At 37.1% G+C, this 288,358-nt stretch overlaps 3 protein-coding genes across 16 annotated transcripts in view; all 3 read left to right on the top strand.

Annotated features, from left to right (window-relative positions):
- SLC38A11 (solute carrier family 38 member 11) overlaps window positions 1-3,304 on the top strand; it is a 19,219-nt gene extending 15,915 nt beyond the window's left edge. Inside the window, exon 11 of the mRNA XM_038143518.1 lies at window positions 1,612-3,304. Within this exon, the coding sequence (XP_037999446.1) occupies window positions 1,612-1,857 (246 nt within the window). The 3' untranslated portion in view covers window positions 1,858-3,304. The remainder of the gene's footprint in view (window positions 1-1,611) is intronic.
- Window positions 3,305-25,564: 22,260 nt separating this feature from the next.
- On the top strand, window positions 25,565-102,813 carry COBLL1 (cordon-bleu WH2 repeat protein like 1). The gene is made up of 14 exons (XM_038142162.1): window positions 25,565-25,817; window positions 68,395-68,574; window positions 73,034-73,235; window positions 74,141-74,369; window positions 76,035-76,073; window positions 76,932-77,026; window positions 77,151-77,390; window positions 85,442-85,586; window positions 86,553-86,621; window positions 91,917-92,175; window positions 93,659-93,748; window positions 95,096-96,707; window positions 97,345-97,527; window positions 100,275-102,813. Exons 1-14 carry the CDS (start codon window positions 25,744-25,746, stop codon window positions 100,359-100,361), a joined length of 3,504 nt encoding a protein of 1,167 aa, XP_037998090.1. The 5' UTR covers window positions 25,565-25,743; the 3' UTR covers window positions 100,362-102,813.
- Window positions 102,814-117,595: 14,782 nt separating this feature from the next.
- GRB14 (growth factor receptor bound protein 14) lies at window positions 117,596-256,490 on the top strand. 14 transcript variants are annotated; one of them, XM_038142281.1, is made up of 15 exons: window positions 117,596-117,978; window positions 119,598-119,730; window positions 151,418-151,574; window positions 155,915-156,036; window positions 158,193-158,267; window positions 163,230-163,367; window positions 164,404-164,514; window positions 164,704-164,799; window positions 165,366-165,446; window positions 167,699-167,815; window positions 167,935-167,992; window positions 168,088-168,175; window positions 171,608-171,701; window positions 216,333-216,475; window positions 254,671-256,490. In XM_038142281.1, exons 1-14 carry the CDS (start codon window positions 117,848-117,850, stop codon window positions 216,438-216,440), a joined length of 1,509 nt encoding a protein of 502 aa, XP_037998209.1. In that variant the 5' UTR covers window positions 117,596-117,847; the 3' UTR covers window positions 216,441-216,475; window positions 254,671-256,490. The 14 variants fall into 14 exon arrangements, 10 of the variants coding, with proteins under 10 accessions (XP_037998209.1, XP_037998208.1, XP_037998210.1 ...); XM_038142280.1 differs by lacking the exon at window positions 254,671-256,490 and adding an exon at window positions 233,354-233,477; XR_005257541.1 differs by lacking the exons at window positions 216,333-216,475; window positions 254,671-256,490 and adding exons at window positions 173,850-173,980; window positions 174,457-175,800 and having other exon boundaries at window positions 117,634-117,978.
- Window positions 256,491-288,358: the final 31,868 nt, after the last annotated feature.

The following is a 288,358-nucleotide window of genomic DNA, read 5'->3' as shown; positions in this document are numbered from 1 at the left end:
CTGATTAAGCTGGCAAATTACTTAATACTGGGGCAGATTCTAGTGACTGCCTTGTGCTACAGGGGCAAAAAACAGAGGGAGAAAGAAATAACCAGTAGTAGCCAGACCACAGAGATGGTCACTAGAAATATACAATCAAAAGCATGCAAAAAAAGCAAGCATTCCATCAATGCAGTGTTTTTTTTTTTTTTTTTTCCTAAGCAGTTAGTCAGTAATCAAGCTGATAGCTTTATTCAGTCACAAATAGAAGATGATAGCCAGGCATTTGCATGGGTAGCTCCTATCTTGTGGGATTTTTTTGCTTTTCCTTTTTAAGAGAGAATTTGACAATACAGCTGTAGGTATTTATTGGATGTAATAATTGTGCTCAGAAAGATTGTTCAGTCTTGATATCTAACAGTAGGGAAAACTGAATAGACAGAGTATTTACATGTGAAAAAAAAAGGTGATCTGCCTTTTCAGCTGGCTTTGTGTCCAGCAGAAGAGCTGTCTTTTGGCTCTTCACCACAGATGGCGTTTGATAATATTTCTCTGACCCTGCTTACTCTTTCCCTGCCTTCTGGTTTTAGAACAAAACACAAGCTATTGTGTTTGCCCGGTGGTAATTCCCCAGGGAAAATATTGGGTCATATGGGTGTCAAAGGGCCACAGAATTTTCTTTATTATTCTTTTACTGGGATGCTGGGTTGTGTTACTTCACTGACCTAAAGCTTAATTTTCATGGAGGAGATATTTTGTGCTTGTACCTATTTCTGATGTCTGTACTGATCACTGTTAACGGGTTCTACCATACAAATATTGGAACTTCTGTACAAAAGATGATGTAAAGTTATTCCTTAGGCTGGATTACTATCTGGCCACAATTAAATTGAAACATAGTGTTTGTTAAGTATGTAACTAAATAAACATTTGAAATTTCTACATACAATTACTCCCTTTTGGCATGTAACTCATATGCTAATTTTCAGTGGCTTTACCATAAAAAGAATTTTTGAATGCGCTTTTTGTTTGTCCCTTTCTAAGAGAGCATTTAAAGAGGAGCTGAATTTTTAGTGAGGGGAAAGGTTCTACTTTGTCAAAAGGAGCTTTGCTTTCATAAGGAAGTCAACCTAAATCAGGTTATAAGTGTCAAAACTGATAAGAATTCTTTGAACTGCTACATGATGCTTCCACTTTTCAAAAAATTTTGTTCCTTTTAAAGGCAGCATTATATCTAAACTCCTCCATGGAATTATCTTAAATATTTTAATTCAGGTCAAGTATTAAAGAACTATGTTTGGACTTTTACTCTATCTCTTAAGCCGAGAAACTTTGGGTAATAAGATTAAATGCTTCTTGCAATGCTAAAATATTATTCTGTATCAGCAAAGCAAAAGCATTTAAATAAATATTAATTATTAGAAATAGTTTAACAGATATTTTTGCATATTTTGGAACCTTTTTTTTGAAAAAAAGGTTTTCCATATAGCAACACAGGAAAAGGCCTTTATCCTCTGTTTTTACTGTTGCGTCAGTCTAATCACAACTGTTAAAAAATTCAGGTTTTTGTTCTTCACATCTAAATAAACATGCTTATGAGGTTTTTTTTCTATTGCTCTTTCCCACACACAGGGAGTTTTGAGTGCTACCCCACTTGTTTTTATCATCCCATCAGCGTGTTATCTAAGGCTGTCCAAGGAGCGGTGGAACCATTCAGATAACCTCATATCCTGCCTGATTCTTGTTCTTGGTGTGCTAGTGATGGCAGTTGGGTTTGTCATGACTGTCTTGCATCCCCAGGAATGTAGCCATGGAAAAGAAATGTTCTACTGCTCCCCTAGTAATGTTTCCTTGCACAACAGCACACTTCCACCATAGGTACTTATTTATATACTTGATTTTATGCTGCCGTCCTTTTTCAGGTGAGACTTCAGTTTTAGCTGTTGAAACACAGAATCTCGGAGGTGCCTTTCAGAACATTACTTGAATAACTTGCAAGCCTACCAAAAAGGTTGCATTTTTTAACCTTAGTCTGCAGTGCTGTTTAAAAGCGATAAATTAAAAGTTATGGAATATAAACCTTTCCCATGTTTCATTGATTTAACTTAGCTTTTATTAATTTTATAATCTTTCATGTGTATTTATTAGCAAACTATTGTATGGGAGTTTTTTGAAGTCCTGAGAAAAGGTATTTCTGGATCTCTGTGTACTACAATTCTGCTATTAAATTGAAAGACCCTTATTAATTCTGTCTTTGATTTTGCAGTGACTGTCCTTTACAGCTGAAATCTTCCCTTTTACAGGATCTTGAGTCAAAGGAAATTTTGTATTTTGACTGAACTGTAACAGATACAATTTAATTTTAATTGTTACAATATGTGGTCTTGTAATTGAAAGATATTGCACAAATAAATCCACTAGAGTGGATTGCAAAAGATTGAACTAGGCAGTCTTTGTAAAAATTTCAAGATTGACGAAGAAGGAAATCACATTGCAGCTTAATTCTTACATTTGTAATATTATTCATTATTTCTGAAACTGAATTGAAGCTAACATTCTAAACCTGATTATCGTTCTAGTCCTCTGTTTCTTTTCAGTATATGACTAATGATTTTGTCATGGTTTTTCAAATTTTGGTGATTTGTTAACATTTTCCAATATTCATCTAACATCAAGGATTCATCTATATATATGTATGTGCATAAATATACATATATATATATATATATATATATATATACACATAAGTATATATAAAAATAGACTCACATGCCTATAGAATAGGACTAATTTGAGGTTGAGTAATATGAGTGTCCTCAGTCATATCAATGCTGTCATTTTGAAAATGTTTTGTTACCAAATGAAAATGTGTACTTGAGTTAATTTTTGCATTATTGTGATCCTTGTGGTTCCTCATGCCTGCTAGATGTGTAATGCTACTTCATTTTTATGCTGCTTAATGAGGATGGGTTTTGTCTTCATCTTGAATGACAAAGCTATGTCATTTAAGACTTCCAGCTAAACTAATGTGTAAGCAAGGGTCACTAGATGGTGGTAATATTTGTAAGAATAACACACTTTTTAAAAGTAGTGCTTCCAAAATAAAAGCTTTAAATATACTGGGTTTTTTTGTCGTTTCTTTGGGGTTTTTTTTTTTGAAGTTGTAAGCAATTAGAGAGAAGGGTGAGTATTACTCTGCTTTCATTTCTCTACAAAGTGTCAACTTTGAGGGTGATAATTTATTTGTTCTCCGGGTACCTGATACTGTTCACAGAGAATATTTCTCACCAGTTTAGATTCAGCCATAGCTGATTTTGTCTTAGCTCTGGGTGAATTGTTAGTGAATAGATTCATTTTCTTCTATGCCAAATGGAGTCAAACCCAAATAATATTTCCTTGTGCCAGCTAAGGAGATCTTTTTGATCAATCATAATTCTTTCATGACCTTTGTTGTTCTTTTTTTTTCCTCATTTTTTTTCTACTTTTAAAGTAGGTTGCCTTGTTTCAGGAATTAATTATAAACTGTCTTTGCTATAGAGTATCAATGGAATAATTTCCATCTCGTTCTACTGAGACTGTGTTGTTACTAAATCATGTTTGCATATCCTTTATGAAGGATGAGTCTTTATATGCTTTTCTACTTTATAAATTAAAATGTAAAGATTTTTTTTTCACTGTTCCTTTTAATTTTTAAAGTGTGAAGCCTGAAGTGGTCAATTAAATGTTTTCATTGCTGCTAAAGCTTCTCTTGCTCTTAGAAGTTTCGTTTGCCAAACTAATTGAATTCATGTAATTGTATGCTCAACAGTTTTCATTTTTGAATTTCCCAGGTGATGATGGGGTTCTCCCAGCAGTAAGTATATTGAAAATGGGAGGTTGGGTGTCACAGATGCCGGAATTGAAAGTTAACTGCTATTTGCCTAAATATAAAACCTGTGATCCCTTCCTTTCCAATATTACATAGTGAAACTTACCTTTATTGAAATGACAAATAATAGCAATCTGGTAAATTCTTTTTTAGAACCTAGGAGGTCCAAATACAGAAAGATAATACATCATAACAAAAATTGTGATAACCATTGGTTTTTGCAACACTTAAGACTCCCCAAAATAAAATCGTAAAATCTGTTGGGAACCTCTCACTGGCCTCAGCATGTGCAGGATCTTACCACAGTCTTAGTACTTCAAGCAGAGGTATGCTGGGAGTAGCAATATCCCTAACTCCAAATGCTCTGTGGTGACAGAACTTCATGGAGTGCATGGAGGAAGAAGAATGTTCCATAAGCACTTGCTGGCAGGATTTGCACATCAAAAGCTGACTCACTATTTCTCAAAATTCCTATCTCCAGCTGAGAAGACATTTCAGGACACCAGATGTTCAGTTACCATTCTCACAGGAGCTAAGCAGACAGTTTATAACTTTGTAGAGCAAAGTGCTTCTTACCAATCACAGAATTCTGAGCATTCACAAAATACTTCCTCCTAAAAGTTTGTCAGATGACCAAACCTGATATACTACCTGAGACTTCCTAGAGAATTTCCTTCCTCCTCAAGTTTCTCTCTGGAGGGGGAAGCAAAATGGCTCAGGTTTGCTAAATGGACATATTTCTTTATATTTTTCACACACAAAATCTTTATATCTCATATAACATACATACATTACATATATTTTCTGCATCCCATAGGGGAAGGATATGTATTTACTATATACACTATTTAGTATTTGTGACTCACTGGAGAACAAAACTTAAAAAGTAGTGTGAGGATTTATTTGGAGTCTGGTGGGAACATGGGGTAAAAGGGAGAAAATAATAAAAGCAGCAGAGTAAACAAATGTATTGGGAGTGCAAAACATGAGATTGAACAATTCAAATTCACAGAATAATTCACAGAAGAGTTCAACTTTTAGTAGTTCTGTTATATGAAGATCTAATTTTAAGAGCAATTCTTGAGTTTTGGATTTATTTTTTTTAAGAATTGATCTAAATTCTAAAACATTCAAGATTTGAATTCAGGACAAGGAAGTAGGTAGGAAGGCCTGAATACGCCAAGGAAGGAAATAAGTACCAGCTTTCCAGTTTCTGTCATTCAGTGCTGTTGGAGAAGTTGAAATTCAGGTACATGCTTAAAACATGACTCAAAACTCTCCATGGAGAGAAAGTAAACTATATGGTTATTCCTCTTTTCTGCTTATCTTTCTGTTCTCTTCTAACAGAATGTTGATTCTAGGTGCTTCATAAGGCAATACCATATGGAAAAGCTATAGTTCCCGTATGGAATTCCAAAATAGCATTCAAGCAAAGTTCAGGAAGGTCTGAATTTTTATGTGTGATTTTCTAAAAGAGACGGTATCCACTAAACACTGGGAATTCCCAGCAAGATTAATGGACTTACTGTATTAATAAAAATACAGAAATAATGAACCGAAGACAAAGTTAGAAACTAGTGAAAATTACTATAAAACACTGTAGGAATAAATGACAGGTGTCATTCTATAAAACCTTCATTGAGATGGGGTCATGTAAATCATCTGTCAGGGAGCAGCTTATGTCTGCCACAAGCAACACACTTGGCAGACTCTTCAGAGTGTCCTTTGTCTTGATGGAGGCAGGACAGCTGACAGTGGTGATTTGCTGTCTCACCAAGAGTGCCTGCCTGAGATTGCATGGCGGGATGTTGTAACCTCCTCTTGGGACTTCTGTTTCTAGAGGCAGGGGCTGTCTCGTGTTTTTCTTTGTATTCATACTCTGCTTAGCACAGTGGCTTCTGATTGATGACAGGGCCTCCTAGGTGCCAGTAAAGCAAGCAGTAGTTATTATACTACGGCCATATTTTGCTGTTTCTCTATCATTATATCCTGTTGCAGTCACCAGTGGATAACATAAATATGTCACTGGGTGAGAGAGGGTCCCTTTGCTGCTATTTTTGGTTGTATTTGGGGGAAAAAAAGATTCAGAAGATACCTTCTCAATGTTTGGTTCATTGCATTTTGTGGCTCTTCAGGAAAGGAGATGGGTGTCACATGCCTTATTAGTAGTCAAAGTAGTTAGTAGTTATTCTAGTTTTTGCAGTGCTGCATGAAAACTCTTGTGAAAAAGCAGTACCTTGTCTATTATACAGAATATGTTCAAACACAGGGCAATTCTGGCCTTTGTGGAACAGTGATTAACTCCTCAAAGGAGGCATAGTGACATTTGATGGAGTGACAGCTGCCTAATTTTGGCTATCTTTCATATCAACCCATTAGGAAAGGTAACTTTGAGGACAAAAGACAAATATTTTAAAGCTTAAACTGACTGCTTGGAAAAACAATGGAACATACCCTACAGAGCAACAAAATTACTTGATTACAGGGATGTACATTTAAAACTCTTTCCCGTATACTGAGCACTAACTTTTTCCTCTCACCATGCCTTTTTCTGTCACAAAGGAGTATTTCTGATGAACTGCAGCACTAAGTTTCAGGCTCTTTTTTATCATATTGCAGGAGATACATTACTGAGTGACATACAAATATCTTCCCATGCTGTTTTACTGAAGAAGTCACTTGACTAGGCACTCACAATAAAAAAAAAAAAAAAAAAAAAAAAAAAAAAAAAAAAAAAAAAGAATGGAAAAGAAATGATAAAACATGATCACGTGCACACAATGTTCCGGCTGCTTAAATTCACTTCTGCTTATTTGCTCCTTCTCTTTCTAGTTTTTCTGTGGTCTGTTTTTCCCCCAGAAAGGATTGTCTGTCTTTTGAATCAGGTCCTTTTTTATCACAGCTCAGTGCTCTGATGTGTGAAGTGCAAAGTATTTTCTATTTTTTTACATTAATATTCTTATCATCAGCCTACTCTAGAATAATAGATATCTTAAAATAACAGGAGTTTTCACATAAGGGTTATTATCTTTCCTGAATATGTAGTTAGCTGTCTTCCGGAGAAGAGAGAAATCCCTAAAGAGATAGATCCCTAAAATTAAATTCTGAAGGAGGTAGCATAAAAGACAATACCATAACACAGTGTTTTCCAGCATTTTAAATTAGAAGCATGCTGTATGTTGGCACCAAACTTCTGTAACAATGCTTGTTGGCCTGCAGTGTGAGACAAATGGTGTTCTCAGACTCCCATTCATTTATTTAACAGTGTATATTAAATCTGTTCCCATTTACTGACTGGGCAATGGAATGGAATATTACCCTGTCTCAAAGGACAGTAATTCTTAAACTATGCAAAAAGATTATTATATAGCTTGTTTTGTGCAAAAATCTTACTATCCAAAAACAATCTGTAGTGTGCTGGTCCTTCCAGGGACTTCATAACCACCATGAAGCCTTCCTGGAAAGGTAGGACAAGTGTACAGTTACCCAGTTATCACAGGATAACTGAAATTTTCCGTCTTTCAGAAATTAGATGTAATTTAATCCAGATTTCATAAAAAAAGAGTGGCCCTCAATGGTGAAATGCAAATACAAAATTGATGGCATATCAAATTGTTGCTGATGGGTTTTGTGGTACTTGTCCCAGCTGTGGGAAAAGCATATGGATGCAGCAGTCTTAAACCAGCCCATGGGGAGAAAGGAATGGGAATCTAGACCATAGAGCTATGTAGCACTGTCAATTTTCTTTGCTTCAGCTACAAAAGCAGTGGAAATTCCTGGCAAAATGTATGTTTCTTCCTCATGGTCTCTCCCTTCAGCCCTGTGTTTCTAATCTATTGCATGAAGTGATTGAGAGGGCGCTGCAATAGGAAAAGACCATGAGAGTGAGTAAGCTGGATCAGTATTGTGATTTTGTTGGTAGAGAAGAGAGTGTGAGAAGCTTGAACAGAGGCAGTGGTGTAGCTGTGGATCCTGTGGATCTGCAGGTGCTGTGAAGGTCCATGCCATTGTACTTACGGAGAAGTTACTCATTGTGAAACTGAACGAGGGAACGCATTTAACTTCAGGGATGTAAAAAAATACAGATAGCATGGCAGAGAAAGCTTGTTATTTTAAATAAAGGATGAATATTTTTATCTACTTTCTGTGAATATCCAATCTTGTATTGCCTAAGAATAACATCAGAAAGATAATAATAATTCTGCTGGCTGTAAACAAATTCAAGCATCTGGGATTGATTTAGTCACCTCTGTCTACTCTGAAGTCTACTGCACCCATTGCCTAAAAGGGCAGGGAAATGCAGAAAGATGCAAGGAAATTTGAAACAAATCTTTTACTTTGACATCTTCTGCTGCTATTAAACACCAGCTGGACCAGGATATCAATATAAGCATTCAAAATGCAATAGAAAATAGACAGAAATTATAGATAGCAATACTATTTCCTCTAATACACACATAAACTGTAAAAGTAAAGAAGTCTCGACTTCTTAGAGCAGAATTTATTCTGTAAGATTTTCTGGGTTCTTCTGCATGCTGCTTTATATTATTAATTACTGGTAGTCTGTTCCCATGTTCTTTTATGAAAGTGCAGTTCTTCCTTAGATGTATATTCCATTGTAATTTTTTCCCTTGGAAGACTGTGAAACTTGTAAGGTGCTTCCAGAAGGGCTTATATCTTGGAACTAAAGCAGGATGCAACAAGAAAAACATCCTGAAATTAGTAGGACATCAAAAGAGGAGACTCCTGGAACTGAGTAAGAAACTTCATTGAAAACTTGGAAGTACTTTCAACTGGTGGTTAAGGCTTTCAAAACTAGAGCAAAAAACCCCAAACATTGTTCCTGTTGTTCTTTAGTTGGATGTAAACTGGGAATTCAGAATGTATTTGTAACTTCAAGCATTTTAAACTTCTCAACACATTCTCTCTATAGCCATTCATTATTACATGAATTCTGCTCTTTCCTCTGGTATGATGCCAATGCATGACTTGTGGGAGCTTTTAATAAATATGTAACAGATAAGTCAATACAGACCTGATGATTATCCAGGTGTTACCAGATATTGGAAAATTTCGTTGTTGTTTTAGAAGCAGACCAGCAGATGGTGCTCGAAAATTAGTTGCATCAGAATTGAGTGGTGAATTTTCAGTTCATTATTGTTTATTTGTTTTGGTTTGCTTTTGTTGTTTATCGAATGGCTATTACACACATTTCTTCATTAAATGAAACTATAAGGATGGAAGAACAGAATACTCAGCAATTTGTGTAATTCTGTCTCTGAATTCTTACTGGGTTTTTTCTAGCAATAATTTTTTTGGTTTAATTTTTTATCTTACTGTATATACTTAATTTCAGTTCAAATGTAAAACAACTTTATCTGCAAACTCTGGCTTTTTTTCATAATCAGACTGAGATGCTTTGTCTTGTAGATTTAAGCATAAATGTAATAATATTTGGAGGGGTGATAGTAGATGCAGATGATGGTTTTTAACTTCTTTTGAAAAATAGGAAAATTCTCTGAACTGAAGTTTAGCTGCAATAATACACAGTAATCTTAAGAGCCTTGGGAATTTTACACACAGTCCATTAAGCATAAAAATTTCTGCAAATCAGAAAATCCAGTGTCAATGTTGTATTCAAAAAATAAGCATTGGCCTGTATTGAAATGCAGTAAATTCACCATACTCTGCCATGCTGCTAACTCTCGTCTATGGCTGTGACAACCTGTTGACATGCCATATTGCAGATTCTGTGGATGGTATGCCCAGGTGCTTTGAAACTTGGCAGCTTTAAAGGCCCTGCTTTCTTGGATATTTCATGTGCAGACACAGATAAATTCCCAGTTCAGTTTATGTTACAGAATGTGAAAATGAACGTAACTTGAGAGCTGTGTAAGCCCCACCCAAAGCATATAGTCTGTTTTTAATTAAATACATTGGCAAGTTAATGAAGATGTTTTGCTTGAATATTAAAAGCTTAATATTGGCAGTAACTGCCTTGAGGTAGTTATAGTGGAGTGGAGAGAGAAATTTGATGAAAAATAAAACAAGTGACAAGTGGTGAAGTAGCGGTGGCATTTTGTGCAAGAGGGACGAATTAGATTGGTCTTCGGCAGGACAGGCATGTTGTGTGCAGTGCTAACTTGCATATCAGGGGAGACAGCTACAGAATTCACAATTAATGTGAGAAGTCTGTGACAAGTAACAAAGTTTGGGCTTCATCGTGTCCAGGAAAATCCAAATAGTGTTCACTACACTGGATTTTGGGAAGTAGAAATTTTATATGGGCATACACACAAAATCAAAACCACCTGTGCAGTCTTTGGAAAGCAGAACATGCAGCTTAGAAACAAGAAAAACTTGCAAAACGACATGCAAATTAAACAAGGTACTGGTCTTGTCTCTTGCTGCTAAGCCTATTGTCATACACTTACTCTTAAAAATAATCTTTCCATTAGTGTTTCCACAAATGTGTCAGGGAAGAAAAAGGATTTATCTGTTCTCTGTTAGGTTGCACATAAAAGGAGGAACCTTAATACACTATTACATTAAGGGTACCCTAATGCTAATGAAACAATGAAGGACCTTCAGAAAAGCATTTTCAAGTAATCACAGCTCTCATAATTGATCTGCACTCGCCTTGGTTAGTTATTGGCACACCTGCAGCATCTCTGAGAAGCATGTCTCTGTTAGGTTTTCTGATATCAGCTATGGAGACAGACTGCTGTATTTCCAGAAAGAAAAAAAAAGAAAAAGAAAAAAAAAAGAGCTAAAATATACATCAGTATTCAATTCAGAACTGTGTACACATACATACAATGTGATTTTCATGAAACTTAAATGTGTGACTCAAGACCTTTGATAAACTGAGAATGAATTGGACTACCCAGAAAGTCAAAGCAATGTTAATGGACCTGACTGGTAACCTGTAGGTATAGACAGAAAAAGAAAAGTATTTTCGTAACTGCCACGTCACAATAATCCAGTTCAGAAGTTACATATGCTATGGCATGTCTTTGAACTCAAAGCTGATCAAATGGTTTTCTGTTCATTAGCTCTTACTCTACTGGCAGCTGAGCCTCCTGTATGTAGAATACCACTCTGCTTTCTCAAATGCAGGAATTAAGTAATTTATTCATGGTTTTAGTAAACAAACAGGAATTGAAGTTGTGTGTACTGATTTTGTGGACTGTATGAATTACCTGAACTTCTGTGGCAGAGTTAGGGACAAGTAGAAGCGAGTAATTTGTCTGTACATCTGGAGTCTTCGAATACACCTAATACTCTGTACTGCACATGAAGTTAGAGCTGCAGCTCATGTGCAGCTGGAAGTCAAGGCCATCCATTAGAGTCAGTCTTAACCAAGGCAAGCTGTTTTGGGCATGTTCTTATGAAAGAGGTCAGAAGCTCCTGTGAAAATAACAAAAATGATGGTGACTGAGTTAAGCATAGCCATAGATCTTTCTCTTGTCACACTCTCATCTTTTTCTGGTTTTGATTGTTAGTGCTTTTGTTGCTTTGTTACTCTTGTTGCATATGACATTTACTGTGCTCCTTCATCAGTCTTCTTGTTCCAGTAAAGACTGTGTTTAAAACCTTGTTTCCTGCTCTGATTTCATAATTGTCTTCAAACAGTTTTATTCACATTCATCTTTGGCTGAGGGATGAGATCATCCTTCTCTTAAACTGAGTGCATATATTTACATTTCTGTTTATCTCATCCACAGTAGACTTGGCCAGTCAGAAAACCAGCATGAATATGCTGAGATGGAGATCATGGGGCTGAGGGTCATGGAGTTCAGGCATGCAATTGTTGCTGACTGCTGTTTTCCTGTAAAGAATAGGAGATTGCTGTGACACAGGCTCTGAAACCTCTGGCAACATGTAGTGGACAAAGACAGCAGGAGGCTCAGAGCAGGCCTATACAAGCCTGGTGGTTTAGCATCTGTTTTGATAACAGCTTCAACAGGAAGCTCTTTTCACCTGTTGCTTGTGTGTTACCTAACATACGCTGTCCCCCACACTAAATTGGCCTTTCAGGAAAATGCAGTATTGATTGTTTCAAAACCTGGCTCTTGCAGTAGGTTATTGAGGCTTTAGAGAGGGGGGGGGTGTTCTCTAGATCAGAGGCCAAATGGTACAGAATGGGTTATATCCACAGTATGCGTCAGTTGGCCCTTAATGTCCCCTGGACAAAACAGAGCACTGCTCTGGCATAATTTATGTATGCAAATATTTAGAATTAAGGGAGGATGCACAACACCTCCTGTGACTAGCAAAGGCTTATAGGTAGCATTGTACAGAAGGTATGGGAAAGAATAGTAGCTGGTATAGTCAAACCACATCAGGGCTTGATCTGGCTCTATGTTCCTGTCTAATTCAGTAGTACAGACACAGGCTGCCTTGGTGACTGCTGAAAAGTTTGTGATTAAAAACTGCCTGTCAACAGTATCTGGAGATGCTACTGTACCACCTAAAATTGTCAGACAATGTCAGAGCAGACTGACAAGGACTTAGCATAGGCCTATTTATGTAGCTCCCACCTAAATAGGCAGACTCAAATTAAGTCCAGAATTACAGTGGTTTTGTGTTCTACCTGTAGAGGGCATTCATACTGTTCAGTATGTCATTACTCTCCAGTTGATAGTGAAAAAGTGAAAGGATTGTTTATGGTTATCTCAGTTACGGATGCATGAATCAAGAGCTTTATGACAATTGCTTTATTGAGCATACCTGTCTTCTGTGAAGATTCTGAGAACCTCTGGATGAGTACGTATGAAACAGATTAAAACTGTGGTGGTGAGAAGAGTGGTGAAAGCTGGGCAGAGATTTTCCTAAGCAAAAATACATTTTGCTAGCTGAAGTACTTTTTCATTTTAGTTATAAAAAGTGTTTTAAATTATTATTGTTAATTTCTAGCCCTTTGCATTTTAATAATTTTTAGACATAGTTTGTGCACAGTGCAAAATGCTTAAACTCCTTTTCAATAAAGCTTCTTCACAAAGCTTGTACCGAACTTGCAGAGAGTGGCAGAGGTTACAAATATGAAAATTTTGGAAAAGACATAATGAAATCAAGCTAGAATGGAGAAAGGTGATGTTTTATTTTCTTGGAACCAAGAAGTGTAAGAAGAAAAAGATAATTATATCAGGGCTATTAATCAAATATTTTTCAAAGCATTTGTTTCAGTTTTAAATTTAGTGTGAAAGTGATTCTTGTTTCTGAAGAGGGGAGCATGCCCCTTTAGCAGGCTCAGGAAGTATCTTCATAAAGTATCTCCGGATCCTAGAAGTGGCAAGGACAAGGAATGTAGACTAGCTGGAAGAACAAGTCTGATAAATGGTAACCCAGGCCCATTGTATCAGACAATGGCAACTGCTGAATAAACACTGGCAGAGCAGTATTAGTCTGCACAAGAGACAAGCTGAAGCACAGAACACTTGAGAACCTATTCATAATATAGCTGTTGATCTTTGGATGCCTCTGGAAGTGAAGATGACTGTTAGAAAGTTAGCAGTCTAACAGCTGAGAATAGACTTTCAAGAAACAGAGAGAAAGGAACGAGAGTGGTCTCTGCCTCTTCTTGAGACCAGGCATTCTATTTTTGAGGATTTGTTCTTAGGACAAAGTATCAGACAATATTCTAGGAAGTCTGTATTCATTATGTCAAAGTGAACATGAAGTATGTAATTGAGAATCCGGAGCGTTGAGATGAAAATAAGGTGCTTGTCAGGAGGTCATCCTTGGCAGAAAACGCACCTGGATTGCAGTGCACAGAATTGCTGGAACTGCAGTTTCCTTTCATGTAATAAGCTAGTGTGTATTCATGGAACTGAGAGTGACTGAATGCTATATTTCAACTTCCACTGCCTGAAAGCTCTCACCTTGGATGCATATATTTCTGTAGTCTCTTCATACTGTCACAAGCTGCTTGACACAGCTTTCTCCTCTGAACTCTCCTCAGATCTCTGACAAACCACATTGACTATTCCTTAGTGGAACTTACATAATAAATATTTGAGCGTGATCACTGCAGATGGTGTGCTAAGACTTGCTGCTCTTAATCGTATTTTTAATACTGAAACCTTTCTGCTTATTCACACTTCCAATAAAAAAGTTTATGAGCCTTATTTTAGAAGTGACTAGGGTTACAGTGAATGCCAGGTAGAAGAAATTCAGGAAAGCTTTTATTGCTGACTGACGCAGATAATTTTCTGTAGAACCTACCCATCCTTACAATGGGCTATATAATACTGGGTTTATGGTGCCTAATGCATGTATTTAGGTATGGGAATACAAAAAATACTCGTAGGACTGCTGGATCAAGTGTTGCTAAAGAGATTAAATTGCGATTGTTACCTGACTTTTGTATGCCTTTGGGTAGTGAAAGGGAGGACTGGAGGAGCTGTTGGAACTTGCTGCTTGTTCGAAGTTTGGCAAAGGATTCTACCCACCTTTTCTGCTTTCTGTATTGCAGATTAAACATGGGTACTAGGGTTCAGGAAGGATCTGCTGGTGAAGTAGATCTTGAAGCATTTGAGGAATGAGATTTCTAGCAAAAAAGGGGAAAAGCATTACCACCCATGTCTTTACTATGAGTTCCCATGCCTTTACTGCCAGTTCCATGGTGGCAACCATAAAAGTTAAATAGATTAGATTATAATTCCACTGTTCCAAATAGGTCCTATTTTTCATCATGCCTACTATGTAAATTTGAGACTTGACTTCAGAGGCTTTGAGCTGACTTACAATTCAGTTAAATATCTATGTTTTTTCACTGAACAAGTTAATAATCTCTGGACAGTATATTTGGTCTTGATGAGACTTCTCATATAAAAATTATAAACTTTGCAAAAGCTAAAACATGTAGTATAATCAAGTCCTGTGGTTCCCCTATAATTTCCAGCATGCTTTTTTCTTACCTTTCTTTTACCTGCTACTAATTTTCTCCTTCAATAATATAAATCCTTTCTGTTAATCTGTAACTGAAGGAGACTTTGCAAATGAAATGGTGCAGTTCTAATCAGATGGAAGTCTGCTATGGCATTTTGCTATCGCTGCTATCTGGTGCAACCTGGAGAGATCTCTGGAAAGGCCAGATAAACACAAGATAGTAAGCTGGATAAGTGTTCTAGCTGGATAAACATGAGAGGTAAGCTGTGTTGCATAGAAGGATTTAAGAAATACTATTTCACTTTCTTCTTTCCAGCATCAGGGTAAAGTTCTTATGGCTAAAGCACATTACAGATTCCTAGTGTTCTTTGTCACATAATAGTCAACTTGGATACCTTTTCTGTGCTGTTCTCTTGGTTTTTACTTGGATCATGTTTGATTTCACAGTCATCAGTCATCAGGGTGAGCTTCCAGGTTTTAGTCTTTCAGCTGCACATAATTGCTGCAGCTCTTAAGAGAAGAGTCTCTTCACAGTGACTGTGATAATGAATTCTAAATGCTACCCTCACTATCTCCCGCATATTCTATTTTGCTGAAGATCGTAAAGGGCTTCTTTTCTTATCATAAACCCCAGATATCTAGGGCTCTAGTTACTGAAGTAACTTTCAGTATATATCTCATTATTTAATTCAGAGTTAATAGAGACACAGTTAAAATTAGAAAAATGGTCATCTGTAACAGTACAACTTCAATACATTCCAAACTTTTGCTCTGAAATGTACCTCCTGGCTTCTTTCTCCTTTGGCATTGTGATTCAAGTTTTTCTCTGAACTTAAGAGTAAACTGTGGCATGTGTTCAAAAATTACATTGAAAAAGCCATCAGTAAGGAGGGATCTTTGCACTGATCAGTAATTTTTATCAGTGGCCTTCCAGGCACAGATATATTGCACATGTGGACATCCTGGCGCAAATTCACTCAGAAGATAGGACAGCAGTTTCCAACTGTGTGCCTTGTGCAGGTGAACAAGCACAATTTTGTGGTTATAGTCTCAGTCACAAACTATGCATGAAAAAAACCTGCTGTATGCGGCATTAGGATGTAAATTCTTAATAAAATAAAAAGTATGAAAGATAGTATTATGTTGTATGTAAAGCAAGGTACATGTTGTCCACAATAATAAAACTTATTAGGAAGAAGAAAGAAAAAATTAAAAGCTTCCTTATGAATTTAAAATAATTTTAAGGTATTTCCCCCTTCCTCATTATTCCCCAGGTGATCCTTAAGTCCAGTCTTTTACCTGCTTTTGTGTGATTTAAAGGGAATAGGAGATTTCAATCTCTGTGGCCTTTGAAAAATGAGGCTTTCAGCAACCTTGAAAAATCTTCTGCATGCACCTTGAAACATCAGGTAAATTTGCACCCTTAGGAATCACAGAGGATCTTGATCTTGCCCTTGAAGCCAGTAGGCTGGAGTTCACCTTGGTGTGTCTTTGTTCTCAATTGGTGAGTCGGTAGAATAGTGCAGAGGAGGTTTTGTTGTTTTGTTTTTTTTTTTCCAGAGTAATTTCTATTATGTTTAACTGGAGAAGCATTACATGTTTTTGTGATGTGACTTAGAACAGATTCGCTTTTGTTTGCTTTGCTTTCAATAGAATACAAATTTAGTTTGATTTGCAATTCAGAAGCATCATAATAACTGCATAAAATTGTATCCAGGTTAACTATCACTGGTTTAAGTCTTCATTAATTAGAGTGTACTTTTTGTCTTCCTTTTTTGTAACAGATACAATTTTTGTCATAAGGAGGAGTAAAAATATGTTACTTTATTGAAAGATATGGGAAAAATAATTTATATTCAGTAATTCCAACTAGAAATTAGTTGTCTAGATATTAGAAATTTAGTAGTTTCTGCCATTCCAGTTTGAAATACATAATTCAGATTCACATTCAATACCTTTCCAGTTTACGTAGGAATGATAGCTACTTGATCCAGCTGCATCACCTTGCATCTGTTTTTTCTATATATTGAGACAGTAACAAATCTGATTTGCTGAAGACTGTTGATCAAAGTCGTTGGAGCACAGATCTTGATGACTACTAGCATTAAGATCTTTCTGTTTTGAAGAAGGATGAAGTTGTGGCAAAATTCAGTAGCAATTTTCTTTATGCACTCAGCACTCACTTTTTTTATCAGTGGCACATGAAGTAGAAAAAAAAGGTGATTTGGAAAAGTTTAGAAAAGGAAGAGGTTATTATTGTTGTTGTTATTGCTGCTGTTTTTGTTTATTATATAAATATTATGATACTTATACAATCTATCCCAAGAGTCACTCTGATCTAAATGGGACAGAGTGACTTGGGGATTAAAGCCTCATCATGTGTCCAGCACAAGGACATTCCTCTCACCTGTGCCATGAATTTGTTCCTATACCTTTGTGTTCCTTAACCATGTAATCTATCCTTTCCAGACATTTTAACCTGTTGATTCTCTCTCTCATCTCAGTTTTCAGATTTTATGCTGAAAAATGTCATGTTTCCTTTTAACCTTGATAGGCACAGTCTATGTTTTAAAACAATTTCCTTCTACCCGCACAGAAATGTAGCTTCTGAGCCACTGTGCAGCTTTATCTTCCCATTCTTTTTCATTCTCTTTAAATGTTTCCAAAATTTTCTCCCCTTGGGCCAAGGATTTTCTAAGGTGCATCTTGAATCACTTAAAACGGGTTATACAGCAGGGTTCTGTCTGAAAAAACAGGAGATGAGTTCACTTAAAATGTGGTTGTGTGACTCAGCAGAAATTGATATAATTTTGATCAGAGTCTACGAATGCTTAATTCTTAAATGCAGTTTTGTAAGTGGTAAAATAAAAAAAAAAATTACAAACTGTTTAGGCTGAGTCTTTATTTACCCTTCCTTTCCCCTTCTCCTGATTCTACATCTGGGCAGTAATTCTGTTTCAGTCTTTTCTCTTTAACTGTTTGGCTTAAATACACTCTGATGCGTTAATTAGCATATACATGTTTATCTTTGTGAATCTTAGTCTGGAATGAAGCCCATGAACTTGTATTTGCTTATAATGGCCTGACTTTTAAGGTTCAACCCAGTCAATAAGCATTTCATACACTGCTAGAGAGAGATAAAATGTCTCCTTGTCCTGGTGCCATCTCTCAGGCACACGGGCCTCAGAGTTGTTAATGAGGCCATTCAGCATCGCCACATTACACAGCATCTAAAGTCAATACCCAAGTAAGTCATTCAGCAGAGCTGTAATTTACCTTCTAACACCACGGAACTGCCTTCACCAGCTCTTTGCTTGAGTGCTTGAAAGGTGTGGTGCATTACAATGTAAAAAATAAGACCGAAGGCAAAATCTTGAAATAATAATTACAGTAGGTTCAAAGAAATAGCATACATCTATAGCACTCCATTAACTTTATTAGAAAATGAGGTCCTGCTGTTTTAAAGTCAGACTTCCAAATATATCTAAAGAGCCATAAACGTGAGAATGGCCTCTCAGTGTCAGACTGAATGTCTTATCTAACCTGGTATCCTTTCTCAGGCAATGTGCAAAAACAGATGTTGAGGGAACATTAGGAAAGGAAGGGAAAACATATATATTCCCACAAATATTCCTATCATCAAGCACTCTGTGGTTCAGGAGCTTCCTAAGCCAGATATGGTGCTTTGTGTTTAAGAACTCTTGATGAATTTCTTTACTGGTAACTTTCCCAGTCTTCTCCAGGAAGACAGGGGCTATAAAATGAGTGCTCTTTTCATTTTCTAACCTTCAATTCTGAGAAAAACATAGGCCCCATTCCACAAAGTCAGAAATAGCTATAGCTGTTATAGCAGCTCAGTGGCCTATAGCTCAAGTTAGAATGATAATGGCAATTTCACATTTCGTGGCACAGATGCATGACACTGGAGCTACACATTGGTCATGGAGTGGGACTGACAGATGCATTCAAAATCTTTTTGCTGTATTTAGTTATATTTTTCATTCAAAGGAAAAGCTTAAAAATACCTTTAATGAGCTACTTAAAAGTTGAATCTTCAGATGTTTTAATTGTGCAGTCATACTGCTATGAATACAACATTGCACAGTGTTCTAAATCTTGCCTAATGCCTGAGTCAGATTGGGTGAGCTAAGGGCATTTCTTTTGCAGGTTCCATGTAAAGCCTATCATAGCTTTATATTTTATATTTTAATATATTTATATTTTATATTTATATTATATTTATATATTCTTATTTTATTTTTAATGAAAATATTTGGACAATTTCATGCAACTTTATTTCTGATTAGTACACAATACTTAACTTGAGTGAATTGACAGATGTTAATGTACAGTAAAAAGCAATGTAAATTGCTGCCTGTATATATAGTAATTAGCATATGAGAATTCTAAGCATCATTATATTCATTTTTATGCCATAGTAAACAGAACAAATCCAAACTAGATTGGTAAGGCTTTTTTTTCCATCCTGATTGTGGCAAGATAGAAATTAAACTTTCCAAACTATGCCTTACTTAGTGGATAGTAAGCAGTGATTGTAGCACAGCAATTTGGAAGGAAGGAAAATTGAAAGAACGGCATCTCTGGTGTCAGGAAGAGTGCACCCTATGGCACAATCCCTCCATTAAAAACAAATGGGCAAACTAGTGCTAGACAATGCTTCAAACAGTTCTTAAATAAAATTAAACTTAGCTAAAACTTAACTGCATAAATTAGAAGCATTTAATGATGCTGAATAAATACACTGCAGTTTGGTACATCAATAGCAAATAGGTATGGATACAAGTTACGTTTTTATACAACATCTCACAAAGGCAAGACAGCTTTCTCAGTCTGTGTCGCCAGGGGCATATTGCTATATGTGAGACTGCTTTGCTGCTTAATTTCCATTTTTTGTTTACAGGGCAGATATAGTGATAAATATACTGGTGGATTCTTACCAGAGAATATACCTTGTGCTATTCTATCCTGTGTACTGCTGTTAAGCATAGCCAAGGAGAGAAATTATTTCACTTCTACATTCTCCAGAAACGTGGCTCTGAAACCAAGCTGTTAGCTGGAGCATATGCTAATTGAAAATTGTCTTTGACATGCCTGCACAAGCTGTGTTGACTATGAATAGGTGCTCACTAAAGAGGTAATTCTACAAGGAGACAATGGCAAACTGCAGAAAAGAAGCAGTCAAAGCTGGGCTTTGAAATTACTCGAAATTATTTATGCAAGCTCTCAAACTCAGAGCAGTAATAATTCTCAGAATAAAACCTCAAAGAATTTCTGTAACTAATGTTTCATCTCCCCATGATGAATCTTATACTAGACTTAAAGCCACATTCAGTTGTAATGCACAGCCTTGGGCTTCTTTCCAGTGTGTTTGAAAAGGTTGGTGAACTCTGTCAAGTACTCTGAAACCTTTGTGTAAGTATATATTCATGACTTCTTGTCAAATGTTTATTGGGAAAAAAAAATCCAACTTTCTCAAAGCTTAGACCACTAATAATTTGTGGATCTATGAAGCAGAATATGTGCCTACAACGTGACTTAAATATAATTTGGTGCAGTGTTGTATTCTTGAAACTAACAGCATATGAAGGTGGGATGAGCTTTTCCCCAACAAATACATTCTTCCAGGTCCTTAGAATTTACTGTGCATGCATATGTGATGAAAATGATCTTTGATTTGTCTGTGCTGAACGTCTCAGTACTATCTTGTGTTTAAAATGGATGTGATGTGTCCCTTTGGAGCTTGGCTGTGGGGCCTGTTCCAGCTGTAGGTCCCTAAAGCACACCTGAATAAGCACACTGCACACAGAGCAACTTCACTTTCTTGTTAGCATTCCAGAGGAGTGTCTCTTCCCTCTCTCCTCCCCATTTATTCAGTTGTCTAATCAAAGCATACAGTTCATATCATCCAATTGGAGCATTTAACTCCCTCTCCATGCTTCCAAAGCATCTTAACATACGGCATTCAATTCCACTCTATGTATGTAGCTCCTCCGGGGTTGTGCAGAAAGCATGAGAGCTTTAGTTACCCAGGCTAGTTCTGAGCAAGCTGGCTAAGTACCAAGAGATACAAATTTGTGCAGCATAATGCTTCTCCTTGGCTAATATATCTTGTTTTTATGACACAGTACAGCCATAGCAATATAGATTTCAGTACCTAAGATAACTCATCTGCTTATAGCTTTGCTATTGCTACATTTTCTCTATCTCTGTAGAAGAAATCCCCAGTTCCCTTTGTATCTAAGTATTTTGTATTTTTCTAATACAAAAAGGAGATTATGTTTCTTGTAGTGTTATGATACAAGCCATAAGCTAATGAATTACTTATCAATTGAACAGATATTTCCTTCCAGAGGTGATTTTCTTCAGCAACATTTTTTACTGTTTAGGCTTTGCAGACTTCAGTGTTAAGGGTTTTGCACACTATGTGCATTCAAAATGTGGAAATGTAGTGCATGAGAGTAATTTAATGAAGTTGGACTTTCTTCTAAACCCCAGCTAAGATTGACATTTAAATTAATTCTCATCTATCTTTCATTGCAACTCTTGTGGCTACAGGACTTGAAAGAATTAGACAAAACTGTTTTAAAAGATAATTAACTTTGCAAGGATAGTTCACAGCATATGTGATTCTACACCTTATATTACTCATTACTCAGCATTGTCTGAAGCTTTCTAATATTACTTAATTCCAATGTTGATCCAAATGAATACCTCGCTAATTGTTATCTAATGCATCCCCCAAAAATACTGCTCAGCAACAAAATAACTTAGAAATCATGACTTGTAAGCAGTAAGACATTTGCTTTCATGATCCAAGAGCAAAAAAGAAATACTATCAGAGTGAAAACACAGTGGTAGTAATGAGAGTACATCATAGCATCATTATGCAGGTCTTAAATATGACATAAAAGGACAACGTATCTCTAAGAAAGTAAATGCCTGTAATACACATATTAAGAACAAAAACTATTTGGGGCAGTATTATGTGCAGTATTGACTACTGGGAAAACCTTATACAAAAGGCAGAAATTACTTAGTCCTGTATCTGAAAGTATGGGGTAGGTTTTTGTAGCTTTATTTCTACTTTGTCTATCAGGCCGAAGCTGGATATGCCCCAGCACCTCAGTATGTTTCTTGGAGTTCAGAACAGAACACAGGACGTGAGGTGTGTCCTCAGCAGTGCTGTGTACGGGGGACAGAGCTCCTCAGTTAAGTGCACAGTTTAAATGGCTTCCCAAACCTGTCCCTGTGCCTAAGCAGTGCTTTCAGTAGCTATGTACATGTGCGTGCATGCTCCCAAAACCTAACCCGCATTCTGGAATGCAAACACAGAAACAGCAACTGTTCAACAGGATGCAGTGTAGGCTGATTGACTGCTCCGTGGAAAAGGAATTACATATGGGTTTAGTTTTCATTTAAACAAAATAAAGAATCATATAATATTTCCTTGCTTTATTTTTAGGTTAGATTTTAAGGGCAAAATCCTGATTTTTATCATGTCTCCTATACATGATAAATCATATAGAATAAATATCTCAGTTTTTAAATGTATTTAATTATGCATCAGAAAAGTAATTTAACAAGGAAAACACCTTTCAATTCCATAATATTTGACACCTACTTTGCACAATAATATTCAAAACAACTATAGTGTGACACAGTGATTTTCAATGTACAAAACCAGATTAGGAGTGCATTCAGGTTACATCCTTAAATCACAAAATGTCACTATAACTTGTTACATAATAAGAAATTTAAAAAGACCTTGTAAGCAGACCTTCACAATACTGAAAAATATTGTAAGGCTGCTGTGGTCTATTTAACACTTCAAAAAGCTTTCACCTTATGCAATAATGGGCATACCTCTTTGAAAATCATACTGCCCACTTTATTTCCACAGCATCTTTCATTCAAAAATATTTGTATTCACATTTCTGCCAACCTCTTGAACAAAGGAGAGCAACCAGAAGTACTGAAGCAATCTAGGACAACTTCTGACTGTTATGAAAAATGCCATGGGATATGGCTGCTTTTCTAGAAGAGGCAAGGCTTTGTTTTTAGTAATTTAACTTGTATAAAAATCCCATAGTTAGCAATATACCTGGAACTTCATGTCTCTACCTAAGACAGAAGCTCTCCTTCAAAAATCTGTTGCAATTAGCCATTCTCACTACCTGCAAAATTTGAAGGTTATGCTAACAGCAATCAGAACTGGGTATTAGTCTGCAAACATTTATACTAAATATACAATAGCACCAAGTACATTCACCAAGTGTGGTGGGTGGCAGCTTGCCACATGGATTAATGCCTCCAGATAAGTGATTGTTTTACCTCAAACCATGGACGAAAGATGACATTATTGCAACAGTGTAATTAATAACCTACCACTTCATTAATTGTTACAATGATATCTTCACGGATAAGCTTGAAAATCTAGGGAACTTTAAAGGTTTTGTTGTGGTTTGGTTTTTTTCCTTTGGCTATTCAGTAGAAGAGACAATGGATAGTGTGTTAACTTGGTATTCTCTGATGCAGCCTTCTGTTTATTGTGTATGAGAATTATGATTGATTTGTATAAACAATGTCTTGAGCTGAGGACAAAGTTGGAAACTTTATAAAAATTGAAAAATTTTAAAAAGCATTTGATTCTGTCAACATCTTCTGAAACTCGAACACAAAACTGATTTTCTATTGATAAATAAACAAAGTGCCATAGGACAGAATCTGTCTCTAAAAAACTGGGACCCCGAAGAGAAATGGTATCTCCACTACCTCAAAACCCAACTATTTTAAGTCTAGTTATTGTAAAACTGCCACTGCAGAACATGGCCTGCAGGCACTCAAGTTTAGAGCCTACAATGTTTCTAGTGATCAGAATTTCAGATGTGTTTAGTTAACAACTGAGATAAGAGTAAGACATGTGGTAGTGTAAGACAATAAGCATGACCTCTTCCCTCTTAAAGTAAGATTGGCATTATTCAGTGAACTGCCTTTTTAGATAATCCCCCATGCTATATTGAAAATTGTCACCACAATGTTTTTTTCCCTAATGTCACTTTTCTGCCTGGCATTGCTGAGTTTCTATTATGAGCCCATATGAACTATTCAATAGATTACAATCTTTGTGGCATTAATACTTGCCAAAAGAATTAGACTATAGCATATATTGGTTTCCAAATGAGATTATAAAGGGAGTGGTACAACACCTCCTTATTTATTGGTGGTGACATGACACCAACACATGTAATTATTCTAAGTAATACACAATCAGCTACAGGGTCTTCAGCTGAAACGTTATTATACTGTTAAATCATCTCACACCTTTGCAGTGTGGGAGTTTCATTAGTTTAGAAGGTGCTGTCACATAATGGTTTTGCCCTAGAAGTAGCTGGTTGGAAGCAGAGAATTCTTTTCAACTTAAACTAATGCTACAAACTGAATGCAGAAAGTTACCGTGCCCTGATTGCAGGAACAGTCAACATATAAAAGAATTTATCAACCTTCCTCCTAACCTAGGAAGTAGCCAAACAATTTGAGGAGTGTGGGAATAGAAAGTAGACTGTCAAAAGAGAAAAGGGTCCAAAACTTACATAAGGTCCTCAGTGAAATTGTTCCTGAGAGACTTAATGGATCAATTAATTGAACACTGCCTCTCTGAAAACTGGACCGTGGAAAATGCATCTGACTCACCAGTGATTAAGTGATTAATTTTTTGGTTTAAGAAACATACACAGATTAATGGGGTGTGCCTGATAATGGCATGTGGTTATTCAGGGTGTGAATAACCTCTAGGGTCTGTCAAAACAGGTGGCTTCAGGGTTACTCTACAGTGAAAAAGCAGAAAAACAGAAGAAAATCTTTATTGAAGAAGCACATTGCAGATGAGAAGGGTATATGAGGGAGAAGCAGAATTAAAGTACAGCATCTCTACAATGCTGTATACAGAATTACACTAGCTATGAAGAATATTAACATCAAATGGTCAGTTATATTAATTTTCCAGATATATAATCTTAGAAGTAGTCAGAAAAAGGACTTTTATACTTGAATGCAACCTTCTATTTTTTTCCTATGTAGAAAAAAAAAGGTATAATTGCTTTGACGCTGGCTATTTTTCAACTTTTGTTAAACTGGGCAAAATATTACCTGTATAAAGACCTGCATGTACTGGCCAATGCCATCTGGTCCTACAGCAACGCAGGAACGGCGCTCTGTGCTGACACAGGTATGCAGCGCGTTAGTGCCCGATCTGCTCAGTTGTTCCTGCATAGAAAAGCTGAGGTGTCGTCATGCTTAGCGAGCAAACTTCGGATCAGCCTGAAGCCGCTCCTGACCGCGGGAGCTCGACACCCGTGGCACGGTGGGGCTCAGCCGAGTCCCGGCCGCGCTCGGCAGCGGACACAGGGCGGCCCGGCCCCGATGGCCGGGCAGAACAGTTTGATGCCCCACCGCAGGGTCCGCCCGCATCCCGGCCTCGGGCTCCCCGCCTGGCTCTCCCCACCTGTGGGGATTTCGCCTCGCGCCCTGGTGGCTGGAATGGGAAAGGGCTGAGCCCGAGGCGGCCGCCGGGACGTTTCGCTCGGGGAGAGGAAAATTCCAGCAGAGAGGAGCGGCCCTGCCCCCGCTGGCCGCTGACAGCCCGCGGCCGAGGCCGAGCGGAGTCCCCACTCCGGCCGCAGCTGGAGGGACAGGCGGGTGTGTGGGGGCGGGCGGGAAGGAGGGAGGCGCTGGGACGGGAACAGGGAATCTCTGTCTCCGTGCGTGCCGGAGCGGGGAAGGTTCTGCATTTCAAGTTTCTCGCCGCGAAGTTCGGGTTTGCTTTTGGGGTTTTTTGTGGTTTTTTTTTTTTTTTTTTTCCTTCTATGTTTTTTTTCTCCTACGCCCAAGGTGTGGTTCCGCGATCTGCAGGAGCCTGGCGCAGGCCGTGACCGCGGCCGCCGCCCCGGGCAGACTCCCAGTGTCCGCGCCGTAAACAGCGGGAAATGCCCGGGCTCGGGGGCGAGGCGGTGTCAGAGGCTGCGGAACGGGGCCGCCTTCCTCAGCCCGCCCCGAGCAGGTGAGGCGGGGAGCCGCGGCTCTGCGGGCGGGTCCCCGGCTTGCGCCCGCCCTGCGCTCCCTTGGCCGCCGGTATGGACGGCCGTGCTCGGCCGGCGGCCGCCCCGCCACCCTCCGGGTAAGCACAGCTCACGGCGCGGGCGGGAGCGCGGCCGCCCCCGGCTCCGAAGGGACAGCCGGCGGAGTCGGGGCCGTGCCGGGCCGTGCGCGGGGCTGGGTGAGTTGAGGTGAGGTGAGAGCGAGGGGGCAGCTCGGGTCGGGGAGGCCGGGGCTGTGCGCGGCCGGCTGTGAGGTGCGTTGCTTGGGACGCGGCCAGCGGCGAGAGGCGGCTCCCCAGCGGCGGGGCCGGGCGTGCTCCCCGTGCCCCTTCCCGGGGCTCCTGCGGCGGGGGGAGGCGGAAGCCCCGGGCGGGACCGCGGGCAGATGGAGCGGCGCGACCGTTAAACGGCTGCCCCGACGGCAGCGCGGCCGGAGCTGCTGGCAGGGGCCGCCGCCCGCCTTGGCCGTGCCCGACCGAGCAGCGGCTGCAGCGCCAGCCCCGCGCCGCGGGCAGCTCCCGCCGGGACGAGCCGCAACTCGCCTGCCGGCGTTGCCGTCCCGGTGCCTCTGCACCTCTGGTGCCGGACTGCAGCGCTGCCGGCGCGGGACTTGCCGGGTGCTCGGCACTGCCGGGATCGGCGCCTCTGGCAAATCACTGCAGGTCAGCACTTGCCGGTCGGAGCATCCTTAGGTATGCGGAGTCAACTTCCAGCTCACTGGGTGAGAGTGGCGGCGGTTTGGGAGGGCTGCGCCCTCCTCGGTGCTCTGGGAACTGCCGACGCTGGGGAAAAGAAAATAAACAAGCAGCATCTGTTTGGAGTAGTAAAAGGGCTGGCTTGTTTCTTTTTACGTGTTAAGCCCCTCTGTTTTTATTTTGCTTGTAGTAGAAAATCTAACTTTAAAGAAAATACTTTTTAAATCCTAAGTAAAACTACCCCAGTTATAGATCAGGAGGAGGAGGATTCTTCCTTAACTAGTCAGGTACATTTGAAGAAAATTAGTTTACTCAGTGACTTCACTAGGAGCTGGAGTGAATCAAAACACTGGTAAGACTGCTGAAGTTATCTGTAAATAGAAGGGACAAAATACATGGTGGGTGTATTTCTTAACATGGACGTTTTTGTGAAATTTCCATACTATTTGCAAAAACGGATTACTTGGATTGCTGACCAAGTGGCTACAGGATAAACAGGTGCAGATGACGGATATTTACTGTAGTATTTGCAGCAGTAATCGAATCAGTTTGAAGTCATGGCTGTAGTGAATTTGGAAGACTCATAAAGGGGTATTTATTCACTTAAGGCCTTGTCACCATTCCACATTTGTATGTAGCTGTTGAGAAATTGACTTTATATTGTTAATCAGTGTAAAAGGTATAATTACAGTATAGATAATTACTGTGTTTTAAAGACTCCAAGTACTTAAGCAGAGTTGGAAGGACTAAGTATAGGATAATAGGTTTCTTTTCCAGGTTAGGGAGTGGCAAAAACAGTATGTCTTGAAAGTCTTCAGTTTTACTTGTGAGCAGGAACCTAAAATCAAGCAGAAAGACACAATTATTAAAACTTTGGCTGTTCTGACAGTTCCTCTAGGCCTGTTGCCTGCCATAAAGCTGTTTGGTATAGTGAATTTTGGCTGCTGCTTCACATCTAAGTTCCCTTTATGTGACTTCAAGCATCTGCCAGTATCCACTTCTGGGTTTTGAGATACATGTAGCAAACAGTACTGCTTCTTGCATTAGCCCTGCCAAGAGATTTTCAGGCCTTTTATCAGCTGTTCACATATAATTTAGTACTTAGAAAATCAAATTGCCTTTCTTGCTACAAAAGTTCTTTATTGACAATCTTAACTATTTCTGTAACATGGTCTCATTTGCTCATGAAATGCTAGATTTGAGGGAAAAAATGTGGATATACCAGAAAGAAGACAACTCCCAGTTTTACTGAAAGTAGTCCACAGATACATTTTTGAATAGTACACAGTTGCTGTTCCTTCTCTGTGATGATAGGAAAATTTGTGCAATCTGGGAAGAATTTCAGTTGAAATAGCATTTTTCTTTAAATGTGTTACCAAATGATGTAATATACTGCATTACATCGCTTCTTTACTTGTTTAGCCAGGTTGAAAATGTTGTTAATCTGTAGCTGAAAACTCTTTACCAGCCAGTGTATTCTTAAATCACTGTTTAAAGTTCTGTGGAGTAATTGCTGGTAACTCTAAACAGCTGAGGAAGTTTGTTGATGCTAACTGCTAAGAAGGTTGTGTTTTGTAAATTTTCAAGCACTGATGTTAGTTAAAGCTTGGAACTCCTATATAACTTGATCACTGACGGCTCTTTAATACAGAATTTTGTTATCAGATCTATGGGGACAAGCTTTGGAAAAGGATCCTGTAGTATCCTTTTTTTTTTGCATTCAAGATTATGCTTTCCTATTGAAAAATTGTTTATTAAAACTGGTTGTGGATAAAAATATTTGTCTGAATTTGTTGAGAAACATGCTCATGTTATTATCTCTGTACATTCAGGGTAAATAAGAAAAGATTGTTTAAAATGGCCTCTGCGGGATTTCTTTTTTTTTTTTTTTTTTGGTTTATAATATAGTGAATAGAGACTGTGCCCAGCAACTGGCTGGAGTATTTTGGAATATGATGAATAGGAGGTGTGTCCAGTAACTGGCTGGCCATGACAGTTTCTTCTCCAGGAGAAACTTGGCTGGACAGTTAGGGAGTTTTATAGCTCATCTATCTTACCCTGAGTCTGAGCAGCACTCACGGCACAGAGCTCCCACCAGGCCAGTTGACAGTCTGCTCCTGTTCGTCACAGAGCTGAATTTGCTTTATAAAATTATAGGAAAATATGTGATTTAATAGTTATAAATAAAAAAGGAGTGGCTGTAGTTGGTGTCCTACCTTCTGAACACAATTTTCCTACTGTTGCTGGACAGCAATCCCGTAACCTGGAGTAAATACTTTTTTTTTTCATTACAAGTAGATGTCACTAGTTGACACGGGATTTTACCATGAAGAACTGTATTATGGCTTAATATGCCATTAGAATATTGGAGCCAATGTGAATTTTGGTAAATGTAATATTGATATCCTTTGAAATACAACCTTCTTGTTGAGATCCACCTTTAATTCAATTGTAATGTTTCTAAGAATTTCGTGTTATTTCATTTATTCCCATAAATCATATTTAAAGCTGCATGCTTACATACAAAATAACAGCTTCTGACCTGCTTTACCCAAGCAAACAAACCCACTTTGTTTTTATCATTGTCTCTGTGTGTCTAACAAAAACATGCTTAGGAGATGGAGCTGCTCTCCAGGGCTGAAGATAGAGCTGGTTGTGCAGGGGTGGGGCTAAACAGCTTTGATTAGCTTATTGCCAGAAGCACTTCTGTGTGTCTTCAGGTTCCCATTCACTGCTGCTTGGTGTAGTGGATGTAGTTGAAAAATTTAAGGAGATCAGGAGAAATGTCTTTTTCACATGGTTTCCAGGGCTGTCTCAGGTAGTAAGAGATGCTTTCAGAAAACCCAAGAAATTTACCTTTTCTCTTGTGTGTAACTGAGTTTTTATCAAATAATTTCAATCACGTTACAGAGACATCAGCTGTGGCGCAGTTTTGGCAAATGTCTGGTGTCAAGCTTGGAATACTAATTTGAGCTCTCTTCCTTCTCTTTCAAGTGTTCATTTGTGTCAGCTCACAGCATAGCCACAGGTTTGTTCCAGTGTAAATGAAAGTCCTTCCTGTTGTGGAGTGTGCGAAGGGACAGCAAGTGCAGCAATAGTTTCAAACCAAGCGTTCTATGCCCGAGCCACAGCCCCGGAGTGGGCGTGGGGGACTTGGGTATGTGTCTGAATTTGCTCAGTTTAGTGAAATTTACCTAAGGGTGAAACGATGTTTTTCTCTTGCAGTGAATTATCTGTTTTCATTGCTCTGTATATTGTGTACACGTGTTTATCATTAAGTACAAGACCTTTTGTACTCATGCTACTAAGTGTGGGTCTGTCTTAGATGTGGGTCTATCTAATGGGTCTATTTAAGATGTGCTTCATTTCTTAGACCTGGGACTTCAAGGTAATCCTTAGCATGTTCTTCTCACCCCCATGACCCTGATGAAGAACAAGTAAATGAGCAATAACAAAATGGAAAGAATTTTGAGAATTTGGGACTGCAGAGCTTGCTGGATGTTTGAAGCAGGGAGTTAGCTCCTTTGTGGGTGGATGCCCATCAGGAGCCACTTGAATGCTAATCATTCCAGGGGCCAATTTGCCAGCTGAGTTCCAAATGTACACATAACACTTCTTGAGGTGATTATGTTGTTCTTAACATATCTGCCTTAAGCAAGGCAACCTCAAATAGTGGAATGACACTGATGCTGATGCCATAAAGTGAATGTTGTATTTAAAAGCTGTTTACTCAAACTTTGTGAAGTCTGAAGTCATAGCTGGGTGCATATGGAATAGTTACTGGTAATGTTCCCTGTTGGAGTGTGTTGCTGTGGGAATGAGATCAAGAAAACATTAGGGGGTGGAATGCGGATACTAGGGAGAAAAAATGTGTAGGAGGGTAATACACAAATAGAGATTAGCAGAGTTATTTCCAAGCTTTGTCCAAATGTGTTGGTATCCTGTGAAAAAGAAAAATGAGAGCTAGATAGTGAGGTATCAAAAGCATTTGAGGGGAAAAAGTGCTTGAGACTGGAAGGTGGGTTTTGGTGTTACCTTATGGTAGGTTCTTTTCTTTCTGCAGTTACTGCAGGTTGTTTTTTAATGTACTTTAAATGGGACCACAGTTTTTTCCTAAACCTGAAAATCACAATTTCTTTTGAGAAGGCCCACCTGTGTTGGGTGGAAGAAGAAAAGAGTTCATTTTAGGGGACCAAAACCTTAGATTCCAGAGGAAACTGAAAGTCTTTACAGGACTTCTGTCATCTGACAGACAAAATAATTGAGTAGTAATATTATAAAGTCACAAACAAGTTGTTTCTCCTGTAATCTGGCGACACCTAAATAGGTCACCCTTCATAAAGTGCAGTACCATTTCTGACTATCTCAACTGTAGCTTGGAAAAAAAAAAATTCTGAGCATGCTGGATTTTCTAGCCTGACTGCTGTTCTGGGCTGCCACTGTTGTAGTTTTATGCCTGCTGGGGAACAGCAGATGCCAGATTATCCAGCCAGCCCTTTGAGCTGTAACAAGGTTAGCATGCTCAACTAAATATTTATTCTTTTTTTCTAGAAATTTACAAGTCAGTGTAACGAGTTGCTGTGTTAATGTAGTGGGTACAAGGAATGCCAGGTGTTCTCTTTTATAGCTGCTTGCAAGTTAAACCAGATCTGATTGTTCACTTTCTTTTCTTCTCACCTGGCTCTCACTTGCCCAGAAGCTGCCCTGCTACTCTAACTTAAGTTCACATAGCTGTCTGCAGTTTGAGGAAGTTGCTCTTCACTGTGTACAGCTCTAAAAGAGCTGACGTCAGGGCATTAGAGGATGACAAGAAGCTGAGGTGTTGGCTCCTGGATTCCTGTAGAGTTCTGTGGCTGTGCCCAGCATTAGCACAATGAGGAGGAAACTGACTGTGCAGCTTGCAACAATGGAGGGCTCAAGGGGGAAAACCACCCCTGCTGTTCTGAGCTGTAGTAACCAATTAAAAACCTGATGCTTCACCTGAATTCTCTCTTGAGGTAAGATTCCACAATTAAAAATGCAGCTCTTTATGAAGTGTATTTGAACACTTAGTAACTGGAGTTCCAGTAGATGTATTCTGACTTAAAATCTTCATGTGATAGACTGATGGATATAACTGCATTTTTTCATGGCTTAATAATTTTTTTTTTTTTAATGCAGAAGTGGAATACCATGAGAATTCTTACAGAATTCAGACTTCCTGGATTTGTTTTTATTTGCTAGAAGGTTATCCAGTTCAGAAGGGGCATGTGCATTTGTTTGGTTGTTGTAAATGATCAGAGTGCCATAGGTGGTTAAAGGATGAGTCCCTAATCTATCTATGAAATATCTCCCTTGGGAACTTGTATTAATGTCAACTCTGCTGCATGTCTATGGTTGTGAGCATTACTATTTTCAGTTAAAGAAAATAGAGCATGTGAATATTTTAGCTGGGCTTAAGCTTTCTTCTGTGAGAAAGCATTTGTTTTGCTGCAAGCTTTAGCTCTACAGAGGTTCTCATTGAAGAAATAGTACAGCTTGGAAGCTTTCTTAGCTGTGTTTCAAAAATACTTTCTGCCTGTTTATTTGATTTTCATTTATTTTCTGGAAATAGAGCTTGGTTTGGAATCTTATTTATTATATTATTTATCTTATATTATTATTTAATAATAGATAAACAAACCTCTCCTTCCCAAACAATGCAAACTGTTGCTCTGTGTTAAACAAGAAATGTTGTGAGCTTGAATTTTCCTCCCAAAGAAAGATACAAAAAACCTCCAACAAGGAAAACACCATCCTGTCTCAAAAGCAGAACATTAAAAATCTCTAAAATCAAATAAATTTTCAATCTAATATTCCTGAGTTATCGATGTATTGATTTAACAATGTTCTTTTTTGTTTTATGGGCCTTGGTTTTCTGTTGATTAGTTTTCCCTTTTGGTATTTTACCTTACTTTAATGTCAGGCCTTTAGATAGATTTTCTTCCAAAGCCTTTCTATACCTGGGGTTTGATGGGTAACTTTTGAATGTTGTGCAGTGGGAAGAGCATAAGCATTTACAGCTCTGCCCTTAACACAGACTTACAATTGATAAAGTTGTTGGGTGGAATTGCTTCTTGTATTTCTTTTTCACAAAACGAATTGCGTTTTTTTATTTCATCCAGTTTGACTGTTCGCTTGTTTTATTTGGGTTTTTTTTTTCAATCTGTGTCATCCGCCCCTCCCCCCACTGTTCAATGTGCTGGGATGTTTGCTGAATTGAGTGAGTTAAATAAGAATGTTGAAGGAAATGGGACCATCAGCAGAGTAGTGTTACTTTTGCTCAGAATCAAATATGGTGTGCTAAGTTTGGTTTGTGTTTTTTTGTCATTCACTAGTCTGCCATTTGTTTAAGTATCATTGTATTGCTCTTGACTTTTGTAAAGCCTAGCTCAGTCCTTCTGTACTGTCAAACTAGACTGACAAAATACCTGGGCATAACATTGCAGGTACAGGATGGCTGGCTCCTGGGCTGGCTATTGTTTGACTGTTGTTGAGACAGCAATGTTGAAAGCTCTTTTTATGTGAGAGGAATAAGGCTTTGTCTCTGATCTAAAAAAAAGAGGAGCCAAAATATTTATTAGTAACAAAGTTGAAAAAACATTTAAAACTTGTCTGCTGGGTGTAACTCTTTGAGGCAAAGATGAAGTACTTCTTTCTTTACTAGTAGGAGGACTTCGACATTCTGTCCTTCTCATTAAAAATAATACTGTGCAGAATTCAAAATGTAACCATTCTGGCTTTGAGAGCATGGAAATCATTTGCATGGATGGATGGGTTTTTTACTTTAGTTAGTAGGACAAACAAGGTATGTGTTAGTTGATGACAATAGTGTAGTAGGTGGAATTTCTGATAATTTTAAGGCATTTGTGTAACATCAAAAATTCAACCATGACAGCAATTCAGGCTTTGATTTTTAAAATTTTAAATTAAAAAAAGATTTGGGACATTTAATTCCTCATAAATTAGGTATCATTATATGTTGAAAGTTGTTCCAAGGTTTCAAATTTTTATTTCTGAAGAGTTACTGCTTTTTCCATTTACCCTCTGAAGTCTCCACACCTAAGCTTTTCTGTATCCTCTGCTGGTCTCTGATTCATGGTCTCTTACTTTCCCTTGCCTGCAATTTTGGTTCTCTCCTTCCACCCACATTACAAATAAGCCTCACTAATTCCATCCTTGGCACCCTCCTTGAGCTATATTTACCTCATTCACTTTTTAAAGTACTCACTGCTTGGAGGAAGTTCCTTTTTGCTTAATCTTAAATAAGTTTTTAAGTCTACAGCTACTACTAAAGAAAGATGTACTCCTTTTTTTCCTGAAGGGATAAGAACCCAGCAGGTTGAGTGGATCTTCTAGCATTTTGGCTTTGTACATTCTTGGAAATCTTCACATTTAGAAAAAGCCTTGCCTTGCAGCTTGGTCTTTCCTATGGTTTTTTTCTTTTCTTTTTTTTACCCCCTCTATACCATTCTGCCTGTATCTAATTCCTCTTTCCCATCTTCACTCTGAAACTCTAAATTCTTCTTTTTTATAAATATGCTTTCATGTTTAAAAATTGTGTATTCTGTTATACCTAGCTCAATGCATTCTTATTCCCTTGTACTCATATGGGCATTGAGGATATTTTTTCACTACGCTGTTGAAGGGGAGAAGGGTTTCCCAGGCGCTTTTATGTGGCATTTTAAAGTGGGATCATTGACTGTCTTTGCAGTTGCTGGTCTCATCTGCTCACTTATCTCTGGCTGAGTAATGCCTTGGACATTGCAGGACTTGAAGCTGAGGTCTCAAGGCTGGCAGTGATAGCCACAGACATGAAATAGGATTTTTTTTTTTTTTTAATTCAAGCAAGTCAGAGTTTACCTATGACTTTATTGGGCCAGTAGCAGTAATTTTGTTCATGTATTACATGCTGTCCCTTTTCAGAATTAGATACATATAAAATTTGATATCTCCATGATAGATTATCAGGAATTTGTTGTAGAAATGAACTGATAGAACCTGTGGGTCAGGTGTGTCCTTACTCCTTCAGCTTCTTCATGCTTCTCTCTTGTTTCCTGATGGTTGATTTGGGTTTTTTTTTTGAGCAGGGAGATGGCTCTGGTTTTCTGGCAAGTGATATGTGGAGAGATCAGAGGATTTTGGAATCTAGATAATTTTTGTGATTTGTTTTGATGGTTCTTTTGCAGGGCAGGGCCCAAAATGCCCCCTGTCCTGTCCTAGGTATTGTTGAGATATTCTTAATATACCTGGCAATGCTTGTTCACTTTTGTAGAAAAGCAAGGTGAAAATGTAGAAGATAGGGAAAACCAAAGCATTTTATAAGCACTTCTTCAGGGCTGGTTGTCGATAATGTAAGAGAGAATCTGAAGAGGCTTTTTTTGGAAAAGTAATAAGGATCTGACATCACTGTCTGAACTGTTGGAATCTGTCTGATTTCTAAGCATCTTTCTTAGACTGGTCTTATATTTCCACTGCCCAAACATTCTTACAAACTTTCCAGTCTTCCTCCCAAAATACACTGCTGTAATGTATCTTAAGTTAATAAAGGAGAGAAATGCAATGAATTGTAAATGTTGGATGAAGCCTTAAAAGTATACAATGATTTATTAAAAAAAAAAATAGGGATGTGGTACTATGATAGTTTTAGAAACAGTCAAAAAAATCAATGTTCTTTAAGATACTGCTTTCGGGCTCCTGTTGTTAGGTTTTCTCCCTGCTTTTACTTACCACAAAATTTTCCTGGATTTTGTAGTTATATGTAAAGCTTGCCAGCTAACAGGTTTACAGGATTTTTTTTGAATTGAGACTGTTTGGAAATAATGACACATAACATATATGCTGAGATTTCATCCTATACCATCCTACTCCTATAGATGGAGTATTTGAAATGACTTGGTAGCCTGACAGAGCTCTTGTGGAAGGATCTCTGTAGTGCTGGTCAGCACTCTGCCCCTCTGCATAAGAGGCAGCTGTCCTGCATTCTGTCTCCACTAGAGAAGAGCAGCTTCACATTTCCTGAATGAAATCTGTGTATTCTCTGACAGGCTGATGCTGCCTCTTCCTGCTCATGGTGGACATGGACAGTAGGAAATGACGTGTCCAGTGAGTTGTTTATTTTGTAAAAATGTTTGTCAGGGCCACTTGGAAGAGCTTTAACAACTTAATGTAGAAACACTCTTGCAAAATTCTACCCTAGTTCATTGAGAAGAGTGCAATTAATTTGCTGGCAACATACTCTCAGTAGGGAAAAATTGTTAAGTATTCGAAGAGTCCTTCTGGACTCTTGGAAAACAAAAGCTCCAAGTTAAGTACTTTATAATGTTTTAACTTTCATTTTAAAATAATTTTAAAAGCTTAATGAAATCTGGAAAACTCTATCTACACTTATTGCCCTTTCCCACATCCTGTCACTTCATATTTCACATTTCAGTCATACACTGACTGTTTCCTTGAGTCAGTTTGTGGTATCATGTGAATAAATGCTCAACATAGTTGAAAGATCTCCCATCTGTCTGTAAAAGACCGTGTGATCCTTTATCAAAGACAAAAGGGCATGGCTAAACATGGCATAGCATTGGTTGGAATTGTAAACAGTCATTTAATTCAAAAAACTTTTGGCTTCTGATGATAAAATGGGATCCATTAGAAAATGTGAGTCACATTCTCAAACTGACCAGCTGTACCACTATTGTGTACCATTGTGCTTACCAGTGACTTTGATTAACAAATATTTTCACTTGAATATTTAAGTGACAGCAAGAAAGGAGCGGCTTGGTCACTTGGTCGACAAGAAAGGCTGATTAATTCAAAGATCTGACACTGGATGTGGAGATTTCTTCTTCTTCCCCCATTTTTTCTTTCTTTGTTTGTATTTTGAATAATTGACAGAAGTTGGATACCTCTCTCCCTCCCTTATGGACTCTCCAGGTAGAAGGAAGTTTGTGTGTCTTGTTCTCAATTGAGTAGGTTTGCTGCTGCTGTTGAGCTGGTAGGTTCAGTTGGTTGCAACTTCATGTTCTTGTCTTCAGTCAGAAGAAGCCTGTGATAAGTTGCTGGTAATCAAAAAATGGAAGTCTGGGGTAGTTCCTTTTTCTGTTTTTAATGTTAGACAAGGCTTTAGTTTCTTTGTCTGTGTTCACCTTAGGATATTGTAGTTTGTGATGTTTTTGAAGTGTCAGCTTTGAATTTCTGCATCCAAAGAGCCTTTCTGCTTTAAGCTAACAGCATTATGCTAGTGACTTTATATCCATGTAATAAAAAATTCTAAAATTCTGGTTGTTGTCATTTTACGTGTGTCAAAACAACAGTGGGATGGCCATTAGCCACAATTTCAGTCTCTTCTCTGATATGAAGCCAGAGTACTTTTCATGAATTTCCTCTTTTGGGAGGCATTCAAAACTGAACCCATACTTACTGGGAGAGAGAAAATGTACTTAGGGGAGGTTGATGTGCTTTAGGTTACTGACACTTAGTTTTACTCAGCAGGGTGAGGGTGAACTTTGGAAAAGCTCACAGATTTGCAGCTGAGTTTTAGTGCTCCCTTATTTATGTCTTGTTCTGCTTCTATGATCTGCATAGATAGCTGCTCATGAACTTTTTATCCAAATTGACTGCTCTGGTTTTCCACTTGTTAATTTCAGTTTTATGACAACAAGTGAAGCACTTATATGCCGCAGTTAATTGTGGGGAAATAATGACAAATTTTGGAAATTTTAGCAAATGAACTATCTGCAGCTCATTCCTGACCTATCTCCTACCACTAAGGACAGGAGTAGACACTCTGGTCAAGGTGATATCTGATCTGCATTCTCCTCACTTTGGCTTCTTCTGCTGCACAGTGTTGGCAGGAATTTTGCCTGTTCTTTGCCCCTACCACAGACTGTTTTCTGGCCAGACAAATCCAAGGTTCTCTATTGCTCTTGAATCAGGGCCATTAACTTCTAAATAAAAAGTTTGCCCTATGTTGGTACTAGTAATTGCCTCTTTGTTTTCACTGAGATTGTGCTGATATGCAGCATACCACTTGTTTAAGGATAAATGGGTAAAGAATGTGGATGTCTTATAGATATACCTAGCAGAAGTTTCCTCATTTTATAAGTTTTTAGTGATTTAATGTATTCAATAAGCAACAATTTCTTCTAAAACTTTTGAACAAATAAAGTAGTAGAGTTAAGCACTCTTGGTCTTTCTATTTCTAGAGTGTGACAGCATATGAATGGCATGTTCATCAGTTACTGCATGGTTACAGAGTATGAGCATGTAAATCATTCAAAATGCTATTTGTCTGGTTACTTTCATGGGTAAGAATGTGGAAAATACTGCATTTCTGCAGTATTCCAACTGTTGTGATAACACAGGATACAGAATTATTAAATAATCCATGCTATGTCTGATGAAATGTTTTAGACATATATTCTTTTAGGCATTTTACAGAGATTTGCTGTTATATTCAGGGAAAATGTCTAAATCCAGGATGAACTTACAAAGTTGGTTTCGGATATCAGGAATTTGTGTATTTTACAGGCTTTAGGAGATCTGGCAGCTTAGATATTTTTGTCCTTTGTTTTGAAATCCATGATGTAAGAAAACCCTTTTTGTCTGAAATTTCTGGGGTGGATTTTTTACGTGACTTTTTGGGTGGGAGAAGTGTGTATTTAGTTAACATTTATAAACTTAAGTCACATTGTGTCAAAGTTTGCAGTAAAGCTCTATTTGCTCTATAGGTCAGGTGGGTACCATGTAAGAATTTTCATAAGGAAAGAACCAGGAAGATAAAATGCTGCTCGGTTGAAGGGTGCTGTTTCTTATAATGACAAAGCACTCAGTTGTGGGGACTCTGATAAATAAAGCCCGTAGACAAAGTGTCCAGCTGTACTTTAAGATGAAAACAGGATGTTGGTTGTATTGCTGCAGGACTGCTGTATAAATCAAAGGATATGCTGTTATTGCTGTTTAAGGAAGCTGTACTCCCTTAGAGTGGTTCTGTATATAAAAGAATGGTAATTGCTGTGCTTATCAAGGACTGGCAGTTCTCCTTTTCCAATTGTGACCTGGTGAATCCACCTCAAGCTCATGACTTAAAGCCTTGCCAGTTATTTTAATCCCCTATTCAACAGGACAAACAGAATGGGGTTATTTTTACCTCTTTATGATTGCTTAGAACAAGTGGAAAACCCCTTTGCTATATTTAAGTCAAAGGTGATTTTACTGAGGAGGATGTGAAATATTTTCCTGGTGCCTGTTAAACCCTGTTGGTTCAAGCTGTGTCCAGTTAGTCGTGGCATCTGGAAATGGCCAGGTGGCTTTTTCCCTGTGCCAGTGTCCTTGCTGGTTTTTTTTCTGTTTGGGTTTTTTTTTTTTTTTTTTGGTTGTTTTTTTTTTTTTTTTTTTTTTTTTTTTTTTTTTTTTTTGCGTTCACTTGTAGCCTCTTTAAATTTTTGTTCAATAGCCTAAGCCATTTTTGGTTTGTTCTCATATTCTCTTTTAAAGCACTTCTTTGCTCTGTTTGTGCTGTTCCACTGTTTCTTAATGCCAGCTAGAATGATGTTGCCTTTGTTTTTAAAATGTTTTTATGCTTCTAAGCACTACATACACATATATTTTCCCTCCTCAAGAAGAGGGTATGCCAAAATACTTTTCTGCTTTTGATTTCTACCAGTTTACTTTCGTCTTCAGGGAAATCATAGAATTATTTGGCTTGGAAGCAACCTTTGGTGATCATCTATTGGAACCTGTGGTAGATCTGTAGTGCACTGTGGAATGGCCCAGATTGTTATTTAGGAAATATAAGTAGGTTTTTCTTAGGCAGAAACAGTTTAGAGTAATTAGTAGAGTGTTGTCATCCTCTTAGCATTTGTTCTCAGGTGCAGAGTTAGCCTCCTTGCAGCGAGAATCCTGAGCATGAATCAGATGGGAAACCCTGCTGCTGATGGAAGTGGAGGAACAGAGAAAGAAAGGGAAAAGGCAGCAATGGTGAGTCAGGTGTGCAGTACTCTAAGGGAAAGTAGATATAATTCACTCCTGAAAGAATATTGACACAGCATAAACTTAATATTCTTTTAATATCAATTGTGCTTTGTACTGAAACATAAATTCATCTTTCAAATGCATAGTTTCCATGAATTTTGATGCTCATAATGACTATTCCATTATGTATCATCACTTATCTACACTTCATTGAAGTTCTGTGAGGGAAGGATGTTGCAGGAACTCTATAGGCAGCTGTGTTTAGGCTCTCAATACCCATTGCTATCTCTTTTCCATAATTCCTGATTCCTTATGATACCCACTTTTCAGTATCTTTTAAATTAAAAATGTTGATAAAATAACCTTATATCTAAAACTAGGATTTGACTGTATTCTTATTACAAGTAATGATGTGTTTTTGAAGAAGTAAGGCCTCTCTAATCTGCTTCTTTCTGCTTTTTCACATGGGCGGCAGAAGTCTCAAGATCTTAAATATGTCTCATTTCTTTACTAAGCAGTTACTAAAGTGTGAAGTCTTTTTTTTGAAACATAAGGAGTTTATGTAGTACTGATCAAGTTATATTGGGTGTACTTGGGAGGATATGGTATTACATGCAGAGATAAAAACTCCTGTGAAGGGGAACCTTTTCTGGGGCCAGAAACTAAGTTTTGAAAACATATTTGTCAGTTATCAGGTGTCCTAGTGTCTGTAGCAGCAGTTTATTAATTAAGGATAATGTTTTAGGGTTGAACTGTGATTTTGGAAAGTGCACATGATATCTAAAGAGTCATGCTCTCTGGTTATTAAAGATAAACTTTAAATTCTACCTGTTCATATAAATATGCGGTTCTTTAACAGGCCAGAAGCATGGTTATCAGGAGACATGCTGTGGAATTACCCTGGTGTGACCTTGTAACTGATGGATTTGAAAAGCATTAAGCATTATTTGAACTGGTTCAGTACTCTGAAGGCCTCTTAATTGTACTGCCAGTATTCTTTTTCTTAAAACTTGTAATGAAGGGGGATGTATTCTGGACTGCTTGTCTCAGTCACACACTTACACAGGCAGTTCTCACACTGCACTTGTATTGTACCTTAAAAAAATTGTGTTTTGTTTGCTTGTTTGGTTTGTTTTAATTTTGAGCAAGTGCTATATGACTTTTCATCCACAAATAGCTTTGATAAGTAACTTAGTTGCTTTTGATTAGTAACTTAAACCTTGGCAAGTATGTAAATTCCTCAGCAGGGCACTGGTTTTGAAGAGCTGCTTATGTTCCAGGGGAAAACTTTTGAACAGATTGTTTCAGAACATGTGATTTTTATTTTTTAATTTTTTTTCCTTACTTCTGTACTACATTATCTGCACTGATTTACTCCTTTCCTCCAGGAAGCACATTTGCATTAAAGATCCGGTCTTCTGTTTATTTAGTTCCTGCTGCTTATTGCTTCCATGGGGTCCTCTTTGACCTTACAATTAACAGAAAAATAACTGATATCCTGGGAATTAAATCAAGACGATATTAAGTACAAGGAGCTGATAAATTCTGGTGGATTCTTTCACTGATCAAACTTCTCTTTTGACACGCTAAGATACTCAGTAGTAAAAATAAAGAAAGAGATTTGAAAAAACAGTGAGGAGAATGTTTTTCAGAGAACCTCTGATGCTTCACTTAAAGCTTTAAACTACAGGAGTCAGGGGTATCACTGGTTGCTATTGTTAAATGTTGGCTTTGTCATCAGAAAATGTCAGTATTTTCTGGAAGATACTCTAACCTGGCCTGAATCAATTCTTGTTGATCTGAGCTGTTTTGACTACCTGACTTGTAAGTAGAATAGTTGCATTGCACCATAACATTGTGCAATGTCCCAGCTGATACACCCTGAGTGCTCTTTTAATTTGGTCAGCAGATGTAAGGACTCCTGCTGCAATTAGTGCAATACTGAAATAGTAGTAAGTATAAGAGATCATTCAGTTTTCTTTTAAGCCTAATGATATACAGCAAATTCAGTGAGATAACAGTGAGGGTTCTCCTTTGTTGGTTTATTTAAATTGTATTATGTTATTATAATATTGTTGGAAATAAGCAAGACTGATGAGAGATAAAGCAGTCATATCAAAGAACTGAAAGGCTTGACCCCGATGTTGTCTGCTTAATGTCACTTTAAATGTCTAGGCTTCCTAATTTAGTCTGATTTGAACATAACAGTGTCATGTTCAGAGACACAGGATGCCAAGAAAGGAAGCAGATGATTTACATCCCTTGAGCTTCCCTAAGTGGGAGTTTCAGATTTGAATTTGGCAATAAAATAATGAGATTTTAAATGATAAAAGAAGGTGGGGTACCAAGGCCCGCAACTGAATGCCTTGGCAGCTAAGCTGGTATGTACTTTTGCCAAAATGGAAGGGATGATTGCATTTAGTTTTTTTATTATTAAAAAAAAATTAAAATAATATGAACAGGAGTGGACAACCTGAAAAGGCAGTTCATCCGTCCAGTGGAGAAGATAAGAACCTGGAAGTTTTAAGTTTATGACTGGACTTCATGATTTTAAGGGTCTTCTCCAACCTAAATTATTCTATTCTTCTGTTGTTTCCTTCACCCAGTCACTTAGCTTCATCACTTAACATCAGTGGTGATAAAGTTATGCAGTCATGTAATTGTAGAAAGATAGAGAGAAATGACAGCTTGGCCTAGCTATAGAATTTTTCTTGCAATTTTCTCAGAAGTTTTTGTCAATGTTACTATTCTTTGCTTTTGCAAAGTAAAACTTGATATCCTAATTAGCCACCTCTGACACCAGTAACTTGATATCCTAATTAGCCACCTCTGACACCAGAAAGCTAACAACATAGAATATTTTTTAAAGGCTGTTGGGTCATATTTGCAGTCTGAAAAAATGTTTCACACAGTCTGCAATATTACCATAGCAGAGGTATCCCCCATTCAACCCTGTTTCACATCGGCAAATATGCAGAAAATGGAATTGTGGGAATATAAATGATGGTGAGCTTGAGAAACCATGCGACCTTAGGCACAGAAATAATGCACTGATGTGAAGTGTTTGAAGAACATCCATTTTTTAGCCAGGTTAGGGTTTTTTTTTTTTTGTTAAGCAAAGAGATTCAGCCAGGCTGCTGGGTAGTATTTAGAAGGTATGGTCTGGTGATTTGCATCATGATTAGCAGTGGGACCCAGTGAGGTTGTGTAGCCAATGGCTGGTTCTTAGATTTGAGAACATGGTGAGAGGCTGGTGGACCAGCCTGAGAATCACTCAGTTTCCTCTGTCTTTACCTACTCTAACTCCTAATCTGACAGGTGAATTCTGGTATCTCTTAGCAGCAGGTCATGCCTTTTTTGAGGCTCTTTACATAAATTAAGTGAAAAAACTGTATGGTAATTTTCTGCTCCCTATCAATATGTCTGATTCAATACTAGACCAGCTTTGTCCAAAAAATTTGTGGCTGTAATTTGTGGCTGTCCCAGAACTTTGGACACCAAACCACTTATGTATTATGGTGGAGGCAGTAACATGATTGCATCAATTTTCCATCCACCATCACTCCTCAGTCCTACTGAGATTGTTAAAGAAGTGGTCATGACTTTAGGGTGGAAACTGGGACAGGGACAGGATTGTCAAAATGTGATGGGGCTTTTGCATCATAGGTTTTGGACTCCTCCTGGGAGGATTATGATGATAAGAGTCAGCTGTCTTAAGTTCTTAATTTGGCAGAATCATAAAATGGTTTCACTAAATGTTACAAAACTGGCTTTGCATGTGTGGTTAGCTTATGCTGTAAAGCATGCCATACAGATATTTTTGTCTCTCCTGGATACTTTTTTTTATCATGTAGTACTTGGTTGTTCAGTTAAAGGAAAATATTTGTGTTCTGAAAACAAATGACACACACACAGCTGTGTAGCCAAGTGACCCAGAGAAAATGAGTTCCCATGATCCATGTGAATGTGCAAGTGATGGGGACCAGAACTTGTTCTTTGTCCAGTAGTTCAGTTGTGCCTGGCCTCAAGGGAACATGGAGCCATGCTCCTCATCCTGTTAACTTTCCATGGGAATGTAAGAATGTGCCTCGCAGTGTTGGCTAGGAATGGTTTTGTGCAGGGTTTTGTTTGGCTTTTTAAAATTTATTCTATCTTAAATTCTTGTGGGTTGTGCAGAAAGTTGGACTAAATATTGATTTAGGAAGAGTGTTAAATTGTGTGATACTGCAGTTTTTAAGAGCTGGACATAAATGTTTTGCATTGCAGTGACAAGAGCTATACAGCCATTTATTTTCTGTCTTTTATGTTCTTGAACAAATACTTCTGTTCAAGGATAGTTGGGAATGAAGGGAAGTATTTAGTCATCTGCATAAATAAATAACTTTGAAGTCCTGAGATACCCAAGATGTGAAAACATAGATTATATTTGTTTGGTTTTTTGTTCTACATTGGGTGAGACAGGACTAGAGTTGGTAGAATCTTTTCTTTCATATTTGATTTTATGAGTCAAAATTTGGCTATTTGTTTTTTTGTTTTTTTCCCCTTGGTGGGATTGTATTTGTGTGTGACCTGTTATCTAGATCTGAAAATTCTGTAATGGCACATCAGAGACCAAGTGCTGTTCCAGTTACTAACGTCCAACTAGGAAAGCTTAATGCATTGGCTAGTTTCTGCTGTCCAGAAACATTATTCCAAAGCTGTGAAAAATATGTACAAATTAACTATGAGCACTAATTTGCCTTAAATAAGGAAATTAAAAAGCAGAAAAAAACATAATTCAAACAAAAGGCATGTTGGTTACTTCTGTATGTCTTCTAAGACACAACTTCCTCAAAGTTCATACTTTTAAGGATATGGCCTTGATGAACAATGTACCTACTTCCCAAATTTGTCCACTTTCATTTAGCTGTCTATTAATAATGGCATATGTGTCAATAGAGGGGCACAGAGCAGTCTATTGGAAGCATATTAGATTGCATCCAGTGTGTCTATTTTTTGCTTAAATAGTTACTTTATTTAGAATGGATGAAGTTTGCTTCCATTAGTTGCATTCAGCACATGACCTTGCAGTGTTATATGTAAACAGTATCATGGTTGATGTTGAACTGATGAACTGGGAAGTTATGATATGAAGTGTTGGAAGTACAGTTACTCAGTGTCTACACACTAACAATTCAATAGAAGCCCTTGCTCTCCCATTCCAAGCAGAGGAAATAATAACAGACAAATCTTGATGGTAGTAAGAATTTTCCTTTGAGTTTTGTGGTTGGCTGATGGTTTGTTTTGGTTTTTTGGTGGGTTTTGTTTTGTTTTTGTTTTTGGGTTTTTTTTGAGAGGGAGGTGCCTTAATTACTTTTGTATTAAATACATTATTTTTAAGCAATATTGACACCAGGCACTGATGTTTTGGTACCAAAATTAATTTATTTTTTCCAGGTCACTAACTTTTTAATTTAGCCTTTGTCAGGCGGAAACCCTTTATTAGCATGCAGAGTGCTTTAGTATGAGTCCACAAAGTAGGCAAATATGTGCTCAAATCAAATTTATATAGCTTTGCCAATCTGTACTATTACATAATCATCTGCCTTATCTAATGTTAAAGTCACAGCTATATTGGTGTGTTTCTTTGCCCATATATTAATGTTGTGCTCTCTAATAGCAGAATAATCTCCATATACAAATAGTTTTAAAAATACGGGGAGCAATCTCCTGGCAGAAAGAATGTCTTGGCAGTTGAAATAATTGCCAGTCCACTCTTGAATTTCTGTCTGAGGTGAAAAAATTAAAACTTTCTGGTTTTTTAGAATTCTTGTCCTCTGGAATAAGAAAAATCATAGCAGATGAATTGGTGTTCTAATTTCTATCATGGTGCAACTGAACAAAAATACAATTTTGTTTATTTTTGTTACTGATTGTACTTTCCAGCTGAAATCTTAAATTGATCTAGGGCTTCAGCAACTAAAATGGTTGTGCATAGTCATGTAGTGTCTGTTAGTTCAGAGTCTACTGAAATATCAAATTTATACCTTGAAGGGACTTTTTGTTTTAGAAAGTAGAAAGCAACTTGTGATCCTGGATGACCTCCAACTCTCCTTCGAAATTTGGTTAGCTCACTAAATGAACAGGAATATCACTTTTTACAAATTTTCTGCTTTAACTCAAATGGCAGGGATTTGAAATTCGTGAGAGAAGAAGCCAACAAAGCAGATTTAATAGACTTCCAAGGTTAGCTTTGAAATACTACTGTAGTAAGTCATCTAGTTTATATGAAATGAAGTATGATTCTTTTATATATGAGAAGGAAAGTGTTTTAAAAGCATATGATAGTATTGAATGCTATATTAAGATTTTCATATACTTTTTTTAAAGTTAATACTGTCCTTCCTTTCAGAGAGAGATCTGTTTGAGATTTTGCCATCTCAACCTTCACAAAAAGTCATGGTATGAAAAAAATTCTTTAGCTTTTGTATGAAAATGCACATGCTTTGGAAAGATTTTTTTTTTATTTAATTGTTTCAGAATGAACTGACAAATCCAAAATAGGTATCAATTCCTAGCCTGTCTTTACAATAGCATTCTTGTGTTAATACTCTTAAATACTATTTTATTAATTTATAAAATACCCTGACATTTCTGAAGTAGGTGCCTCTTTTATGATGTAATTTATATTCTAGGGATATTTGTTGCTGGAAAATACAACGTTTGAAGAAAAACTACAGAAGCACTCCTGTTTTATACAAATGGGATTAGATATGCTCTGATTTGTCTGGAAAAGAATTAACAGCCAAGTAGTTTCAAAATACAGCCTACTTGCAGTGCCACCCTGTGGCTTTCTTTTTCATGGCTTCTATTAAAGCAACTGTTTTCTGTTGCCTCATCCCCAGCAGGAAAGTCACTTGTGAACTTATAAAATGTCTGTGCTCCTAGCTGCAGACCTGGTCTAACCAGGATAGTACAGCACCTTTTTGCCAATCTTTAGTGTTATTCGTCCATGCTGAAACCTGCTTAGATTAAGAATGAGACAGAGAATTTCTGAGCAATACCAGCTCATTCATCTGCTGAATCAAATCACTAGGCAATGCCTGGTTTGTTGGTCATTGAAAAGGAAAGATCACACTGTAGCTGGAAAGAAAATGTGTTACTTCTCAGCAGTAACTTGAAGGACTATGATAATTGGTCTCATTCAGTTCCAGCAATGTTACATATGCAAATATTTTATTTCCAGGTAGTCAGTTTTCTAGGCAGATGGTTTAACTTTAAAATTAGGTTGTCTAGGTAGACACAACACTGCTTATGGAAGTAGTTGATTTTATTTTGTATTCAAGACATCTGCATTTTTGTTGACTTAAACTGAAGGATGTCAGAGAGACTTTGTTTTTAAAAGCAGCATTATGCTTTGAAGTAGTAGTGCTTTGCCTTGCACCATTTTACAGAGTTGCTCAAATCTTGGTGGGATAAGTACTTGAATGTTTAAGACTTGTTTTCATATATAGGAAGAAATATAATGTGGAAGATATTTCACAGCAAGCAAGAACATAGGAAGTAACTTTTAGCGCTGCACCTGCTTGGCATATCTTGGAGAGGAAAAGCCTTCTTTCTTCACATCCAGTTTCGGTTTAGTAGCGTCTCTGAATGAAAGGCCAGGTTTTACCTGTCTGTATTTTCTTACTGTTATTCTGGCGGGGAACAGCAGAATAGCCCTTCTGCCCAGGTGGGAGCAGTAACATCCCTGCTCAGCGAGGCCTCAGCAGCATTCCCTGGGCTTATGGCCACTGCCCACCACCTCTCCCCCACACCCCAAAGGCTGGCCTGCCACTCCCTAGCGTTTGGACACGTATTTGAGTCAGTGCTCTTAGTGTTGTTGGTTAGTTAGTTTTTATTATAGTACTTTGACCATGCTGTCAGTATTTTCTTGCTGCAGAAGCGTTTGTTTTAACAAAAGACGCTTCCCACGCGTGCTGTGCGGTTGGGCCGATGGCGCTGCCCGGGTTTCCCTGCCTGCCCCAGAGCCGCTCACGCCATGCGGAGGCAGGGCGAGTGACTAAGGGACAAAGCAAGTCTGGGCTAGCAAAGCCTTAGCAGGCATTACTGAGACATCTCTGGGCTTCAGCGTCCTCACTGAGGGCTTTGTGTTTTGCAGTAATAGAAACGAAGAATGTGAGAGCATGGTAAGTATCAAGCTGTATACTTGATGTGTCTAGGCTTTTCTGATAAGCAGGTGCTTACATTTACATTTGTCTCCAAATTACAAAAGTTATACTTAGTCTTTTTAGGGTAGTAGATGCTTCTTTTTCCAAATTAACATATTTTGTGTGTAAATTGTAATTAGAGCTGTATGAATGTGGCATCTGAGTTTTTGCAGAATCTTAAAACCAGCAGTGGAAATATGTGATGCTACAGTCCATACTTGTAGTTATACTGTTTGTTGGAAAGTTGTGTAGTAAAAGCTGGAAAATCTTACATAGTGGGAGATAAAAATGCAGTTTTCTTCTTTCAGTGTTGACAGGATGATTCCATTCTTTGTCAAGCAGGCTTGTGCTTTTTTTATTTATTGCTTTTATTATAAATGCAGTGTGTACCTAAGCAAGATGACAAACAAAAAGCTTAGAAAGAAACAGTAAAAAACTTTTACTGTACTTTATTTTTGTCAAACAGTTTTGAGTGCTATAATACTTCCAGTTAAATACACATTTTGCTAAGTCTGGATTTCCACATAGGAACAACCAAAGGTACAAGTGGATGTGAGTAACAGGGACAGAGAAGTTTCTGATTGTCTTTATTTAGGAAGCTTGTTTGGTCTTTCTACTGCACATCAGGCTTCTGAGGTAGTGGTAATGTGTAAACTTAAGTGTCTGTGATTGAAATTAGTTATTGCAGAGATCCTTCAGGCTGCTCTAAATTGCAATGGAAGGAACAAGTTAGTTGTACTTTAGATTTTGGGTTTTGTTTTTAAAATGACTCAGATATAAGTCATGGACAATTCTGATTACTCCTTAAAACAGAAGACAGACTGTGGGAATGTACACATAAATGTACTTTCTTTTGTATCACAGGTACTCACTTGAGTCCTTCCTGTATTAGAATTTTCCCTGGCACAATGTTTCCTTCAATAGCATAGATCACAAGAGAACTGTAATTGTATCTTAAGAAATGTATTTCAAAACCTGTATACTTGTATCAAATTCTCATTAGTCTTCAGAATGTTAAATAAAAAAAGCCTGTTAGTGTTTCTAGTGGCTTTTCACTAGGAAAGAAAATTGCTGCTTGCTGTTGAGAAAGTGAAATTCATGACTTTGCTGTAAGCCCTGCCATATCCTTTTGATAGGTACTTTTGTTTATGTCTTTCTTTAAAATAAAATTTAGAAAATAGTCACAAGAGTTCACCTCTGAAACTTTCTGTCTCTAGGAACCTTTATGAAAAGATACATTTTTGGATTGTACACACAGCCAACAAGGGGAAAGAAAACAGCAAAAAAACCAAGTGAAAAAAAACCCCAAAACATTCTGTTCCTTGAATTCTGGGATTTGCTGTTTCCAGCTTGGACTGTTTGATGTTTTATAGCAAAAATATTGCCAGAAATAGTCACTTACTGTAACTGTTTGCCTTTCTGTTGGAGGCTTGCAATGTTCACAGGGCTACAGTAAAACACTGAGTCATAAAAACTTGGAGATTGTATTCCTAAGTTTAAAACTAGATAATGCAGATAAAGCAGACCAAGTGTTCTGTCACTGTAACCATAATAATAATGTAATGCTTTTCTAGCAGCACATCAAGACAAGACTCCTAGAAACATTGGTGAACTTGCTATGGTATAAGAGGCCTGTTACTGCTACTGAGTAAATATATTCCTTTCTCTCTCTCTTTCTCTCTCTCTCTTTTTTTCTTTTTTTTTTTAGAATATATTTGTATCACCTCCTCTTTTAATCTTTTCTGGGTAGGTAGAAAATCAAGGGCATGGTCCAATTATGTGAAGAGCTTTTTAAGAACTTGGAATTTATTAGTATACAAAATTTTGTTAAGCATTTCTATGCCATTACACAGAGCATGCTGCGCTGGCAGTATGGCACTGTGTGATGAGCTGAAAGCCCATGCAATGAGGGAAGGTTATGGAGCAGATTATCTGGAGTGGTATCGTGTGGCCTGTACAGGACAGCCAGGGGATCTGTCCCAGCCAGCATGGTTTTGGTAAAGATAGGTTCTGCTTGACCAGCTTATTGTACTCCTGTGACAAGGTCTAGTGGTTATTGTTTGCCTGGGCCTTAGTAAACCTTCTGATAACATTTCCCATAGCATTCTCCTGGAGAGTCTGAGGCTGCTCATGGCTTGGATGGGTGTACTCTGTGCTGGGTCAAAACCACATGTGATAGAGACGGAATGCACTTGCACTTCTAAATATTAATCTGGAGTTAGAAACTGAAGCAGAGAAAACCCAGTGAGCCTTTTAAATTTTTTTTGGTACAAAGAACATTTTAATCATACCGACCTGTTACATTTGACCTTCTTTTGAGATATTTTAAACTGTTTTGTAATGGTACCATATAATCTCTGCTTTATCTAGAATACAGTCTGTATTTTGGAAGGCAAATTTCCTTATTTTTTTTTTTTTTTTTTGGCTTTGTTGATTTGAACTTTTTTCTACAGAGTGATAGAAAGAGTCCCCAAACGTGATTAGCTGCCCCTTCCAGAAGCTGGTGTGATACACTCCCAGTCTGTAATACTGCTTCCAAAGATAGATGCTTATCTGAATTCAGAAGGTTATGTATGTGTGTGTGTGTGTTAAGTAAGAAGGAACACTGTATTGTTCTTCCTCATTCCTGTCTTGTGGGTGGCAGGGAACCTGAGGCATGTTCCTTCCCACGTGCCATCTTTATAGCCATGGACTTTTGCTCCCCTCACAACTTCTTACCCCTCTGGAATGAAGACCCTCTTTTAAGTGAGTTTCAGTGTCTGTAAAAAAAACCCCTTATCTGAGTTGTTTGATGTCATTATTAAAAAGGGGAGGACTTTCTAAACAGATTTTAGTGTTTATCCTTGTAGTACTGTATAATTAACTGTATAATTTTTCCATTGTCTTGTGTTTTCTTCACTTTGAAGAAGTACCTAAAACTTGCAAGATAAAGTTTATAACTGTAATATAATAATAATAATTTTTTTCTTTTTTTCTTTTTGTCATCTGATAAGCACAGAAACTCAAAATATTAAGAGAACTGTTGCACTAGATGCAATGTTCTGAAGAATGAAGTGAGAGAGTGCTGGGTGAAGCAAACACAAGGTGTCCTTGCTTCACAAACTGCTGTTGAGGATTGAAACATTGTAATTATTTTTAATATTTTCTTTTGGAAGGAGATGAGCGAGTGTTACTGAACTTGACCAGAGTTGCAGGTTTATAAAAACCACATTATACTGTGTATAAATATTCAGAACGAGAAACTTGTTTAACTTCTTACTAAAGCTACATCTAATTTTCTTACTGCCACAGAAAGATCTGTCACAGTACAGACTGTTCTGTCAGGGAATGGATATGATTATGGAAACTTTTATGTGAAACTGGATCTGAAAGTTTCTGAATTAAAATATGCGATTTTCCCAGAACAAAATCATTGCAGGAGCTTTATTTTGTCTGTTATGTATTTTATTTGCTTTCTAGGCCTCTAGGAGTGATTTAAGTAAGCACTGTAACTCTGGAGCTGTAGTTCTCAGATCTCTAAAAACACTGTGGGTTTTTTCGGTTGATTTCTGAGTGTACTCGACTGTTGAAGCCAGTAGTGACATTTAGTGTTCCAGAAGGTCTTTGCTGTACATGGCTCCTACTTCTGCTGGTTAAGGAAGATAATAGTGCTTCAGTTCTCCTTAGTGTCAAAATAAGTTTTGAAGAAATGGGAGGGCTGCAAAATATTACATAATAATAATGATAATAATAATAATAATGTTGTGTTTCTTAGAGAATCCAAATTCTCTTTCCCTGCCATTCTTTATCATAAGTGAGTTAGCTGGGTTTAAAAGATATTTTTAGCATTACAACTTTTAAATATTTGGATACTGTCTCCTTTTAACTATGTAACTACAGTTACAAGTCAGGTTTTCCACATTATGTTGCTTTCATGATGGTTTGGCAGTGGCTATCCTCTAGCCCTTCAAAGAGCTGTTTCCATTTGAGTTTGGTAACAAGGGTGTGACATTGTCTCAATTTTTTTTTTTTTTTTTTTTTTTTTTTTTTTTTTTTTTTTTTTTTTTTTTTTTTTTTTGGTGATGGCAATTAAAAAGGAAAAAAAAAAATCAGCAACAGCACTCAATAATATTTTGGGACTTAGTTGTGCCAAGCCACCACGTTCCTTGTTCTGTAGCGCCGTGTGTGGGTGTGGGTTGCCTGGAGGTGTGGCTGCACCGCCCGGCCGAGGCACGGCTGGGCCAGGGCACAGCTTCGGCTGCAGCCTTTGCCTCGCAGGCTAGGAGCTCAGTAATGAGGGCACAGTGGTACCAGTTAGTAACTCGTGTGTGGTTACTGAAATCCACCAGGGTTTCAGTGCTCAATTCCACATCTTTCAGTACTATTCTAACCATACTATTGAATAACATGACTTATAGCTGGCAGCAGCTTAACTTGTGGAAGTAACCTGAATGCAAGATTTGTGGTGGTTCTATTTTATTTTTCCTCTTTCTAGATCAGAGATTTAGGGATATCACAGTATACTGTTAATCATATGTCATATTTCAAGCTTTGGTAGATGATTATAAACTGGGATTTAAAAAAAGTAATTATTTAAGCATTAATCAATGATCTTTTGATAACATTGTAGCAATAGATCCATGGTTGTTGAATCTAGCTTTTCTGTAGAGGGTGTTTGGTGTAATGTGTATTGGCAGAATTCTCTAAGTTGGTATCTTCAAAATAAAAACAAGTTGAAACTTCCCAGAGGCAGCTGAATTAGGTTTGTTCATGGCTTTCCTGCCCATGTGCTCTGCTAAATAAAATAATACAGTTGTTTCACAAAACAAGGTAGCTTTACTGTGGTATTAAATCTGTCTTGAGAGCTTTCCCAGAAATATGAATATAGTAATTATATGATTAAAAAATAAGGAAACTTTTTGGGTTGTGCACTTCCTCAGGCTATTAACCTAACCACTAATTAACTAACAGGAAATTCCAGACCTGAAAGTTTCATTATTGCTATACTGAACTGTGAAAATATAAGTGTGTTAATGAGGATTTCATTATAGCCATCTGTAACTTGTTTTTAAATTGTGTTAAGGCAGGAAAAACATAATATACCATCTGTTACCTAGCTATATCAAGTTGGCATGAAAAATATTGGAAAAAAAATCCCCCAGTTTACAACCCTGGTTGTCTCTTATTTCTTATCTTTTATTCAGCCATTAATCCCATGTCAGTACTACCTAGCAACATCTAGTAATGTGTCATTTACTCCTTAAATGATGCATTTGGTTCACTTAGACATTTCTGTAATGTGCGTACCTGGGGGGAGGAGATGCTGACTTCCCAAAATGATAATTTCTGTGTAATTAATGACCTCTTAATTTTAGTGTCATGTTCTCTCAAGTATGTCTGAATCACCAAAACTCAGAAGTTGAGGATGTCTTGCAATTTGCAGTTCTTTTTGGTTTTAAGTGAACAAAACTTCTGGATAACATCTACTAGTATGCTCTTGTTCTCTGACCTAGTGAGCATGAATTGAACCGTTTCATGCTTATCAGATGCTGGGGGTTTTGCAAGTTTTACCTCAACCCTTGTAGAGCTTAATTGTCACAAGCTATCCCAACTCCCTTGATTTCTGATTCTCCTTGACCTTAACAATGAGGGAAGTTGTCATGTATTACCTTGCACTCACCAAGAAATATTATGGATTTTTGATTGTCAGATGTCTTTAGGTGTAATGCAAGTGGAGCTGTTGGTTAGAAGAAGGTGGTGGTCCCATGGAAAAAGTTACAGAACTTACTCTTGGAAGGGTGGGATGGAGAGTTGGCACAGGAGAGAATACTGGAACAATTTCAGAATAGTGAGGCAGATCCTTTGAAGCTGTGATGGAATAATGACTCAGTAAGGTAAAAAAATGGGCTAGTGTTTGCATATTACCTTTTGTGTTAGTTGGATCTATAACATTAAAATGAGGATAAAAGATTGTAATAGAGGTAGAGAAGTGAAAAGGTCAGGCACCAATTTATCGAAGTCTTACTGTCAACAGGCAGCCCAAAACTAAATTTGGTGGCTGAATTTAACAATAAAAATATTTTCCTCTGCTGACTCATGCAACAAGCACAGTTAGAATAAAATGAGGAACTCTTTGATGTAGCAGTGTATCTACAATGTAAATGTCTCAAGGCTGTGGAAAGAGAAAACAATCTAAGGGCTGTGCTGACCAAATGTATGAGGAAAAGCCCGCTGGTACAGTTGTGCTTGTCCTTCATAAGGTTTCTTCTGGTCTCTACCCCAAAGCTTTTTAGGAAACAAAACAAACATGGCATAAGACAGTAAACCTTGCATGGTTATATAATTTGCCCCAATAAGAACAGTGAGATGGGAAATGTTCTACTGTGAAGGTGAGGCCATGCCACCTTGGAATTCCATAGTGATTTGTGCTGGAACTCTTAGTTCAATGTGTTAATGATCTAGGAAAGCAGCTGAATAGTAAGGTGACACTTTGACAGTAGAAAGTTATTATTCATTGTAATAACAGGAGATATGGCTCTGAAGACTTGCAGAAAAGTTTTTAAAAGGTAAATAGATAATAAAATGAGATTAAATTCACTTTAGATAGACTTACTAAAAATCAGTTTCCCATGTGCATTAGCAAAGGAACAAAGAAGAAAAGGGAAACCAGGATTTTGCCAGCATATAAATCTCTGATGACAATACAGTGCATGGTTCTGGTTTCTGCCATATCCACAGGGATGTAGTAAACAGAATGTTCAGAGAGAATCAAGAGAGATGGTCAGAGGTGAGATATGGCTTAATGGATGTGAGTGCTGAGACCATGTCTTTTGAGTTCTTACATTTACCTTTTGTCCATGTGCCAATTTGTCACGTTCTAAATGTTCCAAGTAAGTAAAAGGAGAACATGCAGCAGACTTGTCTAATGATGATGCATGAAATCCTTAAACCAAATGTTAACTAATGGTAAAATAATTAAGTCCCACTTATTGTTGAGTGATAATACAATCTAAAATCAGCTTTCTTCACTGATGTATGACTTGCATAAGAAAAAGAAGTTCTTGGTCTGTTTCCAAGCCATTTGGAAGCCTCTTGTCTATGCTCTCTTCTCCAATTCTTTTTGATTCAACAAAACTATTTGCCTTTCCCTGGAGACTTGACTGTGTTGGTCCATCACAGATGAGATGTCAGCTCAGTAGGTACAAAGCAACTGAAGAAACAGAGTATTTAATAAAGCAAGAATTTAATCTGGAAGAATGCCATTCTTACCCTGGTAATCTGTCTTTCCTGCTATTCTTGCTGCTTTCAGACTTCAGTTTCTCATGGATATTATTTTAAAAAAATCATTACTATTTCAGGGTTAGATGAAATATCAGATTGTTTTTAAAAACAGTCTTTTGTTTATAACAATAGAGACAATAGGTTCAAAGAGTTTCCAGCTTCAGAGATATGTCCCTGTTGGGGATTTTTAAAACCAGATAATTCTGGGAAGCTTTTGCATACACACATTATTTATACACATCCATTGAGTTCTAACAGTGCATTGGGCTTCTGGAGTTGTGGTTTGGGGTTTTTTCCTCCCTATTGCAAAGTTACTAAATGCTCTGTGTAATCACAGACAGATGAATCTGAAAGTATTAAAGATCTAAGGATGAATACTGGGGAAGTTTTGGTTTCTTTTCCTCACTAGTACATACAGGTCTTAACTTTTTGGTCTTGGAAACAATTCTATGGATTAAAAAGCATGAAAGATCTGTACTCAAATGTGGCCTCTTTGGGAAGTCCCCTCAAAGGAACCTCTTTGGGAAGTGTTTTGTATTTAGCCCTATAGTGTCATTCTATTTAGCAAAATAGAATTCTTTTCCTTCTTTTAAAAATACACACAAGAAATTATAAAATAAATTGCAGTTCATGGTGCATTCACATACCTTGCCTTTCATTGCTGATACTATTCAGTTGATGGGTTTTTACACAGCAATGCCAGGATTTGTAATTTAAGTAGGTGCTTTATGAAAAAATGAGAAGCACTTTAAAATTCTAAACCAAATTGTAACAAAAATTTTTAATTCCATTCATTATATGGTGGTTTTCTTTTTTTCCCTAATACCCTGTGTAAGCTCTCCTCCTTCTTCATCTTCTAATATTCTTGCAATTTTATCTTCCACAAGTATTCTGGGAACTTAAAACCCCAAAAAGCAAGTAATCTATGTTGAGTGATACTGGGGAAAAAGTAAAAGTAACCTCTGTCAGATGAAGGGAAAATGGCCAGGTACATACTTGTAGAAATGGGAAACCTTTCTGTCCTTTCAGGTTATCTGAGATGATGGGCACTTGCTTATGGTGAGTAGTATTAGATTCTGTTGGTCATTCCCTGAATGAAAGCCCTATGATTTTTCAGTAGTGATAAATTCACTGTTTAATCTACAAAAGCCATATGGAGGATATTGCTAAGTAGATAAACTACATGTAAAATAACCACAAGATAACAGCAGGACTAAAAAAGTCAGAGGATTTATTACTGTGAATATTAATTGTATATTTCTAGCTGTAGGCCTTAGACCCAGATAATAATTAAAGCTTCCAAGTGAGTATCTCAATTGCTGTGTCCTGTGTGGGACATAGCAGCCACAGGAAATATGTTGGTGATTTAGCCAACACTGATACCCTGTATGCACCAAACCTTTCCTACAGGCAGTCTTGTCCTGCAAGCCTGGCTGCATCTGCCTTATTGCCCTCTCCAGCTTATCAATCAAGTGAAAGGATTTTTATTCTTTTATTGTTAACTATTGAAGTTTGGTTGCAGAGTGCATTTGACTTGGAACACAATTGGTTCATCTAATTGTTTCATTCAACCTTACACACGTTTAGGCAAAGCTGATTTACATTTCTGTTTTGTCTGGCATTAATGTGCGATGGATGCTGGTGATAGGACTTCTCAGGTAGGAAAGGTTAGGTAAGGAGCTGTCAGTAATGTTGTTTACTCAGCACACAGGCACTCAGATGTTTTCCTCTCACTGAAGCACTACTCAAGCCACTTTGAAACACACTGTGGCCTGATAGAGATCTGGAAGCAGCATTTACCAATGATAGAAACCTGCAGGATGTTGCCAGTGATGACAGCACTTGCCCTAAGACTTTGTTGACTGCATTCCTTCCCAGTCCCTGGGCAGACTCTGCTGCAAGCAGCCCTCCCATGGCTGAATGCATTAGGGCTGACTTTGGGAAGAGGCAACTGAATCAAGAATTGCTTTTAAGCTGCTTTTAAGCAGCTTCTGGTTTTAATTGACAATGAGGTCAAGCTTCTGTAAATTATCCTACTTTAAACACTTCTGAGTTGTTTTTGGTTTTGTGATAGCATAAATATTGTACTTGGCTTGTGAAATTGATTTGTGAAAATCTTAAATTTCAATAATTTTGTAGGTATTACTGATGATGAAATTAACTGGATGTAAACGGGTATTTGTCTCTGTTGCCTAAATATTCCATTAATCCCTAGAATATGCTTACCTGAGGTGTTTAGTTGGATATCTCATAGGCAGAGGAATGGGGAAGGCTAAAAAAGAATGGATGGAAGGACTAGTCCTAATTCTAAAAATTCCCATTGAACTTGTTTTGTGCAAATAAAAGGGGTGCGGAAAACAGGATTGGATTCTTTTTATGGTATAAAGCCACAGAAGACATAACAAAGCTACTTAATACTCTCTTTTGAATTGGCTGAAGTAGATATGTTGGGATTACAGGCTGTACAAATCTCTAGATGTACTTTGAAGGCTGTTTGGTCAGGTGGTGGGATTATAAATAGGTAGGCTTACTGATGTCAGCAGTAGCAGACGGGAGCAACAGTGAGCTTGCCATGCACACACACACACCCTCCCTTCTGCCTCCATATGCTATTGAAGGAAACTCACCTGATATTAATGGGGAAGAACCACCTGTGCTATCTTGGAGGTAAGCAGAAAAATAGTGTAATCAATTTTAGCTATTATTTTTCCTTCTCCTTGTTTAGAGGCTGAACAGAATGGTTTCAAAGTAATATTTGTGTTGTGTTGTCTTAACACCTACTGTGAGGAAAAAATATTTACCAGTAGTTATAGATCTTCGGTAGCATATAAGTCCTTGCTCTTGGAGGGAATGCAGAATTCAGGTGTAGAGCAGTACATAAATTGCCAGAACTTAAATATAGGCCTGTACGAAGGAAGAAGAATTAATGTCTGTTGTAAGTTTGTCTGTTTGTTTCAGACAAAGTACGTAATAATTCTACAAAAGGTTTTAAAAATCCCATCTCTGGCTAAGAGACGAGAGTGTGTAAAGATGCTTATCCATGGGCAGACTGCTTAAATTTCAGTGGTACACTTCTTGGTATAGAAGGTGTTGCCTATTTTATTTTAAATTGATATTTGGTGCTTAGAAACTCAAATGAGGTTTTTGAGATTATTTTAAGTGAGGAATGCTGTTATTTCATGCACACTGTAAGGCTTTTCTGATTTCTTTAAATTGCATCAGATTTTGATCTAAAATTTTGTTGGGGAAAAAAGCCCTACTAGTTGCTTGTAATACCTTGTAAAAGTTGATTCTTTTAGTGTTTAATGTGGTACAGTTGTTGCTGTGTATTCTGTGTTCCTTGTATGTTGTATACTGACTTCATTTGTCATGGAAAGCATTAAAATATTTTTAGTACCTAAATAGACTAAATTCCTAAATAACACAATGCCAAGATGGACTTGGTTTACAGCAACAAAGAAAGAATTTAAGAAGCAGTGTTTAGTTGAACTTCTTGTAGGAGTCAGTATGCTGCTGGCACTATGTCATCTGTTAGCATGTTAAAAACTCAGCAGTGAAGTATATTGGCTGTAAACTGGCTGTGGTAGAGAAAGTTGGAAAGGATGCAGGGGTGAATATAAAAGTGAATTATAGTAGTAAAGCAAAGCATTCATTAGGAAAGTTTCTTTACATTTCCCAGAACACACTGATGATGATTGTAATTATTATATAAATAAGAATTTTTCCCTACTTTATATTTAATGCTGAAGGCCTGTACATTTTTACAGAAACTGCAGAGGCTTTCTAATGAAAGTGGTTATCCAAAATAGCTTTGGTGTTACCATCATGCAGGGTGCCAGGTTTCTTCAAAGAAATATCTTCTTTCTTCAAAGAAATATTCTCTTTCTTCCCTGCCTCTTGCCCGTCGCAAGAATCTGGTGAAGAGTGGCTGCAGGGGATTCTGAGTGTGCAGCTATAAGCAGAGAAAGGGGATAATGACAGCTCTTGTGTGTAGATGGGGATGAGTTTGGAGACAAAATAGGAGCATTCGTCTGGGGCCCTGAGCTGCCAACCAATGAGGGAGGTAAAGTTAAAGTAGGGCAAAGGGGAGGGAGCTCCTGCTGTCAGTGGCTGCAAAGGTGGCTGTGAAAACTGCTGGTTGGGTTTATGCTGTGCAGAGAGCTGGGATGGGACTTGTGGCTTTGCTTTGTACTGCCCTGTGCACTTCATAGAGTGCCTGAGATGAGGCTGGGGCTCCAGCAGCAGCACTGGCATTTGAGGAGATAGTAAATGTGACCCTGTTCCTGAAGGTAAAAGGTTTTTTTACTTTGCTTTCTGAGGAAAATGCAGGCAGGAGAGTGAACGTTGAGAAGGCAGCTATAAAGGATGAGCAGGAGAATCTGGTGGCAGGTGGGAGCTCAAAGCATTTCTTAGTTTTGCAAGCAGTGCTAGCCCAAGTTGCTTGGTGTTTCTGTTTGGGGAACTGTAGCTATAGTCTTCATATATTGGGAGAAACCTCTTCATTTCATCAAATTTTTCTGGATACTAATTGCCAAGATGCTTTTCTTGAAATCTAGTCAAGAAAATGCTTGGTTTAGTACAATTTCTCAGCCTAAACTTAACTCTTTTTTTTTTTCTTTTTCTTTCTTTCTTTCCTATACTGAGCAAGGGTGCCTTATTTGCTGACAGACCTGGTTGTCTGTGTAGGAACTCTCTATAAATTCACCATGTGTCTCAAAGCATCTCTGTGTAAGTGCATACACACAGAGATATTTCTATTTAATCTTGCTCAGGATAGGAAACTTTTCCTGTGTCCCATTACCTTCCAATACTTAACATCATCTCTGTTCTGTTCTTCAGTTTAATAAATTCTCCTATTTTTGGGTTATGTGAATCTACAAAACATTTTAAGTGTTACCAAACTCCAGGTGGATAAAGGTTATAACTGCTAAGAGAAAGTTTTCGGTGAATGAAGAACTTTCTAAAAGGGAGAAAGCTTGTTCTATTCAAAGCATTTGCAGGAAAAATGAAAATAAATTGCAGTGCTTTCTAAAGTTGCATTGCTGTGTTTTCTCAATTATTCTTCCCATAGCTGAGTTTTCAGCTTCAGCTGTGCAGTGCTACTGTTGTAGTTGAACCCAGCCTTCTACAGCAGGTAAATGGGGAGGGGTTGGATTGTCTTCCCTGCTAGTGTAGAGCTTCTTAGCTGCTGTCCTTCAGCACTTCATCTATTACCCACCTACATCTACACCCATGTACTGTATTTGAGGCATGTGTGTCTGTGAGGGGAAAAGGGAAGGGTCTGTATTAGCCTCTTTCCTGTGAAACTGAGCAGCTCTGCTTTTCTCTTCCTTACCTTTTCCAGCCTCTAAATCTATCCAGTCAGTTCCTGCCTCCAGTGTTACTTCAAAAACATTATTTTGAACAAGAGAAAAAAGCAACAGCAGCAAAGCTCAGATAATTGACAAGTCTTGCTTCTATTGATGTTCAGAATAGCAGCTGGAAAAGCCATGAGCAGAGCTAGGTGAGGCTTTGAAAAGACACTGGCATTTTACCTGCTTTCATTACTGGGAGTAACAACCGGAAGGACAGATTCAGGTTTTGTTTTATTTGAAAGCCCTTAATTGAACTTCCTTACTAGTCATGAAAGAAAAACAGCTGTATGAGTAACCTTTTTAACAGTTCTTGATAAAGATTTGAGGGTTTATTTTTAGTAGAAGTAGCATACATTCGCTTGAGTTTTAAGTATTTGTTAGATTTATTAGTGTATCAAAGGTTAAGCTCTCCCTTTCAGATCAAGCTGCTCTTTGTTTTCTTTTCCTGTTTATTCAGCCAGTTATATATTACTCAATTACTGTTACAGATTTACTGCTTTCTCTTCCCTGCTCTCCTTCTTTTCTGTCAGGCTGTTTCCATAACTGTAAATATAACAAAGGCTAACTCAGCTGTACAAGGTTTTAGTAGTTTTGAATGCCATTCAGATTTTTTGTTCTTTCTTTTGGTAGCAAATCTAGGTTACTTTTTGCATTTTTTACTTTGAGAAAAGGTTGCAAAAATAGATATAAGTATCTGCTTTCTGCAGAGGTGTGTCACACATGGACATGCCAGGTTTGGACTTATATTTTGTGTTAGCCCTATTTACTTCAGGAGTCTAAGTTGTCAACCTCTTTAAAAGTAATGTCATTGCAATTCATTTTTAATTTCATTTTATTTGTTAGTTTTGGTTTTTTGATGGTTTTTTTTTTCCAGGTGTAAAATAAGTACTTTTCTTGGCACAACAGAATGTGTTGTAATGAAACTTTTGTATCAGAACACATTTCTAAAATCCCTCAATAATAATAATAATAATAAAATTTATGCTAATTTAGAGAAAGTATTTTTTTCTTTTTCTTTTATCCTCTCTTGCCTGCTAGGATTCTGAGCTTTTGGCTCTCTTCCTAAGAGCAAAGTGATTCTTATGCCTAGAGGGGAGCTAACTGTGTTTTGTTGGATGATACAAGACAACACTGTCAGCAGCTTTCTGTTCTCAGGAGTTGGGTCTTTCCTAAGTTTTAAGTGAGCTTGAATAGATTATTGTAATATTAGTTGTGATTCAACTTTGAAGGGCAATGAATTAATATTTTTTCTAGGAAAGTTTTAAATTTGTTGTTTAATTAATTAAATTCTATGTTTATACCAGAGTTAGTGCCCCTTTAATGCTAAGAGGGGCACAATTAACAACATGCCCGTAATCAGATTTGTGTTTATGTTGTCTCATTTCAGAATTGCCTCTTTTTCCTTGTAATGATAGAAAACATTTAATGAATTATGGCTCAAATACAGTTGCTTCTGTTTTCAAGACTGTCACTGCCATGGGGACAGATAATCAGAGGGAGCAAGTGTCTGTTCCAAATGGTCTGGAGGGAACTGAAGGATTCATTTGCTGCTTTCTTGCTTTTAGTGTGAACCAGACATCCAGAGATTCCATTAAGCTTTCACCTTACTGTCATGGTTACGGTCCCAGTGCTGTGATTTCTTTCTCTCTAGGATAAGACTGAAAAAAAATCTTCAGAGCAATGAGGCTAGCTAGGGGGTAAATCCACACATCCCACTGACTGGGGAAACTTTTTCTTTCACAACATCTTCGAAAACATATCCTGATTCCAGGGAGGCCTCCTTTTCTTGGTTCACTTTATTTGTTGAAAGAGAGTGAAAATGCATTTCACTTTTTTGCTTTCTTTATATCAGAATAAAGGCATGAGTAAGAGAACATATGCAGATGTTTTGTTGTTTGCTGGAACCTCACTGAGTGAATCTGTAGAGGTAATCTTCAAAGATCACTTAATTGGTAATATTATCATCACCCACAGCATTACTACTGCCATGTCAGTTGATGTATTAGTTGCACTATGAATTATTGTGTTGGCAGAGCTATATACCCAGTGCCTTATTTTATGCCATATTCTTTTTCTCTGTTATTTTTAAAATAGCAGTATTACTTACAATATTTGCATCCTTTCAGTCTTGGGAATTAGTATAGAGGAGTGCCCTATAAAATAATGTGTTGCCACAAAAGATTTACAAACTGTTAATGTTTGTTCCTCTGCTTGGAAATTGAAATTGAAGTGTGTTCCTGAACTTGGGGTTTTCTTTGGTACCTATCGAGCCACCTGCCAGACTCAGTATTTGTACAATACTACCTCATGTTCTTCCTGAAATAACTAAATGGATGAGTTGAGAATCTGAAAGATCATATTTCTCTCTGGAGCAGATACAGCAAATATTTTTCCTTTATATCATCCTACATGTATCATAAGACTGGCTTGAAGGGATAACCTAAGAATGGACATCGTTTGACTCTCATTGATCCATACCTTGATCTTAACATCTAAGTGGTGCTTTTATAGTAGAATAAAGAGAGAGATTGTATCTCAAACAGTGATATTGATGTTGAGATGAAAGCCCAGTAGCAAGGCTGATAGTCATGTTATATAGATGCTCTGGGGCTAGCACAGCAAATATTTGGGCTGCTTAAAGTTAAGGAAAAATATTAGAATACTACCATACGCCTAACTTAAAAGTAACCTTTTTTGAAGCACTTAGTGGCACCCCAAATTTTGTGTGGAAACCTGTATGCCTGGTAATAATTTAGTGAAGATGAATAGAATTTACTTTTAAGTGTTTTTAATCTATACTTATATCTGAAATATATAGGAGTGATTTTTTGAGACACCTGTCTTGACAACTTCAGTCATGTGCTGGACTATGAGGAGCAGATCAAATAGTAATGCTGCAGTTGTCTCCAAGCTTTTTCCTAGCAGGTAGTGTTTGATCTTGAAGACTTACAGTGGTGATTCTTTGAGACCATTGTCCACAAAGAGGGAACCGAATAAACTCAGTCTAGAAGACAAATCTGCTCTGTGGCCGTTAAAGATGAGTATTGGGCTGGGAATGCTTATAGGTGAAACTAGAAGCCTAAATATTCTGTATGCCTGTTGGCCAAAATGGATGTATCATTGTTAAAAAACCCCAAATCAATGTTTTTAATATAGGTATGAAGTCTTGTTCAACTGTTCCTTGTTTGAGAAGATTATGCGTGAGGTTTGTCTGCTTCTATGACACAGCAGTGAAACAGCATTGTTGTAATAGTCAGGAGATAATTATGATAATTACTTAGGATGAGAAGTTGAAGACAAGAAAAGCTCTAGAAGAAGCTTTGTTATAGTGGGCTTTTTTATCTCATGATACAATCTTAGTAGAGTTAAATCCTTTTCTGACTATGAGGGAAAATAAAACAAAGTGCTGCTTGTAATTTTGGCAAATCTAATTTTGTAAAGTTTGATTTAAAAAAAAAACAAACAACAAAGTAGTTGCTTTTTGAATAAACCAGTGTTCTTCATAGTACCCTAAGTCAAATTAACCAACTGAAGTGTTTCTTTTATGCTTAGAAGGTTTTTAATGCACTAGGTTTAATGAACTGTTTCAGTACCTGAGAGATAACTGAATTGCAGGTGAGATCCTTATGACCATTCCTGTCCTAGGTGAATGCTATAGAAAATTTGAGAAAAGGTTCTGATGTTGGAGGTTAGATTCAAAATAATTTCAGTGAGAGTGCTATCAAACTCTCTTTGTATACTGTGATGTAACTGTGTTCCAAATAGGAAGTTAAGTGTTGTAAACAGTAATATTCCTTGATGCTGTAGCCTTTGATTGCACTCTAATCTAGCAGATAGATTTCCTCTCTTTTTTTTTTTTTCCTTTTTTTGGGAAAGAGGTTCTTATTGAAAGGAAATGCTGGTGAAAACTGGAATACTCAAGTCACTGAAAGTTCAAGTATTTCTCATTATTTTATGTGCCTTTTTCTAGTTACTGATAGTTGAAAATATACTGCTTGTATCTTCCTAACAGGTTTTTTTTTTGAAAATCAAAAAAAAAAGTGTTATTTATTTCCTGTATCAGACCTTTATTTTAAAAAGGCTTCTATGCATCCAGATCACTGACACTTTTTTCTTTCTTTGCAAGCAGGAAAGTTGTTGAGATACAGCAGTGACATTTTATTCTGTTGAAAGGGGATCTGAAGCACATAAAATATTGGCCTTATGGTCTTGGATTTGATTTAAAGATGCATTGTTTTCTTAAAAAATTATAGTCTTCTGTTTGCATTTGGCTGAAAGAATTCTTTAATATGGGAATTGTATTGTCACACAGACTGGCAGGAACTGCAGTGGGACTTGAGAAATTTAAATTTCTAAGATATGTGAATCAGTTCTCTGGGGAACAATATAATCTCTACTACATAAGAAAAAGCTGAATGCCTTGGCATAAGCAGTGGGCTCCAGGTGCTCTGGTAACAAGGCAAATGGAAACTCTGTCTAGACTGCACCACCTTGTGTTTGTGGGTCCCTGTGAGAGCATTGCAGGTCTCCCTCTCACAGCCTTGTCCAGGGCTAGGAAGAATCAGAGGAGAAACACCTTTTTTTTGTTGTTTTGTTGGGGTTTTTTGGTTGGTTTTTTTGGGGTTTTGTTGTTTTGTTTTTGTTTTTTTGCTTTAGCTCAAGCAGCAGTTTAAACAGAAAATGTATGTAGAAGATAATATGTTAATGGAATTGTTTATCTGGTGAGTACATCTCTTCCAGAGAGTTGGGCTTGGGCAGTTTCAGTGTCTGGTGTGTAGGGAAGGTTAGCCAGTTGATGGGACTGGGACCCATGGGGACTAGGAATGAGTGAGGACCCACATCGTGTAGGATACTGCAGCACAATTTCCAGAGGGGTTCTTATTGTTATTGAGTTGTGACCTCATTTGGTTAAAATTTCTCTTTTAATTCCCTCTGTAGTAACTAATTCATAGCTAAGTAAGCTGCAGTTTGATTCATCCTGCAGCTTTCCTGTAATTCTACAGTAGCCATGAAAAGGAAAAGCATGTTTTTGGTTGTTCTAACTCCTTCTAATGTTTATTTTGAAAATTAGAACAGCTTGGCTGGAAGCTGTCTGAACATGAAAGGTGCTGTAAGACCACTTACTGAGCACCTTTTTTCCTGGCCTCTGAAATGTTGTTTTTATATGATGGGGAATTACTGTCTTTGTTATGATTGTATTTTATCTTACTAAAAATAACAGGTCTTGTTTTCCAGAGAAGAAGCTAGATTGACATCTTTCTCTGTCTTTTTAGCAAAATCATTATAAATCAACAGCTCTCCTAGTTTGCTGAGTACTTGGTGTAGGTTAAGAGGTTAGAGAGAACTAGGCTTTTGTTGGTTCTTTGTGATGAAGTATTTGAATTGGTGATATAGACTTGGAGCTAGGTTTGGTGTTGGGGTAAAAGGATGTGTGGAGGATGCCTTGGTGAGAAAATCACTTTCATTGGCTTCTTGAATTGCAGAGCAGGGAGAGGAGGGTTTGTATGTAAAACCTACCTCTACAAGTGTATTTCCACCATCACCTGAATTGTTCCTGCTGTCCAGCACCAGTTCTGGGGCTGGGAGTGCAGCCCAGCCTGACTGTCAGGCAGCTGCTGCCCTGATAAGGTAGAAACACAAGCTGAAATAATGAAAAAGCAATGCGACCAATTGCAAATACTTTGGGCTGAGAAGGAGAGATGAGAGAAATAGTGAGAACTGAAGAAACAAAAACATGGCATCTGGGAACAGAAAATGAAAGCATTGGGATTCCTGTTGTTTAATAAGAGGTTGCCAAAAACTTGGCATGACTTCTGAGAAAGTACACTTGGGATTTTTCCTCCTTTGTGTGGGGAGGGACAGGTAAGCATGACTAACCATAAAGAACATTCAGATTTCCTAGAAATGGGTGGGGTACCTGGCTCTGCAGTGGGGGACATGAGGCTTCAGCGATGTTGTTAGACCGCCTGACCCTGTGTGTGCGTGTTCTATATAAACACATGGAACTTCAACTGTTGCATATGAATTTTGAGGAGAGTATTTGGTCAGTTTTAGTTGGACACTGTATGAATAAACCACATTAACTGCTGTGTGTCATTAAGTACTCTGGTGATTAATAGAGTTCCAGTAAAAAAATTGAATTTGACTACTTAATAGAAAATAGAGTCCCCTAGCATTTGAAAAGAAATCTTTCTGTGACACTTCTTCAAAGAGTAAACTCTGTGATAAATAGCTTTCAACAGTCATTTGAAGTTAAAGATGTAAGAAAGAGTATAGAAGGGAGGACAAGCGGTACTCGTTCATGTTGGGCTTTTTGGTATTAATGTCATGGGGGAAGTTTTTATGTTTTTGGGATTTTATTTATGTCTAATAGTTGTATTGATGCTCTGTACTTGCTAAAAATTTATATTTGGCAGTTACGTCAAAGCTAAAAATCTTGCAAGAAAACCCCCAAAGAAGCTGGGGAGGAATATGTAGAAGTTTGATTTATACATTTTGCAATGTTTATGTAACCCTGAAACAACCCAGACAAGCTGCTGTAGAGACCACAGTCAAATTTTCAGCTCATGTTGCACATCATGAATTGCATAGAGAGCACACCAAACTAATTTAAATCATTGAGGGAGGAGGTATAAATTGTGAATGTGGATCCCCATTCCATGATTTTGGAGGCCTGTGAGTACTCCTGATTAGCTCTGAGGGGCTGTGAATAGTTAATTATTCAGCACAGAGTTCTGAAGTTCAAAACTCTAAGCACTTTCAGCAACAGATCAGTCATGTGAAACCTCGTTACAGTTGTTTTTTGCAATGCTGCTCTGGACCTTGTTTTCTCTTCATTGTGAGTGACTTTAAACTTTGTTTTTTTTCTCAAGAAAGGTGTGTCTTTCTAGTTGTATGCTAGGTTCTTTATGTTTTAATTCTGTAGGACAATTGTAGGGGTTAATTTATTTCCTTAGGTTTCAAGTAAGCAAACTTTGGTACAGCTCCATCTAAATGACAAGCATATTTTTGGAGGCTTTGTGTAATATGTTGAAATGTATTTTAACTTCCTGGTAGTGTGGCTTCATTCAAGAACATGTATAAGAAATTCAAAACCTGTCATGACGTAATTTGTCTTGACTGTATCTTGATCTTGTTTCTAATGGTAAAATTCTTAATTAATAGTATATTTTCCTTCTGAATATATTGGTTAATTGGGGAGAGTTATTTAAATAAAGGGAGATATTGGACTAGATGTTTTAGGACATGAGAGTCCTGCATTCAGAATTTGCTGTAACATACATATATTAAGCGATATAGAGAATTTTCTGCTGTTTTAGACTTTTTAAAAGTGAAATAAGCGCAGCTTATTTAGTGATCAGTCCTTGTATTCCAAAGTAAACTATCTTGTCACTGACATGGGAAAAGGTATAGAGAAAATTAAAACAGATCAGCCTTGGTGATGGGAATATGTGAAAGCACATTGTCAGTGAAATGTCAGGAAATATTACGACACAGTAGAATCGGTTATACTTTTATTACTGTATAGAAGTTAAATAATGTAGAACTGGTAGGATTTCTTTGAATAATTTTAATAACCAAAATTAAAATTTGGGGAGGAAAAGTGTCTCTGCTCCAGTATCTATCCTGTATTAAGCACACTGGTAGTACAATTTGCTTCATACTGCATAGTACAATATTTCTGTTTTTACTAATCCAGTAAATCTCTTTGGAGAATGTACAAATAGGGTCTTTGCATAACCCAAGGGAGTTTAATAACAACCAACTAATTTATTCTTTCATGGTACCTTAAAGAATTCTTTTTGGCTTGATGTTTTGTTGGGCACTTGCTTTTGTGGTTTGGTTTTTTTTTTTTTGTGATGGACACCTTAGCCTGTTTTGTCTTCTGTCACCACTGGTAGTATATTTAAGATATTCTCTTATCCCTTCATTACACATATTACTTTAGAAAATAATAAAGTGTTGTTTGTTTCTGTTTTGAGACTTGTTAGTTTGTCAGTTTGGAATCATATGTATAAATGCATACTTGATTTTTAACTTTTATCTGTTTTTCAGAAGAAAATCTAAGGCACCACCTCCTCCATCTGAAACAAAATCCATTGCTGTTTCTCCACTTGATAACACGGAGCCAACCAACCTCATAATGGAACAGAAAGAGAATGTAATTGATAAAGATATTGAATTATCAGTGGTCCTGCCAGGAGATGTGATTAAGTACACTACAGTGAATGGGAGGTATGTTACACAGAATGATATTTTTGTTTAATATTATTTTTTCTTCAAGTTTACTCCAATCTTCATCCAGGTCATAATCATTTGGTAAAATGCATGATTGTTCATCCTATTTGGGTACAGTCATGTGTTTAGGACTTGCTTTGCTCTCTTACCTTGTAGACTACTAGGAGTCATCAAAAAACATGTAATCACTTCAGACAAAATCTGTAATGCTTCAAAAAGAATTTATAGCTACAGCTTTGGATTTCTTTTAACAATTATGTTTTCCTTAAGCTAGTTTTAGTTTAAAATGCATATTTCAGACTGTTAATTGGTAGGATAGATTGTGCATGTAACTTTCAAGTCACCTTTTGTTTAGAAAGACCTGCACATTTACTGGTGAGCTGAAATCACAAATCCTGGGACCTAAAATGTTGCTCTGCTAAGAAGAGTCCTGGGCAAGGCTGTGTATTGATCACACCAATTTGGATGCGATTTTATTGCTATCCTAAGATGAAATAAGACAACTTATTTTTATATTGTCCTTGTGTTAGCATATAGCCCATGTCTCTCCTACAGAAACCAAGCAGGCTGACTTATTTATTCATTCAAACCAGATGCTGTAAATGTGTGCTTATACCTACTTCTTAATGAGAGATGAAATCTGGCTTGTGTCTGTTTGCATACTGTCATTTGCTGGAGTTCATAAGGTTGTTGCTTAGATATTAAATATCATCTTGTTCACCAGAGCTGTAGTGGGTCTTTTTACACCTCCCCCTGACTCTGTGATTTTCAGGGTAACTTCAATGTGAGATTTTATTTCTCAGAAGAAATTTTCTGAAATAATGTGAATACTTGATGCTTTATGCTGTTTTTTTCAGTTCATTTATAGCAAGAAATATTGCTGTCTGTAAATATGATGCCTTCCTCTGTTTTTAAACCTTCTTATACATGGGGCTCCATGTGTACACTGTCAGGAGCTTCTTGTTCTTTTTGCTTCCTTTGTCCACAGAGATGAGTACCATGGGCCCTCTCTCATGCTTTGCTCAGAACAAAGTGCCAGAAAGGAATGTTGCATTTATTTTCACTTGGTCAGATTACATTGTGTACAATTACTCTGTATTCAAGACGGGCCTTACAGGCTTATCAGGAATTGTGCTCATTTCCCAATCAGTTTTATTATCCCACAGTTGCAGGATTTTTCAATCAAGATACTGTATTGATTGATTTCCTAAAAGACTATCTTGCAAATAAGATATCCAGTATTAGCACTGCTAGGCTCATCTCAGAATGAGGGAGATGTGCAGGACCATGAAGTCACATCCACCATGAAGTATATTTCAAGCTATCTCTTTTTCTAGCTTTGCTTTGGCTTTATAGTTATTTATCATGATCAAATAGGCATGATCTCTCTAGAAATGACATAAACAGAAAAATTGTTACTTTGCTTCTTTTGGCATTTATAATTGGAGGTGAGCAGCTCTGAAGGTCCTGAGGAAAGAGCACCTTTTAAATCTCATAGTAGAAAAAGCAAAATGGTAAGTTTTAACAGCTGTGTGCTCAAATTCCATAGTCCACTAGAAGAAACTTTTCTTTTTTAGATTAGGTTGAGTTGGTTTGCTCCCTGCTTTGGCATAGTGGGTAGCAAGAGCTATGTAGCATAAAGCAAGGTGTTAGTGAAATAAAAATCCTGATTATGTATAAATTGGATTTATGCTCTGAGATTTACAGAAAACCTAGATGAAGTTAGTCGCAAATAAATATTTTATTGAAGTTAGATAAAGGAGGACAAGCAGATGATGTACTCTGAGGTAGCTGATGGCCTCTTTATGGTGCTTGCTAAACATTAATTATGGAAGCTGTTAAATGTACTGTGAGGTATGTATTCTTCCACCTATAATCCTTGAAGGCTTTAGGGAAAAGGAGTTTTACAAGTTTTGGAGGACGTGGTTACAAGAAAAGCTTGTTGGTTTTTTTGTTTTTTTTTTTTTTTTTTTTTTTTTTGTTTTGGTTTTTTTTTTTTTTTGTTTTTTTTTTTTTTTGTTTGTTTTTTTTTTTTTTTATTGCTGAAGGAGTACCTTTCTAAAGCTGTTGAAGATATCTTACCTCCAGTGAAGTGGGGGGACTTAGAAGTCCATCATCCTCCAGTCAAGCAGGTTGTTTCTGGAAGTACTATTGGAAAGCAAATTTGCACTGAATCACTGTTCTCGTGTACTAATTTGGATGTACCTGTTGTTTGTTAGCAGCTGTTTCTCGCTTAATCGGTCACTTACTGTGGCTCTGGTTAATGTGAGGATATGCCCCTGTCACTGTGGTGCGTTTCTATAGGATGGTTTTCTGGGGTCCTTGCTTGTCAGTTCTTGCTCTGGTCATCTTTGACATTCTTACTCTTCTCCAGTAACTGAAGTGCAGCTTTTAAAGCCAGTCAGTTTATAAAAATTCACCAGAAAAAAGGTAACAAGTAACTTATTGGATACGCTGGTAAGCAGAAAGGTCACTGTAGAAGCAGTGTCTGCAGCCTCCTCTGGCTCCCTCCTCCCTGGCCCTCCCCCAGCAAGATGGGGGAATGATGAGATTTCCATTTGCAGCCCTTTTCTTCTTACTGTGAGATGCATGTACTTGATTTATTAGGGATTAGAAGTACAAGAAATAAAGTATTCCCTCCTTCTGTCTTGTAACTGACACAGGTTGTGCTATGTACAGGAGATGCATTGAAATAAACTTTCTGGTTTAGCAATGTGAAAAGGGAGGAGCAGTCATTATTCTGCATTTCACATAGTATTCCTAAATATGATCTAGATGAAAGCATGGGAGTATATGGCTTTGTCCTATACCTTCAGACTATCTGATAACTGTTTTTTCACACATTGGAGTATGTTTTTTTTAATTTTATTGTTTCTCCTGCCTTTGTCTCCTGAGGCAAGTGTTCTCCTGCCACTTAAGCAGGCAGAAACTTTCCTCTAGAAAGGAAATATCTGTCAGCTTTCAAGCAATTGTCTTCTGGAAGTGCAGCATATGCACCAGAGAGTCCACCCCGGCTGCTAGAAGTCAGAAGACAGTTTGCTTATGGGACATTTGTCCTTTAAGATTAAGGGAAACAGGAATGATATTCTAGGGTAAATCAAAGGGGAAAAATTCACTGTTCACAATAACTTCTAACACTGAGTCATTCTTAATTATTTTTACAGAACTGTATCATGAAAAGTCTGCTTTAACTTACTGCTTAATAAATATATTCATGATCTTTGTTATCTAGAATTCTGCTTCATCTGATGGTTCTTTGTAGAAACTATTTCCACATTTGGCTGTGCTACCAGAATACTTGCCTCTGTTATGAGATTACATCTAGAATTTAAGATTTCTGATAAAGCCATACCAGCCTAGCCCTCTATTAATTTTCTCAGAGACACTTCAGCATTTTTTCAACATACCATTTGATTGCTTCAGACTTTTATTTTCATAATATCCTTGTGAGACATAGCAGGTGATGGATTTCCTTGTTCATAGTTGTAACTGAAATATGCAGAGGGTGTCGCAATGAAATTGTCCTTACCCAACTAAAAAAAAAAAATTGAGGAATGGTCTGATAGTGCTATAACCTAACTCAGTTCCATAACATGCAAAGTTAGGACGTTCTCCTAACATTCTCCAAACGTTCTCCTATTTAAACATCTCTAACATTTCTGTTTGTAGTACAACTTTATTAAATGTATTTCAGTAGCAGCTGGAAATACTCAGCCTGTCTTAATACCCTGTTCTGCATGTTCTTCATTAAGCACTGAGGGAACATGGACTTACAGGTACAGACTACATCTGACAAATTCTGTTGACCATTCTTCATTGTGGGAAGGACATCTTACATCACACAGAGCTTCTCAAGAACTGGCATTTGTCTACTATATTGTCATTTGGCTTATTTCTCACTGTTGGTATTAAGCACCTAGATAATTCTGGAATCCCTAATGCACAATCTGCTTAAAATGTGACTTTCTCAAACTTCATTTCTCCTGCATCTTCCACGTGGCTAATGCACAGAGTTTCTGAAAATAAAGTCCCTTGTAACTCAAAATGGATATAAAAATGCCAAGCTTTGCAAAAGAATTGTTCTTAATGAATAACAGAGTATTTATCACCACGGTTAGAAGTTCCCACTAAATGTCAAACGAGGTAACTAATCCACATGTCCCAGCTGACCTCAGGAAAAGCTTCACTCAACAAGAAGTTCCCACTCTGTTCAAGTACTTGGCATACTTTTGTGCAAACTGGTTTTCATTTTCTTTTTAGTGGCTTTTCTGAGGGTTGGCTTTTTTTTTAATTGCATTTTTTAAAGCTCTAAGATATTTAAAGTTGGTGTCTAGCAGTAATTATTTTGTCTTGGAAGGGAAAGGACCACTTGAATTAAATGTTTGTTTAGGCAGCATATCTTGTTATAGCCTGCTTAATTGTCATCTGTTGTGACAGCTCCATTTGTCTTTTACAGGAAGCCCATGATGGACTTGCTGATCTTTCTCTGTGCACAGTATCATTTAAATCCATCAAGTTATACCATAGAGTTGATATCAGCAGAAAATAGCCAGATTAAATTCAAACCCAACACACCAGTGGGAATGCTTGAAGTAGAAAAGGTGATTGTAAAGGCAAAACAAATGGATAAAAAGAAACCTGCTCCAGTTATACCAGAGGTGAGAACTAAAATTAAGCATATTGAGAAATTAGAATTACTGCTGTATTCAACAAATCGAGCTGGTAGCTCATCCTCTTGTGTCAGTGTTTCCTGTTTTCTTTCATCCTCTCACCTTGAAGCTCTGTGAAATGCTTTAGTCTGTTTTTGATAAGCTTCTCTTATATAAAATACATCTCAATTTGTTGCAGCAAACATCTTTGCTGCTGAAAGAAGGAAATCTTGCGATATTATTTGAAATCCCATGCTTCATTGGCCTTTTGAAAAATTCTGCAGATGAAGTGTGGCTGAGGACAGCCTTGAACAAACTGAAAATCAACATCTTGTACCATCTGTCATGCTGTGATATATGTACCCTTCTGATTGTATGTTCATTTTCCTTCAATACATACTGTTCTCTCTTGGCTTTTTTTTATATACTCTGAAGAGGGCAGGAGCTTTAAGAAGTACTGAACTAATTTCTGGGTGTTGCCTAAATATTTTCCTTCCACCTTTGTTGTTGCGCTATGTAGAAGAATACTGACTTTTAATTTATCTAAAGCACTTAGAGAGGGCCAGGAGAGCTCTTCTGCTGCCCTTCTGCTTTCCTCCTACACCCGTGTTCACGAGCACTTGCTGGTGGTGCATCACCTGATTCTGCAGCTGCCCAGTGTAACCCTCCAGACACGTACCCTGCTGCACAGGCAATGGCACTGCTGAGGGAGGAAGCTGATGCTTCACGTGTCCTTTTCTTGAATGGAAGGGAATAGAAAAATAGATCTTAGTTTCTTATGTAATGTTTCTGAACCCGCAGCACTGGTCAAGTTGACCATAAGTGGAATTCTGGTGATTATTGTGAGGCTGTTATAAAAATGCCATTTCTTTCAGAATTTGTGCCGGTATTTATTGGAATTTTCTTCTCTTTAGCAAACAGTAAGGGTAGTGATAAACTACAAGAAGACACAGAAAACAGTAGTAAGAGTTAGTCCACATTCACCCCTTCAAGAGCTCATATCAATTATCTGCAGCAAGTGTGAGTTTGATCCTTCACATACTCTACTACTGAAGAGTTACCAGTCTCAAGAACCCCTTGATATGACAAAATCTCTTAATGACCTTGGACTAAGAGAACTATATGCCATGGATGTCAGTCAAGGTAAGATAACTTTTGTAAATTGCTGTTATATGAAAGATAATTACTTAGAATTGTACACATGTTGTTGGGTTTTTTACTTATGAAAGCATTTTCTAGAAATTTAATATATATTTAATTGGTCTTCCACAACATTGAAACTGACTCATTTATACCTGGACTTTTGTTTTCAGAAGTGCTGTATAGAAGTTTTACTTTTCTAACCAAGTGTTCACTATGAGCAGAGTTAGCTGACTACAAATCCTCACTTAAAAGTAAAGCCTTCTTTTCCTTCCCTCACACCTTCCCCAAAAACTCCAACAACACCCTAGTTCCCTTAGCTCCTACATGACATTGTGATGACCTGAAAAGAACAAATGTTAGAGAAAATTAGTTTTCTTTAAAATAATTAAAAATCTTAAAAGCAATAAAGTATTCAGATGGTCTTTATGTCTATTTCTGAGTGCTGCTTGCTAATTTTATAGATTGTGAAGGAATAATAATTGTCTATTTAATTCTGGTCCAGCAGGGACACCATGTACTAGCTTTCTAATATTTTGTAAGGATATTCCTAGGCCAGATTTTAACTTTATCTGACCAGGTGACAGGTTTACTAAACTGTAATTAAAGATTTTGTACAGTGTGGTTTGTTCCATTTCAGACATTTCTCACAGGAAATTTTACCTCAGTGTGGAAAGCAATAATATTGATTGACTCACTCCTGGTATTGACCACTGTTTCATTTGCTTGATTTTATTTCTACCTAAAACTTGTGAGGCTTGTTGGGGTTTTGTTTGTCTTTGCCCCTCTTTCTACCTAAATATGGTAACTTTACTGTTTGGTGGTTACAGTTTCAAGAGGTTTTCTCAATTTACTTGCTAAAGGTCAGAATGACAAATTTGGACAGTATTTCATTTCTCTATAGAGAAAAGAAAAATGAAATATCTTTCTCTTCCACACTGAAAACCAACATATTTTTAATTTGCCTAAACGTGTTATTTTGACTGCGTGTGCTCCCAAGTGCATTATTTGTTTTTTGTCTGGTTATTTACTGCTTTCATCTGCAGACTGGAAAGGCTGCTTTTTGCATGATATCATGTGTGTTTTACTTGAAGCAGGAGCCAAAAATCCTTAGGTAGGCATACCAGGGCATATACCCTTTCCACACAGCAATGCCCTGCTAGGAAGTTTAGATATTCTCGAGTTCTCTTTAATATGAAGTAGTTCAGCATTTCAATTTTGCAGGCAGGTTCAAAGCTCTGAATTTTTCATTCTCTTTATGAAAGTAAATGGTGAGGTGTACATAATAGAATTTAAGTTCAAATTTTATTTTACTAATATTATATTTTAATTTTACATTCCTCTTTGTTTTCCAAGTTTGGACTGCCTAACCATTCAAACCAGAGCAAGCTATTCTACATATTGATTTTTCTCTTTGCTTCAGAAATATAAGTGAAGCCTCCCTGCTTACATACACAGTTGCAGTCTTTGTTGCATGTCTTCAGGCTCAAGTTCTGGAATGATTTAAGTATTAGGTGGTAAAGATGCACATCCTTTTACTTCTGCAAAGTACCCAGTTAATTTTTCACTCATGTTGAAGATCCAGCTTTGGCTTTCTGTGTTTGTATGTTATGACTACAGCCTTGATTCAGATTCACATTTTCTGTCTTTCTTTTTGTCTTTCTGTAGCCACATCACCAGTTGATTTAAATTTACCATCTTTTCAAGGTATGATTTATTGAAATAGGCAGTGAAACTTAGCACTTACGGGACATTAGCACCTGCTCCTATTACAACATCTGCTTAACCGTGACATGAGTAATATCTCTGTCCTGTCTTAAATGCATATTGCAAATGATAGTGCAGAATTGGATATACACAGCTATATAGAAAATATTTTTGTATAGTTTTTACCCTAGATCAGTTTATTCAATTTAGGGTCATGTTTATATTGATACCTCTACCAGATTTGCTGATTTTTGTTGCTTGTTACATGTGCATTCAATGAGATTTCTTTCAGAAAGTTCATTCTAGTAAAATTTTAAAAAGTCAGTAATGAGATTTACAAATCCTCTATATGAATAAAGCAATTTAAGGAGGATAAATTTTGCAAGATAATGAGAATTGATTTGAGTGTTGTTACTATAACTGCCACGCAGTTACAATGACACTGTTTGAGTGTTGGGTGATCTTTCTCCATAGTTATCCATGTGCAGGCTGGGGCCTGGCTTGTCCCACTTCACACTTTGACATAAATTTGAGCCAGTAGGAGTGGAGAGCTGAAAAGTCTAATGCTCTTTTCCCCTTTTACTACCTTTGTGGTATGAACCATAGCATATGACTAGTGGGTGGGCTGGATTATGTGCTGGCATTAAGAGCAGCTGAAACTCATCTGCCCCGAGTTCTGAGATGGAGAGGAAGAACATGGATGCTAGGCAAACTGTTCATTTGGCCACACCTAGAAAAATTATTGATATAGTGGTTTATGGTGTGTTTTGTGTATTATTGCAGGAGGTTTAGAGTAAGAATGCAGGAGAAATAATCTCTGCATGAAATAACATCTAGAACTATTGTTTTCTATTTTAGGCTCCTACCAGTCTGAAAATATAGATGTTCTGAAGGAGAAAGAAAACAAAGGATTTTTCAGCTTTTTTCAACGAAACAAGAAGAAAAGAGAACAAGTAAAGTGTAACTTTGCATAAGGAAATCTTCTAGAAACATATTCAGATTGAGAAATCAATGCTGTTGATTATTTTCCAGAAAATATATGCAACTTGGGTTTCTTTTTATTTCCCACACCTCAAGGCTGCCAGTGCCCCAGCAACTCCATTGATGAGCAAGCCAAGGCCAACGTTCATCACGAGATCTAACACTGTCAGCAAGCAGTACGACTCAAGCACTCTGCCAGCGGAAATGCCGAAGAAACGGAGAGCTCCTCTGCCACCCATGCCCAGCTCTCAGAGTGCTCCCCAGGAACTCGCTCGAGCCCAAGGCACACCTGTATCTGATATTGTGAAATCCAACAGCTTTGATAGGAGTGAACAGGTCAGTTACATTTGTTTCACTTCTCTTTAAAAGTACAGACATAGTAACACGTTGTTAATACATGATGAGGCTTGAATTAAATGAAAAATAAAAATGAAGTAATTGCTTTAAAAAAATTTAGCTAGAAACTAACTATAGAGAATTGAAGGATGCATTCCTTTTAAACTTTATAACCAAAAGTAGCTGCTGTATTTTGAAAAGGTGACACCAACTTCTTATATAAATTGGTCTTGTAAACAACTTTTTGTTCTTTTAGATGAATACTTTATATATTTAAATATGAGAAGGTGGTCTCACTTTTTTATAGCTAGTAATTTGGGTTAATTATTCCTGTTAATTTTGAATGTTTTAGTTACATGAGATAATGAGTAGTTTGTTCTTTACACTATATTGTAGAAAAAAGTGGACATGGGCAGAAGTCTAAACATTGTTCCCAGCAAGTTAATGTAAGATTTTTAGTTTAAAAATTGGTTGTATTTTATTTAAGCAATGAGATCTGGGCTACATATTTGAGTAACCTATATATATATATATATATATATATATATATATATCGTGACATGCAGAAATTCTGCCTATTTGTGAGAGAGAATTCTGCCTATTTGTGAGTATTGAAGCATTGACTACTATCCTGGCATGGCACGTATTGTCAATTGTGAATTCCAATAAAAGATCCAGGTTAAAATTTTTTGTTATCTATATTTTTAAATTTATTTCCTGCTTTGCTTTGAATACAGTATCTAAAGGTGGTCTTTGGATATGAGGTTATTGACATGCTAGGAAAATTAAATGCAGAACTAAATGAAATCCAAGTTTGAGGGATTAATTTTGGGTTAGACTTGGTGACAAGAAATTTCAGACTGTGACTGCCTTTATACAATGATTTAGTCTTTCACTGATGCACAGAACCACAAGAGAGCACTGTGTAACAGAAGTTCTGCTTTTGTGTATTGTGTCCTGCTGAAAAGCTTTATCATTTGAAGAAGATAAAGGTTTTTTTCTGAATTTTAGTAAAAGGAGCCTTTGGGGAGAGTAAGAAAATAATGATTTTTTTTTCTTTTTTTTTTTTTTTTTTTACTTTACCATGTTTCTCTTTTAATTGAGTTCAATTTCTTAAAAAGTAGCTTATTAATGTTAACATGCTTTAAATTATTAATATCCTATAATGTCTAAAATAATGTATGACTGCTTGACTGTCACTCAATTGCTTAGATTTATTATTTTGTGCTGACATTTCTTAGTGATCTAAAGTGATCTGACTTGTGTTGAATAGCTTACAAAGAGAGGACATCGAGATCAAGTTATATTTTTGTGTATATTTTCTATTTTGTACTACTTTGTGAAACTCTCTTGAAACTTAGAGCCCTTTGGCACACTTTTTTTAAGGTGACTTCTCATTTGGATTTGATTGCACAGTGATTTATCAGAAAATATAGTGCCTGGGACTTCAATGTGGACAAGTATTTGCTCCTTCCTTTGAATTTTATTAAATAAAGTCAAATATTTTGTGTTGTGGGATCTACTTTCCTATCATCTAATGAATGAATTTGGCTTAGTACATATTGCTCAACTTGATCAGGGAACTCCTGATAAGGATTCTGTGGGAGACTTCCTTGGAGAATAAAGTTGCTGCTTGGAAGAGTACCGAGTCATTTTCAGAGACAGCCTTCCTGCAGTACAAGAGTAGTCCATTCTCCTAAGTGGGAATAGGAATAGGCATAAAAACAAACACTTAAATGTTTTTAAACAGTCTTATTTAAATTTGCTACTGAAAGAACTCAAGTTCAAAAATAAAAGGGGGCAGAACAATTCCCAGAAAGAAGTACATAGATACTTCTTGGACATGCAGTTGTTCTCTTAGGAATGCAAAAGCAAGCCTGGTGTTACAAGTGGCAGACGATGTCATGAGCAAGAAATTTGTTAATTAGTGGCAAGCAGAAATCCAAGGATAAAGGATGAAGTAATCTACCTTTTATTTTAGCAAGGTGTTCATCGCAGTCCACCTCAAATTTTTTCTTGAAAAAGTATCCTACAAACCGGACAGATGAAACACAAGATAGGACAAAAAGTGGTTGCAGTTCAAACAGTAGGGATAATGGCACCAAGTCAGACTGGTTGTCATGTCAAGTTCCCAAAAGGTTGGTAGTATGGCCAATACTGTTAAATATCTTTATAAACAATCTACATAATGGAACTGAAGCTACCTTCAACAAACTTGAAGTTGGCACCAAAATGGGCAGAGAGGCAGGTACTCTGGCCACCACTCAGGGAGGCAGTGACAGGCTGAATGAGATTTAAAAAAGATGCATATGAAATTCTCTATCTGGAGTGAAGTACAGCTTCAGTAGCACCAGTAAGCACCAGTACAGGCAACAATACAGACTGGGGTCTGGTCATGTCATCCACCTTGAATCCAGTGTACTCAGTAATTTTATGCTACAGGTGCACTACTGTGTCAAGATTTGTTTCCTGTAGTTCAAGACAGAGACTGAAAACAGGCCACCATGATGTTTAAAGGTTTGGAGAAAATAAATTTTTTAATGGAAAGAAGGCTCAGATATCAGAAGAATGTGATTAGATGCTATCTGGGTAGTGCTACAGGGAAGTCTGAAGTATATTCTTCACAAGGGTGCATGTGGCAGGATGAGAACCAGTGGGCATTAGCTTCTCCAGAGGAAATTGTATTCAGACTGAAGAACAAAACTCATCACTGTGAGAACTGACTGTTGGAATAGGTCACTCATAAGAAATGTCAGAAGCTTCTTTGCTGGAAATGTTTGAGATGTTCCTTGACAGGCTGTAGCAGTAACCAATAAAACAGAAGGTTGGACCAAATTATCTCACAAGGTTTTGCTTAATCCAGCTCAGCTCTCAGTAAATGAGGCCAGTACAATGGTCACACTAGACCACAAGTATTTCATTGTAAACAATATAAGAATTTGATCTGTTGTATTCTCTGCTGTTGAAAATGTGTGTCCTGCTGACTTAGCCTTTCTCAGGTTGCTTACCAGGCTGACTGGTGTGTTCCCTGGGATATTAAGCATATCTAGGAATTTCACTGCAACTTCAGTGTCCAATGAAGTTAATTTACAAAAGTGAAGATACACCTTTTTTTTTTTTTTTTTAATATAAGGATATAAGGGTTGCTTTTTATCTCTTTTTGCCTTACAAGAGGCATTTCATTGCAAATCATACGCTTTTAACAAAGCCTAAATTCCGTAGCCTGCCCTTCAGTTTACTTGGCAGATTGGATACATACTTAATTTCTTCTATGGTCCAGGATGACCATCTGCATGGGCCCTATTAGGGACAAATCTCTTTTGTAACATCCGCAAGGAAGACAGAGTGAAATGTCAGTCAGACAGGATTAACTGTCTGCCTATGTTTGAGAGAAATGTGTCAAAGTAGTAACATCAGACAACAGCGAAATGAGTCAACTTTAAGGGAACAGAGTTCTCACTGTTGTCTTTCTTCAAATTCTCAACATATTGTAGTCCAGTTTCTTGTGGTATGATAAAGAGTTTTAATGTTTACCTCCTACAGCTCCTCCACTAATTTTCCATTAAAGAAACTGCTTTCTCTTTGGGTGAGTAGTTAATATTCTGATATGTGGTTTGGAATTTTTTCTGCCTCCATTTCAAGGTGATTAGAATTAGTTTTTAGGGACATGGTCCTATTTTTAGGGGAGAAAATAGTACAGTGGATGACAGGGTACCTTTTATGAGTTATTTCATAGTACATGATTTGCTTTTTTTTCTACATGAGATTTGGAAGGTGCCTAGTAAGCTTAAATGGTTAATGTTTGTCCAGGAAATTTCTATTTCAATCAAGTGGGAAATGAGCATGTTAGTCTCTAATACTGAAATCTCTCACTTATATGTCAGTTCTAGTTCTGGGCAAGATGACTTTGTCAGAAGTGTGTTTAGAACTAGCAAGTTTAAATACACTTGCAAGTAGAGAGGACTCTCAAGGGTTTTTGCAAAATGTTGTTGTATAATTTAGTGTGTGTATCTTCACAGTTTTCATAAAAGTGGTTATAATTTTCTAATAATAACACTTCTTTAAAAGAAAAGTATTTGATTATGCCCAAAATGCCACAGCTGATTTTCTTCCTACTGCTTGATTTATAAAAGCTAGACTGATATGTCTGCATTTTATCCCATTAATGTTTCTCTCCTTACCCTATTTACAGTTATTGTTAGGAGCATGTGTAACCTATGCTTGGGTATGAACAAGTGAAGATCTTTAGTTAAAACATTTACAGTTTAAAATAATGCATAGAACTTCTCAACTCTAGAAGTACAAATTGCTGTTACTTACACAGCCCTTGCTCCTAAAAAAATCTAAATCTTCAGGCTACCTCTTAAAAAAGAAAAGGAAGAAGAAGATGGGAGAATGCGAGAAGGGTGGGAAGCAACTAAAACCATAAAGTGCTTCTGAAAAGATTTTTTAGTCATTGTCACAGGACACTTAGTTAGGATTTCTGTGAGGGGTGAGTTCCATGCTGAAGAAATTACACCAGAGGCTTGATTGCCTGCAAGTTGATGGTCAGCTCTTCAAAGGAGAAGTTGGGCAATGATGCATTAAGCACTATGGACAGCAGGGAAGTTTTGGATAGAGAGTGCTCAGGACTACCTGAAGTTTGCATTAAGATAATAATTCTGAAATGTTTCAGAATTGATGATGAATGCATCCACTTTTGCAGTATGTCAAATGTATAACTTCTTTATTGTATTTGCTTCTCTACCAGCAAGATAAATCCTAGGAGAAAATAGTCATACTGGTTGTTTGGACAGAATATCACCAGCTGAGTTTCTTCAAATATATTCTGTATGCCTTTTCTTTCCAATGGATCGGAGGTATATTACTTTGTTTGTAGTACTTAGGATAAGTTTAAGTATTTTGGGAAGCTTAAGCTACGTAATAGAAATTGAGTGCATGAGTTATTGTAGGAGCAAATACACATTTTTTTGCTGTTACTCCTTGGACATATGCCTGCCTATACAAAGGGAAGAAAGCAATATTAGAAATATGAGTAGCAATGTGCTTTGCTATCCCTACATGATACAGTCACCTATATTTCTCTGTTAAACATAGATGTGTATGGAGCAAAGAGGTAGGATGTGGTGATATGAAGTCTAGTGACCCTTGGTGTGAGGTAGGCTTTCCAACACACTGAAATGCCCCACTAGCACTGTATTCATTCCCAAATGCTTTTTGGTTTTTTGCTTCCATTGAGCTTCAAAAGTACTGTGCCTTGATTACCTTTATTTGCTTTTTTTGAAATGAAAAGAAGGGCAAGGCACTATGTCTGCCACTGCTTACAGAGGCTGGAACTTGGGAAGCACTGGCATCCACTGGTGTTTGCTTTGGGTGGGATTTGGTGCCAAATTTGAGACTGAAAAAGTTTTCATATCCACCCTTGCTTGTTGCAGGATGAAGAGGGTGTATGGTCTTAGAAGAAGAACTCCTGCATATGTTATAGAAGTTATGACAGAGTTCACTGGTGTTTCTGCATAAACACAGTTAATTACTTTAGTGATCCTAACAAGAATTTTAATTTAAATGTAACTGATAAAGCACTGGTTATCATAGGCAGTTGGTATGACACATGAACACCCAGATGTATATTCCAAAGCTTTGTCAGATATGTCTTAATAACATAATTTTAATTTTTTTCCATCTGTTTAAAGTACTATTTTCACATTACAGCCTTTGTTAGGATTTGAAAGCTCTTAATATTCATATGTTGAATAATTCCTGAGAAAATCTGTTCAACACTTGAACCTTAACTGGAACATTTAGTACTTTCTTGAAATCTCTCTTTGCAAATTGTTTGTTTCTTTGGATGCAAAGGGCAGTAGAAAGGCTTATAAAAATCTTGTAGTAGCATTTGTGCTCTTATGCTGAGAACACTTCCCCCCCCCTACACACACACTTGTTGTGTGCAGAAGGTAACTCTGGTGACATCTGCTCAGCCGAGCGAGCGTGCGCAGAGCTCTGTGCCAGCCGAGTCGCTGAGGGAGCCCGTGTGGAGCACAAGAGGTGCAGACCTTGGAACGGGGAAATGTGGCTTTGTGCAGAGCAGAGGGGCTGCAGCCTAAGCACAGCTGCCAGAAAGCAGACAAACACAACTGCCCAACTGCAAGGAGGAAATGCTTCAGCAGCAAAAAAATACCTCATTTGGGGAAATAATATTGTATTTGATATCCCTTCCTGAATAAATTCAAAGGCTGAATACTATTAATTATTTTTACTTTTTAGGAACTATTTTGGAACTGTGAATAAGAAATTATAAAAGTGTAAAGTGTTTTTTGTTGTGTGACATTATAATCTAGAAACTGACTTGTTTAAAAACTACTCAAGCATGCAAGTATCTTTAATTAGGAGTGCTGTGTTCCTATCCTCTGGTCTTCTAAAAAGAACATTTCACCTTGTGCTTTGTGTTTTCTCCCTTAAGCCCTGACTCTTGCTTCGCTGTGAAAGGTTTGAGTTGCTTGCTTTGTTAGAGTGGTGGTTAGTGGTGGTGTACATTTTTGGGGAGTAGTGCTCCTTATAGTGCAGTGTCTGTGGCTCTGATATCAGGGTGGGACAAAGCAGATGACTGAGGGTGCCCAGGGTGACTCAGAGGATAGTTCTTCACTCAAAGCCCAGTTCATCCATTCAGGCATTGTACTGCAATCTCAAGGGAGCTGCCAAACACTGCCTGACAGGCGACACCTTGTGACAGTATCTTTTCTGTTGTCATTTTCTTTATAGATTTGATTGTATACAACCAAATGCTGTAGCTTTTGGTCTTTAATATCCCACTTACTGTGGAATCTTTGGATATTTGTTCAGTGGTAGCTTTCTAAATGATAAGCATCTTTTCCCGTGAAAATTGACACAGTCAACAATTCTATTGTCTGATGTTTTTGAAAGGATTGCCAGTGAAACAAGAATATGTGGGTGTCTTTATGCCTTCTCTGTTCCTTGATATTGTGCTTTGTGAAGCGAGCTGGTTAATTGAAGCGCAGAGAAGTTCTCTGGAGATGACCCCACACCCAACTGCTGTGTGGATCCTAGACAGAAATGAATGTCACTGCAGGATTTTATTTTATTGTTGAGTAGACAAGTGATAGGAATCAGAATTACTACAGAAACAGGCAGCTGTGTCCAGTTCCAAAATGCATTCCTTTATTGCTGGGATCCTGAGCATTGTCTATCTAATAGATATGGATATAATTTTCTTCAGCATAAGGCAAACTGTAGTTAAGAATGGCAGGCAAATTTACAACCACTGTCTTTCTGAGACAGAGAATGTGTTTCTAAAAACAGCTTAAAATGCAATTGGAGTGCTATATCATAAACATATGAGGTCTTCAGCAGGTATCCTTTGTCCATTTTTAAATTGTTTTGATTATTTATGAATTAAGATTTTTTACTTTTGCTACAATAATAGGATGTTACTATGCTGTAACATCAGTAGGTACTGTAACTTTTTTTGCAACTTACTAAATTTAACTTTGTTAAATATTCTAAGACAGTTGTACTTGATAAGTTCTGAAATCAGGCATTCTAAAAATTTTTATGAAATTTCAGGTATTTCAAGGAGGGAAAGAAATTCATACTAATTATCTATACAGGCCAATTAGGATGGCTGTTGAAAGAATGGAGAAGGAAACATGGTGTTATGTCATTGTGGTAGGATGTAGTTGAAGCTTCTTTCCAGAATGATTTTAGCTACTTTTAGAAAAGATTTATTTTGGGTTTGTAGAATAGCCTTTGGGCATAAAAAAATTTCAAATTCTCTTTTAGGCTCTGTGTAACAACTGATTTTCTTTTATTGCTCTATGTTGCACATCTGTGAATATATTCAATTACTCGAGAAAATCTTTTTTTTTTATAAACAACTCCTTGGAGGAATTAAGATGAAAAACACAATACATTTGGTAATACGTTCTCTCTTTCCCAAATGAATATTATAAATACTTTTGGAAAATAATTACTGGAGCTATTTCACTGTTTTTCACTGATTGCTAATAATCTTCCTGCCCTGTCTCCCTTGGCAGGCCCCTGTGGGATTAGTGCGGAAAGGCTCCCTGCCGCTGAGTGACACTGCTTCCGTGAACTCCTCGCTACGCAGGATGAAGCGCAAGGCGCCCTCACCACCCTCCAGAGCACCAGAAGATCAAAGTGAAAGCAGTAATGAGCCTGGTAATCTTTTTATGCTGTTTAATTGGAAGGCAACAGAAAATATAGCCGACTAAACATTAAGGTAACATCACCTTATGAGATCAGAACCTCAAGTGAGCAACCACAAAACTGCAAATGCAAAGATTGCATTTATTCATTTTATCTCACCAACCGGGGAAGCCTCAAAGCAGCACCCAGGCAGAGGTGCCAGGTGGGAACCCTAGTGGGAACACCGGCACCGCAGAGCTCTCTGTCCGTGCCAGACGATTGCCAAACCTGCTCCCTTCCTCTGTGTCAGGGATTCACACAGGTGTATTTACCATGGTGCTTTGATCCTTACCACAGCAGGGCAGGAATCTCCAGCATGTCCCATAAGATGCCTTGTAAGTCTAATCACAAGCCTATGTTATCTGGACACAGGTGTTCCACTTGTCAAACACACAAGATTAAAAAGCAATTAATATCATACATGTGGGGTTTTGCACCCCTACTGCAAATCACTTGAGTGTGTTTACAATCTTCCTCATCAATCTTCTGTTATTTTCCCACAAGTGTGAGAAAGAGAAGTATTTAGAGCATGCAGATCAGAAAAAAACCCCCAGACAATACCAAATTAATTATAGTTAGGTTAAGTATAGAATTGTGTTTATGTTGCTCAGATGGACTGCTCGGGGTGGGGAGAAAAGATTAGCTACTCTGGATCAGAGAGAGTATAATAGCAAATGGACTGACTATAAGAATCTTAGAGAAAGTCCTCTTGTGTTTTTACAATTCTTCCATTTGATCAGAAATTCAGTTTTCTGGTTCAAAAATACTTAAGAGTTGAGATTAAAATATCTGGAAAATGTGACAATGAGCACTAGTTGTTTCAGAGGAGTTTCTTGAAGAAATCACTCATCTGTGTGACCACAATCTAACATTTTATCTAGAACTTTTGTTGGTGCTGAAAGTGAGAGGTGATAAAGGTTGTTGCTTCACTTTTTGCAGTAACAGAGTCAACAGAATCAGCCTCCACTAAAGTGGAAGGAAGAGCCACTGAAGTGCAGCCTGAAACAGGTTGGTTGTTTCTACAAAAGTACTGATAAAATTTACTTCTTAGCAAGTTATGCTAATTCATAGCAATAAATTACCATACTACAGATGTGTCATAAGTATAGAACTAATTTTAGTGCTTCAGATCAATTAAGTTTTCCTTTGAAGTAAAAATGTGGCTTTCTAAAATAAGAATATTTTACCATTGTTGTCTACAGAAACAAATACAATATATTTTGTATTGCTATCTGTGCTTTACATTTAATAAACTAAACATTATCTCTGATTTCTCTCCTTCCTTACAAGTTACAGAGAAGAACTATCCAGAATTTCTGTGATTTTTTTCTTTTTGTACCTCATAACAAGCTTTTCAAAAGCTAAAGCCCAGTGTTGTTTTTAGAACCCTGCTTTGTGCTGCCCTTGACCTGCATAACATAGGGGCAGGAGCAAATCTGTGCTGGGCTTTTGGTTGGCATCTGAACAGCCTTTGAAAACATAAGTTGTAAATCTAAACTGAATGAATAAATAGCTGTTTATACATTAAATTATTTGTTGGGTGTTATGGGAAAAATGTGATTTATGAAAGTATAGCTGTTTAAAATACAATTATTTAGCTGCTAAACATAATGCTTTTTTAAATTTATGCAGTCTGTACTGCGAAATACTGTTGTTTGTAAGCACAAGACTGTGGGGTTCAGTTACAGAATACAACATCTAGAAGTCTTCTAAAATTTGCAAAAGCTTTTAGAATAATCAGTGCCAGTGCAGTCCGAAAAAATAACTCTTCAATGAATTTAATAAGAATGAAGTATTTAAATGCTGAGCCTGTGGAGTGCCACTGTCATTATATGAGGCTAAGCACTCAGTTACTGTGCTAGTTGGCAGGAATTTTTAAGTAGTTTTCCAGCTGTTTTATTCTGGATGCCAGTCAAATTGTTTGGACTGGTAAAACAAAAAATGCACCACAAGAGCTAAAAGTCATCTGCTAGGATGCTAGGTCTCTGGCAAAGGGGGAAAAATAAAAATTTTGTTATCAGTAACTTGGGCTTGGTTTGCATTTAGAGCAATTTGTGTGAATTATTGGAAAAGACACTAAGTAGAAACAATGTGTAATGTAATAAATAAGAGTATGAACCTATACTGTGGAGTCTGGGGTTGAAGATCTCACAAAGTTGTAACCTTTCCTTGTCTTAGCTGTTGCAGCAGATGAAAGAGAATAATCAATTCTGAGTGAGTGGTTTGTTTATTAGTACTGAATTTTGTGTGTTGAAAACTGTCCATCCAAATGCAATGGGTCTAAAATGAGCGAGCTTATCAAACTGTGATTTTAAATCAAAGGTTTTTTTGTTTTCTTGTACTTGTTTCTATCTTAAGATTGTTGATCTGTGCTAAGAATTTTTGCCTTTCCCATCACTATAATGTCCAAGTGCTGTGTAGATAAACAACCCTGAACTTCAAAGAAATGGCTTGTTTATTTTTCCATAGATTTAGAAACTTCTGCTTGAAGCATTTGAGTTCTGTAATTAAATATTTTAATTTAAGCTGTAATGGAAAGAAATAGAAAAAGGTAATCATCTTTACTGGACTTAGGGTAGTCTGTGTTGAGCCCTTGGATTTACCTTTGCAGTTAGTGACAATCTTCAGTCTCTAGTTTTCCTTGTGTCTTCATGCAGTGTCCTTTGCTGAAGATTTAATGTAGTGCAGGTTTTTTTGTAATGTACATATAAGTCACATAGCACAGCTTCATTGTCTCTTTTTTTTTTTTTTCTCATGGGATACTGCTGCTCTCTGGTGGCATCTCTGAAACTGTCATGAGGCCTGTGTATAAAGGGTCCTTTTAGCAAAGCCACTCATGCTGGGAGAACCAGTATTAACCGGCAGCAAAATCAGATGCAGTACACCTGTCCTATTCCTAGTCTGAAAATTATCCATGTTTGGGTGTTGTTTCAAATGGATACAATAGTTCAGTATCACCTAAATTCCAAAGTTGGACATAATTTTAACTTTAGCAAAACCCAGGAGTGCCTTCCATTTGGATTAATACTGCTTTGATTGTCAGGCTCCTGGGAAGCATTGTGAGTTTTTCTTCGGCTGTGACTGGCATTCCAGAGTGGTTCTGTTATGCAGTGTTACTTCAGCAAATAAGCAAAAAAACCCTATACAGTGCAAATACAGTGTTACCTTTCCTAAAATGAACCACTGCAAATGTTCAATTTGGTGTCTGTTAGCTATGCACTGCTTAGACACATATATGTTATGTGGAGCTATACAGTATGGAATAGGCAACATTTCTCTTGTGAAATGACAGTTTTCCCATGGTGTAAAAACAGTGTGTACCTTGACAAAAGTAGTTTGAAGACACACATCTACTAGAACAAGCATTGACAATGAAGTAATGTGAACATTTGGTATTATAAGCAACAATTCTCTATCAATTATGATTTTTGTTCAGCTTCCCAAAGTTTAATTCATGCTTAGTTTTTATTTTTCTAGGGAAGACAGTAAAACTGTATTCAAAATGAATTTTGAAATCAGAGATTTTTTGAGAACTTTCCATCAAACAAATCCCTTGATATAATCGTGTTGGTTACAGTATTTCTTAAGCACCTTGTTAGGGGCTGTAGAGTCAAGAGCAGATTTGCATGATGTAGTCAGGCTTTCAGGCTCTGGTGCTTATGAGCAGGAGAACTCACAGAGTAGCACCAGCCTGTTCTCTGCTGGGCATGGAGTATTCTTACTGCTCAAAGGAGACATGCAGTCGGCATCTCAGTCATCAGGGGGGCGTGTGTGTGTATGTATGTATGTATATGTGTGTGTGTAGTTATCTGTAGATCTGCCTTCACAGTGACACACTGTAACTCTAGCTATATGGTTTAGGGCTACTTAAAACTAATGTTCCAAGAGAATAAACTATATGCAATTTACATTACATATGGAACTAGGGATAAGGTGTATAAGCAGTAATGCAACAGTAAATAACCGGTATTGCTGTAAGTTCTTCCTAGCAATGTGCTGGTTGTGAAAGGAATAGACTGAGGGTTTGAAAACAAATCAGAATCTGAAGTGCCTCCCCTCGGGAGTTGCCTGCATGACATAAGTGAAGGATGGTTGTTAAATGTTGTTTGTGTTGAAATGTATTCAGGTTTTATTCTGCTGCAGCAGTGACGGCACAGGTCTGGAACAAGACCCAGTAACAGATGAAAATCCACTAGCAAGCAGGGCTGATCTTATGCTGACAGATGAGGTAGAGCATTTTTTAAGAAGTGTGAGGGCTGTTTTTATTTGGTATTATCCATTTGTAGGGCAGGTTAGTCAACCCCAATGCTTGGAAGTGTTTCTAGCACAGCAAAGAACAGACTTTCACATAGCAGGAATGTCAGGAATGTCTCCTACCAATCCAAGCTAAGTTTCTATCCCAGGAGTATAGATATAGATACAACTCAGCCTTTGTTACACTCCTCTCCACAGGAAAAGCATCAGAGAAATGCCAGCAGTGCCTGGGCACAAAGCCATAGCAGCTCCAGAATGCTTCCTTTTCTCTTGTCAGAAGTCCTGGCTCTTCTTTGTTGTCTAATTCAGGTTTCCATAGAGTATTTAGACTGAAAATACCAGTCTTTATTCCTGTTGTTGGTGATGGCTCAGGCCCGTGGCATAATAGGTCTCACCAGTGAAGGAGGCAATGTTCTAGAGAGCCAGTTATGGGCTGTGGGATAATCTTAGCCAGATCAATGTTTGCTCACATTCTGTTATGCTTTGTTTTTCATTTTGTCAGATAAATATTTAACTTGTCACACATGAAATGATACTGCCATCACTAAAGTGATCCCCGAAAGTATGAGGCTGCTGGGTATGAGTGTTCCCTAGATGGAAAAGGGGTTGATGGACAATGAAAGGAAGAGAAGGCCCTTATGACTAGTAAACCTGTAGGAGTCCCTGTAATACCAATGTGACATATTTGTATGTACCTGTGCTGAAACCACATGGAAGGAGCTCACCTGCACCACTTTGCAGTCTTGCCTTTCTTTCCTTGGGGCTTTAAATTGCCTCTACATTCAGCACTATGGCATGTGTTGATCACTTTGCTTAATGTGTAACTACGAAACACTATTACAAGACTGCAATCTAAAACAAAGAATTAAACAGTAAAATATTTGGCTTTTGTAGTTTCTTTGTAATTCTGGATGAGTATCTTTGGTATTACTGAACTCTTAACTGATGACCCTATTGCAAACACCAAAGCTTCTGTTCTGTACTGAGCCTTTGTCCAATACATACATTCTCTGATTGCTTTTCTATAACACTGTTCTTCTCTAGAGGTACTGGAAGCATTGTAGAATACCAGCTGCTAAAAAAGTCAGTCTAACATTTTTGTCAGTCTAATTTTTTATTTTTTTTTTTTTACTCTGGGATCTGTGACTTTCCAGTATTCTTTTTTGTTTCCTCTGTTGACTTTGGTTTGCACTTGGAAATTTACTGATACTGCTTAGACTGAAACCTAATTGTCCAAGTGCAAGGCTTGTCCCTAACAGGTGTCAGCACACACAGAGCTGATGGGAGTGCCCTGGTCAGGTGTATTTATTAGTTCAAGTACACTGATTTCTCTGTCTCCTAATCCAGCAACTCAACCTTTTAGTTTAACTGTTCTCTGGCTGCAAATGTCAGTATTTAAATGGATTAGCACTTTTCTGTGAACTTTATTTTGTACTGTAACATGAAGCACTGCACAAGACACTTTAATACACTTAGGATGATTATGGGAAATTTTTCATAGTGGTGGTGAAACTTGTTCAAACCATGGGCAGAATTGGTATTTGGGTTACTCTTTAGTTCTTGAACATTCCTACTCTGATGTAGAGGAACTGCGTGTTTTAAAACTCACAAGAGAGCTAATGGAAGTACAAGAAGTCTGGGTAAAAGCAACCGTCCACCTCCATGAAGTTTGGGGTTATGAGATAAATGAAAATATATGTAACAATCTTAATTCAATACTTGGGTTAAATATGGAAAATGTTTCACAGTAGGTACAGATACCGAACCAGATGGACAGTCACATGGTGATCAGCATATTGTTGTGTCAAGAAAGAGAATTCAAAAGAACCAGAGAATTCTGTGAAGACCGAATGGATCTCTTAAATTTAAAATTCTTTTTTAAAATTTACCTGAATTATGAAAAAAAATCTGTTTTCTTTCTTCAAACTATTTAGGCTGCCTTGAACAGTCCCTTTTAATCTACAACCTGCATTGAGAGCTGTGGGTTGGTTTGGGTTTTGTTGGTTTGGAGGTATTTTTACTTTCTTTTCCTTTCTTTTGTGACCATAGATGTAAGGAGCTCAGAATACAATCTGGAAGAGATTGATGAAAGGGAGGAGATAGGTGTGCAACAGGGAGAGGACAGTGGAAGTACCAATACCTCTCCTGGGATAGGAGAGGTTACTGCAGTCTTCAGCTCTGCTGAGGTATCACTGGGAAATGACAAAAAGGATCTTGCTTCATCAGCTCCTGCTCCTGGCAGTGTTCCCACAGACAACTCGCAAAGCTTCAAGGAAGAAAAACAAGAAAATATGAGCACAGATGGCAAGTAAGTACGTTTTGTGACAAAGAAAGGAGCATTGGGGGGACAATGGGGGAGGCAAATAAAATGCAGAGTGCTGTTTCATTGTGAAGCACAGAACAGAGAATTGTGAGAGAGGAATGAGCTTTAATATGCTTAGCTTTCATTGTAGCACTCTTCTGTGCACAGTAATTCATGCAGCTTTTCAACAAAAATGACAATGAAGTGTTCTACAGTTCTGTTTAATCTTCCTTCTCCTTACTACTCAAACAGCTGGACCCCAGAAAAGCTGAACCCAGCTCTAAAATGCCCAGTGTATTTGCTAGAACAGAATGCTGCAAAAAAATTGGATTGATTAGTTAAATAAAAATATACAAATTCATTCTTGCAGTTGGGGAAAATGGATACATCAGCCATTTCTGTTCTTTTGGGCATGATTCTTATTGCTTGCATATTTGTTTTGGCTTTAATTTTTACTTTTTCTTTTCCTTATATGTGGTCTTGACCTGTCTCAATCCATTTGCTTTCAGGAAAACAAGTTAATTCAGCTTTTTTAAAGAATAAACACATTAGTTTCCTTAACTGCTCTTTTTCCCTTCTGGTGATGCTGTACCTTTGCCCTTCAGCATGTTTGTTAAACTACCTGACTCAGCAGGTTTCCAACATGAGTTAGTGCCTGCTTGAAATAAATGTTGATTGTCCAGAGAAGTCCCATTGTGTTAATGTAATTCACTATTTCTCTGTTCCCTGGGGCAACTAAGCTGGCTACTGTTCCCAAATTAAATTGAAAGAACTATTTCGATTATTGTACTGAAGCCAAAATGTGTGAGTGCCCTAGTAGCCAAGAACCTTCAAGGTAGTAAAGAGAGGTTTAACTTGTATTTGAAGGGACATTTTTGTCAGTCCAAGGCCAAATGTGGCTTTGCAAAACTCTTTGATACTCTGTCCTGGTGAATATTGTCCCAGTTACTTGGATTTTCTCCTCTTTATGGGTCTAATAAATTGTCCTGAATTTTCAGTTTGTCAGGCCTGTGTTATTGGGCCAGTTTGTCTAATTGTCCAGGGGATTATTCTTTCCCTTCCACAGTATGAATTGGTAGCAAAGTCAGGGACACATTTTAGATTGAGGGTGTCAAACACTTTATATGAGTGAAGAACCATTGTGGCTTCACTGGAATGGAGTTGCTATTGGAAAGTGGGTTCTTCAAACTGTGCATGTAAACAAAAGAAGGGGGAGAAGAGAAGGGAAGACTGATCATCTGCTTACATAGAAGCAAGTGGAGCTGCATGTCATTTTGGTAAAATATCATGGCAGCATTTCCTCATGGTGTGGTTTGGTTTTTTGTTTTTTTTTTTTCCAATCGATTCTGTTGAGTATTCCAGTGTTTGGCAGAGCGGTTCTGTTTTGTCCATCTGTGTTTGGAGAATATTGCCAATTCTCTTGCATCATTCCTTGTGTTTACTGAAATGAATGATACCAGCATATTTAACATACTGTTGTGCTTTGCAGAGGACTACAGACTAAGATAAGCAGCGAGGATGCTGGATTTCAAGCAGACAGGAAGCTTAAAATTTTAGATCAAAATAAAATTGTTGGTGAGTAGTTCCTGCTTGTTCTCAATACTCGAAGCTTGAACTTTCCTATTCCTTTGAAGAAATGGCTATATAGTCATCTCATGGATTGTTATCATCAGAGTATTTTCTTTACACTTGCTGTAGCTCTAGTGTATTTTATTTGAGATGAGGTGGCAACAATTGGCTGCAATTTTGGGTTTTGTTGGGCTTGTTTTTAATATATTTTTGTTTTAGCAGTAGTCAAAGCTGCATCGTGCTGTTATAGGATGGTGTGGGTGGGACAGTGCTGAGGAGGGGGAAGGCTGGACACAAAGGCAATCCTGCCACATGGGGTGACATGGCTGCCACATCCCACTGGGGAAGAAGAAGGCATCAGTTGTTCTTTGCTTATGAAATTAGGGTGAGTTTTCTGCATAAAAATGCAAGTGTTTTTAAGCACAAATAAAAGAAAGTGACACACTGATCTGAAACAAAATGACGACATCCTGTGCATCTAATGGGTCATAAATTTCTCTGTGGATTTAGTGGCCTGACTGATTTATTTTGCTCTTCTGTGACACTGATTTTCAGATTTATATATTAGGCCTTCTATAGTCTTTTATACTCAGTGCACCTCTGTTAATAAATCATAACAAAACAAGTCCTGTTTATATGTGATATAAATTTTAACTACCATTTTATAGCATACATGAAATGAGGCTTTTTTTCCCCCCTACAAAATACCACTCCATATGACTATTCCTAAAAAATGTAATTTTTACCAGTATTGTGTTTAAAAGAATTTGACCAAAATAGTCATGTGTTTGGGAGATAATCACATGTTTAGTCCAGAGGGAGAAAATTGAATTATCAGACCAACTAAAGGGTAGGAAAATGGGTTTGGCAAATTGCTCTTGTCCATGTGTTTTTCAGTTGTTTCCTTGTACAAATATATAAGGTGTAGTTGACAAGATTTGTAACATTAAAACTTAAGAACAGAAGCTACAAGTGTGTAGAACTAAATAAAAACTGCATCTAACTCGATATTGAATAGTCCTTGAGCTCTTGGATAACTGATGCCTATAAAATGATCTGGAATTCATTAGCACTTTTTAAATTGTTCTAGAATAGGTTTTTTTATTAAGATTATGCATGGCACCTGTAACCTGTTTATTAAGGAAAAATACTTGAGTTAGAATACAATAATTTGACAATATTAATCAAATATAAATATATCTTTAAAAGGGTTAGGGAAAATATTAGCATCAGTGAGAAGCTAGTAATTGTTACTAATACACTGGATGCAGAGCTTAATGATGTAATAAAGAAGCTTGAATCTTTTTGGCATTTGTGTTAATTCTGGAATCTTTCTTTAAGTTGAAGATCACTGTGAAGATCACAGTGGTACAGAACTCCTTCCAACAACAGAAGAAGGGAAAGAACTTCAGACAGCTGAAATTAAAACAGTAGATTTTCAAGAGAATAACAAGCTTGAAGTTGACAGACTATCAAACTGCCAGGCATGTAAAAATGACATCTCTGTAAGTCATAGAAATGATCCTCAACTGATTTCAGAAAAGCAAGATGGGAAAACAAATGCAACTGGCTTGGACACAGTAAAAACTCAGGATGTTGGAATCCAGACTTTGGATAGCAATTTGGGAAGGACTTCGCAGAAGGAAATTACTGTTCCTCAGGGTGTTGAATCATCCACATTTAGAGAACCAGTTCCTCAACACGACAGAGATAAGAGCAACTCCCTTGCTCAAGTGATGCATGGAACGCATCAAGAGAGTAAAGATACTTCAATTGAACAAAATCTTGAGGCACAAGAAGTTACTCATAAAAAAGTAATTCAAATAAAAGACCAGAGTCACATCTATATAAATGGCAGTGATTTTGTTTCACCAGAAACAACTGCTGACACTCCAGATGACTCTCCTGTGAAAGGTCAGCCTTTTTATAGACAGGACACCAAACCTAAACCCAAACCTGCTAATGAAATTACAAGGGATTACATACCAAAAATTGGGATGACAACTTATAAGATAGTGCCTCCAAAATTCTTAGAAATGATGAAGAGCTGGGAATCAGAAGTTCTTTCAGATCATAAGGATCAAGAGGTATCTACTTTGGAAGACCCCAAAGAATTCACAGGGCAAACTGAAATTCCTCATCTGTCAAAAAGTGGAGGTCCTTTACAGGTTGGTTCACAAAATGAAGCTGCAGCAGCAAATGGTCTGCTGCAGAGAGTGAACAGCATTTCTGAGCATCCTGTGACCTCTGGAGCTGAGATTACTACTGAGAGCAACCAGATGGAAAGAGAGTCTTTCAGGCAGCCTGTCCCACTGATGCTAAATTTGGATAATACAAATGCTTCTTCTGAGACTCAGGACAAGTCAAATGCATTAAGTCCATTAAGTCCTACAATGAAGCCTAGTTCTTTTTATCTGCAGATGCAACGAAGAGCGTCAGGTCACTATGTGACATCTGCAGTTGCCAGAAGCACAGTTTGTACTCCTAATTCAATTCAAAATGAAGTTAAGAATACAGAGATGGGTAAAAAAATCTCATCACCTGATTTCACTTCTTTGCCTTTGCAAAAAACAAGTATTCCTTCTCCTCCTGCAGATCAAGAAAAAGTTGATGATGGAAAAATCATTGAATCTTCCACTTCTGTTAAAAGCAATAAGCCTCTAAATGTTCCCTCCTGTCCTCCAGCACCATTGAATCTAAGAACTCTCAGAACTTTTGGAGTTCCAAAGCCATACTCCAGCTCAAGACCATCCCCTTTTGCTCTTGCTGTCTCATCTGCAGTGAAAAGGTCGCAATCATTCAATAAGACGCGTACGATCACTAGCCAGGCACCGAGAGAGGAATTTCCAATGGAACTCTCCTCTGTCCCTTTGGCAGCTGGATTCTCCTCAGCTACCTCCATGCCTGAAGTGAAAAGTCCTTCCTTACAGACCATAACAGCAGGGTCACAAAATAGTCTAATGGATAAGGTAAACTTTATTTCTAATACTAATTGACTGTGGTTCCAGTGCCATCAGTCCAACTGATGTAAAGGCTTGTTTCTGAACCACTTCCTGGCCAGAAAGTGCTGTGTTTGTGCAAGGAAAACACTCTGTCCACCTGGTGTCCACCAGCAGCACAGCATTATAATAAAGTGCAGGAATACAGGGAATGTTAAAGACGAAAGCAACATCATTCAGATGATTGGAAAGAATTATTTCCTGACCTAATTAACATCCCCTACTTTAAAGAGCTGTAAATTAAATAGTCATATATCCTGTGTAATACTTATTTTTATGTTTGGAGTGCTTACAATTTGTTCTTTGTAGTTCTGTGTGTTCGTTTCTTAATTTTAATTCTGAGTGGTACGATCCATTTGGCTTCAAGTGGTCATGCCACAAGCACACTTGAATGGAGCTATAAAGTTTTGCTAGCATAATTACTTGAGAGAGAAACTATGTGCTATGCTGGAAATGTGGCTGATGTCAGAAATCTTGAACCAAGCAAACACTAGAATGGCAGCAGTTTGCTATGCAACCTTGTGCCAGGTTGTTTCAGATTTCCATTTATAACTAATTCAGATGAAAACTTTTTGGCTTCTTTTCCTTCCACTTCCTCCCTTTATAGAAAGACAGCCATGTGCGTAGTGAGCAGAAGAGTCAGGCGCAGTCAGGTGCTTCCCCTGACCACCCACGCCCTGTCACTAAGAGACAAACCGCGATGACGCTGCCGCGTGCTGACCCCGAACAGATCCACCAGAGCCTGCTGGCTGCAATCCGCTCTGGAGAAGCTGCTGCCAAATTGAAAAGGGTGAGTTTTCATCATTGCATCCAAAACAAAGAACTCATGGTACTTCCTTCAAAATTACCATACTAATGCCTGATTCTAAAAGCAGTTAGTTTTGGCACAAACTGCTGCCAGGAGGTCTCTTAACAATGGGAAGGGAGGTGGGGAAGAAGGTCAGTTTTGCAGAATAAACTGGTGAATGCACCCACAGAGATTCAAATATCTGTATTTTCATACAGTACAAATGTAATCCAAATCTTCCTGAAATGAAATAGAAATCTCTAGGTTATTATTAAGAATCTTGTGCATAAAATCTGACTTGTTTGTGTTTACATGGTTTGAAATGGTATGGCTTTAGAAACCTGCTGAGCAGCTTTGTTCTAGACCTGAAGTGGCTACAACCTTTTGCAGGCAGATAACACACAGTTCTGAAGACAATTTTTCAATTTATTACACTTTGTCAGGTCCTTAATCTGTTAGGCATCATAACTAAGATATTTCTCAATGTTTTGTCAACAGTCCTGGAAGGACCATCTTCCCCTACCCCCTCTGGTTAAAAACTTTCTCTCCTAAAATTAACCTACATATCTCTCATTGGGTAAAACAGTCTAAATGTCTAAAATCTGTACTGTTTTAAGTTTGCAACCAGAAAATCATAATCTCACAAAGTTTTCTTGACCTCACATTAGTATTGTTCATTCTGTTTTGAGGAATAATTTTTCATTGCAGAAGATCAAAGAAATTTAGAAGGTTTTTTTTTTTTTTCTTCCATTTCCACTTGAAAGAACCTAATCCTGTGTGGTAGGTGGATACAAGGGACATTTTTGTTTGTTTGTTTTATGGAAGTCTTTGATTCCCTCGGGTCAAAATCTCACAGAGAATGGTCAGATGGTGGAACATTCCATTTCATAGGTTTTGGTTTCAGTGTAGCAGTGCAACAGCCTCTCTGAGTCTTGTAAATCTCCCATCCTTTCTACAGGGAATAGGAAGATTGAGTTTCCTGAAAAAGTTGCAAGCATGCTCAAGTAGGGTTTGATCTCTATTCAGTAAAACCAGTATATAATACACTGTAGAATTGCTTCTAACTACATGTCAGTAATCATATTCAAACAGGATAAGATTAATAAAATGCTGTATTGTTCAGAATCCATTATAGGCAAAATCTGTTCTACCAGAAATACGGTTTGGATTTTATTTGCATATATTTTTAGTTTGGGTTTGGTTTTTTTTTTATTCTTCTAGTGCATAATTACATTCTGAATAATATGACACTTCATTTATTTGTTCATTCTTTTTAATAGAAATGTTCTTAGTGTAGAGTTGACCCATATAGTCTTTATCAGTCTAGGTACAAGAATGGCATGGGGAAAGGGAGAGAGATAATGACTGAAATTGGTTTTCCCCTCCCTTTCTCTTCTGTGGGTGGGAGATGTGCTTTGTCAGTAAATTACATGTTGAGACTGGGGTGATGAAAGGACTGTACTTTTTAAGAAGAAATTATAATAACGAAGAAGCTGTAACCATAAAGAAGAGCAGTCTGCAGCACAGAAATCTGAACCAGGCTTAAAAAAACCCCTGGAACACAAACAAAATGCAGTGAAGAACTCACTGAAGTTTTGCCAAGCATAAAATTGTACATGCTGTTCTTTTCACTCTCAGAGTGCATATGCTGTGGTACAGGTATGTCTGACAGCAGAAAGAGATTTTTTTGGCCCAGAGCAAATTTAATAAAAACATGGTCTCATTTTATGTTTAACATGGAGAACTGGCAGTAGTGGGACAGAGAAATAAAGCATTTTTTATCAATAAGTTATTTGCACCCAAAAGCGCTTTTGAGAATTGAGAGGATTTCTAGAATGCATACGCCTCATAGCTTCCAGTATCGTGCTGCAGTCAGGAAAAGGACTAATAATCTGATCAATTTCAACAGTGAGAGATGTCTGTCAGATACTTCCTTCTCTTTTTACCTCTCACCATAATCTCTCTTCTTGCAGCTCTGAGAGTAATTTAAAAAATAAAATCCTTGCACAACTTACCAAGTTCTTTAACTTTTTTCTCTGTTTTACTTAATATGTTGTGAGTATGCAGTGCTTAGATCTGTAGCCTTTTGTGTTGCTGGTCTTTCCTGTTCAATAGGGCCCTCAGTAATTACTAACCTAAAATGGGTCAAGTGAGGTTTCTTTTTAACGATTTTTCTCTTGAGAATGTTTTTGTTGTGTTTAGTAAACTGTGTGCTGTGGTATGTGGTTCTCATGGCTGTGGAGCATCTACAGCGCCCATTAACTCCAGTTGGAGCTGTTGGGTTATGCAGTTCCTCTGAAAATCAGGCTTTGGCTATCTCTGCTGAAAGTTATGGTTTGCTTCAGATAAAAGAAACATTACCATGGTACAAAGTGTTAGAAGATGAAGTAAGAAATCGGGTCTGTTGAATATTTAATAAAAATGTTTGGTTTAGTGATGTTTTCAAAGTACTTCTTTGCGACCAGGTGTGCAGAAGGGGCAAGTACCTCACAGACGTCTTTTGAATAATTATACATGAAATTTTCAGTCAGGATAAAATATGTTCCTAAGCAATGTCTTCTGTTTTCTCTTCTGTGGAATATATGCTTCCTTAAGAAATCATATAGGAGGCCTTCCATTGCAATGAGAAAAACACTAAATGAAGTAACATTGTGTAACATGTGTTAGAGAGATAAAAATCTGGAAATTTAGGTTAACATTTCTCTAATATTTTTTTCTTTCTTTTTTTTTTCCCCCCACCCTGCCTCCAGGTTGGTCCTCCATCAAACACCATAGCTGTCAATGGAAGAGCCAGGCTTAATCCTTTGTATTCCACAGAAGCTAAGGCTAATCCCTAGATATTATACCAAATATTTTGCACTTTACTACTGCTTCATAGGCCAACTTAATACTAACTGCAAATTTTTCAAAGTGTAAATGCAAGTATATGTTAATATATTTTTGTCAATGGTAATAACAACTTCAAGCTGGGTCTTTTGATGCCTTGAAAAGATTATTAGAATATGTAAATTATAGTAATATTTTGCCTTTTTATCTTTATAAAGCTGACTATGCTGCTAAGAAGTTTTAAGACATAGTGTAGGTGAGCTTTGCTTATGATAGAATGAGAATTGAAGATTCTTGATTTTAGCCTTGAAGACTGAACAATATGTAGCACTATGCTGAAATTACAGATTGGAAGTGACCTAAAAGGTTTAGATCAAATAATTAATTTTCGACTGTGTATTACTTTAACAGACTGTATGAACTTAAATATACCACATGCTGCCTCCATATTACTTTATTAAATTAAAATTGTAATTAGTAGAAATCTTAGTTCAATGCAATACTTTGTTTCTGTCTAAAAAAAAAAAGATGTTTTTGTTCCTTTAGCAGACAGTAATTGGGATATGTATTTGGATTATTTTTTTTACTTTCCTGTAATTGTTTTTCCTGGTAGCACACACAAAAAAAAATCAGGACATAAATTATTGGACACTTTGTACTACTCAAAACCTTTTCTTAAGAGTAGCGTGACATGATGTTTCTGAACTACTCTTTAAATATCTGTATATAGTATTTACCTAGCACTCAGATAAGCAATAATTTTTGTGAATTAATTACATCTTTAAGTAACCATCAACATATAGTCACTTACTTATAAAAAACAAATTCCAGTTTTGATACTTAAGGAAATAGAATATTTTTTCACTAAAAGTATAACTAAAAAATGAACTGCTTTGGACTTATTAATATAAAATATTTCATTCTTGAAACAGCACAAAAACACATAAATCATGCTTATGTCAGATATTGTATTTATAAATTAAGCATTAAATAGAAAAATAGGAATATCTATTAAAAGAAAATGTTTGACGTTATATTTTATCTATTTTGAGTTTCTTGTCAAGATTATACATTTTGGGGGAGGGGTGGAAATATGATCACACTCATGATGAAACAGCTACATTATGGATGCATGCAGCAAGTCCTGGGGTATTTGCCATATTAAAATATTTTTGTGCTGGACTTGATTTAAAATTAAGCAATTGTACTTAGTTTCTATTCTCTAACTAACTATATATATATAGTTCTTTAGAAACATTATGTAACTCAGTTTCAGAAACTGATCTACATGTTCATTTTCAAATTGTTTGCTGCCAGGTTTTTGTGCAATAATCTCAAAGAGGTCTAATTACTTTCCTAGTACACAGTAAATTACCAATTACAAGTTATGGTGTTAACTTAATGCTGAAACCCTTTAAGGAATGTTTTAGTAAATAGAAATTCATAAAGAAATCTGAAGAACATTTTCTCATTGCTGTTCTCTTCTGTTTTCTCTCCTGTATCTTAGTCCTTTGTCAATGTGTGTTACCACTTCCATGTCTTCTTTGTTCTTGCCTCCAATCAGGAGTTTATTCTAAGGGTGGGGGAAGCTCACATGGTAGTTCAAAAGATCTGTTTCAGGGTCTAACTGCAAAATAAAGTTTCAACCTTCACTTGAAAATAGTGAGATAAAAGATAGAGGGGCTTTTCTAGTTTCTAACTGGGGCTTACATTCGAGATTTCACGGTGTCTTGAGGGAGACGTGAAAATTTTAACTTGCTCCCTGGATTCTAGTCTGTGTTCGTTGAGATATTTGAAGTCTGTGTTTTAGGCATTCCTATACACCATGCTGATCTGAAACTGCCAGAGAAGGGGTTGTATTGTGAAAAGAGTCTTTTCCTTGTACTTTGGGTATGTGGGAGTTACAGGGGTTTTTTCAAATGTTGGTATTATCTGCCAAGGTGACCAAAGTTATTTAATAAAATAATTTTAATCTCCATCTGTGCTAATACAAATATGTATGATGTTTCACTTTTTCAAACAAATCAACGTAGTCCAGTTTCTTATTTTGGAGAAAGTTCAAATAACCATACTTTGTTCTTTTCTTTAGTTTTCACAACAAAACTGTACTACTGTATGTTTCTTAGTCCCATATATTAAAAATAAACTGCCTTTTCATGTGAACTCCTAAAGACAAATATCATCTTATGTAACAGAGATTAAAACCACCTGGCTTGAATTTTAGGGTTTCTTCTTTGTGTAAGTGAACTTGCTTGATAACTAACTGAAATGTCTACACATGCTATAGTACTGTGAAACTCTTGAATGAGACTTGTTACTAGCTGGCGATTTTGTTTAGCTAAACTTTCTCTTTCCCTCTTCTTCCAACATGTATATGTAAGACATTTTTAAATCTTGCTATTGTATTTCTACAGATGCTTTTTTTTCTTACACTCTTTTATTAAAGTCTACTAGAGAAACTCCTGTTGATGAACTTGATGTGTTTATTCATTATTCAACCATAAAAACATTTCTGCTCAAGTAACAAGTAAGTGTTTCTAGTAACTGCAAGCCCAAGCTGGACAGCATTTAATTATTGTTGTGGATACCTTACATGCCAGGTAAATAGACTATTTTTTGAGCCCAAGAATATTACAGTTTGGACAACATATATTACAGATGTTTTCCAACAGGAGGCAACTAGTTACACCATACCTCTTATAATCCCCTTGCTTTTCATGTCAGTCAAAATGTTTGGGAATAAAGTCAGGAGTAAGTAAATGAAATGTCAGTGTAATTGTCCAGACAAAACAGCAGGCCCCCGTGAAGGTGCATTATAACCTACTGGTACCAGTTCTTTGAAGAAGCAGCAGGTATCCACATAGCACAGTGCACAGTTCAGACTCCAGGACTTTCAAGTTAAGGAGGGCTAGCAAAGCAAAGAGTTAGGTAGTAAAAATGATCTTGTTAGCTATTATAGAAGATGCATTTTTAAATTTATTCTACAGAAGAATAAGATTAAGACTCCAGATGGAGAAGGGAGCAGTTTTGCTGGGACAGCATCACCAGACAACTTTTGGAAATATTCTTGTGACTAAAGGTTGTAAGGCCAAGGTAAGAGCTCTCATACTTTGCAGCTGCAAGATGTTGGACCACTCAGTCTCCATTTTTAGGATGTACATTGAGTAAGATTGAGTAAGCAGTGCCTGAGTTTTTCCAGCTACTTGTAATTCTTGTAATTGTAACATACGTTATGACGATCTCTTACCTTTAGTTATTTCAGTACTCTCAGAACAACTGGTACGCTTTTTACTGAGAGTTGGGTCACTGTTAATACAAATAACAAACATGATATGTAAGCTGTCCTTGTTAAGACAATACTAGAATGCATTCTTCAGAAATTCCTAGTCTTCCTGACTGATGGAATAAATTTTCTTTAGCCTCTTCATCTATTTTACCAATTGTTCAAAGCAGATTTTGCTTTGCCTGTTACATTTGATGTCATCTCAGCCAGAGCAACAGGAACACGCTAAAATACCAGACATCCGAGGAAATCTTCACAAGTGACAGAATAGTTTAAAGAATGCAAATATTAAAGACTAGGTTTGTGTATGTGGTGGTGAACATCCAAAGGAGTAAAGGAATTGAAGCATACAATCAGGCCAGGGCAGAGGGAGAGTTAAATCCGCAGAACCTCTAACAGCTGTTAAAAAAAATCTGGCCAACAGTGGCTGTTTGCAAGTGCTAGTGTACTCAGTGTGCTAGTGCTGGTGTACATTAACCACTGGAGTACTTACGAATGGTTAAAATATTTCTAGTTAAAAAATATTTAATAAACTATAGCTGGACTCAGAATTTCATAATTTTCCCTCAGCTCTATGTGTCTGTCTGCCTGTTTAATGTCTTTTTCCTTTTTTCCCCTATGTGATCCTGAGCAAGAAGGACTGCAATCTAACAGGCTATAGTCACACTTAATCTGAAGTGGCAAAGCAAGAAAAAATGAATTTATTCCACATTTGCTTAAGGCTTTATATAGGTCTGATTTATCAATAATATAATAAAAAGAATATTTTAAGTAGTTAAGCTGATTGCTTAACTACTTAAATGTGAGTTTTCTAAATTAAATACTTGAACTAAATGGGGAGATGAAATGCAGGAGCTGAAATTGGTCACCTTTGGTTAAACAGCATGATTGGTGTGATCAGCAGACACTATTCCATTGCTTCAATAGCTAAAAGCTAATTAAACACTTGCATTCTGCTAACTGAAGTGTATTTGGCCACCTGCAGTTTCAAAGTGCATGTACCAAAAAGGAAATCGCTATGCTATGAACGCCAAGCTGCTGCAGTTCTAAACTTCAGCACCTAAGTGAAACAAGGACGTGAAGCAAAGGTTGAAAAAGTGGATTGCAGAAAACTTCCTTTTTAAATGGCAGAGGACTGGGAGCAAGCTGGGCACCCAGGCAGCTGCACAGGTAGGTGTCTCATAGTCAAGGATTAGCATGCTGTCAACCCTTCTGAAGAGAAGCATTAGTGCCAGGGTGGTTCTTGAACGGTCAGAAGGCAGTTGAGCTGCTGGTGGCCCCAGATCTTTAAGCATGTTTTGACCATCTCTTACACATTTGTGTAACCTCTACCTGAGCTCTACTGTGAGTTAAGAGCTTTAACAGAAGTTACCATGAGAGGCACAAGCTCTATGTATCAAGTTCACCTAGGGCTTGGCTCCTCAGGAAAAGGAACCACAAGAGAGGGAGGTCTGGGTGACATGGACTGCAAGACTCTACCTGTAAATAGTGACTTTTTTCCCCCACTTTATTCAAACTCTGTCTGCTGTTGTGTTCTTTAAAAGACAATTTCAGAAGTAAAAAAAAAATATTTTAGACTGTCAGGTGTGCTTGGAAGTTCAATAGATATAATAGATGTAGCCTTTCCTGCCAACTAAAGTTAAAAGGCTGAAAAGGTGTAAGGAAGAGTCTGCTAGACCATATTGTCAGGAAAAGGAAGTAGGTGTGTCTTGTGTAACTATTACACTACTTTAAAACCATAATTTGGAGGTGATGTGAAATGCGAGTTGCCTGATCATCAGTGGGAAAAACAACATAAGCAGGAATCAAACAAATCTCCAAGTAAAAAATAAGGATGTTAAAAGCAGCAGAATTTCAGATTGGATTCTGACTCTTTAAATTGCTTATCTAATTGCTTATCTAGTGGAAGGCAATTTGGGCGACAGAACAGAACAAGACCTTTGGAAACCATAAGAAGAGAGATTAAAGGAATGGGGTTGCTTTAGTTAAAAAAAAAGGGGAAAACTAATTAGGGTGACATAACTGTGTTTCAACACAAAAGTTGCTACATGAATGCAAGTGATTAATCATTGTACCTTCAAGCTGCTCTAGCTTTAGAGCATAAAGGAAGAATAGTTATGCTGGGTCAAACTGAAGGTTTATTTAGCTGGCTATCTGGTTTTTGACAATGATCAAAAGTATATTCTTAGGGAGAAACATAAGATTATAAAATACACAAAGTAATAATTATCCCCAAGTATGCTAAATCTTCAACAATTTTTAGCTCTGAGAATGCCAAAGTGAAGATAATTTCTATGTATTTAATAGTCTTAAATAGCCTTGTGCAAGAGCTTGGCAATTTATTTTTTCAATGCCCATAAATTTTGAACAGTGACACATTCCTGTGTGATATGGAGTTCTTCAACTTAATGATACACTGTCTGAAAATTTTTTTTTGTTGTGAACTTCTGCTTGCTAGCCTAATTTAATCCTCTCCAATGCTTTTCCTGAACGAGATATTAACTCATCAATCCCCATTCATGCTCTCTGTGCCACTCATATCCTTACATAACATCAGGAGTTGTGCCATAGGCATTTGAGGCTTGGATGCTTTTGCCGTTTTATTAATTATATATCAGCAAGGTTTGCCAAAACAAATGTGTAGGTCTGAGCATGCCTATGCTTTATTTCTCTCAGTATCTCGGGAAGAGGATTTTTTTTCTTAGACACATTTATTTTTTAAATCTGTCTCCTCTTACTATAGCAAGTCACCTACAGGATATACCTATTCTGTACAAGATCCAAGTTTGAGAAAATTTGTGTGTTATGCTTCTAAAACACTAAACATTGAGCTGAATAGAATCTTGTGAATCCTATTTATTCACAGATGTGATTACCCCATTCACAGGTGATTTTTCAGTTCTCTGGCCAGTGAACAAAAGAACTTAAAACTTTAAGGATATGATATATAATTTAGTCATTAATTTCAACTTAAAGACTGTGTACTTGCATGTTAAGTACTTTTGTCTGCAAATACAAGCAGCTGTCCAGAAATCTGGAACAGGGCAAATGTATTGCCTTTAGTTCAAACACTCTAGCCTGGATTGCAAGCTATTAAACGCTATTTTTTCCTGAACTCTTTCTGCTGATTCATTGTTACCCTACTTTGAATTGCAATGTTTAAGTGAAACATGCTGCTTTAACTGTCTTTAAATGAACTACCTTTGTGGCAGTATTTTTTGATGGGTCTTTTGATGCCTTTTTAATGGCACATTAAAACTTAATGAATGCTGAGTAACACTAGAATCCCCATGGAAGCACATATGGTATCTACATTAATACTGAATGAATGCATAATGATCAGTAGAATTTCAGTGATTTCCACATGAATCAACAGTGATGAGCCACTTAGTGTTACACTCAATTACATCATGTTTAATTTATGTAGCATTGTTTGGACATTATGTTTAAAACATCTTTAGTAAATCATTGAAACTGTAATTGAGCCTCCATTTCAGGGACAAATTGCAGTGTAAACATAAAATTCATTTTTTTAACACAACAATTAATTTATGTTGAAGCCCACTTGCAAAGGGTCAACAGTTTGATATATTCTCCCTATTACTCCCTGAAAAATGGAATCCTAGTATGAAAACGAATTGCAGTAGCTGTTAAATTGTTTCTGTTCCCTTATGCAGCCACCGGACACTGGAAATGCATTAATTCCCTGAACTCTGGAAACAAAGGCAATACTTCATCTGCCCCATTTGACTGCTGCCAAGCAGTGCAGAAGACTTGTCAAGTCAGTTTCTTGCCCAAATCTATGCAGCAGACTCAGAAGAGTTCTCCACAATGCCTGACAAAAACCACACCATCTCTTATGTTTGGGAGGCCCTTCTGGCACATCCATGACTCCCTTGCAGCAAGGTGTACCAAGAGCATTTGACCACGCCATCATTTGCCAGAGGTAGACAAAGAGATGGTGAGGGAACCTAACCAAAAGCAGACAATGTCTTTCAGCTGTTCTCCCACCTTGTGCAGGACCAGGAAGCAAACGTGGTGTTGATTGCCTGTGCAGAGGAATATAGTTTTGCTTCACCTCCAAAGCATCACACAGGTATGAGGAGCTACTGCCTCACTCGTGTTCCACCTGGTAGCACACTGAACACGGGCTGTTGGTTGGCTCTGGGGTGAAGGCTGGAAAAAGCTGCCAGTGGCGGCCCTCCACTGAAGTCTTCCACAGCAACCACTACAGCACTACAACAACTACAGTATTTAAACAGGGTCCAGACTTAGCAAAGGGTGCTGTGCTGGACTCTGCTTTTCCAGACTGACTCCTCATGGAAATTACAGATACACATATATCTGATCATAGCAAAAAATAATACAAATAAAGGTGCTTTGTAAAAGAAAATGGAAATAAAATATGCATACTTCAAACCTCCCTAGGAGCAGTAAACTTCTTGGCTTTCACTTTTCCTGATACTTTTTAGTAGATAACACGCTGACACGCTGTTTCTGGGGCTGTCTGCGTGAGCTGGTTTTGGACAGGTTCCATAGCAGGTCTGTAAAGATTCATTCATAGAATAAAGCTGAGTTTGTCTCTTTTACTCAATCAGCTCAGTTAGTCAAAGAGCCATCTAAATTGGTCTGACTTGTGGCAGAGAAGATGCTGCCTTCCACTACTCTAGAAGAGATCTTGCACAGTGTTCTCAATCCTTCTCACTTGTAGTTCAAGCCAGCAAGGTCTTATCAAGGGTTAATTTTGACTTAAAGATTCATCCTCAAATCCCTGTTCCAAATACAGTAAGCTGGAGAGGTCTAGGCTTAGGGGAGTTTTAGTTCTGTGAGTTTGTCCAACAGCTGTCTTAACAAAGAGGAGTAGAGGGAAAGAGGACTGTGTAAGGAGACAAGATTCCACCAGCTATTTACATACAAATCCATTCATTTATTTTTAGCTATGGTAGTTTTTTCTGTGTTGGCTTCCAGCACTAGGCACCACATCCAGTTACTTGAGTTTATAAAGGATGGAACAGCTATGAGTTCACAAAGCTATAATTTTAATTTGCTGTTCTTTTTAATCTGTTATAAGATTATCTGATCACTGGCAAGGCATCTGACAAACAGCTGACCAGCAACTTTGTTAGAATATCCATAAAGAACTTTATAATGATAATGATGATAACAATACCTGCTCTCATTTCTCTGGATTGCAGAAAAATGCAAATTCAGACCTTTAATGATTGCAGCTCAGGCTTTCATTTCTGACAACAAAGTGAGAGAAAAAAAATCTTTCCATCCTAAGAAACTGTAAAAGATGCTATCAGAGGTGGATTTTTTTTTTGTTGTTGTGTTTTTAATTTTTTTTAAATTATAATTCACTGCATTATTGTTAAAAGAATTTAATAAATGAAGCATAAGACAGAAAATATTCTTATGGAGAACCTTTTTATTTTGCTTTAAAAAGTTTTTTTTGGTTTATGTTGGAGTTCTATGCCATGTTAATTTAATTCAGTTTTAATCTGAATTGAATAAAATATATGCTAGCTTGCTGGCTGGGATGATAAAATCCATGTACTGCTTAAAGAGAAAGTGTTTGAAATATACCAAATAATCTGAAATGCACTCCTCTTCAATATATGCCTAATAGATTTTAATGGTGTAATTATTTTTAATTCTTTATGTTGCTGTATATTTTTAGAACCTGCCAAGTAAGAATATTTTTTAGAATGAGATGCAATGAGGTTATAATATTACTATAGCCTTTGGAATAACACCAATATAAGGAACAGTAGAAAAAAGCAATTGAATGTATGCCTTGAGCTACATGATGACTGTTCAAACAGACTTCACAGAAAATTAGATTTCCTTGACTAGTGTTGTGGTTACAGTGATATAATTCATGTTTCATAACTCTGAAGAAATAATGAAGACATTATAACCAGAAATGTGTCAATTTGAATAAATTTATTATGAATTGCTTTGGTTTAAAAGCTCCCAATATGTTATAATAGAAGCCTACGTTCTTGCTTGAGAGCCAGCCAAACTGGGGTTTTAATATTTTAACAAATCACTTAATGGTAGATTTTTCTCTCCAAATAAACAAAAGGAGAAATGTTCTGAAGGTACTGTGATAATAAAAGATATTAAAATATACCTTTCTTACTCCCCATGGAAATTCAAACAGCTTTTGCCTGAATCCAAGTTGCAATTAGGCAAAATTCAGCCCATGCAAGAATTAACTCCCTTCACCCATTGCTGAACTGCAATTACATTTGGATCAAATGCAATAGTCAATGGGCTACCTCCAGCTACACTGCAAAGGACCTTCTCCAAATAAAACCATGCAGGCTGGGAATGTTAATTGGAATCAGTTAAGGGACTTGCACAAAGTCCAGTATATCAGTCAGGAGGTTTCATGTATCACCCTCAGTGATACCTCTCGGCTTTAATATGATTAATAGGTGATATTGGCTCTGTGGCCAGGGCTTGACAAAATGCTAAAATGGGCTTTAGCCCTTGAAGAGCTACCACAGGAAGAAGAACCCTCAAACTCATTTTGTCAGTTCCAATTGTTTAAGAGACTTTCAATGGTTTGAACTTTTACCAGTAGGCTTTCTGCCAGATTAGTTACTGTCTGTCCTCCCACAGCCCATAATGAGAAGAGAAAAACCATAAAGCTACTACAGATTCTTTGTCGTGTGCTGTGGCAAATTTGACAGAACTGTGCCTGTGTGCTGAGTCCATCTGTGGGATGGATATGTCATCTTGAGTGATCCAGTAGCACAGAAATCCAGTCATAAGAAAGTGAACCAAGTTCAGCGTGGATATATAAAGACCCAGGCATTATAGAGAGGGGATGCATTAGTCCAGCGGTTCTTCCTGATGGATAGGATGAAAGCTCAAGTGGACTTAAGTCTGAAAACTTCACTGTCACTGTCTTATAAAGCAAATTCAAGAAGTGTAAAAAAAGAAGAAAAAACATTCTGTTTTCGTATGTTATAATTCTGAGACGACTATAATGGGTTGGGATAAATTTATGGATGTGGAGGAGAACACTGAAGGTTGAATTTGAAAGGGCTGAATGGCTACAATAATTTTCCTGATTTTAGATATGATCTCAATTTGTACTCCTTCTTTCCAAATACTTCAGATATACCAAATGCTAAATTTCTTTGAAGTCAGGTGCAAATTATTTATGAACTTGTTCAGTAGCCAGAATTTTTCTCGTTCTCTTACCTCCCCACCCCAAGGGAAATTCTGTAAGACTTTTTGACTGTTAAACAGAATTTATAAGGTCACTGTGTGTAGCATAATTGTCTGGAATTATCTTCTATGTTGCTTTTCATATATTGTGAGAGTATCTCCTTCATAAATACATGAAAGCAAAATAGATAGCTGCTTACATTTAGGGTTATGAAATTGTTCTACTTGTCATGGTAAAATTATGACTATTAGGAAAAAAAAAAAATTCTAGTAGGTACTTAACAACTCCAGAGCACAGCTTCAATAAGCATGAAATCAAAGGAAAAGATACTTTTTTTCTCCAGCTCAAAGGAAAAATGCCTTTTGGACCAGATTTAAAGCTGATTTATTTTTTGAAGGGGCAAAGTATTAAGGCATTTTACCTATTTTTATTTTTAGAAACAAGAATCCTTCATTATACCAAGAAGCACAGCCTTATTGTTGGAGTACTAATTTTGGACTCAGAGTTTGCATTTCTTACTGAGCCACAAATTCCATTAGATTTTGAGAAAATCACTTAGCAAATTAATTGCACTGTCTAATTTTCAACAGCAAACAGAAATGTTTAAGTAAGAAGACAATTCTCCTAAGGTTTTCTATGTATCCAGAGGAAACAAAAGTTTTTCTGGGATGGTTGTCAGTGCCAAACCCCCTTTGTTTTTTAGTTGACACCTACAGTCTTCTGTTTCTCTCCTTTGTGATGGCCAATCTAGTTGTCTAAAGTCAGGTTCTAGTTGTCTAAAGTCAGGTACTCTGAATACCCTCTTAGGGTTAATTTTAAAACCTGTTCAGGCACATAAACATGCAAACACTTACTCATCCGTATGAAGGGAATAAATACATTAAAATGTTAGGTGCACTGATGTTGTGATAATTAGGTCCATAATAAGTGCTGAGATTGGCACTGTTAGATAGGGTTCCTGAATTACAGAGATTTGCATTAATAACCTTTTAATATAATAACTTCAAGTAGTCAGCACAATGCTTTTAAAATATGAATGGTAGGCTGGTTTTTCAAAGGTTTGTTGAATATCTCATTTCCTGAATATAGATTTCTTGGAATAACTCTTGAGACAGAGAAAATGACCTTCTCTGTGTGATTAATTCATTTCAAAGAGTGCTAAATGTTCTACCAGGTGATGTATTAAAATGGTGGCAGGTATGTTATCATACAGTGGCACTACCTCCAGAATTCCAGCTGGACTGATGAGCATTTATTTGGTTTCCGTCATTTGGCAGAAACATAATGACTCCATCATCAGGGTTCAGAAGATCTTTCCATTTCAGAGCCCATTTTCAAGGCATTCTAAATTGCACTTGCACAGGTAAATTGATTTGGAAATTGCTTTGCTCAACCAGGGCTGGTGCAAATTTGGGGGTGCAAATCTGGGCTAGATATTTCCAGTGATTTTGGAAGAGAAAAATTCCTCCTTCCCTCACATGTATGCCGATATGCATATGAACACATTTCAAATTTCTTACTGTTCCCAGAATTAGAGAAAATCTCCTTAGATCTGATGAAAGCTTACAAAATCCAGTTTCACACTGCAGTATGCCTGATGTTCCTAGACTTTGTTTCTTAAAGCCACGGCTAGGTTTTTGCAAGTTGCATATTACAGAAGCAGAAAAGAAATGATATGAGTGAAGTTTAGGCACCTAAATACAAGTGACTGGTGACATATTTAATACCCAATGATACCTGAAACATCCCCACAGGACAGACCTGTGTGACATAGGCTGAACAGGAAATCTGTGCCATCTTAGGGCATAGTAGAATAGGGATCTAAACTGGTATGAAATGTCTGCATTTAGGCAAACAAATCTCTTTACATCAATTCTTCCAAAACCAGAATTCATTTTGTCTTTCAATTGCACACATCAGCCTTGTACTCTAATAGCAAAAGTGGAGTGCTGCACACCTTGAGTCTGACCAGGTATGTTGCTTCTTTAAGACCAAAAGAAGTTTACATTTGCCTTCCTTTTTGCATATATCTGGAGACTCTTACTGTGCTTTGTCTGGTTCTACTGTTTCAGTGTCCTTGGCAGCAGCTCAGAAATGGCTGAGACTTAGGAGTGGTGTGGCTGTTTATGAAAAGTCATTTTAGCTCTACATTTCTTGTTTTTATCTTTTTTTGTGGTTGGTTTGGGTTTGTTTGGGGGGTTGGGGTTTTTTGTTATTTTAATTATAGTTAGGTTTTTTTTGGTTTTTTGGGTTTTTTTAATGCTTGTATACAACTCACATTACAGAAACTGAACTTCTATGTGCTGGATAAACACAAGCAATACTAGACAGCACAGTTGCCTGCAACCTTTCCTTCCGTAATAATTGCATGTTTTTGTGCAGTACTCTGAAGGCATGTGAGGTCAGAAATTACTTTTTTTGGGTAAGGTGGAGTTCCAGAAATAGGGCTGTAAAAAGTATCAGCAGTACTCTGCTGTTGTGAAACATTGCCTGTTTAATTTATCTAAATGGTTAATAATTTATGTGATGTTTAAGTCGTCCACTTGTCAATTCCCTTCCAGAAGATTACATCGAGTGCAGTAGCTGTTGTGGTACTGGGGGTAGTTATGGACAAATGAACCATATAATATACTGCTGCAGTTATTTCTGGAAGTGAGCGCACCGCCTCCAACTACCATTAGAAGCAGATGTAGCCACTGTAACCCCCACGTATGCAACACTCACCCTGTGCTATTACAGTTCTCTCTAGGAAGGAACTTTAGGCCTCAGTTCAAGGTTGGCCAGTGGAGATTGCATCACCTAATGCATTGTTTATTACAGACGTTCTGTGTGACTGATTTCATGCAGCCCTAGTGCGAGGGAGCAGAAGCCAGCATGTCACATGTCTGACCTGCAGCTCACAAGCCCTACATGCCACTCAGTCAACCCTGCGCTGAGCCTCATTATCTGCTCTTGGCTACAACAACATTTCAGAAACCACAAGCTCTTGATTTGATTTAATTTGATAGATTTGAAGGGTATCATTCTTATTCTAAAAAAAAACCTGCGCAGGATTTCATTCCAATCTTGTGTTACAGTTCAAGGCAAAATTCCATCAGGGGGATGTTCTGACAGAGCTATCACAGGGAATCACAGAACCTGCTGTTGAAATAGCAAACACTGTTGTCAAAGCTGGCGATAAAATCCATCTCTCCACTCAAGTTTGTTACAAAAGTATGCTAAAGTATTCATGCTTTTCAATTGATAAAAAAAGTCCAAAGCCAAACAACAACAGAAAACAAGTGCAAATCTGCTTCTTGATAATAAGTGCAGAAAAAGGGATTGTAGTCAGGGGAAACACTGGATTTTTACTGTGCTGTGGTTTGTGTAGCTGTACACTGAATTTCAGATTAGGTTGAAAAGCAGCTTGGGTAAATGACTGAGACTGGTGGTACTGATTTAATCTCTTGGAACCTTTTCCTTACCTGCAATAAAAGATAGACATTTTAACAATAACTGTAAACTTAACATTCAATTCAAGCTGTAATAATAGGGAAGACTCCTCTCAAAACATTCAACCACAGGTATTTTTCAAAGACTTAGGCACTACTGTGAGGAAGTTAGCTAGTGGTGTCTCCACTTGTGGTCACTGGATAAATTTGGCTCTCATGAAGTACTTGAGCCCATTTTCAAAGTTATAAATGAGCTTTTGAAATGCTCAAGAAGGAGCTAGAATGCACAGCTCATTGTATGAGGTTCATTTGTTCAACACATTTTAAGTCCATTGAGATAATAAATAGACATAAATTGGTGCATGCCTTTTTTACTGAACAAGTTACTTTTTTCTTAGGGTGGTCCTCTGTATTCTTAGGGTGATCCTCAGCATTACTGATGATGCATTTGTTTTGGGGGGCTTTTGGAGAAAATGTATGGGGAGACAACACATGCCTGGTTGCAGCCTTGCACTGGAAAAAGTAGCTATTTCTGTGGCTTCAATCTAGTACTTGAATAGAAATCCTTTCTCTACTACTGCAGCTACAATAAATGATGGTGTAAAGGTAGGCTATTAGCTCTCTTAGGGCAGTGAAGCTTTTTGTAATAAAATGATAATATTATATATTAATATTAATGTATACATGGCGAGTATTTTGATAGAAGCAAAAAAAAAACCCAACAAAAATCCTCTACAGTTTTCGAAGATAATCAGAGGTAGTTTGGATTTTTTAAACCTCCACTTTGTCAGTAATAATTGAGTTTACTCTAATTAAAGGCATAATTTTGTCACACTAATCAAGTGTTGTGATTCTAAATAGCATACAGGCTTTTGAGAACTGGAGAGCTTGATTTTCTGGAAGTGGGGTGCATACTGAATAGCTTGAATCTGTTGCAATTTTTCTCAATATATATTTTAATTTTACTTGATAAACACCTGGATGTGAATATGACTAAGAGAGGTAAAAATTAAAAGACAGGGAATAAGCCTACTGAGTTGAGTATTGAAGAATACACAGAAATTTAGTTTAGTCTTCTTTCCCCCCTTTGCTCTCAGAACCAGTCTTAAAGGTGCAAAACTTATTATCCAACATGAACAGAACAGACAACTGGGGATACAAGCATTATATAGCCAACCCAGGACACTGGGAAATGGAAAAGCTTATAAGAACAACTGTGCTGCACAAGCATAGCAATTATCAGAAAACCACACTAGGCGGCTTAAGTGTATTTATGATGAAAAGGAAACCAAGTCACACAGCTCAACAAATGTTTTGGTGTTGGGTCTTAGCAGAAATCTGCCAGTCTTTTAATATCAACTCTATTAACTGTTCAGAGATTACTGGGATTGTACTTGTTCAAAGAAGGTGTTAAAAAAGGTTACACTTGAACAGATTCTAGGCCAAATACTCTCAGATTTCTTTAGCCAAGCTCAGGAAACCATTTTTATTCTTATAGTTATTTGCAAAGAGAGACAGTAAGGCAGGAGAACCTTTAGTTTCACGTTCTCATGCATGTAACATTTCCAATGCCTACAATAGAAAAATTCCATAGGTCCTTCTGTGCCTCAGTATTCCACTGACTGCATTTCCCTCATGCAATGCTATTCCCAGAGAAAGCACTGACAGTAGCAAGCATCAGGACAGACTATGAGATATGCAAAAAAACCAATTTAAGTAAATTTGTTTCTTACAATATGCAACTGAAATTATAAGAGCATGAAATCTTTATTTTTTTCTAGAAGGGGCATTGCTGCTGTCATAACTAATTAGATTACCACCAAAGTTATTTTGAAAAAGAAAGTATTTATTTGCTGTTATTCATTCTAATTGTGGTTTGTATTTGCCTGGCATTTTAAAACAATTAGATGAATAAGCCAAAGACACAAAAACACACCATGTATGTCAGGTTGCAGCTCTGTAACACACTGCATAGAACAGGTGAAAAGTCAAAATATATTTTCTTTTTGTGGCTGAACTTTTTAAATGCCAATGAATATCAGCATACAATTGACACTTGCATGTTTTTATCTCTTTCCAATCTCAGTTTTCTACCTAGAGCACCTATACCATTTGTCCTGCCTTCTATTCTTCTGAAGACAATGATGTTTTACATGTCACAGTTATGCCTGTGAATCAACTAGGCAAAAAACCCCAGTGGCCTGGTCTGTGCAGTTTTATAAAAGGATAGCTGCTCACAAGAAACAAGCAAATCCAGTCATTTATCTGACACTATAAAATTCCTGATATATTTGCCAGACTTTGTATATAAGAACTGTTAATCAACTCAGACTTCGACTTCTGCTGTAACAGAATGAGCTGTTCAGAGGAGAAGGAATCCTTCATTTCATTGAAAATGAATGTCCTGCAAAATCATCTGTGACTCAGCCAAAATGAAAACTGTGAGTATTGCTTCTATGACACAAAAATCTTTCTCCAGAATTGAAATCTTGGCCTGTGTGTGATTTTTTTTCAGCAGATTCAGGAAAACAGCAAAGGATTTGCCTCAAAACATTCTACATTTTTACCAGTTTCACATCTCAGTTACTGCCCCTGACCATGCCAAGGGCAGTCAGAGGGTTTCTCTATGGTGCTGTCTTCACCAGGGGCTTTCAGTTTTTGACTATTGAATTGAGTGACCTGAACACTACTACCCACTCTGCTTGGTGCCATCGAACTGTTCTTCATACAGCAAGGGGTATTTTTTATTTTCAAATCGCATGAACACTGATAAGGATGGCCATGGAATTGCCACAGAGGGATTTGTGTACATAAAGCAGAGCAGGATCAGGCTGCTGTGGAGCAGCCCTGGCCACGAGGGAAAACCTTTCCACAATCCACTGTGCTCCAGGCAGTGGCTGGACGTGGGTGCTGGGCCCATCCTCCTCACGAGCCGCTTTTCTGGCACAAGGTGACGGGTCTCTCCCCCGGCCTCGGTCATTCCCTATTTCTCCAAGGCACGTCCATAAATTCCCGATGCACAGAGGGATGTGTCAGTTTAGTTAATGATTTGCCAGGCGCCGAGTCGCGTGTCAGGCCCGTCCGGCGGTGCGCGGCTGGAGCCCGCTGCCCGGCGCGGGGCGGGCGGTCGGGGGCCATGCCGCGGCCGTGCTGCCCGCGGTGCCCCCCTCGGGCGAAGGCGCAGAGGCGCAGGGCGAGCAGCGCCCGGGGCCGGGCCCGCTCGGCGGGGCCCCACCGCCCCCGGCCCCACCGGGTCACGCCGCGGCCTCGGGTCCCGGGCCCGCGCACCTGCCGGGCCCGCCCCGCTCCGCTCCGCTCCGCCGCCCGGCCTGGCGGAGCAGCCGAAGGGCACCGCTCGGCCCCCGCCCGCCCCGCGCTGCCTCCCCATCGCAGCGCGGAGCCGGCGGCCGCCCGCCCCCGCCGCCGCCGCCGCCCTCGCACGTGTGCCGGGGAAGGCGCTCGGTGCCGCCCGGGCGGCGCTTCCCCCCGCTCCCCGTCGCCTCCCCCTCCTCCGCAGCGGGAGCGAGAGCAGCCTCCGCCCGGCAGCGCCGGGGCCGCTCGCCGCCGTGCCTCCCCGCCAGGACGTCGCCGCCGCCGATGGCCGCCCCGCTGCCCGGTGCGCCCGGCGCAGGGCGGGCGGCGGAGCCCGCTGGCGGCGGCCCCCGCGGCTCCCCCCGCCCGCCCCCCCGGCCCCCCGGGCGGGACCCGCCGCCCTCGCCCCCCGACAGGTAAGGCCGGAGCCCGGCGGGCGCCGCCGCCCCGCCGCTCCCTCGAGGGCCGCCCGCTGCCGTCGGGGGGCGGGCAGCGCCCTGCGGGCGGGACGCGGGGCTGACGGGGCCGGGGTGCGGCGGCCTGGGGAGGGGGAGAGGCGCAGGAGGGGGGCGGCCTGGCTCTGGACCGGCCCGCGCTTCCCTGGAGCTCAAAAGTTGTTTCTCGGCCCTGCAGACACTTTCCGCCGCTGCGGATGCGTGCGTGTCCCACCCCCTGCTCCCCTTTTTATTTTTGAGGTTTCTCAGCTTGAGGTGAAAGTAGCCGGCAGTGCCGAGCCTGCCTTGTCAGGCTGAGCCAGCAGCTACTTTATCCCTGCAGCGTCTTTCTCAGAGTGTTGGTGAGATAAAACCGCTTCCCTGGGAGCCCTGCCGCTGTCAGCGATGTGCACCCCGTTTGTTACCTCTCAGGCTGTTCTTAAAGGCATTGGTCTCTGTTCTTAGTGAAGGAAGCTATGAGCTGGGTTTTTCATGAAGCATCTGATGAGTTTCGGTAGACTGAAGTTTTCAAAATCTTAAAATACTGCATTACAGGATTTTTTGCTCCTCCTAATGCAAAATACCACTTTAAATGAATTTAAATGAGGATTTTCTGTAAGTGAGGTATCTTCATTCTGTATTGTAACCTTATTCTGATGGTTTTCTCCACTTTGTACTAATTACAATATGAAATCAGGAATGATAATAAAGGTAATAAAGTAAAATATGAAGCCTGGGGGCATTAACTCACACGTGTAGAAAACTGTTGTGATATGTTGGCAGATGCAAATACATCAGGTGCTTTGGGTGCAGGTTTTCAGATGAAATCAAGTAGACAAAGTGCTCTTCAATATTTTATGTGAGAAAACCATGCACTGTAATGTACACAGCAGTCTAAACAACCACATTATTAATGTGATACTTTAAACCCTTGCATACCTGAGCTCTTAGGCAAGTACAGTAGTGATTACCTTCCCTACTCTTGCAAATGCTGGCTGGTGATACTTCTGACACAATCCTGTTTCAGCAGACAGCAGCAACTGAGGCATTTATTTTATGATGGAGCTGCAGAGATGCTGATACAAAACTAACTGAAAACAGAAATTAATGGATTGCTTTGCACTATTTTCTATTGTCAGTCCCTTTGATTCGATTCTGGTCAAAAAAAAAGTTTCCATTTGTTTAAAATACTGTTGGAGTATACTTGGAAAGTTTTGCTGAGAAGTTACATGCATCTACTGTTGCAATATGTGTACATAGGGAATGGCATAAACACAGGGACAACAAAATATTTACTAATGTCCTTAGAAGCCAATATAAATATATCTCTGCTCTTACTCTGCAAAGACTTACGCATGTTCAAACAACTTTATATTCAGAGCTGAACACTTGGATTGCTTTCAAGTAGTGTTAGGCACTGTATGTTAATATATTCAGCCTACTGATTAAATAAAATAACTCCAAAAAAGAAAGCTAATTGCTGCAACCAGGAAGCATCATGGTATTAGTGCCTTAGTAGTTCATGTATTGTGGTTGGATATCGCAATTTTAACAGCAGCTGTTCCAGTTATTTCTTGATGTTATGTATTCTGTTGAAATAGGAGAAAAAAGAAAGGTGACAGTGTTTTGGAGAACCCATCGATTCCAAATCCTTTTCCTGAGCTGTGTTGCTCGCCGTTTGCATCAGTTTTGTCAGCCAGTCTGTTGCCCAAGGCAACTTCAAGAAAAAAGCAGGTAAGATTTATAAATTATTGTTTGACAGTTTCTAAATTGGTTAAATGAAAACTTCAGGAAAAGCTCAGTTACCTGTTAAATTATTTTATTAAAATAGAGATGTTAATATTTCTGTAATTTGGTGAATTTTTTTCTGTAGTTCATCAATGATTGTAGAAAATGAGGTTTTGGAATCTGTGACTTAAGACATGACTGTTCTTTCACAGAGTGTATGTGCGGCTCTGCAGATTTTTCAATTTAAGTGGAACCAGGGGCAGGCAGGCAGTACTTTATGTCCTTAAATGAGAAGTTAATTTCTTTTTTCTCTTCCTCCCCACCTCCAATTACTGTCATCAGTGTTACAGAACAGAGAGTTTTAACAGTCACTGAACAGCTTTTCTGAAGTTCTATAATTTTGCCAGGATAATGGGAAAAACCTAAATGGATGGGGAAGGAGCAGATGCTGTGTACCTGGATATATGTTATATCCATGTGTGTTTATCTGTGTATGGCTGATGTTACTATATTTCTATAAAGACCTTAAACTGAAGCCAGAGGAAGGTCTGAGTGGGCAGAAAGACCTGGCACTACTGTTCAGACAGAGTTTCCAGTTAATGGAGACTACTGGTGTCGAAGATCAGTTTCACTCTTGGAAAGCTTACCTGTCTCATTCTCTCTTCTCTTCTTGAGACTGGAAAGAGTTCTGACAAGGAACGTCTGTGGGATTAAGATTACTCCCTCCTTCACACTCTCTGTTTTGGTGGTCTGCATGGTCCCTGTTTTAACAGTTTTAAGGGTGATATTGGAGGTGTAAGAACTTAACTTTACCGGTTATTCCGCTTTTAGATTTGCATGAAGAATATGTCTGGAAGTTGAAGTTTCTTGTAGTTGTATTAACTTTTCTGAAGCTAACCTGCCACAGCTGTTTCTGTGCACCTGCCAGAGAACTTTGTTAGCCAAGTTGTGGCTAGCACCCTAAGGAGAAACCTTCTCCTCACTTCTGCAGTGAAAAACATGTATGTGTCTGGGAAACTGCCCTGACTCCGTCTTGCCGTATTTAGCATGTCCACCATGGTGTCTCTCTATAAGCTGTGGTGTCTTTCTGGGCTACTTTTATTGCTTTTAGTACTTATCCTCCAATAGCAATACTAATCTGATGCATTCTGGCCAGTGTGCATCTGAATGTTGCTAACGCAGTGGGATAAAACTGTTCTAGTTTAGTCTTCTTGGGCATGGTGGAAGCATTGACTGTCTCTGCACAGGCAGGAAGAACGCTGAATTGGTAATATTATCTTTCAGAACAAAAGGACTAAAAGTACATTTTTAAAAAGATAGTTTCAATTAGTCGCGTTGCAGGCCTAAATTGCAATCATTGTGGTAATCTGGGGACTTGAAACTGGGAAGCAAGATTTAACACACAAAGGTCAACTGCTTTTGTGGCCAGTCGCATTTAATGTTACTGACAGGCTTGATCAGTTAAACCAGCTAAGTGTTAGCTTCAGTCTTCCGGAAGTTGAAGTTCATATCTTCACTGACTTTACTTCTGCTTCTTCCTAAAGGTTCATTTGTACTTCTTGTGATGGTTTCTGCTCACAGTCCTTCCATTTCTCCTGGATTTTTATTTAAGAATGTAGTGCTTCTTCTGGTAAAAGCAGGAACAAGAACAACTGGTTTTCTGACAGAAGTGAGCTAACATAATGCTGGTGTCTGTTGGAGGGCCTGACCTGTTTTTCAGCTACCGGAAAAATGGGGAGAAATATTCCTGTTACTTTTGTGGAGGCATTTTAACAAGACTATGATTTCTGTCCCCTAGGTGTCTGTTTATGGCCACTGCCATAAACAGGAGAATTTATAAGGAGAAATTATACTAGGCCAAGCAGACCATTTTTCAGACTCAGTATGACTGCTGTTACATTCTTCATCTGAAATTATTAAAGTTAAGCCCAAATGACGATAGTAAAATTAAACTTTTGTCTTTGAAATTCAGGTTGAAGTCTTCTAATACGTTAAAAAAATTACTCAGGTTTGAAAAGAGAGGAAGGCTAAGCAGGTGTGCAAAGAGATGTGAACTGGCTGTGACTTTGACTTCCCACAGGTGGCTGTGGAATTGTGCTTGGAAATAAATGTTGCTTTTCCACCCCCTGTCCTTATTTTGTCAACTTTGTAGCAGCTCTGTGTGCAAATATGTATCTGTATACAAAAATTTCATGAATATTACTGTTACATTTTGATAGTTCACTAACTCTTAAGAGAAACCAGCTACTCTTAAGAATTTTTTTTTTTGTGCATAGCGTTGACAGCTGCCAGAATTCTTTCTCCTCTGATGATCTACATATGTTTTCAGTGATTCTTCTTTTAGATTGCTTGCTTTTGATTTAGCTTCTTTTTCTTCTGTGTGTTTAATTTCAAGCATAGGGTAGGAAAATTGCAGAGTGAATTTCTACTTATGTCTTGTAGGTAACTATTATCAAAATGGGTGTTTCTAAAAGAAAAAAAAAAAGAAAAGATGCCTCTTCTGTCATGTTTTTCTCTCCAAAAAAGATTTTCTGCTTCTGTAGAAGAAAGAAGTTGTCATGAATATCTGCTCTTTTATTCATAGCACCTGTGACATCTGAAATCTTTCTACTTCTAAATAGATTATTAATGTTATTTTGAATTCTTGTTTTTCTAAGCTGAAATTCTTACTGTCTTCTAATGATTTTTTATTATAAGCCTCTCAGAACGTTGAACATGCTGCTTGAACAGCATGTTTGTGGGGTTGACTCACTGAAAATAAGTTTATAAAAGCAAATTGGTGAAAGCCACGTAGCAGAATAGTGATTTGCCTCTGTGCTTGGGAAGTGGTATGTCCATGTGTCTGAACATTATTTTGTCTGCCTCACCAACACAGTTGTCCATCTCTTTTCTCTGCTTGCAGTTTGGAAGAGTTTTGTGTTATATCTTTGAATCACAGAATCATTAAGTTTGGAAAAGACTTCCAAGATTGTTGGGTCCAACCTTTGACTGAACACCATCATGTTTGATTAACCATAGCACTAAGTGCCATGTCCATCAGTGTCTTGAGCACTGCCAGGGATGGTGACTTTACCGCCTCCCTGGACAGCCTGTTCCAGTGCTTAACAACCCTTTCACCAAAAAAATGCAGAAAAGCTGGCAGCCCGCAGCTTGGACAAGTGCACACTTCCCTGGGTTGAGAACTATCTGCATGGGCAGGCCCAGAGAGTGATGGTGAATTGTGCTGCTGCATCCAGTGGGTGTCTGGTCACTAGATATGTCCCCCAGGGAGGAGTGTTGGATTTTGATCTGTTGGAGGGCAGGAAGGCCCTGTGGAGGGACCTGGACAGACTGGATCTATGGACCAGACCAGCGACATGAGGTTCATCATGACCAGCTGCTGGTCCTGCACTCGGGATACAGCAACCCCATTCAGTGCTACAGGCTGGGGGCAGAGTGGCTGGAAAGTGGCCCAGCGAGAAAGGTCCTTGGTGTGCTGGTTGACAGCAGCTGACCACGAGCCAGTGTGTGCCCGGATGGCCAGGAAGGTCAAGGGCATCCTGGCCTGTATCAGGAATAGTAGTTCCTGCAGGGCCAGGGACTGGTGAGGCCACACCTTGAGTGCTGTGCTCATTTCTGGGCCCCTCACTTGATAAAAGGACGTGGAGATACTGGAGAGTGTCCCGTGAAGGGCAACAAGGCTCATGAACGGATTAGAGAATGTGTCTTGTGAGGAGTGGCTGTGGGAGCTGGCTTTGGTTAGTCAGGAGGAGGCTCAAGAGGGACCTCATTGCTCTTTACAGCTCCCTGAAAAGAGATTGGAGTGAGGTATGGGCTGGTCTCTTCTACAGTGCCTGCAGCGAAAGAACACATGGACGTGTTGTTAAGCGGAGGCAGGGTAAATTCAGATCAGATAACTGAAAAATGTTTTTACTGTTAGGGTGGTCAGGCATCAGAGTAGGTTGCCCAGTGGGGTAGTGCAGTCGCCATCCCTGTTTCAGAGGCATCTGCACCTGGTGCTGGGTGACAGTTTAGTGGTTATGGGGTTACAGTGGTGCTGCCTGGGTTGATGGTGGAACTGGGTGACTGTAAAGGTATCTTCCAAACCAGGTGACTCTGATTCTATGAAATGTGTTCAGATAAACTGAATTTCATGTTTCAGGGTGGTAGAATTTTATCTGAATAGGCCAAAAAAACATCTTTCCCCTCATGTCCATCACAGTATGGTCAGTTTGGTGGATGGTAGGAAACGTTGCCTTCCTCTGAGGAATCAAGCATTGGCTGCTTTTAGGTGGAATTCATGAACTTGCATGGAAAATATAATTGTGCCTCAGAGCTTGTGTTCTCTAAGAAATTATAAGGAACTGAAAATATAAAACACTGCACTTCTGTCTTTAATTATGATAAAAGTAAATATTAGTAGGGAAAAGTATGAATTGTAAGGAAACTTATTCTGTTCTTGTTGTCTTTGGTAAAATGAACTAAGAAGAGGTTACTGTAGCTTTATGAAAGCTTAGTTTTTTTGCTTTCTGAAAACAAAACCTGAATATTTTCACTGTGGTGTCAGTTCTTGCCCTGCTCAAGGATAAGCCAAAAAGTGTTTCATGACAAAAGTAGTTCAAGGTAATTAGTGCCTTGTTTCTTTAAATTAAATTAGAAGTGCAAAAATAAAACTCAAGTAAATCTCAAGGTGAAGAAAATCTGAAATTTTACCTTGCCTCTTTTGTCTTTCTTGATGTTCTAAACAAGTAGATATTTTTATCATGTAGAATCCAAATATACTCCCACAATGTTCTTTCCAGGAAATCAGTTGTATGGAGACCTCAAATACCTGTGATTGTAGTGGAATTGACTTTGCTTTTTGTATTCATAAAGATTTTCATGTAAAGCTCTTTGACAAAGAAGAGCCAATAGGAACTTTATGTTTAAGAGCAAATTTTTTTTTTAATGTGTACTGTTCTAAATTTATGAATACTCTTGAGCATTGACTGTTGTAATTGGAGCACCATTTATTTTTTTTTACAGCTATAATTCAGGGTCTTCTAATGTATCTGCTTGGACCCTCATTCTCCAAAACTGCATTTAATTCTACTAGCAGACATACAGGGCTAAGTCGTTGGTACTTAAATGTTTTCATGACATGAAATATCTGCGTACTCTTGACTTTCAAACAGTGCAAAACCAAAAAGGGTTTTTTTAAAAATGCAATGGTTTGTAAATTTTCAGTCAATTTCCAAGGGTTGTGACATCTTTTCCAACCAAAAGAGGCATTACTCGAATTTACTCTGTAATTCCAGTCTGTGTGTTTCTTACCAGGTTTCCTTTCAAGCTGGAGACAATTGCAAATGTCCTCCTTTATCAGTTCTCAAATCTTTTCTTCTTTACAGCCTCTAAAGATATATCTGTTTTCCCCATGGCTTTCCCTGAAATTACACAAAAAAGACTTAATATTTTAAAGTCAGAAGGGAAAGGAAAAAGTCCTTGCAGCCAGTTTATAGATTAACAGTAAAAACATTTTGTACAGAACCGACTTAAAGAGCTCAGCGAAGTCTTGGATTGATATAAGGATTGCAAAAAGGAATCAGTTTGTGATGTTTCTTTTGGTGGTCTGCTCCAGTTCCTGTGCTCTCTTCTTCATTTATATGGTTGTACCTGCCCACCAAGGAAAGATTTATTGATATTAAAGTAGATTGGAATTATTTAGAGCCCTATTAAAACTTGCTATTTTAATGCAGGTACATTTGTACTTTGATCAGTCATCTTAACACAGTGACAGTCACTTGTCTACATAGGTAAAAATCAGGAGGCAAGATTGAACAGTTTCTTGTTTTAGCAATCAGGAATATTGCCTGGTTTATACTGGAGGTGCCTTATCACAAGCTGTCTGATATATCAGCCTGGGGAAACTTCAGAATAATCACCTGTTTGCTTCTTTTTGTATTTTACTTTGTCTTCTTTACATTGAAATTAGTTGCTTTCTGTCAAACTTCACATAAGTGTTTCCTTTCAATTTGTTACTGTCCAGAAACTTCTCAAACAAAGACTGCAAACATTAAGACTGTAAACATTCTAACTGCACAAAAATAGCATTTTTCCCCCCATTCTAATAGGCAAGAAAACAAGGACACTCTAACTTTTGTGGTTACTAAGATACTGCCTCTGCAAGCTTTTTGCTTATTTTGTAACATCAGGAAGGTGTTAGGGTTTGAGTTTTACAGTTTTTACTTGTATAAAATAAAAAAAAATCATCACTACTGTCAAAGATTTTGGTAGACATTTTGCCAGTGTTTGTCAGATTGGAATGGTTTTAACAATCTTTTGAATTTTGATTGTTTTGGATTCATCAGCCTAAAAGTCAAACCTGAAGTTGCTTATCTTTTCTTTTAGGCCAGTTTTCTCAGTACAGGAAACTGCCTCTTCTGTGTTCTTTGGGAAGTTCTATTTTGAACAAGAAACCTCTGTGATGTTTCAGTAGATCTAATAACTTGTCTAGAAAAACCTCTGTAAATTTGGAAACCTTGATTTTTCCAAGAAGTGAACCTTTAATATTTATCTCTTGAATTCTGCATTGACTACCTGGTATTTTGGCCCTGTCATGTCTCTGTGTCTAGAGCAGATGAGAATACAAACATTATCAATTTCTTTGATAGCTGACAAGTCAAGAGACTTGTCAGTTAAAGCCAGGTGAAACTGCAGGGAACTCTCTTAGGCTGCTGAGTCACTTTTAATAATTCAGTTTTATTGAATTTGACATTAAAAGATTAAACACTCATGAATGGAGCTTGAATCCTCATAATTTTTAGAAGAAAATGAGATGTGATAGATACTAACACAGTTTTTATTTATAATTGCTCCTGGGGATGGGTGCTTTTATTTAGGGTGAGACTGGAGAGCTGGAAAGTTTGGATCACTTTGTAGCCACTCCGTACCTGCTATAGACAGATGTGTGATTAAAGAAATATTTTACTGACAGATCTTTTTTGAGGTTTCTTCTCAGTGATGGCATTGTCAGTAAGTGATGCTGTGTTAAGGAAGGCATGCAAGAGGTCAGTATTGTAGCAGCAGAACACTACTGGCATCTTCCTTCTATGGGCCATTGTCTGAACTGTTTTTGATCAGAACAGATACCCGTTCCCCTCTGGCTTCCTGGGACACACAGTCTAGATTAATCAGAATGGTTATTTATTATTTAGAAATATTCATAAAATTAGATGAAGCCTTAAGTATTTTTGTGGGATTTTTTTCTCCATTTTGTTTTTCCTTAGTGTTCTTTTCTGGTCTTATAAAACTTCTGTTGTTCTTTTCTGGTCTACTTTTGATGTCATTGCCCAGTATTTTTAAACACCTGTGTTATATCAGCTACTGCTATTTTTATATCATAAACAGTTTATAGTTGCATTGAATGAGACTAGGGTAGTCAACGATTAATAGTTAAATTACTTAAATTCTACAGGTTTAGTAAACTTGACAACTTAGATGATTCTTGATAAAGGTTTACATCCCCTTTGAATGAAAATGTGTGCAACAAAAGGAGAAAATACAAGGTACTTTACCATACATTTTACAGTACTAAAAAGTGTATAAGATGATTTAATTTTCATGTTTTTATCATCATAAAACTTTGTTATTCTAGTTTTGGGGCATTAACTGAAGAATGGAGCTCAAATTCTGATCAGTTTTTCCTAGGAGTTTTGGTGCAGTTTGTAGCATATCCTTGAATTACTGCATTTCTGATGTTCTTAGAGTTATTATCTTTTCAAATAGGAGCTTGAGAACTATAGAAACAAGCAGAGGCATATTCACATCCTACTTCTGTGCATGGATGTTGACACAATAATTATAATTTTATATTAAATTTTATATTAGATTTTATATTAAAAAAACCCATGCCTCCGTATAAGCACCACTGTTGAACCTGGTCAGTTTTTACTAGGTGGAATTAATTTGATCATCCATGTAGAATAGTATTGAATATTTGTGATTGCTAAAGTAATTTAATGCTCTTTATACATTCATATTTTCCTGTATCTGTTTACAGTAGATAACTGAAGACTTACTTGTTCTTTCCCATGATAATTCCAGAGCCACTAATACAGTATGGCTGTTCCCTCATGATTTTTGCTTCATGCTCTTTTTAACTCTTTGCAGTGGTAATCTGTACTCTGTGACAAGTGTAATTAAGAGATCAAGCTAGAGTTGTAATGAAAACTGGATCAATTGGAGATGTTACTGTTAGGACAGGAAAAGAACTCCTCACTTTTTCCAGGTGCCTGTTGATACCATGTTTCACTCACTGCTTCGCTCTCTGCTTTCAGTTTCCCTTGCATAAGAAAATGTATAGAAACTGTCAATAACCCGAGATCTTTCACCCTTCTTACCACACTGAGTAGTAGAGGACAACTTATATCTGTGTCTTAACATCTGCAGATCACTTAGATGAGAGACTTTAGGATAATAGCTGTTGGTTGCTGCTTGTATAGCAGGAACACCAATGGCCAGGCAGTGGAAGGGCATCCTCTTATGGACAATTCATGCTGATCTGGTTTTGTGTGTGTGCAGAGGCAGTAACTGATACAGCTTCCAGCTGGGGATTTCAGGGCTCAGAGTTTCCAAACTTTTCTAGTAGTTTCTTATTCCTATGAAGAAGATGGCACTTGTATCTCTAGCAAGTGGTGAAATGTGGCAGTGATAAGTGGGAGATAACAGTCGACCAATGCCCATGTTCTCTGTGTTTGTCTTCAGCATATTTAAAGCTGATACTTCTAAAGGCATTCACACTTTTATGACTGCTTTTGATTTGGGAATGAACAGAAAGGGAGTATTTCAAGCCAGAGTATTTAAGCATGCCTCTCATGTTATAGTCCTGATGGAGTCACCTCAAATGGGAATATTTTTAAAAAAATGCTAATCAGGCCAACAAAAATCTTTCAAGAAGGACAGTTGTGGGAGGAGAAATTAAGAGGGAGAAGAAATTAGACCTCTGCTCTAGTAACAGTGTGAAGTTGCTTTTCTCCTGTTTCAAGTCACAGAACATTCATTTGCAGCTAATCAGCTCATATTTTAGCCCAATAGTGTACATGATATTTTATACTGAAATCTCAAGAGAGAAACATGTATCAGTTATCTTAGTTGTGTGCCTGTTCTTCTAATTAGGATACTGATGAGGTGTTCCTGCCTGTTTCTGATATGCTTATACTGCATACTGGTAGGTCTGTCTTTTAGCTTCTTTGCTTGATATTATATCCACAGGAAATCAATATACACGAGATTGTCCTGTGATCAGAATGGGATTTTTCAATTACTGCATTCTTGGGCTATAAATAGCCTTTTTATATTAGTTATGTTATGATAACTCCTGTTACTGATTACATTAAGACTTCATGTTTATGAACAGCTGCAAGCTCTTGATAATGGCACAGAAATGGTATCAGCTGTTGAGAAACAGGCTGGAAGTTTGCAAGAATTTATTCTCATAATTGCTGGAATTCTCTGCTATGTAGTGAGAGGGAAGCCCATGCAATACGAGGGTTTTCTTAAATAACTCGGCTGACAGAACTTCGTCAGTGTGCTTTTTTATCAGGCTTGAACCTATTGATCACAAAAATAGGCAGCTGAAAAGCTTTGCGAGGAGCACGTGTAACAATGCTTTAAGATCCCCCCAGTTTGTGAGGAAAACTGGCGAGGATGGAAAGCTTCATTCTGTTCCTTGTGGCTCATACTCAGTGAATTTCCTAGGCACATTGTAATGTCTATGTTGCTTTACAGGAAATACAGTCTGTTTTAGTGAAACTGCATCTGCACCAGTCCTTACTGACCCTCCAGGAGGGTGTACTGTATGCTCTGTGTGAAGACTAAGACCTGTTAGTTTTCTTTGTGTAAGGGACTGTATGAGTAGAAAAACAACACCTCAATCACTTTGAAACCTCTCTTTTGTGGGGTGGTTTTAAAGTAAGTAGTTATTTGTCGAGTGTATGTAAATGTACCCGTCAAAAACCACCCTGTGTGTGTTTCTATGGTCACATATTAAAGGGCTCTTCTGCCAAAGAGACAAAGTCACAGTGCCAGGCAGACAGGAGCTCTCACAAGGAAGGGCAAATAGCACCATGAATAACTTACCTGATTTACCCTGGTCTTGTGTAATAAACTACTGCCTTAGCTCAAAGACAAGTACAAAAAATAGCATCAAAATTTTTTATAAACCTTACTGGATTTATGTTATCTGGATTTTTCTTTTTTATCTCCAGATGCAAAAGCTGAGTCTGATTTGTTCTTGTTATGTATAAATGCTCACATTCCTGCATTATATCTGACTGAGCTAGGAATAGATCAGCTCTTATGACTCTGTATTCAGTGCCTTAAGGACATCACTGACCTTCCTCTTCTAGCAGGACATGTCTATTCCATATGTTGTTATAAAACCCTTATCGGAGTTACTAATTTACTAAGGGCATTTCAATTCTTGCCCACTCCATTTAGTCACGCTTTCTTAAGTGGCAAGAAGTAGAAGTGGTTTATATTTTGAAGTATCTAAAAAGTATCTGCACAATGTTTTCACAACTGTATCTGGTAGCTTAGTGACAAAAATAGGAGTGAAAAGCTGCATAAACATAGTCATTTCAGCAAGTGAGCTGGATCTGATTTCCTTCCTGTCTACCAGCACCAGCAAAATTCCTTGCAGACCTGCCAGGGACAAGTGAAATCTTTTATCTATAGGAAAAAAAAATAAAGTGGTCATATATGTTTCCCTGAAGGCATATTTGGCTTTCACAACCTTTCTGAATCTCACATTTATCAATAGAACTCCGCTTGACTTTCACGTGGTGAAGTGATTCTGTGAGGCTTGCACTTAGAAGTTCTGTTTTATTCCATTTGTTTTCTTAAATGTGTTTTTCTGAAATTTCAAAAAAGAAAATATTTCTTAATGTTATTTTTAGTACTCTCGGATGCAACCATGCTTACTTTCCCTAGTATACATAAATTACAGTAATATATTTTTTAAAACTAATCATTATTTGAATATTGGATTTTTACTACTAAGTCAAATGCAACACTTAAGTTTTTGGTTACGTTCTGAATGGGTCTGGTCCGTTCATCTGATTGGAAAAGATACAATACAGCTAATTTCACTGAAGAAAATGAGCCTTTGCTTCACCTTGCAGACAAATGGGTCAATTTTATTCATAGAGCAAAAATCTGCACATGCTTTCAAGAGCCAAGGACCTTCAGTACCCAAGGGTAAGGAAAAATGGCTTGGGCTATTTTTGTTTCTTTCCCAGTGAAGTCACTAATGCAATGCTGCAAGTTCTACAGCTGCTATTACCCAAACATTTTTTCATAAGATCCAAGGGAAAAAGAGTAGAGGGAGTTTCTTGTCCTGGTGCTGCAATTATATGAATGTCTAATATTCCTTGAGTAAAACGCCCGTGGGATTGGGCTCTGGTACCACAAGTTTTTTTCTGGCTCTTATAGCAAAATTTTGGAGCTATGTTATAGAATTTTGAAAACATGCTCCCACAGGAAAGAAAAACTGTGTGCCTGAAAGGTAAAAACCTAATTGCAAACACTTGACATTTATCATAGCTATCTCTAGTAGAAAAGGATGTTAATTCCAAATGTTACGTAATTAACACTTTAAACTTGATCTCAGAAGTACTTTTTTATTTTATCAAAACAATCATAAAGGTTTTGGACTGGAGTTGGGCAAAACTAAAATGAAATAAATACCTTAAACCTAAAAGATTAGTTGCTATGGCTCTCTTGGTACTATAAACTGGATGTAAAAGGAGCCAAAGTTAAAAGTGAACCTTTATTACAAGGCAAGGAAATGGGTTGTTTAATAATAATGCTGTATTTTAATTGGTTTATGATTTTATTAGAAGCTCTTGTTTTTAAAGCTAGCACTGAGGATCAAATGTCTTTCTCTAAAGAAATTCTCTTTGTGACTTGGCATAAGTTTCTTATCAGTTTTTTTCCATCCTGTGTGTCTCAATCAAGGACAACAGGTTTTGAAATTTTAGGAAAATATTTATCTTTACTTCCTATTCCTTGGCAGTGTTTTATTACTATTTGAGAGCTGCTGGTAAAATGCCAGTGCAATGCAGGTTTTAGTTTTTTGGAGGGAGTCGTATTTTTTGTATTTATGGTGTTTGCTCCTCTTGTTCATAACAGAATTTACTTTAGTAGTACTGATTTTAGGATTTGAGAAAGGTGATTTAGCATGAAAAGAGATGCTTTTAATTCATAGATTCTGAAGTATCTCAGTGGTGCCAGAGACTTGTTATGTATTTGCCACCTGGAAAACTCTCAAATGAGAAAATCCCATGAAAAAAAATTGTTTATTTTTAACTAGTCATTGTACAGTTTCTTAAGTCTTGGAAATGAGATTCTTTTCTAGATACTTTGGGATTAATACAGAGTGTGCTCATTTCCACTGGGGAAAAAAGAAAGCCCTATAAACATGTTCTAGTGAAATTTAGAATGGATTATTGTAATATTTACCAAGTCAGTCCTGAATACTTTTAGGACCTACACATCAGGTGTATGATAAATAATATACTTGCAGTGATTGCCTATGAAATAAAGCAGCCTGCATATCTGACATGTTATTGTTCAAGAAGCTATGAATGCTTAATTCAAATAATTTTTTTATTATGTCTGCAATCTTCAGCTGCAAAAAGCAATGTTTCTGATAAGAACTGCTTGGTCAAGAGTTATAAAAGAAATTCCCAATATCACAGTTCTAACATCTGTTTAATAATTTGGTTTACAACAGGAATATTGCTTAGTCATGCTGCATAAAAGCAGAAAAAAATTATGTTATTAAGTGCATTATGAGACCTTTAAAAAGAATTAAAGCTTGCTTTATCATTTAAGCAATACAAAATGTTGCCTTTTTTGACAAAGAAGGAAAGAAAAAACCCAGATTTCCTTTTTCAAACCGTGTTAATGAAAACAGATTTTTTTTAATGCAGATATTTGATACCTAAAGTAGTTATGTGAATGGGGGTGATCAAAAACTTGGGTTCATAAAACAGTCTTAAATGTCACTCCTTGTAACATTTTATGTGTCACTTTTTCAGGCCTTGGTTGCATTGGAAAGGTAATAATTGAGTTACTTAAAGTGAAAGGGATGTTTTGCTTCTGCTTTGAATAAAGGCAGTTAAGAATCATATCATTAAACTCCATGGATTCATTAAATCTATTATTATGCTTAGTTACTTCTCTGAAACTCAAAGTTCAGAAGCACTGAAGAATATTTTGTTTCCCTGGGAAAAGCCAGAGAAAAAGCCCAAGACTGTAACCAGTCTGTGTGAGGTGTTAGAATGCAGTCTTTAATGATTTGGTTTTGTTTTGACAGTAAAGACAAAGCTCTTAGTGATAGAAATGCATGTTGTTCTGCTTATTTTTATAGCCAGAGATAGTGTGGGCATTTCCAAGGACAGAACACAAGTTTCCAAGCTCTTTGGTTGGTTGATTTCTATTTTGTCCTACCCCAGTGTGTTCTGTCATTGGCTTTGAGTAGGACTGAATTCACATAAATGGAATGACATTTACTAGAGCCTTAGTCTTTGTGCTGACTCTCCAATATTTAGGCTATGAGGAATTAGGTTTCAAGAAAGATTGCTAGCTACTTGGTTCTGCTTCGTGTTATCACCTGGATGAAGGTTAGCAAGTTCTGTGAAAAGCAGACATGAATTTGTCTTCCAGAAGAGTAACATTGCCTGCAGTTATGCCAATAACTCTGCAGAAAAGGGTATGGCATTTAAATCAGTCTTTTAATTCTGACATAAGTATGGGTTGATAACAATGTTTAAACATGGCTGTATTTATTTTTTCACCTTTTCCTAAATTTCTCTAGTGTAATAATAATGTTTCCTTTCTGATAAATGTAGAAATTTTTGATTTCATTATGTGAAATATGTTTGCTTATAGATATATATGTGTCCACAATTGAATTTTTTTACTGGTGCTCTTTTCTCTGTAACTGTAATTTTGTACTTTGTGCAGGAAATTATTTTTCTTACAGATTAATGTACTTTTCAAAGTGGCATGATTGCTTTAAAATATGCCTCTTTTGAAGGCTACGATACTGTTCCTAACAAAGGATTACTGTGGAGTCTGCTTCCACAGGTTTTGCATCAGCCTTAAACACAATGTGCTTTTTCCTGATCTGTTCTGGCTAATGCCTTTATAGTGGATGGTCCATCATGTATTTTGGGAAGCAGGGTGGCACTGTACAGTGTTTCTCCATAGCCACTGTAGCTTGCCTTTTTTTGTTAACTCAATAAAAAGTGTAAGCAGTGCAAAATGATTACATCTGTGTGCACTAGGATTGCCTAGTGTAACTCAATGCCTTGGGGGTATCTGTGAAGTTAAAAATACACACGGAAATGAAGTACAGAAATATGACTCTCTGCTGAGCCAGATAATGTTAACTTATGAGAAGTTATTTCAAACAAGTTGTAAGTTATTAATTAGTTCGATTTAGTTTGTAAATGTGTAGATATTTTTCAAAACCTCATTGCTGCATAATGTGCTTAACTCATTGTTAATAGACTCTTCTGTTACTCAGTGGCTTTTTAATGTAACAGCATTGTGAAAAATGAAAGTTCACTGAAATATTGCTACAGTATTAAATGGTTCTCATGAGCAGTTTATGTGGAATGCAGCATATATTTATGGCATTAATCCTGTGGGTCTAAAGACATATATAAACACATAAATATTATTGATTTGTGATATAAATGGTATTCATGTATATTATTTCATTGTTTGAGTTGGAGGGGGAGCCTGTGAACGTAATTGGGATTGATTGGTACAGATTAGATTATGCTGCTGTTTTACTAGCATGATAATATACTATTTTTCTGGTATAAAAACTCTAACAGTTAGATACGTGCAATATGTGCACAGTGTTAACATGGTGTTATCTAACAATTTGCAATATCTCTGTTACACTTCTCAAAAACACTCCTTTAAAAATTGTGGTTTAACTTCTCAGCTCTCATCCTCTCAATCTTGCGGTTATCTCCCAGTCCTCTCTTCCTCCTCCTAAGACCCCTTCAGAGCTCAGATCTTGAGTTGTCATAGTTATTTTATTTTTGTCTGGGTTTTGTTAATTTTATGTTATGAGAGGAAGGTCTTTGTTCTTGCAGTGTGTAGTTGTGTTAGACTCCTGTGGTATGCACACAGCAGTACTTGGTGCTGTGTGGGAGGGGAGAGGTGTAACTTCACTCAATCTAGCATTCAGAAGGCTGGGAAACTCAGTTTTAACTGTAGTGTATATTTCAGTGGATTGATTTTTTTTTTTTTTGGATGTTGAAAGATAATAATTCTCTGAGAAAATACAAGAGTTTTTGGACAAATTCACAGTAAGATAATTTTCTGCACATTCTCTCTCATTTTTTTTCCTGCTGTTATCAAATTAGCTGCCAACAGTTATTGGCTTTACTTCTCTTTGTCTATGCACTTTGTAAGCCCAAAATAAAATTAATGGAAGCAGTAGGAGGAAGCAGCATAGGGTGTTGCCATAGGTAGGTAGCTATTGGGTTGCACACTGTTTCAAAAAATTCTTGAAGGCATGTGTCCTCATGGAGGTCTCACTGTGTGCCAAATTTAATAGGCTTGTTAAGGCTTGTGATGGTTGTATCTAGGCGTGTAGAATTCCTTCTGAAAATATCTTTTCCCTCTACAGAAGGGGCTTTGTTATTTCTGTAGCAATGCCTTAATTTCTAGAACTAGAACACTGGAGAAGGGAAGGCAGGAAGGTAGGCAGGAAAGAGCCACGCTGGTGAGGGGTGACTGACATACGTGCATGTGTAAATTTGTTTGTGTTTCTCGTGGACATTAGAAACTTTGACTTAAAGTGGTGTAATTTCTGCTTTTTGTTGCACTTGAAGCACCTGGAAAAGTAGGATTTTTACATTAACACTGCATAGTCAAGAGAAACTTAAGTATTAGCTCATGAAATACTGTTTTAGCATATCAGTCATTACAAGAATTATTTCTAAAATACATGGAATAGTTAATTGTGTAAGAAGTCTAGTTTAATCACAATACTGCAGAAATTGAGCAGTATTTTCCATCTCACAAAAGGTAAAATTTCTTTTTCCATCTCAAAAAAGGTAAAATTTTGCATTTTCAATGTGCTAATCTGTTCTGCCAACTTCTTGAGCACTTAGGTTTTCTCATTTTCATTCAAAATGTCTAATATACTTTGTCCAAAGTTATTTTATGCTTTCTGTTTTAAAGTCTGGTGTGAAGTACTTATCACAGTTGATGTGTTTTATTCTTAAGTAAAGTATTTTTAAATAAAGCTACCAAGTCTTGTTTAGGTTCCAAGGGGTCTTGTAACACAGATGGGAAAATTACATGCTTAATGAACATGGGGAATTATGTGTATTGAGTGCTATCACAACCAGATTTATACTATGTAGAGACTAGACATATACTTAATCAAACTCAGAGTAAATGTTTTTATCTTTTGCATTAATTACTTCATACTCTTCTAAAAGTACCTAAAATTAGATTTGAAAGGTTATCATGCATTCTAGACATTGTTTTACAGTCAAAGACCAAAGATTTCTTCAATATAAACACAAGTCTATTAGATTTGTTACATGGTAAGTAGAAGACAGGCGCTTGATGTTGTATGCAAGGTGTATAAACAGAGACTTGTAGTTTTTTCCACAATAGCTGTGAACTTCATAACACACTAGGTCAGATGATGCTCAAAAGCATTGTGTACATAGCCAACATGTGTTGCAGCTGAATAACTTCCAGCAATTCTTGAAGAGATTGTATAGTGTCTTTTAATTGGAAGAAATACGACAAAAGGAAGATGTGATTTTAGATTGCTCAGATCTAGGACTGGGCATGAAAATTTCAAGATACTCTTGCGTCTTTATTCCATCTATATTTCTGGCCCAAAACCACATGCTGCTTTAATCAACACTTATCCCTCCCCCAAGGAAAATGGTCACTTAAGCCAAATTGTACTGAGAATTAGTAATGTCTGTCTGCAAGGCTAAGAGCATGAAAGTAATTTTTCAGTTTTGCGTTTGGACCCCTGAGATGAAAGGCCATTGTGCTAATCCAGGAATTTTACATAAGGCGCTTTAAGTGACATGATAATGGTGTCATTAAATGGATACCTTTTATAAAATTACTGGATACAGACCAAGCATTCATGTATGAAACATCTCTTCATAAGGACAGTTTGAAAAATAGTAATTTAAAAATACAGAAACAATGCCAGCGCCCTTTTTGTCTTTCATATAGTAATAGAAATAAAAGAAATACAATAACAAATAATATACTCCAAGACCAGGTTGAATTGGAGCTTTGTGCAATCTGGTCTAGTGGAATGTCCCTATGGCAGGAGGACTGGAACTAGATGAGCTTTAAAGTCCCTTCTAACCCAAGCCTTTCGAGGATTCTTTGATTCTATAATATAGTAATAAAATGTTTCTGTAATACAGTAATGTAAGGGCAGCATCCTGCAAAGTTCTGAAGACAGCTGAGAGGTTTCTTAGACATGGAGGGAGTGGGAGATGGACTTGAGTGGGCTTTAAAGGCTTTTAAAGGCTTAAGGAGGAGTGGTCAGAAAAACTGTGCTGGTTGAGGTGAAAGTTTTGAATTTAAACTCTTTATTTAAAATGGAATATTTTCTTTCATGAATTATTGAGGGATCCGAAAGAAGGTAATGGGGATAATCACAGTAAATCATTAGGATGGGTGTGACTGGAAATTCAGTACAGAATTGTCTTAGACATAAATTACTAGGATAAAACATCATGATAGGCTACTTCTTTATATGCAGTTTGTTAAAAATTGAATTAAGGTTTTGTGCCAAAAAAAGAGTTAAGGAGGACTATATATGGGAATGTGAAGAGACCCAAACTGAATTCAGAAGAATGGTAGTGTGTTTCTTGAAAGAAGTTTATGTTTAAGATTGCTAGAAGGCAATGATAGGATGTAGGCTTACAGAAAGGTCTTGCCACCTTTGTGTATCTAATATGTGCTGGGATTGCTGCAGTTTGTTAGGTGATATCTGGAATTCCTGTTTTTCTCTACAGCATAAAACTTTGTGAAACTTGCTTTGCAAGTGTCTACCTCGGATCCTTGTTTGAGGGAGCATGCAACTTTCATGTTAGCTCTGCAAAGATTAATAAATGCCTGAAATTCAGTCTTCTGTTGTACAGTATCTGCAGATACTAAGTCACCTGCTTGTGACAGAGGATGAGGAGAGGCTAGTGATTGGATGATAGTGAAGAAGGAAGGTGGCAGACCAGTATTTTCTGTCATTGTGGAAGAACTCTGGTTAGGTCCAGGAATTGTTTAGGAGAGAGCTACTGACAGAGCCTCCTCCAGGGACGGTATTGCAGCACTCATCCCTTTTTTTATGATGTAGGCCAAATAAATCTAGATCTGAAACTATTCTTGAAAAGAATTTTAGACCAATTTTTGCAGTGAATATGTACTCCTTATACTCAAGCAGGCACCTAAAAGTGGATTCTGGTATGACTATATAATATAACCAATATCACATATTGGTTGACAAGTTGTAGTTCATGCTTTTACTAGCATGAAACCAGTAAGACTTTATTCTGTTTTTATTGTGTACAAAAATGATCCCACATGTATAAATGAAATCAAAATGGGACTAACTTTAGCAGTCCCTATGGTTCAGGTGCAGGCAGGGAAAGGGAGTTTTTTTCTATCCTTTGGAATTCCAGTCTGTACAAGCAATCAGATTTTCTAGAATGTTTTGTACACAAAACCATCAGTGGGCTTGAAATTTAAAACGTAAAGTACTATGCTGCATAGTGGCCATGAAAAGTAGATAGAGATGTATATGTGTATGTGCCTATGAGAGGGTGAGTATTAAGAGCACTGAGCTTTTTAAAAGTCTTTTAAAATCTCAGTGGTTTAATGCACTTGGCCATTACTTGTTCTTTGTATAGTTTGACAGGGTTTAGTGGTACAATTAATGTTGCACTTTGTCTCCTCTCTGTCTTCAGTTCTTGAACAGATCTTTGATATGTTTTTTTCAGTTTCTTCTTGCTTTCTTTGAACATCTAACATTCTTCATACAGTAACCAAGGAAATTGGCAGTGTTTAGTGCCCTACTCTGATCATAATCCTCTTCTGTGGGCAGAAATCCTTTGGAAAAAAACCCAGTTTTTTCATCAATTGAAGAAAGTGCTTGGCCATTTTCTAGCTCTAGTACTTTAGTCTCCTCTTGAATAAATTAGGCTTCAAGAAGTCAGAACTTGACCTTCAGACTGTGTTATCTGGCCTTGAAGTGTATCAAGAGCTTCTGCTGAATAGCTATTTTTGCTAAAGTAAACCCCATACTGATTATGCTGCATTGCTGTGTGTGAAGGGAGAAACTCAACAAACGGCACCCAAGGTGTTGGTGCAAGTCTTATGCAAAAGACCAAATTTCCCTTACTTATATGTCTGTTACATGTTACTTTCAACATGCATAAGCAAGTGCCTGAAAAATTAGAAAAATTTTCTTTACTTTTGATAAACTGAAGCTACATCACTGAATGGAAAGAAAACTCATAACATTGAACCAAGGAATTATTTATATTTAGACGTGCTTTCTTCCTCATTTTCATGCAGTTGCTATAGGTACTGCCCATTCTTCCTCGCTCCTTGTTTTTCTGCCTGTTGGTCAGGAACAGAGGCAAGACTAGCCCAAAAAAACAACAGCTGCCTTAAGGACCTAAAGGAGTTATGACTGTTTAATCATGAATTTGGTTTGTTTGGCAAGGTTTTGGTAACAGCGGGAGGGGAGCTCTACATGGGTGGCTTCTGTGAGAAGATTCTAGAAAGTTCCATCTATGTCCAATGCTAGCTGGCTCCTAGGCTGACCCCATCATCAACAGTGGTAGGGCCTCAGGGATAATTTATTTAAAAATGCAAAAAAAGGTTGTTATGCAACTGCAGCAAAAGAGAGAGAACATGTGAGAGGAGCAGCCTTGCAGACACCATGGTCAGTGGAGGAGAGGGAGGAGGTGCTCCAGGTGCTGGAGCAGTTTCCCCCACAGCTGGTAGTGCCAACATGGTAAGACAGATGTCCCCTTTTGGGACTCTGGGGTGGGGAGACCTTGGAGGCCCCCAAGACACAGCAGGTGAGTGCCCGAGGCGGGCTATGGTGCCTGTGGAAAGCCCACAATGCACAGGCTCTGCCAGGATCTCTGAGAAGAGCCCGTGCTGGAGCAAGTGCAGAGTGTGAGGAGTCCTCCACCTGAGGAGGCAGGACCAGCAGAGACAATCTGTGATGTACTGACTGCAACCTGTGTTCCTTGTCCTGCTGCCCCACTGGCAGGGAGGTGGTAGAGAAAATTGGGAGTGAAATTGAACTTGGGGAGACCGGAGGGGTAGGGAAATGTGTTATAAGATTTAGTTTTATTTGTCATTGTCTTTTTGTGGTTTGATTGATAATAAAACTGGTTTCCCCAAGTTGAGTCTGTTTTGCCTGTGATGGTAACTAGTGAGCGGTCTCTCCCCATCCTTATTTTGACCCACAAGCGTTTTGTTATATTTTCTCTCCTCTGTCCTGCTGAGGAGGGAAGTGATAGAGTGGCTTTGATGGGCACGAGGTGTCTAGACAATGTCAACCCACCACAGATCAAAATGTCTCAACCGCTACCATTCTGTGGTAACACTGGAAAGTTCAGCCCAGTACCAGTCTGTCCAAGTCTCTTACATTGGTAGTGACTTTCTAAAATTTCTGTTTTGAAGTTGTCCATATTCAGTTGCTTTCAACCCTTTATTTGTGTTTACATTATTTCAAGTAACCAGTTTTTCACAGTTTAAAGTAGTTATATAAGAACAGAATTACACTGCTGCAGTACAGTTTACAATGGGTGCCTTGGGAGCAGTACAAAGCTAGGCAAGTCAAACTTGAAGTTACACTTTCCAAGAATACACGTCCACCTTCTTCGCCCAAAGTTGTTAGGCTCTTGGCATGTATCTCATGTTTTATCATAGTTCTTGTATTTCATCTCCTTTTTCTGGCAGATCCAAATGGCTGTCTTGGACTGCTGACCAATATCTTCACTGAAACTCATGCTTGGGCGTCAAAAATGATAACTTAGAGAGACATCTTTGATTCCTTTCTTTCCCATGCTTTGCACATTCTTGCTGTTGCGACTTCTTGCAATTGCTGTTTTTGCCAATACTTTTTTTTTTTGGCACCACTAAAATTCATATGAAGGACCAAGACCTGGGAGGAGGTGTTCAATTTACACACCCTTAATGCTTTTCCTTTATTTTCTACTAGAGTCCTCTTCCCTCCCCCCACCACTATTCCTTAGTGCATTGTGATTTCTTCACAGTCTTTTTATCACTCTTGTTGCCTATTCTATCATTTCTACTGATAGAACTTTGCCCTAGCATAGTGTTGTGCTATTTTTTAGGCCACTTGGACTGCTTTTCTGAGCTAGTCAATCCTGTTCTCCAAGAGGTTAGCAATTAAATGAATCTAGACTGAATAGCAATTGGAGCCCTCAGCTTGTCTTGTATTGGCCTGAAAGCCAGGCGTCAATAGTTCATCATACCCATCAGCTGCATATGCAAGTCCTCAATGATGTTATTTTTCCTTTGGTCCTGTTGATTGTAACTTGTTGGATTGGTGTCTGTCACTGTCTTTTTGGGTATCCTGTTTGACAAGACTTGTAGGATGATCATAACAGAAATAAAATGCATATATTTATGGTAATATGAACATGGCTTGTGTGTGGGCAAGCGAAGCAGCAGCCAGACAACCCAGCAGACCTCTGAATGTAGGGTATCACAACAAGCGTAGAGATGGGAAATGTGCTGCTGGCTTCTGTTTTCCTGTGTGACTGACGACTGCTCAGTCTGTGTATCTCATTTTCATTTTAGAACAAATGATTAGAGGTAAACATTATCAAAATAGGCTAAATTTCTGAAATTATCACCCCCTTTAACTACATTACCCACTTATTATCTTCCTTTTCACTTGCTTCCCTTGTTTTAGTCTGCTGCACGTGGTGACTATTACACTTTTGCCAACAGTTACACGAGCTGGTTTCCATGTCCAGATGCCCTTCATCTTTTTTTCTGTTCCCTTATGGGTTTGGATTTGCCAACAAAACCTGCTGACAAATCTGTAATATCACAGCAGTGTATAGTTGAAGGTTTTATGTGGTTTGAGTAGACTCACTATACTACAGGATTTACTCTTTATTTGGATTTTATGCTTTGGCCAGAGGGAACAATGCTATGCGAATAAAAAAAAAATGTTCAGAAGTGCTGAGAAATAAAATTTTCTGTCAGAATACCTATCCTACAACAGTTAAACCATGCTCTTACATTCCACTGATGGCTAGAAGCAGATACCCAGAGATGACAGTACTGGACTGGAAGTCAAACCCAGCAAAGCAAGATTTTTGTCATATACCAAGTGGCAAAGTATTTTAGCATTGTAAAACAACCATTTATTATAGTAGGTTACCCTACATAGCCTTTGTCATATTTGCTCTGGAATTTCTTGTACCACTTCCAGAAATAGAGAGAAAATTTCCAAACTGTTTCTTTAGTTAAAAATCTGAACTTTGCTTTACATGACTTTCTCCTCTATATATGCTATATATTCAGGGCAATACACAGCTGATATAGTTGATGATAAAGGCATTCTTCTCTTTTAAGCTGTGTTACAGTTCAAGCCATAGCTTCTGTTTAAAATGGCCAAAGTGAAAGAGAGTTTTAAGAAAAAAATCTGTTCTCCTTTTTTTTTTTCTTATTTAAAAAATCTATTTCAGGGCTGCTGCAAAGGAAATAGGAAGCTAATTGGTCTCTTAACAGTGTTATTCAGAGACTTGGTCTTTCTCTTTGCAAGAGATCTGCTCTACTGAGAAACCAGCAACATGGTGTGAAAAACCTGGTAGAAACAATAGGTACTTCTTTTTATAGCTGGTATCTCTTCAGAAACATAGACTGCAGCCAGAACGCGGCAGTAACAGATTTGCTTTCTCTTGTGCTGGAACACAGCATTCTATTTATCTCTGACAAGCGAAGGATATGTTGGACAAACTGCACTATTAAATACAGAAAGCCTCATTTAAATAATGTTAGTGCCTTGACATAAATAGGGACAAGCTATACAAACATGAGGCTGATAACATTTTGCCCTCATTTTTGTTGTACACAGAATACAAAAAACAGAAGTATATTTTAGTGGCTTCTGTTTAAATTTCTTTTTTCCGCTGTTTTCAGTCATGACTCAATTTTCTGTTCATTTTCTGTTTGATGAACTTTTTTAAAAAAAATGAAATATTAAAGTGCCTTCTTAAGTCAGATTCTTTGAATCCTCCAGTATGATTGTTTCATCCCTCTTTTTAAGTCCAGTTAGTCTAACTGGATGTTTTCCATCTGTCTATGGTAAGTGCATTCTAAATATTGCTTTTGTACATAGTAAAATGTAAACCTGCATATTACTATTAAATATATAAAAACTATTTAAAGCTAGGACTTTGCAGGCAGTGTGGAAACAAAGGGCTGAAGAGAGTAATACCATAAATTTACTAATTAGGCTAATAACGCTGATCAGCTCCACTAAATTAACTTTTCATGAAGAAAAGTTTATATGAACGTAGACTTTTATTAACCTGAATAATCAAGTTTGGTCTGAATATTAATCTCTTTAAATCAAACAACAGGATTTTTGAATCTTTATCAGAAAGGGCTTGGTTTGAGGACAAAAACTCTTAGCTATTACCTAGGGGATTTTTGTACCTTGCTGATTTTTTTAGCAATCTTCTGTGGATTTCATGAGAAATAATAAGGTAGCTCTGAGTGAAAATAATGGGTCATAAAACATGTACATTTAGCTTAAACAACTGAGCTATGTTAGGAGGACTGTATGAGCTGAACTCTATGAAGGAGCATTGTGATTCCAACACGAAGAGTGGTGATGCTTGACTTAAGGGAGAATAGCCTGTGTACATTTACTCAGTGGTTGGATTACATTGTGGTCTCAGCTGAGTTTTCAAATTGCTTTCCCTTGTATAAAGAATTTTACCCAAGTTTCATGGAAATTTAACCATCAATTAATTTATTTTTGTTGGCTAGGAAGGTGTAAAACTCTCTTGCCTTTCTGATCATCCACATATTGGGTTTAGATGAATTGAAATGCCATGCACACTGTGTGCTGGAGTTGAGAGGGGACCTGTGCTGGATTATGCTGTCTTTAAGTGGTAGTTTTAAGAGGACAGGAATAGGGAGCCATTTACTTTTCCCTGCACCAAGAAGTTTTGCAAATAGCCTTGTGTCAGATGTTAATGTATGAAGTTAGCATTAGTAATAATTTAATGAAAGATAGCTAAGAATTATTTTTATCATGGCAAGTAAGACATGGTTCCTCCATTCTGATTTAGAGGGTTAATATGAGTAAGAGCCTGAAATTACTTGACTATAGACAGCTATTCCAAAAATGAACTGTGTATTCCAAGTTTATTCTGTAGTCTCTTTCTTCATAACTGTTTAATTTTCATTATAGCTCCTCTTTTGGAGGACTTGGGAAAAGTTATTGATACCAGTCAGTGTAAACTGCATTACCCCACTGAGATTTTTCAGAATTATGATGGTTACTCTAAATCACTCTAGGAATTGCTATGAACAAGATGGGAAAAAGTTTTCATGAATTTAAGAGTAGGCTTTCTTCTAGGAAGAGACAGATTTAGGAAATGTTAGTAGATTCTTTCTTAGCTGCCTGGTGACTCACGAATTTGCAAAGCGATACCCAAAGTTAATCTGCCGCAGTAGCCCTTGCGCTTTTCCACTCTTTCAGGTCTGAGCAGAACTTTATACTCAGTGCACAGCAGATGAAGTGATAGATGGAGTCTAAGCCTCCATTTCCACTGGTGCTAGGATAGGCTGAGGTTTGCCATTTAAATGCTAGACTGTATAACCTCCTGTTAACTATTTGCCTTTTTATTTCCAGTTTATTTCAATTTTAAACAGACAATTCAATTTCACCTATAAAGACTCGATCTGGGAACCTGTTCCATATCCATTGTGAATAATTAATGCAGATAAATGATTTAGCTTCTCTGGGGTGTGTTTATCTTGTATAAGTGCTCCTTTGACAGCTTAATCATTTGGCAAGTCTGCTAATTTTCTTTCATTTCTGATGTTCCATGGAAGTGTATTATTTGAATTTTTTGCTGATAATATTTAAATTTCCTCACAACTTTCTAGTTATTTGCACACATCTTAACAGTTGTGTTTGAAGTACCTTTCACTGGCTTTGTTTGGAATCTCCGTAGTTTGAAAAAGATTTTTTGTAAGGTAGATTAACTTTAGACTCTCTATTTAAATAAATTGTTTGATCCACTCCTACCTTTCCTTATAAATAATGTGCATTCTTTTTAATGAGTTTATTGTGGTTTTTACTTCTGTAGATCCCTTTGTATTTCTCCTGATTTGGTCCTTTGTGGTAATGGCTGTTGATGGTGATAAAGTCTTTCCCTTTTAATCTATTTGTTACTGCCATTCCTACTTACAGGATGTTGAACTTCACAGTGTTGCTGTTGCTATTTAATTCTTCAATTATTGTAATTTTTTGGGCCAAGTGTCATCTAATTGTCATATAGTTTACAAGAATCTCACTTGCTGCTCTAAAATAGTTGTACTATGAGCTAATTTTCCAACATGTGGCAGTGACTTTTTCTAGACTTTGACTTTTTGTTCCGTTTTATGCAGGGAAATGAAATCTTCTGTACCTATTTTATTACTATCTATAACTACATTTTGTTTCTGTTGACCGATATTGTAAAATTGAATGTATCACATTTAGGATTAAGTAATGATATTTGTATTTTAGCTTCCCTGTTGTGTCTTTCAAACCCTGTTTCTCTTCAGTTTTACTGATGTTGTCTTTGCCATGATTGCATGTCATATTGTCCTCATTCTGCCATTTTTTCCAGTATCATGATGTGATTGTCATAACCTTTGTTTGAGAGAACTTCGCTGGTATATTTTTACACATAGCCTATTACAATTTGAAGCTCTGCATAATTTAACCTCCCTTTTTATAATACAACATATTTACATCTAAAGCAGAAGTCAAGTGAGGAGGTATAAGTGCTTTACCAATCTTAATGAGTTCAGTCTGTTACCTTGCTGTACAGAAACAGATTTCACTTCCCCTGCCTCATGTTGTTAAAAGCAAAAGTGAGGGACTAATGCTGACTTGCCCAAAGTCAGGTGGCAAGTAGGTCTTTTAAAAGTAAGAATTGGACTTTTTTGCCTGTAGGTAATATAAAGTATTTTTTGTTACTTCTTTGCTATTCAGTTTCTATTTTTGGTGTAATTTTGTAATTCCTGGGATGGTCATGCGAGGTTGGATTAGGCAGGGCATGGAGTTTGTACCAGCAGTCTGAAGGAGGGGAGTAGCTCTGTGAGCTGCATCATACGGACAATTGCCATAGTGCCATAATAAATATAGTGCCACAGAAGAATATTACAGAAAATAGTAGAAATTGTTTTAATTGATAAAATATGCATACTTTTAACATGAAATGTAGCAAGTTTTTTAATACTTTCTAGAAGAATATTTATGTCTTAAAAATTTTTTATGTTTTGAGGCAAGAAATGTAATAATTGCTGGAGAAACTGACCTTGTCTGTCATCTTACATTGGAATAAAGGCTGGAAATTAACATTTTTTTTGGTCTCTGAAATGTCATTTTAAAAAAGGTTAGATTATGGAAAAAGTATGAGGTTTTTCTAGGTTATGGAAGGAGAGGTAGACTGATTTTCCTAGACTTTGCTCTTTTTTCTTTGCACTTTGATTTCATTGCAAGACAGAAAATAGGAGCTGTGTTCCTTCTGCCTCTTGAAGCTATACTGTGTTCCAAATGAGAAGTTAAGATGTGTACAATTAGGCATTGTATGCACCTTGTTTTAGTGGCAGATGTAGATTTCTGGAAACTGCTTGAATCCTTTTGGCATGGAAATCTTCCCTTTGGAGGATATATTGGAAGCTGACATTTTAACTGTAGATGGGGATATTTGAATGGAAAGTCTTGCATTCACAGCTGATAAAGAACACAGTAAGCTTTACTAACATGCTATTTGTTTCTAATAACAGTTGTGACTTAACCTCTTAAATATTTTTATGAATGCAGATTTTTGCTGACTCTTACTAAACCAAGACAGACTGTTGCTAGAAGTCATAAATGAGTTCAAAATGCTAGAAGTTTCCAAGTGCCTCCATTGTAGTTAAAATACACTCCAAATTCCTCTACCCTTTGCCAATATCAATAAGCAAAAAATTTTGTCTAGCAGGCAGAAGGGTTGGGAGTTGGAGAACAAATGCTGCAGGCAAAAAGCCTGATTGCTAAACTATAGAGAGGGGTTAGCAGAGTATCAGGACAACATTTCAGGAGAAGTATGACACCCTGGAGTGTAAGATTTTTCAAAGCCTGGTTTTGCATACAATAATTGTGCATTTAACAAAAATGTGACAGAAATTATAATGTAATTACAAAAATTTGCAGTGTTTTATTTGGGGGAAAGGGGGGAATAATTTTAGAAATCATAAGCTAAAGTTAGGGGCTTTTATCTTTATAAATAAAAGTGGCCTGTTTTTTTTTCTTTAAAGGTGCTGACTACCCACTGTGTCAATGGCTATACAGAAGCATTAAGGATCATATAAATGTCAGGTCATATTGGTGTAGGCACCTAAATACGGAATCTGTGTGCTAGTGCTTCTTTTTCTGTGGGTTCTACCTGGCTTTTTTCACACGTTAGGACTTCGTTTTGAAATTTTAAATTTCTCAGTGCAGGGCATATGTTTGTGCTGTTTCTGCAGATTGGAACTTCCGAAACAGATGGTATGAAGATTCTGAAGAATCAGACTTGGACACCCTCTCTTAAAAGTCTATGAACACTTTATTTAATTATTGTAGTGGAGATGACGGTTGAGTGGGGAAGAAGACTCGGGGGAGTAGAGTCCAGCTTTGCTTCTCTCACTCCTCCCTCCTCCCACACAGCTTACCTTATGTGCTCTTTTACTTATTCTTTTATACAATTGCTGGTTTTTTACTTCTTCTGGTTACTTTTTAGTGTAAAAACTAGGGTCCTCTTTCTATTTTCCTTTGTTAAATATCTGTATTTTTAACCATTTATTTCACATTCTGAGTTCATTTGATTAGTGAAATATATAAAATAATATATTTCTTTTTGAAGTGACATTTCTTGTAAAAATAATTTTTGGAGGGATAAAGGTGCATTGCACATAATTCTGGGATTTTGTCTGATTTTTAATATATTGATAAACTGAAAGAGATCATGTAGGAATGCTGTACCTCCTTGCCTGCTCCCATAGGCAGTGAAAATGATTAATGCTTGTCATGCTGAGCTTGTTGTTTTCCTCTTATAGGAAAATCTTGGAGCTGCTTATTTCTTACTTCCAGTGACTTAAATAGAAGCTATTGAGGTGTTTCTTTTTCTAGCCTTGGGAAAAACTAAAATCTCCTTGTATTTATAAACTAGATTGCAAAGAAGATTTCAGTGCTGCTGAGACAAGTTTTTTTCTGCCTACAAATAGGTATAGTCAAGGGAAGTGAAACAGCTTGCTTTGGAGCAAAGTTTGAGAGTGTAGGGTAATGAAAACTTGTAATGAGAGCTTGTTCTCAATTAGCAGCTCTTTTTTTGTGTGCTACTTCTCAGACAAATTTTTCAGGGGAAAAAAAAAATGGCAGAAAGTGGAGATGACTGGCCAGTCAAATACATGGTGAGAGCCACTAATAGAAGTAAAGTGATCATTCAAGCTCACTCATTTCTATAGGAAGTCAGCATAGCTGCATCTTTAGCATAACTCTGCAACTCTTTAATTCTCAAAGCATCCTCTACTTCTAGGAAGAGAAGTATTGCAACATATTTCCAAGGAAAAAATGGGATTTTGAATTTATCCTTTTTCATCTGATCCACTGCCCTTGGAATAAGTACATTCCCAGCAATCTTACAGGAGACTTTGCTTCACACACAGCACCAAGTGCATACTGAGCAACTTCTAATTAAAAAAAGCCTCAAAGATCACTCTAAGTGATGAGATTTACACCAATTCGTTAAGCAAAATGTGTGACAGAAGTTGATGAGTGTCTATTAGGTGACTCTTGTCTCCTGCTGCATCTGAATCCCTTGCAAGGAAGAAAAAGGTCACAGCACTTGTGTTTTGTAAGGTGCCCCATCATAGCTGTAAGCTGGGGTGATGTGTTCTCCTAGACATGAGAAGGATTTATTTCCCTATACTGAGAAAACTGAGTGAGAATACTCACAGAGAATATAAACTGGGGTTTTTTTCTCATTGTTTTTTTTGTTGTGTTGTTTTGTTTTGCTTTAGCTGAGCTCCAGTAGTCCAAGGCCACCTCCAAGGCTTCCCACTCCCTGAGCTGAATGGCCACAGGCAGCTCATTATCATGACTTGTGTTGCTGTCTCCAGCATTTAAAAAACTCTTTTTCTGTTTCTCTAGCAATAAGAGTGAAGTCATCTGCACTGCGACTCTTAACCCTTTTAAAAAGAATTTCTGTTAAAATATCCGTCAAGAACCTCAGCACAGGCTGTACGTGCTCTTGCTGTAAAATAAGCATATCACTGAACTTGATGAGTGCCTGGGGAAAGCTGCAGTTGCTGCTCTGTGCCATAGAGTCCCTAGCCAGCATGCTCACGTGGACTCCCACCCTGGCTTTATTGCAAGAATATTAGGAAACAATGGAATATTTCAGCTGGAAGGGACTTAGAACAATTGTCAATACTTGGAAAGTTACTTCAATTCTTACCTTTGCTTTCACCTTCTCTACTGTCTCTCTCCTTTATGGCATTTCAGCCTGTAAAATTCTTTAGGTTCAGCCTGACATAGACTTGCTGGACAGACTAATGAAGCTGTCTGTGACCTTCAGTGCTGCCCAGAGCAGGACCATCTCTCAAGGTGATGAGACACTGTTTCCTCTAGTCACCCCTACAGCCCTCCATCCCGTTCACAGTGCACCCTGCCAGACACATATTTTGATTTAATCTTTGAATCATTGTAAATATTGCAGGAATTTAAATAATTCATGCTGGTTTATCCTGAGTGGCCAAACATCATTTCTGTGTGACTGGAGTAGGACTTTGTGTGTGTGGAGCCAGGCTCTGCTGCAAGCAGGCTGCATTGCTGCTGGTCTCTCCTGCTTAGCAGTGGGAACACTGCCAAAGCATAGACGTCTTACAAAACCAGCCACAGCCACCCCCCATGGCTGCTTTGGCAATATTAAACTCAGTAGCAATGTGGTCTTTTTGCCTTTTGGATTAAATGGAAATACTCTGCTGCAGCTTAGGCCTGTGGAAACACTGGACCTTCTTTCTCTGAGGACTGCTATTTCCCTTGAAAGTCTCAGCTTTGAGGAAGTTGATTCATGAGTAGGGAGAGGTTTTTCAGCACTTCAGGAGCATGAATTTAATGTTTGCCATATCCTGAAGATTGGTGTTGTGGCAAGGGTGGCTGAATATTGTGTGGAACTCTTGACCTGTCAGTATTGAATAGGTGCAATTATTAAAGCAAATTATCATGGGCTTCATACTTATTTTATGTGGAGGGCCAAAATTTGCAACCAAACTTCTGTATCTCTTTAATTCCACTGAAAAAAATGGGTTTTTGTAGAGGAGTAAGGCTATCACTGTGCTTTAAAATCGCAGTGTGGTTTACAAATGGAGTCTTTTTTCCTTGATCTGATGTTTGGAAAACATGAGTGAGAGAACCTGTTTGGTTTTTTTAAAATTATTTTTGGATTTTTTCTGTTGGTGAGAAGATGCAGGTGGTAGGAGATACAGTTGGAGTTTCCTGCTCACTTTCTTACCAACTTCAGTACAAACCAGAGAGGGAGCTGCCTTGACAAGTTAGGGCACAATACATTGCTGCTTGTTTATTAGATGCTTGAAATGAGCATGTATTCAGTAAGGCAGCTGTTAAGAATGACTGACAGTGACAGGCTTGTTTGTCTTTAAAGTGAGAACTTGTATCTTGCTGTTTAATGAGGGATTTACCATGGTATTTAGGTTTTGTGAATAAATTTCAGGAGAGTTTTGTCTTGCTTTCTCATGAATATGGATAAATTCAAAAAACTGAGAGGAGTATTTTGTCAGTTAAAAGCATCTTGGGCACCCTTTAGACTGAGGATGTGTGTGCAAGAATTCCAGTTCTTGCTTGTCAAAATTTGAAGCCACTCTGTAACATCTCCTGTTTTATTGTCTACAGAACTGTGGGCATCTTGAGTCTGATTGCCATTCTCTGACCTAACTCCTTTATCAAATCTTTCTACAGTTCTGCAGTTGTAGAATTCTTGAGTTTCACTGTTAATGCTGTGTGGTTTCTTTTTCAGCTTCCTTAAGAATGTACAGTTTCACTGCATTTATTTATCTCTCTGTTAATGTTTTTTTTTAAAGCTAATGTACCAATCTGGCCAGTGTCCTGTGGCAAGGGATATCCAGTGGCCAAATTTAGTAGTGGAATGTGCTTTGCTTGGCTGTTCTGTTCTCAATTATGCCATTGCGCTAGAGAGGAATGGCTGTCTTTCATGTTGCACTCTGTGTTTGTGTTCTTGTCTCAGTCATGAAGCTGAGAGCAACACACATGGAGTAACTGAAACTAATACTAAACTTATGGATATTTTAGAGTTTTCATTTATTGCAGGTAATCAAAGTGTATAGTGAAGATGATACTAGCAGAGCCTTGGAAGTACCAAGTGATATAACAGCCAGGGATGTGTGTCAGCTCTTGATATTGAAGAACCACTATGTTGATGACCACAGCTGGACTCTCTTTGAACAACTTACCCACACAGGTTTAGGTAAGAATAATAATGTATAATGAAATGCTAATAGAAAGGCTTGGAAGCAAAATGATGGGAAGTTTCTTCTGAATTTTTTTTGGAGGTTGTTGCTTCTGATTATTTTTGAAAGCATAGGTATAAAATAGATTTTTTTCATGGTACATTCGCTTCGCACTTCTTGAGCTGCATCTGTAAGAAGGATTTGTTAAAGTTCTCACTGCAAATTCTTCCTTGCTCTACCTTGTTTTTATCTGGCAGTTCTTTCTCTTTCTTGGATGGTATTTCCTGCTTATCTCTAGAAAGACTTGTGTTATTTTCATTGGAAATAAAATCCTGTTTGTTCCTAACACACCTGAGTGAAATATCTGACATCAGGGACTGAAAGAGGTTACACAGTACTATTTTATCTTTACTATAGGACTTTGTTCTCAGAAATAATATCAGAGTGGGCTGTCAGTATTTTCCTTCACTACATTCAGTTTGGCTAGATTTATGGTGAACTCTGGGACAGCGCTACTTTAAAAGGAAAACAAAACCATTCCTCCAAACTGCTACATAGGACCAGTGAACTGTATTGAAGCAATGCCATGCGCAGTATTTTAAGTTGCTGGTAACAAGATGTTCTGAAATTCTTTCACTTTGTCCGTGTTCCTTTAGTGTAGTAAAACTTCTCTTTTTCTATTATACAGTTCAAAATATGTAACCTATGGTTTCAAAATATAACGTCGGATCTCTGTTCCTTTTTGAAGTATATAGGTGTACTTTTGCAGTATAAAAAACATAAGGCAAATTAATTGTAGGGAGAAAAGGGATGTTTGCAGAGATGTAAAAAATGCAGAATACAGGAAAGACTTTCCTTAGCAAGAGAGGAGTTTAGAAGCCCACTGCTGGAAAGTAATAGTGCACTAAATCTCAAGTTAGACAATCTTACTTGCTTTTACAGCAGTGTTTCAGTACTGTGTTGTGTATGCTTTTGATAGGAAATTATTTTAGAAAAAAATCTACTAGAAGACAAATGCCAAAGAAATATGGTTATAATTTCACATCACTCAAAATTTCCATGTTATTCTTGAACTTTGGCACTGTACTAGAGCTAAAAAAGGTAGTACTTCTGCAACTTCAAGGGCAGTTCCATCTGCTAGTGCAAAGTGTGGCTTGAAAAAGAGGATGTTCTGGATGCCTTCCTGCATTCTAAAATACATAGAAAACTCCATGGAGTTCTTAATTCTCAAAAGAGGCTGTACTGGTACCTGGTAACTCCAGTGCTGTTGATTTAAAAAAAATGTACACACCAGGAACAAAATTCAAGCACTCCCACAAACATTCTCCCTGGCCACTCTCCCTCTCCCCCAGATATTTAAATATGGCTAAAAGTTATTGTTAGAGTCTCCTTCTTCCCCTGGATGTATCTAGGGAATCCAGCCTTGTACATTTATTGAAAATAAACATGACTGTGCATCTCTGACTCAATTATCTTTATCAGCTGTATTTTAAGGATGAACTACAAAAGCTAAAACTATTTTCTGCCTTTTTATACTCCTTTATCCTATGAAGGCAGACACAAACGTTTTTCAAATTTCTTTTCTTGCTTTGTAAAATTTCAAAGTTATTTGTAACCTTTTGCACTGAATGTATCAGCTGTAAGATGCTTCCAACTCAGAGGAAGGTCAGAGTTAAATCTGGGTCGAGGTTGAAAATGACTGCTATAAAAGAAGAGGTGGCAAAATGGCTTTAGAAAACAGTACTGTATAAACAGCAGAAGTGTTTTCTGTATTTTGTAGTGTAGCTGGTGTTCAAGTAGTGTAGTAACTGTTGAAGAAGACGCCTTTGAGCAGCTATGCCAGAACAATAGTAGCGCTGTTTCTCCAGCTTTCTGTACTTGCACAGTACACTTTTTGACAAGTAACGTGTTTTCTTCAATCTGGAGAATTTCTTGGAAGATTTCAATATAAAATAATAAGTGAAATTTATTTTCCTAATATTCTGATATTCTTCAAATTGCCGAAGACCTTCATTCACCATGCAGTCTTATAATTACTTTCAGTATAGTTCTAGAAAAAGCTGAATGCTTTATTTTAAAAGTAAAATAATTTCCTAGATGATGAGGTTGGCAATTCAACATTACTGGCCAAGGAAAGGAACCATTTGAGATATCCCCTATGTATTTTTAGAGTATTAGAATGATAATGAAGTTATTTTAATGATGCTGGTTTAGATCTGGTTTTGTTAGAAAGAGTTAACATATTCATCTTTACTTGCTTTAAGTATATTCTTAAGCACTGGAAGAGTAGTTAGAACAAATACTTTTCAAATGATGAGTTAGTTTGGGATTGTTTTCTGTTTGTTACTGCTGTATGTTTTACCTATGTAAATTTGGAAAGTCTTTTTCATCTCATAAGTTAGGTGAATTGGTATTGAAAGGAGAAGTGCTGTGAGCAAATGTGCATGTCTGTGTAAACTCCAGGATTACATGGATTAATAATTCATGCATCAATTAGTGAACATTTTCTTTAAAATCTAACAGCTGTCTGAATACTCTCAAATTAGATATAATTGCATGAATCTTAGTGAGCTGAGCACAGTGTTCTACTTTTAATCAAGACAGACATTAATTACATCACTGGATTGTGCCTTCATTGCTGTGTGGAGGTATCTGCTGAGAAGGTTTAAAAAGGAAAAAATCCCAACAAAACTCCCACCTAAAGCAAAGCATAAACCCGCGGTCTCTATATTTCCGTTTTCACAAACATATGCCCTTGGGTGCAGAGCTCTATTGTTGAACACTAAGGATGGTTGTGTACTCCCTGCTGCTGCCTTGGCAGCCAGGAAGCTCAGCCTTCCTCCCCACCTCCCAAGCTTTGCGGTATTGGGGGTTCTATTTCAAATATCTGAAGTTCAGCAATTCTTGCAGCTCTATAAATCAATATATTTCAGAACTGTGTCTTTCTGGTGTGTGTTCTTTTAACTTGAATGGTTTTCACAATGTCTATGATCATTGAAAGCAGCTGAAGTGTGCCTAAATTTGGATGATTCCATGTCATCCCTACCACCAAGTACCTTGGTGCTGTGAGTCCCATACTTGCACTGCAATTCCCCTGAGCAGGGCAGGCTCTGAAAACAGAACAGTTATCCATAACTGCTCTCCTTTGTAAGGGAAGTACTACCTTCATCCAGAAATTTTTCCTTTTCTACTGAAAATTTTTTCTGCTGGCTGTAAACAGTTTTCTGTTTGCTTCTGCAGCTAAACACACATTTTCTAGGGCTCCTCTTTTGAGGAGAGGCCAGTGCCTTGGCCAGGCACATCAGTATCCTTCAGTCTCATTTTGATTTCACTCTGCATTCTTTCAGGTATTTGAAGGCTGGGAAGGTTCATAAAGCACTACCTGTGCAATAGTGCTCAGCAAGGTCTTTCTATTTTTTATTTAGTTTAAATTTTTTCCCCACTGGGTGGCTGGAGAAGAGGCTTTTTGAAACATGTTCTATCATGTACTCCAGTATTAATTCTTTCATGTACATTAAATTCTTTCCATAGTTAAGGAGGCTGTTGAGGACTGTAGCAGGTGCTCCTCATGTTAGAGATAGCAGTAGTAAAGAGATGATAGAAAGGGAGGTAGAAACTCTCCAGTCTAGTTGGAAGACAAAAATGATTTACCTAAATAGAAGGGCAGCTTTTTCATGTCAGCATTTAAGGATTTGATTACAGGGCTATGTTTTTGGAGGGCATTCAGTGTTTCAGTTCCTTCAAAAAAGTAAGTTTACTCAGTTATAAAATATTTTTTGCTGTGACACCTTAAAAATAAAGAAATATCAGCACCTTTACCCATCTTTTGGGGTGATGCACAATGTCATTTTTTTCTACCAAGAAGTAAGTCTCGAGGAAATGGTGTTTTCTTAAATGTCACAATTCCAAGCATTTAAGAGTTTTAAATGTCATCTCAGAGGAGCATTTTCTCTCTACAAAACTGAAGGAAAAAAATGCTGGTTTTAACTCAGAGCTTCAGTTCTTTGCCCTTGTATCTGAAGAATGTGTTTTGGAGTAGAACAACCTGTACAAGATATCAAAATGCTTACTTTCCTTTTACTATTTTTGGGTATTTTTTGTTTTCTGAATTTCTTTATGGTTTCATTTATTTCATTTAATCTGGTTACCAAATGGGATTAAGGATATAGCATCCTTAATCTCTGTCTTTTTGGACTCAAGAATTGGTTCAATTCAATGAAGAGTGAGTTAAATTAAATGGAAGTTTAACTTCGCTCTGCTTTATCTGTAGCTCATGAGAGTTTTTTGTCTTCTGCCAGTCATGAGCTTGATGCTTGCTTTTGCATTTTCTTTATTTTTTTTTCTTGTTTTCTTATAGGAAGAGCTATAGAAGACCATGAATTAGTGATGGAAATCCAGTCAAACTGGGTAATGGAAGAGGAAACCAAACTGTATTTTAGAAAAAATTATGCAAAGTATGAGTTTTTTAAAAATCCACTGGTAAGTCCCAACATTTTATCTGTGAAGTGGTGCAGTTACTGTTTCAAAAAAAAGTCTTTTTTGGTGCACACAGATAGTCAGAGTTTAAATTTTTTAGTGTAGCAGGAGTCAAAAGGAATAATCAAGAGGGAATATGTGAAATACAGCAATGTATTGTAGTGCACGTGATCCTTGGCTGGTCCCTTTCTCACAGTTGTAAAACAGCCATGTTCATTTTTTATGTTTGGGAGAGATGGGAACAGCAATTGGGTTTAATTGTATTGAAATTTTCACATGGACATAAAACAAAATTAAATTTTTGCAACTCAGTGAACTTTTCATCAAGTGACAACATAATATAAAATGAAGCAGTGTGAGGAGGGGCACCTGTAGTAAAGATGATTTTATTGTTGAAGTGAAAATTGAATGTTCTGGCCCGGCACTGCCAAATTGCAGCTTCTCCCAGCTGTAGCTAAATGACAACTGACACAAAAGGCCATGAGCAGCCATAACCTATTAGGGGTAAGTGAAAGTGAAGCCAAAGTTAGCATACATAAGGAATGGAAAGAGAGCAGAGATATCTTGTAACTCAGGGATGTTGCCAAAGGTTAATGCTGCTGATTCAGACCTTGGCTGATGGCAAAGGCCATGGAAGCAGTCCTGGCTCAGCGGAAGGAACTTACCATCTGGTTGCTCCATGGTGTATTTGGACAACTCCTAATGCTGTCTCTTATAAAACCAGCTTGTTTCAGATGTAAAAGGGAGAAATAGCAGAACTGTGTGAGGGCTTAAAAGATAAAAAGTGAAAGGGAACTCAGATTATCTATATATGAAAAAGATGAAAAGGTAAATATAAAGATAACAAGAAATATAAGAGTTTTGGGAATTTTTTTGCTTGATTGACCTGTGTGTCTTTGGACAAATCATGATAGATTTGTCCCAGATATGGAGATATCAATATACCAGTGAAAAATTTTTTGGCTTGAGATTATCTGCAGTTAGTAAAGAAACTTTCACAGAATCACAGAATGGGTCAGCCTCCCTGCTCAAGCAGAGTCATCCTAGAGCACATGGCACAGGATTGTATCCAGAGGGTTCTTGAATATCTCCATTGAGACAGATTCCACAACTTTTCTTGGCAATCTGTTCCAGTATGTGATCACCCACATAGTAAAAAAGTTCTTCCTCATATTCAGGAGGGACTTTCTATGCATCAGTTTCTGTATGTTGCCTCCAAAAATTAAGTTTGTATATTGTTTAACCAGTGAGTGGAGCTGGCTGTGGAGTGTGGTGGACCTGCAGCTACACCAGCTTCAGCAGCTGTAGATAAGCAGAGTTCTTCTGGGTATTCTGGTCCCAGCTGCAGCAAAAATACTTTATCACAATGAATTAATACGAATTAACCCAACAAGAAGTTCAATTTCATTAAAAATGGAAATTCCTGGACATTGGGTGGGCAAGGGAATATTAACTTCAAATTTGTCCAGGCCTTGAGAAAACATTATTTGTGACGGACAAACCCTTGTCTGGTTCATATCTGCATGACTGTGTTGAACACCCCAGCTTCAGGTCTGTCCCATAAATTATCCCTTGAGCTTTCCTTGATAATGAAACTGTCATTTTAGTTGTAGGCTTTTAACCCCATCATGTTGATGTAGTCAGATATTTTTTGTTAATTTGTGTAATACATAAAATAGAAGATTAAAAAAAACAAAACACGAGACAACTCTTTCTGTGTTAGTGGAAGGTATTCCAAAATATTTTACTGGGTTTCTAGTGTAATGAAAACAATAGAAAACAATACACTTTTCAGCATGTTGGTGTATAGCCTCCTAACTTTGTGCCATATTGACTCCCCAGGCAAGTCTTGTATGTCAACAGCAATAGAAATTACTGCTAGAAAAATAACACTAAGGGCCAAATATTGCAATGTGATTTGCACTGGTGTCTGAAACCCTGTTCCAGAGACTATTGATGTTTTCTCAAAATTCTATGTTTTTCAGCAAATAATATATAGCATGTGCCAAATTTTGGGATGATATTAAGGTAAGCTTAAATTATTGGATCAGGGAATCTTCAGTGTCTTACACTGCATTGAGAACTTGAATTGCACATACAAAAGAGAAAGTTTTGTATTTATTTCTACAGAACTTTGATACAAGTTCTTGTTGTTACAGAGCTTTTTTCCAGATCATATGATATCTTTTCCAAGTGAGACCAATGCAGCTCTAAGCCACTCTGGGATTTTACAGGTATGTAATCCTTGAATGAAGATGAACCAGCACAGCTCAGAATTTCCCATTATCTGTGCTGTGTGAACATAGTTGCTTATTGCTGTTGGATCTGTTGCTAGGTTTTGAATAACTCCACATGGTTAATAACTTTTTTCCTCAAGAGATAAGAAACAATGTGTTCCTTACTAGCAGCTATTATATGTCCACACTTGGAAACTTGGGCATCCTTTAAGAATCAAGAAGCACCAAAACAAAGGAAATACAGTGTATTTCTGGGTATTTCAGGTGAAAGACACTTTTTCCTTAAATAGGCAGAGGAGTGGTGAACAAACTTAGCAGCAGGCTATGGTAGAATTCCAGAATATTGGTGATGTGACACAAATGGATATAAAAAAAGAGTTAAATGGTTAAACTTAATGAGTAGAAAATTTAGACTGACTAGAATGATTTGTTAGCTTGAAGGCTACTGTAGCCTTCAAAAAAATTATGGTAGGTCACTCAGTGTTAGTCATCTTTTAAGCAGACACAAGATTCTAATTTACAGTGGGAATAATGAAAAGATAATACAAAATGACCATATCAGGGATCATTGTCTTACTTTCAAAGAGGGGAAAAATGAGTAATAAAGGTGGAAACATACACATCACTCTTGTTTGCTTGTCATTAGAAAAATTAAATAATAGAAGAAGAACTTCCACTGGTCTTAAGACAGCAACCCTGTGCATGAGTTTTGATGATAGAGAATGATTGGAAAGGCAACATAACACAGGATATTTAGGGCAGAAGCAAAAGAAACGCAGAAATTACAGTTTTTTAAAAAATCTATATGATAAGGTCTACCTTAGCATGCACCAGTAAATGAAAACCATTTTGAGTAACTAATTCTCAAAGCACTCTATCATATTAAATAATTATGTCCTTATAAAAGTGGATTTTAATCAAGATGTTAAGATTATCCCAAATATAGTAAAAATTTTTGTGAATTAGATTTGACACACGCTAGATTCTGTAATTAATTTTTACAAACCTAAATAAAATTTTTGTGATTTTGGAAGTGCTACAAATCTAATGAAAATTGTTTCCCTTTTGCCACCTACATAATACAGATTTTGCAGTCTAGCATAAACATTTAATTTAGAAAATTCTGTCCCCTATGTTAATAGAACTTTATATTTTTCCTCACAAATGTAATTTAGTAGTTAAAAAAATAATGAAGACTTTTATAAGAGAACTGTTTGCCATATATTCTTGTGCAGAACTTCTTTAAGCCCATATTGTGAGATCTAGAATATGTTCAAAGCTGGTAGGTAAGATCATTCTAAATATATATCTAGTTACTTGCCATTTTGGTAGCTTGAAAAACATGTTGCAAACTCTCCTCTGTTGCTATTTTGTGTTGCATTGTATGCTTAATTGTATTTCATCAAATAAAACTTAATAGGCACAAAGTAGAGAATACCTTGGTGGATTGTGCAGACATTGTGCACATTTCAGCAGAAACTGTTGGCTAAATTGTTTACAGTGAGTCACTATCTCCTTGGAAACTTTCATTAAGACAAGTTAATGGGCTGCATTATTATTTGTGATGTGCTTGGTTAAGTATCAAAAGAGACATTAGTTTGACAATTCAATGCTTACTAGTGATTAAAAAATCACTTCTGATACTTTGACATCCTTTTGTGCATTGAGCTGTAAGCAAGTAAAATGTTTTCAAGGTCTGTTTTTCTTAACTCTCATGGAAAGTGGAAGAGTGAGTATTTTGGCTGATGATTTTGAATCAGAACATCTCTGTAGAACAGAGCCACAAAAACAAAAGAGAAGTTCATGAGTCTCCTATCCATTTAGCATGTGCTAAGTAAAAGTACTAGGTCTGGGAAATACTGAGTGTCTGTGTATACCAAAGAGAGGTTTAATTGCTGCCGTGAAGATCTTTTGCCTATAGAGGAGGTGTGTCTCTGTATTGATCAGGGGATAGCTGAGACACAATGCTGTATGTGCATGTGTAGTGGTAGGCAGTCTGGGTCATTTGGAACTTGCTTTAGACTATTTTTGCCAATTGGATGTTTTTAAATATGTCAAAAATGAACATGGTATGACAATTTTAAGATCATTATTAAAAGCCAGGCTTTCATTTCTTTAATCTCTCTGCCATAGCAAGTCCCTCTTTCCCTAACCAGTTTCTCACATGACTGCCATTCTGGGCTTCAGGCTGAAACAGACCTGCACTGCATTTCAGTCTCTTGCCAGTCTCCTGGATGTTGTTTTAAACTCCCCATTGCCTTACTCTGTCTTCCACTTTAGGTTTCGTTGGCCTCCCAGTCTAAACCTTTCAGGTGGACTGAAGTCTATAGGGGACAATATTGAGATTCAGAATCAATTCTTCACTAGAATTACTTGGTGCTCCCAAAATTTTTCAACAGATTCCGGGTAAAAATCCAGCTCATTCCCAGTAGTATTGGTCTGGATCATGGCTAGCTGTCATCACATCTTTGAGGAAATCAGTCATCAAATTCAACATGATTCACAAAGTCTAGTATAATGGATGGCTTCTTTAACTCCCTGAAACACTGCATATGTTTCAACTCCTCAGTGCTGTCTATATCAGTATCTGAAGGACATGGTGGCATTTGGCACCACTCTGCTTATCAGGGTATATATTTCATTGTGTGGGGAAGAGGGCACAAGTTTATTTCTGCATGTTGTGTGACCAGTAGTCCCTGTCTGCAGTATACTATCATTTAGCTCTTCCCTCTTCTTCCAGTACTAAGGATTTTTCTTATTTTTATTTGCATAAAAAGAGATCCATTCTTTCCTATAACAAACTTGTATGTACCTCCATTAAAAAAAAAACAAAAACAAAACAACAAAACAAAGGGCAACAAAAAAAACCCCAACAAAAACCAAGCTGAAACAAAAAACAACCCAAGAAAATTTTCTTTCCTACTATAATTCTTTTTTGGCATTTATTACAGACATTCAGTTCTCACTCTGAAATATTTTTACTGCTCATCCTTCTGACAGTTAATGGTTTTGACTACAGCTTGTTCATGTTCTATTTTCTCACATAGTCCTCAGCTGTCTTCCCTTAGAAAGGAAAAGATGGATTTAAGATTGCCTTTTTCCTAGCATTACTGCTACTTTATTTTAATTGATAGCATGGGTGCAACAGTGACTGTCGAAGCTCAGCATTGTATTGCTTCTTCACTTTGGTCTGCTGAGTAAGATAAGTGTTTTTCATGACAGCATTTCTGGTTTGAAGCTCTTATGGCAGAAATTCTGGGGAAGACACTTGTGCAGGCAGGAAGCCAACCACTCCTTTTAGTTTCAGCAGAGACATTAAAGCCTAAAAAGATGCTCTTTTGTTTTTGCATACATTGGCTTGTTTAGATTTTCTTAAGGCTTTAATTTGACTTTGTTTATGGATTTTATGCTTTTTCAGTCGAGCCTGCATATTTCCCACCAGTGAACCTGATAGTACATGGCAAAAGGGAAGATGAACAGCCAGAACATGTACCAAGACCTACCCGTCTGCTTCAGTGTGGCTAAAATAGCTATAGTTGCATTTGCACACAGCTGTGTGCCAGCAGCACGTGTAGCTAGATGTACCTAGGCCTACTGTAATTGAGCTGTTCAGGTGAATAGTAGTGATGCTGCTCATAATGCAGTCCTGGTGGTGTTCTGCGGCACTGCCCTGGCCAGTGGATCCCTGCTCGTGTTATTGCATTCACAACAGCTCAGGTTGGTCTGCAGCTGGTATGATCCATTGCATCTCACTGCAAGGCAGGAAAACAGTAAAAGTCAAAGAAACCTTGTATATCTTGGTTGGACTGTATTATTTAGTGTCCAGAGAACTTGGTGTGCTTCCAAAATAACACTCATTTTTTCATTTTGCTGGAGTCCAGTACTGGCCAGTCCATCTCTTGCCTTCTAATTTTTGTTTCACTACTCAAATAAGATTTTATGGAAATAGAAGTGTGTAGGAGGAAAATTGAGCAATGAAAACTGCAGATATTGACCAGAAAATCCTTTGTGCCATACTTCTATGTAAACCTTGACAAAATTTACGATACCACAGACCAGTCCTGGGGCAAGGTTCCTTGAAGAGTTCAGAAATAACAGATTCTGTGGCGTATATGGAAATAGAAGAATTCTGGGTTAATATGTTTAGAGTTATAGTTCTGAGTAGTGCTATTGGAAGAAGAGTGATAAAAATGAATGCATTACATGGAACTAGGGTAAAGTTAACATGGTTGCTCACTTTTAGGGGGCACTTTTGCAGCAAGACTGAGTAGAACTGTCAAAGCCTCAGCAAGATAAGAGCTATGTTGCACTCTGACAATGTCTGATGAAGTGGCTGAAGAGAAGTCACTGAATATTCTGAGTAGAGGCAGGAGCTGTTTTGGGACTGGCCCAGTCTCTCTGGTTTTGGTTCAACTGAAGCTCTTCCTTAAGCTCCTTTCAGATGCAGAGACCTTTATTCCCTCCTTTTGAAAATGCTAATATCTGCCTGACCTGCATGGTTTTGTGATTCAGAGTTTATGGTTTGCTGAATTAATTTTAACTCAGGTCAATTAATTTCTCTGGTTTATAACATGGTGGGTGAGGAGAGGGACAAAATTTTTTTCTTCTGTTGTTAGCACTGATTAGCAGTTTTATATAAATAGGGTCTGAGGCATGGGATCAGTACTTCTTACACTGGTTTAGTTGCAGAAGTTCACATACTGCAGAAGTAATGCTCTCATTTCAAACCATATGGTTCCATATAAATATGTAACTTGCTTAGCATACCTTGGAGTTATGTAACATTCTTACATGCCTTAAAAGAGAGGTGCTGTTGATGAGATTAGATGTGATCATAACTGAATTGCTGTGGTGTGATAGTGTATTTAGGAGTTACTCTCCTTAGCCCTGAGTATGTTAATGAAACACAAAGTTGATTTCCGAGGAAAAGAAAAATGCATGTCTAATACTTTCTTTCAGATGTTCCTTAGCTCCAGCACATATCCTGAGATTCATGGTTATTTGCATGCAAAGGAACAGGGGAAAAAATCATGGAAAAAATTGTACTTTCTTTTGAGAAGATCTGGCCTTTATTTTTCCACTAAAGGTACATCTAAGGTAAGGGGGAAAAAAAAAGACAGAGAGCAAGAACTGTGAAGTCAGAGTAAATATGTATGTATTTATCATTTGTTGTAATAATAACAACTAAAATTTATAACCAAGTAATTAAACTTTGAGTGATAAAAAAGAAAAATCTAGTTATAAATCTAGAGAGATGTGGAGATACAAAAGTGGGAATGTGTTGTCTTAGAAACTGGTTTCTTTTTGCTTGATAAGTTTGCTTCATTCTGGTTGGTATTTCTTGTAACAGAGTACCCTGTTAAAACAAATTTTCAAACACGAATTAAATTTCTGAAGTGTAAGTAGATGTTCTGAAAAGTGGATATAGTAATTAGGTACGTAAAATAATATTTTTTACAGATAAATTTGGGAATTCTCAAAATTTGTCACTGGACAGTTTTTCATTTTACTAGTTCAGCTTTTTGGTGTTGGTACTTTAAGCTTTATCATATTAAACATTGGAGTTCAGACACCTTTTACATAAACTACTCAAACCAATGTTTATTCATGTTTTGGATTTTCTGTAATTACCTGCCAAAGTTTCCATTTAGCTGGTTTGTATCCTTAGGCAAATTTCTTTTGTTTGCTTCCTTGACATAATTAACGTAGTGGGTAGAGATAATGGTTAGAAATGGTACTGGGCAATAATTATAACAGTATTGTTGTTTTTCAGTTTATGAAAGTTTATTTTGTTTTGATGTTTGAAATGCATACTGCTCTCAAAACTTGCCTCCTACTCTAATTTTATTATTTCTTGAATCTAGTGGAAGTTTTCTCAGAAATTATATAACTCGTAGTCATTTTTTTTTCCCCTCTGGAAGAATAAACTCTTTAACTGATCTGATTTCTTTTCCCTCTGCATTATGAAATGAATATTGAGTTGCCTCTTTTTAGATTTCATGATGTCATGTTTAAAACTGCACTTTGTAAGTCTGTATTTTGGAACAGGATAACTACTGTATTCTTCCAAGTTTCTTATCTGGAGAGGCTGGCTAAAAGTAGTCTAACTGTATTACATTACTTTTCTTTTTAGGAGCCAAGGCATCTGCAGTTTTTCTGTGAATTCAGCAATAGTGATATGTACATGTCTTTAACAGGCAAAAAGATTTCTGGAGCACCAACAAACTATGGATTCTGCTTTAAGGTACAAGCTTATTATTCTGATACATATTAAAGCAAGCCACAGTTTTTAGGTAAGCTTAAGTTTTTTTAAGGCTTTGAAAGCAATATTCAGCTGTCTATTATAAAATAGGAGAATTAGTGGCTTTTATTTCAACAGGTATTATCTTCAAGATATGCTTTAATGCTAAAAAAATGTGCTGTGGCCTTCTAGCCTAACAAATCAGGAGGAACCAGAGACCTGAAACAGCTCTGTGCAGATGATGAACAAAGTAGGACCTGTTGGATGACAGCAATTAGGTTACTCAAGGTAATTTTTCTGTGTGGAGTTAACTTCTTGCTTAAGTGTGCTATGTGATATTTTGATGCTGTGAGTAGAGAGGTAACATCATTTTAGGTTCCCATGCAATAGCAGTATCATTTTGTACTTCAAAAATTTTTTTCATCCCCACAAGAAGAGAGAGTTCAAATCCTGGAATCATTTTAAGGGATGGAATAATGTCTCAGTCCTGAAAATATTTAACATTAAACATATGCTTCTGTGTAACCATGTTGAATTCAGTGAGATTGCTGAGTAATGTTGAACAAAGCGACAAGAATACACAACAAGGGAACTTTAATGTTTTTAAAATGTGACTGTTTGTGACAAAATAGGAACAGGCCAGTTGTATTAAATGGGTAGTATTTAATGCAAAGTGTACATTTATAAAGGCAGCAGCAACAGTGATGATATACATTTCCTTAGCCTAACAGCTTTTGTCCCTGGTTTTTAATGGTAAAAAAAAAAAGCGTGTGCTATCTTTTTCATCTGGAAAAAACCTTACTTGGCTTAGGTTTATGATTTAAAATGCTAACCATGTTATTTTCTGGTTTTAGTATGGGATGCAGCTGTATCAGAATTACATGCAACCATATCAAGGTAGAAGTGGCTGCAGCCCTTTGAATATAACACCTATGGTATGTCCCACAGTAGCTCCATGAATAAATACATGTTTCTGCCATTGTGCTCTTTTCAAGAACTTGTGTCAGTTACACTACTGACCTGCTCCTTCAAAACCTTGCATGTGCCAATGCTTGCCGAAATATTTAGGGCTGCCAGGGTTGACTAGAGAGCTAATTAATTTCCTTTCTTAGAACACATGAGTTAAAAGGCTTTCTCTTTGTAAAATCTTCAGTATTTTGGGAGTTTAATGGTTTATTACTGTTGAATGGAAAGAAGATTTTGAAAACAAAGCAGCAGGACCATGAATGCATTAAAAGAGAAGCAAAGTGTTTAAGGTTACACATGCTGATGAATAAGTAGGTTGTAACAAATCCTTTTCAGTATACTTCCTCTTTTAATTAAAAAATATAAAAATTAAGTACTTGAGATGAATTTGAGCTGTGTAATACTGACTGGACTTTGGGGGAAAACCATAATTTGGCAGATGGTCTGCCCTGTTTTGGAGAAAAAGCAGCCTATACAAGATATTGTGTCCATCTTCTCAGTCAGATAGTTGGGATTGGATGAGGATGTCCATTTCTTAATATCTTATCTTATCCCAGCTCTTTATAAGTAATTTGATTTCGGACTTTTTCATGGATGATTTATATCCCTTTTGTGTTTTGTTTTTGGCTAAATTGGATAAAAATTACTTATTGCTGAGATCTGTGACAATGATTTTATGGTGAATTTTTTTTAGCTTTTATTATACTTCTTGCTGATAAAATGCCTAAATAATGTAATTGCTATCACAGGTATTCACAAAAGCAGTTTTCAGTGATCTTGCTAATAAGCATGGCTTATTAAGCATGTGCTTAATATGCTGCCTGTGCCTTAGTTCATGTTATGTGAAGCTACTGCAATAGCCAGCTGCTGCTCTTATGTTGGATCAGGGAGCCGCTATTGGTTCTCTCCTCTTTCACTGTTGTGTGCATTTTAGTTCCCATAGCTTCTCACAGGTAGAATCTATCCCCATTGCTAATAATGGCGCTGTTCTTCTACTTGTGTATAATTCATGAATAAAACAGCAAATTGAGTAATCGCGGATTAAGTGCACACGCTGATGAACGTACTTCATAAGGAAGCCACTTCCATGTTTCACATTCCTTCATTTCTCAACCATATAAGCTACAAAGAGTTCCCTCCACCCTGCTAGAGGCAAACATTTTCTCTTAATTTGACCTTATTTTTTTACTTTTTGCAAGTTCTTTACATGTTACAGCTACTCAGATAGACCTTAGTCTACAGTGTCAAGAATTACAGTGATAAGAATTGCTGTCTTCCATTTTTAGTTATATTCATGATTGCAACCAAGCAAAAAAACCCCAAAAAAAACCACAAAAAACCCACCAAAAACCCCCAAAAACCAGAGCTGCTCTGGTTTTGGATTGGGAAGCTTTGCTAACCCTACAGAAATTTGGGCCTCTTGTGTCTAGATGTTGCTTCAACTTATAGAGTGCTAGAATGTTCTTTTATTTATTAGATATTCCAGTGCCTGCCAACATTTGAGCCATCACATTCTTATAAAACCTGATTTTGTAAACCTTGGTTTCTGAGAAACATTTTGGTGATTTTTAGGACTGTTTTGTCAAACCTCAATGTTCCTATTCAGTTGTTACAAAATTGATCTTCACTGAGAGAAAAAAAAAAGGACTTATTGTAACAGATGCTGCAGTTATTGAGTCTGTGATTAGAGTTAGAAGGGATATATTAAAATAGAAGTTATACTCCATAGAAATTGCTGTTTTCAATGCTCAAATATGGTAAACTGAATGGAAATTTATATAGCAAACATATAAATCTGACATATTTCTAATGAAATATTTTGAATATTTTTAATTGGATCATTATGGATAATAATTTTGTATTTTACCTTTTTTTCCCTGTTACTCGGGCATCTTAATAACAGTTTCCTGACTTGTTTTGACATGGAAAGGGCTAGTTATAGTTAAAAATATAAATACAGTTTATGGTAAAGTGATGTATTTGTCATCCATTGCACTAATGCAAAAAGATGGTCTGTCCTGCCAGACTGTATAATTGAGCTTTGCAGCAGCATACTGGAATTATAAATGCTCCCTAGGGTAAAATGAGTTTGGCTCTATTAAGAAACACTGCCAATACTTGAAATATCACTTACAAAACATAATGTTTTCTCAGAAGCTCACTTTTAAATGATGAAACTTGTAAAAAGTGAGCAAACTAAATTTATTTTTCTTTGTTGCAGAGAAGCATTTCAGAAAATTCTTTAGTAGCAATGGATTTCTCAGGACACAGAAGCAGAATTATAGAAAATCCAACAGAAGCCCTTTCAGTTGCGGTTGAAGAAGGATTAGCATGGCGGGTATAAATACCTTTGATTTATCAGAATAGTATTTTCTGGTTTGGTGGGGTTTATTTTTGTTTGTTTGTTTTTTCAACAAAAGAGGTTTGAAGTCACAGTTTTGCTTCTCTCTCATACAGAGGAGAGGGTGTCTCCGACTCAACTCGCATGGTAGTCCTATTGCCATGTCTAACATGGGTATGTGTGTGAGTTAATTCCTTGCCAGAGAAATGCAATGACTGGTTCTTTCAATAAAGGGAAAATGTTTTTTCACTGATCTTTTTTTTCTGCAGCTATACACAGATCTCAGTCATGGTTTCATCATAAAATCTCTAGAGAAGAGGCTCAGAGACTTATTTTGCAGCATGGACTTGTAGATGGGTAAGTTAATTCTTTACATAGCTTCTCTGAGACTTGTTTCTAGCCAACAACCCCTGTTTTCATGTGCCTCTTGCTGGGGGGAGGTGGAGCAAGGAGTTTGCACTTGCCTAATAGGAATAAAAATTCTTTTATATGGGGCTATCTGGGGACCAGTTGGTTTCTATTTTATATCATTTGGAAACCATGAAGTGGTGATCTAAGACTTCGATTCTGTCACTGACCAATTACTTGTGTCTGTTCAGAGCCAAGCTCTAGAGCTGTGTCTTTGCACAGGGTTCTCTGGAGCTGTCAGCCTTGGCACCACTCTTTTGTATCTCTATTGGTGATGAAAAAGTGAAAGAAAGTCTGAAAACAGTATTCTAAGATGAACTGTGCTGGGACAGACATTGAAAAAAAAGTATGCTTTTTTCTTATGAATTGACTAAAAATTGTGTCATCCTTTTTTAGTAAACAATAAATGTCCTCCTGCTTCTCATTCCTGCAATTTTATCCTTAGCCCTGTATTAAATGTAAACTTGGGCCTCCTTCGTTCAATGAGTAATTCCATAAAGATCTCAGTTTCCTTGCATCTGTTTCCAGTTAGGTACCTGGATCATAAGATTGCTGGTTAAATTCCTTCAGTTTTAGATTATGTTGTAATATTGTTTTCTACATCTACAGAAAGGGCTCGAGGAAAACCCAGCGCAGGGATGGTTTATTTGCCTTCCACTTTTGTATTTTTTTTATAATTTCTGGGGTCTTGTTTTTGAACCTGGCTTGTCATCTTGAAGCTGGTTCTATGCTCTGCATTTATTTTTGCACTTGTTAGAAGAGTGGGACAGGACATGGGGATGAATCCAACATATATTTTTGAACAGGATGTCAGTGTAGGCCTGATGCATCTTTCAGTGTATTTCTTACACACACACTGAAATGAGAAAGTGAATACCTTGCTAGCATTGGTTTGTACTGTGTTGTTTATGTTATATTCTTGGAGCCATTCATAGCTGTGCAGTGGGATTTTGAGGAGGATGAAACTTTTGTGTGGACTAGCTAGAATTATTTAGAACACTGGTAGTAGGAGTGCTCATATGCTGTCAGATACATATTCAGGAGTTACAGTGAAGTAATGAACACATGACATCATGTGACATCATTTTGATGAGCTGAAAGCATGAATTATCACCAGAAATGCAGCCATTTTTAATAGGAAAAATAAGACTTTAGTTTCTGGGAGTGAGGGCAGAGAAAACAATCCATATTGAGCCTTTTAAGGTGATTCTGAGCAAGGAGTTCTCATGCATATATGACAAGGGACTAGGGCCTCAGTAATACTCTATGTACCAACAAATATGTTTTTGATGATGGCTTTTAAAAGACAAGGAGCCAGTTGCATAAACTAACTACAGTAGTTTTAGAATTTGGATAACCCAATAACTGAATTAGGGACAGCAACAATCTTTAAGTTAAACCAACTTTCTTAAAATAGTTCACATGGTAATATTGTAGATTTTGTTTTTCATCCCCTAAAGTACATTTGAAGACTTTTCAGTGACAAATGGTTGATGAAAGGCAAAAGGCCCATGAAAAAGTCCAGCTCATCATTCAGAGAAGTTCATGAGGGACAAGTTGTCTGGAGTCACCCAGCATGTCTGAAAAGCTCTTTCTAGCTAACATTTCTCAGATTCTGTGAACTACAGTCCTTTTGTCATAACAAAAATTTTAAAGGTTCTTTGACAACTCAAGTAGGTAAAGTAGGTAATTGTGATTATTTTAGAAAATAATGATCTTTTTATCTGAAGGAGAAGAAATGTTCCTTATATTTGTGATAAAACTAGGAAAGAAGTAAGAAAATGTACTTTAAAAGAACTGATGAAGAAGAACCAATAAAAGTGATTACATTGTGTATCATTTCATGTGGATCCTAGTAACTGGGTGTAGAGACCCCATTTTGGATATCTACAAAGTTGCACGTTCATACAGTGTCGTTTTTCTGAAAAAAATGAAGTGCCAGTCATAGATGACAAACATAGGAAATCTGGAAGCTCGTGCACAGGCTGCTGTGAGCAGTGAGGCTCGTGTCCCGGGAGGGGAGAGCCCGCTAGGTGGTGGGAGCGAGCCGCTTTGAGCGGAGCCCGCGCTGCCGGCGCTCCGACTGTCCCTGCCGCGCCGAGCGCTGGGCTGGCAGCAGCCCTCGGGAGGAACTGCGTCAGGAACGGGGCTCCGAACGACTCCGCGCAGGCATTTTGACAGAAACGGCAATGAGTATGGACTCCAAGTTTATTAATTCCTGGAATTTTCTTACTATGTAAAAATAGAACTCCTAAAATCTTTGAGAAAGAAATTAGTACTTTGTATCCATGCTGAAAGTCAGTGAAAATCCACTGCAATCCTTTGGCTGTTTTTTTTTTCCCCTTGAAATTCTTTCTTTTCATATAATACCCGGGCTCTCATTTCTGGTGTGTGGTGGGGCAAACAGTTATGATTAGGTGGTCACTAATGCTCGCTTGATTGAAACCTACAAGTCCATTTTACCCATTTCTTTCTTGTCCTGAAAGAGGAGCATGCTTGCCATTAGCTGTCCCTCCATTTCTCTTTGGTGCATTGGTCAGCTAAATCTGTTCCAGACCTGCTCAGTACAAGCAGTTCAGACTCTCTCCACTCCAAAGCTATCTACCAGGTTCTTCCCTGTCCTCCAAACTGTTCTCTGCCAATATTCCAAGCAAGGTGGTTCAATGAAAACTGCCTCATGCTGGTGGTAATCATCCTTTGTCTTTACCAAATTATTCTACCAGGACTATGGCAAAGTTAGGTTTGTCCATGTTCTGGTTGGAATAAGTTATCAGTGAATTTTAGTTGCAGTGGCACTGTTGGCCATTCAGAGTGTCATGATTTGAATAATCACTCCATAAAGCAAGCAGAGTGTAGCTTCGTCTTGTTGGGAATTTTGCTGCTGTGCAGAAATGAGAGTGCATTTATGAGGATTGGCCAGATGTGAAGAACATCCTGGTGTGCCTTGCATTACCTTTTCTGTAAAATTCCTGTTGAACTACCTTTTGAATTTTACTTATAATGCTTGTGATTTAGAAAATAGAAGTTTTCTCTAGTCGAAGTCAAATGAAAAATTTTGTTCAAAGCACAAACTTTGAGGGTGCTTTTCTGTCTGAAGAAATGTATTGTAATTCTATGCAGTGTAAAAACTAACGCCTACAGTGTCATTTATTCTGAGAATGCATGTTTTTCACATAATAGACAAGGTGAAGAAGAACTTAAGAGAAAGTATTCCCAGTGACACATTTGCAAAGAAATACTGATTAAAAGCCTAACTTACATAAATGATATTATTTATGCTTTTCACTAATACTTGCTGTAATGAATTTAGAGCAGTTTTAACTGGATGTTTATAAAAGGATTTAACATGTTCTTACTTTGAAATTTTTTGATCTCTTTTAGGGTATTCCTGGTACGCGATAGCCAAAGTAATCCCAAAACATTTGTATTGTCACTGAGTCATGGATTAAAAATAAAACATTTTCAAATTGTACCAGTAAGTAAGTTTTTTCAGTTTATATATGGAGTTGTGAAACCAAAAAATTGAAGAACTGTGGTGGAGTATGGATGGATTTTTTCTTTGTTGTTTTATGGGAGATGTAAACATCATACCTGTATCACTAAATATAATTAGTATTCTTTAATAGAGTTGAAAGTTTTTGAGCTTTGCTGTTTGATTTGCTCTAAAGATTGACTAGTATTATGAAACCCTAATAAGTTTCTTGAAAAACTAAACAAATCTGTTTCAAGTGGAATAGAAGCAACCCTGATGTCATGAAAATAAGGAATAATAGAGTTCATGTTTCCTTTTACTTTTCAGTATGTACACAATTTCTAAGTTGTCTGTTTTGGACTGCCTCCACCGTGTGTCCATATCTCACTGAGTCTTCTGTTACGGACGGTTTCAATATTTGTAGTCAGACATATTTTGTTGACCTTTCTTGTTACTGTGGTATATTCATGTGCAGATCTTCTTCAGGGGAACAACAACACAAAAAAAAAAAACAAAAAAAAAAGACCTTATCTAGTCCAGCTGCTTTATAGGTAAGCAGGGAGTTATTAAGCTGAAATAATATTTCTGTTAGTTTTCATTGAACACACTGTCCAGTTATCCTGTGAGAATGGTTAGCCATCCTCATTGCTTCCACTCTCTCACAAGGTGGTTTATGTGGATCTCTTTACATGATGCATCTCTTGAGTTGAGAAATACTTGAGCATTTTGTGTTTTGGCCAGAGATGCTGACATAACTGAGCAGACCCAGAGCTTTTTTATCTCTCTTTACAAGACCCTTTCTTCCGGACCACATAATACTCTAGCCTCCATGTATCTTCCTGCTGAAGTTTCTAGCAGATTCTGCTGTTTCTCAGTAGAAATTAGTCAAGTGGCACTATTTATTTTTGTCTTTGTCTGTTGATTCTCTCAGATCATTGACCAAGTTTCTGTATGCTTTACCTAGGACTTGTAGCTGATATCCTCTACTAAAAAAGTTCATGTAGAATAAAACTGAAGCATTATTGAGGAGGAAGGAAGTTGATCAGATTAGCTATACAAATTGTCCAGGATTTTGTTGTGTTTAGGTACAGAACGTGGAGGATTCCTTCATCCAAAAGTGATAGTTAAGCACTGGATCCCATGGGATCATCAACATATAATCCTTGGTAAGAATCCCAGGTGTAAGATCTGCATTCATTGACTGTAATCACTTCTAGTATTTACTTTGGTGTAATTGTTATGTGGTTTAGAAAACCTTCTAAACCCCATACAAAGAGTGTATGATTCTAGTTCATTGGGATGTCCTTTAAAATTTAAGAGACCACTTTCCCTTTCCCTGTCAGGAAACAGACCCTCTCTTCTCTAAGCGCAGGTGTAGCAGGACGCTGCAGTTATCTTCAATTTCCTCTGAGAAGGATGATTCTTTTCTTCCCTTCATAAGAATGTGCTAAAACCTTGCTCTCCTGTTGTGGGATCTTTGGAGGAAGCAGGAATTCTTAGTTTTGATATCGTTGTCTACAGACTTGGGTCACATTTCCCATGCTGGTCATCGAGAAGACCTGTATCACTTCACTGCAAAACTTGACTTACTTGAAGGAAATGTTTTTGAATTGTTTTTTTAAGTAAAGCAATTTCTCCCATGATAGTAGCCAGAAAAAATAAATCATGATGAGAACAGCTTAATCTGGAGAGAGTGTGTCAGCATGGAAGCTGTTGTCCCCCAAATATTGGCAAATTTCAGTTCCCTTCTGTCAGTTTCTGCTTGCATTCAGTACCCTCATTCCATTCTCGATACCCTGACTTAAATGTGCTCTGTTTTTGCTGGAACGATGCTCTTTAAAGATTTCAGAAAATTGTTGTTTAAGGGAGGAAGGGTTTTGGTTCCAGTTGCTGCTGATCTAAATGAAGTGATCATTTTCTAAGAAACAAGGCATTTTATATTACTGTAGTAATTTCCTAGCTTATTAGTTGAAGATCAAGGTTTCCTCTTTGAATTTCAAATTCTACTGTTCTAAACACTTACCTGTTTCCAGCCATTGTAAAGGCAAACTTTCTTACTGAGTGTAAAGAAATAAATGTAATTTACAAAGCCTTTTTACAAGGTAAAAACAATACAATCTCTAAAGGAATTATTTTTCTCTTGTATTTTAGGTTGCTTCAGGTTATGCTGCACTTAAAAATGTCTCCTTTTAGATAGGGTATGCAGCTCACTAGTTCATGCCTCACCGATGTAAACAGGTACCTCATGTTAACATTGGCAACCTGTGCAACAGGTATTGCAGGTGGGTAGTTGGGAATTGATTGTAAAAAGTTCAGAAGGGACCCTTTGGGATACATTTGGGATCCTGTACTGTGAAAATTGGAGAGCTTGTTAGTTTAAAGGTGTTTTTCAGCCTTTACACTCTGAGCTGATGCAAGTTCACTTCAATGGATTCTATCCTGAAATTTCATCCATATGGAAGATGAAGAGTTGATATACAGTTCTGGGACTGTCTTTTTCTAATAAATGTTTTCTCATAACAGCCTTCTTAGCTTGCAGAAGATGCTAGGTTCTTGAGCAGCAGAACTTTTATAAGAGTTTTTACTTTGCAAAATATTGATAGCTTTAAAATTATCAATCTGTCTGGTATTCATTTCAAGGAATTAACTTATTAGGAGCATAACAGACATTTGAATTCTTAACTCTCCTTGCCTGCAGTGTGTTGGCAGGAAAATTGCATGCATAAAGAAAGTCCAGTGAATGATAATCCATTTTCAGGTTTTTGGCTGGAGCACAGGAGTTCACACATTCTCACAGAGGTAATTCCTTAACTAGCAGAGTTTGACCTGGTTTGACCAAAGTCTGAGAATAAAGAAATTACAAACTACTTCCAGTCATGGTAGAAAGGGGTAGAATAACCAGGAGTCATAAGCAGTTCAACAGCTGCTTCAGATAAAACTTCTTAATTACAGGTAAGACAGCTAATTATATCTTCTCCCTTCCCCTGTATTCAAGTAGGGTAGTTGCATTTTTCCCTAGCACACCATCTGCTACTCTCTGCTAGCCCTACTTCAGGATCCTCTGTTCACTACTCTTTCAATCTTGTATCTTTTTCACTTTTCTTTTTAAAAACAGTTTGAATAGATTTTTTTCACCCTGCATTTACATGAATACCAATTAGTCACTATTTCACTAATCCTCTTGATATTAGATATATCAGCAGTAGAGGAACTAAATCAAGGCATTATATAGTCAGCAGTACAATACAAATTGTGCAAGAGCTAACATTCAGTAACTTAAAAGAGAGAAATAGTGATTGCAAATTTTTAAGCATCTAATAGTCAAAAGGAATCTTTCAAAGTATCTGTTGAAGTTTCTTCTTTCTCTTCTGTATCTGTGCTAATACATGTTTGGAGCTGCAGCAACTCTTCCCCCTACAACAAAGAACTGCTAGAGCAAACATGTCACTCTTGTGATAGGTAGTGTCTTGTGTAGCTAATATTACTCAGCACACCACTGCACTGGTGTGCAGCCTCATCACACCCTACAAAAGTGATAGAAAATCATGAAAGTGAATGGAGCAAAGGTTGAAATCTATGAGTAACTTCAAACTTGGTTGCTTCATGTTGCTCTGTTAAGAACTCAGGGTTGGTATTAACCCCAGCTGTAATTCCAAAGCCAAGGCATGAAGTAGTATTGTTAGTGCAGAAAGAGTGTTCCTATACTTAATTAATTGTTCTTTCCTTTTAGGTGTGTACTTGAAGTCAAATAATACATTGTTTTCCTATTGGTCTTTAAAAAAATCTTAAAAGCTTTTATTTAAGATATGTAAATGATCACTGTATTTTTTCAGCTCACAGTAGTTGTAAGATTGTGAATATGTTGGTCTGTAAGAACACTTCTCAAACAAGTATTCCAGTCAGAAAAAAATACCGTAGCAAAAGAAGATTTTATTGAATCTTGTTTTTCCATTTTTACAGTTGGAAGATGATGGGAAGCTATTTTATACCCTCGATGATGGTCATACCAGATTTACTGATCTCATCCAGCTAGTGGAATTCTATCAACTTAATAAAGGAGTGCTGCCTTGCAAGTTAAAACACTATTGTGCACGGATTGCTCTTTAACCAAAGCATTTGTTGTTTCAGCAGAGGGAAAGGAAGATACTAGTATACTTTTTTCCCCCAAAGGCAATTTGTATAGCAAAAAGGGGGAGGGAAACCCATTACATTGTAAAGATTTTATGTTTAAGCTGCAAAAAAAAAAAGTTATATTCTATGTAGATAAGAACTTTGCTTTGTGATTGTCACAGCAAAATTGACTTTATGGTTTTGAAAAACCATTCTTTCCTATGTAATTCTTTAGTGTTGTCTTGGACTTGCTGGGTTTTCTTTTCATCTGAAAACAGTTTTGAAAAAATATTGTGTAACTCCTACAAAAATATAATTGAAGGAAGATCTTTGTTCTAAGGTTTAAAATTAACTTTTTTCTCTATAAATGTTTCTCATAATTTCTGTTCATCACATAAAAGAGTAACATATACTGTGGCAAGGATCAGAAGCTGAACTGCACATTTTATTTGTAAATAAAATGAATAAATATTTTGCACTATATTTTTGAATGCTACTTTGAGGATTATCATATCCAAAAAGTGAAAAATCATTAAAACCACTTATAACTGCTCAGTTGTATTGAGTTGTGCTATTCTTGTTGTAATATTTTAAAGGATTTTTTTTCTAATTTAATGATTAAATGTACATCTTCATACAGAGCTGGACTGTCACTTGCTTGGCTGTGAAATGTATGAACATGCATAATTATTATGTAGTGCCTAATATGGTTTAGTGTATACCTATAATCTCTGACACAAAGAGAGGCAGAAAGACCTTTTAAGTACTGAGGATCTTTGCACAGTTGAGGAAGGAATCAATTTCAATTGCCCTTAAAAAATAAAAGTAATGTTGTCATAGTTGTAATTTATCAATAATTTATAGTACTTACAAATAAAAGTAAATCCAGTGGACTTTGCTGAAAACCTCATGAAAGTGTATTTGTAGTCAGTTCCTAGATTATTTTATTATTTATTATAAAATAAAAATGTCAATTTAGCTACCATTTAGGCAATGTTTACAGATTACCAAGTATCTAACATTCCAGCTAAAAAGAACTGTGCCGGTCGACCAAATCAAATTTTGCACCACAGTATTAGAACTAATTTTGGTATTTGGGTTTTGAAAGTGAGTTGTATCCTTGAACAAAAACACGAGTGGAATGGAACTTGGGAAAGAAGTGTCCCAATCCTGATGCTTTGCTGTCCAAGAGATTTGATCTTTTTAAGAGTATTCAGGACATTGTCCTGGGTATCTTTACAAAGGGTAAAAGCTGGAGTAAACTCAGTGTTTGAAGATGAGCCATCACACTAAATCCAGCTCCCCTTTCCTGTGCTTGCTTGAGGTCCATGACTGCCAGCCATAGCAGCTGCTCTGCGGCAGGAGGAGGTGGGGAGAAGGTAAAGGAGGCCTGGGCAAGAGATGGAGACAGTGGGCCCTGAGGCACAGTGGAATGGGGATGTGTCAGCTGACAAGGTCATGGACATGGAGGCATTAGAACAGTGTGGAACTGTAGCCTGTGGTTTTGTTATTGTGTGTCTCTGGAAGGCAAGCATAATAACATAATACTGTGATACTTAATTTACCGACTAGATCCACACATCACTGACCTTTTCCTCTGGTATGCAAATGTACTTTTTAAAGCTCATTAAAAAAGCAACTCTTCCTAATGTGTACCAAAGATGCAACATATGTGGTGCCTAAGCTCATTACATTAGGAAAGCTTTGTAAAAATGTTTACAGTCTAATAAATTTAACTCTTAAACCTCAAACATAATTTCAAATTGTACTTAAACATAATTTTAATTAATACCTCTTCAGGTTTGGTTTAATAATATAATTACTTCTCAGGTAGTTTTATTTCAGATGTTGATGTAGAATAAGGAGAAACATTCTCTGCATCCCTCTTTTTAATCATCTCTTGACAAATGTCTATTGTCTATTGTAGTCCATTTCTACTTGGACATGTGAAAGCTTTGCTGTAATTTTTATTTTTATTTATGTATTCATGCTTGCTAGAGAAGCCAACTGCTCAGTGAGTGAGTACCTGTCACCTTTGGACTTATCAGAAAAGAAAAAAATGTAGGGATTATATCACATGGTGGAGAGACATCAACCATCAAGAAGCTTTGCCTACTTTTTCAGTTTTTGTTTCACAAGTGGAATTGAAAAAAAACAGAAACCAAAGCAAAACCAAAATAACAATAATAATAAAAAAACAGTAAAATCAAGTATTGCTTAATGAGCATGGGATTTGAACATTTGAGCTGTCAAGTATTCAAAACTTTCTTATACTGCAAAGCATTTCCTCCTGCATTTTGACAGCTCTCTTAATTAAAATCTAAACTGAAATGTTGCTGGGAATACATAATCTATTTTATATGATGTGTATACCTTTCGTGGAATCTGTTGTTGTTTGTGACTATGCCAGAAAAAAACAAACCAGTAAAACTAATAAAAACTAGTTTGCTGTTAAAATTACTTCCCAGGCTACCTCCTTGTTTAAATATTACTCAAGAAGCAAATATGAAGGAGGTAGTCTTAATGTGTAAAAGCAAAAAACTAAACACCACCTGTCAAAACTCAAATATTCTGATATCGCAGACTTCTTCCTAAATGGTACAAGTGGTTGATATATTACTTTCAAGATCCTTGCTTGCCACCAGTCAGAACAAAACAGCAAGGAATTTTTATGAGATCAGCCAGGATATGTCTGACCATGAAGTTCTTTGGGGGTGTAGGCAATTCTATTTAGACAGAATTTCAGTGTGTTAATTGTCACTTCTAATTAGGAATACTACACTTTGGTGCCCACCTTCACAAAGAGAATTGGCTAATCAGGAGCTGTTAACAGCTCAGGAAGAAATCAGTACTATTTTGGGCAAGCCAGTCTATCTGTCTCCAACATTTTTCCTCTACAAAATGTGGGCAATTTTATATCTACCTCACAGCATGTTTATGGTCTGCTTTTTAAGGAAAAACAAAACCCCAAAAAATCAGCAAACAACTGAACAGTAGAAACTGGTGTTATTTGCAGAAGGTTTTTTAGTACTTAAATGATTACCTTTACCTAATTACTCATTTAATACTTAAATGATTTACCTTTACTTGATGCCAAAACACCTAGGTATGAAACATAGTATTTAAAAAACTCTTCCTATTTTCTTTAGATTTAAAATATTATGCTTCTCCAAGTGTTTATGTGTAGTGCATTGCCAGGAAGAGAGAACTGAGCTTGCTTTGGGGTGAGCTTGCCATGTAGAGGAACCAAAAGAAATATAAGTGCACAAGCCTCGCTTGCTATCTGGGGTAATTAGCCCTGCAGGGGTATGCTCTGCAAGATGTGAGCTAGTGCAGAGATTGTGCTAAAGCTCAGCATTGTATTTGCTGGCATGCCCTTTGTGCCTTAGTTTCCAATCTAAAAATCTTCTTGGCTCAAAGGAGATTAAAAGTTAATTCACTGCTGTTTCATAACGCATATACATACACGGATGGAATTAAGGTTGCAGGGGCAGCATTAAGTGACATTTTTAAACTTCTGAGTGTTTTTACTTAACAATCTTATTAAGTCACTTGATGAATTTTTTGAAATGTCGTGAGTCTTTGAGTCATCCAACTAAATGTTGTGAAGGAGAGCTTTAACCCATTAAATAAAAGAGGATTATGTATGTAACTAACTACAAGTGGGATCTTGCAAGGATAATTGAATTTCTGTCAAATGTTGTCTGTTACAGCCTGGTTTAAGAATTGTACCATTTTGTGCTTCCCTGGGGGTAGAATTATTCCATAGTGGGCTTGCAGTATCTCATTTTAAGTTAAAATCAGCTTATTTCAAGAGAATAGCCTTTTTTGTTGTTGTTATTTAAAAGCTACTCCTCAATCTAAACAGAAGGACTCATTCATCAATTATTTTTAACTGTTGAAATGTATTTATTAGCTGTGGCTTGCAAATCAATCTAGCATTTGTCTGTAAGAAATCTTATATGTAATTTTTGTTACCTTTATTTAATTAGTTTAGAAAAAGACAAAGCAATTTACAGCTTACATCAGCATTTCTGTTTGATAAGAAAAACAATTATTTTTATGACTGTTCTGGAATTTCAGAGTGCTATTCTAATACTCACACTGTAATGCATTCCATTTCTAATTTCAGCTTTGTAGCTGAAATCATTGAAGATAGGACATACCCCATTACTTGAATATACTTGCAAGCTTTCAGAGGTTAAACACTTACGGTCTATGCATAATCAATGTGTATGGTAGTGCAATTAATGTTAACTTTAATGAAATGCATGAATATTTAAAACTTAATGATTCTGACTTTACAGCACGCTTTACAGCCTGGCTCACATATGTGAACAGTATTGACTGTTGGCCTCTGGATGTCAGCAGTGTATCACGAAATTCCTGCAATCATCCACTGTTTTCATGCTTCCTCCCAGAAATATCTGTGACTTGTGGTCTCTGCACACCTCCAGAACACCCAGTGCTTTTTCCTCTTATAAATTATTCACTTACTCTGTACCAATTAGTTCTACCAGTTGCTAGGTTTGTTATCAAGTTAAGCTTCAAGACAAGAACCTGAACTCAATGAGTGATTAAAAATTTATTAGCAGAGATGATTAAATATGCAGATAGTCTGTGAAGCTTGTTCTTGAAACCATTATATTACCTTTTTAATACTAATGATTTGTATAATTAATTTTATAAAAGCCTGAAAGTCTTTTAAAAAAATTCAGAATAGGACATAAAAGGGAAGAGATTAAATGCAGAGGAGGCAGTGAACCTGAGCATTAAAACAGCTCATTCACATGTATAGGCAATAAAGTGATTTCCTTACAGGAATAGTTTGTGGTTTCTCTTCCCCTCTGCTAAGTTGATTATTTTATTAATCTTTTAAGCAATTTGGGAAAACTCTTATCAACTAGTGAGTCGTAATTTCAAAATGGAACTTGATGTGATGAGCACTGATAATGCAGATGATTCCCCAAAACATTACAATTACAACATTTAAGCACACGCTTGGATTTAGGCATGAGAGGAGCCCCAGGGCTTGCTCGGGAAGGAAGGTACAGGGGCATTAATGCCCCACGGTGCCACTGGGCAGCGTGGCCAGCACAGGTGAAGTTCCTGAGGGAGGGCTTGCCCTCACGCTGTGTTTCTGAGGGGGTGGAAGGTGCGCAGGGCCCCTCGCTGCTGTGCCCGTGCAGCTGGGCCTGGCCGGGGGTGAGCAGCAGGGACACCCCGGAGCCCGCTGGGAAGAGGGGCAGCCTGGTGCTGTTGAACCTGCAGGGCTGGCTCAGGAGGCGAGCCTGTCCTCCTTTCCAAGGGGGAAAGAAAATAAATGACTTTACTGCCCCTTAAGGGAGTAGCTGGAGCAGAAGGCAGTCCTGGGGCCAGGCTTCTTGCCTTCCATGTTCCTGAGGGAAGCGAGCCCTCAAGGCAGTAGCTGTGGCTGCAGGGAGCTGATGCCAGCCAAGGGTGGTGACATGACCCAGCTTATGGCATCTGCTGGTACGTCCAATGGGGTGTGAGTTGGTCTGTAGCTCCTCTGTGAGAGGGTGCAGGAGGTAATGAGACCTGGCCACACACTGGGAGCTGAAGCATGCCAGGGCCATGAGGGAGGCTTTGGGGTGAGCTGTGAGCTGCCATCCCAGCAGGGCAGCAGCACTGGGCAGGGAGCCAACTCAGCACTCTGCAGCAGGGAGAGCCCAAGTTCTCTGTTCTCTCCCTCTCCTTCTGGCTCTGCCTGCTGCAGTGCCACCAAAGGCCATGGCTGATGGCACCAGGCACTCCACAGGAGTGAGGTGCTGTGAACGAGGCTTAAAGGAAGGTGAGGGCCTACCCCAGCTCATCCTGGAGGGCCTGGACAAGGGGGTGGGAGCTGCCCAACCTCCTGCAACACCAGCAGTTTCACCTCAGTGATGCTGATGAGCCCCACCAGCTGGAAACTGTCAGAGTTAATGAGTTGCCCTGAAAAAATATGTGTAATCAGGGCTTGAGCAGTAGGTGTGTATTGGCTTGAGGCTGCTATGAAAAGTGAGTGAAAGTGGTTTGGTTTGTTTGTTTGTTGTTTGTTTTTTTGGGTTTTTGTTTGTTTGTTTGTTTAAGACTATGGCTTTGGGGTGGGAAGGGAAAATAATGACGGGAGGTTGCCATGCATCTGTTCTGTTGCCCCTTTTTGTTTTTCTCTTCTTTTTATGAAGTAGGGTGCCTTTATTTTCAAGTGCTAAGCTCTGTATGGCAGCATTTAGGCTTTAGTTCCATGAAGTGCCCTTTGTGTTTATAGGCCTGGCTGTAGAAGGCAGCACAACTGTAGCAAAGCCTTTACTAGAGTGGGACCCAACAATAGTGTTTGCATTGCTGTCCCCACTGAGCTTGCATGGCTAGGAGCTCACTTGGGAAGATAATTCTAAGTAAAAATGGTTGTTCTGTGGGTAAAATAGAAGGTGTGCCTTTTTGATGGTGAGAAATTAAGACTGTGACCTAGGAACTTCCTTAGCAGAAGGCAGTCTTTGGGAAGCATTTCTGCAGTGCTCCCGGAGATGCATTGTACTTGGGTGTCCTTACTCTGAGCTAACTCAAAACACTACTTTTGACAAAGATACTTCAGCTTCCCCTTCTACTGTACTAGTCACCTGCCTGGGGACAGGGAAGGAGCAGATGAAAAAGCATTCGCTAGAGTAAGAATGTTGATAGAAAAATGTTGAGAGCACGTTGACCGAGGTGCTTCCTGCTTTTCTCCTTGTGGCTGAAGCTGAACAAAGAATGAGTGCTTAGTTCCCCATTCCTGAATATGGCATAGAATGCTGTGGTGCTGTGTGAGGTCATGAGTTTAGACTGCTTTTTAATGTCAGTGAAAACTTTCTAAAATGAAAAAAGTCCTTAAACTGAGGGAAATGAAATATATAATTTTAAATCCCTTTACAATGTGGGAGAAAAAACATGTGAAGCTTTCAGAGTTTTTGGGTTTGTTTTATTTTGTTGTTAATTTTTAGTTTGATATGCTGATTTTTTAACAAAAAAAAAAACTTGTTCTGCTAAATAGTGTGGAACTTTGCAATTGCCAAATCTGCAGCCTATACTAAATGTTCAAGTTCTGGGAAATAACTCATGGAAAAATGTCTTCTGATGATGGATGTGAGGTCAACTATGCAAACTAAAATATTTTTCCCCAGCTATATGGTATAGGGCTGTGGTGCTCAGACCATATGCATAGCTAGTTATTTTTAGGCATTTAAGGAGAATGTAAAGGAGGTGATATGTGTAGGAGGATGGAAGGGTACTGAGAGAATTTTAAGAGATGCTAACACTTGTAACAACAATAGATATGCTATTGGAGTGATTTTTCCTAACCTGAACACATCACGTCTGGAGGGGTTTGCTTCTGTTCTAAACAATTAGAAGTCCTCATTTTTTAAGTGATGCATGTACATCTTTGTGTGCTGTGCATAATGCTACGGATTTCTGTATCTGTATGCTTTAGATAATGTGTGTAAGTGTTGGCAGGATCAGAGTCAAAGATGTCAAAAATAACTTGGAGGGCTTGTGGAAATTTACAAAGTGTAATAAGGTGATACTTCAATTGGTGCTGAAGTGGAAATTGTAGCTGATATTATATTTAATGATGGACTGTGGTCACTGGGTTCACTGTGACTGAACAATATCCATCTCTGTTTTTGAAGTAAATGAAGAGCAGTATATGAAGTTGAACTAAAAATTAAGAATATTTTTCTCTTGTACATTGATATTGCTCTTTATGCTTATTATCATGCATTGTGTGTGCATAAGAAAAAGAAACACTCAAAAACCCCAACTACACCTCTCTCATGCTGGCCCTGAGCATCCCATAAGGAAAGTATTTGCAGTAGGAATCTATATTTGAAGTGGCCTTGGCCTTGTGAAAGTGTAAGATGTGTGACACTTCTAAAGAAAAAGTTCTTCATTCCTCATCACTATAAAGGAATGATCTAATTGTTTCTGTTGCTTTGCTAGAAATAAAACTAACAAGCTGATTCAGAGTACCAGCAGTACATGTGGGGCTTAAAAGGGTTTTCCCATGGAAAAGAGGTACAGCTTAATTGTATTACCCCTTGGTAAAGATAATGGGAGTTTGCAACAAACAAATTCTAGATTGTTTTGTGGTGAAGTGAAATGCTTATTTGTCTGCAGGAATGTGTGCTCCACTTCTGCTTCTACTTCCACTTGAAATAAGGCCATATCACTCAGCATGGGTTTAGAAACACAGGGAAGAATGAATATGCTTTTGCCATTACATTTATCCAAGGAGTTGCAAGAGTGTTAACTATTGATGTTCTTCTCAGCTTTCCACTTATGTTTTCTTACTTATGTAATTCTTTCTAATTATATTTTTATTAGCTTCAGATATTAATGTCTCAAGTATTTTTTTTCTCATTTATCTTCCTAGATATTTTTCACTAGAAAAGAGGTTTTTTGTTCTCTGAACAAAATTTTTGATGTAATCTGGAAGCAGCATTGGTTCTGTAGTCGCTGAATCTAGTGCTGAAAGCATGATATTTAGTATGTACTGTTCAGTATGTTTTCGGAGTTGTAACAGTGGGAGAAATGTGTATTTGATCTAATACAGACTCTTCAAAAATAAGTGTGATAGTAGAGAAATTAGGCTGTTTTAGGTTATACAGACCAAACAAAAAAAAAAAAATCAGTTTTCAGGTAACTGACCATCTTTATAGTGGAATGGTTTGCCTTTACAGTATATCAGAGTGTTTGTGGGGAGTACAAGAGAAGAAAAACTAAACAAATAGGGATCTCCCAAAGAACAGAACAATGATGATGGATCTAGAGGAAACAATCTCCAAGTAAATGCTAGAGAACTATGGCTGTTTAGCCATGTGATCTGTAGCAGTTTGAACCCTGAAAAGGAGAAAAGCGAGTGAGAAGATGAAATGGAATACGTTAGAGGAGAGCAACTACTTCAGCTGCTTGGGGTGGGGGAGGAGCCTTACTCTGTTTGACCCATAATCGAGACATTCTTGAAGGGATGTGTATGAATCTGAAATCCACTCTGTCAGTGACTTGTGGAGTCTCATGGAGCAATTCTGAATTAGTGAAGCACTGGTATTTTTACTGGATAATTCTCAGTCATCACTCAGCAGCCTGATGTTGTTGGGGAGGTTTTGTTCTGAGGGGGTTGTGTGGATTGTCTGAATCTAAACACTTTATGATCTGCCTAAGAGAAACAGTATAAACTGGAGGCAGGTGAAAAGATGGTGAGACAGAATTGAGGTGTACACATCGTATGGGTTCCAATTGTGAGGCCTGAGCAAAGAGGATGAGACTAGTAAGAAGTCTTCTATTTACTCATTTGGCATCATTTGGTGTGATGGTATGTAATTGTAATTAAAATGCAGCTGTCTTGTGACTCTATTCTGGCTTAGATTTCTGGCTGAAGATATGGCTCTATGCTTGTTACGAGTTAGCTTTGACAATTGTTACTTGAAAGTTTTATTGGAAGCTGACTTTGAAGTGTTGAAGTATTTGAATGTGCTGTGAAGTTTACTTTTAAACTTTGGTGTGGTATCTCTGTTGAAGAATAGCTTAGATATTTAAAAAAAAGTAGAAAGGTGGAAACCACATATGTAAGCATGTTAACTTTTATTAAAATAAATCATTCCAGGAGACCTCATTAAGCCAGGACTATATTCTAAAAGTGAATATACATGTTGACAGCTACACCCATAAATTTGAAAACTGCAAACATGTTCAGCATAAAAGCCATTTTTGAAAAAAGCTGTTGCTCTGCCCTTGTACTAATTTAAGAATTGTTCATTCATTCTGATTTTTATAGTTTCTTCTCACATATATAACTGGGACAATTTAAAAAGTGCGCTATAGAATCGTTCATGATGTCACGAAATTCATACTGCAGATGATTATTTTTAAAATGCATAATTTGCTGTCAGGCACAAAATATCAAATCAACTCAATAATTCTAGTTTTTTTTTTTTTAAACAAGAAAAATGACCTGTCCATAAACTGTACCTCTGTACAGTATTCTTGCAAAGAACTTCTGTTCCCCAGGAATCGTGAGTTTAAATTATTTGGCTCTAGTAGGTTTGGTGAAGTGGTTCCCTTGTTCTATTCCTGCTCTGTCTGGACATGCAACAGTCTTCACAGGCAGCACAAGATCGTCTCAGACAATCTCTTCTTTTGGTGCCTTTCTGCCAGAGGACATTTAAGGTACACCCATATTTAAGATGATTTCATTAAAGTAGGGACTTCATATCAATGTAGTTTGTGGAAGTCTAATTGGTACAAAGGGAGACGAGTGTTCTGTCTGTGGATGCAGATTCTGATAAACAATCAGTCCTGACCTCAGGTTTGTTTTCTCTGGTGTGGGAGGAAGGAGGAGGAACAAATCACTTGTCTACTCTGTGTGGGTGGAACCAAGATGGTATTTAGAAGATAGAATAATTCTAAGTGAAGATCAGTAATGAGAAATCCCACCAGAAAGAGCACAGGAAGATGGCAAAAAGTCATCAGGTGATGGAGAGGATCTGAGCAAGGGACAAGACTATGGGTTGAAATGGTTCTTGGGCATTAAGAAACACAAAGTATGTTTTTGTTTGTCTGTTTTGTTTTGTTTTGTTTGTTTTTTTTTGAGGGGAGGTGGGTCCTTTTTTTTTGAGTAGGTAGGTATTTTTGTGGTTACTTGTCATATCTAAAATGTTTGTGTACAATCTAATTACTTGAATTTTGTCATACTTAGCAAATATCTTCTAGGTTCTACATGATAATACTTTGTTTGGGAAGGATTTGCTGTTCATGCTTAAATGTATGTTACCTTAGATCTTCTGACAAGTGGCCAGGGCTATGTTGTTTTCCCTGCTACTTGAAATATTTTTTGTAGAAAATATAGTTCTCTGAATTTTCTTCTGGGCAGTGATGTAATAAGGAGCAAGAGTTCCTTATCCTCTCCTATAATAAGGAACAGGAGAGACAGGAAGGGTGCCAAAGTAATTTGATGACACTTGAGATGGTTTAGTACGGTGCCAACCGAAACAGTGTTTGAAAGAGGTTTTGATACATTAACTGGCCTGTCATATTGTAGTTGTTCAAAACTTTTGATAGGTGGATAGTATGTTTACATTGATGACAAATGAAAGACAGAGGTAGTACTATCCTCAAGGATTCACATTAATATGTGCATGTTTGTATGTTGACAGGAGTCTGGTTCAGACTTTGTCTTCACAGATAACAAAACCCCCAGTTTTGCTACAGAAAGGATGTTAGGTATGTGCACTGCAGAAAATAAAGCTGCATGGAGTAAAGGAAATCATAAAACCTACAGAGTTCCTGGACAGTACTGACACAGATTCTAACAAAATTAACTGCAGAAGTAGTTGTGCTGTTTCTTGTCTCCTCCAATCTAACTGAATGCAAGTGTCTCAAACAGGCTTTTATTAGTGAATATTAGTGGAAACCATCTGGTAAAAGAGAATCTGTGCAAAGCACTTCCTTATCTCTAATTAGTCTCAAACAGATTTTCATCTCTCATTATACTGTATGTGATTTGTGGGTAGTGAGAAGAGGAAGGAGTAAATTGATTACCTCAATCAAGTGTGTCAGCAGCAGTTCTCAGTGAATCCCAGCATATTACTCATTTGGTATGTATTGAATTATACTGCTGCCTCAATTTTACTACTTGTAACACATTCTGGTGTCTTTGATATGAGCAGGGCAGAGGAACAACCCTCAGTCTAACTGGGTTGCTTGTTTGTTTTTGTTGGTTTTTTTTGAGGTTTTCTTGGGTTTGTTTTGTTTTTTTCTGGTGTTGAGTAATAAAAGGTCAAAACCTAAACTTATGCATCCAAATTACAATGCCCAAAGGAGGACCATGAAAATGTGTGAAGGATCTGAAAGGGAAGCCTTCTAAGGAGCAGCTGACGTCAACCTCTATAAGGGAAAACCTCATTGCAGTCTTCAGTTCCTCATGAGGGAAGCTGGAGGGACAAGCGGTGATCACTCTTGTGACCAGTGATGGGACCTGAGGGAATAGCATGAACCTGTGTCAGAGGAGGTTTAGGCTGGATATCAGGAAAAGGTTCTTCACCTAGGGAGTGGTTGGGCACTGGGACAGGCTCCCCATGGAAGTGGTCACAGCACCAAGCCTGACAGAGTTCAAGAAGGCTTTGGACAGCGCTCTCAGGCACATGGTGTGACTCTTGAGGAGTGTTCTGTGCAGGGCTAACAGTTGGGCTTGATGATCCTGATGGGTCCCTTCCAACTTTGCTTTTTCTGTCATATTATGCATAGGAGATTCTTTATGTAGTAGACACCCAAGCAAAAGTGAGGCTTCAAAGAATAGTGGCTTTTGCACACTGCCCTCAGCTGACACATTCAAAATCATATAATGGCTACACTGTGGTCTTCAGATAGCAACATCCAAGATGTCCTATCCAAGTTTTAGAGCTTGGGATAAAGGGAATGACAGATCTAGACAAGGTCAACTAACAGGTTAGGAAAAACAGTAGTGGCAGAGAAAGGTCTAGAGTGATGCTGTATGAGGATAAGCAGCACTGGCACTGAAGAAGGGAAGTAAAACACTGTAGCCTACAGCCAGGAGCACATTAGTCTGACCTAAACATTTCTGTGTTGTCTGGTGTTTGTGCTGGTAAAAACATCTTTAGAAGGAAGAACAATAAAGGCTCATCATGTCAAGTTGATGAATGTGGAATAAATAGAGTGATAAAATTTTTTTGTGGAGAATTTTCAGTTTTTCTCTGCTAACCAAAAAAGACTGGAGTTTTCTGCAGAGGTAATAGAGAGCAGGAGTGCATGAAACTGAAAAAGAGCACCAAAGAAGTAGGTGCCTGCCACTTAAAAATTGTAGCCACTGAGGTGTCGTCCACTTAAAAATTGAGATATCTGCCAATTCATTTACTGCTGGTCCTGGTGATAGATGGAAGAGAATCATACTGGTGTTGTACAGAAAAGGAAGTGTGCTTTCAGTTGTTTGCTTTCCACTGAACATTGAACTATTTTTAAGACAGCGGACTCAAAAATAATTCTGTGAACATGTTCAGGTGGTAGAATCTTGGTACCCAGCAAGACATGTTCTGAAGTACAACCTGTGTACTGTGTCCATACTAACAGAGCATAGCAGTGTACCAAAGGTGTGCTGTGAATACATTTAATGGTGTTTAGCTGTGACTATTATGTGCAGGCTTTTTCATTATTATAATGCAAAGCGTGGTATGTCTTTGAGCAAACATTTGTGTTCTTTTTGTTTTCCTGCCATGTAGAGGAGTTATATAAGTTAAATGAGTAAACAATGATATTTTTATATAGGCCAACAGATCTTTAGGTCATGCATTATACCTGGACAAATATCTTTTTATGTAATGGTTTGTAGGTTTGGTTTTGTTGTTGTTGCAGTTTGTTTTGGTTCTTTGGGTTTTCTGTTGTGTGTGGGGGTTTTGTTTTATTTTTGGGGTTTTTTTATTGTTTGGTTTTGATTTGGGTGAGTTTTGGTTTTTTTTTGTGCAACACAAGCTGCCCTCGTAAGGGAGAAGAAAATAGATGGAGCTGGGGAACTGAGCAAATATGACCATATGGCAGCATATCCTAACAAATTCTTCCAGATTCTGCTGTGGAAATAGTAACAGTGAGACTTCTATGGTATAAAATAGGTTCTATAGCTCAGCCCATTTTCTGAAGGATAGTTTAAAAAACCATAAAACTTTAGTATTAATTTAATATCTAGTCAAAACTACCTGGATGTGTACAGTTCCTTGTTAGACCTAGTTTTCCAGTTAGCTTACTTTAATCTTTCACTACTTTGGCTTATAAATGGAGGTACAAGGCCCATGCAGATGAGTTAAAGGCTATTATTTCCTTTGGGTCAAAGAATAATTTTGATGTATCATCTTTCCTGTGAAACCTTCCGCCCCAAACTCCTGCATCTGGAAAACTATTGAGGATTGTCAGAAGTAGAAATGCAAGCTGACTGGTTCTGCAGGAGAGGTGGAGAAAGCACAATGGAGCACTGAAGAGATGAGATTAAACAAATTGAAAAGAGGAGAACCTGTTGCTTTTAGGAACAGCTACTTTGAGAGTAAGGTTTCTCCTCACCTCATTCCCAAAACGCGGGGTATCCTTTTGTAACCAGTCTGTCATTAGAGACCTTCTTTCAGTGGGCTACACCTTGTCTGTTCTTAATTAGTTATTACTGGACTTTGAACTATTGGCAGCTATTTGGTCCCATTTATACTCTTGAATTCCACCCCGTCTCAGGCAAAGAGTTGCAGTTCTTATTATGTGGAGAAAGTTATTTGTGTCTTTTTAAACATGCTTCTTGATATATTTACCAGAGGTTTATAAGCAACAAGTAGTGAGCGGGTGATGTGCTTTACTTCAGCAATTGTTACTTTATAGATATGGGTGAAACTTTTGCTGGGAAAGGGACCAGTTGAAGAGTTGAACTGTGTCCCTTTTGAATGTTTTCTGTATTCCTCTTGGCTCTTTAATGAGGTAATCACAGCTGTATATAAAAGAAAAGATTTGTGAGTATTTGGATTTACAAAATCATGTAATATTTTTACTTTTTTGTTTCATTGTTTTCCCTTGGTTTTTTTCTTCAGTTTTTAATACTGTTTATTTTTTGTGACTTCTGAGAACAGAACTGTTTTTTTTTTTTTTTTTTTTTTTGTGGTAGTATCTAACTGCTGCCCAATCATTGCATATGCATGCCTCAGGGTTATTCTTCCCCAGTACTTTGAATTTAATGATGCTTTATCTCCTATTTAAAAAGAAAAAAAAAAAGGTTACTGTAGAAGTAGATTATGGGCATACATGAGAGAGGATGTCATCCTGCCTGGTGTGTTGTCCGGTGTCATCCTTGGTGTTGGTGGTATAACTTGAGTATTTTAGAAGAGAAGACATAAAATTGTGGTTGTCAGTGTTCAGAAAAAGTCCAGTGAGGCAGCAAAGACTGTTGGATATCAAGGAAAAGGGAAAATAAGTCAGATTTTTTTGAGATCATTGGCTGGGCTGGCTTTCTAAATCAAGAAAGGTACTGATCCTGAAAAGAAAAGCTGACAAATCTAGGACTCTAATGAAGTGAGTGGATGAATGAAGCAGCATGAACTTTGTCTGCAAGGAAAGTGGAGAAAGAGATGGCTTGATTACAGATAGGTTTGAAAGTAGAAACTTTTTTTTCTAATTTGGTTCATTGAATCATTTGTGTACGCTTTTACAAATGACCAGTAAATTAAACTTCTGAAAATTGCCATTTGTAACTATTCCAAACTGCCAGTTTGAATGGTCTGTGAAGATATCTTTCCATCCACACCACTTCCCCTGCCACTTTCAGTTAAGATTGGATCCTGATGGATAGCATAATTTTGTCACATTGTGGCACTTTATAAATAACATAATGCAGTGATGTACAGTGCACTGACAATTGCAGTTTTAGTAGCAATTGGGAAAGCTAAAAATGAACATTTTCCATAATCTAGATCGTTTACTTTGGTAGCTGGGCTTTCTGCACATCTCCAGTATGTATTCCCATATGATATTAAAAAAGATGTATATGTTTTTATTATATTGTGTATACACTTTGGTAGGTGTAAAATAAGTTTACATTTTAAATGCATTTGTGCTACTATCAGAGAACAGCAAAACAAAATAAATTGATGCCAGGGGAAATGTCAGGCATGCAACTCAGATTTGTTAAATAAACATTACTGTGGCATTAGCTAATGTTATCACTTTGTTTCCCTAGTGGCTCTTTTTGATTATCTGCATTTCTAAGGACTGTGCACATTTCATACACACTAAGAACAGGCTACAGGGATTCTACTTACATGAAGAGCCTTGCAAAAAACCAGAATATTATGGCATTTCTTTATATACAGGTCTGCTAAAAGTATAGGAGTTTTTTAGTAATTTTTGTTGTGGAAGGAATGATGTGAAGAAATTTCATTATGGAACTTTTTCAAACTCTATGGGAAGTGTATCTATTGAAACTTACAAAGGGGAATCGTATTTCAGGGATGTAAATGAGAGTAAGAAGTATATAATGCTTTTTCTGAATATCTTTCAGATTGGAAACCAAGATAAAAGTGTTTATTTAGAATTTGTTGAAAACACTGTCCAATGCATAGCACAGATAGGCTTGTAACTTTTGAAGGTGATTTCATAACTTTCACTTGGACTTTTATGTGTAAATTCTGCTTATTCACAGAACGGGGCTGTAGAAGCCAATATGCAGTGTAGGTAATGCTTTTAAATAGTGTAAATTTAGGAAATCTTGTGAAGAATTCTGTGTATGGGAAATCCATCCTTCTCTATCCAATTCACATCAGACACCAGAGACTGGGGTACCTGCAGTTCCACTGCACGACTTGTTCAAACAAGCTGGATTTAGTAGCAACAATTCATGGTAGTATCGCTAGGGGTTGGCCTGTTTATATATTTGCTGTTGCAGTATTAGATTGCATAATGTATGTATGTTTATCTGAAGAGTATAAGGCTTATTTTCAGGGTTTGCATAATCAGCACATTTCAAGCAAATCTGATGCAGAAAAGTGACCAGGATAAAAAAGAATATCAAAGCTGAATGTTCTTACCATCTGTTCAGTTTATTTCATATACCATGTTGCTGGTCTTAATCCAAGTCCAAATAATCTTGTATCCATATTACAGCTGACATCAGCTGGCCTGTCTTTTGGCTGTTGGTAGAGAGGAGGAAAGTCTGAGGCAAGAGAACTGATCCTGACACAATGTCTAGAGCATCTGGAGAGGAAAGTTTATGCTGACATTTCCTTTCCCAGGAAGAGAACTTAATTTGAACTCAAATCAGTAGTCTTTCATGCCTGTGTAATTGTCAGGACTTTTTAAAATGCATTATTTCCTCCCTCGTTAAATGTTGACTTGGATGCTGGACTCAAAGGTATATTAGGTTTGCTGATGACAATAAATTAGGAGGAGCTGTTGACTCCCTCGAGGGCAGAGAGGCCCTGCCAGGAAATCTTAACAAATTGGAGAGATGGGTGACCACCAGCCTTAATGAAGTTTAACAGGGGGGAGTGCTCTATTCTGTAGTGCTGGACCTGGGATGGGGCAACCCTGCATGGACATTGCAGACTGAGGAACAGGGGTTGGACAGTAGCCCCATGGAATGGGACCTGGGGATCCTGGTCAATGGCAAGGGGATTATGAGTTGGCAGTGCCTTGGCAGCCAAAGCTAACCCTGTCCTGGGGTGCATCAAGCACTGCATTTCCAGCTGGGCAAGGGAGGAGATTGTCCTGCTCTGCTCTGGTGGGATCTCACCTTGAATATTGTGTGCAGTTCTGGGTGCCACAATATAAGAACAATATAAAGCTATTAGAGGGTGCCCAGAAGAGGGCTATGAGGATGGTGAATGGTATCAAGGAGGATTTGTATGAGAAGCAGCTGAAGTCACTTGGTTTTTCAGCTGGACAGGGGAGAATTTATTGCAGTCTTTATCTTCCTCATGAGGGCAAGTGCCAGAGCAGGAGCTGATCTCTCCCAGGTAACCAACATTAGGACCCAAGGGAATGGCTGGAAGTGGTGTTGGGGAGGATATTAGAAAAATGGTGGTTGAACACTGGAGTAGGCTCTCCAGGGAAATGGTCACAGCACCAAGCCTGATAGTTTGAGAGCTTGGACAATGTTTTCAGGTACATGGTATGATTTTTGGGGATGTGCAGAACTGGAAGTTGAACTTGATCATTGTTGGTCTCTTCTAACTCAGGATATTCTATGACTTTGCTGCCTAAATGATATCTGAGTCTAATTAATTGGTTTTGATTATTAAGTAGGGAATAAGAGAAATTATATGTAAGGAAAAATATTGACTTCTCTCTCTTGACCAATCCATCAGGTATAGCCTACAACAGGAATCTTCAGTTGATTTAATGAAGCAGCTGGTAGAAGTGGCAAAGAGAAATAGCTTAGAAGATTTCTATTATCTCTCTTGATGAACAAGAATGTAGAACTAGGGGTTTGTGGATTTTTTAGGTTGTGTTTTTGATGTATGTATGGTCTGACTTTCAATTTTATCTATCTGGTTATCTCTGAAGAAAAATGTAATTTCAGAAAAGTTCTGTTCTGGTGAATGCATGATTTTGTGTTGGAAATTAAGCCACATTTAACCACAAATATTCTGTGTCTTTATTAACCATGTTCTATAGTGTATATATGCTAGAAACCTGCTGAACAGAAACCCTCTCTTCTTGGGGCATGTGGCAGGCCTGGATGGACAGCTGTGTCAGAGGTTCATGGTACATCATACTGAACATTTACTGGGTTATTTTTAAATGAAAAACTCAAAAGAGTACTAAGCCTTATCCCGAAGAAGATGAGTTGGTATATTACTCATTAATTTAGGAGATGGATCAGCTCCTAAATTTCTTCCTTTGTTGCATAAAACTGAAAGAGGAAAAATTCAATACTGTAGGTTTTGCTGTAGGTATAAAACTAATTGCCACCACTGTAATTTCTAGGCTGGTATTCAACTCTCTTTTTAAAAATGAACTATAAAAATAACCCTTCTTTTTTGTTATTGTTAACCGTATTAATGGACTCTATCACCTAGTGGAAGGACTTTAATCCTGTCATCCACTTTTTCTCGTAATTTTCCTGAAATCTATCATTTGCAGCATGTGGCAATGGAGACTCTTAAATAGTCACATATATTTATCCTTAAGAAGCAGGTTTTGCTGGGGTTCATGCTTGAGTCCGTTTTTCTTATCTTCCTCAAATGGCCAAAGTTAACTGATTTGAAAGGGCCTCATTTTAAATTACATTCATTCAGTGAAAACAGAAATTAACACTTAGAGACATCTATATGCTAATGATTGTAGCTCAGGGAATACCCTTCTAACCTTTTCAAAAGGAGTTGGTAAAAAGCCATTTCACTTGAAAGCAACTTAGTAAAAATGGTAGATTAATTAAATACAATAAAATTTCCCTAAAATCTTTATCCCATTTATCACTTATCATTATTTTTCCTTTTCACACATGGTACCTTAGCTCCAAACTGAATGTTCCGGGATGCATTTATTAAAACTGTTTTTCTAGTGACATCTATTAGATGCTGAAAAACAGAGGTTAATAATGTTGTGAGTTTTAGGGATGGCATGCAAACAGAGGTGAAAAAAGAGCCTCATCTATCAGGGTACAGAAGATACTAAGTGTATGAATTTTAGCAAAAGGGTAAAAAATGTGTAGAGGAAAGATTTCTTATAGCCCTTCCAGATGCTAAAAAATAAACTGAATGAGATCTCAAGCTTTCAGGTCTTTTAAGGGCTGTGTCCACATCCATTAGTGAGTTTCCTGTAAGTGCAGAATAGGACTATATTGCTGCTTATAGGCAAATTTATTATAGATGCGTTTTGTGTTTGTTCTTGACTCAGTTTGTAGGAGGTTAGAATTCCTGAAGAGGCTAAATCGAGCATTGCACATACAAAGTGCCTTGTGCACACTGATATTTTGCCTCATAGTACCTGTGATACTACCTTATGTGCAACATTTCTTAGATGAGGTCACTGCTGTAGAGGCCTTGCAGGTCCTTGAATCATGTTCCTATCTGGGAGAAAAGGAAGAGCTTGTGGAAACAGTCTTTGTTGTTCTTAAACTGACTACTGTTCATGTTGTGCTTGTTCTTAGAGGAAAAATTTTCTAAGGAAAGCGCCTAAAATCTAAAGCCTGGTGCTTCTTTGAAGCTACCCATCTGATTAGTCTTGTAGATCCTGATATGAAGTCAAACTGGGGTCAAATAAAGTATTAAGCCCTGGAGAAAGATATGTCTGCCCTAGGCTAGAAGCAATTTGCAACTCATACTTGGTTTAAATTTAATAGCAGTAAAAATCCTATTGAAACAAAATGTGGCAATTATCGCTGTTGAAATTCCAGTGCGGGAGAGACTGGAGGAAGGTCATGGATCTGTACTTGGTTTACTGATGAAAAAGTGATGTGAAGATCCAAAAGGAGCACAAACTTTAGTAATACTTAGTTAAGCAGGTGTTACAGAGCAGCTATCCTTCTACCAAAAGGAGAGGCCTGGAAGCCTTCCCAGATGGCTGAGGAGTGCATCCACAAGCCGGAAGGAGGCAGCTGTAAAAGACTGCATCCAGCTCTGCCTCAAGAGAGTTCAAATATGCTGGGCAATCAGAGAAGAGAAGATAAGTGGGGATGGTCCTTGAGCAGAGAGGGACATTTGTGACTTGGGGAATGGAGGGTGAGATTTTTCTGCAGGAATTGATGGAGGAAGGTAAAAGACAGGGTGATAGCTACCTCCTATACAGAAAAGCAAGAGAGTAGGAATCTTTTGACTAAGAATTGCTAATAGGTAATATATTATTAAAAAGGAGTAACTGTGCCTTGAACACACACACCAGAAGATTATGTAGGGTGTGAGAGAATGTCTTTTGCAGGCTTTATTAGCAGCTCAACTTGTACCCTAGGTTTTTTAGTGTTATCAGAAAAGTAATGATCTATACTGCTGTGTTTTTCTCCCCCTGGTCTGCAGAAATACAGTTTTAAAGCAGCTGTTGCTTAATGCAACAAAAAGCTAACATGACCTGGGATCAGAGCAGTTATGAACAACAGGATCTTTGTTTTTCACTGTTCTGAGTAGGAGCGGTTCTCTGCTCTCATGACTTCAACTTTCCCCTGGGTTTTAATCAAAATGATGTCTCTTTTAAAATTCCTTGAAAAGGGGAAAAACATCTCACTTAAGCTGGCAGGTTTTAGTGTGTGTGCAATAAGGCACATATTTGCAATGCTAAATTGTCTTTTAGTCTGTTGTTCCTCCACCTCACACCATAAGCCAAAACAACTGTTAAAATTGCCATTCTGCACCTAATCAATTTTAGAAGCAGCACTTAATTCAGTGGCTGCCAGGAAGAAATGCTTTTCTGCACTGTTTTGGCTGTGGATAAAACACAATAATTCAAACAATTTCCTTTGCTAATATGAGATTGTGTCCTTTTTTGGGCAGTTGGTAGTGTGGGTTCTAGGCTGGTCTAACTAAATAAAACCCTAAGGTTCCAGACGGGGCCTATTTCTTGGAGGTGTCAGATATTGCTTATTCTCAGCTTATGGTTTATGAAAGTAAACTCACATCTAAGTCCCTCTGGCACAGTAATAGGGATTTTCAGGAGTTTAACAAGCTAAAGCAGATCCTGCAAATTGAGCAGATACATATTTAAAGCCATGTAAAAATTTGACTGGGGGAGTTTCATAAATTCTGTTTGCTGAATGTTTCAGTAAGCCAGTTTGGTTTGCTGGGGTATGAAAATGAAGTTAGCTGAGTTATCTGTCATTTGAAGGTTGTATTCCCTGCAGAAAAATCAAAAACTGTCTGAAGTTGATACCATTTATGTTAATGAAGATATTTTAAAATGGATAGCTGTCTTATCGTTATGAATTGTCATTGTTATAACAACTGAAAGAAAAAAAACTATCAAAAACCTCTTGCATAAAGATAACCGTGTAAAATTTCAATCATTTAAGAGTTTATTATAAAAACAAACCAAGTCTCTTTTGCTGAAGTACCATTTTCAGTTGGTGATACTCTGTTTTACTGTACTTGCACAAGTTGTGGTGTAGGCCTCTAGATCCAGAACACATATAGACTATATCATGATAGGGAGAACAATGCTGTTGTGGCTTGCTATGACTACCAGCTGATGTTAGTTTTTAATGAAATTATGAATTTAATTGGAATGCAATTTTTCAGCTTTATTTGGATGGTGTCAGTAGTATAAGATTATATTGTCTGTCAGTGTCACTGACCGTATCTAAAAGAAGTCTCCATAGTACTGCAAAATTCCCCTTTATCATTTTGGGACAATATTCAAATTGGTACTTCAGTTGTAATGTGTGAATTTGGTACACTGTGGTAGTTCAGCTCTTGAAAAAACATGCCAATGCCTTTAATCTCCTATTCTAGATGCAATACTTAAGCACTTATGCATCTTTTTAAAAATCAAGCATTAATGATGTGATAAATTTTTTCATTGCCTGAATGAATATGGATATGAATGAAAAATTGTCATGGTTATGTTTAACAGTATATAATGATAGTGCAAGTGTCACTTGCACAAGATTTCATCCACTTTCAAAGAAACAAAAAAGAAAAATTGAGTTTTTGGTGCGGTGGGGTTTTCTTGGGTATTCTTGCCCATCTTTGAGATTGTGATTGGGGTTGAAAGTAATTTCTCTGCTTTCATATATTTTTTTCCTGTGAAACTTAATGTAGAATTTTCTATTGTAAATGCTTCTGCATTAAAAAAAAATGTTTCTTTAAAATATAGACACAGCTTTTTGTTGTCAGTAGTAGCAGACTTCTGATACTGCTTCTAAGCAAGTATAAGGATCTCCTTTTTTTCCTCTTCATCTTGGTTAAAGAAACATCCATGTTAAATTACACGTAATTTTAGCTGATTCACTTGAAAATAAAAACAATTAGTGCTCTTTGCTTCATTGTATGTAAAACTATAACATCCAAGAAGTTGCTTGCTATAAGCCAGTCATTTAGAATATTAGTGGAACAGAAATCAGCTGGGACAGGGTGATGTGTGTTGGAATCAAAATGGAGCCTGCTGTTAACAAAAAGGAGAGTGAAAAGGATTTCCTTCATGCAAAAGCAAAGCATGTACTTGACAAAATATAAGTGAAGGAAAATGTGAGTTTAATCAACTCCTACATTGCCTACTTAGTTCCTTTCTGTTCTGTCTCTGCTGGTAAAAAATTGTCTTAGCATGAGGTTTTAGGTATTCTGTTCCTATAATAAGAGCATAGCAGAACCATGTAAGGACAAGGAGAAACTCTCTCAGGAGGAAAGAAGGACACAAGGCCAGCTTTGAAGGTTTGGGTGTCCCATGCTGTAGCCAGGCACAGAGCCAAACATCCAACTGATACCTGGTGCATCACATGTAGAGGTGACATTGGGTTTGTAATCCAGCCACAACATCATTAGTTAATGACATACTGAATTAGAGCAATCTGTAATTTTAATAAGTGTTTTATGGAAATAGATCCTTTAGTGAAGTTCAAGGGATTTAGTATTTTCATACAGGAGATTGTGATGAGTTACACAAGAGAAGCAAAGCACAAGAATACCCAGGGTTTGGATTTTCACGTGTGTTGTTTATAGTCTTGTGATTGTATGGGTATTTGCACTAACTTTGTGTGGGTGTGTATTGTGGGTACTTGGGTCTTGAAGCTTTTTGGCCAAACTGTAACTGTTCCCTTTTGGAATGCTCATTCTCCCTATCTTATTTCCCCTCCCTTATCCCTAAAACAAACCTGAGAGTTATAATGTTTACATTTAGACATGTGGGAAGATGCTTCTTGCTGACACTGCTCATCGTAGAACACTTGCTAACTAGGAATCATCCTTAAAGGAAAAGGTAGATTCTGGCAAACATAAATTGCCTTTTCTTCCCACCTCTTCTTTGACTCAGTTTTTAGGCTCTGCAAACCTCACTGGGGTTACTATTTGTGTAAAGCTTCAGAGGTTTGTGCCCTCCTGTCCCTTTCCTATTTTTCTGCAACCCTACCCTACTAAGTACTTAGTGGTGATTACCAAATGTAGTCCATTCAGTACAACCTCTCCAAGCCTAGATAAATGAACAGTATATGATCAAAGGAAATATAGTCCCTCGGATATTTACAAAATAGTTCCTGCTAACCATAGTAGCCTCCTCAAATAAAGCAACAAATCTAACTTTTCCATCCTTCATTTTAAATTTAATCTTGGCTGAATCAAAGGCTAGCAGGTAATCTGTTGTTTTGAGTGTGCCAAAGTACTTGTATCACTTAAGACCTTGCTGATATCTGCCAATATTCTGTGCTTGCAGTGCCTCACAGGATAAAGCTAAAAACGGATCTATTCTGTATTTTTGTTTCATGTTCCCAACCCCATCTAGGTCTTTAGCATTCGAAGAGATCTCTGACATGAATTTGCCTGTGACCAAAGAGGGTGAAATCTGATCCTTGTCTTTATACTTCTAAGGTATTGAATACCAGGTATGGAGTTGAATTATGGTGAAGTAAAATGCAGTATGGCGTTGCTAACACTGTGGAATATCACAGATATATGCAAAGAACTTTCAAATATGTTTTGAAATTGGAGGGAAAACTTGATTTTTATAATTAAAAATACAGTTCTTTTGGTTCTATCTCTGTTCTATCCTATTTGGTTCTATCTGGTTCTATCCTATTGACATCTCATTTTATAGTTCCATGGTCCTAACCTGACAGGGATCACTCAAATAATTTAAATTTGGAATTCTGTTATCCATCAGTGACTCACAAGACATGGAGTGTTCAAAGGAGGGATGCATAAAAATGCAAACTGGTTTACACAGAAACATTTGAAATAGTGACCTCATTCCTTCTTTGCAATCGATTCTAGTTTTTTTTCTGTGATTCTGTCATTTATAGTGAAAGTACTTTTTGCAGTTTGGAGGATGAAGAGAATCCTTTATCTACATAAAATGAAGGTAACTTTTACAGCTATACATGTAATGGGCCATGTGCTGTCATAACCTCCCACTTTAAACTCCAGCTCATCTATGTTTAAAAACAAACCAGAGGCTTTTTGAACAGCTACACACATCTTGCATCCCACTAGACAGGAAATCCATACTAATTTTTACCTCCAATAAGAAATTTCTTTGAATTCTTTCTCATGATAATAATGTATATAGAAAAATGGATCCTTAACACACACTTCTCCTGGCCTATGGATAAGCTATCTATTATTAGATAAAGACAGCTCTGTGTTTTGTATTCTAGTAATATATAGTTTAGCTAATAGAGTTGTGGATGCACTGAAGTTAGAAAGTTCAGTTTATTTGGTCCTACTGTGATCTTAACTGAGGTTTGGTGTCCCTCCCGAATGGTTTTTGTAGCATTAGACAGGATGTGGTATAGTATAACTTTATGCATTAATGAAAAGTGCTTGTTAGCAAGCCATTCAGGATACAGAAATGAACATATACACTGCATATTTTGCAATTAATATTTTACAGCTACTACACTTTCTGTAACAATATGGAGGAACACTTATACTGTTTTGTACATTGTGTAGTGGAGCATACTCTGCTGGCAATGTGGAATTTCCCTCCATGGCATGTCTTGGAAATATTGTTGAAGTTGTGACCTGAGGTGTTACTGTCATTCTGAATCTGCCCTGGCATTGTGCTGAGATGGTGCAACCTATGCCAACATATGCATACAGTAAACAGCATTTCTGCACTTTGAGATGAGAGGGAAAGAGCAGTGTTAGGGAAGAACTGAAGGGAAACAAACTGAGCTGGAATAGCCAGGAGAACAGTTTGTAAATACTTTGGGGCTTGTGGAATGATCTCCTGACAGTTAAGACATTTCACACTGATTTACCATTAGTAATAAAGATCACCTTGTGTGATGGTAAAAACATCTGCTTTAATTACAGTAGGAAAATAATTGTTCTCCAACATCTTTGCTCTATATTTTGGATACTTCTTTGTGTGTTTTAATATATTAAGTGTAGGTGGTAAATTTCTCATCTTGCTGGAGAAATAAGAAAATATAGCAATAGCTTTTTGCGAGTGCTATCTCTGGCAAAGAGACTACTATTAAACATATAGGATGAAAATATTATTTTCAGTTGTTTAAACCTCTGCTGCTGTGTAGCAGTATTGAACTTTTTGTGGCCTTGTATCATTTTGCAAAGTGTGGGTACTGACAGCATAATGCAGACCCTTCCAAAAAGGTAATATGCTTACTAACTTTAAAACCTTGTACAAAATAGATTTTTTTTGAGGGGAGTGTAGGGGCAAAGCAGGGTTTGTTTTGTTTTGCTTATGGTTTTTTTTTTCATACCATGCCTGTGGTATGAAAATTAGCTGCCCGTGGCATTAAAATTAGGACCTAAAATGTTGTTATTAGTCCCAGCAGAAAGGCCAAAGGATTACTTTTCTTGTGCAAACCCTCAGCCCTTTGGATTATACTTAAGGTGTTATCTTAAAATTGGTTCTCCCTCTTTGTAATTTGGGAAGACTTTTCCTTCATTCAGCTGTAAGGCTTTCTTAAGGAGGGAACATGGTGGTCTTCCCACTTATCTCAGACATGTTTCTGTATTACTGCACGTAACAAATCCAGCACTGAGTTCTAAAAGGTGAAAATAGCCCTAGATCTAGGGAAAAAATAGCATATGTATTTGTAACACAAACAATACACTTGTTTTCACTAAACTCAACAGAAATTCTTTGGAAAATGCTCTCTGTATTCTGCCTATGATAGTTTGGATAGAAAACTTTAATTAGTTTGTAAGGTTTTTTATTATTTTTTATTATTTTATCTCTGTTCATTATTCTTTTCTCAGTCTCTGAATGTTCTCTATTTTCACCATCAAATAGCTTGCTGGCTATTTTTGTCAAACAAGAACCCTGAAACCATTGCACTGGAGTGCTGAGCCTATCTGCCCATTCTGTCAACAGGATGAAAGTGAATCTCAAGCTTTTTTAATTACAAGGATAACATGTTCGCTCATCTAATAATGAAGATGGTTAGCAATTTTAAATTTTAATAATCAATTACTGAAAGTAATTCTCCATTAAACCACAAGAGAGCCATTAAATCTCAAAAGATGGAACATGCTGTATGTAACAGAAGCAAAATTTCTATTTTTAAATATCATTAGGGAATATCTGATTTTCATTTCTCTGCTTTTCTTTTACCTTTTTCCTCATGCAGACCATCTCATTTTCAGCAGGAAGACAGCACATGATCTTATAAATAATAAAAGAAAATCCTTGCAAGACTTGAGCCAATGTCTGAAATATGTGCTGAAAATCTAATTTGTTTCAATCCAGCATATTTTGACTGAATAATAAGTAAAGTGACTAATTAACATCTTAATACACTGAGGGCTGGGTGGCATGGTGGATTTGGTACACTCTCACCTCAGGAAACCTGAGTTCAGATCTTATTGGCATTGCAGGTGCTGAACAGTTTGGTGGTTACTCTTTTACTGCTGGTAAAGCTGCTACCTAAAACCATAACATTAAGTAGCACTGGCAGCTTCAAATATAAGGTATGTTGATAGCTGGAAAGCAGGGATACTACTGCTCTCAGACAGCTTGGTGAGGGTGCCTATCCAGTGACAAGCAAGTTGGCAGACATAAATCAGTTGCTGCTTCCAGAAATTAAAGAACCCCAAAGTATTGAGGCAAGAGGGAAGCAATAGGTATGGCTTGTCTAATCTGAAAAATAACCATTTTTATTTCTGGTGGTTTTAAAATTCCAAGCTGAAGAAGTGGAGTGGTTTATTGATGTTGGACTAAGTTTAAAAACATATTGTGCTTTAGTATGCATGGTAAAGCATGATAAATTTAAGCATTCATTTACCTGGTATGGGGAAAGGACCTGAAATAGTTTGAAGGAAAAACAATGATACAACTTCTAAATGATAATTTGTCTGCTGATATAGTAGACAGTATATTCCAGAGCACATTCACCTTTTCAGTGGACAGTAGTGTGTATCAAGACTTAAAAGCTTCCACTTGATTCTTTGGACCTTATCACTGAATTATCCTGCCTTGATGTGTCTGATGGCCAACACTGGAGCAATATGTGCAGTTGAGAGGCTCTTAATGTCAGTTGGCATCGTCTCCCTGTACTCAGCAGGGAAGCTCTGTGTCTCTGATGGCTGGGCTTAAATCAGAATGTGATCACATCTGCAGAAAATTTATCAATCTTCTCAAAGAAGCTAAGTTACCTTAGGAGACTAAATTTTTTTGTAAATAAGGTGGAAAAAGGTTTAAGTTTTGTTTTTGGGTTTTTTTTTAATTTTCTTTTTTTGTTGTTTTTGTTTGTTTGTTTTGGTTGTTTTTTTCTTTTTCCTTTCTCTCTTGTGTGTGTGTTTGGTTTTTGTTAACCCATACTTGTGTACCACCAAAACCTGGAAAAAAATGTGTTTTGCTTGTCATAAATCCTGCTGCTGCAGCCGTGGTAAGTCTGGTTTAGTGATTGTGGAGGAGGGAATTGTCTTAACATAGAACTCTGCATCAGTCTTAGGGCTGTTATAATTCTCTGAGATTCACCTTGCTCTTAACTTGTGTTTCTGTTGATATAGAAAAATAATTACACAAAGCTGTGGTGCTCTCCTATGTCTTTTTCCAAAACTTCAGGTTATAAATATAAATTGAATCTTGAGGTAAAATTTCCACATACCTGAAGGATAAGTAATGTAATAACGGTGTGATGTTCAGCTTTTTGGTTAGTTCTAAGACATTCTATTCCCCATCTCAAACTTTTCGATAAGATTGCATCTGTATTAATTTATTTCTTATCAGGCTCCTAGGAGAGGGACAAACAAGCTTTTGAACACAAAGGCACTCTCAGTGTCTAAAATAGAAGCGAAAACCCTTCAAAATTAAATATAGGTGGAGAACAATTGCTCTAAGCTTAACTTGATTATGTTCATCAGTTAGGCAATTTGAAAGAAAAGGTGATTGGACCTGTGGAGCGAAGGGGAAGTATTAACAAGGAGAGGAGTGACAAGGTCACTAACCTTCAAGCCACAGAGAGAGAGACTGATAATTAGCATTTGTGAAACATTAAGGCAATGTTTGGGGGTAGAGGGTTAGTGAATAAACTGTAATATTCCCAAAATGCTCTTGTCACTGTAGAGCAATGAATACTTGTTCTGGTCTTGTCTCTTACTTCTTTCTTCAGCTCTTTCTCAATTCAGGGCTGAGAAGTTACACATGGAATGGTTCTTTTGTGGAAAAAATACTCTGCAGTAATTAGCAATATTTCTATTCCTTTTATCAGTTCTTGGTTCACAGTGGTGGTTAGGAATTAGTTGAACCTGTGGATAGCTTTGTTAATGGTATAAATAATTTTAGCAAATAATTTCAGGTGTAGTTATGACAATTAATGGGCATCTTGTGTCTTAACTGCTCTGTGATTGCTGTCTTCCATTAGGTAAAGGATGACTTGTGGGATATTTTATTCCAGTAATGGGTTTTACTTTAAAAGTGAGTGAATTTATTGACATGTGATCTTCTCCTAGTCTAAGTTGTAACATCTTCATGAAATTTTAAGGAAGTCTAGTAGATGACAATTTAGGGTATAGATGTACTGGGCACCCCTTAAATCTTGTGTATGTATGTAGTACATTTTTGAAGAAGCCATGTGTCTTCTAGAAGAGTAGGAAAGTCCCAAGGGTCTGTGAGAAAGGAATATCTGCAAGGTGCCCTTAGTTTGCTCAAGGTGTTCTGAAAGCAAGGCCTCAGAGCCTCTTTGCCCACATTTTGGATGTGTTTGAAGGCCTCGGGCTTTTGTGGAGTAAGTCCACAGGGTCTCTTAGGGTTTCTGGAGCTTGGGTAGATTTTTTTTTAGTGCTGTTGTTTTAGAAACTATTAGAGGGATTAGATCATTCTGCCCTTCCAAATTAATTAAATTAGGCTTTAATAGCTCTCAGCTTAGAAGTTTTGAAGAGCAGAAGTCCTCCTTCAGGTGTTTTGACTGGGTTCTGGCTTCTTATTTTTGTTAAAAATCCAAGTAGTTGATTCAAGTGAAATTTCCAAGAACGGTCATCTCTTCTACTTAAATTGTGGAATATCATGTGTACAGAAGAACCACTGTCAGTACACATAGTTGTATAAATATATCTGGACACTCAAGTCTTCTGTTTTTATTGTGCTAATGCTCAGGGAAATGTTGCTTCTGGACATCCTGTCTGTAACTGGTAAGGATGTGACACTGTTAGTGTGCCTGAAGAATTGCCATGTGCTGTTCTTTTTGCTTGGTTTTGTTTCTTTCCTTGTTTTTTTTTTTTTTATTTTATTTTTTTTTATTTTCACCACAGTCTTCACTGTTTAACTCTTGTTGTTTTCTTCTTCTGAAATACTTGTCTCCCCTCTCTGGTATATTTGAAAATTTTTGGGGTTCTTAAATATATTTTTTAGTTTTTGCTCAAACTGTATTTTTTCTGTCTGTACTTTTAAAAACTTGAAATTTTTTACATCTAATGTCTTCTATCTTCTATGCAGCTTCCCTGTTGGCTCTGCTAACCTGGCTGGTAACACAGCTCCTACTTCTTTTGATATCCCCAACCTTGTTCTAATATCTTTCCAGTGCCTTCTGTTTCCTTTTCATTGGAGAATGAACATAATTTTTGAGGTACGGACAGAGGATTTTAAGTGTTTACTTGCACATTGCAATGACAGGAATCCTAGAAAAACTTACCTATCATGCAGAAACACAGCAAAGTTTAGCACAGCCTCACATTAATATGTTGCCCAGCTGTGGAGGGATAGAATATAAAAAAATAGTGCAGAAGGTAATCTCATCCCTGAGGAGTCGCAGCTGTACCAATTATCAAAGATTAGGAACAGGCCTGACTTTATCAGGCTACAGCTGTAACCAGTGAGAAGAAGAGGTGGGCTGGCTGGTTAAGAAGGGAACTGGGAACAGGGAGCTAGGAGCTGGAGTCAGTTGGCTGCTGTCTGAAGGAGTCAGTGCTGTGAGGGTCTGCCCATGAGAAATCACGAAGAAGGTATGAAACTCTGGCAATAAGATAATAACACCCAGCCACTAGCAGTACAATCACAGCATTGCCTTAGAGTTACTGGGGAGAGCCTTATGCCAGGCTCCAGGAGGAAATGATTAAATGCTTTTTAAATGATCTGTGAATGGAGATGGAACAATTGACCAAGTATGTCAGTTGCTGTCCAGGACTGCACATTAAGTGTGGTGTAGAGAGGTTTTCTCATGCCAAGAGATAAACAGTGCAAGCTTAGTTTAATTGAAGCTATGTACAGAAGTATGTAAATAGGGGACACCCCTAAACCTACATATGCAACAACATAGCCTGTTTCTGTTAGCTAAACAGGGATGACTTCTTTTTGTTTAGGTGTGATGAGGACCTTATCTATAAAGATAGAAAATTGCCTAGTCTGATTTCCTTCTATTGTATTTTAATAGATGGGATTATGTTTTGTGTAATAAGTCTGATGTTTCTTTAAGAAGAGTTCAAAATACTTAAAAAAATGTTTGCTACTATCTTCTGCAGGTTTTTTTTTCTTCATTATTGCCATAAAAGGAAGAAAAAATGTTCAGGAAATATTTTTATATTTTCTTCTGCTACTCAGTCTGTTTCCTTCAGTCCTTTTTCATGTGAAGTACTATCAAAATATAATCATGGAGAAGCGAATGCCATTCTTGTGTAGTGTAATTCTTCTATTCAATAATGCTAAAATAAAAATTGCTCAATGTTCATTTGCTCAGACCTTGTACTGCCTTCTACCAGTTTGTTGCTGTTTTGTACACATACATTTTGATAAGACATCTCCTGGAGGCTTATATTTTGGGGTAGGGAAAGGATGAGAATATATGGGATATATATATATGCTTCATTCAGCACAGCTTTGCATTTAAAGGCAGGCCTAAGTAAATAGCAGGTTATATTATTTTCAAGTTAAATTTGCATATTGAATATCTTTTGAGCTGTGTGGCTATGGTTTAAGCCCTGAAACACTTGCACAAGAATGTAGCTGTGTAGGGCTCATGAGCAGAGTTGGGCAGAAGTTCATATGCTGTGCTGGGGTGTGCCAAGGGAGTACAGCTCATCTGAAGAACTTGATAAATGTTTTAGAACTTCTCTAAGCTAGCTGGTCTAGTTTGTTTTCCCATTTTGCTAATGAATTCCCTGTATGCTGTAGCCTTATAAATAAAACCAACTTCACTATGAGCTGAAACTAGCTTTCTCTTTAAAACCCCATACTACAATAAAAATTGAATGTAATACACCAGGAATAATACTAAAGTTTGTAGTGGAGACTACTGAAATGTGTTTCACTGTATTAAAATTAAGTGTTATCTAAAACCAAAAAAGAATAAGAAAATTGTCATATGCTACAATGCTGGTATAATGATTACTACACATACATAGTATAGAAGACACATGATGTTTTTCAGTCCCATTGAGATAAGACATAATGTTTTATTGCCAGATTGCAGTTTTGTTAAGTAAAACTTGCAAATCCCACCACCGCAAACTTTGGAAATGCAGCTTTAGCATTGTTCTGTGTTCAATAATTAAATACAAAATGCAAGGAGTTGCCTTCTTGACTTTCAAATCATACTTTTGCCACATCCAAAATGAAACACAACTGCAGGGTACTAATAAAAGTAGGCATGACTAGGCAAGGTAATTTCCTCCAGCATTAATCTTAAAATCTTTAAGAGTCATCAGAGTTTTATTTCACTGGTTCTGGTTTAAATGGCTGAGTTTAACAGCACATTAAAACTTGCACTGGGGGATCAATTTCAAACAAATGGTCCCTTTGCAGTTGTGCCTATATAGAGGAAAAAACTGTTGCTCAGAAATCCAGTGTATTTTAAAAAGCTTTTGAAGTGACTCTCCTGTAAGTTTAAAGTGGGTTGGGTGCTTGATGTCCCCTCATTTGTTAAGGAGCTGTTTAATTTTAACAGTAAGTACTCAGGACAGTGTTTGTTTCTGCTCTGAGACTGCCTGAGCACAGAAGGGGTGAGTAGCTCTCAGGTTGTTAGTAACCACAACCAAAGTCCCGCTGTGCAGTAGATAACTCATAAGCAATTTTCTTTCCTCTGAGTGATAGTGGCTAGCTCAGATTCCTGAGGAATCAAACACACTTCTGATTTGCAAATGTACTGTTTGTCTCTTATGGGCTCCCTTTTGCTGGAAGGTGGTGGGATATAAAGGACCCTAATTTAATTTCCTGAGTTAAGGAAAACTCTGAAATGGGCTCTTCTCCATGTTTAGTTTTTGCCTTAGAGAGGAGATGGCCTCATTTATGCTACAGCTGAAAATAGAATAAGGCAAGGAGAGATTGTGTCATGCAACTCTTGTTCATTTCTGTAATCCTGGTATGGATAACTGCATATCCTAGTCATTGGAAAGGAGAGCAAGACAGCTCTTTTGTAGGATTGTGGATGTCATCTTGTGCCTTCACATTTGGAGATTATCCTGGCAATGAAATCAATAGATAAGAATAAATTATTGTGACAGCAACTACACTTCTATATAAATAGCTCTAGTGAAATATTTGCAACTATATAAATAGTAAATATGATCACAGTCTAAACTTCTTATTTCTGAATTGTGTTATCTGATGTCTGGAAGCAATATTTGAACCAGGGGGTCAAGTGTAATTAAATTTCACTTCTGCTGCTTAGTAGTATGTGTATAATTTCAAGTCTATGTTTAATTTTAAGTGAATTTTAGCTGACATCACTGCAGAAGCACTCAAGTATTTTTTTTTTTAGAAATTAAAGCGGCTCTTGCTAAGTCTTGCATTGCCTTTTAGTCTTGATTAAGATAATTTGGTGACTCATGGTGCTTACGTGGCAGGTACCACTGTGACAACAATATAAATATCTTTATTAGGGCTATTTCTCATAAAAAATAATGGGAGAAAATTTATACAGCTCCTTTCCCTGGGAGGAACTTGCAGTCTGGTCTGGGATGCTTTTTTCCAACTTTCTGGTTTGAATTTCATGGATTAGTCTCTCTGCTCCAAGGCTTCCAAGTGTTGTATCTTTTATCAATCACAAGCATCCCTGCTCACCTCATGCATTCAGCTGACTCCAGGCAAAGTCCATTTATTTTTACTATTTTCTCATAGGTTAGTAAAGGGTCAATTCTGTGAGCAGCAAGCAGGTGGCTTTATATTTATCTTCTGGATTTTCCACTACATTAGACGTATTTGGCTTTTTCCTTCTAACTTGGAAGTAGCAGGATTATTAGAAGAAGGAAGAAGAGAAATTTTTTTCAAGGTCTACTACCTAATATTTGTGGGTGTTGCCTTCCATCAGAAATATTTATGCACCATCTGCACCAGTTACCTTAGCAATAATACTACCCTAGTTAGCCAAAATGTGCCAGTGTTAATACCAGCTCCCTCCTTTGTTCTGACAGCAGCAAGCATTGCCTCTGCTGGCCTCTGTCATCCTTAGCAATTGGAGCTGTTAATTTTTCAGTCACTACAATAAGTCGTCAGTAATTATTTTCAGACAACTTTCAAACATGCATATTAGGTAATTAAATTTGCAATAAATGTCACTCTGTTTTGCAACCCTTTCCTTGTCCTTCTGTATTAGGCCTTTTCTAAACTGATGTGTCAATAACTAATTTTTTCCAGCTGTTCTAGATCAACAGTTATTTTCTGAGCTGCGATGTAAAAAACCACAAAGTCTCCTCATTTATACTCTATACAAAAGAAATGCAACATCTGCAGAAGTCACTTACATTCAGGTGTAAAAACAGCCTCTAATATTACTTTTCTCCTTTACTACCACTTAATGATATATGATTATGTTTCTTCTGTTTTGGACCTTTTGAATGTATCATGATGCAAGACTAACAAACTTTTAACGTGGAAAAGAGTCTTAATTTAAGAGACTATCTTGTGCCCAGAAAGTGTAATTGAAAACAATAAACATTTCAAAATTATAGAAATATTTCCTTTTAAGTGTCAGTTTTTCTCTTCAAATATTGTTTTGAGGAGGAAGTTGTTCTTATTGGGGTTGGGGCAGGTCAGAGCTCAGTCTATTCAAAAGGCTGTTTCTGAGGGTTTTTTCTCTTTAGGTTTCCTGGTATAAGACTGACACTATTGTTAGTATTACTTAATTTGTAAGTCTTATGTCATAAATGCTAGACTTCAACAGTTGTTCAAAGACAGCCAAACTATATATCATAATTTTTAATGGTGTACTTAACAGTGTTAGGTTAACAGTTGAAAATGTTTTTTTTCCCAATATAATTCGTAAGATGGCTTGGATTGGAAGAGATCTTAAAAATCATCTGGATCACCTAAATGAGTCTGTGATTCCTCAGGATTCTACCTAGTCCTGCCTGCTTCTGCCATTCCACCTTAAATTGCTTCTTAGAAGCAGTAACATGAGATTGATAAAAAATAATTTTCCTTCAGCCTTTCTTATTACAGAATAGACAAAATTCTGAGTCAGGATAATTGGAACTAAAAACTTTCTTTGCTAAGAGGGTGGTGGTTAATAATTTTCAGGTACAATGGAGTTCAGCTGGACCTAAATAATCTTCAAAGAATTTTTTCCTGTTTCAGGCATTTTCTTGTCCCAAAAAATCAAAGTGAAAAATTGTTCTTCCTCTTGACTAAGACTATTCCTGAAAAGGAAACTTTTCCTTTATCCCATAGCTCCTAAAAATGTGCCTACTAACACATTTGATAAAGCCTGGTCATAGTAACATGTTTTTGACAGTGGTATTCCCTGAAGATGTGTCTTTCTATGCCCTGGCAAGCATATGGACTTACATAACAACCATGGAACAAGTTTCTTTTTGGCTGTCAGTGAGGGCTCCCTTCAACACCACAAAACAGGTGGGAGCAGGTAAATGGGCAGGAGAATGAAAGCATAAAAGAGCTGTTGCACTTGTTTTTCTGTTTTCTGAGATGGCATTCTGTATTTTACAGGTACATTTTGGATGTTCTAGCACACTTTCTTTGCCTGGCTTATGTAGCATAAGATGCTATGTTTGTTTGCCTATAGGAAGTACATATTATGACTGGAATCATCTGCCCAGGGAGGTGGTGGAGCATCCCTGGTTGTGTTTAAAAAAAGACTGGATGTGGCACTTGGTGCCATGATCTAGTTGAGGTCTTGGAACATGGGTTGGACTCGATGATCTTAAAGGTCTCTTCCAACCTAGAAGTTCTGTGATTCTGTGAAAAGAACATGACCATGTATTTCAAAACTGTGCTGTAATACATATGCATCAGGGTGCAGAGCTAATGTAGTGTGTGCATTACCAAGCCTTTCTATTCCTGATTATGAGCTCTTTCCATCACAGCTGTGATGGCAAGTGCTGCATCCCTGCCAGTTTTCAACTTCCTTATCCAAATATGCTCAGACACCTTTCATGTAGCCCTTTTGATGTAATCTCATATAAGGCGATCCCTATGATCCTTCTTTTTAAAACAAAGCAACTTTAAAATTAATATTGCAGCAGAGTCACTTTCTTTAAGAAAGCAACTTGGGGAATGAAATGTCAAATGTCTAAGCCCCACTTCTGGAACTTTACAGCACAAGTCTTGACCACATTTAAACCGGAACAGCGACAAGGTGATTGCATGCTGTCTTTGTCTTCCTCAGGATAGGAAATAGAGCATTATAGGTTTTTGTGAAGAAAGGTGCTGAATATCCTAGTTTTCATGTTAATGTCATTTGGGGATAGGATGTGCAGACAACTGATCCCAAAGGAAAATATTCTTTATGAAGCTAGTTTGCTTTGTTGTATGCATTTAATATGCAGAGGAAGAAATTTTCTTCACCTACCAGCTCAAATACAAAAAACCCAAAACTCTAAAGTGACTTAAAAAAAAATACTGTTCTTAGATTTACCCAACCTTATAAGATGAGCTTATAAAGAAAGCATAGGTACCAGTGCTATAGAATTTTATTGATTTAAAAAAATCCCACAAAAACCCATAAAAACAAAGAAAGCTCACATCTTTTGCTTTTCTTGTTGTAATTGTTTTTGTGATTGCCTTAGTTTGAAGTATTACAAAAATGTGTGTGACGACATGAGCCCTCATTTCCAAAGGCTCCCAAAGGAAGATGTGACATAACAGAATTAACATGAAGTTAGTCACGAGGGATTTGAGGTGAGATTTAAAGAGCTTCCAAGCCTTTTTTATAGTCCATACAATTCTATGTTTTGACCTGCAGGTATATATGCCCCTAAAGGACGCAGTACAGCTGTTATGACACTGGATGTGGAAATACCTGACATTTAGGGGTCTCATTTGTGACATGAGACCTCTACTTTGACATCTGACTGTTAGAGATTTACTGATAGCATGAACCATCAGATCTGATTTCTTTTATATTAAGGCACCTATAAGGTGACTATCTAAATCAGTCAGTAAGAAATCCTGATTGCAAGCAGTATTGAAGCACTGCATTAATTTTTCAGACCTTGAACATATACCTTTATGCGATATTTATAGGCTTAAGTTTTCTCTTGGTGTTCAATCCTGGGAGCTGTTTCTCTACAAAAAGCAAAACATGATATTCTTTTCTTGAAAGGAATTTATTTCCATCAGTGTGAGGTGCTCAGCAGAAGAAGCAGCAGTCTGACTGCTAGAGACTTGAACCTACATCAGAGCCCATGTCTCCTTTTTCAGCGAGTGGCCTCACTGTTATACTATGTCTAGGTTTCTGTTCCCTTCCTTCTTTGCAAAAAATAAATGTTAGCCTGAAGGGAATCAGCAGGATTCCTGGTGGGGCATTCTACTAGCAATGGGAAATCTGTGCTCTGCTCCTTGTCCCAGGGACTGCTTGTGTTTTACGCATTAATGGTTTTATATGAAAAATGTGAAATTTCATTCATAAAAGCAGCTTCTCAGTGAGCTGTATGAATATATGGTTGTTCAGTACTCAAGAATGAGATGCTTCTGGTTGTACTTGGAAACGGAACAAGTGTCTAAGTCTCCACAGTCCAGTGAATGTTGTGGAGAAGCACCTGTACTGCAGACAAAAAAAGGGAAACCGTAATATCTGTGGCTACTCTGGCTGTACTAATCATCACATCCCAAGAAAGCTAATGTGATCAGGTTGCTTCCAATATTTGACATGCCCTAAGATTATGGGCTGTTTCTAGTTTAAGTGTAGGCTGAGTCAAAATGTAGATAATTGGTGTTGTTTCAGTCTTGGCCCTTTTGAAATATCTGCATTTGACCAGAAGATACACTAAAGGAAAACTACATGTTTCTGAAGTGACAGCTGGAGAGCAGATAAAGTATTCTAGAATTTCTACAAAAATACCTGTGATGGAGTGCAACTGAGTCTTATTCCTGGGTGAGTTTTGGACACCTATGGAATTAAGCGAACATCTAAAGGTACTGCTCTGCTGGGTTTCTGAACACAAGTCTGTCCTGTCCCACATCAGCCAGCATGCCTTACTGACATGGAGGGTAAAGGGTAGGCTGGGCTTACTGGCAGATGGCTGAGCTGTCCCCTGGGGAGGTAAGAGGTATGAATTTGAACTTTGCCAGACAGAAGAGGAAATTGATACCTCGCCACAACTTAATAACACACTTGACCGTCTGCTCAAAGGCTTCTGTTGCGCGTGTCTGAGTTGCAGAGTGGATGCTCTCTATGGTGCAACTTGCAGTCTTACTCCCTGAATGTCAGTAGAGTCCTTCTGGATTTACTGTGGATCTAAGGTTCTCTCCAAGTGAACCCTGCTGAAGACCTCACTCCTACCTGCAATCAGAATACAGCTACATGTGACTGGGTTCCAGTAGGAAGAGGAGATGATTGGTGGGCTGAGGGTGTCTCAATAGGTTACACCATGGTGTGGATAATGCCACAGTTGCAGGTTTGATCACTGCATTCAATGATCCTTGTGGGTTTTTTCTGACTCGGAATATTCTGATGCTGTGACTTGCAGTACATGAGCAGATAAAATGCTTGAATACATATGAACTCCTGCTGTGCTTTGCACATATATATTTTTGTCTGTGAATATGCATAGCTAAGTGGTGTACAGACAGATCAGATTTTTTTAACATAGCTTATGCTCAGCATATACTACAATATCTTTCTGAGCAGGGGTGCAGGTTTTCATCCTTCAATGATTTTGTGTACGGATCATAATGAAGTTCTGTTCCTAGAACAGAACGTTACTTTCATCGTATGTGTTTTGCTCCAAACTACTCAACTTTGAGCTCTTTGGAGGACAGTCAAACCTTTGCTATCTGTATGAAAAGCTTTACATGGCTAAGACTCCTGTGTCCCTGGTGTTTGGAGGTCAGTTTGAAATAAAAAGTAATATTGCAGTTGTAGTTTTCCAATGAGAATGGGAGGGAATAACAATAAAACTTCTTTGTAGATTCATGGTAAAATTAATATTAAATATTTAATTGTAAGAAATTTAAATCTTCTACTATCCTTTTGTATTGCAGTGATGTGTAGTTTTCTCAAGGTGAAGACATAGAACTTGTACATATTTTCAGGATGATCCCTTTATTTTGTTTTTTGTTTGTTAAATCAAAGGTAGAAATTATGATGAAATAAGCTTCAAATGTCTGGTTTTTTTTCTGTTTTAGCTCCCTAGTATGGTATAAACAGCTCATTCGGGCAATAGCTATAAATACGTAGTGGCAGACAAACTGTACAAATGAACTTGGAGCTAAATATATATCAGAGTGTTTTGCACAGGTTAAAGGAGAAAAAGAAACATTTTCCTGTGATATCAAAATACAGCTTGATTGAAGCTATGCACAGATGTAGAAGCATACATGATTATTGCTTGAGCTTATGAAAATGGAGCTCTTAATATCTGTTCTAACCTCCATTAGGAATATTATAGATCTGCAGTCTGCATCTATATTGGTTATTTAACAGTGATAGTGCATATTGTAATTGATCTAGATAAAGATGTTAGTGTAAAGTAGGCAGATGTGCTTAAACTTTATGTCCCCATGTAGTCATATTGACCAATGATGGCTTAATCTTTGAGATAAAATGTGCAGCTCCTCATTGTGGCTTGGTATAAATTTTAAGTGCAAAATTCCTATGCATCTTTATTTAAAGTGACAGAGCCTTTATCAAATAATGCAGATAATTAAGTGCTGAAACTGAAAACCATGTCCAAGCGAAGAATTCGGCTGATTTTTTGTGTGTGATTGTTTACAGATTTCCTTCTCCATTTGCTCCCAAAGAATACACTTAAACACTCAATCAATGAATAACCTACAGCAGTTTGTTGTAGATTCAATAATGGGGAATGGTGCATTGTACCAGGATAGTCAGATATACCCATAGGAAGTGTCAGTGGTCAAAATGCTTCCATTGCCAGAAGGTAGTCTGAAAATGGTCTCGAAATTCAATACAGCATTGACCCTACATTGTATACATTATCTGCAGTCTGTTTCTCAATCTTATTAGAACTTTAAACCCAGCCATTTTAATCTGAAGATTTATAATATATTTGTACAAATTTTTATTCTGGATTAAAACTGTTTTTCTTTGTCTATAGCTAGAAATTTGAGGTATTCATGTTTGTTTTTTCCTCTATTTCTATATACAATCTTCTTGGTCTTTTTTAGCATAAATATATTTCATGACAGTGAAGTTTCTGAAACTACAGTCTTAGAAAATTTATACACACTCTTCTTCATTGTCAGGTATCTCTTTCTGATACCAAATGTTTTTGAAATGCATAAAAATACCAAATTATGTGTTTCTAGACTTCCTGAAAAGCTTCAGCTCCTGTTGATATGAGAAACTGTCTTGATTTGAGAAACCTTTCTGCCTTTTTATATAGATATTTAAATAAATATTTCAAATTGAAACAAAAAGTGTGCATGAAATTTTAAAAATATAAATTGAAGATTATAGGTCTTACACAGGATTATAAATTAATTTTATTATTGAAACACGTTTAGTTTTATATCTATGCAATTTTTTTTCTCTGTTTTTATTTTAATTTTTTCTTTTTGTTCTAGAATGGCAATGTTAATTTTCTTAATAATCTCACCTGGGACCCTGCCTACTTCCTATGCCCAAATGGATCCTATGCTGCAATTTGGGTGCAACAAAACTCAGCTAATTGACACATCAACTTCCTCCTGTCTACTGCCTATTCTAGGTAAGTCAGATAGACACTTTTATTGTGCAGTGAGTTTCTTGTTTTCCAAGTTGCCAGTGAAAATCTTGCTAAATATGTGCTGCTGTGCCCTGTGCTTCAGACTGATGCATATTAAAGTGAGCATTGCTAATAAATACTTGGAAAAAGTCATTGCACTGAATGCCTATGACCACAGTGAGATTACACCACTTGCGATTTTTAATGTACAGTGTCACAGGCTGGTTTTCAAAAATGAGCACACAGCTCTAGCATTTGCCTCTTAAATAAAAGTCTACTTGTCCTATTAAAATATCATCCATCAACTTTTTGGTTTAATTCAGATTTTTAAGAAGACCTTCCTCCCTTGAGGTTGTGTGTATGATGAAATATTTTAACTGTATCTTATTTAAGAGATGCAAATAAAACCTTTCAGCTTTTTCTAAAGCCTAGAAGTGTTTTGTTTTGCCAGCTGTCTATGAAAGTTCAGTGCTTAAAATGTTAGGAGCCTGACTTTTTTCAGTCTTGTAGATCTTTGAAAAATTGGTTTATGGCATGTCATACATCATGTATCTAAGACATATGGGAATAGTTAGAGATTAAGGTAAATAGACAAATTGAACTGCTTTAAACCATTTTTCCCTGTTTCACTTTTATGAAAGAGTTTATGAACAAAAGTTGACATTAAGCAATCACAATAGGCTATTCTATATGTTTTAGACAGTGGTAAAGACTTTAGTGTCAGAAAGTGTTGCATCACTGATGCTTATATCAATTTGATTGGTGTCCAAGTTTTAAAAATGTTACTTTGTCAAGTCATAACCTTTTCTGAGTCTTTCATTTGTCATTGTTTTGATGATTATATCTTAAGAAAAAAAAAAGAAAAATGTTCTGTGCATCAGGAATCATATCATAGCTCATAAGGCTTATCAATTTTTTGGATAAAATTAGCATTTTTTTGTCTTATGGAATATGATTGCGTAGATATTTTGGTGTAAAGGTTTCAATTTAAAGACAAAGATTAGCAATTTTGCTCAAGAAAAGTTTGTTAGAGATACATTTTAATGAAATGTCAGTGTGACTTGCAAAGTCTTCAGTGAGAATACTTATTCACACATGGCCACCATACTCTGGCTGTTATTGTTCATAACAGTGCAGCAAACTGGGGGCTTCCAGACCAAAAAAAAAAATTCAGGTGACCAAGCAAGGTAATTCAGAATATGAATTTGATATAAGCAGATGAGGACTTTTTTTTCCTAGTCTTCAACAGCTTAATAAAATGGGACTATTCTGTAGACACCAAATAACTAAAAGGGAATGGACCTGTTTTGCCTTTTTCTGTTTGTTGAATCTCTGCAGGAATTTAAGAAATGAGAAACAAAAGGGAGTGTGCACTAAGAATACCATCCATGGTTTAAAGTGCTGTTTCCTTCACTTTGCACTCTCAGAGCAATTATTTATATTGTCATTCTCAAGGGGTGGGAGCTGGGCTGAGTGTTCAAGATGTTGCTAAGGTGCATTGACCATATCTAAATATTTTTGTGTACTTATAGGAAGCTTTAGGGGAGAAACAACCAAGTTACAATATTTTATTTCATTCAGATCCTTTGGGGCAACTTGGTCAACTGATCATAAATTAAAACACCATTTCTTTCAACTGTCTACTAAATATAATGAGTGTTATGTGTTTACAAGTTTTGTGTTTACTTCTTTACATTATTTACTTTTTATTTGGTTGTAGGGAGATTCTTTCTACTTATAACTTATAGGCTTTATATTTTTACTGGTTTAGAACTAGTCTTGCAACTAATAGCAAATTTGGTTTATTTTTGCTGGATGCACTAATTGGCAATACATCAGTGATTTCTCTGATCGTGCTAGAAACCAATGTTTTCTATCAATCTGTTAGTAAACCAAAAAAGTTCTAGAATATCTATTCATTTGCAAAAGGTAATTTTATTCTCAATACAGATCAGGGACAAAAACATGGAAACAGAATAAGATTTAATGCCGGGAATGTTCTTTTCTGTAGCAAGGTAAAAAATGTTGCTTTGTAGCTATTTTTAGTGTGTCACTGATTGTTTTGAATTAGAGGATGTATTTAGGACTCTTTTTATGCACTACGTAAAAACCAGGCACTGATTATTTTCAGTTCTAGGGGTGCAAGTGCAGCTTTTAGTCTCTTTGGTGGGAATGTGCTTGTTTCCTGAAATCAGTTGCTATCTTCCATGTCTATCAAATTAGCTATAAAAATAAGGTAACTGAATGAACCCCGACACTATTAAAAGAATTTTTAGGTGAGTTATATTCCTCGCGTTAGTGGCAAAATGACTCTTTACTTTGCTTGATTAAATTTGTATAATAAACTATTATTGAACTAAATCGTAATGTTTTGTGTAAAAAAAGATATATTAGCCCTATTTGCAGCTAAGGCTACGTTTCTTTCTGTCTTTTTCTTAGTATTGTGTATAGAAAGAGTGCCGATAAACTTAGCCTGACACCCAAATGTTGCTCAGCTTAAGCGAGGGAGCTTTGGCACTTCAATCGCAAGAGGGAGCTGTTGGAGCTCAAACTGCAAGGGCTGCTCACCTACGTATTGCCGTTTTAATCGATACGGCTCAGTTCTAAATATTTAATGAAATACATTAACAATTATTAGTTTCCACCATCACACTCTCTGACTACCACTCTGATATGCATTTTCTGGGAGAAGTATGAAAACAATAATTAAAGTGAATAAACCTATACATTGACAGTAATATATTTGGTGTGTGTGTGTGGGAACAACACCCAATCTTTTCTCCTTATGTTGGTGACAAGCTTAAATCTACTTCAAAGCAAATAGTCTTGTCAAGCAGTGAAACATGACTTTGGTTACATAAAGCTTTGTTATTCATTTATGTTGTTGTTATCAAAAGTCTGAGGGTACAACTTTTCTAGCGTCTCTCCTAGGAAATTAAGTGCGCACATGAATGTCATACGGGGAAGAATGTCAGTTTATATGAAAATTGAAGAATTATCGGTGTTTCCCCTGCAGTTATGCACAAAGGCATCATTGTCAGTTGTCTTTCTTAGGCCTTCCCTGCAGGCATGATCAGACTCAAGCAGACAGCTATTTTCCTTTAATTTTCCACAGCAAGGCAGTAATGCTTATGATTATTGTGAAGTCAGGAAAAGTTTAGTTTCATCAAGTGACATGTAGTGTTGCAATTAGTTACTTGAGCACTTCTTATAAAATTTTCTACTACAGTATCTGGCTTGTCAGATGCAGCTAAATATTAGCATCTCGAATTAAACAGGAGGGTGAAAACTCCTAGCAGAAAGCCCAGCTGACAGCTCTCAACATGAGCTGAATGATCACTCACAATTGTAATCGATTCTGTAAGTACTGAACACAAACCCCCAGGCAATTGAGGAAAATAGGATGATGAAGGACTGCAAACTAATACGTTACACATCTTCATTGATTAGTCATTGATTAACCATTATTTTTCTGAATGACAAACAGCTAGTGGTAAAGTAACTGAAGCTGATGATTTATTTACATGTTAGACAGAAGATGACTTCTTTATTCAGCTGATTGTGAGCTAATGTGAAATGAGAACACAGCAACAGTTTAAGAATAAAGAAAGGTTTACAATATTTTTTTCTTTTTTGACACCATTCCTAGAGTCAAAAATGTTTTTACTGGAAGGAAATTTAACTAGACTTTAAGCAGCACATAAAATTCAAATACAGACAATCTACATGGTACCTGTAGTATAACTACATTTAAAGAGATCATTTTATAGACTTGGTATTTACAAGAATATTGATCTGTGTTTATTGAACTTTTAATTTAATTCTGTTTTGTCCAGTGCCTTATTGGCAATTAAACAGCTGCAGAAATGGCAGAATAATGGTTTGCAATACACCCACTATCTTTATTATTCTGAAAATATCTCTAAACCTTAGCTTTGAGCACTCCATGATAGGAATCAAGTAATTAGGAAACAGTCTTAGCATTTGAGATCAGGGTTTTTTAAAATATATATATCAAACATCAGCTCTCACCAATACAGTATGAAGCAGAACTGATTGCAATGGAGTAGGGGGTGGTGCTTGTCTAAGGTTTCTGCCAGTCCAGAGAACTTGTGTTGAGGGTACAGATGGCATTTCCCCCTTCTGGTGTGGCTTTTCAGTTGCGTGGGGCATTTTATTTGGTGTGGATTTTGGGTTTTTTGTGGTGGTGATTTTTTTGAGGTTAGGGATTTTTTTTTTTTTTTTGTGGTGTTGTGGTTTTTCTTTTAAAAATTTTTCTTCCCTGAAAGGGCAACAAATCTATTCAATCAGTTTAAGAGAAGAGGATACTTAGGATACTGTCTGTTTGAGGTTCTCAGATACAGTCTACTCCAGCTATGAAAATGTTGTGGACAATGCCTATTTATTCTTCACTTTTGTCTGTAATGGCATTAACTGTGATGAACTTTGTGTAAGCATGTGGACATGTGTCTTTACAGGAATTATGTTTCAAGTTAACAGTAATTAATGTGCACTTACTCTAGAGTGCTAGTTATCTTCGATGCGTATCAAGCACTTATCAGAGAGAATTTCAGTAAAAGATGTATGCTTTCAGGAAATATGGATGTAGAATAACTATTTAAGGGAAATTCATCACCATTGCAAGTTTTAAACGTAAATAATTGTATCCCAAACTAAGTAAAGAAAGACGGCACTATACCATAGTATACTACTGCAGTTGAGGTGTAGATGAGCTTGATAATATCTTTAGTAACTGTTATTAGACAAAAAATTGTGCAATTCTGTTGTCTTTGGTTCTATAAATCAATACAACTACTTAAACATCAAATTCCTTCCCCCATTTTATGGTAAGAACTTACTGTAGGTAATGTTCTGTATGTGCCTTCGAGAGGCTTGCTTGCAGGTGGATAGCAAGGGATGTCCAGCTGCTATCTTCTGAGCATGTTTAGTGTGAACCTCTGCTAAACTGTTAGCTTTATGTTGAAATGCTTGTCAGCTGGAGCTAAGCATGATCTTATTTCAGGGTATGAGCATTTTTCACATTAAAAAAATGAACCTATGTGCTCTTTGTGTTCAGGTTTGTAACTTGCTTACAAAAGATCTCTGGGACAGTGATGAATTTCTGCTATTATTACTTTTGACTGTCCGCCAAGGAAGTTCAACCAGTTTGCTTCCTGGCACATCAAGTCATCCATCCCCTAGTTTCAGGACTGGATTGTACTGGGCAGCAGAAGCATTTCACCAGGCACCAAGTTGCTGCTAGCTAGGCAGTTCCAAGTTATGAGCCCTGAAATGATGGTGCATACCCATTTGACACATCTTAATCGTAAATCTCCACCTCCTCATGGCTGATCAGCCCTGTGCATTTCCAAGGAACCTGCAGAACTCCTGCCCTCCCAAGCACAGCCTTGTGCTGCACGATGAGCATTCATAACTGAACACTGCTGATTGCTTTAACAAGTCTGCAAAACAACAAATGAAACATTATTTTGCAGTAAAACCACAGGGAAAAGCCTCTAGGACAAGTCATGAAAATACTCACTTGCATTGCTCTTATGTGCACTTCCAAAATATATTTCTGGTTCCTTGTATAAAAGTGAGAAAGAAATCCAACGAATCCTTATGGAATTTTGTGTGTCATACTCTGTTTGTGTTACCCATTTAAATTGCCAATTAAGGGCACTATTCACATGAGCAAGAGTTTGATGTGGCCTACTATGTAAAGCTGGCATTTACTTTGTAATTGAAGAAAAGAGAAATGTCTTGGATTTTGTGTCTCATTCTGATTATCACAACTACACATGGGGTACAATATGTCTCAGTGTCTTCAAGCATATTTAATATCTTTAAATTTTTAAATGAAAATGTAGCTGTCAATTTTAAACTAATTTGGATGGACAGCAATAAAATGCAAACCTCACTTCAAATTAGAATTTTCAGTGAGGATTTCTAATGGAAACTAATTGCTGACAATAGGAAATGACAAATTACTAATTACTTAGTTCAATTAGACTTTTGTGCCTTTGGTCCTAAGTGGCAAGCATACAGCAAATCTTGCACTTTTATAACAATTAATGACACTAAAACTATTTAAACTGCCAACAGATGTGAGTAAGAAGACATGAATTGAAACTTACTTAATTTACATACTATCCCAATTTTATACCAAGTAAATGGTGTTTAATTTTTATGTTACAACCAAATATCACTGGCCTAGTGTGATTTCTGCAGAACTTCTCAGAATAAAATAGTTTTACTGAAATGTTAGTGCTGATGCTTTTTTTCCTCTTATCACAGCACTATTTATCTTTAAGTGACTCCCAAAAATATATAGTGTAAGTGAATAGAATAGAATTTTTTGGTGGAGTTTGTGCTTCCTAAGGCGTTTTTCTAAAATGGGCAGTAGAATTACATCAACCTGATCACTTTTATGGAAGATTTAAAATTCTGCTTCTAATTTACAGGTAATTGCAGAAGTTCATCTAGTTCATACCATTCAGAAGCAGTCAAACAGTCAATGTATTTAAGTCTTATTCTTTAATGAAAAGCTTCCAGAATATATGTGTTAGATATTGTTTCTTCATTCATGCTATGCTGACTTAATCCATTTATTAGCAAAGACTGGAGTTGTCATTCTTTCTCCCATTTTGCACTTTAACTCTTCTGAATTGCTTTCAGCTATGTTTCTACTGAAGAGTGCAATGGTCTATATTGACTGCAATGGTTTTTGTGTGGTCATTAATGTATTTTACACACGTATGTCTTATCTGTGAACTTTACCATAATTTCTACACTTCAAAACTTCTAACATTGGATGCATAGAGTTAAATGTCTAGAGTCAAATTAGCCTTTTATGCCTTGGGAATTGGTTGCTGCCTTCAAAGTACTCCATGTGATAGTTAAGACTTCTTAAGGTGTTTAACAGTTTTGTGAATGTGCCACTTCTGTTTGAATACATGAATGCCTACCTAATATTGCACAGTAACATATTTTAGTCAACCTAAGAAGAAAATTATACCAAATCATGGAGTGATTAATCCATCAAAACTGTTTGACTTTACAGATGATTTTGCAACAGACTATTTCTAAATTTCTTCCCCTAGCTTTTTGTTTTGCCCAAAGGCAATATTTAAAAGAATTCATTAATCTAATAGTGATTTATGATAACTTCATTTGCCAGAGAAATATTCTTGTCCCTTTTTTTTCACAAGATAGAAGGAAATAGAGGGTTTTGTATCAATGGATGTTCTGCAGAAAAGATGTATAGAGAGAAGATAATATGCTTAATACGGGAATAGAAATAGGAATGGCTTTATAAAATATAAATGAGAAGGCTACAAGAAAAAATGTAGCACCCAAATCAGGAAAGATTTATAGAAGTGTCTACATTTAGTTGCAAAGAAAAGGTGTTTAGTAAGGTGCATTGTACAGGTGTGTAATTTTGTCTTACAAAAGAGTGTAAGTACTGATAATGTTTTAAGAACCTTAATGCAATGTACTTCAAGACAGACCAAGTATGAGACAGAATATACAATTATGGCATTTCTTCCTTGCTGTGCTTCTATCTAAGGTCTTGGCAAATGACTGCCAATTGATCGTCCTTTTATTTAGTCTTTTTACGCTTTATGGAGTATTGCAAACAAAAAATATAATAAAATTCTCCTAGATTTAGAACATTAGGTGTCAGAAAAGCTGAACTGAATAGATGTAGAGGGTGTGTGTTACACAAGAGGGTTATATCGTACAACTATATGCTTGAAGAGCTAGCTCTTCACTTGGATTCTGTTAGTGCAGTTTTGTTGTTAGCAGAGATGCTTCAGTATAGATCACTTAAGTCTAGCAATTTCTGTTGAGTTGTACTGTACTATAATCCTCTAAAAAGCAACCACCTAGCATAAGCAGTCAGTGAAATTTCTGGCAAAAGTATTTCCCTAAGTGTATTTCCCCAGGAGATTGTCATTTTGTGGTGTTTGGTTTGGGGTTTTTGATTGGTTTTTGTTTTGATTTGTGGGATTTTGGGGTGGTTTTTTGTTATAGTGGTTTTCTTTTATTTGGTTTCTAATTTTCCAGTAATTAGGGCAATTATAGTATTACTTCGGAATAAAGGTTCTGACTCAATTGAATTGACAGCAGTAGTTCTGGACTAACCTATGTTGTTTCACTACGGCTGTAGTTTTCTCTTCCCAAAAGCTCAGTGAACTTTAGAGTTTGAAATACAAGAGAGACCATACCTCATAATAGAGGAGAAAGGAAAAGCACAGGCTTTTCCCCATAGGGGGTAGGAAGCCTGGGCAGGGACAGAGGAAAGAATGAGTTTCACAAATCAGAAAGGAAAAAAATTGTGGCATTGGTATTGTACTTAGAAAGAGATAATGTGGAAAAGAGGTGAGAGCAGGGACAGAAGTATACCTGGAGCAAGAAGGACAGGAAAAAAGATAAAAACCCAGAAGTGGCCTAATTAGAAGAAAAAAGGAGAGAGACAGATGATAGGGGTTAGGGTAGGGGGGAGCAAAAGAAGGGTCAAAAGTACCAGGCAAAAAAATAATGAAGCTAAGGAAAATTAGCAGGACAGATATAAGGCTGAGAATATGGTGTCTTCATTCATGCCACAATGAATCATGAGATTAGAATGTTTAGGCTGATTTAATCATCCGCAGAGTGTATAATTTCCTTTATAGCTCCATCATAATTATTGAGGCACTGCAACAGATGAAATATGCAATTCTTGATTGTTTGGTCTACTGAGAAAAATGAGGAGGAAAAGGATGAAAGGCTGGAATACAAACCTAGTCATGTTTAAGCATAGTTTGAATGAAATGTATGGCTGTATGGGTACATACAACTGAAGAGGTACCTGTCTCTCTAGTCATACATTACTGTGGAAGCTATATTGTTAATGACAGTGTTGTGTCAACTAAATGTACTGAGAAAATGATAGCTTACTCCACTGGCAATATGTTGGTTTAGTAGTAGAATGTACTGGGTTGAGCTGAGTTTCTAAAATGGATTAATACCATTATCACTGTACACATTTTCTTAAGTAAAATATTAATTTCTTCATATTAAAAAAGTATTATGGTATGAATTGGGAAATAGAAGCACCAACAGTCTTTCAGGATTTAATAAGAAAATACAGAATGTCCAAAATTGCCATAATCTCTTAGCACCTCTGGCCCAGAATATTTCAAAATTGCATTTGTCATTATAGAAACTCTTAGTTGTCTGACATGATTATTCTGATTTACTTTTCTCTCAAGTGACAAACAATATGAATGGATTTGTACTGAGGCATTTTGCAGATAATTTTCTATTATCATAGCAGTGAAAATTAACAATACAGGATGATGCTGTAAATATTTTCTAGCATATGAAAGTAAGTATGCTGCTAATCTATTAGTTAGCTTATTATTCTTCATCATGTAAATTATACATTTCCATTTTATTTGTAAGACTAATGACTCTTATCAAGAGCAACTCTACTGAAAATTTCTGATAAAGGCAGATGGCATTTTTTTTTTTTTTAATTAAATGACAGAGGTTCTAATATTCTGTGTTTCTGAACAGGTAAACAAATTGCCTTAACACCAAAGCCACCCCCTCCTATTTTTTTAATGTGGAAATCAGAAGTCCAAAAAGAAAAATTGGTATAATTTAGAGCTAAGACCCTGATTCAGCAAAAATCAGCTTGCCTCATCCACTGAGCAAGGCCGCTGAAGTCCTGAACAATAGCTTTTCATAGCTAGATGTGCAGTGGAAGACAGCTCTTTTGCTAAATGGGTCCAGTCATTTTAAATATGCTTAAATAAACTGGTTTTAAAAGAAAATTTCATTTGTGTAATAGCATTAAATAATGGTTCATTATTAAGAATAGATTTTTTTTTCCTGGATTAGCAATTGTCTTGTATTTGTGAGATCTAACAGTTGCATTTTTTAACGAATTAAAAGTTTATAAGACTTCATGCATTTGTTTAAAAAATTGCCCTGAAGGATGATACTTTTTAGGAAAAAAAACAACTACAGAGTAAAAATATGAAAATAGGGCAAAATATTTGTGGTATATTTTACAACTATATTAAGAATAAAGCACTGCCATAAGTAAAAGTAAACATTCCTGTAGGAAAGCATCTGCTCCTTTGAAGGTATAACTGTATAGAATAATAGTAGAGTAAAGAGAACAACAATCTTTTGGAGCAAACATGGTTAGGAGGAGATGGTTTTAGAATCGATAGATTTTTAGAGGAATGCTTTTTTCTTTTCCAGCTAAGGTAGAGGCTAATGGCTGGAAGGTGGTGTACCAATACAATCAGAAAAATTGCAGATTATGGATATGGATTTTGATATTGCCTTGTAGAGGATCTGCTGTTGACAAAGTGTGTAAGGCCAAATGTCTTGTTAAGAAAACAGTGTATAGTATATATTGGTGCATGCAAAAGATTGTAGCTGTCTTCATATGTACATCTTCACTGAACAGACTGTAGCCGAGAGTTAGAATGGGGATACCTAATTTTTGGCCCATCACAAAGCATTGACCCTTGGAAATAAAGTACTTAGATGCCATTTGTATTGGCAGTATTGTATCTGGAGTGGTTGTGAGTAAAATTTTACCTCAATACTACAGTACTGGAGAAAGAAGCTAATGACTCATGTTAAAGCAGACTAAGAAAATGTGTTTTTTAGTCAGTCATCCATAAAATTTAAGGTAGAGTTTCTTCTTGACAATTCCCATTTTGGCAAAATAAAGCAAAACTAAAACTCACATGTTCTTCATGATTTCTTTTCCATTAATTTTGAGGGAGCATACAGACATGAGTAGAAAATTGACTCCCTCGTGTTAAGTTTTCAAATAGCTGTTATTGCTAGACTAAATATGTCAAAAATAATTTCCAAAACCATGAACTTGTCTAATCTCATGGCTTTTGGGGTAGTGTGAGCTGAACTTATATTACCCAGTCTTTTTATTTTTATTTTTTCCTCCTTTTTTCATTTTTAAGCAAAAATGAAGTTTAGAAGCAGAGCCTTTATAAGAAAAAAACCCTGGTCTGTTTTAAGATCTTAATATTAGGAGCACTGAACATGGCAATGCTGAAAGTCTTTGCCTCTTGATGTGGCACATACTGTAATTCATCATGAGGAAGTAAGAGTGAGTAAAGCTTCTTAAGTCCAGGCTGTGCTTTTCTAAAGAGCATTGCCTACTGACATCCCAGAGAGGTAGAATCAGCTGTCAGGCTGTCTCAGAGCCTTCTGGCCCTACCAGAAAAATGGATTTGTGTGGCATTAAGTTGTTCTTGCCCCCATTAGGTTGCATCAGTACTGCAGCCAAAACCTGCTTTTAAACTTCTCTTGTGTTTGATCCCCTGACTTACGTTCTCTCGCTGATGTAAATTGCTTCTTTGGGGGAAGGAAAGGGGCTGGCCAAGTCTGTGTTTGTAGCTCTTAGTAACAGGTATGTTACACTTCCTTCAGGGATGATTTGTCTTTTTTTTTTCTTTTTTTAAAAAGTCTCATACAGCATCTTTTCTTTGTTTTCTTGCAGAGAAAGACCAGTTAATAGATTTAGAAGTGACTGGTAACTTTAATAGCAGAGAGTGTCCGAGCTTTTGTTTTTTTATTTTGCAAAAGTCTAATCTAGTATTATTGGCAGATAGGTGTGTTAGTTTGCCTTGACTGTATTTGCTACAATTCAATGCTGGGTTCTGCTCCTCATTATGCTAGAGTAAGTCTAATTGCAAGTCTTCTGACATCCATTGTCCCTGGGGATTTCCCACAAGAACAACAGCAGAGCTGAAGAAGAATTAGACCCCTACCCTAAGATAGTGAGTGTGTGATGCCTGGCAGTGTCCTGCTACTTGCTGGGTCTGATGGACCTTCAAAGAAAGAAGCAGCTTTTGGATCCCAAGTTTCTGCCTTTTTCCTTCTATTTCCTCCTTCATCTTCTTTTCCAAAAATCTCTGCATTCTTTCAGTAAAAATACTCACAACTTAGAGATAATCCTTAATTGCTTATTGTCATGTGTTATTTTCCCTAACTGAATTCAACTGGTTTTTGTTTGGTTGGTTGGTTTTGGGGTTTTTGTTTGTTTGTTTGTTTTTGGGTTTTTGTGTGTTTTTTTGGTGTTTTTGTTAGGTTTGGTTGGGTTTTTTTTGGCTGGGAAGGGTTGGCTCAGGCAGTGTATCTGCATATTCCAATGTAAATGACTCTCTTATTCTATGAAAAGACTAGAAAGTCATGAGATGACAGGGGCTTATACTGGGCTGTGAAGAGTAGGATCTGTTATGTTCCTGTGCTGAGAAGAACAATTTTGTTAAAGATTTCTTTCCTCTCAAAGGTGAGATAGCTTTAGGACCCACATCCTGTCACTACAATCTACCTTTTGTGCCAGGGGAGTGTGAGTGCTGGTACACACCAAGCCTGGGGGAAAGCAGCTCTTGTGGTACAAGCAGTCTTTTCAGTTTTTCTGTATTCCTGCTTAGTCATGAAAGGCAACTTAACACTGACTTTAGTATGATCCACAGGGTTTTGGCAGTAGTTTATTGATTTTTGTGTTTTATTTTTTATTTACTTCTCTGAATTCCATATGGCTTTCGATTTAGCTGTACAGGAAAAGGACAAAGAAAAATCCCACTATCTGGTATGTCAAAAACTATACTTTGACTCAGTAGGGAACGATAAGGTAAAGGGCGAAAGACTTTTTTCTACAGACCTACAGAACACTGTAGCTGTTTCAATAATTCACAAAACCACTGGTTATTATAAACCATTGTCTTGTACCAGGATGTGGGCTGTATACAACTGTAATGAAAGGACAGATCCTGCTTTCATAACTGATTGTTCCCCATTTACCTACTGCAGTTAGAGAGTTCCTTTGTTTATTAATCAGTTCATTCATCCTAGCTTATAATAATGTTAGCACAAAAGAAAAAAAAAAGTGGATTTTTTTCTCTCCTTCTTCCTGAGAAGGCTAATTTTCTTTCAGGACTTGTTGTCCTCCCTCTGTTACTAAAACAGCTTTCAGTTTCCAGGCTACCTAGCTGAAAGACTGTTTGTGGCTATAAAAGAGCCAACCTGGGGCTCAGTACATGGATCTGAGGAGGATTACTAAGGATTCTAGGGCATTTTGCCTCTGTCCAAAATTACTTTAAGGCATTGGTGTCAGATAGCTTGGCTGTGTCTGATGGATCAAGGGGACGGAGTGAGAGTGAGAAAGAGAGGTGAAAGGGATAAGGGAAGGATTGAGGACAAAAGGAAGATCAGAAAGCAGTCTGGGTAGTGAAGGGAGAGACAGGAACAATATCTTACTTGTGAACTTCTATTTCTAACTCTTTGAATACCAAAGGCGATTGAGAGCATTTCTTCAGACATATTGACACAAGCTGGAGACAGGTGACTGGCTTTAAAATTCATTGCTAGTCGTGGAGCATCTATATAATTTTAAGATTTCTATATTTGACAGTCTTTAAAAGTAGGAAGGTGTATATTCTTATTGTGAGTCATAAATAAAAATGAATCAAGTGTTTTTCACTGTGGGACTATTTCCTTTCGATTTCATTCATTTTGACAATTCTTGGCAGTAGCTGTTCAAGAAACATTCAAACCCACAATAAGCAGTGTTGGAGGTCAGGACTGCAGCGCGTTTGCAGAGATGCATGTTAAGAGAAGCATCCTGACTGTGGTGCGCGTGGCTGTGGGTGCTGGACAGGCTGCCTGCCGTGAGCCCACGCCTGCTGCTGGGAGCTTGTGTTCAAGTCACCTGGGGAGGGGCTATCAGGGGCTATCAGTGAAGGAGTCACCTGGGGAGGGGCTATCAGTGCACCTGCACTGTGAAGCTGATGCCAGGGTCTCACTTGCTACCTTCACCACTATCTTTGAGACAAGGTGCATAATTCTCCGTGTTTTTTTTCAGAAATATAACTTAAGAGTAATTTCACAAAAGCCCAAACAGGAACCCGAGTTGTGGAGTTTTCCCCAGCCCCTCTTCTTTTGAATAAAACCAAGACATAATTGTTCTAATATAAGTGTGTGAGGGCTGGTTTATGACCAGTTTCCTTGTCTCACTGCCCACCTATGGATATACAGCCAGAAAATAAGGTAAATTTTATCCAAGTACAAGAATGTCTTTCCATGAATGTACAGGTGCTACTTATAATCTCTGATTCACCTGGGACAGAATGATGGTGATAGTCATGAGGGTCGGCAGTGGAAAAGCCACAGTTATAGCTAATTATTTTTAGTGCTTAGACACTAGGGTCACTTAGAAATACCTCCAGGGTCTTGTTGACTGAGTCAACAAGAAACAGTCTCTTTGGAACATTTGCAGCACACTGGGGAGGAGAATGTGAACTTTGGTATTGTGGGCCAATTTTTTTTTCTCATGTATTTTGGATTTTGTCTGTGTATTTATTGTTCTCAGTGTATTTTGCTAATTGAATTAATACATGTAGCTTATTCCCCCCCCTCAGCCTGTAATTGTAGCCTTTCTTCTTTAACAAAAAGCATAGTAAATAAATTGGTATTGTAGGAGTTCTACTTCATTCTGCAACTTTCAATGCTTTGCCTGAAATATATGAAGTTATTGTGCAATCCAGAATTTTTGTTTGCAGAAGGTGATGACAAAAAGCCTTCCAAATTTTGAAAAACTGTTCAAAGTTTTGAAAAACAATGGAAATAAGATTGAGGGAATCAGCAACCCATACAAACCAGTAGACTGAAATTTTGTTATTTGCATTTATAATAACGTATAAAGTGATAAATACATCCTGGTGGTAAAATAACGAAAATACCATTAAGCTTACTTTCAGAAGTAAATGGTTATTTCCAGCAAAGGCCTGATGAACCGACCTTGGGTCACATTTGGCTCATAGACACAGAAAAATGTATTTGAATCTATACATATACAGAAAATGTACATGAGTTAGATTTGGAGGGAGGGGAAAAAACCCACATTAGTATCTGAGACCATGTGAAACACTCTCCTGAGATAGAAATATGTCTAGGTACAAACTACATATGTACATAGACTTATGATTTCTTGTGTTGGATTGATTTACCAGCAAAGAATTGGGAACAAAGTAATAAACAAAGCTGTGCATAGGGGATTTTTTAAAAAGATTTTGTTGTTGTTGTTGTTTAATCCCCTATATCTTGTCAAACTGCAGTTTCATTGCTGGATAATATTGTAAAAAGATTCATTGTAAGTGTTATCTAGCATTGGTGGTGTTGATGAATAGTTGCAATTAATACATTCCCTTAATTAGTCTGATATGCAGAAGATGCACCTGGCAGGTCATTTTAATACTACAATTGATTTATTGCTGCTAGAAATGATTTTACCAGCTATCTTCAGAGAGCACAATTAGAGAGGATTTCATTTTTTTAATGCATTTTTACTGAGGAATAAACATAAAAGGTCTATGTAATTCAGAACAAAGCAGCTATAATGTACTAATGGTTTGTGGATTTTATTAATATTCAACTGACATTAGAGTCAGTTTTAGAGAACAGCAACCTATTTTCTATACAAAGCATCAATTTTTAGTATGGGAGTTTTTTATTTTAAAAAAACAATAAGACCATGATATTTTAAATGAATTACTATTATCAGATATGGGAAATCTTAAAAACGGTCTAACAGCAAAACTGTATCAATAGATGCTGCATGTGATGTATGTGTCAGATGCACTGAGATTTAGGGAAAACTATATATAGCTATGGATATGTATTATATTTTTTGAATCAAGATGAAGTCCCTTTAAACAAAGAAATATTTTTCTGAGGTTATTATAATAATGTAACTGAATCAATGTCAGCTTAGTCTGTCATAAAAGTATCAACTCCAATTTTAAATCTGCCGTTAAAATTGATGTTGAAATTAGCTTGTTTGGCCTTTTTTTCCTTTCACCTTACTGTATTTTCTCCATTTTTAGTGCTGCAGCAGACAGCATGGCTGCCTTTTGTTAGCCTCTCTGTGCACTAATATCACTGACACTGTGGAAACATCCAGCAGGCTCCCTTTCTACATCATAGGGAAAAAAAGATCGTTTCTTCAGTAACAACCTGTTCATGCCTAAGTTTTTCAAAAACTACTTTTTTCATCTGTATTCTAAATGAAAAAATGTTTTCCCTGATGGGGGGGTCATGGCAGGGGCAGTGGGGACAGAAAGAACTGTTCAGGGTTTGGACTCTCTGTTGCTTGTATGCTCAAAGTTTTAAGTAGAATAATGGGGAGTTTGTTCATGCAGTAAATGCAAGGTTGCCCTTTTTGTTTCAGGCTATTCTAGATTCACCTCAGCTTCATCTGTCTTCCAAGCATCTTTTGCTCTCCCTGGGACTTGAGGGGCCATACCTGTTATACCAAGTGCATCTCCATAATCTTTAATGTGGTGTTAGGGTGTGGGGACACTAACTGTTCTCTCAGCCTTGGCATCAGGATTTGAGTGATCTGCATTTGGAAGGAAGGGCCTATTTTTTTCAAAATCTCCAGTAGAATAACTCCTGACCTTGCAATAAATGTGTGAGAAAATAATTATAGTTCAGTAATTATGGGTGGTATTTAGCCTGATGTGTTATTTTACATCACTTCATAGTGCATACAAGGTGCCATATAGAAAAAATAAGAAAACATTCCTCTTCACCTTTGAATCTTCTGATCCATTTTCAACATGACCTAAAAAATGGCGTTAAGTTATAAAATAAAGTAGGAAATTGTTACTAAACAAGGATGTTATTCATAGCAGAGTGAAGACTTGATTTAAGACTGCTGAACTCAAGATCCTAGTCTGGGATCTCTGCTTTGAAAAGATGTAGCCCAAAATTATGGAAATTCTCTGTTATTATGACTGAAATGTTCTGTGCACATATATATATATATATGTTGTTTTTCACTAGAGTTACCGGGGATTCTATGAGGAATGCTGTGACCATGAATCTCTCAGACTTTGCAGACAACCTGTCCTGAGGGCCAAGCAAATACAGTTGGTGAGTTGGTGAAATGGGGAGACTTCTTGGTAGCAATGTGGGTTTGAGCAACTCCTAAGGGAAGGAAGAGGGCAGTTAGGAGGTGACAATAAAATTGTGATAGCAAGAGATTGTCTACACGACATGCTGTAAGTAATGTCAAGACCTTCCAGCACTGTCTTGGGTGACCTGGTGAAAACATTCAAAGTTGTACCTGTGTCACAGCCAGATCAAAAGGACCATCTACTGTGGGGTTGTTTGTTTTTTTTTTTTTGTTTTTTTTTTTGAGACTGAGGAAGAGGGAAATGCTCAGCTTTTATCAGGGAGTCCATAGTAGATGAAGATGCAGTAATCAGTGATAATGAATGACTTCAAGGAGTTTCAGCTAAACAGAAATCACTTCCTTTCTGTTTAGATGACAGGGAAGCTGATGGATATTAGAAACACTCTGAATAATAGGGTCAGGATATGGATGCTGTACACAGGAGGCATAGGTTGAAAAAGAATCAAAAAATGAGTTAAGTTGTAAGGTAATGTGTCATGGAGACAATACCTCTGAATGTTTAGGTTTAATATTTGGCTTTCTTTTTTCCAGAGCAAAATAAGTCTTCCGGGGCATTAGTTTATATTTTTTTGTTTGTTTTGTTTTTATTTCCCCCGGCTCAGATTCTTGTTAGATTTGATACCAAAGGTGTAACACAAAGCCTTCAGATTCTGTGTATTCTAGAAGCTATGTGTTAAAAACTGTCTCACGAAATATTTCTGTTGTGGAAACACTGTGCAGTCTTTTAATCTTTGTGGAGGATGGAGAGGTTTTTCTACAATTAGGACTTAAACCAGTTGATTTGAAATAGTGTATGTTAGTGTGTTAAAATAATTTAGGTTTAGTTTTTCAAGGCCTAAAACTGCTTAATACAACATGTATGAAAAGAATAATAAAATAAAATTTTATTAAAATAATAAAATAATATTCAAAAATTACTTCAAAATATTTAATATAGAACAAAAAGAACACAAGCACTTCAAGTTGCAAAGTCAACATCAACATATAAGTGGTGTGGTGTTTTGTAAAGTTTTTTTATTTTGTTTTGTTTAGTTTCTCACGGATTTTAGTGAAGATTTAAAATTATCATAGGTCTCGGTGAAGTTTGTTTGCTCCGCACAAAAGCAGAGATGATTTTTATTGACCAATCTTTGATCCAAGAGATTAAAGAAAGTACTGTAAGAGCAGTGAAAAGGATAACACCGTGGGGGTCAATAGGCTTACTGCTACTTGGAAATGAAAGTGAAGCATTCCATTGGGAGAGGGGGTAATTTAGCATTCTTACTGGGAACTTGAGAGTTCTCCCTTTCCTATTTTTTTAAATTTTGTTTTTTAAGGGAAGAAAAATTATTCATCTTACTTCCATGTTTCTCCATGACTTAATATCATGGCCATAATAGGAGGTCATTTAGAGGGCACTAGATTCACCCGACATAATTCTGCACAATGCTTTTTAGCCCAAATGGCCTGGCTGTCACATACTCACTTCTTGATTGAAATGTTTCTGGTAGACTTTTGGAATGCAGTCTGAGGGCTTAGTGACTCAATATTTTCAACATGAATACATTTTCTATCTCACAGAAACTTTCTATGAACTACTGCAGAGTTAATGTGTCTTTCCGTTGTTTCTTGAAGTGCTGTGAACTTTACACAAATCTGGTGAAATTGTATGAGTCAAAAGGAAATGAAAGTCCTAGCTTGATACAGTTTTATTTTTTATGGCATCATCATCATCATGGCCCTTTTTTATGAGATTATCAAAATGCCTGCTGAAAAAAAATTTTTCTTCTTGAAATAGCCATTAATATATCTTTCTTTTCCTGATGTATGTTGTTTTGCCTGTTTTTTTCCTTTCTTCTCCAAGCAGTATGATTTTTGTCTTCTTTTCCACTGCAGAGAATAAGTGCAGGAAGAACAACAGCTGGTGTGACTTTGATTGGGGATGCACTGTAGTGCTTTTGTTTACAGAATATTCAGAGACACATGAGGCCTGGCAGAGTGCTGGTGTCACGTTTCTTCCCATCTTTGAAAAATTGCCAAAGAAATCTGATTGAAATTGGCTGGTTGTATTTATTTTGCTGTTTTCCAGAGACAGGTTTGCAGGCTTAGAGAATTTTAACATTTTGTATGGTTTCCTGCTGGCAAATAATAGATTAGTAACTGTTTTTAAGAGGAAAGGGGGGCCAGAAAGTTCTCAGAAAGCTTCTTGTGTCCCATGAATCTGTGCAAGATGTAGCATACAGCACATCCTATCATTTCACCCAGGAGACTGATTTGCTTTGTCACAAGGAATTTCCATAGTTAATTTAGCTGGTCACAGCTTGTGAAACTTGGCTTTTATGCTGGTGCAATGTGAAGTAAACATTCCTTTACTCCAAAACACCTGTCTCTGCTTCTAGCAGTCTTCCAAAAGCACTAATGAAAATGTAATTCTACCAAGAGCAGCAGCAGAATGCTCATGGACCTAACTGAAATTGTGACTCTTATTTATCAATTTATTTTTAAGACTTTCCTGCGGACTAGTGACTTTGGATATTTTGGTAATCATATAAGATTGCTAAACTGATTATTGAAATTCATTAAATATTGAGATAAAATGCCTAATATGTTTACGATTATGCAATGTGAGATTTTTGCAGTTCATTTACTATTTGCAAGTGGTTCTTTGCAACATTAGCTAAATTCTTGAAACTCTGTGCTAGAACATATGTTTTTATGTACCTGGTTCATGTTAGATTTTCTACTAAATCCTCACGAGCCCTGTTGTTATTCACTGTTTAGTCCTGACTGGGTGTGGGTGTTCTTGGTTTTGTTTGCTTTTTTGTGCATCCCTGACCTTGACTACTCAGGAACTTGTAGTACTTAATTCTGTTAATAAGCACTGATGTATAAAAGAGTGTTTTCAATTAGAGCATGGTGTGAAAATCAAGCTTTTTGAAGTTTACAATCCATATTTATTCCCTTCTCTTATTATTTTTAGCTTCTGTGCTATAAACTTACACCTTTTTCCTGATTCTTTTTTTGTGGGGTAAATTGCATGTTTTCCATCTCTTAGCTCTGGCATTGTGAAACTAGAAGTCTATAGACTTGACTGAATTATAAAGTTTCAGAAACAAGAAGAGAAATACAGTGAATTCCAAATGTACTATGGAAAAACAAAGCCCTTTTGATATGGAAGGACCTACATTTTTGAATGCTGATGTCTTGGGGAGATATTTAGTGAATCTGGCAGTGCTGCTCAGCAGTGTATTCAGGAGCTAGAAAGATCCCAAGTGTAGCAACCAAGATTAAGGCTTTTACTGGCAATGTTAGAAGTAAAATGACTTCTGTACTCAATGCTGCCTTTTGGTATAATGGACAGGATATGATAGTAAATTTTTGTGCCCTGAAATCACAACTTATTTTTTTTCTCCAGGAGCTAAGGTCTTTTTAAAAGGTGTTGGTTATGGTTGATTGGGGTTTTTGGTTTGTTTGGGGTCTTTTTTCTGGACGTTTCTAGTTATTTTTGTATGGTTCTTTGTTTTGGTTTTTGGTGGTTTTTTGATTTTTTTTTTCTTTGTTTCTTTTTTATGTATTTTGGAAACAAACTGTATATGAAAGCTTGTAAAATATCTGTATAAGATTTCTGCTGTGTTCACAATTAATGGGCATGCTTTTAGGATCACTTGTTGCTTGGAGTGGATTTTGTCAATGTTAGGCATGTTCCTGAAATTCTAGTGTGATCCACAGGTATTTAAAAAGGAAAAATCGAAAATAAGTAGCACAGATTTTTCTGAGCAACGTCATTATGAATCTCTGATTTGTGCAAAAATAAACAAGCTTTTTTTCTACTACACTTTGAGTTTAAGACATACAGATTTTCTGTGCTGCAGAGTGTGGGGGTTTGGCTGTGAAAAAATCTGAAGGATATATTGAGTGTTACCAAAAATGTCCATTTTTGTTTTCAAATTCAAAACTACTTAATTTAAGCAATGCAAAAGAGAGATAAGAATGTTGAGCTAACTGAATATTGTGAGGAATTGTGAAAGACATAGAAAGTAAGTGAAGCACATCACTGAAAACAAGCGAAAAACAAGGTGGAAAATATTACACACTGGATACTTTCTTCTAGGTTTTTTATTCCAGTGAAACTTGCAGGTCCTAAGGCTTGCTAGTTCTAAGTGCTGACAGCAGCTAAATTCTGTCTTGGGAATTTCCCGTTTAGTCAGTTTTGGTTCTTGTCTTCCAGTTTGCATGCTTCCACTCAGGGATATGAGTTTGGTTGCCATAATTCATTTAATCATAGGTTGTTGTTTTTTTTTTTTAATTTAATCATTGTCACCAAAATATATCCTCAAAGGAATGGGAGATATTATAAAAAAGTCAAACCAAAGCGATCAGGACTTAGTTTAGAAATCTATACTTATTATTTCAGTTGGCATGAAACTTCACAGGCTAAGCTGGGGAGTTTGGATGTTTATTTCTTAAGTTTTTCCCAGTCTCTAATTTTTTGTAGGGATTTCTTTTTCAAGCAGGCTTTACTTCTAAGTTCTCCCAACCTTTTGGCAGGTATAGCGCTGTGTGTGTTTGGCAGTTTGGTAGTCATATTTCAGTATCCCATGTTCTGTCCAAGGTGTTGAGGAATAAAAGGAGTATATTTTAATGATCTACAGGATAATGGTTGATTAAATTCTATCAGATTTGATACATGATATAGAAAATACTAATAAAGCAAATATATCTTGGAGTTACCTTAGTGGAGTGGGCATGAGGTGGGGGAGGAGGGGAGCATTGCTGCTTCGAAACTGAGTCCTTTAGGCTGTCAACTTCAACCAAATTAAAAAATGTGTGCCAGCCTTAAGTTGGCACGCTTGAGTTCACTTCACTCCAGTCAATGAGGCACCTTAGCGCAGTAAGCACAATAGAGACAAAGAGATGCCTTGCAACTGACAGAGAGAGAAAAGAGTCCTTTGAGATGAAATGTTAACATAAGAAGTGAAAATGGTTTGTGGTAGTCTCAAGCTGGCTCTTTTGGGTTCACTTTCCTATAGTTACTGAACTATAGTGCTGTACCTTAACAGAGGAGTCTCAATAAAATTAGAAAGATATCCTAAAAAGGACAGAAGACGAGAGAGAGTAAAAGAGAGCGAGAGAGATGGAGAGTTCTTTTGATAAGGAGCTTAACAAAAGTGGAAAAAATGGTTTATGTGAATGTTAGTTTTCATGGCAGTCTCAAGCTGACACTTGGGCTCCCTTTATTACAGTCAGTAAGCTACTTTAGCAAACAAAGGCGAATGGAGAGAAGGATGTCTGGAAACAACAGAGAAAGGGAGAGAAAAAGAGACCTCTTTGACAGCATCTAACACAACATGAAATCTCTGCCTCTGTGTTTCCATTTTTGAAATGTTTTTTGTAAGGCAGAGAGAAACACAAATAGTTGAATCTTTGTAAGATACTTCATAGATAATGAAACAAATGCTGAGATTTTATATTGCTTAAGCAACACAGCAGCTTAATTGTGCTCAATTGGGCAAGGGCTGTGAATTCCATTCTTATCTCTCTGAAAACACTTTCAGCATGCTGCTTTCAGAAATTAATAAATAATATCCAATCTAGGAAATTCTACAGTTGTGTTGAATTAATTTAAAATCCCTTCTATGTATAAAAATGTGTGACAAAAAAGTAACTAGAATAGAGGTTGTGGATTTTTAATGTAGTACTCAGTAGTGCTGAAAACTAAATGGATGCTGGCTTACATTTGCATCAGGTAGGTGATGAATGAGTCTACCTTTCTAAACAGGTGGAAGAAAATTTGTTTCTCTTTCCTGTATTTAATCCAGTTCTTTGATTTTAGTTATCCAGTTCAGTCTAATATTTCAAATTTTAGGTATTGTAGTTACAACCTTTTAGTTCTCTGTCTCATTGGAAAGGAAATTTGATTAGTTTCCATACCTTTAAGCATTGCAAGGTAAATATGAGAGTGAAGATGATTTCAGGCCTTTTGTACCTGTTAGGTAAATATATGAGGTAAACAAAACCAAACCCATCAAAGCTCTAATTAAAATACCCATGAAAATTGGCATATTTCGAACATCATCTATTCACTGTGAAATGGGCCATTAGATATCTGGCTGACAAATGTTTTCATTCTGAACCTAATGTGCACTGCTCATACGTCATCTGCAAATTCTGTAGAGGCACACTTTGGAAAGGAAGGGAAGTCACAGTCACAAATTATTCTTGCCCTCCATTAGGCAAATTGTCAACTTCATAGAATCAATAGAAGATTCTTTATAATAATCAAATTGGGATGTAGTCATGAGCAAAAGCAATGGAACAGCCAAGGATGAAACTTAATTAGAGAGCAGAACTTGCTTTTAACAATACTGGATGTAATGAAGATGTGGTGCTAAGAACACAATATTGAAGAATTCAACATCTTCATATTTTTGTTATGTAAAATCTATGGCACTTCAACTCTACTTATTTTTTAATGAAATTTCTGTATGAAGAGAAAAATTACTTTTCATAGCTAAATGTTAATCTGTTAAACAAGATGATTAAGTTTATAGGAGTATTCTAAACTGACATTATACTATTTATTACTCTAGTCTGCAGAAAATAAACAAGCTCAGTATTTGTAGATAGACAGGAGAGTAGGAAAAACGTGACTAAACAAATTTGTTTGTTTTGTTGTAAATTGGTCTCTTGAGCTTTATGCTCTTTGATATTGCATGATGGTACACTGAAGTCATGTGATACCTTTTCTGCTGTGTAATGAGTTAGTTTGAAAAGTTTGAACTTCAGTTTAACAAACAACAAATTCCATTATTTAAGAAGATAAATTTAATTCACAATAAGAATCATGAAACTTCTGCAATTTAAATTTTTTTCATTAATAGCCTTCTGTAGTTCAAATAATCAAAAACAGCCTGAAAGATACTAGAAAATTTACTGATATTGCCAATTCTTATTGGAAAAGTATTTACAATTTTCATTAATAGTCAATTGAAACTTGTGTTTGTCCCTGACTCTGGCACTTAAGTTACTTGTTCTGATGGCTCTTTGAAAGCCTCTGTTAAAGGCTGGAGATAGCTGAGGATTGAGTTCTATATTTAGATTATAGCCAAGAATTACAATAACCTTATATCTGGAATCTACATTATTTTGTGTCTGCAACCTGGCCAATTTTAGTCAAAACATGGAGAGCATGTGGACAAAAAAATTGGTGAAGAAGACAGCATTTTTTGCAGCAGGAAAGTGCGTTCTTGTGTTTCAGATTACCAGTGACTCTTCGGGATTTAAAGGTGACAGTGATGTTCACCCAGGGCTGTCATATATCCACAGGGCTAGACAGCAGCCCTTGTGACCAGTCTTCTCTTGTTTGTTTTGTTACTAATCCCTTAAATTTTGACAACACTCTAGACTGGCTTTGTATCAGCTCATTTATTGCTAAAAAAATGGAACCATTTTAACTTGTGCTAGATGAAGAAACAAGAGTGGGGACTGTGAAACTATTCCAAACCTAAAAGAATAGAACCAAAAAGGAGAAAATTGGAGAACAGTGAAACAAAAGAATAGGAGATAAAAAGAGACTGGAGAAGGAAAGCAAAAAGCTGGTTATTGCAAGATAAAGAGAAATTCTTTAGTCAAGCCTAGTAGTACTGGTCCTTCATTTTGGGGTTCCATACATTCTTCTCTACATTTTTTATTTACATTCATTTTGACTTGATGAATTACTCCATCCCCTAATTTATGTTATTTGAGAGAGCAGATTCAAAGCAATCAAGTTATTAACTACCGGTAATATGAGAAGAATCAATTTTAATTGGTAATGGTAAAAAACAGGTGGCAAGAGTAAACTTTTAGCATTAAATTATTCTATTTTTCTGCCTTGCTAATATGGTGGAATGTGTGTAAGAGAGAGACAGACTGACATCCATCTGCTTGGACTACAGAGACTAGCGTGAACAAACATGCAGCATACTAAATGATCACCTCAAGAACCAGCACTTCTGTTTAGCATTATTGTGTGCCGTCTAGTTTTGTAAGCTATGGAAAGACAGACCTCAGTAATTTACAGTTCATGTAAATTATGTTAATGATTGCTGTCCACTTTCTGTCAAGACTAGTACTGATAGTGTTACCTTTGCATCATGAAATCAGTTCTTCCTTTGCTTCTGGTATTTGTAAGGAGCCTTAAGGTGAAAACACATCAGAAAGCAGCCTCTCCCTCTCCTTCCTCTGTGTATTTTGAGTGATGATTGTTTCTGATGTGAAGGCTCTAGATCTTCAAATTGGATTTGCTGTCAATGTGTCCTTTTCAAGAAAGTGATTGTGCTTGTCAAAGACACAGTTTTAGTGTCTAGGTGAAATGAATGAAATTCCAGGGACTTAAGGTTCGTTCTCTAAGCTGCTTTGTTTTTAATTTTATGGTCAACTGTGCCTCTCAAGAGAAAGTATGTTGAGTTACTGTTGATGCATACATTATGCTGGGTGTGATGGCTAGAAAACAACTTTTCTCCTACTTGTAAGGAAGGAAAGAGAAGATTATAGATAATATTCTGGAGTGATATAACTAAAAAACACATTTTTGTTTCACCTAATAATGGAGAGGAAATGTCTGTCTGGTAACCCAGCTCTACTGCATGATAGTTCATTTTTGGCTGGGACATAATCAAGCTGTCTTATGTACGCAGTTGCTTGTCTGTGTCTGTATCATGCTACTGTATAATGTCCAACCTGAATTAATACAGCTGGAGCAGATGCTAAATTACTGTATCTAAGTCACTTGTGTCCTATTTTACACTTCACTTCATGATCTGTGTGAGGCTCTGTGAACATTTGATATTCATTTTAGAGTCTCACCATATGCCCTCACGTTTATAGGCTATAAATCCATGATCAACAGCTCTGTTGATATTGGCATTACTTCTCTCAGCTGCATATGTGAAAGAAAGCATTTGGAAATAACCCTTTTGACTAAATGCGCTTACAAGAATTTCTACTAGAGAGTCTGAAATGTTGTTTCATGTAACACTCTACCAATGTGCAGAAAAAACAAAATAGGAGGCTAACTAAAGTTGGATATTGGATATTTAGTGAAAACTTCAGTGAGAGTCTCATTCCCATGCACTCTATTTACAGGGTTTGAAACAAAATCTCCAAATGTGTGCGCAAAACTCTCTTATTACTGCATAATTTTGTAGGAAAAAAAAAGATTAAAAAAAACCCTTTCAGTATGGTCTTTCTTTTAAGAATGGGTCCTTTTGTCTGTGGTAGAAAGCAAGAGACGATGTTATTTTCTATGTGTTCCCTTCCCACTGCATAGTCAAACACCTTACACTTACCTATTCTTTATTTTGCAGTTCTTGGATAAACAACTCTTCTTCCTTTCTTGTTTTCTTGTGTCCAAAGTTAAAGGTTTGTTTGAACACTAGCTTTAGTTCTCTGTCCCCCTCCTGCTCCATTAAACATGCAATATGTAATTTCAGATTATTGGAGATTCTCCATAAAGATTTTTTTCTTCATTATTAGCAATCATTGCAATAGAATGGGGAGTTCATGCCTCTCTGAGCAGAATTCTGTAAATAACACATCAGACATCAAGCAGTTACTAATTTTCAGTTCTTTTCAGGCTGCAACTTCCTTTTACAGTTTAATGCTATATGCTTTCTGCAGTGGTCACCCAAAGTGAGTTTTGTATTGTCGGGTAAGGCACTGTATAAAGATGAAAAAATTGCTTTGCCTTTTTGTTTCTCAGAATGTTCCAGACATTGTGTTTTAATACTGGCAACCTCTCTGAAATGCTGTCAGGATTAATAGAGTGCTGAAAAATGCTGTTTATGTACATAAGGCAGATCATGTTATGCATCAAAGGCCTTTTTTTGAAAGAGCGTGTGATTAATCTTAGATGAGTAGCTGTGCTGATAGGTTATAGTATTGGTGCATGGTAATAGTAGAATATAGGTTATATATAACCAGTAGGTTATAGTATTGGTGCATGGCAATATTCAGCTGCTATGATCAGGTCTTTTGAGGCACTACTTTTCACATGAATTCTTTCTTCCTCTGTCTCTTTAAGAAACTGAATCTTCATTGACTTACAGCTTACTGTATTGGAGTCATAAAATAGTCTTTCACTTCTCTCTGGGTATATGCTGTATCATGAATTGTCTCCTTAGAGACAGCAGGCCACCTCATTATGGTTACAATAGACAAATTCCTAAGCATGTGGTCTGCTTTTATGGCCTTGACTTGTACATCTTTTACCTCAGAGACTTGCCACTCATGTTGACACAGATTTGTTGTGTGTGATGAAGTGATAAAATCAATGAAGAGGACACATGTGCTTCTCTAGCTTTCAGAAAGACTTTATTATTTATTGTTTATTGTTGTAAGTTAAATCTACTCAACACTTTTCTGCAAAGGTACATTTACTTTTTGGATGTGTTTTATTCTGCCTGCAGCTTAGAAGTGGCTCTTAGGGCATACTGTATGTGTTAGCTTTGTAAAAATTCCACTGGAAAATAGAATGAATAGAAATGTATATGTCTTGGCAAGAACAATACCCAGGGGGTGAGGGAGAAGCATTAAATAAACAATTTAAGAAAATAAGCAACCAATGCCAAGCATTCCCGTGTTATTCCTATTATATTTCTGCCCCGCAAAACACATTGCTATTTAAACAGATAGAGAGACCCAAAAAATTCCTTTAATTAAATTTTAATTACTGTTTTAAAACCAGAAAAATGTTACTACGTCAGGGGCTGAGGAAGAAGGTGTTTTCTGTGAAAGCTGAAAGTCAATGGTACTCATAATTCCAGGCAGCTGAGACTAGTACACAGCTTGATTTGTCAATGCTGAAAGTAAATTTGTTGAAAAAAAAATCTGGAGTAGGCTGAATTATAGAAACTATCCTGCAGGGAGGAGAAGTATGGCCATAGAGAATTTTGTTAACCAACTTTTCATAGAACTGAAGCTCACTTATATGTAAGTTAATATTTGAAAAGAACTTTTATGGAAAGTGTATTTTTAAAAAAAATTAAATATTACACAAGTATGTTTTGGATGAGAAATCCTCATGAGGATTCTTAGTGAGTATTAATTTTCTCAGTCCACAGTTTTTTGTTTTATGAGTTCCTTGAGTTATTTCCCCTGGTTTCTCAGACCTAAGAAACAAGGGGGTAAGTTATTTGGAAGCATTTATAATCACCATACATTGCTGAGAGTCTCACTGACTTGGTGAAAGAGTAGCTGTTAGGCATTTTGTTTTTACTTGCAAATATTTGTAAGTTTTTTATAGAATAAGGACATTCTCAGCAGTTGTAGATTGCTGGACCTTTCTCAAGTGTACTTCTACTTTAGCCGAAAGAGTGACATTAGACAAATTACCTGTCTTTTTCTTGCTTCTCGCATGTAGCTCAGCTTAATGCATATGATCTGCAGAGTCCATTCAAGTATTATCTGATGAAAGACTGAAAAGAAATGGAAAAATCTGATTTAAGTGATTTTTGAGAATCTGAATCTGACTGACAGACCACAGTGTAGACAACTGGCTGGTGTATTTCAAAAGTTTTGTTGATAAACATAGAAAGTGATTATACTTACAACAGTCCCTTAAAATATAGATTGCCTGGAAGAAATAAGTGTAAGGATGAAAAACAGGCTCAAACTTGGAATCAGGAAGACAGAAGAAATAAAAAACTTGAGAGAAAAGATGAAAAAAATTCAAATATGCCAGAAGACTGACTTCTGCCTTGATTCAGGGCATCTGACCACTGCATTTTCCAGTGTTTGACTTCTCTCTACCCTAGGACACACATTAAATCTTGTTTTTATCTTTGATTAACCAGTAATTTTACAGTTGAGGACCTTGCTGAGGTACAAATTCAGACAACTGCCACGTCTTGTTTTGCCATGGGCTGAATATGGCGGGGTCTCAGAAGCAGTAGCTGCAGCAGCACCCACAGGTGTGATCCAGGACATGACTGCATGAGAGAACAGCATGGGCTGATGATCAGAAAACTCCATTTGTCGTCTCCTTTGGTACATATTTTTTCAAATATGTTTAAAATTAATTTTACTCTAAAGGCTGTTCTTTCCTGCCTACTGACCACATATAATTCATCAGGAACTTTACAGTGAAAAGGTCAGTAATAAGAGTCCCATTCAGAGGGATAGATCAGAAGTGAAACCCAGGATCTCAAGTGCTTGGCTAAGAAAACAACGTGCAATATCTGAATGACTGTTCTTGGTCTCTGGTAAGACACTGCCATCAGAAGCTTTTCCCGAACTCTGTGGAAAGGTTATGCAGAGATTTTAAAATAATTTAACTTTAAAATATTCATTGTCTAAGTTTTTTGGCAGCAGATAAGTCCTGGTGAAGAAAGGCTAGATACAAGTTAGGAGTCAAATTAATACTCTAATGAATGAATTAACAGTAATTGTGCGGGGTTTTTTTTTGTTTTTTTTTGGTTTTGTTTTTTTTCATTTACATCATGTTAGAGTATATGAAGGTCTTTACAGCACCAAGCCTTAAAATCTTGCTAGCTTTTAAGTTGCTGTAGATGGCCCTGCTGAATCGAGTGAGATTCTCTGGCAGCATGTGAAGTTAGGCATGTGCATACATCATTTGCGAAGTCAAGACATATTTTTAAATTAGTGACTAGAATACAGAGGCTGTGGTTCTTGGTGACCCCCTGTGCTGTACTCCAGTAAAAGAAGTTACTTTGTCTATGAATTTCTAATAAGTTCTGAGAATAGAAATCCTGAGGTGCTCAAATCCAACACACTATGAATTTCAGGGCTTGCAAAATAAGGCAAAACCTTTTTTAAGCAAGTCACCCCCCACCACCCGCATCCCTCAGCTCTGTGAAACATTTGAAATGGAATATGTGCATGCTGTTTAGTGTGCCCTCAGACTGTAAGAGGGATGTGGTTATTCTCCTCTGATTCACTTAATTATCTACAGAATTACAAAATATTAGAATGTACAAATACCTTGTTTTATGTTCGTCAAGCACCATGAGGATGTGGCGGGGCAGGGAACCCACAAAAGCAAAACCCGAATCAGCACTAAAATGGGACTAACCCTGTCCTCAGCATTGCATGCCTTGGCTCTTCAATGTTCCACAGCATTATCCAATGCTTTTAGAATGATTTACTAATCAATCTATTTTGAAATGGCATGGTTTTTTGGTTGTTTTATTTTTTTTCTTTGTCTCTAGCAACAGTTTTATTTGAATACTCATGTTTACTTACTGAAGTGCATTTCACTTGGAATGGAAATGCAAAACATTAGTGCAGGCTTTGTGAAATTTACCACTTCTCTGATATATGAAAAGTACTTGAGATAAGGACATCTTTTCAATAGTTGTAGGCAGAAGCAGGGATGTGGAGGGAACCTATAAGCTCTTCAAACAAATATAGCCTGCTTATTTTTCAGTGTTGTCTATATTTAACAGCCTCATTGATTCTGTATGCTTTTTGTTAGAGATTAATTCTACTGATTTGTTCAAAGATAATATTGTACTTGTAGCTGTGGTAAACTATTTTTTTTCACTCTGCTGCTTTTTTTTGTCAGTAAACAAGAACGAAAAACCAACATACCAAGGCAGCTAAGCTATGATGGGCTGTGTGAAACTCAAACACTTACAAAATTTTAGGGTCTAACTTCATCAAAACATTGTCTAGATAAATCAGTTGATATTTCCTCCATTGGGAGTTTGGTACAATCACACTCTGATTTTTCAATATCTCTGTTGTAGAAACTAGCCAGGTCCTAAATCACTACATTTTGTTTAAATAGTAAACGGAAATGGCATTTAAAATCTACAAAGCATTAAAGCTGCTAACGGATTACTTACATCATTGCCTTATAACCTTTTTGATTTGTTGATCCCCAAGTACTTTTCAGCAGAGGCTTGTATCTCTGTGCAGCAGAAGTTAACTTACTGCAGTAGGCTTCCTTTTCACAGCAAGGTCGTGTGAACCCAAAGAGTCTGCAGACCACATGTTGAAAACTATTGATCTACATTATTTATATATGACTTGTTCTCCGCAGATGTGTTCCTGCTTTTGAGATGACTCAGTAAGACCATGCAATAGTTTTCAGGAAGGAACTGGGAGAAGAAAATGTGACCCTTAAAAGGGGAGGTTTAGATCGATAAAATGTTTCCACAATTCAGGAATTAGACCTTCTTCTTGCCACTAATGATACAATCTCCAAAAATTAAGAATGGATGGCTATTTTATACATGATATGCTACAATATTTTGTTGGCATTATGGAATCATTGCAGCTGGACAACTGGTTTCGTACTCATTAAGAAGGATGAGAATTCTGTCACTTGGTAGCTGCCAGACAGTGGATTCCTTATGCACTAAGCTATTTTAAAGACATTTAGATTATGTCTTCCAGCTGACTAGAAAGGTCATGCCAAGCATGTATCACGCACCCCTCTACTTTGTGCCTTGATTGAATTCTAACACAGTAAGTTATGGATTTGATCTCTAGATAAACAAAGAAGTTCCCTGCTTCTTAAATTGAAGGCATAGGGTTTTGGGGGATAAGATCCATTCCTTTATTATGCTTAACAACAAGCAAGTTGAAATTCAACAGCAGCATAACATAATTTTAGGTTCTATTTGCCAGCTTTTATAATGATTCTTAGCTTCCTGAAATTTCTGCTAGGCAACAGACTGGTGTCATGTTGAAGATATGAGTTGTGGTTATACTGGTAATATTTAACACATGAGATGCTTCTCATCATGGTGAACATTTAGAGCTGAAGGTGTATTGAGTACACAGGTACAGACCCTGTGGCTGTTGTGTGCAGCTGGTGAGGTGCTTACACCTCCCAGGGTGAGTTGGCTTCACTGGTGAGCAGTTACACAGCAAGTAGGTGACCCGGGGGTCTTTGACAATTTCATCATTTTTTTAGTAGTCAAAGAAAATATTTCTAACCATTTCAATATAAGTATCAAACATACGGATGTTGAAAGAACACTTGTCTCCTCATGATATTAATGTGAGCAAGCAGCTAATTCTCTGGTGTGATTTTAGGACTACATTCTGTAATGTAAGAGATGGATTTTCACGTGATAATGAAGCTGCTGTTTTTCTCGAGTATATTGCTGCTTGAGTTATTCTAATGCTCACACTTCCTAGTGTGCCATGTTGTGACATGAAATTCTTTTAAATGTTGAGCAAACCTATTTTTTGCTTTATTCTTTGATCACTTTCTATCAACTGATTTTTTTTTTTAACTGGCTTCAGAACATGATAAAAAAGATCAGTTTTGAGGCATAATAGCTTTTATAGAAGGAGTATGTATAAGGAAAATACTTATAACTTACATATTTTTAAGTACTATTTATACTAACAAAAGTTGTATAAAATGAAGGTATTTGTCCTAGAAGGGGTCAGATGATTTGTTTATAACCATAGCACATTTATGGAAAAATATTTTTTAAATATTGAATTTCTATGTTTTATTAATAGACACATAAGTGTCTCTGGGCATCTTGTTGCATAAGCTGCCTGTCTGTAGGCCACACTCTCTAGCAGAAGTGTCTGTATAAGCAGTCATTCTGAAATGCTGATTCTGTTATTTGATTTGGGATTAAACAGTCTGTTGCAAGCCATCTGTTTCCCTATGCATGTGTCCTTGAAAGGTTAGATTTCCACAGATATTGCCCCATAACTTTAGCCAGTGCTTCAAAGATCAGAATTAGGTGAGACATATGCCACTGAAATTATCTGTTTTATCCTAGAGGACTGGCTGTTTTTTGACATCAGTGCCCATGTTGGAGAAAAGTTTATTCTCTCTTATTGCTGCTGATTTAGAAGCCTGCTGCTTTTGGCCAAATGCCACGAGACTTAGGAGCAGATCCTTTGAGGATATTTGAACAGTTGATGCTCAGTGAGTGCGTGAAAAGTTCCATCAGCTTTCTAAGCTGCAGTTCTCCTCCTGAACCAATTCCTCTGATAGATGCTGCACACTCATGCCTGACTCAAACTGCTGCTGCTACTCAAGCAGCATCACTGTGGCCATTAGGGTCAGAAGACTGGTGTGGGTTCCAAGATTCTTTAGAGACTTAAAGAAGTATTACATAAGACTGGACCTTGCTATTGTGCAATGTTGTTGGTTTTCATATTTTGTTACCTTTTTTTCCTTTTAAATTATTGTTTGTGTGTCTGTTCATGCATCAGCCTGTGAGTGCTGGGTGTGTGTGTGATGCACATATGACTACTGAAAGACAAGTGTCATGGTAGTGATCTAGCCCTGTCAGTTTGATTTAGGTCTTAAGAGGAGCTCCAGTTGGAAAGCAGGTCCTTAAAGGCACTGTGGAAGCCAGCATGTGAGGAGCCTGCCTCTGGACTCTGTTCACACAGGTATAATTTCTGTGGTTGTTTAAAATTGGTATTCTTAAGATGTAACTTTGACGGAAGCCTCAGGGCCTCACAGGTCTTACCAGCCCTCTAAAAGCTATCTAGAAAGCTGCTCACAAAATGCCATTTCTGGATGATAAGTCCTCTTTATTTCAGTTCAGCCGGAAACCAATTCAGGTTTTCTCCAACTTTGGTATTCCAGAGGCTTAAGGATTTCAGGGCTGGTTTCATAGCATAGTCTGTAAAATTTTGTTATGCTACAAACCAATTATCCATTAAATGTGTCAGAGTTCAAAGGTGTTTTTCAACCAACATGATAGGCAATCTTGTGCAGAATTATTTATTTTTGCTCTTGAATGTGTTTGGTTCAAATCCTGCTTGAGATCCTAATTTCTGAAAGTTCTGGAAGATACGGATTCACAATAGGGTACTGCTGAACTGGTAAGTCTTATTAAACCTTATGTCATTTTTGTGGTGCGATATTTTTTGTTCTTTAATGTTAGACTGGTTTTGAAATGTTTTTGCATTTACTCAACAGTCTGACTACAGAACTACTGATGTTTCTGTACTTCTGGCTGGAAATTTGCCAACTCAGGCATTACACACATGGCAAATCTGAATTTGTACACCCAAACCACATGATTGGTCAAATCAACGTTTGCAAACTGCCCTGTTTACTTGCACAAATGTAGCTTTTATGTGTGTAAAACTGATGTGTTTGCAATTTTGTGGGCTGTATTAAGGCAAGCTTACTATAAATATATCCCCTAAAATTTAGTTTTTGATTAAAAATACTTACTAGGCAATCCTCCTGATAGAGTTTCCAAATTTACATTTCCAGGTGAAAAGGAGCCTTTAAAACCTTTAAAAGCAGCCATGGAAACAGAAGCTGCACAGAGCTAGGCAGTGACATAGGGCATTACATCTAAGAGGCACATTTAGGGGGGTGCTTGTCAAGAGCAGAAAATGATGCTCGCTCTTTCTCTTACTGCAGAATACTGGACTGCTGATGTGATCCATTACTAGAAATATTAGGATGTGAGAAAAATTAGAAATTTTCATGGAAAACAAAAATCTACCTTTTTTTACCCCTTCCTTTCAGGAAATATTGAGCAAATCCTGTAAGCAATAATTTCCCCTTCGAATAATCAGTGAAAGAGTATTGAAATGTTAGTGAAATCCAAGAGAGTTATTTTAAATAATGTGCAACAAAACACACAATTATATTTGTAACACAACATATGAAATAGATTTTGAATTATGTAATCCTAGGAATTAGTAATTCCTGTTTATAGGATACCTGGGTATGAATAAGCCTGTCTGCAGGTATTAGGATGCAATTCAGTCAAACCAAATGAAGCTTTTGCATTGTTGACTTGCAGAAAATATTTGCTCTTGTTTATGTCTGCTAAGTGACTGTTTTAAAAATTTAACATTTCTGTAAATACCTGATTTTGGTATCCATAGATGTTGCTAATCCTTGATGGAGTACTATATTAACTGCATAATGAGTAATAGAGATGGAAATTAGCTTTTCCATTTTGTTTGAGGGATGAATAATTTTTCCACTTTTACAGAATTCCATTGCAAGTACTGTTTCTGAGCTGTGCATGTAGCTGGCTTTCCTGTTAGTTAAAATTGAAAAAAAGCATTCTATTAGTTGTCAGACTTTTTTCTTCAGGCTTTTTAGAATCTTGAATGCAGCATGATGCTATTGCCTTTGTGCATCACAACCTTGGGGTTAAAATGTACCTAATTTGCAGTAATTTAGATAATAGATATCCCCAACAGCATTTTACATGGGGCAGCTAAATTGTGTAATGTACATTCTTGGAGAAATAGTAAAATCTAATTTTGGAGATTCTTAAATTTTCCCAAAAAACTCTGCGCTTAGGTAGAGTCTGAGAACAAAAGGGACTGCTTTTCTCCACCTTCTAGACTTCCATGATGCTGTACAACAAAGGACTTGTTCTAAACAAACGAAACCTGCCTGTGGGACCATGAGGGATCCTGATAAGATAGTGATGGGTTTATTCTTCTCTGAATACACATTCCCAATTGAATGCCACATAAAATGTATCCTGACTAATTGAGGTAATGTGTTTCAAGGATTTGGATACTCATAAGTCTGGCAAACTGCTTGGCAAATGAGAGAAGCAGGAAATGGCTCAGTACATACAGGAGATCTAGTGGCTTTTCCTGTTTTGTTGCTGATGGAAAACATCAAAACTTTTTCTCCCCACCTCCCCCCAGTTATATTTGTACACTCAAGGCTTAATTTAGAGAAGCTTGAATAATCTTGAAAAAATGATACATTTCCAAGCAGAATCAGTACTTCCAAGAAGAAACTTATGATGTTAAAAAAAATTCTTCGCAGAATCCTTTTATTTGTGATGTGTTCCAACAGAAAAATGATTCTACTCATCTTCTCTACCCTCATGATTTTTTTTCCTGTCATCCTGAATTTAGTGGAATAAACTGTTTCACCTCTTATGCCTTAGAACTCATTCTAATTTAGTTGAATTTGATTTCTAGATTTCAGCACATTAGACTAGAATTTTCTCTGACTGGCATATCTTTTTGCCTCTTCCTAGTTATTTCTAAAAATTTATTCTAATGGGAAAATAAGAAAAATTAAAAAGAGATGACATTTTGCTAAGTGCTAGATAGACATAATTTCTGTAGGAGAAATTTATATTTGTGCAGCAAGTCTACATGAAATTTCTTCTATATATATTCCTGACTTGGTGGTCCAAAATGGGGGAGAAAGCTTTACTAGACTTTAGTGTAGGGGTTAAATCCTTCTCAAAGAATGTGCAGACTGTTTGGGGATATAGAATTTTAAAATCTTTGTGTGCGTGAAGTCAACTTAAAATAATGATGTACCAATACCAAACTGGCAACTGACTTTGAGAAAATATAAACTAACTTCATTCTTTCTTGAGTTTCTTTAGCAAACAGAGTATAACAGGAATTAAAATAATGAATTCCTATATAGATATTTTTATTCTTTTAATATTGCATTTTTATTCTTTCTTGTTCTACTATCATTTATATACAACATTGATAAAATATTTCTAGCCAGGTTATGTGGTAGCATCCATTTATTATAATATAAAGCACTTGCATCCTCTCCGTTTTCTGGAGATATTTTAATCAATATTCTTTCAAGTTTAGTCCTAATATTTTTTGTGTGTTTTCATCTCTGCACTTGATTTATTGAGTGGATGGAAGGAAATGTGACTCACCATTCTATCCTTTTGCTTATTTCTGTCAGTAGGGAGAATAAAAATGATCTTTCTAAAATCTATATTTGTTATTTTTTTCTATTTGTGAAATGACCTCTAAGAATATTGAGTCACTACCTTCAAATTAAAAAGATTAGAATATGTTGAACAGATTCGTTCACGGCACAAAGCATCAAAAAGATCTTCTTTGAAAATGTTCTCTACTTTGCATTACATTTACAATTAATTCCAAGGAAAAAGAAGAAAACTTAATTCCAGGCAGAAAAACAGCAGCCTGAGACTTTTGAAATAGTTTGTAGGGGCAGTGGATTGTTTAGTATCAAGAACAATTTGTTGCTAATGTTTCCACACTGTTGGTAAGCAGCCAGAAATATTTTCCTTGCATTTGTTCTATGTTCCCTTCTAGCAATGCCTATGGCTTAGAACTATTTCCTGACTCTTGCTTATCTGCTGGAAAGGTGGCTACATGTGATGAACGTTTGTCAGTACTTTTTTGGTGTGTTTGAGTTTCCTCAGTCTTCATGGGCCCCTGGCTCTTGCCAGGGCTCATGGGGCTCATGCACAAGCACTGCTGGATTGAGCCAATGTTCTAACTTCCAGTCACTGAGAGCTGCTCTATGAGAAAGGCTCATAAACAGAGCAATCCTGTTTCCTGCCATTCCCAGATTCATTGCTGGCTTGCAGCTTGTTAGTGTTCTCGCAATGCTTCAGACCTACAGACACCTACACTACTGTAGGTTTTTCTTGATATTTCTTGGGTGGGGTTGGTCTTGTATGAATGCTTGCAGATATAATGGAATTAGACATGAAGGTGACTATATCAGAGCTCCTGACAGGTTTCTGCAATATATTGAGCATGAACAGGTGCTATATATTTTTTTTTTCTTCTGGATTAGTAGATTTACAAGCATTATTTTTGTTCCTGCTGTGGCAAATTCTGAAGGTAAAACTCCTCATTTGCTATGAAAATAAAGTAATTATTATTGTTTGTTAATTTTTTTCTTTCCATTACCTGTTTTACTTATAGGTTGCTGTCTCTGTCAGCATTTTTATTCTGTTTGTGCTTTGCAGTTTGTTGAAGGGGTAGATGTATATTCTGAAAATAAACTTGAATCTATTAAAGTGGCTAACATACAGTGATGTCTCTGTTTTGTAAATTGAGTTCAGGCATAGGCTATCTATCTCTTTGGCAGCAGTGGAGGTGCCTTTTTGCTTGAATTTTACTGTTTAAGCTTTTAGAGTCGCTTTCGAAGGTGGAAGAGGGGTCAGGGTAGCATCAGATTCACACATTACTGTCTTTACTGAATTTATATGAATGACCTCCTTTGAAGATTGAAGAATGTGGCACGAGTATGCATAAAGCCTCTCAGACTTTGAGGAATGTGATCTTTTGTCTTTTGTGCGTGATCTTGGCTGTTGATATGTTTTGCTATTTAGGGAAGATAAATTTGGATACATTTGATTAAAGAAAGAAATTAAAATGTGATCACCTCCACTTAGCATCGCTGCGCCTCTGCTTGAAGGCTCTCTAATATTGCTAAAATTACTGTGAGGTTAACCTTGGTTTTGTTTTATTGTTTTAGCCATGTCATCCAGCTTTGGCACTGGACCAACCTGCACAGGCTTCTGCCTCTTTCTCATCTGTCTCATCCTTCAGCAAGCATAGTCTCATTCAGAGAAGTTTATCCGTTGGGCACCAGCATAATTAAAAATATTTTCTGCCTTTCTTGAAGAATTGTAATATATAAGGTACAGTCAGCTTTACTCCTGTAATTGCAGTCACCAAGGAGGGCTTAATGCAAAAGCAAGTGTATGCCATTATCTCTTTCTCATTCAGCATATCACAGCGAAAGCCATGTGAAACTAAACTCTGCACTTATGGCCTAATCCAAACTAAAGTCTGGTGGGTCTTCTGATCCCTAGTATCTCCAGAGCAATGAAAACAAAGGACCAGAGTTCTCCATTTTCTTCTTACTGGAAATCAATGACAGATATCTGAGCAGGAAATAAAGTGAGGGCACAAAGGGCAAGTGCATTTTTTCTTTACCTAATTATCCTTTTGCCTTTATTTCCGATGATTCGCCCCACCCCATACAACTAAAGCAAAATACCTTGCATATGGCCTTTTCTGCAGCTGGAGCAGTGGTAGCATTTTTCCCAATAGGTGAGTGACATATAGGAGTGATTTTATTTGTTATAAATAATAAACAAGCTCTGGTTTTGTTAAGGTGTTTGTTTGATTTGCTTTGTTTGTTTTTTTCTCTTTTTTTTGATTTGTGGCATTTTTTGGGTGGGGGGAGAGAAGAGATGGTTCTATGTGGTTTCTTTGTGGCAGTTTTTTTGCCTTTTTTACTTTGGAAAGAAGGCTCACAAGTTTGTTGTTCAGTCCTAGAGCATTTGAGCATACTGTTAATATCCTTCTCAAGTGCTTGCCAATTTCTTTCAATTCTCTGTTTAACCTATCCATGTTTAAATAAACAATTCACATGGAAGTATTACTAAAAAAGTATAGATTGTGCATAAAACCCACTCTATCATTCTGTGCCATAAGAATTTATAATGAGGGAATACTTGTGACATTTTATCTTTTTATCAAAAATGAAATACATTACCAGGCAAGTAAAATTTTGAGAAGTAGCAATGATTACTGAATTCTCTGTCTAAACAGAAATCTGGAGGAAATTAAGAGTTCCTGTGAATTGAGCTGAAAGTTTCCATTTAGCTTTGTGGGAAATGCTCTGAATTTGTATATCCTGTTATCAGTAGGAAGAGTGCTGTCATTTTAAATCTACGCATAGTTCTTCTCAACACTTGTTGTATCTGGAAAAAAAAATGATGCTGATCTTAGTAGTCAGAAAAATATGAAAGAACCTAAGTCTAAGGAGAATTGACAAAAGGCATTTCTCTGGTGTGTTTTATGTTTCTCAATTTCTCTTTTTCTGGCTCCCACTGTCCTTGGTTGGCTTCTTCATTCAGCTGGGGAGCTCTCAGATGGAATTACTTCCTCAGCTCTAGTGCCCTACCAGCCAGCCAGCACCCACATGGCTTGAGTCACTGTTGCTTATATCATGGAGGAGGAAATCTTTCCATCAGACCTGTGAATCTGTGAGACTAAAATTTTTTTCCCCTTCCAGTGAAAGCATAGGTAATTCTGGGCATTTTTCTTTTATTAAAAAAAATTGTAAAATGAGACTAGAATAAGTATTAACAAATAAAGGGCATTTCTTTCATTACTTTGTAAATTTCAGGGTTCTTAGGAAGTTCTTGTTCAATTTTTTTTCGCTTATAAGCAAACATGAAATTTTTGAGGCAGCTCCGATGCACAGCTGGCAGCTTGCAAAACATGTACAATATGGGCAGCAAGATAAGGTGAAGGCTCATTAACTTAAGAAACTAATATCAGATGCCTGGAATTTAAGTAGAAAAGCACAGCAATCACTTCGTTTGAACCTATGAAATATACACAAACATATGCATATATGATATACAATTTATTTATGTATATCTCTATGTGCATTCTCATGTGTGAATATGAATGTATTTTAAGCATTGCATTTTTATAAGCTCTTTCTATGCCCATACTGAAAATCACTAGTTGATGTTTTTCTACACTTGCATCTCTTTTTGCTTTTATGTTAAAATTAATTATCTTTGTCTTGAGGGATAAAGATAGGACCTTTTCCTTAGTGTAGTTGAAATAGAAGATAACTTGATGCTTATAACAGCTTGTCAGTCTGAAAACTGTTAAAATAAGACTGAAAGAAAGAAAAGCTCCATTTACTGTGGAAACCCCTAGTGAGATGAAAACTATAGTTCGTTTCTTTAGATAACAAAAGACACTTCCATATCCTCCTCACTGGCAACTTTTTTTTTTTTTTTGACACAAAAGGCAGAATGAGGGGGCAAGCAACACCCTAATTATAACTGCTTTTCCCCAAGAATTTTACCCCACTTTTCTTGCTCTGGCTTAGAAGGACATCCAGTGCTGTTTTACTTGAGCAATAAGAAACATGAGTAAAGGGTTAATTTTTCCTGTTTGGATGAGTTGTGCATTGCTGGAAGAAGGACAGCAATATGCAATGCAACTTTGACCTTCTTGTTATTCTGTGATGTCATTGGTTGGTTACTCCTGCTTGCTTTCACAGCCTCAGCAACCTGAGCTGTGGCAAGAAGGGGTCATCAGTGACCAGTGAAACACAGAATTAAAAATGCATTAAAAAAATTACAAGTTATTTTAGGCCTCAAAATTGATGTATTGTTCTTTTATAAAGGCAAGAAAAAGATGTAACATTCACCTGTTTTTATATGTTTGTGTTGGGAGGAGGAGCAAAGTTAACATGAATTTTACTGAGTTAGGGGTAAATCTTGCTTTACAAAAATATAAGTACTTTGTGTATATATATGTGTGTCAGTCCATATTGTTATCATTGTTGAAGATGTGTTTTTTGACATTGTCTTCAATGTTATAAAATGAAGATAACATCTTGAGTCTGCTGAAATAATTGTCATATTTCCTGGGGGGAAAGAAAGGTGGTCTGTTTTGTCACTTTTAACAATCTTTATATCATTAAGTTCTTCAACATTCTTGCTGCTACTGCTCCTTTTTCTGTTCTCTTTTAATGTTGGTGTCATTGCCATGAAGGGGTAGGATAAAACATACACTAAGATCAAGGCTAGAGGGTGGAGAATTTTGTTCTAACACCTCTGTTCTGAGGAATGAGCAATGATCAGGAAGGGTTTTTCTTAATCTTCTGAAAAGGGCATTATGCGCCAGAGAATGGGTGAGTATGAGGCCCAAAATGCAGCAGTGGAAATGGAAGTAACTCTCCAACTTCACTTTAATAGCCAGAGTATGTACAGATATAGGTTTGCTATTATATACGTGTGTGTGTGTGTGTATATATATATGCTCAAGTAATCTGTGATCTCTAATGGCAGAATCTGCAAACACAGTATTTCTGTAAATTCTTTGTGTGGAAGGGGTTAGAAGAAAATTGAGGTTAAGGAAAACGTCAAAGGAAGAGGATAGGTTACTCCTGGTCTGATACTGAAGGACTATGTTTCACTCCTGAAATGTGAATTTTAAAGTCATCTATGTGCTTTATGTATTGTTTATTCCACAGTGTCAATAAGAGAAATGCAGTCCTGAGCTGCATGTCAGTGACTGAAAGGGAATCTAGTGGTGAAGATCTGAGACAAAACCTCAAGTTCTCCAGTAACTGTCTGTAACAAATGCAAATGACATGCACCATAGAGGAAGATATGTGCATAGCACACGGTGTGCCAGACTGGATCAGTAACCTGTTCCTCCATGAAGTAGCACTTACACACTACAGTCTTAGGAATAATAGTGTCCTTCTTCTTTGCAAAGTTCACCTAGGTGGTTGATCACAATATGAGGCTCATTGTAAACATGCTAACTTAGTACCAACTACAATTTGAAGAAAACTTTCAGCTGGGGGAAATTTAAGGAGAATAGCAATGAAGGTTGCATTGGTTGTCGCACCACCATTTTCCACTCTCAAAATGAAATTATTTTGTGTAAAATGATGCTGGGATTTGCCAAGGTATTTTGGTTATGCCTCTGATACACTTCAGTTTATCTCTCCACTTTGCAGATTTCATGATTTCATTCTTTTGGAAGGTTTCAGGCATGGTTTAGCCTGGACAGCATAAAGAAAGATTTTTGTCTTATAAGGAAGATAATAGTTAGAAAGCAATTAAGTTTTACATCCCTTTTCTTTTGAAGAGTCTGTTTCTAATGTTGTTTTCAGAAAATGTTTCTCTGTCTGTGTCTAAAAAGCTAAACTGGCACCAAGCTAGTCATAGTGTAATATAGAGTCCAAACATATGGTCATTTGAGTTAATTTTGAACAAGTGAGATGAAAAGAAAAACAAGTCAGCCACTCCCATCCCTTTGTCAACGTAAATTTTTGCTGTTTGCTTGATTCAGATTTAAATATACAAAAAGAAAAATCTTCACTCGTGGTCTCAACTACGCATCCACAAATTACTATTTTTGGGAAGCAGCATATTGATGGCATGTAGTTTCATATGAATCCTTCTTTTAGCAAGCTGGTAATGACATCTTGTGCACCATGTGTTCAGGTTTTCGGTTTATCTGAAGCATTTAGTAGTATGATGCACTGGTACAATATGCACAAAACTGTAGCTAGTAAGGGCTCCACACTAACATCCTTTCAGAAATCAGTGATTCCATAAGCACCTTCTAAAAATGCTTTACTGCTGAATCTAAGACCCAAAAAGGCAATAGCTTTGGAGATAGATTCAGAACCATGGGTATTCTCTCTGGTAGTTCTTACATTCTCAATTTCTAAGTTTTGTTCTAGTTTCATAAGAGTGAAGGTGTTTGCTATCAAGTCAAAGGTGTTGAGACTCACAGTTAATGCTATTTGTTTTCGTGCTAATATTAATTTGAAATAAGAGTATTCTCCCAGCCTGGAAGTGTACTTGGAACTTTACTTACAAGATTGAAGGTTGGCTCTTTCTGCATGAAGACTTTAAGACAATACACATTATGCAAGCAATCAAAATATAGTTCAGAATAAAATGTGAGTATTTTTAGTTGTAAAAGCAGTGCTTAATTTATTAAGCTACCTAAAGATACAGTAAATGACTTTGCTGTCATGTTTGATTGTGGAATTGGATAACTTGACATTCAAGACTAGTGACAGAAATCTCACCATTTACAAAATTTTTGGTCTTGCAGCTATGTCATGTTAGTAGTGGGTTAGTGGTAGCTGCTACCAGACACCTCTATCTGGTAGAATTACAGTATTCCACAACATTGTTCACTTTTAAAAATTTTTGACAGTTTTAGGAGATAGTCCTTTATGTACTCTATTAAATCCTGTCTAGAGGGCAACTTTCTTTCATGGGATCATCTGTCTTGCATGCAATTTTATTTCACTCATGCTAACTTAGTAAGTTAAAATGACTCTGCAATTATTGTGCATTTCTACCTGGTGTACCAGAGATATGTACAGTATCCACATTAGTTCTATTTCAGGGACTTAAAATTGTGTGTCCACAGAAAAATAAATATGTATTCAAAATCTTTAATCTTAAATTTTATGCACTTACTGCCCGCTTGGTTTGTTACCTTGTGCTTTTTAATGTGAAGATAGTCACAAATTATACAAGATCTCCCAGTATATATAAATGCTGGTCTTTGAAATCTGAGCTAAAAAATATTTGCCATTATTTTGGTTATTAACATTAGCCATGTGTTAAGATACACCATTGTACAGGCTTTTATGCTGAAATTTTAAAACAAACTAATTAATGAATGAGTAGTTTATCAGAAGTGTGTCTACAGGTTTCAGGTTTGTTTGTGCAAAAGACACCTGAAATCTGTGTCTATGGAATGGGAAAGATTTTTTTTTTGCCTACCTTGCCTAGGTACCTTTTTGGTTGCCAAATAACAGTAATAGGTTTTTATCTGAAATTTTGGAGGACGGCTAAGATAAAATGGGAAAAAGGGCAGGAAAATTGAGTTTTGAAAAATGTGATATAGGCAGAAAGCGCAGTGAAATTTTTGCTTTCAATTTTAGACATTCAAGGGTGGCTTGTTTGCTGGAGAAGCACATAGCAGAAACCATTACAAGTTCCCTATAGTTGCTATAAGCATGCACACAGTGCATAAGCTGCAGAGCGTGTTTCTCATGATAAAGAACAGATTTTAATGCAAAGTAAATATTGCTATGCTGGAGCATTGTATATTTCCTTTTTGCCATCTGATCATGGTTTTCAATGGAATCCTATGTGTCAGAATTGCAGATAGTGTTATTGCAATCATGGCTACAATTGCTTTAAAAATTGTTTTATATGTTTTGCTGGTGTGTGCTCTGTAACTATATTTTGGTTTTTTTCCTATTGCTTATAACTCCATAAATTGTAAGTTTTAGATGGTAATTGCTAAACTTCATAATTGTGATATTTTTATTCGTGGTAAGGAAGAGGGGGGAGGAAGGGAGGATTTTTCATACCTCTCAGATCTATTGGTCTATTCTCCAAATGACAGGTTCCTGACTGATCAACTATGCCACCTGCTACTAAAGCTCAGTAATATTAGTCTGTGCAATGGCTTCACTCTCATCTCACACCTCAGAGATCTTGAGCTCAACCCCAGGCATCCCCTGTGTGTTTAAATCAGCTTAACGGCTCATACAGCGTGCTGATTTCCTTGTAGGCCTCTGTTTTCTCAAAAAGTGATCACCTTTTGCCAATGCCCTCAGGATTAAACAGGGCAGTCTGGTTTTCCTTTTCTGCATTGGCTATACCTTTGTAGTCAATAAAAGACTAACTAGAAAAGAATCAGCTGATGAGAGAATCAATCTTCTGGAAGCCTCCCCACAGTTTTCTCATCATTTTTGTGCCGTCTGTCATCTCAGATTGTAAAATGGAAACCAAAACTCAGTATGTGGGAAGACTTTTAGTGCTCCTTGTTAACAAAAACAGTAAGACCAGGGGTTTTGATCTTATGAGTGTATAGGTAAACAGTAAGCTGTAAGTGTGCACTCTTGAAGTAGCTTTTCCATGTTTCTAATGGAGGTCTGCGAAAAATTATCAAAGAAGTATCACAAAGGTCTCATGACATACTGTAGTGTAGATATCCATTCTGAGTAGGTCAGGTTAAATCTGAAGTTCTTCTCTATAACAATGCGGGGATATCTTACAGAACAGCTGTACCATTTATCATGGTATAAAAGCCGTATAAATAGAAAAGGTCTTTAAAATACAAGTGAAGCTTTCTTTCCCTTTCACTGCTCGCTAAGTTAAAACAGTGGTCTGTCTTGATAACCAGTATTCAACTATATTTAAGCTTTTTGAATAATAGCCTACTTCAAGTTGGTTTATAATGACAGATGGACAACTTAAAAAAGAATTGGAGGTTCATCATAATCATAATTCTTTACAGTTCTAAATTTTTCATTCAAATGTATCACAGTAGTTTACAAATATTAATTCAGTGTTATAATCACCCACCCACGAAGCAGGTCAGCATTCTAGTTTTACAGAAGTTCAAAGAAGGGTATCAAAAGGTTAAGAGCTGTGAGGAATTAAGGGGTCTGTTGTTATGCACCATAAGGCTCATGCTGGGGACTCTATTTTTTCCACATCATACTTTAAACTTCATTTGAAATCTGATTTCCTTTCTTGGACTGAAAATCTAGGGACAAGTAACACAGAATGTGCGGGTTATATTAGTGACTGGTTGACAGTCATGCTGAAAGCATTGAGAATAAGGAGTGTTTAACTAGAATTACATGCAGTAGCAAAGGTGACTGAATCACCATCTTCAGCAGGAAATTTCCTCTTTCTCTGTCTGCAGGTGCTCTGGGCATTGCCATACTGTTTCCTACAGAAGGGGAACTCTCAAGCTTTGCACGTTCTGCAAAAAACCTCACAAATATCACTTTCTTATGCTGAAAGACTATGGCAGACCTTGGCTACTCTGTCTCATTTGCCTGACAAACAGGATATGTATCTAATGTGGTTGAAAAAGTTTAAATATGTTACCTGTGATTCTTGTACAAAAATTTGAGTTCAGATCTCTGTCCCAAAAAGAGGGGTCATTTCCAGAACAGAGATGAATCCCTCTTGCAGTCTTTGTTGCCTAAATCATAACTAGAAATTTGAGTAGTAGCATTAAATACAGTTTGTCATCAGCTGTATATACTGCAACGCTTGTATATCATAAATTCAAAGGTGAAGAAGTGGGATTTCCCTTCTAAGGAAGTTCATTTCACACTTGAACCAACACCTGAGAAATTCAGAAACAAGTTAAAGAGGTACCTGGCTCTGTTCCTCCCATAAAAGAGGTCTGGACTATGAAATATTTAGCAGGTATTGGCTCCATTAAAAGCCCAGGAGACATAATTTCAGAGCAGAGTTGGCTCCCTATTAAGAGATTGTCTGAAAGCTTTCAAAGTAACATTCATTTATTTCAAAGCTATAGAATTATTGATGGTTTGGGTTGGGTCTCAGTTGTGGGATTCCATAAATACAGAGGCATCCCTTTGCTTGGGGCACGGTGCCGCCAAGATGAGCATAGCTGTGATGGCTTTTTGAAGCAGTCAGGTATTGCTTCATCCCTTGGCAACTTTAGATGATCGCTCATCTTGCAGAGTTGCTTTTATTTTTATTTCAGAGACCTTTTTTTTTTTCTAGAAAAATTGTCCTAGAAGACATATCTATTGAAGGACCCCCATCTTTAGGCAAGCTCTTCAAGGCTTATTTAGGTGAGGAATTTTTTTTTTGGCCACTGTTTTTTTCTTACTGCCAGTATTACTTTTAAAGATAGGAGAAACAAGAACTGCAACAATTCCATGTGTTTCAGGGGCAAGCCAACAATATAGTTTGTGCTACTGCAATTCTTGATCACAGCTTCTAAAGCAGCTGCTGGGTTGATGATGCCCACTCTGAAAACATCAGCTATCAAACCCCCTCACACCTGGCAGATATTGAAAATGCAGGTTCCACTAACAAATATCGTTTCCCTTTTAAATCTGTACATTTTTTTTGTCCTTCAGCATATGTACAAATTTGCTTTGCAGTCATATCTGTCAGGCTGCTATTTTCATACTCCACAAAATCAAACTTTCTCAAGTGATTGTTACAGATTTAACTGCTGGTCCAAAAATGTCTTCAGGGCCGCTTCAGGTTCATGGAACTACAATTACACTCTGGATTGTTGCCTAGACCATCTAATTTTGAAGACTCTTTATGTGAAGTTTATGTGATTTTTGTACACAATATGCTGGGAAATATTTTGATGAATTCCTCAGTCCAAAATTTCCTCCACTTGTTAAACGTACAGTTTGCTGGATCCATGTACTGGGAGTAAATATAATCACATGCTGAAGACACCCCATGCAAAGTTTTTCAGCTTGCTTTATCAATTATTTCTAGTCACAGACAAATATTTTTAAGAGATATTTCAAAACATATCAAGAGGGGCAATACAGTTCATCTAATTTTGTAACCTGTTAACTGGTATACTATCCTAAGCATCAAACCATGTTTTTTTTGTGTACAAGTAGCATGTTCTTGGATTGAGGAGCAAAATCAGAATCTGCAAAGGAGTGTTGCAGAATAACTCACCTATGTTTCTACTGGAAATATTTTCATTCAGGAGTATGCACTGATATTTTTCCTATGGTTTAGTAAGCAAATGAACTTTATAGGTTTGTAATTTCAGATTACCAGTACATGGATGTATCTCACAATATTGCAAATACTTTTTGGCAATTTGCCATTGATTTCCTTTTGCAATTCTCCTAATCTCATAGGCATTCTATGTTTTAATCAAGTCTGACAGAAGTTGGAATAGCCTCTATTTCCATGATAATTGTCATATGGTGAAAACATAGAGTACTTGTTTCATTAAAATAATTGAAAATTGGGCTCTATACATGGTATGCAAAAAGGACAGATTTTCCTTAGAGCTGCAGTTAGAATGATTGGACCAGAATACCACAAGAACTGTTGTCTTCATAGATTTGCTCCCAGTCTGTTGAATTTGTTACATTCTTCTTTACCTGTAAAATAAAACACAACAAACTGAACTCCAAAAAGTAACAGTGAGAGGAGCAAACTATCCAGATCCGTGATTTGTGTCAGTCTGGTTTACCATTTTCGGATGCCAAAATTTAGAATTGAGGAATGGACTGTGATCCTCTACTCACCACTTTTTTGTCTGTTTGGAAATGGTTAAAATGCATGACTCTGACTTCTGCATAAACGTCCTGCTCACACTTAGAGTGAAAATCTCTTGTCACAGTTTTTATCTTCTGTAATTTGGTTAGTCTTATGCAACTTGTCAAACCTACCTTTTTCTCCCTTGTGCTACACAAAATTATTTTCTCAGGGCAGAACCTAAGATGAAAAATATTCTCAAATCAAAACCACTTTAGACTTGCTTTTGATTGTCCCAAGGTATTTTAATGTTGCAGTTACACTTTTTGGCTGGTTTGCTCAGAATGTGCTTTCCTTTCATTGCTAATCCAACCTGACATGCCATGGCATCAAAATCTCCCACAATTCACTCCTTGGAATACTCAGAAGCTAACATCCAATTAAATCCAGTAAAAGTCTTCCATCTCCTGAGCATGTATTTTGTGGAGGAGCTAATTTAAAGCAGGCTATGGTATAGGTTTATATTTTCAGGCATCTTTTCTGCATGCAAAGCAGTCTTGATAAAATGAGATACCTACATACGCACACAAAATCTCTAGGCATATCTCAATTAATTGAAGCTAGGAGAATTGTTCTTTGGCTTCCCAGGAGTCACAAATCATGGCTTTTACTAGCAGGCATTTGCTCTAGTGGCTACCATTTCTGTAGTCTCATCAGAGAATAGTTGTCCAGGTGTGTTCGTTGCAGTCTGGTGTCCATTGGCACAAAGGCACAGGATTAGGAGTGCAACAAACAAGTCATTTCTACACTGGAGGGAAAATATGAATAATGCGAAGAAACAACTGAATGGATAAGGATTAGCATTTACTCTGTGAAACAGTCAGTCCAGATTGCAGAAATAATGGTGTACCTGTCAATCATTGGCTTAGCTAAAACGTTGCCTGCATCAACATCTGCCAGCATTGTCATGTGGAACCTTTCAGAACATTATGTAAAGAATAGAGATCATCACTAAAAGTGTCTTTATTTTTTTCCTTGTTTGCATATTTCTTGTATATAGTAAATATAAAAAGATAAACTGAGCAAATGGAGTGCAGTAAGGATGAGGGACAGAATATAAAAGAAAGGCTAGAGAATACAGTGTTTCTATGGCAGAAGATGAATGATGGATTATGAATTTGTTAATACAATGTTACTTAGAGTTGAACTATATTGAACTGCTTCTGTATCCATGGTAGACTGTTTAAGCTAATGTCAGATTGCACAGTGATGCAGCCTTCAGGAACAACACATATTTTTGTGGTCTGCAAGGAAGGTGGGTATTCTGCACTTTGGTGCCTGCAAATAATCTGCGGACACACTCTCCCTTAGCAGATAGGTAAGCTGACCTGTTGCAGAACGAACTCTTGTGTGCCAAAGTGAGTTGCGCTCCTCCTCAGGGCACCTTCATCTACTCCAGTAAGTAACTGTTGGAAGTTTCTACATGAAGTAGTAATCAAAAAAAGAGATTATTTTTTTGCCAAAAATCATATTTAGCATTTTCTGGGAGATCATATTTTGTTGTATTCAGACAGATTTTTGACAAAGGATCAGATGAAGTGTCTTGGTCTTGCTTTGGTGGGGAGAAAGTGTCTTGTTTTGGTCAAGAATGATTTCAGTCTGGGTTAAAACCTATATATCATTTAAAAGATGAACCAATTGTAGCATTATTTTTTAAAAAATCAAATTGTTAAAACAAGGAATGTTTTGAGTAGGAAAATTATTAATTTTCTCATATTTTATGAAAATAATTACTTTTTTGTATTTCTGATTATTACATCAGAAACAGTCTGATATAGGGAGAAAATCTTGAAATTTCTGTCAGGATGAGAAAACAGCTTTCTTTCAACTTCTTCCTGCTACAACATGTTCTATTTTGGGGGTGAGTTTCTAGTTTTATGTCACTATTTCCACTGATAAGTGGAAAGACAGATTGTTGTTTCCCCTTTCCTTTCAGAATTAATCCCAAGTATTAATTAAAATATGGTTAACCTTTAAAACAAACTTATGTCAAATTTCAGAGCTAGAAAAAGCTACTTAATGTAGAAAAGAAATTTTGTTCTCCAGTTGTTTCTGAAAAGCATTTCTGTCAACAGAAGATATGCTAACTTGGTGCATGTGGCATGCATGCTGAATTACAAATATTAAGTATGGCAGCTCTTTATCAAAATTTAAAAGAAAGAAATCCTCATCACCACATTAGAAATCTTGTATTTCCAATCCATCTGTCCCCCTTAACCCTTGCCCTTGTAGTGACCTTATGGGTTAATGCAGAGTCAGGGTGATGATCAAGTTGTGACAGAAGAATGCTCCCACATCTTTCCAGGTTCCTTGTTGTACTCATCCTTCTCTCCTTCTTTGGCTTTCGAGATAGAAAAAGTTATAGGAAGATAAATGTGGGAAAACAGTATTTGCACTTAATGCACTTTCAAATTATTCTTTATTTTTTTAAACTCTTGCTCAGTTGTTTAACATTATCTCTTTTTGCTTCCAGTATTTTGTCATCGCTTCTTTTTCTCCTCTCTGTTCTTTTTGTTTCTTGTCACTGGGCTAGTTTTTATTTCATTAACTTATTTATTTATTTTTGCCTAGAATAAGAATAATTTTTCTGGGTTGATCTCCTTCTGCTTCAACTTCTTTATGTTTTCATCTGACATGATTGTGAGCAAGGCCTTTTGGCTTTCTTTTCTTGATTTCATTTTCTAAATCCCCTTGTTTTCATCTAAATTCCTTCTCTATTCAGCTCTACCTTCTCTTTTTTCTTTCTGGCCTGCACATACTTGTTTGTCTTTTATCTGCACTTGTTTGTTTGTTTTTTTCTTTAATTTGTGGGGGTTTATTTTTTTGTTTTATTTTATTTGTTTTTTCCTTGTCTTCTTTCCTCTCATTGCTGTGGGTGCCTTTTGGGATAGGTGAGAGAAGGCAGCTTTGCCAGACCCCTGTTCAGCATCCATGCAGTAGCTTCAGCTCACTTTGAAAGGGACTGTGGAAGAGCAGAGAAGAGTAAGGAAAAATATTGTGCCTCAGATGCCCTAAAAGGACTGGGGAAGTGGGGGGAAAGAGAAGAATGGAGAAAACAAGAATATTTGGGAGGAGAAGATAGGAAATCAAGAGTGACTCTCAGGAAATACAAAAGAAGTGGTGATGGGGATGAGGAAAATTGTGGCTGTCTGGATGAATCCAGTTAGACAAAATCCTCCAGTAGAAAGTAAGATAGAAAAGATAGGGGCTGTAGATTCCATGACACAACTTTGTTCTTCTCTTTTTCTGTCATAATTTCAGACTTCCAATACTTGAAAGGATCCTACAAGAAAGATGGGGAAATTTTAGCAGGGACACATAGTGATAGAACATGTGTGAATGGCTTTTAAACTCAAAGAGAGTAGATTAAGTGAGATATTGAGAAGAAATTCTTTACCATGAGGGTGTGAGGCGCTGCCCAGAGGAGTTGTGGATGCCCATATGTAAAAGTGTTCAAGGCCAGGCTGAATGGGGCTCTGAGCAACCTGGGCAGGGTGAAAGGTGTTCACACCCGTGGCGGGGAGGTTTGATCTAGAAGATCTTTAAGGTTCCCCCCAGCCCAAGCCATTCTGTGATTCTGCTGGTTAATATTAATGCAGAGGCAAGGGGAGGAAGTACATGCAGGCCATTCACTCACACTTGGCATGCTGGTTTTTTGGTTTTTTTTTTGGTCTCACTCTTTTTCTTCATTATTTCTCTCTTTTCCTGCACTTGCCCTCTGCTAGGGGGCAATCTGTTCTGTAAGGTCATTTGACTGTTTTTAGAGCTGCTGAATGGTGCAATGATCTTATAATTGTTCAGTGACTGTCGTTACTTCTGAGGTGTTTTAACTTTATATCAATTAATTTAAAATGTTATGAAGTACATGATCAAAATATTGGAGAGTGTGGTGAAGTACTAAAATAACAGAAAATGCAGCAGTATTGTAGAGGTGTTTTTACAGTTGTTTTCTTAAGCCATGATTTCTCTGTCTCCTTCAAAACTAGATAGAGAACACTTTTAGAGACTCAAGGGATGCACAAGAATCTTCCATTGAAAGTCAAGGGAGCCTTTGAAATTGCTCCTTATATGTATAAAACATACTCTGTGTTTTGTATTGTGATAGAAATTAAAATTTATTTATTCAGTGGAGTAGATCTTATTTATTGTATTAAGATCTAAAATATACTTGGTCAGAAATTTTTTAGGGCTCTTAGGCAAAAAATAAAAATAAAAATTATATAAATACAAAAAATATATAATTTAAAAAGACAATAAGAAATGTAACTTTGCATAATTCACATTTTGTATCATTTATTTTATAGTTGTACTTCAGAGACTCTAAAGACTCTGAAATTTCTCTGTGCTATATGTTGCACAAATACTTGAGAAAGAGCAGTCTTTGACAAAAAGAATTTGTTATGCAAATAGGTGAGGTGGACAGGAGAAGTAATGAGTAATAAGGATAGGCTGTTTCTTTCCTAAAAATCAATCAGTAAATGAATGGTAGTGGAAAAAAGATGTGATCTGTGTCTCCTTCAATCTAATAACCAGCCCTTGGATCACATCCATTCTTCCCATGCAGTCATGTTGTGTATTCTTCCAACTGCCTGTTGCTTTCACATCTCTGAAGCCTCAAAATTTTTATACTTGATTCACAACGCTCTGCTCTTCATGTCTACAAAGTTGGTTATTGTATTCCTAGTTTCTTAAAGCTTTTTTAGAGCCCTCTCCTCATAGTACACATTTCTGTTGATGCTCCTTCAAGCCTCCCTAGCCCATACCTTATGTGTAGACACTGCTGGTGGCTTTGCTGTTCACATTGCTTCTGCCACCTGCAGCAACAACATTGATTTCAGAGTTGTGATGACAGAAGAGGCAAAACTTTTCATGCTAAAACTGTATATTCAGCCCATGAACTGAGAATCACTGTGATGAACTTACTTCACTGGGAGTGGCTAGATAATATTTTTTTCTTTACCGCAATAAGGCAAAAGATTTTTATGATTTTTTTGTGGCTATTAACAATAAAAGAACTAAAGCAGTCTTTTAAGAAAGGGGAAAAAATCCCCGCATATATCAGAACTTGGGGAATTCAGTAATTTTTTTTTAAACTAGAAAAATTAAACTACAAAACCGGAATAGAAATATTCCCTTGCCTCGAAAAAAGAAATAAACAATTGTTCAATTAATTTTGTGTGATAAGATTTTAAAGAGCTATGTATTAATGTACATCAAAAATCTCAAGAACTTCTTTTCACTATTTCTTAAGAATTTATCTATGAGACAACTGAAAATAAAAACACACTGCTCAATATGCCTGCTAATATTGATGTGGTATTACCACATGGCAAATGTTGCAATGGTGCATATACACATGGTGTTTGAGCACATAATATGCTATTTTATGGCTTTGGTACTGTCCAGAGGTCCCCCATGGACAGGATGTCAGATCTATTTATGTATTTCATTAGGTGCTGCCCTGTTAGCCTAGTGCTAGCTTGGAAAGAGGATATACTCCTATGCTGATGTTATAGAAGGGATATTTCCACCATATGAGCAAAAAGATGCCCTGCACTGTTAGAAATGATGGTATGGTTGTGAACCCTGCTCTCCAAGGCACACACAGATAACTGGCTGCTGACCATGTATGTGTGCATTCAGCCACCAGCTTGTATGCACCAGGAAGCTTTTTCTCCTGAAGAATTTCTTTGTTCTGTTTTTATTTCTGTAAACTTACTAATATTCCCAGAAACTCATAAGCATACACAAACCTGAGCCACTTCACCTGCTGTCAGATATGACAAGCTTATTTTCAAGTGTACAGTTCTACAGCTGCTGTGCAAAAGATCATATTTATAAAGCTGATCTCTTATCTGAAGGAGTAGCTTCATTATTCTACTTCGTTGCCTGATAGCCCCGACTCTGAGAGCTGTGTGAGTGGTAACCACAAAGCTGTTCCATTATTTAACTCTAAGCTGCTCTCCATGACTCTCTCTGGGTTGATTTCATCATTTTCCTCCATGCAGGATTTTTTTAGTTGTTCATATTTGAAGGAAAAAAATAAAGAAGTATAGAGAATAAAAAAAAAAAACTTGGTAAGGTAAATTTTACCAGTCTTGGAGCCCCTGCAAAGCCATTCATTTGCTGGCCTTGATTATGGTAAAGATTAAAGTGACCACTTTTATTATTTTTTCCTTAAAGGTGCTTTGTTTTGAGTAAGAGCAATGATAAAAGTCAACACTGGCTTTCAGGTTTGAGCTGTATGGGCTGAAATTTTGACCATTTAATTTTCTGTGAATGTTTGCAGTATATTTACAAGTAATTACTATTATTTTTTCACACATTAATAGTATGCATTTCTGGGTGGTTTGTAACAAAAAGGCAGTTTAAATCTGGCTGTTTCTTTCTGAGTTTAAAATAAGACTTGAATCTAATGTAAAAGTAAATTCTCATAATGTTAAACAGATTTTGAACAGGTTTGTTTTATTGACTAGTTTTTCCTGTTCTATACAACTGCTGATATTTTACATATTTTATAAATGAAAAAAATTTTCAAGTTTAGATGTGGCATTTATGGATTAAAGCATGAAATTAATACAGTTGCTTTTGGAATCTGATTTCTGGTGAATATTATTTGTGTATTCACACAACCTGAATTCCTGTATTCATTAGCAGAGTAAAGAGTTGATATCCTTCCAAACTGACAATTCATTATCAGCAATGAAATCCCCTTCTCATCATCACTGCCCAAGGCAGGCTGGGGACTCCCCATGTGCTGCAATATTGGCTGCAGGTCTCCCCCTTTGCCAGTTTACCCTGGGATTGCTGCCTTGTTCTGGGTTGCAGTCCTTTCCATATGCTTCTCAGGCAGTGATGAGGCTCAGAACCTCAGCAAATGGCAAAATCCCCTTTCTGGGGAGATGGCAAATCTTCATTAAGAGTTGGTTGTCCACTAGTTGCTAAACACTCATTACTTAATTTGTAGCTCAGGTTTTTTTCCCTCTAACCCTAATGAAGAAGGTTGAAAGGTTGAAAGCAACTTTCCAGCCCATGGCACCATTGCTTCCCCCGTTTGGCAGCCAGGCTGCTGGAGGGGGCAGTACCAGTCCATTTTGTTATCTTTAACAACAAAAATATTTATCTGACTGTCAGAAGTTTCACAGCCCTCGTGATGTTGTAGCCTAATGAGCAGGCAGTAAGTGTCATGAAGCAAAACTCCTTCATTTGCAGGAACAAATATCACAGGATCTACTGGGATGAGGAAAACTAAAAGTACAGTTCCTGCAAAGGGACTGGTGTGGAGGAGAGCCAGGGGGTTTCACTGTGTTAGAGGCATCCATTCAGAATCAGAGGGAGGCAGGTAGATAGATAAGGAGCTGGCTGGCACAACTGCCATGGAGATTTTCCAGGCCAGAGTATCATAGTGCAGTTTGTAAACACAGACTTGTCATGGTAATTCCCTTACATTTGTCAGCCTCTAGGCATTATTGAAATAATAATATGAAAGAATAATATTGATTTTGGACTCATTTGTTTTATTCCATATTGTTCCTGCTGAAAACATCTGCCTTCATCTGTGAGGTTTAGATTACAGTCTTGTCAGTGAATAATTATTTTTTATGTTGTGAATCTCTTGGGATATTAACAGATTTCCTTTGCGTGTGCACTAAGTGAACTGAGTTAAGGTGAAAACTGCTTCTCTAAAAGTTATTTTGTGGTGTTTGGAAAATGTTACTGGGACTTCAAAAGACTTTGTTTTTAATATAGAAAAGATTCATATACCACCTTTAAGCAAGTAAGGGCCTTTTTTTTCCTGCCCCACTGGAATTCCTATATGCTTAAAATTAAGTGCTGAGGTCTTCATGGAAGTGTTGGGGGTGAGATGACAGAAAGGATGCTTAAATCTATTTCAACTGACTACCTAGTCTGAGAAATCGTGCTTTTTAGAGAAGGCAACTTAAGAGATATCTTTTGTATTTTACATAATTTATAATTAAAAATATTTTCCTGAATGCCTAGACATATGCAAAAATTCTCTTAACTCTGTAGCCTTCATCTTCTGTAACCTCATTTTGAAGTGGTTGGGTTGTTTTCTTGTGTGGTTTTGTTTTTGTTTTGGTTTTAAAAATTATTTTTAAATGCTTACATTTGCCAGTGTGCCTACAACCAGCTGTAACTGGAGAAGGGAATTAAACAGACTGTAATATCATGCTATGAGTGACCCACAATTGAAAGATGGTCTACCTTGTATCCAGGCTTCAGTAGCATAAGGAATGGCTGAAAACCAATGACTTTCCCCAGATACAAGTGGCTGTGGATGTAAGGGCCAGTACAATGTTGCTTTTGCACCTCTAATGACTTTAGGGTATGTATCAAGGAAGTTTGTAATAGCCTATTTATTTTTTTTTTTAACTAATTAATTTATCTGAGCTAGAGGAATACTCCTAAACTGGCATAGCAATGTTTAGAGCAGGTTATTCTGAAAGGAGCTCAATGGCTGCCAAAGGCAGTCACAGACCTTGTGAAAACTAGTGAGTGTGCCAAACATTCCTTTAGACTCATCAGAAGAGTTTAGTGCTCCTGGGAGATTCTCCAGGAGAAGGGCTCAGTGGCAAGCTGTGTTTGGTCTTTTGGAATATAGCAAGAGTTTAATGAAAACTTTTAAAGCTCAATTAAAAATTCTCCTGGTCTGGGGATGTAACATTTGGTAAGTGTGTTATAATTGTCACAAAGGACGTGATCCAGCACATGGTTAAGTCAAGGGGGCAATTTTATTGTCTACAGCAGGTGTTGGATGAAGCCCAGATTTAGGAGTTAACATTGATATTTGTAACAGTGAATAAAATTTAGAACTTTGTAGCTGAATTTAAAAAAAAGCCTTGGAAGGGCTTGTTTATTTTTTGAATAATCTTCAAATTACCTTGGAGTTATTTCTGCTACGTTTATGATATTAAAGTGGACTTGGACTCTGTGATATTAGATACTGGCTTGGAAAATTATTTTTGCTCTAAATGAAGCAGAGTTACAGTCTGAAAGTATTATTTAAAAGGTCAGAGGAAGTTGAAAAGTTTTCAGGATATATGCTAAAATTCACTAGTAAAATTCACAGTGCTTTCATTAGTACTATTTATATGAAAGTTAAGAAAGTTTATAAATTTAAGCAGTAACTGTACAGAATTAAACGGTGAAAATTACTTTGCAGTGACTATACTAATATTAATATCTGTCATTGTGTTAAAAAAATAAATTGTACTCGGTTTCCATTTTTCCTGCTACTATGCATACGTATATATATACCTCTACGTACATTTACCTGCTGATTCCTGTATCTAAGCGAGCTTCCATAATCACTTGCTACTCTGGACTTCAAAGTCTTCACAAAGTAACTAGGCTGAATTTCATCAGGCTATATATATAACTTATAACTTCATCCCCCCCTTATTTTTTTTCTGAGAGATTTTTAAGGACTAGATGCAAAATCTCAGGTGGGCATTTATTGTGTCCATTTGCTGAACTTTCTAAAATAAAAGGAAAACTCGCCACTACTGAGTGCTTCTAGAAAGCATTGGAATTGTCCTGTTAGACTTTCTACGGTTAGAGAACTTAATTAGAGCTGGAAAATGGTTTGCTTTCCAGAGATGCATCCTCACATCTTTTCTGTTACATGTTTCTGTAAGTACAATGTTCTACTGTACTTCCTGCAATATTTACGTTTGTTTTGCAACAGGACAGGTTGTAATGAGGGACTCTGTTCTAACCAACCTCCATTTCCAACTATCATTTCTCTTCCAGAACTGGCAAATCTCAGGAATCCCCTGATCAAAAGGACATTATGCTACTTCATTAGAGTTTGTCACATGAAAGGAGGCACTTTCATTTTCTGATTACTTGTTATATGTTCTAGCGAGTGATCTAAATTGTACTTTAAAATTAATTTTTTATTGGGTGCTAATGAATTATTTATTTATTTTAAAATGTAGTCATCTGCAATCAAATTTTTTTTTCCTTCAGTTTCTATATTTGGAATCTGCTGATAGTTACTGGAAGCTGTTTGGGGATTGGAATACTCAGCACTATTGTATTGTGATCAATAATTAAACTTAGTGCTGACATGTATCTAGTTTATGCAGCAGGTTCTGACAACCCATCTTGCAAAATTAATCTTTTCCAATTTATTTAATAGGAGACTTGAACAATAAAATAATTCGAATGAGTACCAATGTGGGATTATTTCTGGTCAATATTGCTTTATTATAAATTGGGTCCACGTACTCATTAGTAAATTAACTGTCAAACCTGAAAACAGCTTTTTATTTTTTTTAAAGGTAATTATTGGTACTGAAGACAAGAAGGCACTTAACCTTGCTGTGCAGTCGTCCTTACCACAGTGTTTTTATTCCAGGCTATAACTACCCATCAAAGCTGCAGAGGGAAAATAATTAGAGATATTAAATGGATGGAATATTAACTATTGAAAAGCTGTGTTCTTTCTGAGTTGTTCAAATTTGTTTGGATTTCCAGTCAATGAACTGTGTGTTCCTTTGGAGGTTATTGTTTGGGGTTTGTTTTTTTTCCCAAACATTGAGAAATGTGGTTACATCTATGGAAAAAAAGAAACTAAAATTTAAAAATGGCTGAAAACTCTGAAAAAATACATAAAAATTATTAGTGCAAATGAAGTGTGTTGTTTGTAATTAAAAAGAAATATTTATAAAGGAAAGTTTAAAGAAATAGAAAGTTGGTAAAATACTCAGGGTTGTTTCTTTTTTAATTCAAATACACTCTTTAATGAATTTAGCTTTAAACTGTTGCTTGCTCTGAAACTGGGCATTTTCCATTTTGCTCTTACCTCAGTTCAGTAGCTTAGTCTGTTTATTCCTGCTTAAGACATTTGGTTATGCCCAGTAGAGCATTTGTAAGAGCTCTTCCAGTCAAAGCAGTTGTGCTAAACAGGGTTTAGGATTTGAGAGTTCTGTTCTCAGTGTTGATGAATGACAGCCATTTAAATTTTTATAATTATTCCCTAAATCCATTTTGAATCTGTAGGAATCTCCGGAGCCTAATATAAGAGATCAGGTAAAGGAGCAAATATTATTCTATTTTATGTAGTTATTTATTTCAAGTGAGAGGCATCAGAACTTGCTGTGTGGCTGCATGAGCACTTAATTTGTGGGTCCTAATCTGTATTTCATGGCTGGCCAAGAGCTCTCATCACTGTGCACAGTGCAGAGGAGGTGGCAGCCCTCCCTTGGAGCTTTGGGACCAGACTGGCATCTTGGATCCTCTCTTAACTTTGTCCTCAGCTGTGCACTGAGGAGAAGTTTCATCCCTGCTTGGCCACCTTGTCCCATCCTACAAGTAGGAAACCAAATTAGTTTGAAATCTCTATGCCTAGATTAAATTTTACAATAATCAGTTGACAATTTCTGAAGTTTATTTTCCCAGAGGGAAATAATTAGATAATGATTAGATATTGGGAAATCCCCCTTTCACTGAAAGAATTGTTAGGCATTAGAATAAATTGCCTGGGGAGGAGGTAGAATCACCATTTCTGGAAGTGTTCAGAAGGTGCCTGGACACGTTGAGGATATTGGTTAGGAGTGATTATGGTGGTGCTGGGTTGATGTTTGGACTAGATGATCTTCAAAGTCTCTTCCAACCCTGATGATTCTGTTACTCGTGGAACAAAGACTCTCTAATATTTGTTTAAATTACCATTCCAAGTAATCAACCCTTTAATTTAGTATACATTTTTGAGAGTGGCTATGCTGCATGATATAACTTGAGTACCAATAAAGATAGATTTGCTGTGTTACAAATGTGGTGAAACATCTGAGAAGCATTCATTTTATCAGCTGTAATTCATACTTTGTTTTATCCATGGTAAAGTGGCAGAAAAGACTGTATGTGGTGTATATTTCATGCTTAAATACAGTTTTCAGCTGAAGGTAACATTCACTTCTTAACTTGCCTGTTCATAATTCTCTGAAAAAAAACTAGACCCAACAACAAAAAAACCACACACAAAAATACCCTTAGAAAAGCCCAAAGTGTCAAGGCCCTTTTGACTTCAACACTGTTGAAGTTAACTATGAAAGAAACTATGATTTTTTTTTTTTTATTAATTCTGGTCTAGGCAGATTGATGGAGCTTTAGCTGGCAAAGGAACAAGGGCAGGTGGACTTAGCCACTGCTCTGGACCAGATGACCACAGTGTGGTGTGTATACGAAGGAGAGAACAAGACAAATGTATACAGGCATGAAGGGGCCTTCAGTTAGCGTAGGGGGGGAAAATTGCAGTATATTAAAGCTAAAGAAGGATGTATGAAAGTGGGTCACTGCACTACTATTCTTACTCCTTCTGTTCTTGTACATGCAAAGGAAGCAAGATGGTATATATGCAGATGACTATGGAGGGCAGCTGTAAAGGTCAATGTATATAGTTCTGCCCTGGATTTCACAACAGGCCTGGCAATCACACAGTCTGTAGAGGTAAAAATGAGTTTTTCCGCCGACCAAGTCTGAAATGAAAATAGCATCCTTGCGTTTTTTAATGACCCACGTATTTCTGATACATAAAATACACAATGGTTTGAGGTAAATTTAACAATAATTTTCAGGTTTTGAGAAGTGCAAAGGCCCTCCATTTGGCTTTCCTTTAGGAACACTGGATATTTCTTGCAATCGCTATGTTACTGTCTGTTCTATGAAGCTGTCTAATGTTCAGGTAACATAGTCTGTCATTTCAGTGTAAATCTACATACAGTGACCCTTTTAGCCATTATGACTTTTTCTTTTGTTTGATGAAGATTTATGTAAGATGGCTAGCTTTTTCTAGAATGTCTGGGAGAAATCATGGCATGCCTTTGCATCTCATGCATGATATTTGTCCACACATAGTGTTGGCAAAGTTGACAGCGATGTGTGTTATAACTATTTTTGTATTCTGTGCCACAGAAGAGCCTGAAAACAGACCTAGTCAGGACACAGCTTTTTAGCAACAATTCATAGAAATAAAATCTGCTCTTAAAGCCATAAAGATGCCACCCTGTGACTATAAGACATCCCTTAGGAGATCATTTCAAAGGTGCAAGATGATGCACGTGAGTTCTGGGAAATGATTTTTGCTTCCAGTGAAATCAATCAGTGCATGAGAGGACCCTGAGTGATAGATGGACACTTCCCTTTATTGAGCTAAATAATTTCCTAATAAGGGTTGAGTAAATGCTGCTGTTAACCACAAGAAATGTGTTGATTAAGTACAAGAATAAGAATGCAGTGTTCTACAGCACTAAATAGTTGTTTGTAACTGGGCTGTTGTTTGTGAATAACAAACTATAAATTGTTTAATCCAGCAACATTTTGTTTAGAATATGACAAAAGTGCTTTTTATCTTAAACATGTCAATTATCATGAACTTACTGATCATCTATTCAGTACTCTCTCTTACCTCCATTTTCTATTCCAATCAATAAAATGAAAGTATATCTTGACTCATTAGCTAGCTGACTGTTTGCAATTTTTGGAGTTACAATGCAGACTACTCTGAATTACAGGGCTATATATTATTTATAATTTTATATGGCAGACTACACTGAAGGATTGTAAAAGTTTTTTTAAGTTAAGGATAAGCATGAGAAATATATTGTAATTGGAATCAACTATTTTATTTTTGCATGTGTATTTTTAGAACTGCCATTCATAACTTTTTTTCTAAAGAGTATTTTGGTTTTGAGCCAACGTATTTGAGACTAATTTTTTTCTCCACTTTAGCGATGAAGCTAATTTAAAAATATTATTAGTGGTGAATGTGATTTTAGTCAGGAAATCAAGATGTGAATTTTTGAACATGTTTCTCCAAAGGTGCACTTCTCAAATTATTACTGTGAAAGTAATTTATTTCAGCCAAACACTCTTCCCACATATTGTTAACAGGAGTCTGCACTCCAACTCATTTAACAGCTTTTTAATTCAGCAGTTATTCCATTTTAATAGAGCCGTTTCTTCATCATTCTGCATTTAGTGATAAATGGTGCCAGGATATATGATAAATTAAACCACAAAGAACTGTGTGAAAGTAATCTAAAGGGTTTGACTTGAAAGGAAGAAGCACCTAGTTTGCTCAGCATAGCTGTCTAAAAATTCCTATAGAGAAAAACAGTTCCTCTCAAAGCTAAACTGTGAAATAAATTTGAAAGCAAAGTTTTAAACTCTAACTGCTTTTCAAAGTTCATCCTGATAGTAGCTACCAAGCTGCACAATTGCATAATGGACTCGGTAGTCTGAAACAATGTCTCAAAAGGCTACACCATTTTAAAAAAATATAATAATTCAGGTGATATCTATTTAAAATTCTGATAGTAATAAAATATCAGTTTCTGGAAGGTATGTTCTGAGTGGACAGCAAAACCTACCCCAAAACACAAACTGTGAAAATAAGTAGTTTTTGACATCTGGAATACAAGTACTTTTGCGGTTTGTTGAGTGGTTGAGCTGGTTTGGGGTATTTTGTTTGTTTTGCTTTGGGTTTTTTGCCTTTTTTTTTTTTTTTTTTTTTTTTTTTTTGTTTTGGTTTTTTGGGGTTTTTTCCCCCTCACAGGAAAAAAAAAAAAAAACAACAACCCTGCAAATTTCATCTATTCATATTCAGGTGTTGGAGAATTGTGGTGTTGTAATTCAGCAATGTGGACTTTTTTTTTAAGAGGAGGTCTTTTTCCATTTTCTTCAGCTCTTCTTTGTTACTCTGTTTTACAAAAAAATATGCACCGGCCATCTATCTACAACTTCCTTGAAAATGAACACATGCCTTTTAGTTTCCTCCTTGATAAGTAAAGGTCTCAAATTTCTGTACAGAATAACCAGTAAAATGGTGTAGGAATTAACATATAGGCATGTTTTAAAGTAGGTCATTCATTACAATATGCATAGCATGTGTCAGCTTTCTGCTCTTGGCATTTTTGTTACTAAACCCGCTTAATTCTGAGCTCTACTTGATATGGCAGAGGTAAATTTGATGGTAAAGGAGTGCTTAGATAAATGATAATGAGGTATGAACCCCTTTTAAATAGGTTCGAATCTGTCTAGAGAGAACTAAAGTAGCCATTAAGTAAATCTGTGATGTAGCCTGTGTGAAATGAGTTTGAGATCTTAGTCCAGGCTCTAGTGAATGTTTTCTGGGAGGGTTTTGGGTCTTTTTTTAAGACCTTAAGCAATTTCTTATTTGTATGGAGTATGCAAAGAATCATCAGTGTGTTGAGGTATATCGAGGGAAGGGAGTTAAAGGCTCAAAATTATAGGAAGACTGGTCTATTTTGTTGATTACATTTGAAATTGAACACCTTTTTAAAAGATCCCTTAAAACTGGTCCATGCATTTATTTTTTTTTATTAAACAGACAGACACATTAAACAAAACAGACATATATATGTTAAACTGTGTGTGGTGTGAGTTTTATTACATAATAGGCAGCATATGTTCACATAGTGTATTTTTAAGCCCTTTCCAAACAAGACTTCTCTCCAAATGACTTGTTAACAAGCTGAGTTTCTAGCCAAATTGACTTAGGAAATGAGAGTATTTTGCGATCAAGGGGGTAAACTGCTGGAAGATTCAAGAAGTCTCTTCAGTGGTCTCCTGACAGCATTGCCATTCAGAAAAATCAATGAGATAATAGACAAAGACAATTTTTCAGCGCTTTGAAATGTTTAGCGAGTGCATTTTCCATTTCAAAACTTGGTGAGGTTTGTTTTGTAGTTGGTGGTTGAGAAAAATTTAGCCACTTCTCTTCAGCTTTGCATTGTATCAAACCTGCCAGTTTGTCATTCATTAGGAGCAAGTAATTTGTTACTGCAATGATAACAAAGGGTCTTCAATTGTAAGAACTTAAATTTTTGATGTTAAATTGGAGCATATGACTTGTAACGTTCAGGCTTAATATTCTCTAAACACACAGTTTTGGGGGTGGTCTTGAAATGTGGTCTTTCACAGCAGATGATTTCACCTGTAGCAAACAATAGTTTCACTGAAGTCAGTATCAAAGCTTGAATTTGAATGCCTATGTTGCTTCATATGGACACAAAGGTAATTTATGGTCATTTCCTTTTAAAATGATTATGATAAGTTTCAACTGTAGATGTTTTTTATGCAGTGATGTTTTGGGATTACATAGTTCTATTTTAAATAAAGGCCATGAAGAGCAGGTGCTTTCTTGTTAACCTGGCTTTTGGTCTAAAATTACGTTTCTGAATTGTTAATCCTGTTTGAAAAATGTTCTCTTGAACTGATCAAGTTCTCTGATTTTAAATTCCACCAACATTATATTCAATCCCTGTATAATGCTGTCAAGAGTTCATGAAGTGCAATGCTAAAAATGCTTTTGATTTCTTAGTTCTATGGTAAAACGAAATAAATTCCCTGGCATATGTGAGAACTTGAGAGCAGCTGTACTGTGCTAGCCCCGAAGATCTATGTACTTCAGTATCTTTTATCAGTCTCCAGAGCTGGCTATGGACTTGTGGAAAAGGACCTGGAGCTGCTGGTTGACAGTGGCTGAACACGGGCCAGCTCTGCCCAGGTGGCCAAGAAGGCCAATGGCATCCTGGCCTGTATCAGCACTAATGTGGCCAGCAGGATCAGGGGTGTAGTTGCTTCCCTGGTGAGGCCGCACCTTGAGTGCTGTGTCCAGTTCTGGGCACCTCACTCCAACAAAGACATTCAGGTGCTGGAGTGTGTCCAGAGAAGGGCAACAGAGCTGGGGAAGGGTCTGGGAGACAAAATCTATGAGGAGTGGATGAGGGAGCTGGGGTTGTTTAGTCTGGAGAAAAGGTGGCTTGGAGGGCCCTTACTGCTCTCTACAGCCGCATGTAAGGAGGTGTAGCCAGGCAGGGGTTCTTCTCTTTTCCCAAGTAAAAAGAAGTAGGACAAGAGTAAATGGACTGAAAGTTGTGCCAAGGGAGGTTTAATTGGATGTTAGGAAAAATCTCTTTGTGGAAATGTTTGTCAAGCACCCGAAACAGACTGTTCAGGACAGTGGTTTTTACTATCCTGGGAGGTATTTAAAAGACATTGTAGTTGTGGCACCTAGGGACATGGTTTGACCATGTCAAACTGACAGGTCTGGTGGACCTGTCAGTGTTAGGTTCGTGGTTGGGCTTGATGACTGTAGAAGTCTTTTGCAACCTGAATGATTGTATGGTTCTACAGAGCTCTGGATAAAACTGAGATGTTTAAAAGACTCATCTTTGGGAGGGAGGAAACTTAGAGAAGGATCTAATATTTGGTTTTAAAATAGCTAGCATACCCTCTTAGGTTTCAGGTAATTATCTGTTTCTAGGAATCAAAAGGTGCTGTTTTGTTAGCACTTTGTGAATAGAATCTGCTAGTCTTAATCCTGGTAGTTATGGGATACCTGGGGAAATTTGCATAAAGAAAATGAGGGTTGTATTCCTAACCTCAAATTTGTTTTTTCTTAGGAATATGAACATAAAAGAATTTTAATTTTAACATGTCAATCCCTAAATTGTTCCCAGTGTAAGAGCAAGGAGTTCTCGGTGCCTGGTACTTTCCATCCAGATACCTACCATCAGTAATTAAGTTAATATGAAATGCAATTTATTCTGTAGCTTGTGTTACATGGTGCATGGAAATATTCATATTGTGTGCTCATACTTTTCAATTGCATACTCGGAATTCAAGCATTTTATCCCATTTAATTACATTTTTCCCAAAAGGGTACTAAGTGCCTTAAAACTTTTGCAAACTTGAGAGAGTTTCTGAAAATCGAGGGCAAAAAACCCTTGTGGAGCTGCCATACTGCTTTTAATAGACAGTTGCACCACAATATAGTTGTCCAATATTTCTTTTGTATACTGCTTACTACAATGACTGGCCTTGGTAGGTTATTTCACTAAGAGCAGCAGTGTAAGAAAACTCTACCTTAATTCTTTTAGTGTCCAATTCCCCCCCCAGCTTAAGTTCATAACCCCTTGTACTTCTATTTAACACAAGCTCAGATAGCCTGCAGCATCTCTCCTTTCTGTTCCCTTCAGGATTGTGTGTACCTTAATAGAGTTTCTTCATAATGGCCTTTGCTTTTGAAAAAAGCCACAAAATTTCCCTTAGCTTTATAAATAATCAAGCTTTCCACATCCCAGTCTTACCATGTAAAGTTGCTCTCCTTTGTTGTATACTCAGCAACTCTAAACTATTCTTTCTTTTCTGACATGATGGCTTACTGGTGTTATCCCAGCGGCTGAAATGCTTGCTTGTTATGGAATGCTTTCCTTGACTCACCTCTGCTGCTTGACCATTTCAGAATTTGTTTTTGCCTTTTAACTGTTGTGAATCACAACAACATGACCGATAATGCATACAATGCTATAGAAGCTGGTACTTTGTATTTTGTCATATCCCTATGTCCTGTGAAAAGAAAATTAATTTTGATCTCCTGTTTCTCCACTCTTACTTCATTATTTTACGATTTTTAGAATGACTTTTAGAACTCACTTTTATCCATTCAGACTCCTAGTTTGTCCTATGACTTTGTGACCTATATTGCTTTTCACTTTTGTATTGACTCACTCCCCCAGCCCATTTTTGTGTCAGCAAAAACTGTCTCACCTTTCTTCACATTTCTTCTGCCAGGTCATAAATACAGAAAGAAGAAGAAAAAAGCCCCAAACAAACCCAACAGCGTAAATTCTAATGCTCACGGCATCCCCCTTATCAACTCCCTACATCCCCACAAGTAACCTTTGTGTCAGATATCCAAGCTAGTTCTCTAACCTCCTCTAGTGCTATATTTTCTTGACCTTTATAGGGCAGGATTTTCTGCAATTCTTTATAAGTTTTCCTTAATTCCAATGTGTTTTGTCTGAAAGTTCTCTAGTCGACACTTTTGTTACTTTAAGAAAGAACTCTGTAATTTCCCATTCTTACTAGCTTTTTCTAGAATCACTTCAGAATTTTTTCCCACTTGCTTTTGTCTCTGTATGGAATTGCTGTTACAGTGAGATATGGCAACAGATTTCATCTACTCAGCTTGTACCTGCAAGATTTGGTAGTAATCTGTGCTGCTCCAAGTCATAGCATGAGGACAAACCCCTGCAACCTATGCTAATATGCCTTAAAGGCACAATTTTGAGGTTGAAAGCACTTGTAATTTTAGTGCCTAACAATATATCTGGATGAATAAATATTGTGCATTCATTTACCCAAGTGTTTTAAATATTTAGCTATAATTATTATCTGACATTTAATTTTATGTCCATTTGCAGCTTTTTCTCCTCACTTTCTGTATGAAGTTACTCACAGCACTGTTTTGAGACAGAACAGTGTTGGAAGAATAGTACTGCATTTTGAGAGAAACATGTTGATTACATTCTGCAGCATTTTAATAGACAGGTATACCAGGTAACATGTCTGTGATTTGCTACAAGACTGGTAAGAACCAATTATTGTACCACCTCTGGCTGGAAAAAGGATGGATCCAAGTAGCTTTTTAAATTTTGCCATTCCACTAAAAACGAATGTCTATCATTTAGTTATCTGTATTTGCATGGTAAGCCTAGGTGTGAAAGAAAAGCTTATGGTATCAAGATTGTTTGTTTCTGTAGGAACCTCCTGTATGTGTATGCCAGTGTGTTTTGTGAGCATTTATCAACAAAAGTGGATGAGTAATACCTTCTAGTGTATAGTCAAAACACATTGTGTACTATCTCTGTGGAATGATTGCTCAGATTTTTGTTTTTTTTTTAATAAATAATTAAGAATCTGACTTGCTGTTGTCTCCAAATTTCGTTTCATGAAATCTTTATCCAGAACATTTATGACTTTTTTTCCAAATTGCTTATAGGCATTCCTAGTAGAGATTTTACTTTTGCTTGTGCCATGAACAGGAGGTTATAATCAAATTTTCTATAGGTTTGATGCCCTATTATTCTGCTAAGAGGTCACTTAAATAACCTTGTTAATTGATGCAAGGGTACTTATGCAACAGATCACTGACAGAGCAGAAAAAACCCATTGTGTTGAACAAGTTGTTTTTTTTCTAAAAGACCTGTTATCCACTTCTTTTATTGTCAAATGCAGTAGCAGATTGCAAAAATGACATGCAATGGATGTCGACTTTTAACAGATTTCTTTGCTCATCAATTTTTCATAGGTAGGGTCCAGAACATTAAAATTTGGACAGGAGAAACTCCAGTAAAAAGAATTGCATTGGGATTCTCTTGGAGGCTTTCTCTAAAATAATACATTGATATTCAAACTATTCTTTGTTCATTTGACTAATGAGGCTTTTGTTAGTTTCATGTGCTAAAGACAGTGGCTCTTCAACTGCTTATTAAAAAGGTCTGACTGACTGAGTTACACATTAATGATAGAGAGGAAAGTCTCCTTTAAAGAGATATGCCTGTGAAGCAGAGACTAGACATCAAATCCTGGTGTTAAAACATTTTCTGAAAAAAAAAAAATAAAAATCTGTGTGAGGTTCTCTGGTGTGGTGATGGCTACAGGCCTTTGAAAAAAAATAGTCTAAGATCTGCAAGACTGGTGTTTCTTTTTTTTTTTTCTTTCTTTTTTTTCCCCCTCTCTTCTCTCTTCTCTCCTTCTCCCCACTCCCACCCCCCCCCACCCATTTGCTGTCAAGGCTTTTCTAAGGATTTTGCCAAAGGAGAACACAGAAAAGGATTTGGTGGAAATGCATCAATAGGTGCAGAGTAGTAAAGCATAATATCATGAACACTAAAACTTATTAAATTCAAATAAATGAAGAATTACGGTAGAAATTCAATACTCCCTACATATTGTGAAGTGGAACAACAATGTAAAAATATGGACAACGTTCCCCCCCCACTTTTTTTTTTTTTTTTTAAACAGCTTCATTCAGATGATTAATTTCCTAATGTTTCTCAAAACCCCTTTAAGCCATTTGTAGAAAAAATGGGCTCCTTACTTAAAGGTATTTGCATCTACTGAAGTGTCTATCACTCTTTCGAAAGTACATATCTTTGGAAGCTTCAGTGGGTTTCCTGAGAAGATGTATGATTTGAGGTTTTGTTTTCTGAATGAAAATTGAACTCAGGCATAAAACTTAAGACCAATTCTACATCAAAAAAATTTAATTTTGAGCTTTTGCATAATTGGATATTACTGGTTAAATCTTTTTTTTTTTTTTTGCTGATTTCATGTTGTATGAAGATCATTGTATCAGCAATCTCTTGATCTCATACATGAAACGAGGATCATTCTACAATACAAAATGCTGGCTAAGTAGTAGTCATATAGTACATATATATTTTTAGCTGCTGTTAAAGGGTGTTAAGAATTTTTAGCTACCTGAGAGCTAGAACCCTCAGTTCATGAATGGGTGAACTTTCCACTTTCTTTGAGGCAGTTTTGACAAAAATAGGTTTTATTTGCAGTAAGTAATAAAAAGTGGCTGAGTTTAATAATGCTGTCTTTGTAAAATTGATTAATGTCTGCTTCTATAACATAGATGTTATAGCATCTTTATCCCTTTCTCTATCCTGTTTGGGTAGAACAAAATGCTAACTAAGACTTGGAATGACCTAACAAGCCTGTCAGATTTTTACCTCAAGCTGTTTCTTGTAACTGTTTTGGTTGTTTTGGATTCCCTTTTTGCCTCTATTTCCCTAAAAGAAGTTTTTGTTCTTTGCAGCAAAGCATTTCTTATCGGGCATTGATGTACTCCAGGGAACCTGTGGTTTCTAGCTGTCGTGTCTGTCTGTGAAACCCATCAGCTTAGTCAAACCTTAGGAAAATTAGTGTGGCAAAGAGGAGCAGTTGAGGATTTTTCTTTTTAATAACGTGTAGGCCTTTTCCAGTGTTGCACTCTGAGTGGAGTCAATAAATCCTTCCAAAGAATTCTGATAACCTCCTTTCATTCAAGTCTCTCTAAGTGTTCTGTCTGCTTGCAGTCTGATACTTGATGGATTGCATAGTTTTTTTCCTATGATATACTTTTACACATGTTTTTGACTGCAGGTTTCAATGACAACTGCTAAATATAACCCTGAAAATACTAAGACACAGGTAAAATTAGAAGACAATATCATATAATATGGAGATATAAAATATATGTATTATTGCTTTGTGTCCAGAATGATTCACCAGGTCCAAAATAGTTATCTTGTATACCTGCACCTCATCTCTTTCCATAAGTAGAGACACTGCAGTAAATGGTTCAAGGATGACAGTTGAATGGCATTGGAAGTCTTACCTTCAGGATAAACATATTACAATATAAATGTAAACATAACGTAAATTTAAAAAGAATAGTGTTTAATCTTGAATTTACTAGTATTGCTGCCTCTATGAAAATCACATGCAAAGGGATTTATATATTTTAAATAGTGCTGAAGCCTCTGAGTTGGTGTAATCAGCATATTGAAAATGGCAAAGAGATGGACAAGGTAAACACGGGCTTAAAGAAAGACAATGCACAGAATATATTGCACCTTAAATGAGGTGTTGAGGGTAATCAGATGTAGAATTTGATGGGAATCTGTCACACATCTGCATGGTTTACCAAAAATTAAAATTCAATTTATAATAAATAGGCTCATCTTCCAGAATAAGCTCTACAAATTCCTGCAAGCGATATAAAACTATACAACGCATAGTAGCTTGTTTCTACAAAAAACTAACCAAACCAACCAAAGGTAGAAAGTTGGACTAGCCCTGCAGGAGACTTTTTTTAAAAAATAATTGTTCATGCTCCGAGACATGAAGCATCTTGCAATACCCTCTGTAGAGCCAAATAATGTAAACAAGAGTTATATTTTCAGCTATTGTACCGGTTTGGAAGCATGCTGAATACAAGATGATGTTAATCTAAGTCTAGATTTTGGGAGGTACAGGTGTTTGGAGATTCCACAAGTCTAGTAAGAGGTATGGATTCCCAACAGATGGTTGGCAGCAGCCGCAGTCCCACTGAGTATTTTTTGTATACAAGTCCTTTATGATCCTATTCATTGCCACCATGTATTCTTTATACATAGTTTGCTGCAGCAATGCAGGCTTTTATTGTTCCCTTAATTTCGTGGTTCTATAGTGCTGTAAAGAGCCCTGTGCAAGTGATTTGAGCTATGCTGTACGAGTCCTCCAAATGTGCGTATTTTGGGTTTAAGATTGGTATGCCATTTACCTGTTAGGCAGTGATAAAGGCCAAATCAAAGATTGAACCTCTAACTGCTCCAAGGACAGGGGCTAGCAAAGGTGCTAGCACTTCAAAGTAATTGTCATGCTCTCATTCTGTAGAGATTTTTTTGAGGTGGATATTTTGTGCGTGTTTATGTGTAATTCAAGGCTTCAGCATGGCAGAGAGAGAGAAAGAGAGAAGGTGGCCTCAAAAGAGTTCTTTTAAGAACCCGAAAGAGCAAGAATTGTTATGTCTGTTTTATCTTCAAGCATCAGAAAGACTTTAATTAAGATATCCCTGGGTTCATGTGAGTTTGCTAGAGCTCACTCACCGGGAGGGTTTTCTAAGCTCTTGAAACTCATTTTTAATGATACTGCTTCCAGAGAAATATCTGAAGAGGATCACTG

Source organism: Motacilla alba, chromosome 7, assembly GCF_015832195.1.
Source record: "Motacilla alba alba isolate MOTALB_02 chromosome 7, Motacilla_alba_V1.0_pri, whole genome shotgun sequence".
Taxonomy (NCBI): domain Eukaryota; kingdom Metazoa; phylum Chordata; class Aves; order Passeriformes; family Motacillidae; genus Motacilla; species Motacilla alba.
This window is presented reverse-complemented; position numbering and strand designations above follow the sequence as displayed.

Excerpts from the sequence above, each read along its gene's own strand:
- COBLL1 (XM_038142162.1), top strand. The coding sequence starts at position 25,744 with ATGCCCGGGCTCGGGGGCGAGGCGGTGTCAGAGGCTGCGGAACGGGGC. Across the intron at positions 25,818-68,394 it reads CCTCAGCCCGCCCCGAGCAG|AAGAAAATCTAAGGCACCAC; the intron begins GTGAGGCGGGGA and ends TCTGTTTTTCAG. Across the intron at positions 76,074-76,931 it reads AAATTTACCATCTTTTCAAG|GCTCCTACCAGTCTGAAAAT; the intron begins GTATGATTTATT and ends TTTCTATTTTAG.
- GRB14 (XM_038142279.1), top strand. The coding sequence starts at position 117,848 with ATGGCCGCCCCGCTGCCCGGTGCGCCCGGCGCAGGGCGGGCGGCGGAG. Across the intron at positions 119,731-151,417 it reads CAACTTCAAGAAAAAAGCAG|GTAATCAAAGTGTATAGTGA; the intron begins GTAAGATTTATA and ends CATTTATTGCAG. Across the intron at positions 167,816-167,934 it reads AAGAAGGATTAGCATGGCGG|AGGAGAGGGTGTCTCCGACT; the intron begins GTATAAATACCT and ends TCTCTCATACAG.